This window comes from Schistocerca nitens, chromosome 2 (genome assembly GCF_023898315.1).
Source record: "Schistocerca nitens isolate TAMUIC-IGC-003100 chromosome 2, iqSchNite1.1, whole genome shotgun sequence".
Taxonomy (NCBI): domain Eukaryota; kingdom Metazoa; phylum Arthropoda; class Insecta; order Orthoptera; family Acrididae; genus Schistocerca; species Schistocerca nitens.
In genome coordinates, this window is record NC_064615.1 from 833644437 (window position 1) to 833932794 (window position 288358).

At 41.1% G+C, this 288358-nt stretch overlaps 1 protein-coding gene across 1 annotated transcript; it reads left to right on the top strand.

The window, feature by feature from the left end:
- The first annotated feature begins 15845 nt into the window (after nucleotides 1-15845).
- LOC126235371 (peroxidase-like) lies at nucleotides 15846-200129 on the top strand. Its single transcript, XM_049944093.1, has 16 exons — nucleotides 15846-15862; nucleotides 33462-33551; nucleotides 45265-45417; nucleotides 71725-71951; nucleotides 83801-83974; nucleotides 119192-119356; nucleotides 143022-143246; nucleotides 146644-146771; nucleotides 157190-157303; nucleotides 157414-157546; nucleotides 162706-162833; nucleotides 169467-169669; nucleotides 179332-179501; nucleotides 187698-187806; nucleotides 193742-193832; nucleotides 199986-200129. Exons 1-16 carry the CDS (start codon nucleotides 15846-15848, stop codon nucleotides 200127-200129), a joined length of 2271 nt encoding a protein of 756 aa, XP_049800050.1.
- Nucleotides 200130-288358: the final 88229 nt, after the last annotated feature.

Genomic DNA, 288358 nt, shown 5'->3' on the forward strand with positions numbered 1-288358 from the left:
ACAAGTCAATAACTTTGGAGTCTTTGTCGCCTATAGGAATTCTTAACTAACATCAACTCAGCACGTCATGAACATTACAGCGTGTATATAAAGCAAACCTGATTCGGATCCTAATATGGCCTTACTAGCGCCACTCTTAACCGACTAGCATGAAATCTGAGTAGATGTCATCTTTCAGGTGTAGAAACACGCCTACCAACTGGCGTTTGTGTTGCACAGCTCCTTCTCGGTGTTGCACTTTTTTTCCGCCAGTATGCGTACGTGAAGGACACTACAAGTACCTGAGTTATCAAACTGCTTGGAAAGTTTCGTTGCCTGCATGAAATTCGTACTCGAAGGAGAGGAAGTTTAATGTACCATCTCTGGTAGTGTGATTCGGTGATAGCGACGAACTGCGAGGGACGTGAAATCGGCAGTGATGCAGGTCATGCCGCAGGTGAAATTCGGGCTCGATAACACTCGCTGGTTGTGTGGGTAGGACCACGTGCACAGCAGCTTCCGGTTTCAGTGGCGAGGGTAGCAAAGTACTAGCAGTCACTGGCAGACAGCTTTCGTTGCATCCTTTCCCACCGCAGAAGCTAATCAAATCTTACTACTCGTTGCCAACACACCAGAGGTCGTTCTAGACTTACACATTCTTGGTTGATATTATCGTTAGTAAAACCAGCGTTCAGAAAAAGAACTGTGTTTTCAGATGTTGTCGGAGAATGTAGGGTCAAGTGGAGAAACTGCTTGTGCGGTGTTACATTATAATTACTCGTCCTAGTTATCGAGTTTTCGTTAAATGATCTTGGTAAGTTTTACAAAATTTTATCTTTGGTAGCAACGTATGGCTTGTGCCCTTGTTCGCGGCACTCGTGAGATCTATTTAGACCTCATTTACTGCGTACAAAATCAGGCACTGTTACAGTCCATGGCTCTACACGCAATTAAATGTTTTGAAAACTGTATACTGAGGTTTATGTGTTAAGACACACTACAGCAGTTCGCTCGTGTCATTTTCGTTGCATGGGAACGGGTGGAAGAAAGGAAGAACAGTTTATTAGAAAACAAAACTCAAAATTATTGAAAGCTGTCAAACACACTAACACTACCACTTTATAATAGGCACCTACTACCTACAGTGTACTTGACTGAGAGCGAATAGTTTGTATGTGAACTGCACATTTCATTTTGCTATCAGGTAGATAACAGTGAGATACATGCAAACAGTTTCTGCTGAGTGCCCAAGAATTCCCTAGCCATTTCTAGGAAAGAGCACTTTCATTCAAATGAAATGTTTACTGTACGAAAGAATGTGACTGTAACATGGACCAAGACACCGTACTTCAATGAAATCATTGCCATTCGACGCGACTGCTCTGCATATCCAAGCAGAGTTGCCATCTCTCCTCCGTGCACCTGAACACACGCTGCAACATTGCGGGGAGAACTGTAAGCACGGCTGTCGAAAGGCTTTCACGCAGGTGCTACAAATCCCTAAGCTTCAATTTGACACCTGACTCTTGATGTGACCCCATGCAAAGAAGTCCAAGGATGTTGCAAGATGCCCAGAGCCGTGGAGAGCCTCGTCCAATCCAGCGTCATGGAAACGTCTCGTTGAGGTAATTTACACACAATCTGTGGAAAGTGCGATGGGATGCCATCCTGTTGAAACACCACCGAATCCAGAATGTTGTCGGCAAACAATTGTGGCTGCAGGAATTTCTCAGGCATGTCCAGAGACGATGTTGAGATGATTCTTGCTTCGCAAGAGAAAAATAAATCGTAAATTCTCTGTAGGGCAAAGCCCAGTCACACATTTACTTTTAGAGTGTTACATTAAATTCCATTCTGTTGTGGCGACTGATGACGCCATAGGTATGAAAGATAGCTTCATCATAGAATAGAACTGTACCAACAAATGTTCGTTCTTTACTGTCTCAATCAAGTCGTAGCACTTGGCCATGTGTGACGCGTAGTCCTCAGGTTCAAGATCATGGAGCACCTAGATGTGATAAGCCTTTTCTTCGGTACGATGCGGAAGGTTTTGTTACACATTGGACTTTGGTTGCCGTGTTGCCGGCTGAGACAGCTTGTTGACGTTTGGGACTCTGTTCTATAGCCTGTCGTACGAGCTCCACAATTTCCTCTGACTTTGATGGCCGGCCAAAACTTTTCTCGTCTCAAACACTCCCACTTCACTGGAACTTGACCAGATCTTTAATGGTAGTTCTCATTGGGTCACCTGTGTGGTAACGTCGACGAAAACGTTCTTGAACCTCAGCAAAGCGTAGACCATTCAGTCTCCAACTTACACGAAGTTTATTCGTTGTTCTGTGGTGAACAACTTTCAGATTACTTGCCATAAAGAGACAAAAATCAGCGTTATCTCAGAAAAGGTTAGGGACTTCTCGGGCAACCTGTATATTATATGGCTCAAATGGCTCTGAGCACTATGGGACTCAACATCTGTGGTCATAAGTCCCCTAGAACTTAGAACTACTTAAACCTAACTAACCTAAGGACATCACACACATCCATGCCCGAGGCAGGATTCGAACCTGCGACCGTAGCAGTCGCGCGGTTCCTGACTGAGCGCCTAGAACCGCTAGACCACCGCTGCCGGCTATATTATATTTATAATGCTTTTTACATTTGCTGGTCACAAGTGAAAAAACGTGACGAACTGAAGATACAATGCTACCGGAAGCCTTTACAACCCAGAACCATTTGACGTTTTCTTTCGAAAGGAAAATAGCAGAGAACGGCGAAATAGTTCAGATAATTCACGGCAATTTGCTGCTAGTTAATAGTTAAATGTTCTGGATTTCTTCCAACTGATATTGAGTTAATGCGTTTGTCTGTGTCAACTCCTGTTAACTCAGACACTGCTCTGATTGTTAAACGGCGATCTTGTCGAACAAGTTTACCGATTTTTTCAATGTTTGCATCAGTTTTTGCTGACAATGGTCTGCCAGTGCGAGTGTCATCACTGGTGTCTTCGCGGCCATCTTTAAATCGTTTAAACCACTCAAACACTTGTGTTCGCGATAAACAATCATCGCCGTACACTTGTTGTAACATTACAAACGTTTCACTTGCAGATTTTCCTAGTTTGAAACAAAATTTGATGTTAACACGCTGTTCTTTCTGTACACTCAACATTTTCCGACGCACAGACAAAATGTCAACTACTTAAAACAGACGCCACGGGCAGACTGAGTGCAGGAGGCAGATGAAACTCGAGCAGTAGGCGAGCGAGAGTCACGTGACAGGCCACGCGACTTTCAGCCTTATTGCATTCGTTTTATTGTTTCACCAGTACTAGTACGGTTTTTTTCTAGCCACACCTCGTATATGCTCCAAAACCCTACTGCAAACCGACGTCAATGATATAGGTCTGTAGTTAGATGGATTACTCCTACTACCCTTCTTAAACACTGGTGCGACCTGCGCAATTTTCCAATCTGTAGGTACAGATCTATCGGTGAGCGAGCGGTTGTATATGAGTGCTAAGTAGGGAGCTATTGTATCAGCGTAATCTGAAAGGAACCTAATTGGTATACAATCTGGACCTGAAGACTTGCCTGTATCAAGCGATTTGAGATGCTTCGCAACCCCTAAGGTATCTACTTCTAAGAAACTCATGCTAGCAGCTGTTCGTGTTTCAAATTCTGGAATATTCCATTCATCTTCCCTGGTGAAGGAATTTCGGAAAACTGCGTTCAATAACTCCGCTTTAGCGGCACAGTCGTCGGTAACAGTACCATCGACACTGCGCAGCGAAGGTGTTGACTGCGTCTTGCCGCTTGTGTACTTTACATACGACCAGAATTTCTTCGGATTTTCTACCAAATTTCGAGACAATGTTTCGTTGTGGAACCTATTAGAGGCATCTCGCATTGAAGTCCGTGCCAAATTTCGCGCGTCTGTAAATTTTAGCCAATCTTCGGGATTTCGCGTTCTCCTGAACTTCGCATGCTTTTTCCGTTGCCTCTGCAACAGAGTTCGGACCTGTTTTGTGTACCACGAGGGATCAGTTCCATCTCTTACCTATTTATGAGGTATGAATCTCTCAATTGCTGTTGCTACTATATCTTTGAATTTGAGCCACATCTCGTCTGCATTTGCATAGTCAGTTCGGAAGGAATGGAGATTGTCTCTTAGGAAGGCTTCTAGTGACACTTTATCCGCTTTTTTAAATAAAATTATTTTGCGTTTGTTTCTGGTGGATTTGGAAGAAACTGTATTGAGCCTAGCTACAACTACCTTGTGATCACTAATCCCTGTATCAGTCATGATGCTCTCTACCAGTTCTGGATTGTTTGTGGCTAAGAGGTCAAGTGTGTTTTCGCAACCATTTACAATTCGCGTGGGTTCGTGGACTAACTGCTCGAAATAATTTTCGGAGAAAGCATTTAGGACAATCTCGGAAGATGTTTTCTGCCTACCACCGGTTTTGAACAAGTATTTTTGCCAACATATCGAGGGAAGGTTGAAGTCCCCACCAACTATAACCGTATGAGTGGGGTATTTATTTGTTACGAGACTCAAATTTTCTCTGAACTGTTCCGCAACTATATCATCGGAGTCTGGGGGTCGGTAGAAGGAGCCAATTATCAACTTAGTTCGGCTGTTAAGTATGACCTCCACCCATACCAATTCGCACGGAGTATCTACTTCGACTTCACTACAAGATAAACCACTACTGACAGACACAAACACTCCACCACCAATTCTGCCTAATCTATCTTTCCTGGACACCGTCTGAGACTCCTTAAAAAGTTCTGCAGAACTTATTTCAGGCTTTAGCCAGCTTTCTGTACCTATAACGATTTCACTTGCTACATCGCGAAGTTCATTATTAATGCCTGCAAATGAGTACAGATAAGAAAATGTGAATCTAACAGAGACTGTAAGGCACTGAATAGTAACGATCTTTTCTAGAGGAAAGCTGTCCATTCTCTTCTTTCGAGCCGTATATACGTATCCAAATGTGGTTGGTAAAATAATAAAAATTCTGTTTTTATGTGTATGGAGAATAGATTCGCTATGGAAACAGTATTTAAAGTGTTCCTAATGCAAGCTGGAAAATGTCACAAACTGCACGCGTTATTGTAAGCTTATAAAATGACAGCTACTTCATCTGTCTCTGTGGTACTGATTCTGAAACTGAGTATGAGCGTCAACATTTGATATAAGAACACTAATTATACTTCTTATGTGAGACCTGATAGCGCCACCACACAATCAAAGATGACCTACGTCAGAAGTTATCGATAGAGAAAATTTATAACCAACTGGTGAGATATCACTAACTCTGTCCTTCTGTTTTTTGACAAGGGACAGAGCAGGATTCTATGCTCAAACCTCCAACTCCATTTATAAGGTTACTTGCGACTTAAATTTCAACAGCTTCCTCAGTAATACTATCCCAACAGCTAGAAGTTCATGCCAGAATCTGCGTTTTGTAATAGTCCGCAGGACGACCTGTACCAAGACAATGTCCTGGAGCTTGGCTGTTCTAAGCCTGTGTTACGCTTATTCTCAATATACCGGTCCTGCACAGTCCTGATAGTCTGACCCATGTAAAACATGCCACATCTACAAGGAATACCAATCGACACCCGCCCTACGCAAACCAAGATCATCCTTTACGGAGCCTTGGTTCTGCTATGCAGAACATTGTCTTAGCACAGGCCATCCTATTAGGATAGTGTTATTAAGGAAGTTGGTTCAAATGGCTCTGAGCACTATGGGACTTAACATCTATGGTCATCAGTCCCCTAGAACTTAGAACTACTTAAACCTAACTAACCTAAGGACATCACACAACACCCAGCCATCACGAGGCAGAGAAAATCCCTGACCCCGCCGGTATTAAGGAAGTAGTTGAAATTAAATTAGTAAGCAGTCTTATAAATAGTGATGATGTTTGCTTAAATTCTGCGTAGAATCCTGCTCTCTCCCTCGTCAAAAAACAGAGGGACAGAGTTAATGTTACCTCAGCCTTTGGTTATTAATTTTCTCTATCGATAACTTCTGATGTCGATTATCTTTGATTGTGTGGTGGCGGCACTGTTTACAGTTTTTGTGTGTGTGTGTGTTTCCGGAATTGCTAGCCGGCCGGTGTGGCCGTGCGGTTCTAGGCGCTTCAGTCTGGAACCGTGTGACCGCTACGGTCGCAGGTTCGAATCCTGCCTCGGGCATGGATGTGTGTGATGTCCTTAGGTTAGTTAGGTTTAAGTAGTTCTACGTTCTAGGGGACTTATGACCTCAGAAGTTAAGTCCCATAGTGCTCAGAGCCATTTGAAGCATTTGAACCGGAATTGCTCTGTGAACCGAGTTTTCAAATATCCTTCCACAATGCTTTGTGTATTGTGTATTAAACCAGGGACCTAGAAATGACAGAGAGGCTTCATCCCGCCATAGCCCTCAGTGGTTCACAACCCCAAAGCAGGCCACAGCAGTCCACCCACCCCACCGCCGCCCCACACCGAACCTGGGGTTATTGTGCGGTTCACCCCCCCCCCTCCTTCCCCCGCCCTCCCCGCCCCCTCCGGAACGTCTCATACCAGACGACTGTAACCCCAAATGTTTGCGTGGTAGAGTACATAAGTACGCGTTCGTGGAGACAGTGTTTGCGCAGCAATCGCCGACATTGTGTAACTGGGGCGGAATAAGGGGAATCAGCCCGCATTCCCCGAGGTAGATGGAAAACCGCCTTAAAAACCATCCACAGGCTGGCCGGCACACCGGACCTCGACACTAATCTCCCGGGCGGATTCGTGCTGGGGACCGGCACGCCTTCCCGCTCGGGAAGCAGCGCGTTACACCGCGCGGCTAGCTGGGCGGGCTCCACAACGCTTACTTGCTTCAGTTTTGCTTTTAAAATGACAGGGTGTGCACGTGTCGAAATATTGGTGGTTGACGATGTCACCCGGTTGCATGCCCGTAAGTTATTTGAACATAGTTTTTCACATTTATTATATTTTGGAAGATAATGGTTATACAGGCATGAAAGAGGTATGGCTTAGGTGAAGAGCAAAAGATGTTTTGAGTACGATGAACACAAAAGAAAAGAACTCAGAAATGAAACAAGGCAGCTATTAATGCAAAAGACAGTGCTTCAAGCAAACGATAATAGGAACATGGTACATAATACCGAATTAAACCAAGTGTTCGAAAATATTTTTGAGGTTATGTGAGAAGTTACACTGAATATTTGGTGTGAGAATAAATTGAAACGATAAGACTATGAAGAAGAGAAAACCTAAACTTATATTGGGTAGATGTGACATGTCTGCCGTTAAGTTGACATATAGCACAGCAACAGTAAGAAAAACGTACAAGCATTCATCGTTTTCCTTATGGGTTTGTGTATTTCAAGAGATGAAACAGAAATTTAACAATGACATTCTGGAAGTAATTCCGGAAGACGTATATAAAGCTATTCGTTTGTCAAGAGAGGAAGCATCTCAGAGGATCATAGTAGGTCAACAGAAATGATAAGCTGGAGGAAACTTTTTGTAAATGGACTTTGCAAAATTATAAAAAGACTGTCTTGGAAGTAAGACAATTCCCCAAAACCAAAAAAATGCAGTGAATTTTCCTGTTTCAGAAGAAGGGAGACAGGTAAGTTATAAGAAAACTACGACCAATCAACCTCTGTAAAATACAAGATACTAGTACAACCACCAAGTTCAAAGGATAAAAAAAAATGCATTTTAATCAGAAGACGAAACAAGCTGACGTTAGAACCATTACTTATACAATGGATCGTTCTTATGCTGTGAACTAATTACACATCGTGGAAAATGGTATGAATTACGGCGAAGATCAACATGAATGACAATATCTAAGAATACAAAGTCAAAAAAATGTTCAAATGTGCGTGAAATCTTTTGAGACTTAACTGCTAAAGTCATCAGTCCCTAAGCTTACACACTGCTTAACCTAAATCATCCTAAGGACAAACACACACGCCCATGCCCGAGGGAGGACTCGAACCTCCGCCGGGACCAGCCGCACAGTCCATGACTGCAGCGCCTTGACCGCTCGGCTAATCCCGCGCGGCATGCAAAGTCACTATGACTGTTGGTTGTAAACGCAGTTGTAGGTTATGTTGAGCATACGATCGATGACTGTCTTCTCAAAGGCTACGTTTGCCTAGGAGTGGTAGCTTATTAATCTCCGCCGCGCGGGATTAGCCGTGTGGTCTGAGGCGCTGCAGTCATGCACTATACGGCTGGTCCCGGCGGAAGTTCGAGTTCTCCCTCGGGCATGGGGGTGTGTGTTTGTCCTTATAATAATTTAGGTTAAGTAGTGTGTAAGCTTAGGGACTGATGACCTTAGCAGTTAAGTCTCATAAGATTTCACACGCATTTGAACATGTTAATCTCTTGTTGTTATGGTCTGTAGTCCTGAGACTGGTTTGATGCAGCTCCCCATGCTACTCTATCCTGTGCAAGCTTCTTCATCTCCCAGTCTCTACTGCAACCTAAATCCTTCTGAATCTGCTTGGTGTATTCATTTCTTGGTCTCCCTCTAAGATTTTTACCCTCCGCGCTGCCCTCCAATACTAAATTGATGATCCCTTGATGCCTCAGAACATGTCCTACCAACCGATCCTTCTTCTAGTCAAGGTGTGCCACAAATTTCACTTCTCCCTAATTCTATTCAGTGTGATCTACCCATCTAATCTTCAGCATTCTTCTGTAGCATTTCGAAAGCTTCTATTCTTTTCTCGTCCAAACTATTTATCGTCCATGTTTCACTTCTATACATGGCCACACAAGATACAAATACTTTCAGAAACGACTTCCTGACAAATTCATACGCGATGTTAACAAATTTCTCCTCTTCAGAAACGCTTTCCTTGCCATTGCCAGTCTGTATTTTCTATCCACTCTACTTCGACCACCATCAGTTATTTTGCTCCCCAAATAGCAAAACTCATTTACTACATTAAGCGTCTCATTTTCTAATCTACTACCCTCAGCAACACTGATTTAATTCGACTACATTCCATTATCCTCGTTTTGCTTTTGTTGATGTTCATCTTATATCCTCCTTTCAAGACACTGTCCATTCCGTTCAGCTGCTCTTCCAGGTCCTTTGCTGTCTCTGACAGAATTACAATGTCATCGGCGAACCTCAAAGTTTTTATTTCTTCTCCGCGGATTTTAATTCCTACTCCGAATTTTTCTTTTGTTTCCTTTACTGCTTGCTCAATATATAGATTGAATAACATCGGGGAGAGACTACAACCCTGTCTCACTCCCTTCCCAACCGCTGCTTCCCTTTCATGTCCCTCGACTCTTATAACTGCCATCTGGTTTCTGTACAAATTGTAAATAGCCTTTCGCTCCCTGCCACCTTCAGAATGTGAAAGAGAGTATTCCAGTCAACATTGTCAAAAGCTTTCTCTAAGTCTACAAATGCTAGAAACGTAGGTTTGCCTTTCCTTAATCTATTTTCTAAGGTAAATCGTAGGGTCAGTATTGCCTCACGTGTTCCAACATTTCTACGGAATCCAAACTGATCGTCCCCGAGTTCGGCTTCTACCAGTCTTTCCATTCGTCTGTAAAGAATTCGTTTTGGTATTTTGCAGCCGTGGCTTATTAAACTGATAGTTCGGTAATTTTCACATCTGTCAACACCTGCTTTCTTTGGGATTGGAATTATTATATTCTTCTTGGTGTCTGAGGGTTTTTCGCCTGTCTCATACATCGTGCTCACCAGATGGTAGGGTTTTGTCAGGACTGGCTTTCCCTAGGCTATCAGTAGTTCTAATGACATGTTGTCTACTCCCGGGGCCTCGTTTCGACTATGTCTTTCAGTGCTCTGTCAAACTCTTCACGCAGTACCATATCTCACATTTCATATTCATCTATATCCTTTTCCATTTCCATAACATTGTCCTCAAGTATATCACCCTTGTACAGACGCTCTATATACTCCTTCCACCTTTCTGCTTTCTCTGCTTTGGTTAGAATTGGGTTTCCCTCTGAGTTCTTGATATTCATACAAGTCGTTCTCTTTTCTCCAAAAGTCTCTTTAATTTTACTATAGGCAGTATCTATCTTACCCCTAGTGAGATATGCTTCTACATCCTTACATTTGTCCTGTAGCCATCCCCGCTTCGCCAGTTTGCACTTCCTATCGTATTCATTTATGAGACGTTTGTATTCCTTTTGCCTGCTTCATTTACTGCATTTTTATATTTTCGCCTTTCATCAATTAAATTCAATATATCTTCTGTTACCCAAGGATTTCTACTAGTCCTCGTCTTTTTACCTACTTGATCCTAGGCTGCCTTCACTATTTCATCCCTCAAAGCTACCCAATCTCCTTCTGCTGTATTTCTTTCCCCCATTCCTATCAATCGTCCCCCAATGTTCTCCCTGAAACTCTCTACAACCTCTGGTTCTTTCAGTTTATCCAGAGCCCATCTACATAAATTCCCACATTTTCGCAATTTCTTCAGTTTTAGTATACAGTTGATAACCAATAGATTGTAGTCAGAGTCCACATCTGCCCCTGGAAACGTCTTACAATTTAAAACCTGGTTCCTAAATCTCTGTCTTACCGTTATATAATATATCTGAAACCTTCGAGGCCGGCTGGGGTGGCCGAGCGGTTCTAGGCGCTACAGTCTGGAACCGCGCGACCGCTACGATCGCAGGTTCGAATCGTGCCTCGGGCATGGATGTGTGTGATGTCCTTAGGTTAGTTAGGTTTAAGTAGTTCTAAGTTCTAGGGGACTGATGACCTCAGAAGTTAAGTCCCATAATGCTCAGAGCCATTTGAACCATTTGAAGCCAAACCTTCGAGTATCTCCAAGCCTCTTCCATGTATACAACCTTCTTTTATGATTCTTGAACCTAATGTTAGCTATGATTAAGTTATACTCTGTGCAAAATTGTACCAGGCGGCTTCCTCTTTCATTTCTTACCCCCATTCCGTATTCACCTACTACGTTTCCTTCTCTTCCTTTTCGTATTGTCGAATTCCAGTCACCCGTGACTATTAAATTTTCGTCTCCCTTCACTATCTGAATAATTTCTTTTACCTCATCACACATTTCATCAATGTCTTCGTCATCTGCGGAGCTAGTTGGCATATAAACTTGTACTACTGTGGTAGGCGTGGGCTTCGTGTCTATCTTGGCCACAATAATGCGTTCACTATGCTGTTTGTAGTAGCTTACCCGCACTCCTATTTTTTATTCACTATTAAACCTACTCCTGCATCCCCCGTTTTGATTTTGTATTTATAACCCTGTATTCGCCTGACCAAAAGTCTTGTTCCTCCTGCCACCGAACTTCACTAATTCCCACTATATCTAACTTTAACCTATCCATTTCCCTTTTTAATTTTTCTAACCTACCTGCCCGATTAAGAGCTCTGACATTCCACCCTCCGATCCGCAGACCGCCAGTTTTCTTTCTCCTGATAACGATGTCCTCCTGAGTAGTCCCCGCCCGGAGATCCGAACGGGGGACTGTTTTACCTCCGGAATATTTTACCCAAGAGGACGCCATCATCATTTAACCATACAGTTAAGCTGCATGCCCTCGGGAAAAATTACGACTGTAGTTTCCCCTTGCTTTAAGCCGTTCGCAGTACCAACACAGCAAGGCTGTTTTTACAAGGCCAGATCAGTCAATCATCCGGACTATTGCCCCTGCAACTACTGTAAAGCTGCTGCCCATCTTCAGGAACCACACATTTGTCTGGCCTCTCAGCAGATACCCCTCCGTTGTTGTTGCACCCACGGTACGGCTATCTGTATCGCTGAGGCACGCAAGCCTCCCCACCAACGGCAAGGTCCATGGTTCATGAGGGGGTTAATCTCCATACTGAACAAGAGTTTACAGAAGCATCATCTAGGAACTACATCTGAAGGATATGCCTCTATGGCTCGAGAGACTTGAAACATCCAAAAAAGAAAAGACAATAAGGCGAAATTTTTGAAGTAAGGCGTTGGAGAAAAATATGGACAGATTAGACCTAGAAATAGTATCGGCTCAGAAGAGTTGCAGAATGAAATCCGATACTGGCTGTGATTTGGACTGGATACATTTTGAGAAGAAAATATCTACTGTACGGTGGTACTAAACGGAGATTAAAAGAGATTCATAGCCGTGGAAGAAGTGTTTAGTTACTTGATTGTTACGGACCGAAAAAAGGTTTTGGGGGGTGGGGGGCTCTTATACCTTGCAACACTTTTCAGACTTCTGACTAGCCAGCCATGTAACAGATGTTTAATATATTTTCTGGTTCCATTTTGAAATGATAGCATTCACTTTACGTGCGCTGCAGTCTTTTTATGAAATTACAAAAACTGCTCCAGAAAATTAAGGTTTTCCCATGGTACAACACGTTCATGTACCTAGGAAAGAATATTCTATTCAAATTTAAAAGTGTTGCCACCCAGAAAATCTTGCCGATACTGCATTTAATAGTCTAGTGTTACATTATTTCCCTACTACGCACCAATAATCACCAAGTGAAATAAAATTAAAAAGAAGTATTAACAAAAACCAGTTATAAATTAAAAACATGTTGGAATAGAAGAAATTGGCAAGTAAAAAAATGGCTCTGTGCACTATGGGACTTAACTTCTGAGGTCATCAGTCCCCTAGAACTTAAAACTACTTAAACCTAACTAACCTAAGAACATCACACACATCCATGCCCGAGGTAGGATTCGAACCTGCAACCGTAGCGGTCGCGCGGTTCCAGACTGTAGCGCCTAGAACCGCTCGGCCACCCTGGCCGGCTGGCAAGTAACAATTTTACATTTTCAAGCCAGGGAAAATTTTTAAGACATTAAATAAACTCAATTCATTAGCAAATATTACGTGTTCCACGGTAAAAAGACCTTTCTTTTAAGGTACAACATGGTGCAGAACTGATGAAGCTCTGCTTAACCGCCCACACGTTATGTAATTAGTTTTAAACATATACAGAATTTTACTCACCATAAATCTGTGCAGCTCTAGAATAAGCAATAGCCTACAAATACCTTTAATATATTGTACAGTACTTGAAGGGCAATCCTTCATGTAAGTCTAAAATCGGCCACTAGACGAAATATCTACCAGAAAATGTCATGTGTTCCTAGGTACTCTATCTTCCAGGTACAACACTCTCCCCTGCTATGTAACGAAGAAATGAGAGAGAGAGAGATATGTGAAAAGGAAAATTCACAAATGTGGATAACTATAAGATAATGTTATAAGAAAGAGCAAGGCCCCGACTGTATCTGATTTCTAGGCTAGTCGTAAACATCATGAGCACGTCTCACCGTATAAGTATTTAGGGGTAATAGTAAGAAGCGACATGAAATAGGAGGGTCATGTGAAATCAGTAAGAGGTAAGGAGAATGGAAGCTTTAGATTTGTTGGAAGGGTTCCAGGAAAGTACAGTACATCTGTAAAGGAAAGCGTATACGGGAAGTTAGTGTGACCAACTGTAGAGTGTTGTTCCAGTGACTGGAGTCGTTATCAAATAGCAGTGATTGGAGTCGTTATCAAATAGCCATGAGGCCAGACTTCGAAAGAATTCAGTTAGCACCTAACAGGTCGATATAGCCCATACAGAAGTATAACAAAAATACCCGGGGTAATTAAATTGGCAACCCATTTGGACGAATTTAGAGAATCTGTATTTGAAGAAGACTGTGCGACAATTATGCTGTCACTGACGAACATATGGCATAGCCATCACGTGAAGAAGATAAGCGAAATTACAACACCGACAGAGGTATGGAGACAAGTCATTTTTCTCTCGCTCAGAGCGCGAATGGAGTAGGAAAGAAATTCGATAGTACTAGCACAATGTACCCTTCACCATACACTGCACAGTGGATGGCTGAGTAAATATGTAGGTATACAGGGCGATAAAAAGAATGCGTATTTCGAACGCATGTATTTATTAAAATGTAAGACATAGAACTGTAAAACTTGTGACATAAATTTAAGGATATCTCAAGTTTAGAGATATTCAATATGTCCTTCACCAATGACACGAACAATATCACGTCAATACGCGAATTCCTCTCATATTTGGGTAAGCATACCCATCGCCACTGATGTTGTGGCAATACAGAGCCGGTTCTCTTCTAGGTTCTAGTGCATAAACGTAGTAGTGTTCAGGGGCTGGATGTTTGTAGACCAATCCAGTGGCTCGGTAGAATTTCATTCGATATTGATGCGCTTGGCGACTTCAGTGAGGGAGTGCCCGTCTTGTTCAAAAATGAAGTTGTCCTCGTTCATCCGCAGAAACAGGCAGTTTCATAAAGTAGAAAGATACTGCTGACCGTTAATCGTGTTGCCATCGAAGTAGAATTGGCTATAAACACGTAAGTGGGATACCGCAAAGTGAATCTCGTACGTGGTCAGTATGTGCAAGTGGGTTCTGTAGGCACCAAGTTCAAAAATTCGAACACTGTATTTGTTTACTTCCCCACTCAGACGGAAAGTCGCTTCATCGCTTAGCACGTAGCGTGTGGGAAAGCGTTATCGTTGTCAATAACGTTCTGAAGCTCTTGAGAAAATGCCACACGTTTACGTTTGTCGTTATCACGTAGAGCCTGAACAGCTTTCACTTGTACATCTTCATAACCAACCGACGTCTCAAAACGAGCCAAATTGTTGTAGGCAGCTGTAAATCCCGACTGGCACGATGAGTTTATTTTGTAGGACCACGTTGGAAAGCGGTTTGAGTACGTGCGACGTATTCGTAGGAAACAAGAGAGCGGCCTGGACTCTTCCCTCACATACACATCTTGTGTCTACAGACTGTCCATACCCTCTGCAAATGTTCCATCCATTCAGAGGATCAGTTTGGTACCTCAACCTGAAAAGTCTCTGGACGGTAAAGTCGCTGATCAGGGAAGTTCGCATCCAAACTCGAGAACACAAAATGATTTCTGCTGCCGAGTGGCCGTTTTGCAACGTGTGACGGTAACCAAGCAAACCGACATCTAGCGGCAATGAATATAAACTAGACAACATATTCATTCTTCCAATAACCGAGCCGTGGCGCTGCGATCGATAGTTTTAACAATATAGTACTTTGTGAAACGTATATTCCTTTTGAAACACACTGTATAATTCATGTCCCTGGATCGGCCACTAAATAGAACATTTAATAATAATGTTTCATTGTATGTTCGGCATCCTCTGCGGCCAACAGCGGCGAGTAACTGCGACTCTGCCGTTTAACTGAAACAAACTTACCGTGATTTTACACTTTTATGGTATCAAGTGCAGGAGTTTCCAAACTTTTCTTCTGACGGAAAACTTTGAGAATCCTGGGACTTTGATGGAACACGTTGTTTATTTTGAAGGTTAAGAGGATTTTAAAAAAGGTGGAAAACTTGTTTTATTCAGTGATTACTTCAATTTTATAGCATATCTAGTAACACAGAAACCATGACAAAATTAAAAAAAGTAGTATCGCCAAAGCGTCGAAAAGAATCCGCCATGTTTTTACTGAAATAGTTTTTCGCGAAGCTCTTGTTTACTTCCCGCAGAACACCAGAGCTCTGCGGAACACAGTTTGGTAAACCCTGGTCTAGTGTTTTAGCTCTCTCCTCCAAGAGGCACATTCGGTGTGAATCGCAGAGAGAGTCGGGAAATGTAGGGAAAGGCAGAAGCTCATAGGGAAATGAGTGGCGATATGAAATCAGCAATTCGCAAAGGAAGTACCCCTCTGGTTGACTTTTCATCAGGAAAAAAGTCGGTCGTGAAACCCACATCGCGACGACTACCACCATAATGGTGGGCTAATTAGCTGCTGTCATATATATGTTATCTGTTTCGGTGCCTCGCGTGTAGTCTGGCCACAACATGGAGCACCTCGGAAGGTAACTCGCGCTGCTTGCCTACACAAATGCTGTCATCAAAGCTGTGAGGTTGATTTAAACACCGCGGTGCTTACTAGGGGTGATCCTACCGGAGATGTTATGGCCTTGCCTACCTCAGAGGTATGAAATTCTTACCGCGTCAGTCACAGGGGGGACACACAGTTTGATGTGTACTCCGAACTACGGAGCAAATTGTCACTTTTCGCCATTTCTAGAAGCTAAAGAAACAATATGTATTATAAGAAAAACACGGGACCTCCTCTCCTCTGTTGCTGCGATGCGTAATTAGGTTCTGCAGCTACTAAGTAGAATTTCTGTTCAAACTGAAGTGAAACAGACACCATTCATAACACGCAAGCCATAGTGTTCCCCACCCTACATCGTTTTCGACAATAACAGCGGTTTATGAAAACTAAGCTACTTATTTTATTGGCTGGTAATATTAAACCAGTGGCTTATACAGCCAGTGCACAATCGGTCGCATGTTTCAAGTCCATTGTTACTGTGCCGTCTGGGAGACGGGCCTCCTCTCTTAATAGATGGCACGACATTGGATAGCCGAGAGATCGATATATTTAGTGGTGTATAACACACTCGATTCCTTTTAATGTTTTGCGAATTATAAGCATTCGTTTTCAGATTTTGTTAGATTTTCCTCCCCCCCTCCCCCCATTCTCATCAAGAAAACACCCTCCAGAAATGGTGTAGTGTGTAATGCAAGGAAGAAGAAAAGTGATACACGGTGCGAGTGTGAGAAATATCTAGTGGTGTTGCACATGGCCTGCATTTGTTCGGGTAAATCACACTAACAAAAACTTCTAAGACAGTATTATCTTCACTTCAATAAAAAGTTGGGATAGATTTATAAAAAAATTCGTATCAATAAAATCATATAATTGTGAGAAAAGTGTGTAAGACAAAAATGCTGATTTTCGAAAATTTAAACACTAAATATAGGTTGAATATCGGGAAAAATTATTAGTAAGTCAATGGGTTAACGTGTCTACAAGGTGTTTCTGAGGAATGGTAAATATTTCACGAGGGTTACTACTGACAGTTTCGAGTTAAAAGCCACTTACAACGAGTGACCATTGCTTTTACTGCATATAGAGCTGGATCTGTTTTAGTTAAAAAGAATCAGGAGCGCTAAAGTAATCTACTGAAGCAAGATTAAACGCGAACAACTGAGAACACCTCAAATTAATTCTTCAAAAATCACAAATCCGACTTCCACACTCAAGTGAAACTATTGACTCAAATATCAATTTTTACGTATAGCTCTTCTGAAGTTATATTGCTGAGTTTTTATAGAATTAAAATTAATCATAAATTCGTATGATGGACTAATTGGTCTCTTATTTTTAATATTTGTTTGTAGATTTCGCTTTTCATCCGAACGAGAGGAACTAGGCAGGTACATAGAACCCTGAAATTTGGGAACGGTGTGGAGAGAGGTGGCAGTTTTGGTTGGAAATTAAAAAACAGTCAGTAAACTGAGTTTTTGTCTGTTTAGGTTAAAAGTAGTTTCTCCTCCTGAGCAGTGTATTATAAAAACATTTATCTTGCGACCACGCGAGAAGCAGTAATGTATGACTCAACTTACTAGTCTAGAGGTGTGTATTCTATAGTAAAGAAAGCATAAAAATACCATATGCTTATTAAAAGTGTTATACACTATGTGATCAAAAGCATCCGGACACCTGGGTGAAGATGGCTTACAAGTTCGTGGCGCCCTCCATCGGTAATGCTGGAATTCAAAATGGTGCTGGCCCACCCTTAACCTTAATGACAACTTCCACCCTCACAGGCATACGTTCAATCAGGTGCTGGAAGATTTCTTGGGAAACGGCAGCCTATACTTCACGGAGTGCTGCACTGAGGAGAGGTGTCGTTGTCGGTTGGTGAAGCCTGGCACGAAGCCGGCGTTCCAAATCATCCCAAAGCTGTTCTATAGGATTCAGGTCGGGACTCTGTGCAGGCTAGTCCATTACAGGGCTGTTATTGTAGTGTAACCACTTCGCCATAGGCCTTGCATTATGAACAGGTGCTCGATCGTGTTGAAAGATGCAATCGCCATCTCCGAGTTGCTCTTCAACAGTGTGAAGCAAGAAGGTGCTTAAAACATCAATGCAGGCCTGTGTTGTGATAGTGTCACGCAAAACAACAATGAGTGCAAGCCCCCTCTATGAAAAACACGACCACACCATAACGCCACCGCTTCCTAATTTTACTGTTGACACTTCACGCGCTGGCAGATGTTCACCGGCCATTCGCCATGCTCACGCCCTGCCATCGGATCGCCACATTGTGTGCCGTAATTCGTCACTCCACACAACGTTTTTCCACTGTTCAATGGTCCAATGTTTACGCTCCTTACACCAAGCGAGGTATCGTTTGGCATTTACCGTCGTGATGTGTGGCTTATGAGTAGCCGCTCGACCATGAAATCCAAGTTTTCTCACCTCCCGCCTAAATGTCATTGTACTTGCAGTGGGTCCTGATGCAATTTGGAATTCCTGTGTGATGGTCTGGATAGACGTCTGCCTATTAGCCATTACGACCCTCTTCGACAGTCGGCGGTCTCTGTCAGTCAACAGTCGAGGTCGGCCTGTACTCTTTTTGTGCTGTACGTGTCCCTTCACGTTTCCACTTCATTATCGCATAGGAAACAGTGGACCTAGGAATGTTTAGGAGTGTCGAAATCTCGCGTACAGACGTATGACACAAGTGACATCTAGTCACCCGACCACTTCGAAGTCCATGAGTTCCGCAGAGCGCCCCATTCTGCTCTCTCACGCTGATATGGAGTACACGGCAGTAGGTGGCAGCACAATGCAGCTAATATGAAAAACCTATGTTTTTCGGGGTGTCCGGATGCTTTTGGTCACATAGTGCATATGCATTAGAACTACTCGTTATTGTTTCTCAGATCAAAGTGTTTGTCTTACATTGTAACTATGAATATGTGCGGCTCCTACAATAAGTCACTAGTTCCCGTAAGCCTAATCACTAACTGCACTGTTATTGTCACTATTATTATTAACGTCAATGTCGACGAATGAGTTATTAGTGTCTAGACCAGTCGTACCCACGCTCGCGGGTTCCATCCCATTCGAGCTCAGTGGCCTTTTTCATAGTCAAAAATGTACTGAACGCCTTGTACAAGAACATAGCCTCTATGTGGGAACTTGAGAACCTTTGATGTTTTCCAAATAATATTTAATCCGTAGATATCATGCCCAACTTGCTACTAGTGGTGCTACCTCGAAATTCAAATTGGCGGAAAACAGTCGACTGTACTGTGACACAGTTATAGTGACAGTCAACATTAGTGTTAGTGTTTCTTGACTTGCCATAATTCTGACAATTTGCTACTTGCGGTATTGCTTTGCTGTTCATTTTATAATCCAATCTCGCAGAATGTTGCTAGGTCATTTTGAATTGCATAGTAGTTGTATTACATATCTAAACTACATATCATCAGAAGTTATAGTTTTCTTTTTCAGGGGGTTTGGGGGCGGGGTAAATAAGAATGAGCAGCTGTGGGCAAAGGATTGGGGATGAGGAAGGGAGAGGGGGTTGATCGGAGCCGCTAAGTACATTATTCACCCAGGGCTTCAAAATACACATAGTCGCCACCTGTTACAGGTAAACACAGAATGGAGAAACTTTCAGTGACGTTGATAGACCGCGCACCTGGCTTAATGGCTGATCCAGCAGTCAGTGAATGTTAGACACTGTATGCCCTCCCCCCCCCCTCCCCCCCCCCAAAAAAAAAAAAAAAAGTGAAGCACATAGAAGGGCAGGAGCAAACGAAATGAAGCTTCATAGGTTGAGTGAGTATGTGATGTTATTTCAGCGATTACAATACTGAGTCAAATTCACATAGAACTTGGTAGTACTATGACTTTGCACTTCTTCTTGCCGGAGAGCATACACTGATTCGGTTAGGAAGGGTGTCATAAGGCCTTTGCATCTTCTCCTCTCCCACTTCTGCTGTAACTGGTTCTTGATATCCTGGGTACTGGCATTGGTACACAGTTGATGTCAGACGTGGTCCTACATGCGTTCTTTGGGGACAGATCTGGGTATCTTGCTGGCGAGAGGAACACCTCAACATCGTGCGGACAGCTCTTAGAGCAATGTGCCAAGTGTGGACGAGAATTATCGTGTTAAAAATGGCACAGTGATGCTGTTGCATTAAGGTAATACGTGAGGACACAGGATGTTCTTAACGTACCACTGAATTTTCCCGCAACCATAACCAGCCATAGCCTGAAGTGATGTCCGATGGTTCCCTACCGCAGCTCTGTGTTACGGATGGATTAACTGGCTGCTACTATTAATTCAACCCAAACATCAATGGTAGCACAAAACCGTTTCCCTGCTATAGTTTCTTAATGGTGGCTGACTTTGCACGCATGCAGGTAGACACTTATTTGATAGGGGCGCGAAATAGCGAAGATGTGACGACACATTAAGAAGTAGCTAATAACATTTATTAAAAGTACGTCACAAAATGTTACTTAACTCTGGTACAGTTTCATGCGGGGCACTTGATATTCTAAGCCTACTACAATGATATCTACATAATAATGCTGTTTCTTGGCAGTCCATATACATTCGCTGTAACTGATAGTAACTGAGCAGACGCTCGATGGTCCAATTACTCCGTAAATAGCGACTGCTGGGTTGGAAGACAGTCTTGAGAGTAATGTACTGATACGACTGCAGGCACTGATCTGTAGCGAGAGAGGTGGTGCAGTGGTTACTGGACTCGCATTCAGGAGGACGACGGTTCAAACCAGCGTCCGGCCATTCTGGGTCAGGTTTCCGGTGGTTTCCCTAAATTGCTCCAGGCAAGTGCCGAGATGTTTCCTTTGAAAGGGCACAGCCGACTTCCTTCCCCATCCTTCCCTAATCCGGTGGGACCGATGACATCTCTGTTTAGTTCCCTCCCCTCAAATCAACGAACCAACCAACCACTGAACAGTATGTACAACTGCGGGTTCCAGCTATTTGACTGTTGGGGCAGGTCCGTGTGAGTGGTCGCGGTGCACCGTGTTTCGAGTCTGTTGGGGGAAGGATTCCCAGCCCGCCAGTAAGAGGCTGAAACGAAGTAGTACGCAGTTGAAATTGTTCCCTACTGGCTGTCCAACTACCGGCGGTCCGAGTTTCTGAGCGTCATCTGCTGGCTGCTATAAGGTGCTGAAACATGTCAGGCGAGTAGTTATGACTTCGTTGTGGCGGCCTCTTGCGGTATTTGTTATGTACCTCTTACTTGGTACAGAACACATTGCTTCTCGGAAACACTGGAAGAATGGGATACCTCTCCACGTCGCCACCATACCTTTCGACGATGGTCATCTGGAGTAGGGCAAACCATGACTCATCGCTGAAAAGAGTGCGACGTCTTTCATCAGTTCATATTTCCCAGTCATGGCACACTCCAAACACAGCTGTTTGAGTTGTGCATAGGACAGTAATTCCCTAGTTCAGTCTCTTACCAATGGTGTGGGGTGACACAGAATACCAAAGCGAGTCCATTAATTGTGCTCCGATGGCAGGCAAGATGCGAAGCAGTTACCATGTGCTTTGTGCACAACGCAGCGATCCTTGTGACGTGTCAAGCGTAACCTTGACGACAAGTATGCCAGCCTTTATGTTCCCATGCAGTCCAACATCGGACAACTATCACATCCAAATGCCCCACATCTCTGGATATTGCACGATTCGACCAGCTGGCCAAATAGTGACCCAAAATGAGGCACTTTCAAACTATGTCAGGTTCTGACAAACGTCTCTGAGAATATGCGACAGCTCTGTAAATTCACAGTGATTACTCAACATCTGACGCTGTTGACGTACCCTACTAGACCTGGCAACAACACTAAACACGAACACCGCTAATGCTCCCTGGGGCCTGTTCTGCCTGTCACACAGAATTGCAACTGTCAGTTACATACGCGCCGATAGTGAGTACGTGTACGAAGTTACATTAACATTCGACCATGTCTTTTGGGTGTTTCACTTTTTTTTACAAGTACTGTAGAATGTTCGTTACCTGATGTGTAGAACAAGGAAGGGTTCCCTCATGCTGTAAGAGCTTGTCCAGTCTTGTATCCACAAGAAACGCACCAACATTTTCAAGCTTTTCCCAGCTTGACAGTATGTTTGCAGTTGTATAACCGTGAATAAGATTTAAATTTAGTTCGTGAAAATGACATAAAGCACTGTGCTGGACTCATGAAAACATGCCGTCTTCCATTCCTGTCGATCGCGCAACACCCACAGTCCCAGGCAAGTAATGTTGAAAATGTGTCTCCACAACGGTATGCGCAGTTGCACTACACACGCAGTGTCAGAGTTTGGTCTCGTTCATGCCGACATATGCAATAACAGCTTCAGTATGAGTAGACTCTTTTGCAGTTAGCGGTTATCAATCGACAGTATTATAGTGACTGAGGTTCATCGTTTAGTTGAAGATGGTTCATCAGCCCACGATGAAAGTGTAAAAGTCATGTTAATGTAATATTCGTCATAGTTTTCCACGTGGAACACAGATAAATAAATCTGTGATGTATCTGTCAGAACAGATTTTGTTCCACCGCATATAAAAAAAGAACGTTTCTATTATAGATGATATCACCCTCAATAAGTTATCTGAAATTCGAATAAACTTCATGGAATCTGGTAACCTGTAATTAGGAAATCATCCGCAGCAAAGACGTCACATTGGTACGAGGGTTGGAACCTTGCAACACCGCTGTAGAGGCGCAACGCAACATAATCAGACAATATCGGTTACACTACACGCTAGTTGCGTACACCTACCTTGGCTCAGTGCCAACTGATTCTGCCTTCCAGATCACAGGCATGCAAAATTACCTGAAGAACTGAGCCTCGTGTAGCGGACGGATTCATTAACCCAGTCAGAGACCAAAAAGTCGTGTAGTCGCAAATGCTAGCAGGGGGAGTCATGAACACACTAAAATCCTCACTGGTGTGGAGTGAGTTTACGGGCTGGTGGGAGTGGCGTTTAATGGGCATAATTTGGTTTTCCTCGAATAACTCAAAAATCTTAGCTGTTAACGGAAAGGTTCCGAGCACACAATTAAGCTACATTACATCTCCTACAAAAAAGGTTATGTTCATTTTTTTCTCTAGGACTAATAGTCTCCGAGTGACAGGGGGTGGAAGAATCGCAGATTGTTGAAAATATATTTCTAATGGCTTAAAATTAATGTTTATCTTTAAGTGAAGTGGGTTTAAAACAAATATTACATGTGTGTACACATCTGAGTGCAGTAAAACGGTATTAAGGGATTAAATGTGTTACGGGGTTTTGTCAGGGGAAGGGGGAGATGTGTGGCGTAGAAGCGCGAGGGGACGTAGATCTACGTACATCTCTGAACATGTTCTACACTGCTAGAGGGGATTGATTATTACTCATCCTGTACGGCAGCTGTACTGTTCTTCTGGGAAAGGTGAATTCCTCCACTAAGAGCTGCTCGATTTTCAGTTTACAGACAGAATATACCTTCCCAGCATTTTCTATTCTGGTCTCTTATGTTCGTAGACAAAATACCTTCAACGAGCACAAGTTCATACGAGTATAGTGAAGCTATTTTGAGTTTATTGAATGACTATTTATTTGCGGTTATTAAGTGAGCTCTTATGTAAACCCCAGACCTATGAATGAGGAAAGTGCCTGAACACAATCTGGCGACATATCTTCCCTCGCGCTTCTACCCCGCATATCTTCCTCCACCGCCCTGTTACGCTCGCGTAATACAGTTTATGTCTTAATACGGTTCCGCTCCACTTATATGTGATATACACACTTAATATTTGTTTTTAACCTACTTCATTGAAAGGTAAACCTTACTTTTATACCATTAGAACTATGTTCTTAATAATCTGTGGTTTTTCCATCCCTTGCATCGCGGAAGCCATTAGCACTAGAGAAAAAAGGAATATGGTGTTTTTTATAAGAAATTTAATGTAGTTTAAGTAAGTATTGTGAAGCATTTTCGCTAGGAAAAAAAAAATGGTTCAAATGGCTCTGAGCACTATGGGACTCAACTGCTGTGGTCATCAGTCCCCTAGAACTTAGAACTACTTAAACCTAACTAACCTAAGGACATCACACACATCCATGCCCGAGGCAGGATTCGAACCTGCGAACGTATCAGTCGCTCGGTTCCGGACTGCGCGCCTAGAACCGCGAGACCACCGCGGCCGGCTTTTCGCTAGGAGCTGCGGTTTTTGAGTTATTCGAGAATAACAGGAAAAGGCTCATACTCCACCCGTCAGGATTTTTAGCATGTTATTCATGACACTGCCTCCTAGCACTGTACAAATATTTGCGACTACACAATTTTTTCCACTAATTTTCCTTCGTTGACTCGACTAAATGTAGTGCTATCATGATATTTTCTATACAGGAACAACGGAGTTGGATAAAAATTGGGTCAGAACACAACAGTCTCATCAAAAAGCTAGAGGCGGGTTTGCGTTGTCTTGCAGAACGGTAGCAAGGCGGAAGAAAGCTTTGAACGAGGGACGCCAAAATGTGGCAAACATTCTTCGGCCACATCGTCCCCGTGTCATTAAAGCGCCTACTTGCTCATACTGCACTGCTAGACAGTGATCGACGTTAAACGATTCTTCAGCTGGCCCGGGAGACTGGGTTAACTCATATAGCTCTGCTTCACATTCCGCAGGAACGCCTGGGCGTGAGAATAATTGCTTCACGATGGGAAATGCGGAAATGGCTACAATATGACTCAAAAAAGTGCAAGCAACACAGATCACTGCAAGTGAGAAACAGAAGATAGAAAGCATTCATTGGCAAGTTTTAAGCGAATGTAATGTGTCGTGTATGGTGACAAGAAAACACACTTATTATGAACAAGGTTTTCATGTCAGTTAGTGTGCACTGTGGGCTGTCCTGTTATGTACATACCACGCAACGAAATACGATACAGCAAGTCTGGCAGAGAAGCCTGCTACATAGTAGATCAACATTTTTCGGATGGCCACTATCACTAACCATGAGTAGCCATGTGGCGGAGGGATGAGGGGGAGGATTGTTTCTTTCTTATGGGTTGCCTACTGTATACTTTAGCACTCCCCGATGCCAGGATACGGATACGCCCGAAACTACTGGATGCGATCTATCGCGCTTGGCTACGACGCAATGCTCAGGCAGGTGGTGGCTTTTTCATGTGGAGGACGTATACATGGAATGACGTAGAGATTCTAATATATCTGTAATCGTTTCTCGCCGACGAACGGGAGAGGAACCTATTACCCAGTCACATGTTACCGTCGTTAACCTATGGAAACAAGTACTTTACTACGACAGTTCACCACCCAGTCGCTTCTCAGTTGCCTTACCATATTTTGAGGAATACTTCATGGACATTAGGATGACTTCACAGTGATAAAGGATTTTGTGTGTGTGTTTTAGAGTATTTAGCTTATGGGTTCGAAACACACAGTGCCTTTGTGGAAGTCGACCATCATCGTCATGGAGCTGACGGAACACACACTGACGATAGAAATGTAATCTGGAAACTGCTGAGATATTGCTACCTCGGAAAAATGACACATATGTACGCTACAAGGAGGAGACAGAGCGGACGTTTCCCACCCTCTTCCTTCACCCCCACCTCCCTTGAATTTGGTGTACTGAGTTTTTATTTATTATAGATTTCTCACACAATTCTAGACGTGGTTTTTCATTTTCCCCTGCACCTCTGGTTTAAATTTAGTTCATATGGCATGACGCATCTCGAAACTGACCAACTCTTTCACATGAAAAGTGGTATTTTTACGCTCTTGCACCCACCCCCGTCCCTGGATAAACTTCTGCAGGTTCCCATAATAGTGGTGTATCTGTAGGGTGACTTTGGGCGCTTAAGGGGGGGGGGGGGGGGTAGAATGTCAAACAGGCCAACTTGGAGCAGGAAAGGCACCACAGGACATTTTAATTTCCATTGTTTATACTTTTACAAAAAAATTCATGAATCGCTGTCAGTATGACCAGGGAGGATTCGGGATTCACACTCATAGCAGTGGAAGTTCAAAACCATAACAAAATAAATATTTTGTACATTTGAAATTTCATAATTTTTTCACTTACTATTGGTTGCATTTGTTGCTATAGCTACACTTTTCTTCATAAGTAAGAGAGGTTCTTCCATGAATTTTGTACAGCATACAAACCGTACTTACAGGTGTATGGAACTCTAGAATTTATTTCATTTATGAGAAAATGAATGAGCTGTTACATTTTAAACTTCATGTTTAGAAAAAACTCAAATTTCAGAGTTAATTTTCTCAATTTTTCCCACAGTTTTCAATAAATTTGGAAAATTCTAGAGTTTCATACACCTGTAAGTATGGTTTGTATGCTGTGCAAAATTCATTGAAGAACCGCTTTTACTTATGAAGAAAAGTGTACCTATAGCAACAAATGCAGCCAATAGTAAGTGAAAAAATAATGAAATTTGACATGTAAAAAAATTATTTTGTTTAAGTTTTTGAATTTCCATTGCTATGAGTATGAATTCTGAATCCTTCCTGGTCATGCTGACAAAGTTTTATGAATTTATTTGTAAAAGTAAAAACAGTGGAAAGTAAAATGTCCTGTGGTGCGTCTCCTGCTCTAAGTCTACCGGTCTGACGTCCTACCCCCTTTAAGGCGAGGAAATTACACTGGTGAGCCAAAAACATTATAACTAACTGCTTAACAGCATGTTGGTCCACTTCGGAATCCAATACACCAGCGATCCTGCATAGCATTGATTCGACAAGTCCTTGGTAGGTTTCCAGAGATATGTGGAACCGATATCTTTGCACAAGTCACAAAATTTCCGAAAATTACGGACCTGTTTATGGGCTCAGAATTGGTGCCCAGTGGTGTCCCACATGTGTTCTATCTGGTTGAGATCAGGTGAATTTGATGGTTCGGACATCAACATGTTTTCACTATCAGGCTACTCAAATCATTGCAACACGGTTCTGCTTATGACACAGACAGTTATCATGCTGAAAGATGCATCGCTGTTGCGGAAGACATGAAACACAAAGGGATGCAGATGGTCCGCAGTAATGTTCATATAGTAACCAGCTATCGTGATGCCATCGATTATTGTCAAAGGTCCCATGGAAGACCAGTTGAATATCCGCCGTAGCATAATACTGTCGCCATCGGCCTGCATCCGTGGCGTGGTGCAAGTTTCGAGCAGCTGTTCGCCTAGAGGACGACGTATTTGGACTCGACCATTGTTGGGGAATAAGAGTCTTACGCCATCTATTATTGTCCGACAGAAAACTGCAGGCGGTGTTGCCCTCTGCGGAAAGTTGCTTGTAACAAGCAACATTTGTAAAGCGCATGCTGGATGCTGGAAAAGTCTCGCTGTCAGAGTGTAAATTAATATAGTTTGTGTGGAAGTGTGATATAACAACTGGACATCAAAATGGAGGCAGACAGATGGACACTAACCGAAAATGCCGCCTACACTGTCGCAAGCCAGCACCCAACATTATCCTAGCAATAATGATATAACTTCCTGAAACCATCTAAAAAGGTTCGAAAACCGGTTCATGGAATAAAACATGATCATTCAAAAAAGTGAATGGTTGCAGTTTTGTATACACTCCTGGAAATTGAAATAAGAACACCGTGAATTCATTGTCCCAGGAAGGGGAAACTTTATTGACACATTCCTGCGGTCAGATACATCACATGATCACACTGACAGAACCACAGGCACATAGACACAGGCAACAGAGCATGCACAATGTCGGCACTAGTACAGTGTATATCCACCTTTCGCAGCAATGCAGGCTGCTATTCTCCCATGGAGACGATCGTAGAGATGCTGGATGTAGTCCTGTGGAACGGCTTGCCATGCCATTTCCACCTGGCGCCTCAGTTGGACCAGCGTTCGTGCTGGACGTGCAGACCGCGTGAGACGACGCTTCATCCAGTCCCAAACATGCTCAATGGGGGAAAGATCGGGAGATCTTGCTGGCCAGGGTAGTTGACTTACACCTTCTAGAGCACGTTGGGTGGCACGGGATACATGCGGACGTGCATTGTCCTGTTGGAACAGCAAGTTCCCTTGCCGGTCTAGGAATGGTAGAACGATGGGTTCGATGACGGTTTGGATGTACCGTGCACTATTCAGTGTCCCCTCGACGATCACCAGTGGTGTACGGCCAGTGTAGGAGATCGATCCCCACACCATGATGCCGGGTGTTGGCCCTGTGTGCCTCGGTCGTATGCAGTCCTGATTGTGGCGCTCACCTGCACGGCGCCAAACACGCATACGACCATCATTGGCACCAAGGCAGAAGCGACTCTCATCGCTGAAGACGACACGTCTCCATTCGTCCCTCCATTCACGCCTGTCGCGACACCACTGGAGGCGGGCTGCACGATGTTGGGGCGTGAGCGGAAGACGGCCTAACGGCGTGCGGGACCGTAGCCCAGCTTCATGGAGACGGTTGCGAATGGTCCTCGCCGATACCCCAGGAGCAACAGTGTCCCTAATTTGCTGGGAAGTGGCGGTGCGGTCCCCTACGGCACTGCGTAGGATCCTACGGTCTTGGCGTGCATCCGTGCGTCGCTGCGGTCCGGTCCCAGGTCGACGGGCACGTGCACCTTCCGCCGACCACTGGCGACAACATCGATGTACTGTGGAGACCTCACGCCCCACGTGTTGAGCAATTCGGCGGTACGTCCACCCGGCCTCCCGCATGCCCACTATACGCCCTCGCTCAAAGTCCGTCAACTGCACATACGGTTCACGTCCACGCTGTCGCGGCATGCTACCAGTGTTAAAGACTGCGATGGAGCTCCGTATGCCACGGCAAACTGGCTGACACTGACGGCGGCGGTGCACAAATGCTGCGCAGCTAGCGCCATTCGACGGCCAACACCGCGGTTCCTGGTGTGTCCGCTGTGCCGTGCGTGTGATCATTGCTTGTACAGCCCTCTCGCAGTGTCCGGAGCAAGTATGGTGGGTCTGACACACCGGTGTCAATGTGTTCTTTTTTCCATTTCCAGGAGTGTAGTTTGAAAACAGGCTTCCTTATCTCATAACTTCTAAAGCGGTCTCACTGACCCACTGAAATTCTTCTCCATAGGTCACGGCTTCTGACATTACTGTTTTTAACAGTGCAAATCATTGTACTTTTGGAATTGCTTTTACTGTCACTACAATAATATTCCAGCCTTTACTTTAAGACATTATTTATCCAAGTGAAATAACGAAATTTATGTCTGGCGATGCGACAAAATCAATGCTACATGAAAGCCAGTTGAAATTCTTCAACCAAAGAAATGATCGTGACTTCTAATCATACTATCTCAAGCATTGAAAATCTCAAACACTGCGCCATTGTCTTTTCTTACAAAATTTTTTACATCAAATTAAGGTTGCCCAAAGCAAGTTATCATTTGTATGACTTTCACTTAACCGTAACATGAAAGGTCCATCTGATCACGAACTGCATGTTCACACTACCGTTCACTGAGCTAGAGGGGATGGTAAGTGATCGCATCACAGAGCCTTATTGATGACTAATGCTGACCTTTCCCATCCGCTCGGAGGGATGTATTTACTTAAGGATCATCCATCTCTGCAGATGTTTATTTAATAATTTAAGTCACTTCTTATCCTATCCAAATTAATCTTTAATAAATGAAAATGCAGCTACAAAGAATCAGCATATATAAAGGTTCTAGGGTGGTTAGATTGGTTCTCTACAAAATCATGCATTAAATATTACTACTGAGAGTTAAGCATCTTCCCGCCAATTTTGGTAAGTGCTATTTCCTACAGTCTGCTGTCGCTCAGGGACAAATTCTCCTACTGTCAGAGCTTCCCCACACTCAGGATCCAGATGTCTTAACCATCTGTCATTAGTGGAGTAGTGGAGCGGGCAACCTGTCTCTCTACTAGCACGTACAGCTGTTGTAATGAATGCACTGTTGTACAGACATAAAATTATGACGCACGATGTAGCACAAACGCCACAACCTGCATTGTACTCTGTCGTCAGATAAATTATAAATCGCCTTCTATCCTTTATACAGAGCAGGCAACCCTCCAAATTCTACGTTAAGGTATGGATATCAGCACTTTGTTATGAACTTGTCCTTCAACCCACACTACCCTTCAGCCACTTTCCACAGATGCTCACTACAGTAGCACACAAACAAGCGACCATTTACACTATTTCCTAAATGCCCATTCCCAGGCATTCGGTCATGGCACCGTGCGCTTTGTCTAAGGCGCTAATGTCAGTGGATTTCCCCATTTCCAGCACGATCGTCACTAGAATGATTACCCACTCATCTCCACTTACATGCAGGGGGCGGCAGAAACAACTCTTGAACTTTAAACGTAAATACCACAACAATGCGAAATGAGATTCTCAAATTTAACACTCAGTTTGAAAGAGTTGTGTTTGCTATTTATGTCGCATACATTGTGGCACCACAGCAGCAAGAAGAGAGGCATTGGAGAACACTTGCACTGCCTCGTCAGTAGTCAGTCGTTGGCATGGTGTGGAGTGAACATCGAGGTTTCGTAGCAGAGACTTCTTCAAAAACGCTGATTCTGGTACTGGACCACAGCGTTTATTTCATAGATACTTTAGGCTAGGTCGACACAAGAAAGTTCCTGATAGGTAGATATTCTGTTGTCGGACAGTAATTTAAGAAGAACGGGTTTGAATGTTTAAATGAATCCATCTTTTTGTAGGCCTCATAGTCTCTGACACCGGAGAACATCCATGCGTAGAAGCATGCCCGTGAGTTATCTCCACAACGTTTGGACTGTGCGCAAGCAATTGCTATGATGTTCTCAGATTGCACCCTAAGGAGAATTTTACAGACAGAGATGAAGTGCCATCTGTGCAAATGGGGACTGTGCAGGAACTCAGTGAAAGTGATTGGGCCAGACACAAAGCTTGTTGTGAGCCTATGACGGAAAGTGCTGCAGCCGACACCAGACTCGTAGGTCAATAAACAAATTTTTCGGTACTGGTCTGCAAGCATATCCTTGATAAATCCTTGAGCACCCTCTCCACAGCGAACGTGTTACTGTTTGGTGCGCTGTTGCTGATTTCGGAATTGTAGGCCAATATTTGTTAGAAGAGGACGACGCAGTTGTGACTGTAAAAGAGGCTACGCAGTTTCCTACACCCGATACTCAATGACCTAGGGAAACTTGCTGCGTGTTTCAACAAGATGCTTCCACTGCACACGCATACAGAGTATCGACCGGCATTCTCAGAAAAATGTTTCCAGAGCAGCTGATCTCCTTACGGATTTATGTTCCCTGACCAGCCCATTTCCCCCAGTCTCGCATCTTGTGAATTGCTTGTTTGGGGATACCCTGAAAGCGGGCCTCTTCTATCGTAAGCCACGAACAATACTAGACCTGAAAGCTGCTGTCCATCACAAAATAGAGGCAATATCGAAAGAAATGAATAGGAAGAAACGTTCGTCAATTGGGTGATATCAAATCTAGAGCGTAGTGTATGCGGTAGGACGGTCATTATTTGGATGATATCATTTTAAAAACGTAGTGTGTGTGTGTGTGTGTGTGTGTGTGTGTGTGTGTGATGTAAATGGCAAGCTCTATTCTTTCAAACTGCGAATTCAATTTGTGAATGTCGTTTTGCATTGTTGTGTTATTTCAGTTCAAAATTCTGGAGTTACGAGGGGCATTTGAAAAGTCCGTGCAAAAATAAAAACTACTTAACTGTGTGGGGTAAACCTTTTTTATTTTTCGACATAGTCTCCTTTTAGACTTATACACTTCGTCCAACGCTGTTCTAATTTGTTGATCCCTTCCGAATAATAGGAATTGTCCAAGTCTGCAAAATAGCTATTAGTCGCTGCAATCACCTTCTCGTTTGAATAAAATCTTTGTCCCGCCTGCCATTTCTTCAAATTGAGGAACAAATAGTAGTCTAAGGGAGCCAAGTCTGGAGAATAGGTGGGGATGTGAAACGAGTTGAAATCCTATTTCCATTAATTTTGCGACCACAACTGCTGAGGGTTGTGCTGGTACACTGTCGTGGGGGTAAATGACTTTTTTTCTGTCCAATCGCCGGCGTTTTTCTTGCAGCTCCTTACTCAGACGGTCCAATGACGATGAATAGTACGCACCTGTGATAGTTTTACCCTTTTCCAGATAGTCGCTTAGGATTATCCCTTGCGAATCCCAAAAGACAGTCGCCATAACCTTTCCGGCCGAAGGACTGGTCTTCGCCTTTTTTGGTGCAGATTCCCTCTTGGTAACCCATTGTTTAGATTGTTGTTTGGTCTCAGGAGTATAGTAATGTATCCATGTTTCATCCACAGTGACGAAACAAGGCTTAAAGTCCTGCGGATTCTTCGTGAACAGCTTCAAACCATCCTTGCAAGACTTCACACGATTCCGGTTTTTGTCAAGCATGAGCAATCGCGGAACCCATCTTGCGGATAGCTTTCTCGTGTCCAAATGTTATGCAAAATATTATGTACTCGTTCATTCGAGATGCCCACTACACTACGAATCTCACACACCTTAACGCTTCTGTCATCCGTCACCGTATCATGGATTTTATCAATGATTTCTGGAGTAGTAACCTCCACAGGGCATCCAGAACGATCAGCATCAGTTCTGCCCATATGACCACTGCGAAAATTTTGAAACTACTTATAAACTGTTCTAATCGAACGTGCAGAGTCACCGTAATGTTTATCAATCTTCTCTTTAGTCTCCTGAGGCATTTTGCCTTTCATAAAGTAATGTTTAATCGCCACACGAAACTCTTCTTCGTCCATTTTTTAACAGTCACTCGACTTCCTTGATTCACACGAATGCCAAACACGAAGAAATAGACCAATGTGGCTGAAACTTGGTGTGCGTTCTTTCCAAAGTTGCTACTAACTAAATATGACCTGGATACACGTCGGTGGTGCCATCTCTCGGAGTTTGCACGGACTTTTCAAACGTTCCTTGTATTTCTGGCGCACCATCTACTTTCCTTAATGCATCACGTGCCTACAACTCTAAAAGACAGCATTCAATCTCGCTTGCTGTGGGCGTGATATTTTGACTCATCAGTGTATTTTGGGACTGGTAGTGACATCTTACCGATCTGGTCTGTTACGCCAGTAAATGTTTCCTAGAACATACTCAAGAATGACTGGTTGAAAGGTCGTACAACAGACAACGATACTTGAGAGAGCTGGCGAAAATTTTATGCTGTATTGTAATGCACGATCTGAAAGTTTCATTCAGCACTTTGTACAACTGCTAAGAGTCAAAGTCGCTGCTACAAGGTGTAAGTAGTTTATGCAAATGACAGCCACATATTCATTCTTTAGTTCTCTATTCCAAATTATTTGTTTCACAAATTTTAATCTAAAGACTTGGGTTACCTTGTGTGCTAAGTCACTTAACCAAATAAGATATATGAGTCCGTCGTAACTATGTGAATAGTGTACGTGATACAGCCCTTCGCTCCAGCACTGCATCTGAAAAGGCAACTAAACAGCTGCCATCGTGTTGTGTTGTAGGTCCATAGTGCTGTTGGCTGCATATCTGCTGAACTTGGCTGTCGCTGGACCTGAGTGCCTGCTGTTGCTGCCGCCTGATGCCACTGGACGGTGAGTACCAAAGCTTAGCTTCGTTCACCACTCACTCCCATTGTGGTGTAACACTGTTATTGAGAACGTGTGAAGCACTCTCTAATCAGGCCGTCTGCGTGCTTCCAAGGACGTCACACGTCTAGCATAGCAACAGTTACACGTTGGTCTGTTCTTCTGTTCAAAAATACTCCTCGCACTCTACCGCTTTGCCACCGTTTCCATGGTGTTCATTACCAACGACTGACATTTTGCCATTTGTATTTCATCATGACTTTCTAATGTTCTCTGCTCAGAGTCAGACGAACAATTTTTGTATCCTCAATATCTATTAACAGCTTCTGTTCTGCGTCACGTTTCCTTAATGTGCTCATTCCTGTGTCAGAAGGGTATTGCCATGTTCAGGAAAGTTAATATGCAATATGCACAGATCGTAATCACAAGTAAATATAAAAGAAATATACCTAAATTAATGTTATTGGTGTTAATAACGTTTCTTTAAACTGAAATAAAATCACGAGTGTGACTGGAGGCGGTTGTTGTTTATCTAACGAAAGTATTACAGTCACGGAAGAAACGCTGGCAACTATGGACAAAATTGAATTATTTTAAATGTTTCTGTGATTCAAGAGATGAGTCGGAAATACAATGCCTGATTAGTGTCACATAAGATGTACGAAGGCTTTCAAGGTGCAAAGTAAGGGAAGGCGCCAGCAAATGACGATGATTCAATAAAAATAATAGTAGCGGGCAATGAGTTCGCGTTGACACTTAGACTGGAATTCGTAGATTGCGATAAAGCTTTCGAGTCAGTTTGAACACAATTTTCTAAAATCGCTTGAAAAACAAGATTACAACTGCCACTAGACTTGATCAAGAATGTGAGCAATACAGAATTGAAAGATTCTATATCACCAAAATTGTTCTCACCAGTTCTAGAGGCAGGAAATGCTTCAACTGGGTAAATAAAGGATGAATATGTGTTAATGGATCGTATCTAAACCACTTTCATTTTTCGGATGACACTGTACTGGTTGTCCAGGATACGATCTATTACCACTTATTCCTTCTTTATTTTCCCAACTCAAGAATTTACTTTCTCTAGGAGTGCTGAGAATAATACGGGTAATTTGGAATCTCCTTTAGAGTCCCTCTTTCAGTTCTGTTTCTCACCACTACAGATCACACCTCTATTGCGACTGGCCACTTCCTGGTACATTTAACATGTGCTGGACAGTGTTGTAGTCTGGCTCACATAGTGTCGAGAAAAGACCAAATGAAAGGTATACACACTTCTTGGACACCACTGTGAATCTCTCTTTCACCTTAGGATGCAGCAATGAAACTATGGTTGGGCCTAATATAACAAATGAGTAAGTGTTTCTTCCGACTTTAAAGTTGTGTTAGTTATAATCAAGCTATGGAGTGGTCTTAGATCTCAGAGCATTCTGTGTCTTAGAAAGCTTGGGTAAGAAATATGATGCATATGTTGAAGCCAAGGACCGATGAATGCATATGTTGAAGCCAAGGACCGATGAAGACAATGTGACTTTCTAGGATGGTCGTCACAACTGCAGACGCCTCTCTGTCGACATTTTACTAGATGTAGATGAGTTGTGTAAGGGAAGTGTATTCTTCGAGGTGTTTTGTATCGTCTGAAGGTGATACCAATAATGATATGAAGTTGGGAAATAAATTAATCAGTTGCCAGATCTTGTTGCTAGCAGATGTCTCCCATTAAAAGACATCAATCCAACAGCGATTAATAAGGATATTGCATCACTGCAAGTCATCACAGCACATATGGTATATGTAGCAGCAGTATATTTGATGCTGGAGTCCTTAGTGGATACACTAACGACAACTGCAGGATATTTCCGTTGTGGTGATACAGGTATTAAGGGGAGATAGAGAAAGAAAAATATTTAGATTTTAGATCAGGAATCCTAGTATAGAAACGATTAACTAGAAACTTAAAAAGCCAATGGAGTTATGAGATAATTCAACCGTTACGAATCCTCACGCAAGAGGAGGGTCCATCTCGTGGCCAGTTCTTTCACCTGAACTGTTCTGCATCTATATCTGTATGAGTAATCTGCATGACCCCGGCTTTTGTGATTAGTGAGTTCGATAAATTAACGCCGGATGGGGATCTCTCTCTCTCTCTCTCTCTCTCTCTCTCTCTCTCTCTCTCTCTCTCTCACGCACACACATACACACACACACACACACACACACACACACACACACCATGTGAAGTGTCACTGTGATACCCTGGACTCGCACTGGTGAACAAGGCAATTCAAATACGTGCCACAATGCGACTTAAACCAATGAGCCAAAATATCAGTGATTCTTCAAATGGTTCAAATGGCTCTGAACACTTTGGGACTTAACATCTGAGGTCATCAGTCCCCTAGAACTTAGAACTACTTAAACCTAACTAAACTAAGGACATCACACACATCCATGCCTGAGGCAGGATTCGAAACTGTGACCGTAGCAGTCGCGCGGTTCCCGACTGAAGCGCCTAGAACCGCTCGGGCAGCGCGGCTGGCTCAGTGATTCTGTGTGGCATGGATTCTACAAGTCCTTGAAGATCTCCGGAGGTACGTGGAACCGGATGTCGATGCACACATTACACAGTTCCAGTAAATTTGTGAGCTCAGTGTTGGTGTCCCATAGACTCCAAAGTGTGTTCCACTGAGTTCAGAACAGGTGAATTTGGTGGTCAATACATACCGTTAATTCACTGTCCAGCCGCTCAAACTACTGTTTCTCGATTCTGGCGTTGTGACATAGACAACTTGCGATGCTTTTTCTAGCTTTAGTGACTAATGTGCCTTCTTGTAGTGCGTCTGGTCACTGTCAGTACTTACGACAGTTTCATTTGTTGTTCCTCGTTTTCCGTCACTAAAAAGAAAGCCAGTAAGACGCTACGGTTTCCACGCATTTTAGAGAGCACCACCATCATTATCGCTCTAACAACGATTTCTATCATTCGTCGTCGGTTCTTTCTGTATGTATTGATTACCGGAGTAGCTACTGTCGAGCTACGCTACCAATTATACGCGGAAAATGAGCAACAGTCGTTCATTAAAACCCAAATACTGGCTTCCTCGTCTCACAGTGTGGTGGATTCTTTCTTTCGGATCGGCCGGAGTGGCCGTGCGGTTCTAGGCGCTACAGTCTGGAGCCGAGCGACCGCTACGGTCGCAGGTTCGAATCCTGCCTCGGGCATGGATGTGTGTGATGTCCTTAGGTTAGTTAGGTTTAATTAGTTCTAAGTTCTAGGCGACTGATGACCTCAGAAGTTAAGTCGCATAGTGCTCAGAGCCATTTGAACCTTTCTTTCGGAATAACAAATCGCTCGGCCACTGGGGATCCACTCTCGCTTTTGAGGCCATCTGACCCGCAGCCGCCGAACGACTGCGTAATAAACACGCCTACACCCGTGTTTTCGATTCTCCACACCAAATGCGGCTTGGCTACAATACGTTCTGTTCCTGCCTTTGAAATTTACATAAATCAACCAAAGGCAAACGTATAGATTCCCACACAGTAGCTCTGCCTGCACAATACAGCACCGTTAACAGCGTACTCCTACTTAGAATGGCACCAGTGGCGAAAATTCAACTGACACAGCAGAAACTGTCAGATCAATGCAACACATATACAATACAGTAAATATAATCATAACTAATGTCTCTACTGCAAGTTCCCAGTGTAACAATATTCAAATAATATGGAATTAAAGTTTTTACTGTTCGTTTTAATATTGCAACATGCCCACAGTTACTGTATGAAACCTTAACGAGAAGATAAGTCATCGGCTGAAGGTATGGAAAAGCAAAGTGGACATCATCAACACCTTAATTTGAGGACAGAAGATAGTGACTGAACTTTCACCACACTGGCACTATTTCGAAATTACAAAAGTTTAATACCTGTTTATTCTACACGTGTAGCACCTGTAGGACGTCCTTCAGTGCGCTGCAAATGTATTGTATGGAATTGTGTGAGGTCTAAGAACCTCGACATGGACAGTAATATGGCCGTGCGGTTCTAGGCGCTTCAGTCTGGAACCGCGTGACCGCTATGGTAGCAGGTTCGAATCCTGCCTCGGGCATGGATGTGTGTGATGTCCTTAGGTTAGTTAGGTTTAAGTAATTCTAAGTTCTAGCGGACTGATGACCACAGATGTTAAGTCCCATAGTGCTCAGAGCCGTTTTGTTTTTGACAGTAATATAGAATTCTAACACTTCTCCCAAAATACATTTGGTGGATGATTTTCGAAATAATAGGTAATGGACAGACAGGTCATAGTCTCTGTTTTAATTCCAATCTACTTACTGTGCAAGCTGGAACAATGGCTAAGGCACTGGATTTGCATCTGGAAGGGGTGGCGTCAAATATCCGTCTGGCCATCCAGATTTATATGAATAAGTGGTGTTTGTTCTTTCGGACTTGTCCCTGACATACAGTCGCTATACAGAGCAGGTCAATGAAGCAGGCCGACAACAATTCAACACAACATACCTGTTGGCAGGCCAATGTTGTTTCCACACAAAACACCTGTTGTGCAGGACAGCCTATACGCCAGGGACTAAAAAAAAAAAGTTTTTAAGTTTTTACCAATATCTCTTCTCCTATCGGATCTAGGAGGTTATAAAATCTACACAGCTGCTACTCATGAGGCCTGCTGTTTCTGTGTCAAATTTGGCTGAAATCGATTTAGGGTTTTGGGAGCAAATCCTGGACATTGACATATACAGACACACCCTCTGCTTTATATATACAACAGATGACAAAATAATTGTACGAGGGTAAGCCCAAAAGTAAGGTCTCCTATTTTTTTTATAAGTACATAGACCTGTTTAATTCTACAATGGTTTACATCAGTTTACAGCTTGAACATTTAGCTATTTTTCGACATAATTACCATTTCTGTCGATGTATTTTTGTAGAAGCTGTGGCAGTTTTTGTATGCGAATGTCATACCAGCTCGTCGCCATGTTGTTCAGAAAGTTATGAACCTCTTCTTTCACCTTATCGTCGGAGCTGAATCGCTTTCCGGCCAAATGTTCTTTTAACCTAGGAAACAGGTAATAGTCACTGGGTGCCAAGTCAGGGCTATAGGGTGGGTGGGTGATTATGTTCTACTGAAACTGTTGCAGGAGAGCAACGGTTTGCCGAGTAATGTGTGGGAGAGCGTTGTCATGGAGAATGTGTGCGCCCTTGCTCAACATTCCTCTTCTCCGGTTCTAAATTGCGCGTTTGAGTTTTTTCAGAGTCTCACAGTACCTGTCAGCGTTAATTGTGGTCCCAGCGATTCAGCTCCGATGACGAGGTGAAAGAAGAGGTTCATGACTTTCTGAACAACATGGCGGCGAGCTGGTATGACACGAGCATACAAAAACTGCCACAGCGTCTACAAAAATGCATCGACAGAAATTGTGATTATGTCGAAAATAGCTAAATGTTCAAGCTGTAAACTGATGTAGACCATTGTAGAGATAAACAGGTCTATGTACTTATAAAAAAAATAGGAGATCTTACTTTTGGGATTACCCTCGTACTTGCTTGTACCATTTTTAATTAATGACAAATAAAAGAATAATGTGCTCCAGCTGCAAGAAAGTAAATACAGTACTTTACGTTGTTTTATTTCCATAAATACACTGCCTGGCAAAAATTGTGAAACACCCGCATGGGGTTAAGGAAACGAAATATAACTCCATTGATGTGATGTTATTTCACTGATCACAAAATCAAGTCATATTTACAATAAACTCGGCAGTATGAGCCCACTTACCAGAATCACAATGCACTGGCCTGTATGCGTGCACTGATTGGTTTGGAAGGGTGTTATAAAGCCGTTTTATTCTCTCCTGAAGCTAGCTGGCGCACAGCTGTTGTAACTGGTTCTCGATGTACGGGAAACTGGCAGTGGGGAGAGTTGATATCAGAGCTGGTTCTGTGTGAGTGCTTTCAGGGACAGATCTGTTGATCTGTTGTCCACAAGATAACCTTAATATCATGCAGACAGCTGATAGAGACACATGCCATGTGTGGATAAGCTCTATCCTCTTGAAAAATAGCACAACGATTATGCCGAATGAGAGGTAACACATGAGGACGCAGGAAGTCCGTGATGCACCATTGTGCCTTCAGAGTTTCCTCAACCACTACCAGCCGTGACTGGAAGTCATACCTGGTGGCATCCACACCAAGACGCCAGGAGTAATACCGCTGTGCCTGTTCAAAACACTGTAAGAATTGGACCTCTCTCCTGGTCGCTGCCATACTCGCTGACAATGGTCATCGGGGGTAGTGCACAACCATGATTCATCGCTGAACACAACGCGATGCCATTCATCAGCAGTTCATGCTTCCGAGTCACAGCACTAGTCCAAACAAAGCTGTTTGTGTTGTGGTGTTAATGGTAGCCTACGCAGTGGACAGTAATTGCCTAGCCCAGCTGCTGTTGGTCTCCTCTGACCAATAGAGCGGAATGACGCATACTGCTGCAACGAGCCCATTACTTCTTCTCGGACGCTGGCGCAGATGTGAAGGGTTATCACACGATTCAACCAGCTGGCCAAATGGGGACCCACAATGAGGCCTCATTCAAACTCTGCCAGGTGCCGATAACGCTGTCTCATATGAGTACGCAGTATCTCTATGTCCTTCGCAGTGATCGCTGTTAACGGCCCTTATATACCCTACCAGTTCAGACAACAACACTAATGCACTCTAATAGCCGTTCCACCTGTCACAGAAAATTGCATCTCTAATCTTTTACATTCCTGTCAATGGTGTGTACGTGCACGAAGTTAACACTGACGTCCAACCATTTGGGTGCTTAAATTTTTGTCAGGCAGTGTAGATCTGTACGGATCACAGATAGTTGATTTTAATTACCCTTTAAAAGCACAATAATGAAACAATTAATATCGTTTCATCACACACTACGATCCAAAAGAAACTTCGACATGCGCATTGTATTACTAACTACCTCTGTCTCATTCTCCTAGCTTTTAAGATATTACTTGGAGGCAAAAGGAACATTATGAAGCACACTTTTTATGGGAGTGCTACTGCGCATTTCATTGATTGGGTGATAACAGCAATGATTCCCACTGACTGTCTTCGCTTGTGACAATGAACAAAATCATACACGACTTCTCACCAGATGTTTAGTCGCTAGGAACAAAGTGTCTTACATGACGGCTAACACGTAGTAGCCCATTCTCCCTGCAAAATTCGCTTCGTCCATACTTCTGATTGGCCATTTCGAATTATTTGTCTCGCCAACTGAGTTACTTTGTAACAACTTTTGTTGCTAAAGGGAACACGCATGCACCCTTCGCGAAACAATTAAGTGTGAATTACAGGGTTATCTTGTAAAATCATGTGGAAAATTCTTTCCTAAAAGCATTCCTGGTACCGGTCATCTCCGGTCTTGTTTGCCAGCTCTCTTCACCGGGCTTTTATTTTGGAAATGTTCCAAGCCTGTAGGAAAAAGCAAGCGCTGGCTGCCCATCCGGTCTATCAAGACGCCTTAATGCCACTAGGGGGCCGTCCCGAGGAGATGTTCACGCATATCTGTTTGTGTCTTCAGATCTACGTAAACTGGCAATACTTACCAGACCTTTCACATTACGTCCAGATGACGATGTTGGTGTCCAACAGAGTCTCTAATAATGTCGGACATGCCCATTACCAGCTCCACATAAAGGGTGCTTGCCAAGATGAAGCCATCTCTACCTGGAAGCCTCAGTTGATCATTGGACATACTTAATGCTCCTTTTCAGTCGGTACAAGTCTGAACACTTGAAAGAGATTGCGCTATTTCACTTGTGTGTGATACTATTCGCTGACTTCGAAGGTGTTGATTGTTGTTGAGCATATTTCACACGATACAAAAGCGAGTGAACAAGCTATCACATATCGTAGATTTGCAACAAACCTTGTTTCTAAAACAGCCAATACGAGTACAACATACAAAAGCAGAAGAGCCTACTTGCTAGTATAACACTTGAGGTGCGATGGTAAGGAAGTTGTTACCAGGAAGGGCCATTCGTTCACTCGCTCTTTGTTCGTTTAAAAGTGGCTGAAGGTAGCACGGTGGCGAAGCCTGTTTGATCATAGTGACAGAGTCGTCTGTGTACTTGCCGACTCCACAGCTGACGCAGAAGTTTATTGTTTGAAATGATTAGCATGTGTTTTTGTTTCTTTCTTGATCATTATATTCTCCCCACTTGTAAGGAGTGGTAAAATTTTGGGGCTGTGAAGATCCAGATCACTTTGGCAAAGGAAATATTGGGTCGGGCCAGCCTGTTATAGGGTTGTGGATGGATGTAATCCGCATGTGCGGCCATATTATTGTTCTTCGGCCATATAGTATTAAAATTTAGTTTTTGCGACGGTTAAAGGATTAAAGTAATAGGTTTAAAAACAAAAAAAAATTCCTTTTGACGTTTTGCTGTAAAACACAGATGACGATGGTATGACTGGTGCTGAGACGATGACAATGACCTATATGGCAAGTCAATCGAGGTCAGCTGCCATTAGATGCTGCGTGGGTAGGAAGGAAGACAGGGTGGAACGGTGACGGGATATCGGACAATGCAGATGAAAGGGTCACATTTCTGAGTGAATAGGGATGATGTTGGGCTGGGATCTGAGGTATGTACATAGAGCTCAGAGTGGGAAGGAGCGAGGGTGGTTTAAAAGGTTGGGAGAGGTATTGTGGCCTTGATCAAAGGGGAGGACATAGAAAAGGAGGGCTGTAGTTGGTGGGAATTTAGGGGTCGCAAAGAGGAAATTACCTTCGTGTTGGATGTAAAGGGTTTAAATGCATCTAATTTTTGCCTTGTCCCGTTTCATTGATACATTAACATGACGTTATCCCGTCTCATCGGAAGAGGTATGTACGTAGACACGCTGGTATCGTTGGTGTACTGATTTGTACAACTCTTGTACAACGCTGTCGTTGGTTGCTCTTTCATTTCAGGCTGCTGTAAATCTGTTCGTGAAATCGCTACATGCTATTGGCTTAAGTAACACAATGCAAAAGTAATCGACTGCATTTATATGCGACAAACTTGTTTTTGTGATGTCGCGGATAAGCACAGAAAATTTCTTACTTTTACTTGGCATTCTGATTGAAAACGGAACCTAGTTGCTTCTGGAGGGGTTTCACGCGTCTGCCCACGTGGGCTGGAATATCCGTACATTCTATTACCATCCATGATCACATTACAAACTAAACATTCCGCTCATTTTCATTCTTTAACATCATCATGTTGTAATGTGACCTATTTCTTTTGTAATTATTTTTGAATTTCGATGTTGATTAATGGGTTTAATCTACGTCTCCTTATTCTGTAACAGGAGTGCTTTTCTAATAGAGCAAATTATTAACAAATCTGGTGCCTATTTTTTCGAATATTCCTTTGGTTTTTTTTGCCCCCTCAACCATGTGCGTATGTAAACTCACAGTCTGCAACAGGCCAAACTATGATTCCATACCCTGTTTAATTGCACCGAGACTCACAAATATCTTTAATATTTCTCAACGCCACGATTGTTATTGTATTTTACATGATTTTCAGCATTTTTAGGCAAGCAGTAAATGCACCAACGCAGCCAGCATGCGCTGCAGTTCTGCTCTCCTCAATGGTCAGAGAAAAGCTCGTTTTGCGTGCAGAGTCAGTGCTTTTGTATTTAAGTAAAGTTCAGAGTTGTTTCAGATCATACAAGTTGCATAAACATATACATTGCACGGACAATTCCCTATAAGGCGATATCACTTTCAATAAGAGTTCATAATCTTTGCAGGTTCACTTATGCCTTTCGTAGTACTAATTAATCGTTTCCTTCTGAGACTCATGAGTGTTTTCCGTCACGCTTGCGAAGATTAGCTGTCGTCGCCACATAAATTACAGTCAGATGCCTCTTCACTAGGGCTTTAGGGGGAAAACGGCTGATATGAGTTACAAATAGTTTAAATTTTTTTGAGTGGTTTAATAAATGAACACGACTGTTAGCTTTCAGGATATGGAGGTATTTGGAAAATGGGAGGTATTGGCGTAGGTCTGGGAGCAGCCTTGGACTGCTGAGGATGGGATAGATAATTGGGTTATGATCATCGAATTTACAGGATGTATAGGATTTTTATAGACAGATATAGGAGTTTTATGAGAGGGGAGAATTATATCAGTTGATAGAGGATACCTGTATGAGAGAGAAGGCGGATACAGAAAATGAGGCGTAGTGCATGGTATACTAGAAATTGTAAGGAGAGGTAAAATTTTGAGGGTATGGCTATCGATGCTACACTGAAGAGCTAAAGAAACTGGTATACTTGCCTAACATCGGGTAGGAGCCCTGCGAGCATGCAATAGTGCCGCAACACGACGTGGCATGAACTCGACTAATGTCTGAAGTACTGCTGGAGGGAATTGGCACCATGAATCCTGTAGGGCTGTCTATAAATCAGTAAGAATACGAGGGGGTGGAGATCTCTTCTGAACAGTACGTTGCAAAGCATCCCAGATATGTTCAATAATGTTCATGTCTGGGGAGTTTGGTGGCCAGCGGAAGTGTTTGAAGTCAGAAGAGTCTTCCTTGAGCCACTCTGTAGCAATTCTGGACGTGTGGGGTGTCGCATTGTCCTGCTGGAATTGCCCATGTCCGTCGGAGTGCACAATGGAAACGAATGGATGCAGATGATCAGACAGAATGCTTACGTACATGTCCCCTGTCAGAGACGTATCAGGGATCCCATACCACTCCAACTGCACACGCCCCACACCATAACAGAGCCTCCACCAGCTTGAACAGTCCCCTGCTGACATGCACGGTTCATGGATTCATGAGGTTGACTCCATACCCGTACACGTCCATATGTTCGATACAATTTGAAACGAGACTCGTACGACCAGGCACCATATTTCCAGTCATCAACAGTCCAATGTCAGTGTTGACAGGCCAAGGAAAAGCGTAAAGCTTTGTGTCGTGCGGTCATCAAGAGTACACGAGTGAGCCTTCAGCTCCGAAATCCCATATTGATGATGTTTCGTTGAATGGTTCGCACGCTGACACTTGTTGATGGCCCAGCATTGAAATCTTCAGAAATTTGTGGAAGGGTTGTACTTCCGTCACGTTGAACGATTCTCTTCAGTCGTTGTTGGTCCCGTTCTTAGAGGACCTTTTTCCAGCCGCAGCGATGTCAGAGATTTGATGTTTCGCCGGATTCCTGATATTCACAGTACACTTCTGAAATGCCCGTACGGGAAAATCCCCACTTCATCGCTGCCTCGGAGATGCTGTGTTCCATCGCTCGTGTGCCGACTGTAATACCACGTTCAGACTCACATAAATCTTGATAACCTGCCATTGTAACAGCAGCAACCGATCTAAGAAGTGCCAGAGCCTTGTTGTCTTATATAGATGTTGCTAATTCACATACCTATACCAGTTTCTTTGACGTTTCAGTGTATGTTGGAAAGGGCGAGGATAAGGCTTTTAGGCTAGTTAATTGTGGAAGGATGCGAGTTAACAGTTTTGGCAAAAGACTAAAATCTATTATGAGCTTCTTGTTGGATGGTTGGTAGATCCAGTCGAGGGATAGGGATGTGGTGTACTTGTTGTAGCACTGGTAGTCACGCCAACCTGAAGTCGATTGGACACATTTTCATAGTGCTGTCATCTGTTTGTGCCGCAGGAAGGGCTGTGTAACGGCGGCGGCAGTGGACGAGGCGTTCTCGCAGGCCCGTCGCGCCGTCGGATTGGACCGCCCTCCAAGGGAGCCCACGCCCGTCGCCCTAGACCTGCTTGGGGCTGCCCTCCACGAGACAACGCGGCTGCTCGCCAACAGGTGAGGTTCTAAAACTTGTGCAACAGATCTAACGCAAAACAGAAAATTGATGTTTTAACAGCTACCTTCTTTGTGTTGGTCCAGTAAGGTCTTTAATTCAACGCAGGTTTATCATCATAATATTTGTGTCCGCCTCCGGTAACTGAGTGGTCAGTGCGACAGAATGTCAATCCTAAGGTCCCGGGTTCGATTCCCGGCTGGGTCGGAGATTTTCTCCGCTCAGGGTCTGTCTGTTGTGTTGTCCTACTCATCATCAATCATCACCATCGACACGCAAGTCGCCGAAGTGGCGTCAAATCGAAAGACTTGCACCCGGCGAATGGTCTACCCGACGGGAGGCACTAGTTCAAATGGCTCTGAGCACTATGGGACTTAACTTCTGAGGTCATCAGTTCCCTAGAACTTAGAACTACTTAAACCGAACTAACCTAAGGACATCACACACATCCATACCCGAAGCAGGATTCGAACCTGCGACCGTAGCGGTCGCGCGGTTCCAGACTGTAGCGCCTAGAACCGCTCAGCCACTCCGACCGGCGAGGCACTAGTCACACGACATTTACATTTATCATAATATTTGTAACTGGCGACTTGCTATCTATGAGCTGTGACTAAAGGTTTTATTTTCTTTTTCTAAAGGAATAGGTACCAAAATATCCAGCGATCAACAGTTCAACAATACAACGAGGGACGTTCGATAGCTGATGCAACACATTTTTTTCCTGGAACCAGATTGGTTTTATTCAGGATTCTATTTTACAGTATAATTCCCCACTCTTTTCGCTACAAAACCCCATTATTCAACACATTCTCCGTTCAGTGTGACGGTCTTACACCATCTTACTGGGAGGGCCTGTATGCCGGCGTGGCACCACTAATCATCCAAATACTGCGGAGTGCATCTGTCACTGGGTCTTACGACCGTAGGCGGAAAGACTGATTACCATCAGAATGTCCGCCCCCAGTTAAGCTGGTTGCAGGGGACCATTTGTTCGCGGAAGAGGCACACAGTCTGCGAGGATCTGAAGTTTCAAAGCTACTGAGAGACGCCCCCTCGGCCTCAGTTCGCTGCAGTACTTGGTAATTGTTATAACGTCCTCGAAGCACATCCGTCCATGATTAAGCTGAAAATTCGCGATTTTCACAGAGAAGAATTACCTACATGCTACCTAGTGTTAGAGCTGTAATCTTTGTCGCGCTGACTGAGACGTGGTATATACTGGAATTAAGGAAGACGTGGATGGGAGGACCCACCAATGTAACTTTCTTTTCACACAACCTGTTTACTTAACAATATAGAATCATAAATTTTGTTTTTCTTTACAAAATTAACAAATTTGTGAAATGCAAGAGAAATCGAAACAAGAACAACATGACAATAATTACAAGGCGACCGGACCTGCAGCCCACCTGTTATCGGGTGTTTACTAACGCGCTGGACACAGTATCTCTTATTAAGTGCCCTTCTGCAACACATGAAACTATATAAGCATTACAGATGAAAAGAGTGTTTCAATTACTCAAACAGATGACGTAACTTTTAATATGGGAACTGTATGTCGAAAGGTTCGGGGTCAAGATGCGCACTTGTGCTTAAAGATTAAACAGATTAGGAAACAATTATGACAATAATAACATTTACTTCAAAGCAAGCAACCTCTTATTTTCAGTCGGCAACCAAGGTGCGACAGGATCCCAAATGGTTCAAATGGCTCTGAGCACTATGGGACCTAACATCTGAGGTCATCAGTCCCCTAGAACTTAGAACTACTTAAACCTAACTAACCTAAGGACATCACACACATCCATGCCCGAGGCAGGATTCGAACCTGCGGCCGTAGCGGTCGCGTGGTTCCAGACTGAAGCGCCTAGAACCGCTCAGCCACACCGGCCGGCCGACTGGATCCCAACCCGTCTTTTTTGACTGACCTGGTGACGTTGGCTGTTAATATTTTAAAGGTTAAACTGATTGTCAATTATGAAGGCCGCTCTGAAGGAACGTTTTAAAACATTGCTTATGAACACTTATTACAAGAGAACTCACTCCTCGGAACCACAAGATACAGTTAAAAATATGCCGATAATGACCCGGTCTTTCGAAGACAGCAGCGCACAGCTTAGTACAACATGTTGTTCAGATTATAACTAATGCAATTACAATCAAAGAACTGAACCGGTTAAGATCTAAATCAAACCACAAGACCCCTGTTTGTTTAACGACAACCTGTCCCTAAGTACAATTCTTCCGACTGTATTTATGACCAGGAGCCGATTCATTAGAACATTAATGATCGGGTATAAACCAGAAAGGAGAGGCAATTTAATATCGGAACAAATTTTAAAACGACAACTATTGTCTAGTACAATACTACGGCCTATATTTACGACCAAAGAACCGACCGATTGAACCTCTAAGGGTCGAGTGCAAACCAGAAAATAATTAGGAGGTCAGGTAAACAATGACACAAATCACCACGAGGATTATAGAATGTTACGCGCCTTTACCAGCAAGCAGTTCCATCGACCCACGGTGCGTCGCGGAGTTTACTGACAAGGGAACCTCCCCATCGCACCCCCCTCAGATTTAGTTATAAGTTGGCACAGTGGATAAGCCTTGAAAATCTTAACACAGATAAATCGAGAAAACAGGAAGAAGTTGTGTGGAACCGTGAAAAAAATTAGTAAAATATACAAACTGAGTAGTACATGCGCAAGATAGGCAAAATCAAGAAGAACGTGAGCTCTGAAGCGCCGTGGTCCCGTGGTTAGCGTGAGTAGCTGTGGAATGAGAGAACCTGGGTTCAAGTCTTCCCTCGACTGAAAATTTTACTTTCTTTATTTTCGCAAAGTTATGATGTGTCCGTTCGTTCATTGACGTCTCTGTTCACTGCAATAAGTTTAGTGTTTGTGTTTTGCGACCGCACCGCAAAACCGTGCGATTAGTAGACGAAAGGACGTGCCTCTCCAATGGGAACCGAAAACATTTGATCGCAAGGTCATAGGTCAACCGATTCCTCCACGGGAAAACACGTCTGATATATTCTATACGACACTGGTGACAGCATGTGCGTCACATGACAGGAATATGTTGTCGACACACCTAACTTGTACACTTGGCGAATGGGTAAAAGAATTCTTCTGCCTTGCCCGATTTAGGTTTTCTTGTGGATGTGATAATCACTCCCAAAAAAATGATGAAAACATAAGAGTTTGTCACATAAACTGAAAATAAAAAATTAAACTTTTCACTCGAGGGAAGACTTGAACCTCTCATTCCGTAACTGCTCTCGCTAACCACTTTTTTTTTTTATAAAAACCTTTATTTAAAAAAACAATGTTACACATTCCAAATACATACTAAGTTATACATACATGAAGTTATTTAAACAAAACGGTTTGATCATTTCAATTACGCTGACGTTAAGGAAAGACAACAGAAGATTGCGTTACTGACTAAATTACCAGAAAGAATTAAATTAAACATCAAGAAAAAAAATTTTTAAAGACATTCAAACTTCAACCTGAAGAAGTAAAATCTGCACTTTGAATTATGAGCTGCAATCTTTACAGAAGCATAATTAGTTCTTTATGATGGATATCAGCAAGTTTGTGGGATAATTTTAAATATAAAGCAGTTTAATAATCATATTAGACAATTTCTGAAATACTTGAGAATGGCGGAAAGGAGATATATAATAAAATTGACTAGCCTTCCAACTACACTTTCTGGACATTAATTGAATCTATGTATCTGAAGTGGTCAGATCTATATAATCAGTCTTTCACTGCAAAAATGAACAGGGCAATGTGCCAGCCATTGAATATTACATTTATCAGATAGAATCTTATGATTTTAACAATCGATAAGGACATTTCTATAAACAACTTTCTATTTCCAAATTTCTAGTATAAGCCAATAATGCACCTTTAATGTTTTGTGTTTGGCACTATTAGACACACAATCTCAATGTCACATAAGTTCTGTACATTAGCTTATAAATTTCAAAAAAACTACTCTCTGAAGTAGAAAAAGCACACATCATAAATATACTGTAAAATCTTAAACAGTATCCTTAAGGTAACTACAATACATCACTGTCAACACAGTCTTCTTTTTTATATTAACCAATGCCCATTCTTTCAAATACAATTTTTAACATATTACCGAACTTTTTCTTGTGATTCGAATAGCTTCTAATTTTGTGGAACTCACACAGCATGTGTACCTTGAACTCTTTGATGCTATCGGATTCTAATTTGTTAAGGACGTAGTTTACAAAATTTCCCACCAACCAGTACACAGCGTTATTTTTCGCTTCTGGGAAATAGCGTGCTTCAGTCCTGTGTATCAATGACAGCGATATATATTCAGGGGATGTTCTTGTAATCAGAGCTATTTGCTCCCGGATCCACTTCCAACTATTCATGTGACCACTGCGAGAATATTTATGAATTACTGTGTCAACTAGATGGCATTGTTGACATAAATTTGTTTCAATGACATAAATTTGTTTCACAGAGTCCGATTGCGTGCAGTCTTTCATTGGTGCTTACTATGTTGTTAACTGTCTTGTACCATGACGTTTTTATATTAGACGTGAGCACATTAGAACTAATGCTTTTCCAAATCTCAGTCCACTCAATGTTTGGAAACTGTCGTTCTATTTTGTTTCTTCCTTCGCTTTTCTTTCGTTCCCGCATTATGGATCTCGATGTTAAGTGTCGGGACTGCCTGAGTTCGACACTGACATAACTAAACTCAACATAGAAAATCCTCACGTGCTGTAAGCGACTGTTGATATTCTGCACGTCAATCGGGTGATCTCGAAAAGTTGGCTGGTTATGCTTTCTCGCGAGTCTCTTATTAAATTAACTTGCCTTTTGATAAAAAGAGCAGAGGCTTTATCCGTTATATCAGTTAATCCTAGTCCACCATTTTTAGGATCTAAAGTGGCTACTTTAGCAGGTACTCTGAACACTTCACCTCTCCACAAAAAGTTTGTGATTTTGGACATTATTCTCCTCGCTATCATTCTCGGTATTGGAAACAGCTGGGCAGTATAATAATCCTTAGCAAGGATGCGTGAGTTGATATACTGTGTTCTTTGAACTTGGTTCATATATCGAGTTAAATTCTCTACAATGGCTCCTTGCACTTTATCTGCTGCAACTTTCCAATTTAAAGCCGTCATTTTCATAGGGTATGCTGTCAGGGTTTTATGTTGTCGGACTAATTTTGCCCACTCGACGTTGATATTATCAAAAGCCCTGAGATTTAACACCCTACTTTTTTTCCGTTTGCATTGGCTCCAGATGCTCTACAGTACGAATCAATCACTGTTGCTAGCGTGGTTACCTCGTCATTATCCCTTATAATGACCCCTATATCGTCAGCATATGCTTTTATAACTGTTTTATTTCCTGATAATGTTAAGCCTTTTAATGTAGCATGGACATGTCGGAGGAAAGGTTCCAGCGAAATGGCGAAGAGCGACATGGACAGAGGACTTCCTTGAGTAACACCTCGTTGTATTTGCATCGGCCTGGATTGTTGACAATTCACCGCTATTTTAGCATTTATTCCAGTTGCTATGTTCTTAATCAACTGTATGACCCTATCGTTGAAACCTATTTTCTTCAATGTCTGTAGAAGATATTCATGGTTTACTACATCGAACGCTTTATAAAAATCTAAAAACAATAAAGCACACTTTATGTTTGTTACAGAAGTTATTGCAATGATATCTCTGAATTCCGCTAGATTTTGAAAAATGGTTCTGCCTTGCGCACAGTTCTGATGTTGACTAATAATTTTATCGGTAAGGCATGAAATTCTCTTGTTTATTATTCTAGCTATTAATTTATAATCAGAATTCAGCAGTGAAATTGGACGAAAATTATTTAAATCTTTGTTTCCATTATTTTTTGGCACCAGAACAATTTTACTCTCCTTAAACTCAGCCGGAATCATTTTACCCTGAATAACCTCATTTACAATGTCCGTGATATTCTCACCTAGTATTGGCCAGTAACGGATGTAAAACTCTGCTGGCAGACCATCCGGTCCTGGGGATTTTTTTGGTGGTGAGGCGCACAGAGTCTCATACACGTCTTCTTCACTGACAACCTCGAGAAAATTATCGTTGTCATCTTCTGTCAGCTGTGGGGCTAGGATGTCAAGGAATTCTTCAAGGAAGCATCACTACTTTGATGTACAGAATATAGCTCGCAATAATAGCGATAAATCTCGTCCATGATATCCTGCTGGGTTCTGAGAAACGTACCGTGTTTTGTTCGAATTTCTTGAATAAAAGTCCTTCTCCCGTTTTTCGTATGCTTCACTAAATGATATTGGGAAGTAGTTTCATCTTCTGACACCGAATTTGCCTTCGATTTTATTTTCAACCCTTCCATTTGACTTCTTTTGATATTAAGTAACTTGGCTTTGACTTTCTTGATGTCTGCTATCCGAAGTGAGGAACCTGCTGAGACTTGATCATATAGATTTCGCAAAACGAAATAGTAATACTCTATAGTGCATTTCATTTCCCTTGCGCTCTGGGCACTGTATTGAATAAGAACTTTCCTCAACTTTGGCTTTGCCATTTTAACCCACCAGTCAATAGCAGTGGCATATCTACTACGGGCTCGCAGGCATATTGCCCATTTTTCTTTAATCAGATCTTCTAAATCATGATTTACTAACAAGGAAGTGTTCAAATTCCACTGATTCTTGAATCGGCGAACCGGCTGTCTTGTTAGATTTATGCAAGCTAAGACACTTGAATGGTCTGAAAAGTACGTAGGAATGGTTTCTACTTTTGTCACGGAAGTTACAGGATTTTTAGAAATATATAGTCTATCAATCCTGCTACGTGATGTTGCCGTGACATAAGTGAAATCAACAGTGGAGGGGTATTTGATTTCCCATATATCCTTTAATTCTAAACCAGTAACTAATTGTTTTAGTTCACCTGAGAAATTAAAATTAGGTAACTGATTTTTTCGATTTAAAACACAATTAAAATCACCTCCAAGTAATAACTGTCTTGGCGATTTCCTTAACAAGTATATCAAGTCATCTTTGAAGAAACGTGCCCTGTCAGTTCGATGAGAACTTCCTGGAGGGGCGTACAAGTTGATGATAGTCACATCATAGATTTTCAGTCCTATTCCCCTTCCGGACTCCAGTCGTTCCACCTCGCTTACTGTAATCCCTTCCCTCACCAAAATAGCTGTACCAACACTTGTTTCGGGAGACACATTTATGTAACTGACAAAGCCGGGAATTACCAAATCCGAAATTAGAACTTCTTGTAACAGGGCAATATCAGTCGCGGATTCGTACAAAAATTCCTTAAGGGCCGATAATTTCAAACCGGTCGTGGTTTTATTTATGTTTATAGTGGTGACAGAATAAGATTGCGTCATTGTGCTGTCACTATGTAGTTGTTTTCGTGAACTAATTTAGTTTACTGTGGTTCAGGGTTCAGTTAAGTTGTAACAGTTTTCTCGGAAGGCTGAACGTGGAATAACGCTTCAATCAGTTTATTAGTTAGTGTCCCGTTTTTTTCTACTTCTGATGTTTTCTCTTGTACCGCAAGCAGACTGATTTCCTGGTAAACTTTCTGATTTTTCCTCCAGTGATTCGTGTACGACCGTTTCGGACTGAACATTTTTTGGGCTTGGGTCGCCCCTACCGGATTTTCCCTTCCCTTGGTTACGAGCTACATTCTCATTTGGCTGCGTCGGTATTTTACTTCGCGGTTTATCTGGAGCAGCAGCAGACAATTAGCAATTTCGGTTGCCGGCGCCTGCCCTGAGGTGTTGACCGTGATTTCAGTTTGGCCACCACTTCCCCGTTCTTTATTAATTTCACTCACTTTCTGATCGAGGGAAACAAATGGAGTCTGCAGTTTTGCAACCTCTCCTTGAATTTGTTTATTAACAGATAGATTCTGATCTTTGCAATCAGCTACTGCACCTGTTGTTTCTTGCAAATTAATGCTGCTTACATCCCCTTCATTTTCTGGTACCGTATGTGTATTATCTTTCTGTTCATTAGTTTCCATTCGCATTTTGCCTTCAGGTTCCTCTGCCTTCTCATCGCACTGTTTTTGCTTGCGAAGTGAGGGAGTGGGACAAGGCAGCTCGTCCTCTGAACAACTATCAGATATCTCCAGAGGTGGTTTTTTGGGTTGCGTTTCAGTTTCACGAGCAGTGGCAACAGGGTTTCCTTTTGTTGTTAACGGGGGAAATTGACTGTTATCGTGAAGGGAGACATCAGCTTGGCCCGCTGCGTTAACATCCTCAACCAGTTGTTCCGGGCTATTCTTTGGTAACAGATCATTTAAGGTAAGCTTCTGACGCTGTATCGGTTTACTTTTAAGAACAACAGTTCGCCGCGGACATTCCTGTCTGAAGTGGCCGGTTTCGTTACATATATGACATGTAACTTCCTGACCTGTTGAAACGTCCCCTTTTGAAAACTTATACCTGACTGTGCTTAAACTGACACACAATATTTTTAGCGCAACGCAATCTGACTTTCAAAAATCCCTACAAAAAATGGCCCTGACTAACATTAACCTATACCTTTCACAAATCGCTTACCTCACAAAAATCTTGGTTACTCGAACTACTGCAATACAGCCAGCGCCACTACTGCCAGCTAAATAAAAGATTCAAACTACGGAAGGCACTAACTACTGATAGGCATAGTTAGCAAATGAAAGATTTTGATAGAGAACAAACAATGTATTTACCTTAATAGTCATCAAAAGTCATAATATATGTAAGAGTTCATAACATCCATTCTTACAAATATCAAAACTCCGCCATTTCTCTCCCCACATCCACCACTGCTGGCGGCTCACCCCCAACTGCGCAACGCTACGCGCTGTTCACAGCCAGCTGCCTAACACTACAATGGCGAGTATTACAACAATGCAAAGCAGCTACAGACTGCACACAGCACAGCCAGTGATTTTCATACAGAGGTGGCGTTACCAATAAAAAAACCTAAACAGCCTACTTACATAGCCCCCATGCTCCCCACAAAAAATTTTACAAATTGTTTTGGGCACTGGGCAATACATATTTGTTAAAATTTTTCATAATCGTAATTACAATAACAAAGAAATCAAATGCACACACTTATTGATACAATGTTGGTCAAAAGATAAAATTTTCTCACAGTCCACAAAGATAGTCCTGATCATTCATCATAATAGTAATTACAGTTTTTTTCACAAAGTCTCATTAGTAAAAGAAATTGCACACAGAAGTAGTGGATTTCCATGCAGTCTTGAAGAAGTAGTGTTGTCCTTCCAACGGAAAGACAGTGCTGACTCTTGACATGCTGACAGGTAATGGGCCACAACAGAGCAAACCCACAGCGGAGTCAATCGAAGTTTTGAAGAATATCGTTTGGTAGGTCATCACAGAGCAGACCCACTGTAGTCCTGGTAGAGATTACGGTATTGGTGGGCCACCAGAGGTGCAGACCCACTGCAGTCCTTGTAGAAATAATGGTACTGGTGAGTCAGCAAAGACGCAGACCCACTGTAGTCCTTGTAGAGATTACGGTACTGTTGGGCCACCAGAGGTGCAGACCCACTGCAGTCCTTGTAGAGATGGCCAGCAGCCATCTGTTGTGACTGTGCAGGTGCACAATCACCATTGAAGAGTCTTGCGGATAATATAGCAAGTCCATAACCACCACTTGTGCACTCACAAAGTTTTTGGAATTGTCCTTAGAACCAGCAATGCTGTTATCCAGTCCCTTGCTGAATTATTAACACACGTGCAAACACTAGCAGTCTCTACTTCTCACATATTGTCCATATACTATGACCAACAGAAACGTGTGCAGTGAAATGATACTTAATTACAAAGGTACAAAATACATCATTAAAGAACATAACAATACAGATAACATTTGTAGTACAGGTTTTCCAACAGAATAGAAATAAACATATACATCAATGTTACAGGAATTATGAGATAAGTAGATACATAAAAGATCAGAATAAATTTCGAAACATCAAATTCACACATGTGCATTAAAACAGAACAGAATTAATAATTTTCTAAGCATATTTACAAGGTAAATAACATATTATTAATGCCAATTATATTTGAGGATAACAGTATTCCTCATCATAGTGAATGTAGCTTAGTATCAGAAGAAGAAAAAATTCTATGAAACTACACAAAGACAGGAAGAACATAAATACACAAGGGTACACAAACACATAGTGGGATAACACAAGGAAAGGACAGGGTTTGTTTTACTGAAGTATTTTGCAAACAAAACTTTCTTTACTTCTCGGAGATCTCCCTTCGTTCTTCATTATTTCCAAAAGTCCTATCTATACCTGCTTTCTGTACTTTTCTCATATAGCCTCTCAGTGCATTTCTTCAAATTCATTGCAACTCATTGTCTTATAGGCTACCCCCTCTTAAGCTAACTTAAATCTACTGAGCTCAGATGCTAAACTAAGGGACGAGGCAATGCAGCAGCACAGAACAATTAACACAAACAGCAATGACAAAAAATACAAAAGGCAAAGCAAGCAGCATAAATTACAACTAATATAAGGCAATGAGCAGCAAACAAGAAAAATAAATCACTAGTAAAACTGGCTTAGCAGAGTAACACAAATTAAAATTCAGTAGCACTATGCCTGGCAAACAGCGGCAGAAAATGAAAAACTTTAAACCTAGACATGACAAAGCTCAAGCAGAAAAAAAATATTACACTAAAAATGGCCATGTCTAATACCTATGTCACATCTTAACACTAGAGTGATGCATCACGAGAACTTACACTAGCAGATAAGTTACCAAATCGTAAAGAAATTATTTATGCAATTCCTATGAAGGGAAATGTCGATTTATGTGCCCTCGTTTTCTTGGAAGTAGATCATAAATTTCTTATTGACTGGATCTGTAGGCATAAAATAACTATATTATTACATATATTAAATTTTATTTTAACCAATGCTGCAGTGCAGCTAGAAACTAGATATTAAAGAAAATGAGCAAATATGTACAAAGGACGGCATGAAACATCATTCATTAGCCATATGGCATTTCATAAGGCAGTAAAAATTCTCTCAATTCTCGAGAAAGACGCTTGTCATAATCAGGTGTTCAGATGTAAGTATCTTTCCAAGTAAAGAGCGTGTCGTATTTGCGGTGCTTTCTACAAAGGAATGTCAGAAGCGAGGTTAATGGCCTCTTTGTTTCTCCACCTAATGGCTTTTTCTCCAGGCGGCTGGCCCAGCTGGGTGCCACAACGCATTACATCAAGGTCAATTAGCTTTCTTACCGAAATATTTACGACAGCAGTTTCCGCTACAGTGCCAGTCTCATATAAAAATATTTCACAGGTCAAGAATTTGCGTTACAAATCTGTAGAAACAAAATCCTATTGATATAACAGTGTCCAAAAAATTTTCGTAGGCATTGTGATACATTCACGCATTTACATACATTTCATAACTCTTAAAGTACGATTCTTGGTTTCCAACATCCTTTTTCACAAGTCAGAGTCCGTAACCACTACTCATTATTCCTTACCTTATTCGTCGACACTTCTTCAATATTTCATCATTACAGATATGTAGCATAATCAAATAACTCATATAGCATCAGCTTATTGATCATAAAGAAACCTCAGCAGCATAATACACATTGTCGTCGTAAAAATAACATAACACCTCAGTCAAATCTCAAAAACGTCGTAGCTTTCTGCAATAATTTCAAAACCTAAAAAAAAATTCTCTGCTCATTTAAATAGTGTCATCTACCTCAAACGTACTTTAAAAATCATGATCCCATACCAAATATATCAATCAAAGCTCTCATAGTATCACAAAGCTTCCAAAAAAAAAAAATGAACAGTTCACACAGTACAGACAAAATACACAACTGTGTAATTGCGTAAACATGTGTCACTGATGTAGTAAAAAAAATGATCAGATAGCTGTGTAATTTGTGTGTTAGAGAAATATGGTACCGATGTGTAAAGTTGTATAAGCAAATACCATATTAGCTAGGGCTCCTTGTGCTTGCCAAACACATGGTACACAAAGTAAGCGTGTACCCCCCTGAGGATTAATGCAATTATACCCTCAGGTGTTACAAATTACAGCAATGGAATGAAATGTATCACGGAAAACTTTCTTTGTAATTCAAAAATCTTTAAAAATAAATGTTTTAAGTATAAGATTAATCACTCAAATGCGTGTACTGTAGCGCTAAACTGTGCGTCTTTCGCAACATAATCTCTGTGGAAGTGTCGTAGTTATCGTCCTCCGAAAGCTAAGTTCTGCAGAAGTCAATGTACTTACCTCATGATAAACGAAAGTGAAATGCTTTGCGTATAGATATCGTAGTTATTATGCTTATTGGCGTGATGAAGAAAGTACTGTACAGTAACGTATTGTTGTGCCACGAAAAAGGCTGTCTCATTGTTGCTATACCACAAAAGTTACTACTAAAACATGTTTTTCTTTCCAGAAGAATTGAGAAAACTGTGCAGATATAAAACAGATACACCGCAAAAGCAACATTGTAAATTGTCACTCATTAGTAGCGTCGTGATAAAATCGTGTAGCTGTCACATAAACTAACTTCTGTGTCATCTGGTATCTCTCAGAAAGCACTTTAATTTCAGAATGTATTTTCAAATAAACCAAAATGTTGCATTAAAATCTCATTAGCAGTACCAGTATGTGTCCTAAGTATGTAAGCCTGATAGTCGTTACGTAATCGTGCAACTAACAAGCAAGAATGTACACGCACAATAACACTGTGTGGTCTGTTCACAATAACAATGCATTCGTAATTTCTGTTTAAATAAGTTCTCTTGGTTCTTGATTGGATATTTAACTTCAAACATTGTTGCATGTTAATAGTTTCTTAAGTCTAACAAAGCATACTAGAAATGTGAAGTGAGAAGTTTTATGGCAAAGACAAAGTTAAAAAGCAGATTATCTTTCAATAAACGGTTTTACATGTGAAGTGTGGTGCAATCCTTTACTCTTCATAGTACTCAGAGTTTGAACTTGAATGCAATTATCATGCGGTATACGTCGGATTCTGTAAGGTCCATTGTAAACTAGAAAGAATTTGTGACTCAAGTGTTTCTTCTTATGTGACAATGAATGAGCTTTAATGAGAACTTTCTGACCAATATATAATTTCTTTGCATTTGCTTTACCGTGTAGTTTTCTCCTTTTGTCTGCTGCAGATTTTATATTTTTAATAGCCAAATCAATTATGTCTCTGTGTCGAAGTTTACGTGTATTCGGGAAAGGTACAAGCTCTCTGATTCTGTTCGGTGGTTTTTCATTCTTCAGTACAAGAGTAGGTGGTAAAGCAGTAGAGTCATGAGGCATTTCATTCAGCATGTTTTGAAATAAGTGTAAATATCTGTCCCAATGATGATGCTTTCTGTGACAATAAAGTCTGCAAAGCTTATTGATTTCTTTCATAATCCGTTCGGAGGGGTTACAATGTGGTGAGTACAATGAAATAAAAACAGGTTTGATTTTATGGTTGCGAAGCATGCGTGACCAAACAGCAGGTCTGAATTGCGGTCCGTTATCTGAAATGACTTTAGCAACGTGGCCAACTTCACGTAAGAAATTTTTGACAAAGGCGTTGGATACAGATCGTCCAGTGGCTTTACGTAACGGAGTGAACGAAACAAATTTTGAAGTAAGTTCAACAGCGACTAGAACGTACGAAAATCCATTCGATGTTCTGACAAGGGGTCCCAATAGATCAACTGCAGCAAATTCTTTTAATTTAGAAGGAATGATAGGAAACAACGGAGCACGATGTGAGATAGTAGATGGTTTAGCCTTTTGACAAAGTTTACAAATAGACACGACTCTTCGAATTCTCTTTTCCATATTGTTAAAATAACAAGTCGTTCGAAGAACATGATAACATTTTCGTGGACCAAAATGTGCGTAGCTGAAATGAATGTACCAAATGAGCTTATTAACAAAATCGTCAGGAATGTAAAGTACCCATAGCTTGTCATCAACAGTGCAGCGTTTGAACAGTATGTTGTTTCTAACCAGATAATAATGCCGAATCTGTGTGTGTGTCTTTTCATGCCATTTACTTTTGATGTCTTTCCAAATAGGATCTTTATCTTGTTCATGAGCAATGTCCTTTAAAGATGTGGTGATGAAGTTTTCAAAGGCGACTTTCTGAATGTAAAGAATACTGAAATTTTTCTCGAGGTTGCCTTCTGTGTTACTTTTCTGAAGCCCAGCCGGTGCGCATGACAGTGCGTCCGCAACAATGTTCTCCTTGCCGGGAATGTAGACTATTGTGAAGTGGAATTCTTGCAGAAACAATGCCCAACGTTTTAACCTGTCATGATTTAATTTTGAAGACATAAGAAATTGTAATGCACGATGATCACTGTACACTTTTACGTGCATACCAGAAAGAAAGAAACGGAATTTGTTAAATGCCCAAACGATAGCTAAAGCTTCTAATTCAGTAACGGAATAATTTTTTTCAGATTTTGTTAGCACTCGGCTAGCAAAAGCAATGGTTTTCTGAATGGTAGTGTCATTTTCTGTGGCTTCTTGAAATAAATGGGCACCAAGACCGACTTTAGAAGAATCCGTGCTAAGGCAGAAATCTTGTGACAGATCTGGATGAGCTAGTATTGGCGCGTTAAGTAGCGATTCTTTCAAAGAATTGAATTCCAACTGTGCTTGTTTGTCCCAGTTCCAAATAGTATTTTTTCCAGTGAGAGAACTAAGTTTTGGTGTAACAAGAATTTGCATATTCAGAAAACGACGGTAAAAATTTACGAGACCTAGAAAACTGCGGACTTGTTTTTTTGTGGATGGAACTGGAATGGCTCTGATTGCTTCTAACTTTTCAGGATCCGGCTGAATGCCTTCAGAAGAAATAATATGTCCCAAAAACCTCACCTTTGACCTACCGAATTCAGACTTTTCCAAGTTAACTGTAATTCCAGATTCTGCAAAAATACGTAACAAACTGTTGAGGATGCGATTATGTTGTTCCCATGAAGCTTCTGCTATTAGAATATCGTCCACATATAAGGTGATGTGACGTTTTAAGAACTCAGGTAATATGGAATTTAGCCCACGAATGAATGCTGCTGAAGAAGTGTTCAAACCGAAAGGAAGTTTCCGAAACTGATAACAAACGCCGAAACAAAGGAAAGCTGTGTATTTTCTACATTCTGGATGAAGTTCGATCTGATAAAAGCTGGATCTGAGATCAATGGAAGACAACACTTTTACCCCATTAAAATTTTGAAGAAGTTCTTCCAACGTTTGCAGCCTGTCAGTTTCAGGAATAATGATAGTATTGATTTGTCTCGAATCTAAGACAAGCCTGATCGATCCATTTTTTTTCTCAACAACATGTAATGGATTGTTGTATGAGCTTACTGCAGGCTCAATAATGCCCTCGTCAAGCATAGATTGTATTTCTGTTCTAACACGGTCCCTATAATGTGCTGGAATTACGTATGGTCTAACACAAAATTTAGTATGCTCACGAACACGAAATTGGTATTGAAATCCCTTGATTGTTCCTGTTTTGTGAGTAAAAACTGTGGAATGTGCTTGTAAAATCTCAAAAAGGTCCTGCCTATCAGTGTCATTACAATTCTCAATTGTTTGAATTTTATTCTGAATTAACTCATTAATTTCAAATATGCCGTCGATATCATCCCTGTCAGTACTTGCAGAGTGATTGTTAGTGTCTAGTTCCATAGAAAATTCCGAACTGTTGTCTAACAGAAGGTAAAGCCGATTAATTTCCTCGTCATGGTTTGAGAGCCAATCTTCAAATTTCAAAGCTATTGACTTACCTTCCTTCTCTAAACTTATTTCCGCATTGTGAAAGTTTAAGATTGCTTTGTATTCATTCAAAAAGTCTACTCCCAATATAATTTCCGTCGACAATAATGGAACAATAAGAAAGTTCATAGAGAAGCTGTGGCTTTGGCAAAAGAATTCTAAATTGGTTTGTTGGCGTACATCTACACTTTTTCCAAAGATTGCACCTTGTAATTTAATCTTACGTAACGGAGGTGTGGGGCAATCATTCGATTTGTTGCATTTGCTAAAAGCTGTTTCACTAATTACTGAAATGGGACTGCCAGAGTCAAGTACTGCCGTAAATTTTACGTCATTTACAGTAATGTGAATCACAGGATATGCAATGTTGTTATGTTTTATGTCGTGTTCCTGGAGTAAGATGTCCCTAATGTCTTCCATTTTTACGTAATTACTAGCTACGGCAGCTGCGTCGTTAGTTTCATACGTACGTTTTGTGGCTGCCAGCAGTATGAGTCATTGCCTATTGTCTCTTTGTTGGCGCACGTCATTATTGGGGTTTGGACACCTAACTTCTACAAATTCACTTTGTCGAGAGGGCCCTGCTCTGTTTGAATCCCGCCAGTTCTGATGCAATTCAGGTCTGTCGTTACGATCATATCGTCTGTCGTCATGTCGGTAGTTCCTGTAGTTTCTTTCTTCTCGGTTAAGTGGTGGAGAATTTCTCCCTGAATTATCACTGCACAGTGGACCATTGCGTCTAAAGTTATTCTGTCTCCCGTAATAATAATTGTTTTGGTTCCCATATTGTCTGTTTCTCTGATTGTCTCTGTGATAGTCATTACTGCGGAGAGGTGATCTTTCCCTGTAATTATTACTACTCTGCCAACGGTTGTCATACGGGTGGTGTCTGTTTCAGTCACGATTTGTGTTGTGAGAATAGCCTTGTCGCGTCCAGTTATTATTTCTTTCATCGCGGAATTGCGACGGATGTGATCTGTAATTGTTGTGCTCGTGCGTTCCGCGATTGTCAGTGTCAATTTCCAGTTCTTGTAAGAGTCCTTGAAAAGCTTCAATGTCGTCTTTACAACGTCCTGCCAAAATAATATGTCGTAAATGTTCAGGCAGTTTGATTAAGCAAATGCGGATGAGTTCTGAGGGGCTGTATGGGTTTGAAAGATACTGATTCTTGTGTAACATGTCTTCAAAATATTTCACAAGACTGGAAAATTCAGATTGTTCGAAATGTTTCATCATTATGATGCTATGTTTTACTCGGTCTTGTGTAGCTTGAGACCAATATGCCGAGAGGAAGGCATGATAAAAATCTCCTTCATTGTGACAATCGTGAATGACCGATCGCATTCTTACAGCTGGTTCATTCTCCAAGTAGCCACACATAAATTCTAATCTGTGCTCTAATGACCAGTTGGGGGGAAAACAATGAGAGAATTGATGGAGCCACACTTGTGGATGAATGTCGTTGGCAGAATTCTTAAATGTTTTGAATTTACGTGTAGTAATGAACAGCTTATAGTCAAAATCATCGTGTCGGCGAGTAGCATATCGGTCATTGTTACGTCGTGTCGGCGGTTCCGTCTCAAAATTCGGTGCACATTGCCAATTTCTTTCATAACTTCCGAAATGCCCTGTGTTATTATGTTGCGGCTTTTCCGTATTTCTATGTCCCTCTTCCCGTGTTGGAGTGCGAGTGTCCTCTGAAATTTGTAATTTTTGTATTACTTGTGCCAATTGATCTTGTACTTCCCGGATTTCTCTTTTGTACTGTATATTGATTTGATTTTGATTGAATTTCCTAATTTGTTCACACTCTTCTGTGTCATTAAAGACTACCGGTCTTGCGTCATTCAGATTATCATCTACCTTCGTAGATAAATTATTTAGCTGATCCGAAAGTTCAACTACTTTCTCTGATAGTGTACTTATTTCCTCAGTGTGTTTTTCTGAACCAAGTTTCAGAGTGTCCATTTGTGTGGAAATCGTATCTACTGTGTCCTTTAAGTTTTCTTGAATTTTTGCAAGTTGCGTAACCGAATCGGTAGATGCAACTGAGTCAATTTTAGCTTGCAGGGTGTCGTGATTTTCATGAACAATAATTTGCAGTTCTTTTATGGCTGCTTCGTGATTCTGTAATGCATTTTCAAGACGCGAAAAAATATGTTGGAAATGCTCACAAATTTGTGTTTTTACGTCATTACAGACTTTTTGACATTTCGATTCAATGTTATGTAACTCAGTAGTTAAATCTTCACGTGTTTGTTCAAGCATGGTGTGAAGATTTTGTTCCATTGCGTCTAACTGTTGCTGTGTTTGTCTCTGGTGTGGTTCCATTGTGTCTAACTTTTGAAGATTTTGTTCCATTATGTCTAACTTTTGAAGCTTTTGCTGTGTTTGTCTCTGATTTTGTTCCATTGTGTCTAACTTTTTAAGATTTTGTTCCACTGTGTCTAACTTTTGAAGCTTTTGTCCCATTTCTTGCATTAATTGTAATAACAATGCACTGATGCCTGAAACATGTTCCTCAGTGCTTTTCGGCAGTGAATTTGCACCGGCAACATTCACATTTTGACAAGCAGAAAATGTGTCTTGACTTATTTGAGAAAACGGTGAGGACGCAAAACCTGAGTCTACAATATTTGCAAAATTGTGTCCTGTCATTCTCTATTCCTGAGGCGAGCTGTTGCCGACCGATCGATCGATAATGCTTCCCTCTTCACTAATTGTTTCACTGTCCATGCCATTGTTTGCCACCCGCTCCATTTCCCTATGCACAGTTACCAAATTACTACTTTGAATATTAGTTAATTCATTACACGGTGGTGCTAACACACTGCTTTCGTCTTCGCTGTCATTTCTCAATTTACTTTGGAGCCTAGTGTTACGTTTTTCACACGCCATTATTGTCACAATATTTCACACGACAACACAGAAAAACACAATTTGAAGAGCAAAAATAAGAGAACACATTAACATAACACTGAAAATAATATCTAGTTAATTGCAGCTGCGAAATACTTGGTGCAAATCTACATGCATGCCACAACTGTTTTACTGTACAACAATGAAAAACTACAACTACAATGGAGATTCTCTCTACAATTACACGCTAGCAATAAACAATAGCTACACTAATTACACAAGCTACAAGAAAAAATCAGAAGATTCCAGGTTCGAATCCTGGCAGGGTCGCCATATGAAACGTCCCCTTTTGAAAAATTATACCTGACTGTGCTTAAACTGACACACAATATTTTTAGCGCAACGCAATCTGACTTTCAAAAATCCCTACAAAAAAATGGCCCTGACTAACATTAACCTATACCTTTCACAAATCGCTTACCTCACAAAAATCTTGGTTACTCGAACTACTGCAATACAGCCAGCGCCACTACTGCCAGCTAAATAAAAGATTCAAACTACGGAAGGCACTAACTACTGATAGGCATAGTTAGCAAATGAAAGATTTTGATAGAGAACAAACAATGTATTTACCTTAATAGTCATCAAAAGTCATAATATATGTAAGAGTTCATAACATCCATTCTTACAAATATCAAAACTCCGCCATTTCTCTCCCCACATCCACCACTGCCGGCGGCTCACCTCCAACTGCGCAACGCTACGCGCTGTTCACAGCCAGCTGCCTAACACTATAATGGCGAGTATTACAACAATGCAAAGCAGCTACAGACTGCACACAGCACAGCCAGTGACTTTCATACAGAGGTGGCGTTACCAATAAAAAAACCTAAACAGCCTACTTACACTGTATAAAGAATTTGTGCCTTATACCCACAAACAGTTATGTGAGACGGAATATTCGTCTTAACGTCCATCTCTACACAGCGGACCCCGTTAAAACACTGTAGTTTAAAGCGAGGCGACCATCTTTCATTTGCAATTGATTTAACGTCTCCGTAGTTTGAAAGAGCTTCCTTAATCTTATCATTTTCAATTTCAATGGGAAGATTCAAGACACGAACGGTTTTGTAATGAATGTCCGCTCGATAGATGGAAACTTTACTTTTATAACCATTTCTATGCACAAAATCTATTTCATAGCCCCACTTTCGTAACACTTTATCAACAGTCGAAGCACTGATTAACTTGACAAAAACACAGTATTTTTCCTGATCCAGTTGCCAGGTATGAACGGTTTCAGAATTTAGACCAATTACCTGTGTAATCCAGTCATCTATTTCCAGGGATGTCGGCTGAACAGGACGGGATTCCTTGTCAAAAGCAAATACCAGAGTATTCTTCCTGAGGTTTGTAGCCATGATTAATCCAGCGAAGCAATTTCGGTTAAACAACCGAAATTCCAAGCAACTGCAGCAAGACCAGAAAGAGCGATCAGATCACAAGGAACAGGAACGAACACGGAGATTAACGGACGGACGGCACTCGGCGAAGCACAAGTACAGCGATGTAAACACTGAAGTGCAGCGCAACAGTTAACAGCGGCCACTCGCGATCGCGGCTGAAACGGAACTTCGCCACTGGACCACGGCGCTGCTTGACTCGCAGTGCCTTGATGCATATCTTAGCATGGACTACTCAGTTTTTATATTTTATTAATTTTTTTCATAGTTACACACAACTTCTTCCTGTTTTTTCTATTGATCTGTGTTCAGTTTTTCAAGGCCTGTCCACTGTGCCAACTTATAATTAAACCTGAGGGGGGTGCGATGGGGAGGTTCCCTTGTGAGTGGTGCCGTTGAAAGCCAGGTAGAAGAGGGCAGGCAGGCCACGAGCGGTCGTCCGACAAGAATTCTGCCAACCAACCGACGGGATGTCGGCCTGCTGTTTGTCGTCGGCGCTGACCCTGGTGAAGCACTACAGTATTTTCGCTGTGTGCAGGCCCTCTTTGCGCAGCTCGTGGCTTCGGCCTCTCGGATCTCGTGACCACCTCTTGTCGCGACGCTACCGCCAATCCTCAAACTTCGTGCCTCTTCCTCTCGGGCCAGCGAACCCGTATACAGGGTGAGTTACCTAACGTTACCGCTGGATATATTTCGTAAACCACATCAAATACTGACGAACCGATTCCCCAGACCGAACGTGAGGAGAGGGGCTAGTGTAATTGTTTAATACAAACCATACAAAAATGCACTGAAGTATGTTTTTTAACACAAACCTAAGTTTTTTTAAATGGAACCGCGTTAATTTTGTTAGCACATCTGAACGTATAAACAAATACGTAATCAGTGTCGTTTGTTTCATTGTAAAATGTTAATTACATCCGGAGATATTGTAACCTAAAGTTGACGCTTGAAACCTCCGACGTACAGTTGCGTGTTGTAACAAACACGGGCCACGGTCGGCCAGCAGCATCTGTAGGGACATGTTTACGATGACGACCGTGTTTACGAGTGTGGCTGTAGTGCACTGTTGTGGTTTGGTCTAACTGTCGCAGTGTCCGCATGTAGCGCTTGCTGCTATTGTTATTCTGCATTCGTCTCCGCACGCAGACCAACTGTAGTACACCGTGTTACCAGACGTCTGTGATAGTGTAGTGTTGTAGGAACTGTGACCATGGTGTATTCGAACTCTGAAAAGGCGGAGATGATACTCATCTATGGCGAGTGTCGACGAAATGCAGCTGAAGCCTGCAGGGTGTATGCAGAACGGTACCCGAACAGAGAGCATCCAACGTGCCGCACATTGCAAAACATCTACCGCCAACTGTATGCAACAGGTATGGTCGTAGCACGCAAACGGGTCCGTAACAGGAGAAGCGGGTGCAGTTGGTGTGTTGGCTGCTGTTGCCATGAACCCACACATGAGTACACGGGACATTGCGAGAGCCGGTGGACTGAGTCAAAGTAATGTCATGTGCATACTGCATCGTCACCGCTTTCACCCGTTTCATGTGTCGCTACATCAGCAATTACATGGTGATGACTTTAATCATCGAGTACAATTCTGTCAATGGGCATTAACAGAGAATGCGTTGCTCACCGCTTTCACCCGTTTCATGTGTCGCTACATCAGCAATTACATGGTGATGACTTTAATCATCGAGTACAATTCTGTCAATGGGCATTAACAGAGAATGCGTTGCAGTTCTACCTGTTTACCGATGAAGCGGGTTTCACAAACAACGGAGCAGTGAATCTACGGAACATGCATTACTGGTCCGTGGGCAATCCTCGCTGGCTCAGACAGGTAGAGCGACAGCGACCGTGGACTGTAAATGTATGGTGCGGAATCATTGGCGACCACCTCATTGGTCCTCACTTCATTGCAGGGGCCCAAACAGCTGCAACATACATCGCGTTTCTACAGAATGATCTGCCAACGTTGCTCGAAAATGTCCCACTGGCAACGCGTCGACGTATGTGGTATCAGCATGATGGTGCATCTGCGCATTCCGCAATTAACACTAGGCTGACCCTTGACAGGATGTTCGACGGGCGTTTCATAGGACGTGGAGGACGCATAAATTGGCCAGCCCGTTCTCCTGATCTTACAGCTCTGGACTTCTTTCTGTGGGGTACGTTGAAGGAGAATGTGTACCGTGATGTGCCTACAACCCCAGAGGATATGAAACAATGTATTGTGGCAGCCTGCGGCGACATTACACCAGATGTACTGCGGCGTGTACGACATTCATTACGTCAGAGATTCCAATTGTGTGCAGCAAATAATGGCCACCACATTGAACATCTATTATTGGCCTGACACGTCGGGACACACTCTATTCGGTGGGCAGTGGTTAGCACGCTGGACTCGCATTCGGGAGGACGACGTTTCAATCCCGTCTCCAGCCATCCTGATTTAGGTTTTCCGTGATTTCCCTAACTCGTTTCAGGCGAATGCCAGGATGGTTCCTTTGAAAGGGCACGGCCGATTTCCTTCCCCATCCTTCGCTAACCCGAGCTTGCGCTCCGTCTCTAATGACCTCGTTGCCGACGGGACGTTAAACAACACTAACCTAACCTAACCACACTCTATTCCACTCCGTAATTGAAAACGGAAACCACGTGTGTACGTGTACCTCACCTCTCATGGTAATGTACACGTGCGTCAGTGAAAAAGACCAATAAAAAGGTGTTAGCATGTGGACGTAATGTGCTGTTCCAGTCTCTTCTGTACCTAAGGTCCATCACCGTTCCCTTTGGATCCCTACGTAATTCGGTGCTCTCCGATACACACGATCGAACAGCGGAGGAGTGGTACTCAAGCGTCAACTTTAGGTTACAATATCTCCGGATGTAATTAACATTTTACAATGCAACAAACGGCACTGATTACGTATTTGTTTACATGTTCGGATGTGCTAACAAAACTAACGGGGTTCCATTTTAAAAAAAAGTAGTTTTGTGTTAAAAAACATACTTCCGTGCATTTTTTTATGGTTTGTATTAACCAATTACACTAGCCCCTCTCCTCACGTTCGGTCTGTGGAATCGATTCGTCAGTATTTGATGTGGTTTACGAAATATATCCAGCGGTAATGTTAGGTGACTCACCCAGTATATATCGACAAGCAAAACCTTCGGAGGATACAACTCACAGATACGAACTCTTCCTCATAAATATTGGCTAATTGGCTAGCTGTGCAGCTATCTACTGTGCATACCGGGCACAGAGGCCATAACCGCTTTCGCGTACTATAGCACAGGGGAAAGGGCATGTGATAAATTTGATGGCTCTGAAGTATGCGGGATTGAGTGTAATGACTGCGATAAATATTACATCGGCCAAACCGGTCATTCTCTTAAAATAAAGTTTAAGGAGCATTCAGAGCCGCATAAGAAAACTGCTTTGCGACTGCATTTATCAGAAACTGGTCATTCTATAGGGAACATTGAGAATAATATGTGTATTCCTCACAGGGTGCAAAGAGACCGCATTCTCAACTTATTAGAAGGGCTTGAAATGTATAAAGCGAGAAAACAAAAGTCATCAGAAGTGTTCGATGCGCAGAGCGATTTTGTACCTTGTGCCTGCTTTGCTTCGTTTGACAGTGGTCTACTTTAATCCATTTTCTTTCCTTTATTGAGTTTCGATTCCCCCCGAAGGGGGCGGGCTGGCAGCAGCTTAGTACGCCTCTCTTCAGCCTAAAGAATTTGTTTTAAAAAGATGAAGATAATATATAATAAAAACAGGCGATAAAATTGGTGACTTAAATGGTAAAATGGCGGAAAATCGTGGAACTTAAAACATAAAACAAAGGGTTGATGATGCTAATAAAATACATAAGAAGCATACAGGTAACAGAATAGCCGTGCACTTAAAAAAACACGGCGACAGTCTGGTTTCTGTTCGCAAGAGATATAAAATTTACACCCAGCGACAGCATGGTTTCTGTTCGCAGCACTTTGGAAAGACGAACAACACTGAACATTCACTTGAACACTGCACTAAAAAGTTTTCAGAAGTATGATATACCATAGCCGAGGGCAGATGGGGGGGAACCTGGACAGACGACGGGAAAGGAAAGGGGGGGGGGAAGGAGAGGAAAAAACGAAGTAGGGGGAGGGGGGAAAAGAGCAAATGGAGGACGAGGACCCATAAGTGGGGGGGGGGGCGCTGGGCAGATGTGACAGGGAGTGGGAAAAGGCAGAGGAGGGGAATGCAAAAGAACTTGGGGAGGGGGAAGAAGGGAGGCAGGGAGAGGTTAGGTGGGGAGAAAACAGGATGGAAGCGGGGGGGGGGACGGAAGAGGAAACCCAGGGAAAGGACAGGAAAGGAGGGGGGTGAGGATCAGGGTTGATAGGAGGGATAAATGGAGGGAGAGAGGGCACCATCTGGGAGGGGGAGTTGACGGAAGCCACCTTGGGAGAGGAGATGAAGGGTGTAGAGATGGAAGGTAGGGGGGACACAACAGTGAAGGCGTGGCAGAGTGCGGGGATTGGAGAAGAGAGGAGCAACCAGGGGATGAGGGGGATCAGGCGGCAGGAGGTGTAGAGTATGTGGATATGTTTGAGGAATAGGAGCAGATGGGGGAAAGGAATGAGGTCGTAGCGGATATGAGTGGGGGACGGGAGGCGTATATGGAAAGCGAGGCGGAGAGCATGGTGCTCGAGGATCTGGAGGGACTTATAGAATTTGGGGGGGGGGGGATATCCAGGCGGGACTGGCATAACAGAGGATGGGACAGATTAAGGATTTGTAGGTGTGGGGGACAGTAGAGGGGTGCAACCCCCATGTCCGACCAGAGAGGAGTTTGAGGAGTCGGAGACAGTTGTGGACTTTGGATTGGATGGAGCGGAGATGAGGGATCCAGGTGAGGTGGCGGTCAATGGTGAGGCCAAGGTAGGTGATGATGGGGGAGAAGAGGACAGGACGGGCGCAGATGGTAAGGGAGAAATCCAGGAGCTGGAAGGAGCGAGTGGTACGACCTACGATGATTGCCTGGGTCTTGGAAGGATTGATTTTCAGGTGCCACTGGTTACACCATGCGGCAAAAAGGTCAAGGTGATTCTGGAGAAGGCGTTGTGACTGTTGGAGGGTAGGAGCAAGGGCAAGGAATGCGGTGTCAGTGGCATACTGCAGGGAACTTTAATCCCTGAACGCCTCTCTCTTATATGTAAATTTTTCATGAGTTGTCAAGCCTCATTAGTTAGCGAATCTTCAGCATTCTCATGTAACATCGGAATCTGAATATAAACTTTAAATTGCGGGTGTTTACATTTATGAATGACATTCCACTGACTTTTTAACAATGTTCGGCAGGTTTCTATTCGTAACATCACAAGCCTAATATTTACAAGGTATGGTGTTTTATCATTATTTTCTGGGAACGGCGTGTTACAGTGCACTAGGGTTCCTCCGCTGGTTAAGTTCCTCTGACCGCTTCTCGCCTTAGCGATAATCTGGCGGTCGTGTCGACAGAGGGCGCTGATTACTTAATACAGTCTCTTTTCATTCATTTGGCTTCTTTCCCTATTTATTTCATCATTTTATAATATACTGTGAAATCTGTAAGCTTGTGGTTATGATGTCTTTATATTTTCACCTAAAGTTCACCACAAGAGCGTATCAGAATTGTTGGTACTTAACTCTTTCCTTTTTAACAATCCACAGTCTTTACTGATTGTATTCTTCTTTTTGTTCCATTTCGTACAATTATATGATCGAAGAATATGTGCAGCCTACAGTAGCGACATCTGACGAGCGTACGATATAAACATTTTGTGGCCACTGTACAGCAGTTTGTTATGAACGGTAGCACTGTTAACAATGACTAGTACACTCCATGTTTTATATATGTGCTATGGTACTAAGCTGATTTTGTGTTTATCTTTCTATGATGGCACTGTGGTTGTATTATAATAGGATATCTTTTTAAAACAAGTACGCCTCGTCATACTTAGAGAGCTAATTTTCATATCAGTGCGTTACAGGCAAATAATAAAACATTCTCTGGATCTGAGGGGTTTACAGCAGGGTGCTGTACTAGAGGTGTGGGGTGCTGCAGGTACGGGCTGTCGCGAGGCGACATCGGCGAGCTGTCTCGCGTGGACACGCTGCGCACGTCGGTGCTGGCCTTCTGCCCGCCGCATCTGCAGAAGGCGCGCCTCGCAACCCCCTGCCCTGTGATCCGCTACCGGCGCTACGACGGCGCCTGCAACAACCTGCGCCATCCGCAGTGGGGCGCCACGGGACACCCCTTCAGCAGGCTGCTGCCGCCTGACTACGCCGACGGTGAGCACGTACTTTTCCTCTTCCATCTACGAGGGGTACTCGCAAAATAACTTACGTTACCTTGTAACTAAGTCACTGGATTAGCTGAAGTGAACACATCCGCACCCTGTACATCATTCGCCGACTCAGTCCCCGTCACCCCCTGGTGTCTTCTGTCCTCTCTACCCCCAGTCCGTTGCCGCACCTTCACTGTTGTGTCCCACCCTCTCTCGATCCCCACACCCTCCACCTCCTTTCCCAATGCAACTTCTAGCACCTGCCCCTCCCAGATGATCAGCTTCATCCTGGTCTCTACCCATCCTACCAACTCTAATGCTACCTTCCCCACTTTACTCCTCAGGGCTCCCTCTCCCCTCCTCTTCCCCTCCCCTGAACGGTTTTCCTCTTTCCTACACCCCCTCCCTTTCCTGTGCCACCCTTCTGTGTGTCCCTGCTCCCTCCTGACTTGCCTTTCCTGCAATCCCCCGCCGCGCCCATCTCCTGCTCATTGGTGCCCCACCCGACCACCCTTCACCCTTTTTCTTTTCATCCCACACCCTTCAGGTCCCCCTCCTCCATTGCACCTTCCTCTCCCCTCTTTTTCCCTCCTCTCAGGCCTCCTCTCTCTCGGCAGTTTTTATTCTTTGTGTGTGCTCCATAGCTTGCAGCGGTCTTTTCAGTGTCTCTCATTCTGGAGTGTTTTCATACTATAGCCAACTTTTACCCTGTGCATGACACTCCAGTGTCCAGTGTCCAGCTCCACAAGTCGCCAACTGTGTTCTTTTAACCTTATGTCGACTGGTTTTTTAACTGTCCCCCAGTGAGCATCCCCATGTCAATCTATATTTAAACCCCCATTGTCTCCACTTATTATATTTTTATGTCCCCCTTTTCTTCACCTTTTTTCTATATAGTTTCTTCTCTTTAATTACCTGTAATGTCAATTGGCTGAAGAGCGGCGGAATGTGGCGCTGCCAGCCCTTCCCTGCCCATATTGGGCAGGGGAATGAAATCACAATAAAAAAAATTGAAGCAAATTTATTAGAACAGTACACCCATGGGCATTCCCAGGGAATGGGTGGAGGAAACGAGACACAATTTCTTAAAAAATTAGACTCAAAACTATATAATAACTGTGCTATTCACCACTGAACGTAATCTATCTTCTTTGGACATACCCATGACCACACTGTGAATGAATATACCCAGCACAGTGTGTCAACACGGAATGTCCTAAACGTCTACAAGGGTCTACCACTCCTGTGTATAGGGGATAGATAAAAATATGGAAACACCAAAAACACAACATTTTAGCGAAAGTCTGGGAGAGTTGGATCAGTTCGTTTCTTCACCATACAATTTGTGTTTTTCAACTTTTTTTGACTTCTTCGGCATGTTTGTATAGAGTGTCATATAAACTTAAGTACAATATATCATTGAGGTACTGCCACTTAAATTACAAGAGATGTGATAAAATGAAAATATACATGAATGGTCCATCTCGCCCACAAGTGTATGGGTGAGATGAACCAGCGTACTGGGAGAGATGTATCAAATAAAAATGGCTAAACATAAAGAAATGAGTCAAATGAAATTTCATACCTTTGTTTGGAATATGTTGTAATGAATAGACTTATACTACTACATATTTTATTCCAAAGCAATTTTTTCACTTTTTAAAAATCTTGGTTGAACATTGGCTTTTCTAAAGAGTTGTTGATTTTGTTTAAGAATTAGCCTGAAACTTCCTTGCAGGGTAAAACTTTGTGCCAGACCGAGACTCAAACTCGGGACCTTTGCCTTTTGCAGGCAAGTGCTCCACCAAGTGAGCTATGCACGCCCCCTTCTCACAATTTTACTTCGGCCAGTACCTCATCTCCTACCTTTCAAACTTCACAGAAGTTCCCCTGTGAAGTTTGAAAGGTAGAAGACAAGGTATTGGCGGAAGTAAAACTGTGTGCAGGGGGTCTGAGTCGTGCTTTGATAGTTCAGTTGGTAGAGCACTTGCTCTCGAAAGGCGAAGGTCCCGATTTCGAGTCTCGGTCCGGCACACACTTTTAATCTATCAGGAATTTCATATCAGCGCACACTCCGCTGCAGAGTGAAAATTTCATTCAAGAATTAGACTGTCTTTCTCCCATCACAATAATTACATTTATTACTAAATGTTGACCATTGTGAACAGGCAACACACTGAATCCAATAGTATTTTTTATTAGTTTCGTAGTAGATTTCATCGCAGCCAACAAATTCATGCTCATCTCATTAATCAAAGTTATTTTTGTCATCTTCTACAATATCTGTATCTGATGAACACGGTGAGCTATTTGCGGTATTTTTCTCATTGAGCATCTTCAGTCTGTTTTTCTCTTCACAAGTATTTCCCTTTTCTGATATTTTTTCTTTTTTCTTTTTTTATTATCCCTTTTTTCTTTACAGTTTCAATATTTTCGGCAAAGTTTAGTCCTTTGAATACAGTTGCTGCCTTCCTTTCAAAATTCATGGTTTTATCGCTAGAAGGAACAGGTGATTTTTCTTCCAAAAGTTTCGTCCGTGTTGGCATAGAAATAGTCAATTTTTAGATGGTAATCTTGCAAGTGGAGCCTGAAGCTGTGTCAGTGAAAGAATTTGACTTGTGCAGATACCTCAGTTCTTTTGATGTGCTTGCAATCAGTAGGTCTTTTGATGAGTCTTGAAGTGGTTGGTTGGCCTATGTACAAGATGCTGCTCTTCCATTTGTTGGCACACACATATCCTCCAATGATTTAGTATAATCTGAGAGCGCAACCATCTTCATTGGGCTTATTGCGCATGTCTTGAAGCTATATTTAATTGTGCTCTCTCTCTCACACACTGAAACAAGTGGTCGATCTCTGCATAATAACACTGGTCCAGCCCTCCCGATGGTTTGGGAGAGATGAACCACGCCGAATTCTGTCAGCAGGCAGTGAACTCAGTGGTCATTTTAGATTAGTTTCATGCCTACACATTAGTCAAGCTCGCAGAAAAAATTGTATCAATATTGCACAAACTAAGCCTTAATACTAAAATTATGTAACAACGCATAAAACTTTCAGCTTTCAGAACAGAGAATGTGATTTTTCTCCAGAACTAACACGAAAAGGAGAGCAACACTTCTGCATCACGTTTGTTCACAAAATAACTTCCTTGCAAGTGGCGGGAGCTACTCTCCAGCGACGCATTTGTGAAAGATACTACTAGTCCATCTCACGCAGTGGTCCAACTTCCCAGACCTACCCTACCGTCCCCAGTACGGTGTAGGAGAAACGACAGGATTCAAAACAGCGTCCGGTCGTCTCGGAAATGATAAATACAGGTGCTGTATCGCTTTCAATGGAATCTTACACCATTCTTCCTGCAAAACAGTGCAAGTTTAGGTAACGATGACGGAGGTGGATACCGATCACTCAACCTTTTCTTCAAAGTTGACAACAAAGGCTCAATAATACTACGGTCTGGTGAGTGTGGTCGCCAGGGGAGATGCGAAAATTCATCCTCTGCTAACAAAACCAGCCGTGGACGATACGAGCCAAGTGAACAGGGCCCCTGTCCTCTTGGAACACAGAATCACCATTGGTGGTCAAACGTTGTACCATGGGATGGACCAGTTCAGCCAAAATGGCGACATAATCCTTGGCGGTAGTATGATGGAGCCCTTGGAATATCACGATAAGGCTGGCCAAATCTTCACCGAATTCCCGACGTGTTTCGCTCTTGAGATGTAAACTCGGCCAGAAGTTGGAAACAGTGGGCAACAAGACTCATCCGAGCAAATGACTTTTTTCCATAGCTACATAATCCTGGCTTTATGACCTGGGCACCACGTTTCCCTGATAAGCGCATCTGTATCACATATGTGTGGTTTTGGAATTCCAGCGCGCCCTGCAATAGGGTATTTGATTGTTTTTGTGGAAATCGTCTCAAAAGATTAATTACGTCATTTTATGCTCATGGAGTTCAGTGTTTAAAGAAAACGGAAATGAAATTCAATTAATTGGAAGCCCACTAAAACGCTCGATTTAAGTCGTGTTATGCCTGTGACGTCACTGCCTAGCATGCTGCTCCTAAAGTCATAAAGCTCATTCAGAGTGATATCTTGTTTTGGAATTTACGTTTCGGAAAATGGATTACAAATGGTGCGCAGTACCGCATTGTAAAAATAAGTCTATAAAAAATTCGAAAAATAGTTTTTGAATGTTCCAAGGAATGAGATTAGTTAAATGTAGTTGCGACTCCTTTGTAGAGATCCAAATGAGATACTGGTCACTACATATGATTATTTCTGTGAGAATCATTTTAATGTAAGTAATCACTCGATAAAAAACATATTATTCTATTAGTTTGCTATTAAGTATCATGCTCTGCAACTGCAAAAGTGTAAAGTCTTATTATGTACTATTTAATGTGATTATATATACATTTCCGAAGGAGCACTCCACGATACGACATGTACGTTTTCTAATGTACTTGGTGAAAGTAAAAATTTTATATTGTTTTAGTTCGCTATAAAGTATTAAGTTGTGGTTGCAGTTGTCAGTTTTAACATTTACAACAGTGATACAGTACTTCCCTATAAGATAAATCAACTATTTATGTCTCAAAAAATATCTTTTCGCCGGCCGGTATGGTCGTGCGGTTCTAGGCGCTTCAGTCTGGAACCACGTGACCACTACGGTCTCAGGTTCGACTCCTGCCTCGGGCATGGATGTGTGTGATGTCCTTAGGTTAGTTAGGTTTAAGTAATTCTAAGTTCTAGGCGACTGATGACCTCAGAAATTAAGTCGCATAGTGCTCAGAGTCATTTGAACCAATATCTTTTCGAGAGCATATGAAATTAATAACAAGTATCCAATGAATCAAAATGTCTGATGTACGTAAAAATGAAAGAATTCCCGTAAGTATTTGCTTTAATGGATAATCTGCGGACATTAATTGACAAAGAACAAATGGGGCGAAAATCGAAGAGTCTAATTCCACATCCCTCGACACATATAATAAGTAGAGAAATCAAGAGTGCCACTAACACGATTTAGCCTGACAAGTTTTTTTTGTAACCACTGTTGCATACTAAAAAAATCCAACGAACAGAAGCCAGAATGATTTTTTCTACTTAGTACTCGGAACACAAAGGCGATGCCATAGGAAGGGCGATGGCTTAGGCGTTGACCGACAATGTTACATGTACTCATACGCGGTGTCACCTGATTTCACATGGAAAAGCCGCGAGTCGCGGCAAGGCGTTGGTGGGGATCATACGAGGGTTGGAACTTTAATAGTGGCAAATACTTATTTGCACCTCCCCCCATGAACCATGGACCTTGCCGTTGGTGGGGAGGCTTGCGTGCCTCAGCGATACAGATAGCCGTACCGTAGGTACAACCACAACGGAGGGGTACCTGTTGAGAGGCCAGACAAACGTGTGGTTCCTGAAGAGGGGCAGCAGCCTTTTCAGTAGTTGCAAGGGCAACAGTCTGAATGATTGACTGATCTGGCCTTGTAACAATAACCAAAACGGCCTTGCTGTGCTGGTACTGCGAACGGCTGAAAGCAAGGGGAAACTACGGCCGTAATTTTTCCCGAGGGCATGCAGCCTTACTGTATGATTAAATGATGATGGCGTCCTCTTGGGTAAAATATTCCGGAGGTAAAATAGTCCTCCATTCGGATCTCCGGGCGGGGACTACTCAAGAGGATGTCGTTATCAGGAGAAAGAAAACTGGCGTTCTACGGATCGGAGCGTGGAATGTCAGGTCCCTTATCGGGCAGGTAGGTTAGAAAATTTGAAAAGGGAAATGGATAGGTTAAAGTTAGATATAGTGGGAATTAGTGAAGTTCGCTGGCAGGAGGTTGGTTCAAATGGCTCTGAGCACTATGGGACTCAACTGCTGAGGTCATAAGTCCCCTAGAACTTAGAACTACTTAAACCTAACTAACCTAAGGACATCACACACATCCATGCCCGGGGCAGGATTCGAACCTGCGACCGTAGCGGTCGCGCGGTTCCAGACTGTAGCGCCAGAACCGCTCGGCCACCAGCGGCCGGCCTGGCAGGAGGAACAAGACTTCTGGTAAGGTGACTACAGGGTTATAAACACAAAGTCAAATAGGGGTAATGCAGGAGTAGGTTTAATAATGAATAGGAAAATAGGAATGCGGGTAAGCTACTACAAACAGCTTAGTGAACGCATTATTGTGGCCAAGATAGATACGAAGCCCACACCTACTACAGTAGTACAAGTTTATATGCCAACTAGCTCTGCAGATGACGAAGAAATTGAAGAAATGTATGATGAAATAAAAGAAATTATTCAGATAGTGAAGGGAGACGAAAATTTAATAGTCATGGGTGACTGGAATTCGAGTGTAGGAAAAGGGAGAGAAGGAAACGTAGTAGGTGAATATGGATTGGGGGTAAGAAATGAAAGAGGAAGCCGCCTGGTAGAATTTTGCACAGAGCACAACTTAATCATAGCTAACACTTGGTTTAAGAATCATGATAGAAGGTTGTATACATGGAAGAACCCTGGAGATACTAAAAGGTATCAGATAGATTATATAATGGTAAGACAGAGATTTAGGAACCAGGTTTTAAATTGTAAGACATCTCCAGGGGCAGATGTGGATTCTGACCACAATCTATTGGTTATGACCTGTAGATTAAAACTGAAGAAACTGCAAAAAGATGGGAATTTAAGGAGATGGGACCTGGATAAACTGAAAGAACCAGAGGTTGTAGAGAGTTTCAGGGAGAGCATAAGGGAACAATTGACAGGAATGGGGGAAAGAAATACAGTAGAAGAAGAATGGGTAGCTTTGAGGGATGAAGTAGTGAAGGCAGCAGAGGATGAAGTAGGTAAAAAGACGAGGGCTAGTAGAAATCATTGGGTAACAGAAGAAATATTGAATTTAATTGATGAAAGGAGAAAATATAAAAATGCAGTAAATGAAGCAGGCAAAAAGGAATACAAACGTCTCAAAAATGAGATCGACAGGAAGTGCAAAATGGCTAAGCAGGGATGGCTAGAGGACAAATGTAAGGATGTAGAGGCTTATCTCACTAGGGGTAAGATAGATACTGCCTACAGGAAAATTAAAGAGACCTTTGGAGATAAGAGAACCATTTGTATGAACATCAAGAGCTCAGATGGAAACCCAGTTCTAAGCAAAGAAGGGAAAGCAGAAAGGTGGAAGGAGTATATAGAGGGTCTATACAAGGGCGATGTACTTGAGGACAATATTATGGAAATGGAAGAGGATGTAGATGAAGATGAAATGGGAGGTACGATACTGCGTGAAGAGTTTGACAGAGCACTGAAAGACCTGAGTCGAAACAAGGCCCCCGGAGTAGACAACATTCCATTGGAACTACTGACGGCCTTGGGAGAGCCAGTCCTGACAAAACTCTACCATCTGGTGAGCAAGATGTATGAAACAGGCGAAATACCCTCAGACTTCAAGAAGAATATAATAATTCCAATCCCAAAGAAAGCAGGTGTTGACAGATGTGAGAATTACCGAACAATCAGTTTAATAAGCCACAGCTGCATAATACTAACACGAATTCTTTACAGACGAATGGAAAAACTAGTAGACGCCGACCTCGGGGAAGATCAGTTTGGATTCCGTAGAAATGTTGGAACACGTGAGGCAATACTGACCTTACGACTTATCTTAGAAGAAAGATTAAGGAAAGGCAAACCTACGTTTCTAGCATTTGTAGACTTAGAGAAAGCTTTTGACAATGTTGACTGGAATACTCTCTTTCAAATTCTAAAGATGGCAGGGGTAAAATACAGTGAGCGAAAGGCTATTTACAATTTGTACAGAAACCAGATGGCAGTTATAAGAGTCGAGGGACATGAAAGGGAAGCAGTGGTTGGGAAGGGAGTAAGACAGGGTTGTAGCCTCTCCCCGATGTTATTCAATCTGTATATTGAGCAAGCAGTAAAGGAAACAAAAGAAAAATTCCGAGTAGGTATTAAAATCCATGGAGAAGAAATAAAAACTTTGAGGTTCGCCGATGACATTGTAATTCTGTCAGAGACAGCAAAGGACTTGGAAGAGTAGTTGAACGGAATGGATGGTGTCTTGAAGGGAGGATATAAGATGAACATCAACAAAAGCAAAACGAGGATAATGGAATGTAGTCGAATTAAGTCGGGTGATGTTGAGGGTATTAGATTAGGAAATGAGACACTTAAAGTAGTAAAGGAGTTTTGCTATTTGGGGAGCGAAATAACTGATGATGGTCCAAGTAGAGAGGATATAAAATGTAGACTGGCAATGACAAGGAAAGCGTTTCTGAAGAAGAGAAATTTGTTAACATCGAGTATAGATTTAAGTGTCAGGAAGTCATTTCTGAAAGTATTTGTATGGAGTGTAGCCATGTATGGAAGTGAAACATGGACGGTAAATAGTTTGGACAAGAAGAGAATAGAAGCTTTCGAAATGTGGTGCTACAGAAGAATGCTGAAGATAAGGTGGGTAGATCACGTAACTAATGAGGAGGTATTGAATAGGATTGGGGAGAAGAGAAGTTTGTGGCACAACTTAACTAGAAGAAGGGATCGGTTGGTAGGACATGTTTTGAGGCATCAAGGGATCACAAATTTAGCATTGGAGGGCAGCGTGGAGGGTAAAAATCGTAGAGGGAGACCAAGAGATCAATACACTAAGCAGAGTCAGAAGGATGTAGGTTGCAATAGGTACTGGGAGATGAAGAAGCTTGCACAGGATAGAGTAGCATGGAGAGCTGCATCAAACCAGTCTCAGGACTGAAGACCACAACAACAACAACTTATTTACAGCTCGTACAAAATAGATACGTGTTTCAAAGTTTTACTGACTTTCAAAGTAGTCACCAGCATTGTGTATAACCCGTTGCCAGCGATGTGGAAGTTGTAGAATACTCTAAACAGTGCCAGTTGTGTTGACAGTTCGAGCGGCGCGGTCTATTGCCCGACGAATTTGTAGCAGTTCTGAAGCGAATAACGAGAAGTGTTTCCTCCAGTTTAGAAATCGAGTTGAACTCACGATCGCTTAAGTCAGGGGAGTGCAGTAGGTGGTATAGCACTTAGCAGGCCCATCAATCAAACAAATCAGTAACAGCTTGGGCTGTACATGCTTGAGCATTGTCCTGCAAAATGATGGTCAGGTCCTGCATTAAGTGTCATCACTTCTGTCTCTTAGCTGGTCATAGGTTGTGTTCCAAAAATGAATAGCATTAATAATTAATTAATTAAATAAACTCAGCAGGTACTATTTTTAACGAGTTTAAATGAGGAGTACGATAGCAGAAGTACCTTTAAGAATGCCGTTTATTACCGCAAAACACTTATTGATGTCGATGTTCAGGAACTAAATAAAACACAAGTTGAATAACAGGGAAACGATAGATTCCTACCTCACGTAATTAATTATGAGCAACAACACAGCTCGCAAGATATTCACTTCTAAACGCATACTACATCTTCACTGCAGAAGCCACGGAAAGTGCACAAATCGGCACTACGAAATATTTCTATCTCCCGCGACCACGCGCGAACTGGTTAACACTCTCCAAGTATTTCCTGCGACCGTCCATCGCGCCTTCCCGTCCAGCACTCCCCCGTGTCCTGTGCGACCTGATGCTGGTTCAAATGGCTCTGAGCACTATGGGACTTAACATCTATGGTCATCAGTCCCCTAGAACTTAGAACTACTTAATCCTAACTAACCTAAGGACATCACACAATACCCAGTAATCACGAGGCGGAGAAAATCCCTGACCCCGCCGGTAATCGAACCCGGGAGACCTGAGGCTCCTCCCCCACTTGCATTCAGTCTCTCCATTGACTTCGGTAGTCGCCTACCGTAGTAACGAGCGCTGTGATTGGCTAGAACGCTCCCGCCATGTCTCCAAGCCAACACACACTCACAATCATATTGAAACTGGATTTACATTTAAATAACTTGAAATTAAATAAATATTCCTATGGTTGGACCATAAACTCACTTTAACACACGTTATTAAGTACATAAACAAATCAAATAAACAAATATCAAAGGAATAGGAACAAAAGTAGGCCAGTAGCCTAATGTCTCTGTGCTTTCTAAAAAACAGTAAATATTTCACCATTTTTTTCATGAATAGTATATATCGGATATAAACAAAGACATAGACGAATAAATATATTTATAAGCATACTGCTACCGTTTTTTCGTGTAACTGTGGAGTACTTATGGCCTGACGCGATCAATAGTAATCGGCCACTTTGATCTCCAATAACTCATGTACTATTCAAGTTACATGCCTGTAATTCATACCAATTTCGGTTTACACTAATAGCTTTCTAAAGACATGTCGATCGACGAAATCGGATGAACTGTTTAGATTTTGGAAACTCATAGCTGGGTGTTACTTGTATAATTTACAGCCAGATACTAAACTTTTAAGTAATAAAGATATTGAAAATCTGATTGCACCATCAGAATCGTCATGCAAATAATGGTAAAATTGGAAATTTGTGGTAAGGTCTTATGGGACCAAACTGCTGAGGTCATCGGTCCCTAGACTTACACAGTACTTAACATAACTTAAACTAACTTACGCTAAGGATGAGACACACATCCATGCCCGAGGGAGGACTTGAACGTCCGATGGGGAGAGCCGCGCGGACCGTGTCAAGGCGCCTCAGACTGCACGGCTACCTCACGTGGCCACCAGATAATGGTAATTAACATGTTTCTTTTTAAGGTATCATGATTCCTCTGGCTATTATTAATTTATACATGAACTGTGAAATGTCTGCCATTATGTTTTCAGAAAGTCCGCCATGTTTGGCACTCCCGGCATACAAATCTCCTTCATCAACACAAAGCACAGTCCTCGACACAGCGTCAACATGGAATTCCCAACCACGCGGTCCGCCTGGACCACGCGCTGTGGCTACCCCTCTTGCTCCAGCTAATATTCGGCGCCATGCAGTTGCTGACGAGCCGTGGCTTGCTGAGCGGCCCGTGTGGCCATGACAACTCCGAACGTAGAATATTTTCAGGGCGCCACAACTCACTCCTTACCTCACAAGGTAGTGCAGGCTCTGCAAAGGTGTGGGGCGTGTGCAGTTCAAGCGATATGGGAACCTTGATACGTCTAGATACGACTCTGAGAGGTGACACTTACGTAAGCCTCCTGTCTTTTGATCTGCATCAATTCATGTCCGTTGTGCATTCCGACGGAGCTGGACAATTCTAGCAGAACAATGCGACACCACACACATCCTGAATTACTGCAGGAACACTCTTCTAAGTATAAACATTTCCACTTGCCGCAAGACTCCGCAGACATTAACATTTTTGAGCATATCTGGGATGCCTTGCAATGTGCTGCTCAGAAGAGATCTCCATCCCGTCATACTCCTGCGGATTTATGGACAGCCTTGCAGGATTCATGGTGTCAGTTCGCTCTAGCACATTAGTCATCCCACATCGTGTTGCGGCACTGCTGCGGGCTCGCATAGACCCTACGCAATATTAGGCTGGTGTACCAGTTTCGCCGGCCGAAGTGGCCGAGCGGTTCTAGGCGCTACAGTCTGGAACCGCGTGACCGCTACGGTCGCAGGTTCGAATCCTGCCTCGGGCATGGATGTGTATGATGTCCTTAGGTTAGTTAGGTTTAAGTAGTTCTAAGTTCTAGGGGACTGATGACCTTAGAAGTTAAGTCCCATAGTGCTCAGAGCCATTTGAACCATTTTTGTACCAGTTTCGTTGGCTCTTGAATGTATCTGTGGGACGATGACCACACCTTGCACCTTTAGCTACGCTGCCTGTGAACGTGTTGCTGACTGTGTGGTGTGACCCCGTGTTGACAGGTGTGAGCGCGCCGCGCGCCTCCAGCCGGTCTGGCTTCCCGCTGCCCAACCCCCGTCGCGTGTCCGCCGCCGTGCACTCGCATCGCGACAGCCTGGAGCACGCCGTCACCATGGCGTTCGTCGCCTGGGGGCAGATGCTCGACCACGACCTCACGCAGACCGCCGAGACCAAAGGTAAGCCCACCGCCAGCTGCCGCAGGACGCCCAGCGCGCTTCCAGAGCCCACTGTACACGCGGCCCGTCGTGGTCCAACGATCACATCCCACAGAATGTTGTGCAAAAGATTCATCCCATCTATATTACTAACAGCTCCCAGAGGCGAAAAATCTGATTTTCGATGTTTCTATAAATACTGAACAAGTTTAAAAATTTTCAACGCTCTCGTGATCGACTCAATAAGAGCTATAATTACACTGCTGTCCATTAAAATTGCTACACAACGAAGATGACGTGCTACAGACGCGAAATGTAACCGACGGGAAGAAGATGCTGCGATATGCAAATGATTAGCTTTCCAGAGCATTCACACAAGGCTGGCGCCGGTGGCGACACCTACAGCGTGCTGACACGAGGACAGTTTCCAACCGATTTCTCATACACAAACAGCAGTTGACCGGCGTTGCCTGGTGAAACGTTTTTGTGATGCCTCGTGTAAGGAGGAATAATGCGTACCATCACGTTTCCGACTTTGATAAAGGTCGGATTGCAACCTATCGCGATTGCGGTTTATCGTATCGCGACATTGCTGCTCGTGTTGGTCGAGATCCAACGACTGTTAGCAGAATACGGAATCGGTGGGTTCACGAGGGTAATACGGAACGCCGTGCTGGATCCCAACGGCCTCGTATCACTAGCTGTCGAGATGACAGGCATCTTATCCGCATGGCTGTAACGGATCGTGCAGCCACCTCTCGATCCCTGAGTCAACAGATGGGGACGTTTGCAAGACAACAACCATCTGCACGAACAGTTCGACGACGTTTGCAGCAGCGTGGACTATCAGCTCGGAGACTATGTCTGTGGTTACCCGTGACGCTGCATCACAGATAGGAGCACCTGCGATGGTGTACTCGACGACGAACCTGGGTGCACGAATGGCAAAATGTCATTTTTTTGGATGAACCCAGGTTCTGTTTACAGCAACATGATGGTCGCATCCGTGTTTGGCGACATCGCGGTGAACACACATTGGAAGCGTGTATTCGTCATCGCCATATTGGCGTATCACCCGGCGTGATGTTACAGGGTCCCATTGGTTACACGTCTCGGTCACCTCTTGTTCGCATTGACGGCACTTTGATCAGTGGACGTTACATTACAGATGTGTTGCGACCCGTGGCTCTACCCTTCATTTGACCCCTGCGAAACCGTAAATTTCAACAGGATAATGTACGACCGCATGTTGCAGGTCCTGTACGGGCCTTTCTGGATACAAAAAATGTTCGACTGCTGCCGTGGCCAGCAAATTCTCCAGATCTCTCATCAACTGAAAATCAATTTTGGGCCAAGCAACTGGCTCGTCACAATACGCCACTGAACTGTGGTATCGTGTTGAAGCTGCATGGGCAGCTGTACCTGTACACGCCATCCAAGGTCTGACTCAATGCCCAGGCGTATCAAGGCCGTTATTACGGCCAGAGGTGGTTGTTCTGGGTACTGATTTCTCAGGATCTACGCACCCAAATTGCGTGAAAATGTAATCACATGTCAGTTCTAGTATAATATATTTGTCCAATGAATACCCATTTATCATCTGCATTTCTTCTTGGTGTAGCAATGTTAATGGCCAGTAGTGTATATGTTAAAGGTAACACAAGTATTACAGTTAGAAATTGTGTTTATAACTTCAGCCAGCGCACCTCACTGCTCGCATATACCAATACTATACTGAGATGACAAAGCCATGGGATAGCGACAGCACATATACACACGGTTTTAGTATAGCATATACAAGCTATAAAAGGGCAGTGCACTTTCAGAGCAATCTTTTGTACTCAGGTGATTATGGCTGCACGACGGGAGTTAGCAGATTTTGAACGCGGAGTGGTAGTTGGAGATAGACGCATGGGACATGTGATTTTGAAAATCGTTAGGGAACTCAGTATTCCGAGGTGCACAGTGTCAAGAGCGTGCTGACTATACAAAATTTCAGGCTCTGCCTCTCACCGCGGACAATGGAGTGGACGGCGGCCTTCACGTCAAGACCGACAACAGAGGCGTTTACGTAGAGTTACCAGTGCTAACAGGCAAACAACACTGCTTGAAATAACCCCGCGCCAGTCTTCATGGACGTCGAAGACCCCTAGAGGTCTCTGCACCATCGCGCCGAAAGCTGTCGCGGCGCGCGCCTCCTGGCCCGCTTTTAGTGTGGGGGCGCCACGGAGGAACACGTGGTCCCAGCGGCCAAAAGCGGCGCCCCCGATAGAGTACTTACGCGCCTGCCTCTCGCTCAGCCAGCCAGTCTAATCTGGCATACGTCTGTGGACATATCGCCTCACGCTAGACAGCTTACTTACTTTCTTGTTCTGTGTACGAGTGGACGTGTTTGTTAGGTTTCCTTGTGACTCCGTTGTTCGATCTTGTTGTTCATTCTGTCCTTAGTTGGTCGTGTCCGTCCTCTCCTGTTGTGTTGTTGTTCGCGGGCCTCTCCGCGGGTCCCGTCGCGCTTTCCCTCATTTCAACCCCGCGACCGTCCTGGTCGCAGTTACAACAGTATCCTTTAGACCAATGCGGCAAAATGTGGCGCTAATGGGCTATGGCAGCAGACGACCGCCGCGAGTGCTTGCAGCGCCTCTCCTGGGCTCATGACCATATCGGCCGGACCCTAGGCGACTGGAAGACCGTGCCCTGGTGAGATGAGTCCCGATGTCAGTTGGTAGGAGCTAATTGTAGGGTTCGAGCGTGGCGCAGACCCAACAAAGCCATGGGCCAAAGATGTCAAAAAGGCACCGTGGAAGCTCCATAATGGTGTGCGCTGTGTTTACATGGAACGGACTGGGTCCTCTGGTTCTGCTGAACCAATCATTGACCATATGCAGTCATTCATGGACTTCAGGTTCCTAAACAACGATGGAACTTTTATGGACGACGATGCGTCATGTTACCGAACTATAACTGCTCGTGACTGGTTTGAGGAAAATTTTTAACAACTCGAGAGAATGATTTGGGCACCCACATCGTCCGACATGAATCTCATCGAACATTTACGGGACGTAATCAGGATGTCAGTTCGTCCACAAAATCTTGCGATGACAACACATTCGCAGCTCTGGACGGCTACAGAGGCAGCATTGCTCAGTATTTCTGCAGGGGACTTCCAGATGCATGTTGATTGCATGCCACGTCGAGCTGCTGTACTACGCTGGGTAAAAGGAGGGCCTACGTGATATCAGGAGATATCCCACGGCTTTTGTCACTTCCGTGCACATTCATCCAGCATTTCAGAATGAGAGCACATAGCGACTTTCAGCAAACTTCCCCTTACAAACTTCTATGGCTATAAGAGGGGAGTGAGGACGTAATATTTTGAATGGGAACCCATGTCCAGAAACTCATCCAACGAACTACAGAGCGTCAGAGTGGTAGGCGCCGGCGCCTGTAAATATATGTATGAATACAGGGTGATTCCGTTACTGTTGTTACTAAGATTGTAGGGTAGGAAACTTTCGGAGGTGGTAGTATGGACCAAACAAGAAAAAATGTCTAGTAAACATGGGCTTTAAAGTGCATACCTTAAGAGCTATGACCACTAGTTCAATAGACGAGATGCGTTTCAAACTACCGAGGGCAAAAGGTACTTATGGGGATCCTTATCTGAAACTGATACATTTATCGTTCGTCATCATTTTTGGAAGTTTGTACCATCATCACGGTATCGCCCTGTATATATATACGTTTACAGGCGAAGGCGCCTGTAGCTTTGACGCTCTGTAGCATCGTTGGATGACATTTCCAGAGGTGGGTTCCCATTCAAAATATTATGTACTCACTGCCCTCTACAAGTTCTAGAAGTTTATAACGGGAATTTCCGAACACCCTGTACAGCACTATACGACACATAGTTTAGCAGATATGATGTCACAAACATTCAGATGCGTGAAAAACTAGCTTTTCTTAAAATGGATAACGAATTACCCAAATTATATATGCTTAATGTCCGACGCTTAACACATTGACTCCTTTGTAAAGTAACGAGACACCTGAAGCAGTTTTAATCACGGGAGTTTGATTCTTTAAGGAATCCGGTGTGCAGGTTACTGGTTTCATGAGACTGTATCTTTTGCGTGAATAGGGATTCAAACTTGGGGCGAATTTTATGTTACCCATGGGACTACGGAGCTTTTATTACCTCTTTTCTTTTTTTTAAAAAAAGGAGCCATTCGATTTTACAAAGACAGGAAGCGAAGGAGAGATTTGGAAAGGGGATTAAAGTTGCGAGAGAAGAAATAAACACTTTTAAGATTTGCTGACGAAATTGTAATCCTGTCAGATACGGCAAATGACTTGGAACAGCAGTTAAATGTGATGGATATTATCTTGAAAGGACGCTATAATATGAACATCAGAAAAGAAATACAATGGTAATTGATTTTAATCGAATAAAATCGGATGTTGCACGAGGGAATTATATTAGAAAATGAGACAGTAAAGTGAGTTGATAAGTTTTGCTTTTTGAGCAGCAAAATAACGGACCATGGTTAAAGTATAAGGGATACTGAATGAAAACTGGCAACAGTAAGGAAATCTTTTATGAAAAAGAAAAATTTGTCAACATCGAATAGACGTTTAAGAGATAGGAACTGTTTATTGAAAGTATTTGTGTAGTGTGTATCGTTGTATGGAAGTGAAACTTGGGTGATAAACAGTACAAACAAGAAGAGGATATAAGCGTTTGAAATGTGGTTCTACAGAATAATGGTGAGGGTTAGATGGGTAGATCAAGTAACTAATGATGGGGTATGAAATCGAATTGAGGAGAGAAGAAATTTACCGCAGAACTTGACTAAATGAAGGGATCGTTTAATAGGACACATCGTGAGGTACCTAGAAGTCGTCGAGTTGGAAGGAAGCATGGGTCGAAAGGATTGTAGAGGGAGACCAAGGCATTGGTGATAAACAGTCCAAACAACAAGAGGATATAAGCGTTTGAAAGGTGGTGCTACAGAAGAATGCTGAAGGTTGGATGGGATTTCATTCACGGCATTGGGAGGTGCACTAGGTATCTCGACGAAAATACAGTTGTAACTGGATTTCATCTGTTGAAATGAATTTTGCTATCGTTCCAATGGATGTGAGTTGCAGATGTTATGCAAAGATGAAGAGCTTTGCTAAGCGTGGAGAGCAGCATCAAATAAGTCTTAGAACTGAATACTTTAAGAACAACAACAACAAGAAGAACATATCTTTTACGTCTGTGCACAAACCCTTCCGTTTGTTATCAAATTTTCATTTAGCTTTTACGAATGTTCAGCCTACTCTACACTTAACGCAAGACAAACATCCAGATGATAGTCAAAAAATTGGTTCAAATGGCTCTAAGCACTATAGGACTTAACATCGGAGGTCATCAGTCCCCTAGACTTAAACCTAGCTAACCTAAGGACATCACACACATCCAGGCCCGAGGCAGGATTCGAACCTGCGACCGCAGTAGCCGCGTGGTTTCGAACTGAAGCGCCTAGAACCGCTCGACCACAACTGCCGGGCTGATGATAGTCGTACTCATCTCATTTTTAATGGGATCATGATTGGAGTTTCTGCATTCATTTGTTTTTTGTTTTTTTTTTCTAACATACCTTGAGACCAGGCCCCCTTGGAGCCTAATGGCGCAATGTGAAATCCGTACGCCATTCACGGCATTGGGAGTTGCAGTAGGTTATCCCGACGAAAATACGGTTGTAACTGGATTGCATCTGTTGAAATGAATTTTGCTATCATGTTACCGCCATCTCGAGACGACACACTTTGATTAATGAACGAGATAACTAGCGAGCTAGGTGCAGCACGGAAACCCCCACCGGCAACCACATGAACCGGCATCCTGTAACTGGCTCCTAGATAAACTTTCAGTTTTCGTGCCGAAGTTAAAATACACAACAAGTGGAAGATAAAGTCTTGTGAAACCGGATGAATTTTTTGAAACCACCTGTACTACAGCGCTCCTATTCTGTAACTGCGAACGCATCTAGCTCTGAGTCCAGCTCACAGCCAGCCGTCGTGGCCGAGCGGTTCTAGGCACTTTAGTCCGGAACCGCGCTGCTGCTATGGTCGCAGGTTCGAGTCCTGCCTCGGGCATGGATGTGTGTGAAGTCCTTAGGATAGTTAGGTTTAAGAAGTTCTAAGTGTAGGGGACTGATGACCTCCGATGTTAAGTCCCATAGTGCTTAGAGCAATTTGAACCAGCACACACTATAGAAACTAGGATGGGGCTCGCTGTACTAAGCAATACGATGGTGTAGCGGCGAGGCTCCAAGTGCAACAGGATGAGTGGCTGCCGCCGGCTATCCTATATTGCGGCAACAGAGGCCGCTCGTAGTCCAGAGCCGCCAAATGCGTGGCTCTGCGGTCACGCACCATTGGGTCCGCCAGATCCAGTGCGACCGCCATCGGCGTCAGACGGAAACTTGTAATGCCGTTGCCAACAGCTATTCCCAGCGCTACAAGAGGAAATTTTTAGATCCCTACACTTGTAAAAAAAAGTGTGTTAATAGAACACACCTGGCCCACCTTCTTATCACTGATGGCATTGTGCTGTTTGACTGAAGTGCAAATACACGTCAACAGCTACTACATATATTTGGCCAACATGCTTTGACAACTGTACTTCGACATCCACGTTAGGCAGAAATTGCTACTGTTAAGAGGAGAACATTGTACATGGAAATTTGTCTCACTCATTCAAGAAAAGTATTCTCAGTTTCGATGAAGTCTCGCTTTATATCACACTTAATACATCGTAGTGAGCAATTTTGTTGTTAGTTCATACTGGGCGCCAGTTCATCTAGTGAAATGTTATTGCTAGCCCTCTGATGGGACGGTATCTTCGATTCCCGGCGGGGTCAGGGATTTTCTCTGCCTCGTGATGACTGGGTGTTGTGTGATGTTCTTAGGTTAGTTAGGTTTAAGTAGTTCTAAGTTCTAGGGGACTGATGACCATAGATGTTAAGTCCCATAGTGCTCAGAGCCATTTGAACCATTTGGACGGTATCTTACTGTTGTTGTGGTCTTCAGTCCTGAGACTGGTTTGATGCAGCTTTCCATGCTACCCTATCCTGTGCAAGCTTCTTCATCTCCCAGTACTTACTGCAACCTACGTTCTTCTGAATCTGCTTAGTGTATTCATCTCTTGGTCTCCCTCTACGATTTTTACCCTCCACGCTGCCCTCCAAAGCTAAATTTATGATCCCTTGATGCCTCAGAACATGTCCTACCAACCTGTCCCTTCTTCTTGTCAAGTTGTGCTTCAAACTCCTCTTCTCCCCAATTCTGTTCAATACCTCCTCATTAGTTATGTGATCTACCCATCTAATCTTCAGCATTCTTCTGTAGCACCACATTTCGAAAGCTTCTATTCTCTTCTTGTCCAAACTGTTTATCGTCCATGTTTCACTTCCATACATGGCTACACTCCATACAAATACTTTCAGAAGCGACTTCCTGATGCTTAAATCTATACTCGATGTTAACAAATTTCTCTACTTCAGAAACGATTTCCTTGCCATTGCCAGTCTACATTTCATATCTTCTCTACTTCGACCATCATCAGTTATTTTGCTCCCCAAATAGCAAAACTCCTTTACTACTTTAAGTGTCTCATTTCCTAATCCAATTCCTTCAGCATCAACCGACTTAATCCGACGTCATTCCATTATCCTCGTTTTCCTTTTTTTGATGTTCATCTTATATCCTCCTTTCAAGGCACTTTCCATTCCGTTCAACTACTCTTCAAAGTCCTTTGCTGTCTCTGACAGAATTACAATGTCATCGGCGAACTCAAAGTTTTTATTTCTTCACCATGGATTTTAATACCTACTCCGAATTTTTCTTTTGTTTCCTTTATTGCTTGCTCAATATACAGATTGAATAACATCAGGGAGAGGCTACAACCCTGTCTCACTCCCTTCCCAACCACTGCTTCCCTTGCATGCCTCTCGACTGTTATAACTGCCATCTGGTTTCTGTCCAAATTGTAAATACCCTTTCGCTCCCTGTATTTTACCCCTGCTACCTTTAGAATTTGAAAGAGAGTATTCCAGCCAACATAGTCAAAAGCTTTCTCTATGTCTACAAATGCTAGAAACGTAGGTTTGCCTTTCCTTAATCTTTCTTCTAAGATAAGTCGTAAGGTCAGTATTGCCTCACGTGTTCCAATATTTCTACGGAATCCAAACTGATCTTCCCCGAGGTCGGCTTCTACCAGTTTTTCCATTCGTCTGTAAAGAACTCGTGTTAGTATTTTTCAAGTGTGACTTATTAAACTGATAGTTCGGTAATTTTCACATCTGTCAACACCTGCTTTCTTCGGGATAGCGTGCAATTTATAGGCTACCTCTGGAAGTTACTTAAGGAGGACGAATTTGTTGCATTACAAGGATTCAGCTTGAGAAATTAATTACGTGTACTAACTATGCATTTGGTTGCTGCATTAGCAATTAATAAAAAGGTAACGAATAGGTATACCACCTGAAGGAATGTCATTAAAGTACGTTACCAGTTTGTACAGTTACATAAAATATTCCGTTTTTCACCATTGCTAGAATGACTCCCCTATCACCTATAAAATTTATTCTGAAACTTCTTTTCATTACGCACATTAAGATTAAACAGAAAACAATAATTTGCCCATTGTATTAACAACTATTTTAGGGTCACTTTCCTGGGTATTAGTTATTGCTTTGTTACAAACAGAACACTGGCAGGTCTACTTTTTCTCGAAGGCTTCAGTGCATGTCATTAGCAGGAGAAGATAGCATTGACTTGCACGAAGTCCGTGCTGCACCGAGAAGAAAAAGCATGTTCTGTAAGTGGGGCCAATCAAGTGTTGCAGTAGTTGGGTCCGCCTGGGACAAGCTATGGCTCGGATAGTCATTGCACTCAGAAGGAACGTCTTGGGTTATCTTATGATCAGATCTTGAAGAGCATCGCAGCACGCCTAGCAGGAAAGTCTCTCACACCCTAGGACCACTTCTACCCTGGCGTTCTCATAAATTTGCTCTGGGCAAATCCTTGTGTCTGAGTGGCTAACACCTACTCTTCATCTCGCAACTTTTATTGGTGTTGCAAAATGGCCACCTTTCCAAAACTTTCTAGATAAGTTATGTCTATGAACAATGCTCGTATTAGCCATATATAAAAACTCTGCCTACTGTTTAATCAGCATTTCAACTGTTTCCTCCTCTGTATTATCACGATCTAACTATAGGTAGAGACAGCAACGTGCCCACTACCTGTCTGGGCTCTCTGTCACATATAATGGCTGGGAATGTGTGTACCTGGGACAGTATTTTCTGGTGATTGTATGCACATTGTATGTGCGTCTCCAGCAGATATGGGGTCACATCACACGAGAAGGTTACAAAATCTGTAGCAATAGCACAGTTCATAAACGCTGACACATTGAAAATTAACCAACACTTGACACTGCCACTGACACAATAAGATTTCACTGCCGCTACTTGTGCGGAGTGTCAGACTACAGTTATGTAAAGGCTACAAGGTACCGAAACAAAGATTTATACAATGAGGTGACAAAAGGCATAAGATGCCTCCAACTATCGTGTAAGACCACCTTTTGTCCGTCGTAGCGCAGTGACTCGACGTTACGTGGACTCAACAAGTCGGAAGAAATCCCCTGCAGAAATATTGAGCCATACTGCCTCTACAGCCATCCTTAATTGCGAAAGTGTTGCCGGTACAGGATTTTGTGCAGGAGGCAATCTCTCGATTATTTCCCATAATGGGTGGATAAATCATTCATTCGAATTGTCCAGAATGTTTTTCAAGCTAAATGCGAACAACTGTACCCTGGTGACATAGCGCATTGTTATCAATAAAAATTCCATCGTTGAACCATTTCCAGTCAATGATCGGTTAAGTTGGATCAGAGGACCAAGTCCATTCCATGTAAACACAGCCCATACCGTTATGGAGCCACCACCAGCTTGCACAGTGCCTTGTTGACAACTCGGGTCCATGGTTTAATGGGGCATGCGCCACGCTCGAATCCTACCATTAGCTCTGAAACTGGAACTCATCTGACCAGGTCATGGTTTTCCAGTCGTCTAGGTTCCAACCCAGGTGGTCACGAGCCCAAGGAGAGGCGGTCTAGACGATGTCGCGCTGTGTTAAGCCTAGTTAACACGACGACATTGGGTTGCGCCACTCGTTGCGTGGAATGAGTTGCACGCAAATGTTTCAAATTTGACTGCCGACACGGCGCAACCAGTATACACTTCAGTTTCGTCGTTTTGTGGGTTCCTGAGTCGTGTCTGAAATGAAAGTTTTGGCATCTGCACGTCGCACGAGTTGTGATGGAATTAAGGCTTGTTGCGTGGAATCGCTGCATAAGAAAAAAGTAAGAAACGTGTTTCGATTCGTGACTGGTTGAACAAAAGACGTCTGCTCAGCATTCTTGCTGAAATAATATGTAATGGAAGACCCAAGAAGTTCTTTTAATTATCTTAGAATGTCACCAGAACTGTTCACGTTTCTTCTAAACAGAGTTAACTTTGTGATAAGGAATAAAGATACTGTAATGCATGAAGCACTTTGTCAGAACTGAAATTACCTATCACATTGCGCGCATTACAATCGAGAACACTCGACATGCTATAAGATGCGGATTTAGTTGGTGGTGACACTTTTTCATTAACACCAGTAATTATTAACATTAACTTAAACAATTATTAACATTAACGGTAGTAATTATTCGAACAGGCCGCATTAAGAAGAGAATGGTTTGCAAACTACTCTCTTGAAGATCTGTACAGTGGCAACATTTCAAAATTCAAAGCTGTGTGAATGGGGAGCATTGCTGCGGCATTTTAAATAGATGAATATTGAATAAAGAATGCCGCTTCTTGACTTGTGTAGCCTCCTCCCCCCCCTCCCCCAGTCAACAATATCCCTAAAAAAAAAAAAGAGTCGGCCAACTCGAACAATGGGATTTTAGTCTTGTAGACGAGAGCAATTCCACAGCTAGAATTACATTTGCTTGTATTTTTCTTAATTCAGTTGTATATCTGCTTCTAATTCAATAAATTTTGCCCTGCCACTCAGGTATTGTCTAACTTTTTGTGTTCTGATCGCACGTGAAAGGTCTCAGGAGGCGCAGTATATTGCTTATTTTTGTAATCAGCAGCACTAAAATCCCACAAACACCTATGCAAAGCATAGATATCCAAAAAGCGAACATTATTCTCCGTTCCTCACTGCACACTTCAGTTTGTCTTCACTCTACGAACACACATAACCTCAAAACTCATGCAACTAGTATCGCCAAAGTTGGAACACGCCGAAAGTGTTACGTTTCACCGACGAGTTGCGCAAACGCGCGGCGCGCATGCGCGGTGGCCGGTAGCGCAGTTGCGTGCAACGTAAGTGTCGTGTAAACTACGCTTTCGCAAGGGCCCTTGCGTCGGTCGTTTGCTGCCATAGCTCATTAACGACACATTTCGCCGCACTGTCCTAACGCATACGTTCATCGTTCGTGCCATACTGATTTCTGCTGTTATTTCATGCAGTGTTGTTTGGCTGTAATCAATGATATCTCTACGCAAACGCCACTACTGTCGATCGTTAAGTGAGGAGCGTCGGGCACTGCTTTGTCCGTGGTGATAGGCAATGCCTGAAATTTGGTATTCTCGGCACGCTCTTGACACTGTGGTTCTCGGCGTATTGAACTCCTTAACGATTTCCGAAATGAAATGTCCCATGCATCGAGCTCCAATTACCATTCCGTTTTCAAAGTCTATTTATCCCCGTCGTGCAGCCATAATCACATCGGAAACCATACCGCATGAATTACCTGACTACAAATGACAACTCCACCAACACACCGCCCTTTTACGCGATAGTACCACCATCTGTCTACGAGCATATCGCTATCACTTGACTATTGTCAAATAATGGCTCTGAGCACTATGGGACTTAACTTCTGATGTCATCAGTCCCCTAGAACTTGGAACTACTTAAACCTAACTAACCTAAGGACATCACACACATCCATGCCCGAGGCAGGATTCGAACCTGCGACCGTAGCGGTCGCGCGGTTCCAGACTGTAGCGCCTAGAACCGCTCGGCCACTCTAGCCGGCTGACTTTTGTCACCCTAGTATGTAAGTGAAAGTTCACAAATAAATTTGAGTAATATTTGTAGCTTCTTAGAACTTTGATACTGAAGCGTCAGCGTTTTTTTTAAGAAAATATAGTTGCTAAAATGAAATATTTCGTAAAAAGAGGAATATTCTGACGAATTGTGATACCCCGACTTCAGGTCACTTCAGGTGAGAGCCGGAATGGTTCTTGTCCAACTCCGTTACTGGTTCGTCCCTTATTAAGCCTGATATCCACTACACGAAACATCACGATCTTTGTTTTCACTGACGTAGCACAAATCAATGTTTAAAATATTTCGCAAAACTCATATGCATAGGAGTTATACGTTAGACCAAAAGCTTGCATCACAGTACATCTTCACCTGCAACACCTAGTAATATGTGATAGCAAAGTCGAAAAATTTAGCTGGCAGCCTTCAGTGTTTCGAGACAGCATCACGGCCTCATAAAGAAAAGACCCCGAGCTTAGTTCTCCTATTGGTCACGGATATTGATTTTAAATAAATCTTCACTGTGTGAATGAAATCAAAATTCCAGTAGATACGACGATAGTCTCTTCGACCGTTCCTCGCCTTATCAAAGCACATAACAGTGACATTCTGTTCAAACAATAGTCGTCAATGCGGAATCCAAAATCTCACACACCTGTTTATAAGTACATTTATTTGGGCGTGCCTTTAATGTTACTTAGATAAAACTGCTTTTATTGATTTTCACTACTTTTTGGAAATTCCATGCGCTTAAGTCATAAATGACGAGTGAAAAGTGTGTGCTTCGCAATAAAATGTGAGCTTGGAAAACGGCACCACCATTGAGGAATAAACATTCTAGCATGGGATAGACATGATCAATAAAAATGTCCACGTAATCCTTGGCAAAAATGTGGCATTGCAGATTACCCATGTGGCCCTTGGAAACAATGGTATGGCTTCCCAAAACATCGCAGAACCACTGCCATGTTGCCAAGTTTCACTTTTGGGACGTAACTCGGTCAGAAGTTGGAAACAGGGTGATGCAAGACTCATCCTACCAAATGACTTTCTTCCATTGCTCCATAGTCCAGCATTTATGGCTTCGGCACCACGTTTTCCTATTTTGGCCGTTTGTATCACTGATGACTGATTTTGGAATTTCAGATCGCCCTGTAATTCTCAGCTTATGGAGCTCCCTGGTCCCTGGTGTTGCGTTGGTGCTGACAGGGTTCGCGATAGCGACATCCATTTCACTTTCGCAGTTGTCGTTCTCTTATTTTTCGTCACAATCTTCTACAACAACCGTCTGTCACGATCACTCGACACACAATTTCGTCCGCGTTGAGTCTTACCAGGTGACCTTTTTTCACTTTCCCTGCATGCAGTATGAATCTTCGGTATGGTAGGTTTTGAAAAAGTACCCACCATTCGAGCACTAACAATTCGTCCACGCTAGAATTCACTTAGCTCCAACATAATGTACTCACAACTACACAGAACAGTGCTCTGAGCACGACTGACACTTTGTGGTCGAATACAACCTAGCATCTACACTTAAGTGCAAGTATACATTTGTAGCGATGTTTCCATGTGTTTGTCCAGCGCCTGTAGGTGTAAATGTTGATCTGCCTAGTAACGTGTAGCATATTATGTCGTGCTTATAATTGCGGAGTGAACTACTGGCCATTAAAATTGCTACACCAAGAAGAAATGCAGATGATAAACGGGTATTCATTGGACAAATATATTATACTAGAACTGACATGTGATTACATTTTCGCGCAATTTGGATGCATAGATCTTGAGAACTCAGTACCCAGAACAACCACCTCTGGCCGTAATAACGGCAGTGATACGCTTGGGCATTGAGTGAAACAGAGCTTGGATGGCGTGTACAGGTACAGCTGCCCGTGCATGTTCAACACGATACCACAGTTCATCAAGAGTAGTGACTGGCCTATTGTGACGAGCCAGTTGCTCGGCCACCATTGACCAGAAGTTTTCAGTTGGTGAGAGATCTGGAGAATGTGCTGGCCAGGGCAGCAGTCGAACATTTTCTGTATCCAGAAAGTCCCGTACAGGACCTGCAACATGCGGTCGTGCATTATCCCACGTAAATGTAGGGTTTCGCAGGGATCGAATGAAGGGTAGAGCCACGGGTCGCAACACATCTGAAATGTAACGTCCACTGTTCAAAGTACCGTCAATGCGAACAAGAGGTGACCGAGACGTGTAACCAATGGTACCCCATACCATCACGCTGGGTGATACACCAGTATGGCGATGACGAATACACGCTTCCAATATGCGTTCACCGCGATGTCGCCAAACACCGATACGACCATCATGATGCTGTAAACAGAACCTGGATTCATCCGAAAAATGACGTTTTGCCATTCGTGCACCCAGGTTCGTCGTTGAGTACACTATCGCAGGCGCTCCTGTCTGTGATGCAGCGTCAAGGGTAACCGCAGCCACGGTCTCCGAGCTGATAGTCCATGCTGCTGCAAACGTCGTCGAACTGTTCGTGCAAATGGTTGTTGTCTTGCAAACGTCCCCATCTGTTGACTCAGGGATCGAGACGTGGTTGCACGATCCGTTACAGCCATGCGGATAACATGCCTGTCATCTCGACTGCTAGTGATACGAGGCCGTTGGGATCTAGCACGGCGTTCCGTATTACCCTCCTGAACCCACCGATTCCATATTCTGCTAACAGTCATTGGATCTCGACCGACGCGAGCAGCAACGTCGTGATACGATAAACCGCAAACGCGATAGGCTACAATCCGACCTTTATCAAAGTCGGAAACGTGATGGTATGCATTTCTCCTCCTTACACGAGGCATCACAACAACGTTTCACCAGGCAACGCCGGTCAACTGCTGTTTGTGTGTGAGAAATCGGTTGGAAACTTTCCTCATGTCAGCACGTTGTAGGTGTCGCCACCGGCGCCAACTTTGTGTGAATGCTCTGAAAAGCTAATCGTTTGCATATCACAGGATCTTCTTCCTGTCGGTTAAATTTCGGCTCTGTAGCACGTCATCTTCGTGGTGTAGCAATTTTAATGGCCAGTAGTGTAGCATCGTGACCGAGCGGGATGGTATATGGTAAAACACTGTACTTTTATTCGAGAGGACGCTAGTTCAGATCTGCGTTCAGCCATCTAATTTTGACGTTCCTTGTTTTTCCTAAATCGCTTGAGTGCTGAGAGAGTTCCTTTGAACGAGCTCGGCTGATTTCCTTTACCATGCTTCCCGAATCCGAGCTAGTGCTCTGTCTCTCATTACCTCGTCGTCGCCAGTATAATGTGTTGGGCAGCCATGCTGATCCACGACCGTTTGGCACCCACAATTCGTGGAGCTAAAGCCAAGTCTCGATCCCTGCCAGGGCGCTCGTAACCTCACTACTGAGCACCCAGAAGCCACAATCATCATCAAAGTTAATACATAAATACACTGATAAGCCAAAACGTTATGACCACTGCCCACAGCGACGTCGGATGTCGCATGGTAGCGTTGCGAGCACGTGACGCGGGAGCTGAAGTATGTAAGCGGAGCAGACACGGACGGGGGATCATCCTAGCCAACGTTCGGACTGCAAATGTGGAAATCCACTGAAATAAGCGATTTTAAAAAAGGCCTGATTATCATTACGCAGAGCTTGTGAACGAGAACCTCGGAAGAACGGCGAAGATGGTCGAATGTTCACGTGCTGCTGTCGTGAGCATCTACGGGAAGGGGTTGAAGGACAGTGAAACAAACACTTGGCGCTAAGTGGTTAGACGCCCACGACTGTGCACAGAAAGTAGAGTTCGGAGGCTTGTCTTCTCTGTAAAGTAGGACAGATGGTGATCTGTGGCATCTCTGCCGAAAGAGCTCAATGCTGGTGGACGCCCAAGTGTTTCGGAGCGCGCCGTTCATCGTGCATTGTTGAACATCGAGCTCAGCAGCAGACCATCGCTACGTGTTCAAATGTTGTTCCAACGACATTGTCAGTTACGATTGCAGTGGGCTCGTGATCATCTGGATTCGTCCGTCGATCAATGGAAACGTGTCGGCTCTTCGGGTGAATCACAGTTTTGCTACACTAAGTCGATGGTCGTATCCAAAAAAGCCGTCGTCGAGGTGAATGGTGGCTCGTACGTGCAGCGCTCCACGGACGCTGGCTGGGCGAACATTGTTGTGCTGTGGGAGATATTATCCTGCGCTTGCATGGAACCTGTGGTAGTATTCGAAGACACGCTGACAGCTGCGAAAAACCTGTATCCCTTCATGCTTTAAGTCTTCCCTGAAAGCGATGTCAACTTTCAGCAGCATATTTATCCGTGTCTCGGAGCCAGAACCGTGCTACATTGATTTGAGGAGCCTTATAGTAAACTCATGTCACTATCCCTGCGACCAAATTCGGCTGATATAAATTCTATGGAACCCATCTGGATCGCTATCGGGTCCCATCACCGTGTTCGCAAATCAGCGGCCCGTTACTTACGTGAATTACATGACCTGTGAGTAGACACCTAATGCCACAAACCTCCACAAACCAACCAACAAACTGTCATATCCCTAATACGTAGAATCAGTGACGTATTTCGCTCCAAAGACGGACAAACTAGCTATTAAAGAGGTAATCACAATGTTTTGGCTCATCAGTGTATCATGATGGCGTAAAAAATGTGCTCAACAGAGTGAGGACAGGTAAGTTCAGAGGCTAACCATGCATCTTCGTAACTGTAGAACATTTCTTAAACCATTTTGACACAATTTAGGAGGGATGAGATGGTGCGTTGTTTTGCTGAAAGTACAGGTAGCCTGTGGGGTGCTGTTGGCGAAAAAATGGACGTACATCATCAAACAATCGATTTCTGGGTCGTTCGCCAGTGAAAGCCGACGACAGACGAATCACGGTCTCCATTTCAGACTACATGAACTTCTCCTGGACGAAAATACCTCTGCTGTCTACTTGAATGGTGTCCTTTTGGCAAGAGACAACTCACGTAATTTCCGACGTACTCGTTTCGTCACATCGACTTGTAGCAAGATGTACTGCGACTTATCAGTCCAGGCGACTTTTTTTCGTGCTTGAGTGTCAGAAAGAAGCTGTCCCTGCTATTCTCTGTGCCCCGAGACATGACGTCGGGGAGCTAATTCTATACCAAAGGAGGTGGATCTGTCTCGTGTACTCACCGTTTGTAGTTATCCAGCATTAAATTGCCGAATGATCCTCTGCTGTGCGGCTAGTCTTTCCGCTGTCACAATCCGTGATAGAAAATAGGTCTCCTGCTATTAACACGTTGTTGCCCAGGGGAGCTGAATGTCTATTTTCCCTGAATACAGGTACTCGTGGTATATTTCGACTCGTGAAAAGACCAACGTCTGCGCTCCCTTGGAGATGCAGTGTCCCAAGCGTTGGACACTCCAGAAAAGACTGTGAAAAAATGTATAATTAATTCTTCAAGAGTTAACATTCCAACAAGATTACGTCCATCCCGCTGCTAACCACCTACCTCCGATTATCCGAGCGAGGTGGCGCAGTGGTTTGCAGATTGGACTCTCACTCGGAAGAATAACGGTTCGAATCCTCGTCCGTCTATCGAGACTTAGATTTTCCGTGGTTTCCTAAATCTGAGCAAATGCCAGTATGGCTCAGTCGAAAAGGGCAGAGACGACTTCCTTCGCCATCATTTCCTCGTGTTATGTCTTCAATGTCCTCGCCGTTTACGGGACGTTACAGTCGAACCTTCCTTCCTTCCTTCTTGCTGACTAGGACATTCAATTCTTTTACTACACCAGTGCGTCCATCACCAAGGGCACACAAATGCAACTCAATCCGCTGTATGCCCATAATAACTCCCCTCCTTTCCCCCTACGAACATCCCAAATGGTCAACATGTGGATTTATATAAAACCGTCCGTAATTTACTCGTATTTACACCACTGTACACCGCTTACTATAGTCTTAAACGAATAAACTCCTCGCCCCCGAATCTTTAAAGAATCGAGCTCCCATGTATAAATCAGTTTCAAACGTCATATAACTATACAAATAAGTTCATGTGTTTAATATTTGACTTTTAACATGTAAGCGAGAAAAAGTCTGGAAAAGATTTCAAATTATGTTTAAGGTTTGGTGGAAGTCCCTAATTTCTCTCATTATAAAACACTGAATGAGTATAGTCTGGGTAAGATGCGATTCATTTCAAACAAAATATTTTTTCATGCATCTCAGTGTTAATGTCATATCTTCTCAAATTTGTGTCGTACAATGGTATAACTTTCCAAGTATTGGGTTGTATGAATAAGAAGGAGAACATACTTTACGCCCGAAATTTCGGAGAACATTCTCAGGTCCGCATGAAAAAAGCGTTTCGGGGAACATTCTTCACCCGAGAATGTTCTCAGCCTGACTAAAAGGGTGGAGGAAGTTGTTTAAACAAAGAACATTCTCCGGTTTCGTATGAATAAAACTAGAAGAGTTTCTCATAAGTGGAGAACGTTCTCAATTTTTTGAAGTGAGCTCTGTAGCATACTTCGAGCTGAGTAAGTTCTGTTGAGGTTAAGTTTTATATACACTCCTGGAAATTGAAATAAGAACACCGTGAATTCATTGTCCCAGGAAGGGGAAACTTTATTGACACATTCCTGGGGTCAGATACATCACATGATCACACTGACAGAACCACAGGCACATAGACACAGGCAACAGAGCATGCACAATGTCGGCACTAGTACAGTGTATATCCACCTTCGCAGCAATGCAGGCTGCTATTCTCCCATGGAGACGATCGTAGAGATGCTGGATGTAGTCCTGTGGAACGGCTTGCCATGCCATTTCCACCTGGCGCCTCAGTTGGACCAGCGTTCGTGCTGGACGTGCAGACCGCGTGAGACGACGCTTCATCCAGTCCCAAACATGCTCAATGGGGGACAGATCCGGAGATCTTGCTGGCCAGGGTAGTTGGGTGGCACGGGATACATGCGGACGTGCATTGTCCTGTTGGAACAGCAAGTTCCCTTGCCGGTCTAGGAATGGTAGAACGATGGGTTCGATGACGGTTTGGATGTACCGTGCACTATTCAGTGTCCCCTCGACGATCACCAGTGGTGTACGACCAGTGTAGGAGATCGCTCCCCACACCATGATGCCGGGTGTTGGCCCTGTGTGCCTCGGTCGTATGCAGTCCTGATTGTGGCGCTCACCTGCACGGCGCCAAACACGCATACGACCATCATTGGCACCAAGGCAGAAGCGACTCTCATCGCTGAAGACGACACGTCTCCATTCGTCCCTCCATTCACGCCTGTCGCGACACCACTGGAGGCGGGCTGCACGATGTTGGGGCGTGAGCGGAAGACGGCCTAACGGTGTGCGGGACCGTAGCCCAGCTTCATGGAGACGGTTGCGAATGGTCCTCGCCGATACCCTAGGAGCAACAGTGTCCCTAATTTGCTGGGAAGTGGCGGTGCGGTCCCCAACGGCACTGCGTAGGATCCTACGGTCTTGGCGTGCATCCGTGCGTCGCTGCGGTCCGGTCCCAGGTCGACGGGCACGTGCACCTTCCGCCGACCACTGGCGACAACATCGATGTACTGTGGAGACCTCACGCCCCACGTGTTGAGCAATTCGGCGGTACGTCCACCCGGCCTCCCGCATGCCCACTATACGCCCTCGCTCAAAGTCCGTCAACTGCACATACGGTTCACGTCCACGCTGTCGCGGCATGCTACCAGTGTTAAAGACTGCGATGGAGCTCCGTATGCCACGGCAAACTGGCTGACACTGACGGCGGCGGTGCACAAATGCTGCGCAGCTAGCGCCATTCGACGGCCAACACCGCGGTTCCTGGTGTGTCCGCTGTGCCGTGCGTGTGATCATTGCTTGTACAGCCCTCTCGCAGTGTCCGGAGCAAGTATGGTGGGTCTGACACACCGGTGTCAATGTGTTCTTTTTTCCATTTCCAGGAGTGTACGTTTTGGTAGTAATGACAGAATGTATGTTGCTTAAAAGGCCAAAAAGGTATATTAGCCCTAAGAAATACTGAAGAGAGAAACTGTAGAAGTTTATAAGTGTTTAACAATAAAAAACATTATTTGCCTGGCGAACTTCCTTCCAGAAAATCAGCCGGCCGAAGTGGCCGTGCGGTTAAAGGCGCTGCAGTCTGGAACCGCAAGACCGCTACGGTCGCAGGTTCGAATCCTGCTTCGGGCATGGATGTTTGTGATGTCCTTAGGTTAGTTAGGTTTAACTAGTTCTAAGTTCTAGGGGACTAATGACCTCAGCAGTTGAGTCCCATAGTGCTCAGAGCCATTTGAACCATTTTTGAACCAGAAAATCATGAAAGAAAAAAGGCGACTTTACAAAGTGAAAATTAAGAAAAAGATTTTTGCTATTTAGCAGACCCAAGTTTTCAGACTGATTTATGAGAAGTCTTAGGTACACACCAAACAACTGTGTCACTGACAGTTCCAGATGTTCTTCACCATGTCTTCTCACTACATAAATCTTAAATTTTGTTATGGAAGAAATAAGTAGGCGGATGAGAAAAATTAATAACTGTTTTATTACATCTGTTTCTCGTAGCGAACCATAGGGTCGACCGCTTATGTAAACTGTAGAAGTTTATAAGTGTTTAACAATAAAAAACATTATTTGCCTGGCGAACTTCCTTCCAGAAAATCATGAAAGAAGAAAAGGCGACTTTACGTGAGCAGACCATTATGCGCTGTATTTAATCAAAATTATCTCGCGCTAGAAAATCTAACGAAGTTCCTGTTTGGAGTACAAGAAAATGTCAAGTAATCTTAAGATTTCGTTCAAATAATGTGTTCACCTACCTTCAATGACGAAAACGTTTCCCGCGTGTCGACTATGAGGTAACATAATTTGTTGCCACACATAAAAGTAAAATCGAGACGTAGTGCAACTCTTTCAGAACACACTGATGCCAGTTCCATATTTGTACGCTGAATATTTGCCTGTTAGAGCGACTTGAATGACATGTAACATGAAGGGTGCCGTGCGTGCCGCTGGCGTCACAAATTAAGAAACTGCTCAAGAAGGAGGTGAGGTAGAAAGATATTCCCTCGTCAGAGAACATCCTTCGAACTTTTTACTCTTACGAAATTGAGAACTTTCTCTGAGAATGTTCTTGCGCTCTGAGAATCTCCTCCAGAGAATGTTCTCTTTTTCATTCATACGACCCATTATGTCTACAACATTACTTCCGCCGTTTTGCAACAGGTGGCAGTAGCAGCCAGTGGTGGCGCAGGTGGTAGGTCGAAAGTATCACACAACAAGCTTAGGCATTTGCAAAAACAACGTCATAAAAATACTAGTCGATTTGTGATTACACCAGGAAGTTATTCTCGATTGAATATGTCAACTTACGAGCCCAGTTCTCATGATTTGCGGGAAGTTTTAATTTTCTGCTTTCACATGAAGAAAACCGCGGCTAAGGCTCATAAAGTTCTGGGTAAGACCTCTGCTGAGACACCTATTAGTGATAGAACGTGCAGGGAATGGTTTCACTATTTCATGAAAGGTGGTGGAAGAGGGATGGTTTTCGCAGCTACTGAAACCGACGGAGACAACCACGTCACAAAACGCGTCAAAATATACCTGAAAACGGTGAAATGGGAAGTCCTGCCCCAGATGCCTTATTTCCAGATATTGCTCCCTCTGACTGCCCAGCATCTTCGGTCATACGAACAAGCGCAAAATTTGATAGATTCATCGATCTCCTCAAAAAACGAACAATTCTTCCGATGCAGGATTAGTATGCTGCCGGAAAGACGGGAGGAAGTAGTGGCCAGCGATGGCCAATACTTTGAATCGTAAATTTTTTGAACATTTTCCAGAATAAAGTCTCGAACGTCGACAAAAAGCAGTGGAAGTACACCTAATATATTCAGTGTGGATACTGTCTAAAAATATGTTGCTGTTACAGTTAGTAGCAAAGAAGTATTAAATTAATCTTCATACCTGATGCTGAAGTTTCACTACATGAAAAACAAAAATGTAGTAAGAGATATTTTTTCCTTTCATCATTTTATGGGCAGCAGCAGCGAGAAAATTTTCGTAAAAGTTTGTTGGAAGTTACTAAGTACTCTCATTCTCAAATACTGAATGAATGTGGTCTGGGTAATTCTCGAGCTGTGCGTTACGCTGCCTGAAGCCATATGTTCAGTTTGCTGTTGCTGTTGTGGCCTTCAGTTCAGAGACTGGTTTGATGAAGCTCTCCAAGCTACTCTATCCTGTGCAAGCCTCTTCGTCTCCGAATAACTACTGCAACCTACATCCTTCCGAATCTGCTTAGCGTATTCATCTCTTGGTCTCCCTCTACGATTTTTACCCTCTACGCTGCCCTCCAGTACCAAATTGGTGATCCCTTGATGCCTCAGAACATGTCCTACCAACTGATCCCTTCTTCTAGTCAAGTTGTGCCACGAACTCCTCTTCTTCCCAATTCTGTTCAATACCTCCTACCCATCTAATCTTCAGCATTCTTCTGTAGCACCACATTTCGAAAGCTTCTATTCTCTTCTTGTCTAAACTATTTATCGTCCATGTTTCACTTCCATACATGGCTACACTCCATACAAATATTTTCAGAAACGACTTCCTGGCACTTAAATCAATACTCAATGTTAACAAATTTCTCTTCTTCAGGAACGCTTTCCTTGCCATTGCCAGTCTACATTTTATATCCTCTCTACTTCGACCATCATCAGTTATTTTGCTCCCCAAATAGCAAAACTCCTTTACTACTTTGTCTCATTTCCTAATCTAATTCCCTCAGCATCACCCGATTTAATTCGACTACATTCCATTATCCTCGTTTTGCTTTTGTTGTTGTTCATATCATATCCTCCTTTCAAGACACTGTCCATTCCGTTCAACTGCTCTTCCAGGACCTTTGCTGTCTCTGACAGAATTACAATGTCATCGGCAAACCTCATAGTTTTTATTTCTTCTCCATGGATTTTAATTCCAAATCCAAATTATTCTTTTGTTTACTTTACTACTTGCTCAATATACAGATTGAATAACATCGTGGATAGGCTAGAACCCTGTCTCACTCCCTTCTCAGCCACTGCTTTCCTTTCATGCCTCTCGACTCTTATAACTGCCATCTGGTTTCAGTACAAATTGTACAGTATATAACTGTAATATTTGTCTTACTGTGTTACACCTCCACATAAGATTTTACCTCTTAAATGGTAGATTTTTTAATTAGGTCAGTAATTAAATGAAATATTGAAAATTATTTTTTGGCCCTGGAAGATAGGTAGCTTACAACTAGGGCTGTGCATGGATCGTGAACCAGTTAGTCGTTTCGTACTAGCCATAGAGAGCATAAGTTTGCTCTCCCAGTAATCCTTTATAGAGTGCACATTTCAGTAATGTTCTTTTCCATTTTTTGCGTAGTAAATGCCATCTGTATTTGCTGTATGTGCTGTTACGAACAACTGCTATATACGCATTCCCTTTTATGAAATAAAAACATTTTCAGTTACAGAAAATTCAGTGTTTCCCTCATATTTTTAGTCTCTAGGATCTAGATGTGTATCTGAGTGATAATACACAATCACTTGCATTGTTGAAACTGATTTCGCTTTCTCACTTCTGTGTTGCGACTTTTCATAGCAATGCACTTATTGTATTGAGTTGCTGACATTCATTCTCGTTCGAAGTTAAGGAGCATCATTTTTTTTATACAGAAACTTATTTTTCTAGAAGTCGTTTTTGAAAGGCAAAAGAAAATATACATCAAAATAGATTTATTTATCCTTTGCCATAAGCTCTTGGACATGTGCGGTACAATGGGCATTTAAATTAGGTTAGGTGGGTCTAATGCCCCGTGTGGGATTAAAAACCGCATCCAGTTTTTGAACTGACTGCCATCGATACAGGAATTGATCATCAGGTAGCACATTTATCTTATTGACTGTTGTAACTTGTTCGCCCCGGCAGGTCGCTCCAGAGGAGAGAAAATGAGATACGACTGTATTTTACTTCTTACATCTAACTTTTCTGATGTTTTAGTTGAACATAATATAATTCGGGGTTTGAAAAGGAGATTCAACGAATTACCCGTTGACACTACTGCGTTTGAGCTTCACTTTGGTGTCAAAATAATTGTTCCAGTTCGTCCCCAAAATCAACAACGGCAAATTTGTCAGAAAATGGCCAAATGAGACAAATCCTCATAGGTGTTCTGGGTTAAATCCATGTACCTCCAAGAGTTCTTCAATGATAACCGCCGCAAAAGATGACATTCAGCACATATTTTGTGAGATTATCTCACATGAGGATATAATTCCACTGCCTAAAATAAAGATTTAGGGAAAATATTCCGACAAAGTATTGAAATCTGTGCCAATAAAGAACAAGTGGAAGGAGAATGCATGGGAAAAGAAAAGCTTGCTATTGAGAAGAAGGGACGTGCCAAAGGAAGAAAAGAGCATGCTATAGAAACAAAACAACATAAGAAGGCTTCATAAGTGCCAAAAAGGAAGAAAACAGAACAAATAACCAGCGATTATTCTTTAGAGTCAAATTCAGACTTCTCACATTATGAGAGTAGCTATGATGTATATATAAACTTAGTATTTGGCGAAGAAGTATCCGAAGAAGAAGAAGAAGAAGAAGAAGAAGAAGAGCTGGGACTTCAAGAAGACTCAGAGCGCCTAACAAAGTACAATATTTACTAGGATTTACTTGGCACCTAGATAGCTTAGCCTAAGTAATTGAACTCTTTTAGGTTACCCTACTATTCCTCCTTTCGTGGAAGAGAAAATATTGTTTTTGTACAAGTATTTTAAGCATTCATTACAATCAAATTTACATTTCAATTCAGCATTGTGTTGGGTAACTTGTCCCCCGTTTTTCGGGGTAAAACTCCGCGATCTTTGCTTTAGCTAAATTATAAATCTCTCTACAATTAATTATGAGACAATGCTGGAATTTGGATGGTTTACAGGTAACAACCCGCCCATGACTTCAATTTGAAATTGCGGGGAAAACTACCCCTCATTGACCACAATGATAGAAAAACTGAACATTGCGGGGTATTACCACCACGTACTCTACACCAGCTGAGAAACCAAGTACATCGTTTTAAGTATATTGGCTATAAAGTAAATGTGAAATATGCAGTAAAATGAACAGTACAATAAGCAATGCACTGGACTGTGAAGTGCCAGTGCAAATACTCTGTATGGGCCGGCCGAAGTGGCCGTGCGGTTAAAGGCGCTGCAGTCTGGAACCGCAAGACCGCTACGGTCGCAGGTTCGAATCCTGCCTCGGGCATGGATGTTTGTGATGTCCTTAGGTTAGTTAGGTTTAACTAGTTCTAAGTTCTAGGGGACTAATAACCTCAGCAGTTGAGTCCCATAGTGCTCAGAGCCATTTGAACCATACTCTGTATGGAGAACCAGTAAAAGCAACAATAAAGTAAACAGTAAGGCGAACAGTTAAGTGAACATTAAAATCAGCAATAAAAGAACATCAACATGAACAGTAAACAAGTAATTAAAAGAACAACAAAATGATCAGCAAATTTACAATAAAAAAAGGGGCGACAGTGTTTAAGGAAGATGGACAGCAAACGTAGTAGTTAAACATTATCTAAAGCACCCAACCAGTTCATATAGATTTGTTTTTGGTCCTGTGCACGCTCTACTGTTGCAGAAAATAGGCAATAAATATCGTACGCAATTTGGAGTAGGTTAGAACTGTGTGTGTCTCCAATAGACTCCAATGATATGTTAATGGAGGACAGAAACGTTTTGAACACAGAGAGTGGCGGAAAAGAGCGATTTATGCAATAAATGACATGAAAAATTCAACACAATTCAATATACGATAAAATTCATACGATTGCTTAATTCAGCTAAAAATTACCCCCCCCCCCTCTCCCCACACACACATATATATTACGTTGTACTTATTATCTGTACTATGTTATACAGCGAAGTACTATTCCACTAGATACAGAAGATTGTTTCTATCAAAAAAAAATTTGCAAATCCAGTGATGCGTTGAATTTGTTATATAACATCTTAATTTCGTGAACTCTTGAAGAACAAAACATAGAAATTCAAAATAAAAAAGTTTGAAAAACGCATGAGATACTTAGGCGTTCCGGTTCTAAAAGAAAGGAGTGTAATGTAGAAAAAGAGAGAAGATCGAAAATAGTAGGAAGTCCAAAAAACAACAAATATTCGCTGCACGTTCTCGCCTTAACGAGAGAACAAACTGGCAAGTAGCCCAGCAAGCGCCAAGCGTTGGGGCACGTGCCTCTCTGCCTCTGCAAGGAAAAAAGAAGACGGCGCGGACACAGTCTGGTGAGCACGTGCGCGGGCCACTCCGCTGCACACACGCTTTCACATGTGTGGCGTGTGTGAGCTGTCCCCTCCCCGCGGACGATGCGCGTGTCACACGCGCCACACCACACACGCTCGCCCGACTAGCGCACAGGGCAGCAGCAGCAGCAAGGAGGTGGCATCCGTCTGGCCGGCGCTCTCACATATGCCTCTCCCGCTTCACATATGCCGCGCCCGCCGCCTTCCCCTCATTCCGCTGCCCCACTACTCTCCCGACATCTGGCTCCCTCCTGACGCAAGCGCAGTCCACTTCGCTTACGTGTTGCCTGATACATATCCACATAGCACTTGATATACTTTCCGCTAATTTAAAACCAGTTTCACAAGTGCTTGTATGTGTAACACAAACTCTTTTACGGCACGAACTAGACTAAGAAGGAAGCACATAAGCTGCAACATGCTACAAAATACTTTCAGCACAAGAGCGAGTCATTAAATTTTCAGAGGTAACATATTGTATATGTTAATCAAAACACTACACCTCATTACTGCATTATTGTAACTGAACAGCGCTGAAACATAAACACCAACTTGTTTTGTTGTCCTCAGTCCAAAGACTGGTTTGATGCAGCTCTCCACGCTACCTGTGCATGCATTCTCCCCCCCCCCCCTCCCCCCCCAATTCTTACTTCCAATACTAAATTGGTGATTCCTTGATGTCTCCGAATATGTCCCTCGACTCTTATAACAGCCTTCTGGTTTCTGTAGAAGTTGTAAACATTTCGCTTCCTATATTTTACCCCTACTACTTTCAGAATTTCAAAGAGTATTCCAGTCAACACTGTCAAAAGTTTTCTCTAAGTCTACAAATGCTATAAACGTGGGTTTGTTTTCGCTTAAGCCGGCCGCGGTGGCCGTGCGTTTCTAGGCGCTTCAGTCCGGAACCGCGGGACTGCTACGGTCGCAGGTTCGAATCCTGCCTCGGGCATGGATGTGTGTGATGTCCTTAGGTTAGTTAGGTTTAAGTAGTTCTAAGTTCTAGGGGACTGATGACCACAGATGTTAAGTCCCATAGTGCTCAGAGCCATTTGTGTTCGCTTAACCTATCTTCTAAGATAAGTTGGAGGATCAGTGTTGGCTCACGTTTTCCTACATTTCTCCGGGATCCAAACTGATCTTTCCCAAGGTCGGCTTCCACCAATTTTTCCAATCTTCGGTAAAGAATTCGTGTTAGTATTTTGCAGCCGTGTCTTATTAAGCTGATAGTTCGGTAATTTTCACACCTGTTAGCAGCTGCTTTCTTTGTGGCTGGAAATGTTACATTCTTCTTGAAGTCTATATCTATATCCACATCCACATGGATAATCTACAAATCACACTTCAGTCCCTGGCACAGGGTTCACCGAACAACCTTCACAATAATTCTCTATTATTCCAATCTCGAACAGCACCCGTAAAAAACCAACACCTACATCTTTCCGTGCGAGCTCTGGTTTCCCTTATTCTATTACAATGATCGTTTCTCCCTATGTAGGTGGGCGTCAACAGAATATTTTAGAATTCTAAGGAGAAAATTGGTGACTGAAATTTCGTGAGAAGATTTTGCCGCAATGAAAAACGTCTTTGTTTTAACGATTTCCACTCCAAACCCTGTATTGTGTCAATGACACTCTCTCCCCAATTTCTCGATAGTATAAAACATGCTGATCTTCTTTGAACTTTCTCGATGTACTCTGTTAATGTTATCTGGCAAGGATCCCACACAGCGGAGCAGTACTCCAAAAGAGTGTACGCAGTCTCTTTAGTAGACTGCTGCATCTCCTAAGTGTTCTGCCAATAAATCGCAGTCTTTGGTTCGCCTTCCCCACAACATTCTTTTCGTGTTCTTTCCAATTTAAGTTGTTCGTAATGGTAATTCCTAAGTACTTAGTTGGATTTACGGCCTTTAGATTTGATTGATTTATCATGTAACCGAAGTTTAACGGATTTCTTTCAGCACTCATATGGATGACCTCACGCTTTTCATTATTTAGGGTCCATTGCCAATTTTGTCATCATACAGATATCTTTTTTACGTTTTGCAGTTTGTTTTGACCTTATCATGACTTTATTAGACGATAAACGATAGCATCATCTGAAAACAACCTGAGACAGCTGCTCGGATTGTCTCCTAAAACGTTTATAGATAAGGAACAGCAGAGAGCGTATAACACTACCTTGGGGAAAGCCAGGAATCACTTCTGCTTCACTCGACGACTTTCCGTCAGTTACTTCGAACTTTGACCTCTCTGACTTGAAATGGCGAATCCCGTCACATATCTGAGACTATGTTCCAATAGCACGTAATTTGACGACAAGCCGCTTGTGAGGTATAGTGTCAAAAGCCTTCTGGAAATCTATAAATACGTAATCAATTTGAAATATCTTGTCAACAGCACCCAACACTTCGTGTGAGTTAAGAGCTAGCTAGTTGTGTTTCACAAGAACGATGTTTTCTAAACTGTGTGTGAATAGACCGTTGTTTTCGCCCCGCGGGGTAGCCGCGCGGTCTTAAGGGCGTCTTGTCACGGTCCGCGCGGCTCCTTTCGTCGGAGGTTCGAGTCCTCCCTCGGGCAAGGGCGTGTGTGTCGTCCTTAGCGCAAGTTAGTTTGAGTTAGATTAAATAGTGTGTAAGCTTAGGGACCGATGACCTCAGCAGTTTGGTCCCATAAGACCTTACCACTAATTTCCAATTTTTTTGCCGTTGTTTCGTGGTAATTCATATTATTCGAACACAATGTATGTTCCAAAATCCTGCTGCATATCGACGTTGATGATATGGGCCTGTAATTTAGTGGACTACTCCTAGTGCCCCTTTTGAATACTGATGTGACCTGTGCAACTTTCCAGTCTTTGGGTAAGAACCTTTCATCGAGCGAGGGGTTGTATGTTATCGTTAAGTATGGAGCTATTAAATCAATATAGTCTGAAAGGGAACTAATTGGTATACAGTCTGGACTGGAAGACTTGCTTTTATTAAGTGATTTTAGTTGCCTCACTACTCCGAGGATGTGTATTTCTAAGTTGCTCATGTTGGCAACTACTCTTGATTCGAATTCTGGAATATTTACTTCGTTTTCTTTGGTGAAGATATCTCGCAAGGCTGTGTTTAGTAACTCTGCTTTAGCAGCATTGTCATCGATAGTACTTCCAATGCTATCGCACAGAGAAGGTTCAAATGGTTCAAATGGCTCTGAGCACTATGGGACTTAACTTCTAAGGTCATCAGTCCCCTAGAACTTAGAACTACTTAAACCTAACTACCTAAGGACATCACACACATCCATGGTTCAAATGGTTCAAATGGCTCTGAGCACTATGGGACTCAACTGCTGAGGTCATAAGTCCCCTAGAACTTAGAACTACTTAAACCTAACTAACCTAAGGACAACACACACATCCATGCCCGAGGCAGGATTCGAACCTGCGACCGTAGCGGTCGCACACACATCCATGCCCGAGGCAGAATTCGAACCTGCGACCGTAGCGCTCGCGCGGTTCCAGACTGTAGCGCCTAGAACCGCTCGGCCACCACAGCCAGCGCAGAGAAGGTATTGATTATGTCCTGCTGCTGGCATACTTAACTTACGACCAGAACTTTTTGGATTTTCTGCCAGGTTTCGAGACAAAGTTTTGTTGTGGAAACTATTAAAAACATCTCCGCGCTAAATACGAGCTTCTGTAAAAGATCGCCAAATACTGGAGATTTTGCTTTCGTTTAAATTTGGCTTGCTTTTTTTTGCTGTTTCTGCACAGTTCTGACCGGTTTTGTGCACCAAGGGGGATCTGCTCCGACGTCTGTTTATTTATTTGCTGTCGATACTATTTCTTTGACTTCAAACCACATCTGGTCTACACTTACCGGTACATTGTTTATTTTTAAGGAGTGGAGATTGTCTCTGAGGAAGGCGTAAGTGAATTACTATCTCCTGTTTTGAATGGGTATATTTTTCGTTTATTTTTGGAGGATTTTGGAGTTACAATATTCAGTCTCGCTACGACAACCCTGTGTTCACTAACCCTGTATCCGTTTTGATGCCTGTTATTAGCTCAGAATTTTTTGTTGCTGAGAGATCAAGTAATTTATACCAAATAAATTAGCAAACGACAGAACTGATCCCCCTCGGAACACAAAACGGTCAGAACACTGTTGCAGAAAGAACGAAAGTCTGGGATATTTCGTCTGTCTCATACATCTTGCAAACCAGATGGAAGAGTTTTGTCATGGCTGGCTCTCCCGAGGCTATCAGCCCTTGTTTCACCTTAGATCTTTCAGAGCTCTGTCAGGTTCTTCTAGCACTATCATATCTCCCAGCTCTTCTTCACCTATGCCCACTTCCCTTTCTGTAATATTACCTTCTAGTACAGCTCCGTTGTATAGTCTCTCTATATACTCCTTCCACCTTTCAGCTTTCCCTTGTTCGCTTAGGACTGGTTTTCCATCTGAGCTCTTGATAGTCATACAGCTGCTTCCCTTTTCCCCAAAGGCCTCTTTGAATTTTCCTGTAGGCGGTACCTATCTTTCCCCGAGTGAAATATGCTTCTAAATCCTTACATTTGTCCTTTAGCCCTTCCTGCTTAGCCATTCTACACTTCCTGTGAATTTGATTTTTTAAACGTTTTTATTACCTTTCACCTGCTTCACTTGCCGAATTTTTACATTTTCTTCTTTCATCAGTTAAATTCAATATCTCTTGTGTTATACAAGGATTTCTACTAGGTCTTGTATTTTTACATAATCGATCATCTGCTGCCTTCACTATTTCATCTCTTAAAGCTACCCATTCGTCTTCTAGGGCACGTTAAATACGAACTGAGTTACTTGAAAACATATTGTATGTACTACTCGATTGTGCTACCAGATTCCTAAGCTTAAAAAAATGAAGAATATGATTTTCGTTGAACTGAATCACCACGAAACCGTGCCGTTTCCACCAAATGAGATCTGATTCACTGCTTACTATGTAAATCACAACGATAGTTATGCGCATGTTTTTCGTATTTCACCTTATCATCTCTTGTCAGAAGACTAATCTGTAAACTTATTTTCATATTTACGTGCGTCCGCAGTTCTGCAGTGCTTTAAAAACGACACTTCCCACCTGGTTTTTTTTTATTAAATATTTCACCTCAGCATGTGAAAATATTTCATTGTCGCCAGCCTATGTAGGGAGAAAAGATCATCACAATAAAAGAAGACAAAGCAGAACTCGTACAGAAAGATTTAAGTGTCCATTTTTTTTTACATGCTGCTAGAGAGTGGAACGGTAGATAAATAACATAGGCCAACGATGGAAAAACTTTCTTGCTGAAAATGCCTTATTCTTACGTTTTTTAAGGTGGGAAATCCAAACATTATACTTAAAAAACTGTATCACCCACCATTTCTTCACATTTTACAGTTAAATTTATTAAATTAAGCGGTTTTTAAGGAATTTAACAGCTTTTATATAGTTGAAATAATTTTAAAAGGAGGTGTAATGAATGTAGATTACGTTGGTAGCACTGCTGAAAAACATTTGCTGGCAAAAAAAAAGTCAATCCTATTTTTGTGTTAACAGATGGTGTTTTGTTTACTGTTAACCTAACCTCACTTTCCTGTTTCCTGTACATGTGCTCAGCACAATGTCTAATTGTGGTTGTGAAAACTCTGCTGACAGTTTTTGTTATATTTGTGGTGAATTTGTGATTAAAAAACACCAAAGAAACATTACAGACTTCGTGAAAAAGGTTTAGCTATCATACTTTGGATCTAAACTTGGTGATCAGGATAAATCTTGGGTGCTGCATAAGGTGTGTTATGTGTGTGTTGAAGATCTGAGAAAATGGTCCAAAAAGGGGAAAAAGCCTTTAGATTTGCTGTTCCTATGATATGGAGGGAGCCAAGAAATCATTACGATGATTGCTACTTTTGCACTGTTGATATTACTGGTAATAATTCGAAAAACAAGGTAATAAGCCACTCTAACCTTCCGTTAGCCATCTGACCAGTAGGATGTGGTGTATATTTGCCAGTTCCTGAACCACCAGATGATTTAAATTCTATTCCAACAGAAGTATTTTCTGATGTACAATCTCATTTAGATTAACCAGATGATGATAAATTCCATTGTAATACAGAAATCTAGAGCCCAAATTGTTTACTCAGTCCGAGCTTAACGATTTGGTTAGGGATCTGAGCTCAACGGAATAAAAAGCTGAATTGCTTGGCTGTAGATTAAAAGAAAAGAACTTATTGGCAGTTGGAACCAGCATATATATGTATAGAAAGAGAGAGCAGCAATTTTCCAAGTTTTTCAACAAGAAGGTTATTTAGTGTTCTGCTCAGACATTCCCAGTCTGATGAATGAGTTTGGTATTGAATACAAAAAGGAAGACTGGAGCCTGTTTATTGATTCATCCAAAACTAGTGATGGAGAAACGCTATCAATGCCGCTGGAACACCAACATGATGAGGGACTACTGTTGGTCACTTCACTGAGAAGTTCAGCAAGCGACTCATCGAGGAAAAAGCTACAAAGAAAAAAGAAAATATAAACCAATTCCAGCTGACAAGTGAAATCTCTATTAACACATATCATTGTTTTAAGAAACTACAGGCGTTCAATGCCGAGGTTATCATGCTCTGACAAATAATAAAAGAAACGAATGTGGTAAAAGGGCTATGTTATCAACAGTCAGGAGCTAAGTTACAAAATGACACCCATTCACTCTCGCTTCACTCTCGATCACTCTATGTGACACGCTTTAAGACAACGGAGAAGTGTGAAAGGGGTTCGAAGAAGAGAGCTAGGCAGTTAAGTGTGAACTGTAGAGTGGTCATGTAGATGTAGATATATTAATTTAGAATTGCAGTTTCGACTATTCTACCATTCTCAAGTAACAGATGATTATGAAGTACCTCTATGCAAGCCGGCCGAAGTTGCCGTGCGGTTAAAGGCGCTGCAGTCTGGAACCGCAAGACCGCTACGGTCGCAGGTCCGAATCCTGCATAGGGGCATGGATGGTTGTGATGTCCTTAGGTTAGTTAGGTTTAACTAGTTCTAAGTTCTAGGGGACTAATGACCTCAGCAGTTGAGTCCCATAGTGCTCAGAGCCATTTGAACCATTTTTGAACCTCTATGCATTTTCGTAATATTTGTTCCAGTTACGTACCGTAATATTTACCAAACGAGTATCGGTACTGTAAAATGGGGTTATACCGATTTTTTTTTTAATATCATTAAAACCATGCGGACTAATGAAACAATGGTGGATGCGTTTTACATCTGTGTCAGACACTTGGGGACGGCCTGGCGATTTGCCTTTATGTAGACAACCTGTTTCTCGCAATTGTTCATGCCATCGTCTAATGCTCTGTGCTGTAGAAGGCTCCCCGCCATACCTAGCACGAAAGTTACGTTGACCAGTTACTGACTCGCACTGCGCAAAACGTAGAACACAAAACGCTCTCTGTTGTCCTGACACCATTTTACAGAAGTGGGCGCACATTGCTGCTACCTAGTGGGAACCATGTAAAACTCGAGAGTTTGCTTTTTCAACAGTACATTGTTCACACACATATCTCAAATAACATAATAGTTACGATTTTTTAAAATCTGATGAGTCTTATTGGTACACCCTGTATTGTAATAACAGAAGGCTTTACCGCTTTCGGGTGTAAAATACTTTTAGCGTGATAATATTTGTAATAATAATTTCTATGTAATGCATACCATAAACTATGACTTTCTTTCCAGTAACATTTTGAGCAGTAAACTTGTCATTATAGGATATAAAACAGGACATTTTGTACTTAATTAGGCACGTAACAGAGCATTGGAAAATTAATAATTGCGATTAACTAATGCTTAAGCTATAAATTATGACGAACTTGGAGTAATATTTGGAGCACTAAAATTTATGATAGTTTAGCAGCAATGTAAAATTTCAATTGGGTTAATAGGGAGTGTGATCACCACGGAAGGCAATGCATGCTCTGCAAAGTTTGGTAAGGAATTCTTGTGGTAAGGCGTTCTACTCTCCCATCAGTGCGGCTGACAACTGCTAATCGTCGCAGGTACATGTGGACGGGTTGCACACCGCACCCCACACGCGCTCGGCGGCATTTAAGTCGGGAGAACGAGCACGTCTGTCCAATCCCCGAATATCCTGAAGTTCCAAAGAGCTCCTGCACCTGAGCTGTTAGATGAAATTGCCTATTGTGATCCATAAAAATGCACTCAAACCGGACTGTACCCCTGAGAAAATGGTTCAAATGGCTCTGAGCACTATGGGACTTACCTGCTGAGGTCATCAGTCCCCTAGAACTTAGAACTACTTAAATCTAACTAACCTAAGGACATCACACACATCCATACCCGAGGCAGGATTCTAACCTGCAACCGTAGCGGTCGCGCGGTTCCAGATTGTAGCGCCTAGAACCGCTCGGCCACATTAGCCGGCGTACCCCTGAGAAGAGACATGCTGGGAAGGAGTACAGTGTGACAGGAATTTTGACTGGTGTGTGAACCGCGTTCAAACATTTCGAGGTCAGTACGCCCATGCAACAGTATGCCTCCGTACATCATAATACGTGGATCACCAAAACGACCGTGTTAGACAATGTTCCTGGGTGCACTTGTTGCCACCTTTCACCAAACGAGGGTACCTCCAGAATTGTGCGTAACACGATGTCTTCACGTTTGCGGTGACTCGGCCTTTTGGTGTGTGTTGGCAGCGTCGTTCACGCAGACGGACCCGGACTGCTGCGGCTCGGACCGCGGCCACCGCAACTGCCTGCCGCTGAGCCTGCCCCGCGACGACGCCTTCTACCGCCAGCACGGCCAGACCTGCATGAGCGTGCTGCGCTCCAGCGCCGCCGTCCCACAGGAGTGCCGCCTCGGTACGTAAACAGTCTTCCACCTAACTATGGGAAGCTTACTTACCACCAACTGTACTTCTTTACTGCGTTCTTGGGAATATACGAGGGGCGTTTGAAAAGTCCGTGCAAAAATAAAAACTACTTACGTGCTTGGGGTAAACCTATTTTATTTTTCGACATAGTCTCCTTTTAGATTTATACACTTCTCCAAAGCTGTTCTACACTATTGGCCATTAAAATTGCTACACCAAGAAGAAATGCAGATGCTAAACGGGTATTCATTGGACAAATATATTATACTAGAACTGACATGTGATTACATTTTCACGCAAATTGGGTGCATGGATCCTGAGAAATCAGTACCCAGAACAACCACCTCTGGCCGTAATAACGACCTTGATACGCCTGGGCAATGAGTCAAACAGAGCTTGGATGGAGTGTACAGGTACAGCTGCCTATGCAGCTTCAACACAGTACCACAGTTCATCAAGAGTAGTGACTGGCTTATTGTGACGAGCCAGTTGCTCGGCCACCATTGACCAGACGATTTCAATTGGTGTGAGATTTGGAGAATGTGCTGGCCAGGGCAGCAGTCGAACATTTTCTGTATCCAGAAAGGCTCGTACAGGACTTGCAACATGCGGTCGTGCATTATCCTGCTGAAATGTAGGGTTTTGCAGGGATCGAATGAAGGGTAGAGCCACGGGTCGTAATACATCTGAAATGTAACGTCTACTGTTCAAAGTGCCGTCAGTGTGAACAAGAGGTGACCGAGACGTATAACCAGTGGCACCCCATTCCATCACGCCGGGTATACTCCAGTATAGCGGTGACGAATACACGCTTCCAATGTGCGCTCACCGCGATGTCGCCAAATACGGATGTCACCATCATGATGCTGTAAACAGAACCTGGATTCATCCGAAAAAATGATGTTTTGCCATTAGTGTACCCAGGTTCGTTGTTGAGTACACCATCGCAGGCAATCCTGTCTGTGATGCAGCGTCGAGGGTAACCGCAGCCATGGTTTCCGAGCTGATAGTCCACACTGCTGTAGACGTCGTCGAACTGTTCGTGCAAATGGTTGTTGTCTTGCAGACGTCCCCCTTCTGTTGCCTCAGGGATCGAGACGTGGCTGCACGATCCGTTACAGCCATGCGGATAATATGCCTGTCATCTTGACTGCTAGTGATACGAGGCCATTGGGATCCAGCACGGCGTTCCGTATTACCCTCCTCAAACCACCGATTCCATGTTCTGCTAACAGTCATTGGATCTCGACCAACGCGAGCAGCAAGGTCGCAATACGATAAACCGCAACCACGATAGGCTACAATCTGACCTTTATCAAAGTCGGAAATGTGATGGTACGACTTTCTCCTCCTTACACGAGGCATCACAACAACGTTTCACCAGGCAACGCCGGTCAACTGCTGTTTGTGTATGAGAAATCGGTTGGAAACCTTCCTCATGTCAGCACGTTGTAGGTGTCGCCACCGGCGTCAACCTTGTGTGAATGCTCTGAAAAGCTAATCATTTGCATATCACAGCATAGTATTCCTGTCGGTTAAATTTCGCGTCTGTAGCACGTCATCTTCGTGGTGTAGCAACTTTAATGGCCAGTAGTGTAATTTGTTGATCCCTTCCGAATATTAGGAATTGTCCAAGTCTGCAAAATAGCTATCAGTTGCTGCAATCACCTGCTTCAAATTGTGGATCAAATAGTAGTCCGAGGGAACCAAGTCTGGAGAATAGAGGGGATGTGAAACGAGTTGGAATCCTACTTCCAATAATTTTGCGATCACAACTGCTTAGGTCCATTGTCGTGATGGAAAAGGACTTTTTTGAGGTCCAATCGCCTGTGTTTTTCTTGCAGCTCGATTTTCAAACGGTCCAATAACGATGAATAATATGCACCTGTAATAGTTTTACTATTTCCAGATAGTCAATGAGGATTATCCCTTGCGAATCCCAAACCACAGTCGCCATAACCTTTCCAGCCAAAGGAATGGTCTTCGCTTTTTTTGGTGCAGCATCTCCCTTGGTAACCAATTATTTTGATTGTTATTTGGTCCCAGGAATATAGTAATGTATCCATGTTTCATCCAAGGTGACGAAACGACGCTTAAAGTCCTGCAGATTCTTCCTAAACAGCTGCAAACCATCCTTGCAACACTTCACACGATTCCGTTTTTGGTCAAGCATGAGCAATCGCGGTACCCATCTTGCGGGTAGCTTTCTCATATGCAAATGTTTATACAAAATATTATGTACCCGTTCATTCGAGATTCCCACAGCACTACCAATCTCATGCACCTTAACTCTTCTGTCATCCATCACCATATCATGGATTTTATCAATGATTTCTGGAGTTGTAACCTCCACAGGGCGTCCAGAACGGTCAGCATCACTTGTATCCATATGGCCACTCCGAAAATTTTGAAACCACTTATAAACTGTTCTAATCGAAGGTACAGAGTCACCGTAATGTTTATCAAGCTTCTCTTTAGTCGCCTGAGGCGTTCTGCCTTTTATAAAGTAATGTTGAATCACCACACGAAATTCTTTTTCGTCCACTTTTTGACAATCACTCTACTTTCTTGATTCACACGAATGCCAAACACAAAGAAAAAGACCAAAATGGCTTAAACTTGCTGTGCGTCTTTTCCAAAGATGCTACTAACTAAACATGACCTCGATACGCGCCGGTGGTGCCATCTCTCGGACTTTGCACGGACTTTTCAAACGCCCGTCGTATCGTAACACCTCTGTGCGCTTCTGGCATTTTGTGGTAGTACGCTGCACCAGCTGCAGTTTCTGTTTATTGCGAATTGCAGCTTTTAACTGTCGTGATTTGTCTTTTGTGCCTCTCAGGGGACATGGGAAGTACACTGAAGGGCCAAAGGCATGTGTATTAAAATACAGAGATATTTAAAAGGCAGATACGGCGCTGCGATCGGTAACGCTTATATAAGACAAGTGTCTGGCGCAGTTGTTAGATGGGTTACTGCTGCTACAATGACAGGTTATCAAGATTTAAGTGAGTTTGAACGTGGTGTTCAAAGTGCCGTCAGTGCGAACAAGAGGTGAAATGTGGATTTTCCAGTATGACCACTTCAAGAGTGTATTGTGAATTTCAGGAATCCGGTGAAACATCAAATCTCCAACATTGCTGCCGCCGGAAAAAGATCTTGCAAGAATGGGACGAACAACGACTGAAAAGAATCGGTCAACATGACGGAAGTGCAACCCTTTCGCAGATTGCCGCAAATTTAAATGTGTCAGTGTGTAAACCATTCATTGAAACATCACTGATATGGGCTTTCGGAGCAGAAGGCCCATTCTTATGTACTCTTGATGACTGCACATCTCAAAGCTTTACGCCTCGCCTGGGCCCGTCAACAACGACATCTGACTGTTGATAACTGGAAACATGTTGCGTGGTCGGACGAGTCTCGTTTAAATTGTATCGAGTGGATGCACATGTACGAGTATGGTGACAACCTCATGAATCCATGGACCCTGCGTGTCAGCAGGGAACTGTTCAAGCTGGTGGAGGCTCTGTAATGGTGTAGAGCGTGTGCGGCTGGAGTGATGTGGGACTCCTGATACGTCTAGATAAGACTCTGTCAGGTGACACGTACATAAAAATCCTGTCGGATCACCTGCATCCATTCATGTCGACTGTGCATTTCGACGAACTTGGGCAATTCCAGTAGGACAATGCGACACCCCACACGTCCAGAATTGGTACAGAGTGTCTCCAGGAACACTGTTATGAGCTTGAACCCCCCGCTGGCCATCAAACGCCCCAGACATGAACATTATTGAGCATATCTGGGATGCCTTGCAAGAGATCTCCACCCCCTGCTACTCTTCCGGATTTACGGACAGTCCTGCAGGATTCATGGTTTTAGTTCCCTCCAGCACTACTTCAGACATTAGTCCAATCCATGCCACGTCCTGTTGCGGCATTTGTGCGTGCTCGCGGGGGCCCTGCACTATATTAGGCAGGTATACCAGTTTCTTTGGCTCTTCATTGTATAAAGACCACCAAATAACGTTGTAAAGCTTATTCCATTCCATGAAATGAAATGATTGTACGACATTGATGACCGTGTGTCCCCGCCTGCGGAAGTTCGGCCACCGACTTGCAAGTCTTTCCTGTTGACGCCACATCAGACGATTTGTTTATCGATAATGATGAAATGATGATGCGGACAAACAACATCTAGTCCCAAGCGGAGAAAATATTCGACATGGCCAGAAATAGAACCCGGGCCTGACGCATGGCAGTTACATGCGCTGACCACTCAGCTAAGGGGGTGGACACTCTATTCCATTATAGGCTGATTGGTACAGCAGCCGATTTTCATAATTATATAAAGAGACAGTCTCGGCTGCAAAGTTATTTTTATTATAAATAACGTTTTTCACTTGATCAAGGTTTCCTCATATTTTTGTAAAAGAAAAGGAAAAGCGAAGATGTAATTGTAGTAGATTACAGATTTAAGGGCAAGGTTCTAAGCTGCGCTAATTTAAAATAAATGTTGCTAAAAGAATTTAAAGACAAATTAATCCTCGCAACAGGCTACCAAACGTTGCTTACCATCGGCTAGTAGAGCGGTAAGTAGCAACTATGGTAACAAACCATCTAAAGGAAGAAGCATCGAAGAAGACACAGTGGAACAAGATCGTGTGTACGAACAGAAAAGGATAAAAACTGGGAATATTTTTAAAGGCTTAAAACAGAACGGAGTGCACAGGCAAATAAAGTAACAGAAAATACCTTGAAATAGTCATAGCCGCCAGATGAAGTGCAGCGTAGAGCCACACATACATCGAACGAACCTGGAGAGCAGATGACTAAATGGTCTAATAGACGCCCATATTAAAACTAGAGGGTACAGGAAAACCATGTTTCCCACGCTGATAGGGTGGTACGCCAACAGAAGGCGTTACAGTCGATATAACTTAACTAATCTAGACGTAAGACTGAAAGAAGTACGTACAGGTAATAAATAAAAGTGATAAACACCCTGTTTGCATGGGGCTTCCAAAACCGGATTTCATTAACCGATTTCCAGATACCGCTTCTGGATGGTCATGTAAACACTTCAAAACCAGTTCTGGGAATCCGCTTCTAGTTGCCGGTTTTCCAGCTCCGCAATCGAGTTCCCCCAATCTGCCGCCGTGTCGCCTCTAAATGCTGTTCTACGTGGGTGTTTAGTGTTGTATGTCCCCTGTCAGTGTTGCGAACAGCCACCATACTGTCGCTAGTTGTGTTTTTTATCTCGTGTGAACAGAAACCAGACTGTCGCCGTGTTTTTTAATTGTGCCTGTGTTTTTACTATGCGCTTTACTAGCATCACCGGCCGTTTGTTTTTATATTTTTCTTCGCATTTTTTCGCCTTGTATCAGTTTTTCACAGTCACTGTTTTATCGCCTGCTTTTATTGTTCTGCTATCTCCTAATTCTGTTTTTTAACTTTTCTGTAGGCTCCAGAGCGACGTATTGTGCCGCTGCCAGCCCCATCCAAACCCAATAAAAAAAAGAGTTCCTCTACCATGTAAACGCTGTCGGTTTTGCAACGTATTTGGGCTATCAGTTTTCGTCTTGTTTTTAAAAATTTTTGGCTAATATGGATCGAGTCGCTTTCTATAAAATGAAGGATAAGTAGAAATAGAATAGACTGAAGCTTTCTACACCCCGTCTAATTAACAGAAATAGCGATTGGGCTGACTAAATCAGAAACTGAACAGCTGTTTTGCAGGCGCCATATTTAACTGAGCTAGCAAATCCGCTTCAGATCTTAACATGTAAACACGACAGCGGAAAACGATTTTCTTCTTTCGGAAGATGTTTCGCATGTAAACGTATTGGCAGTGGCATTTTAACCGAAAATTTCCTGCAGACGTCTCATGATGTATTATGAGAATATCTCACCTGTTTTATTGATACCATTATATATGCGGCTTAGTCTAGAATCCACTAGATTTGGACTCATAACGATGGTGCTTTAGGGCAAAAATGAAAAAAATGAACCCTAAAGCCGCATCGTAACGTGCCCAGATTAACATTCATGAAGTGGATTATCGGATACGACCCAGCTCTAATGGTATTCACCTTGGTGAAATAATGTCAAAATACGTCTTGAAACTTTTGCAGGAAAATTTCAGTTAAAGTGACACCTTATAACTTTTACTTATAGCCTGTACCTATTTCTTACATTCTTACGTCTAGATTAGTTACGTTACACCGACAGCAGCGCCTTCTGTTGAAGTACCACCCTACTAGCGCGGGAAACATGGCTTTCCTCTACACTCTAGTTTCAATGTGGCCGTCTATTAAACTATTTACTCAACTGATCTCCAATGTTCAATCGATGAAGGTGTATCTCTATGGTGCACTTCACTTGGCGGCTATGACTATTTCAAGGTATTTACTTTTACTTTATTGCTCAATGAACCCCCGTTCATTTTAAGCCTTTAAAATTTTTTCCCAGAATGCAGCAGAGTTGCACAGTAAACTGTCATTCGAAGCAGAGCGTGCAGCAGGTTTTTCTCGATTCCACAAGGCGAAAGCAATGCGGAAAGATGCAAATATGACTGCATAGAAGTGGAAAGGAAGATAATCGCACATTTCTATACAACTGCTAAACTATGTGTAATAAACAAATATTTCTCCCATTGTGGATCACTTAAATTACTCTTCTATAAATTATTAGTATTTATAAATTATTATTTTGTAATTGTATCACGTGTACTTTAATAGCGCATTTCGTAGAGTGCTTGATTGCAACTGCAAAGTACTCGTGATCGATTCTCTCTGACTCCAGTTTTTTTTTTTTTCCTTCCTGCTCTCTTAACTTCATATAACTGTCTAAACTTACTTTATTCGTAATAGAGTTATGTAAAAGCTTAAAATTTAATATCATGTTACATTTAATATCTATTTTCATTTCTCAGCTTTATTTTTTTAATTCCTGATCAATTTGAGCTTAATTTCAAGGATGGCGTCAAGAAACTATTATCTCATGTATGATGTAGCTCATATTCTGAAACTCTGGAGGACTATTTAACAATTTCCGACCACATTTTTCTTCCCAAACAAGTCCTTGAAGACGATAATTTGCCATTTTCAGTTGGCTCCATTGAACGTGTTGTAACACTGTATGATTTTTGCCAAGCAGCATTGTCTGCAAACTACGTGAAATTCTAAAGAGTTCAGGGCATAACGATAAAATGGAAGTTGGTCCTGCTTAGCACTTTTAAATCACAGTTTTTCAGCAGCAATGAAGCACGCAATAGAACAAAAGATACTTTAAAGTTCTGTTGCGTCAACTGCATATTTTGCAGACATGTTTCCGGGGATTTATATTAATGACATAGAGGAACAGAAAAACTGCAGTGGGTGCAGCTGTTGAAGACAAACACGACGATGCTGTGCATTTCCTCACGAGTGTTATTACACTGTTTGAAAATTGGGGAAAGAGTACCTGCAAAAATGGGCAGTTCTGGTAACAATCAAACCAATTAGCTGTTAGAATTATCTTCTGAATAAAACAGGTCTCCACTGTGTTTTATGTGCAGGCTGGCAAACCTTTTCAGTACGGTCGGAGCAAGTAATTCAGTCCATACTCCCTCAGTTTTAAGACAAATTTGCGGCTTATTGCTGTGTCACAGTATTTTCGTCCCAGTCACCACGGCTGTCATCAGACAGAAAATGCTGAATACCTCATCCAATACTGAGAACACAGGCGTTCTTGTGATAAGCCACAAAGCAACAACGATGCAGATTTGCGTTTAGACATAACGACGCAGATGAGACTCCACGCTAGGAAGAATAGTCTCTGCATTATCTAACTGGGAGTACAGTAAAACAAGTTAAGCAGAAACATATATTATGTGAAATGTGCCGTGAACCACTTTCACAAGTCGATAGTATGAACGAGAAAGAGTTCGCAAATTAACCGAACTCAAAAATTACACGACCAACAACGACTCAAAATATATATTGAAAGCAGCGTTTAACAGAATTCAAATGGCGTAAAAGGTTTTCTGCATCAATGAAAAACAAATTTTGGAATCGATGTTGCCGTTTCAAGTACAGGATGAAAATGGCATGGAAAGCAGTCAAGAAACACCTTCACAGTATTTCGTTCTATAACACTGTCACAGAAAAAAATTGTGAATGTGTTTTTGACAAAAGATTCTATATCTTTTGAGGAAGTATTACCCCCAGGCAGAGACATGTGCCACTGCAAAATGCGTACATAGCATGAGAAATGCAATAAGGTTAGCTTAAAAGGCAGTTAACATGTAGATAATTTACTTCCTATATTTATTATTAAATAAGTCAGATTAGTTGTTATATAAATGTAGACAGAGCTATAACCTGCAAAACAAAACAAACTTAAACATTAATACGTTAACACGTGAACAGAAATATGCACTTGTGTTTAGATAACGTCCACAATTCCCAAATATCTCCCGCAAAAAAAAAAAAAAAAAAAAAAAAAAAAAAAAAAAAAAACAGAATGGGTATCGTATATATACTGATCTTATGTCTAGAGCAACTCGTATATTACGTATCACAGAAGTAGCTGTGAGGAAGTTTTATCCGCATTATGAGTATAATAAAAAGCTATGATTTCAGCGATGGACTTGCGAAAGTCACAATTATACACTGTATATTTCCAGTAGAAATTATTAAAAATTGTAGTTCATTGTTTACTTTGTGCACTGGGATATTACAAGCACATATAGCGCCATTCACTTCACCACAAAAGACGATTTACAGTTCTGTTCATAGCGCTGCTATAGCCGCTTTGGTTCAAAATATCGCCCGTGCTGAGCTGGCGGTGCTTTCTTCATTCAGAAAATGGTTCAAATGGCTCTGATCACTATGGGACTTAATCTGAGATCATAAATCCCCTAGAACTTAGAACTAATTAAACCTAACTAACCTAAGGACATCATACACATCCATGCCCGAGGCAGGATTCGAACCTGCGCCCGTTGCGGTCGCTCGGTTCCAGACTGAAGCGCCTAGAACCGCTCGGCCACACCGGACGGCCTTCATTTAGATCTATAGAGTATAAACCACAGTCTGTTACTCTGTGGTGTAAATATAGATGTATTACAAAATGGTTCAAATGGCTCTGAGCACTATGGGACTTAACATCTATGGTCATCAGTCCCCTAGAACTCAGAACTACTTAAACCTAACAAACCTAAGGACATCACACAACACCCAGTCATCACGAGGCAGAGAAAATCCCTGACCCCGCCGGGAATCGAACCCGGGCGCCGGAAGCGAGAACGCTACCGCACGACCACGAGCTGCAGACAGATGTATTACATACTCTGTGTCTGGGGTTTTAACCAGATCTAGAAAGCCTATATGTACGTAGGCTCTATAAGCCCCTCTGGATGTGTCTGTCATCTTTTGAGAGTACGCTGTACTAGGAACATTTTTATAAAGAAACTGCTACAACAGTCAGTTTCTGCCTGTCGTGAGATCTCTCCTGGTATCAATTATAAAATCGGAACACAATTGCTTTGTTTCTACAGTATATTCTCTTGATACGTGTATCAGCTCATTTCATTTCTGTGTGGTAAACGAAAATCTGAGATTGTCCAACAGTAGTAAATAGTAAAATATAAACACAAAACATCCTTGTTTTGTTTTTCACGTATAAAGACAATCTACAATAGCTGACAAAACGGCAGTGGGAAGTAAACTTACCACCATAGTTTTTGGTACTAAATCACAATCCCATTACGATGACAAAAAAATTAACTTCCCTGAATCGCTAGAAAAAATACGTCTGCTAAAGGGTTTAAAATAACATTTATAATAAGTCTTATCTATCAAGCAAACAATAAACCCCTAATAAATTTCTGATGGGGTAGAATTCACCTTCAACTTCACGACTATTTTATCGACAGAAAAGAGGAAGTAAATGAAGAAGGGATGGAGGATAATGTTCTCGGAGAAGAATTTGACAGAGCACTGAATTTCCCAAGTTGAAACAAGGCTTCCGGACAGGCATTCCCTCGACATAATTGATATCCTAGAGATATCCAGCCATTAACAAACTATTCCACCTGATGTGCATGATATATTAGACAGGCGAAATATTCTAACAGTTCAAGTGGGATGTAATAATTTAAATTCTAAAAAAAGTGTGAATATAATCGCACTAACATTTTAATAACTCATAGTTGAAAAATACTGACAAATTATTTACAGGAGAATGGAAAAAGCGACAGAAGTCGACCTCGCGAAAGTCCAGTTTGGGTTCCGGAGATACGTAGGAACACTCACGGCATTGCTGACCCTAAGACTTAAATAATACATGTTAAAGAAAGGGAGTGAAAGCGGTTATAGCCATTCTCGAATGTTGTTCAATCTGAACACTGTGTAGGCAGTAAATGTAACCAAAGAAAAATTCGAAGGAGGAATTAAAGTTCAGGAAGAAGATATAAAAACTTTAAGGTTTGTTGATGAGACCGTAATTCCGCTAGAGAGGCAAAGGTCCTGGGACATCAAGTGGACGTAATGGATAGTGTCTTGTAAAGAGATAGTCGCGCTACAACACAAGCCATCCACGCACTCCGCTGCTCGACTCGCTGCGGCTCGCACCGTTTACACCGTCGCTCGCTCGCCACTAGCCATCGCCATGTCCGGACGCGGAAAGGGAGGCAAACTTGCTGCTGTGGCAAAGCTTCTGCTCACGCTGGCAGGAGACGGCCGCGGCAGCAACAAGAAGAAGAAGCGCAGCCGACCGCAGCACAAGAGGCAGTGCTACCGCTGCCAGAAGATGGGACACGTCGCCAGGACGTGCAGGGACGTAGTCGCGTGTCTGAAATGTGCAAAGGCACATGATACACGCGACTGCGACAAGCCGCCACACGTCGCGCCATCGTGCGTTAACTGGGGCGGCGCGCACGCTGCAAATGCACGCAGCTGCGCATATCTGAAGCAGCGGACACCAACAACCGCCAAGAAAGCGGTCCATGAAGAAGAGGCAGCCGTCCCGCCACCCCCGTACAAGGGGGAAAACGGGGCGGCCGCAGTCCCGCCCAGCGCCGCCACCGACGACGCCGTGGCCGCCCTCAAAGCCGCGATGGCGGCAGAGAGAGCGGCAATGCAGAAGGAGGTCGTCGGTCTCCATCGGCAGCTGCAAGAGTTGCGGGAAGAAATCCGGCTGATGCAAAAGAAGACACCCGCCCCCGTTGCCACCCCCACGGTGGTACGACAAGTTGGGGTGGACGTGTCCACGCAAACGGATTTGTCCACGCAGACGGATGTGTCCGTGCAAACGGGCGTCACCCCGGAACCTGTAGCAATACAGGAGACCGGGGAGACGCCCATGGACGTGGTACAGTCCGTCTCGCCGCCGCCGCCGGAAGTGGTGAAGCAGCCGCTGCAGGACATACAAGAGGCGGGAGGGATGTACTCCACAACCATCCCCTTCCCGGACGCCACCAACCTCCCAACGGTCATGAAGAAGATCGCGACCATGGTGCGCGATGGGCGGTACGACGTCCGAAGAAAGCCGTACCTTTTCGCGGAAGCGGAAGGGAAACGGGAGCCACCGCTTCCACACCGGCCGATTGAGATACGTGGCGGACATCGGGCAATTCTGCTCGAGTTCGTCACAAAGAAAGATCTCAACACCATCAATGCGAACCCGATCTTCACGCCGAGCGACTGGGGATACATCTTCGACGACGCAGTCGTGCGGCTGAAGAACGAGGTTCGCGACGGCACGAGGAAGCTGTCTGCAGATCTACAGACAGCGCTGCAGAACATCTCTCGCGAGACGAAGAAGACGTAAAACACCGAAGTCCACTAGTATGCCTGCATACTAGTAGCCAGGACAGGATAGACACCGGACAACGAGAGGACACACCACACAGTGAGGCCACATCACCATCGCATCGCCAGGAACAGGAGGAATGACTGTAATAAGTCTAGACTCCTACACCTCGGGCCAAGGAGGTCCGTCTGTAAAGCGTAAGCGTAACACAAGCCATGCTCACCACCTATAGAGACGTGCACATGAGCGTTCGCGTGAGGCCAGTTAACAACGACAGCAAACGCAATTCATTAAAATTACATTCTTTTTCCTGCGGAATGTGTATCTATTCTTTGCAGCTAATTCACTGGTGTACCACAATTTTTATATTAATTTTATTCGATGTTTACGTAGCCCTCTAAGAAAAGAGAAAAGTTGACAATGATAGCCGAATTTCTTACGTAGAGAACACTAACACGGATTCCGATTTCTAATATGTTTATTATGAGAGACAGTACCTTTTTCATCAAAATCACAACAATTTTTAGAGACTATTAAAAATCTGAAAGATTCCTTCTTCTTTAAAGAGGCGCCTTAGTTTAAGAAACATCCGTCCTGACGTCAAGACAGATTGGGAAACCTCTTACGAACGAGGCGTTATTTGCTTTCTGTGTTCCAGCAGATAAAACGTGGCGACTATCATTCTCAGCAGTCGGTAGGAAACTTATTTTTTGTAATCTGAAGCTTAGAGAGGCCCGCTGTCCCCAAAGGCACGAAAATCCAGAGCACGGCCACCAAATCCACGTGCTGCCGCCTTTATGCCACAGCAATACTAATTGATAAAAAAATGCCCCAGCAGGCAGGAATGTGACAACCAAGTTCAAACTTTGCGGTAAGGAAGATAAACAGATAAACCCAGAACGAATTTTTTTTACCCAGCACTCTTCATTCCTAGTAATACCTGATATAATAGGATTTTCATTACCCGTCCATGGAAAAAAGCGGACTCATCATTCAACTGTAAATGAGTTCAAAATTAAAGGAACCAACAGCTTGTCAACTAGTAGCCTTCGAAAGAACTGCTATAAATTTAAGCACGTCTCTGGGCACCGACTTCGCAGGCAGTTTAAAAAAAAAGTATAAATTTAAATACTCCGCAGTTCATTTGTGCAGTAGCAATGAGACGCTAGGCAGAGTATGCTTTGTACCATTAGAATGCGTCGTTCTATGGTATGATGCGAGAGGAAATTATTGCATGGCTCCCAAACGCCCCTTAATATATCATTTGTTATTCATGTGGTCACTATGCGAAATATACGATGAGGTCAGCAGGAGCGCTGTAGCCCACCTCGCATATCATATAAATGGCAACGGTACGAATTACAGGCTATTTCAGACGTCTATCGATCAGAAATAGGATGACGAGCTTTTAAAATATTATGCAGATTGTTTCCTTTTATTGATCATGAATTTATGGATTTTACACTCTGTGACTGCTGACATTGGCCTGAGGCAGTAGGTTTCCTACTACTTCAAGATTCTATTAATACTCGATGGAAGTCTTTTCACTTCATTATTTGCGATTGCTAAGCATAAGGGAAATAATATGCAGAAATAAGACGCACTACTTGCCAACACATAAATCTTCAACAGCATAGCCTGTTACTAGAGGATATTAACTTCATTCATTTATTTCGTTTTCCTGCTAAAACTACTGCTCTTCGTATGGTTGCTCAGAATCACACACAAAACCAATACTTAATATTACGCACAGCCTGATGCTAACATTCAAAACAAAATAACCGCATATCTTTTCACGTTACCCTTCTGTTTCAAGTAACTCCATTTTACAGTACTGGTTTTTACACCGTATTCAAAAGAAGAAGAAAAAACTATCGTACGATTATAAAGTTGGGAATGAACTGCAGAATTACACAGGTAACGTCATTGGCTACGCACGTACACAGATGCACAACAAATACGCGAAGCACAGCCCGTGGTGAGCCAAAGTTCAAACACTTAACAATACGTATAACACACAAAAATGGTTCAAATGGCTCTGAGCACTATGGGACTCAACTGCTGTGGTCATAAGTCCCCTAGAACGTAGAACTACTTAAACCTAACTAACCTAAGGACAGCACACAACACCCAGCCATCACGAGGCAGAGAAAATCCCTGACCCCGCCGGGAATCGAACCCGGGAACCCGGGCGTGGGAAGCGAGAACGCTACCGCACGACCACGAGATGCGGGCTATAACACGCAGAAATGTACTACGTCCAACATAAAATCACCCAGCAGGACATTGAGGCTTTCATTCTCACATCCTTTGATATACGCGTGGAAACTTTCCGGACTCTTGCAGCAAGTCTCTCGCCTTGGGTTAGTGTCACTTGGGTCAGTGACAGCACGCAGCGGGTGTGGAATCCGTTAATTAATTATCAGTATAAGGAAACAACTCGTATAATGTTTTAAATGCTCTGCCATCTTGTTTCTGATAGATGATGGAAAAAGTGTCGTTGCCATTTACAGATTATCTGTTAAAAATGACTGCGAGAAACAAAGCAAAACATCACATTTTCACAATTTTATAACTGCTTATTTTTAAAGGAGCTTTCTTCAGACTCATCATATAGAACCCATGTAATACAGAGTGTTTCTGAATAAAGAAAACGGTTTAGTTTCTCCATGATAATTTCGGAATTGTAAGTATAATGAACCTCCGTGGCCGAGGTCGTGGAAATATCCATGTGACGCTATTGCCACTCGAGTTACGTGTATTGCAACAACAGAAATCTTCCAAACTGGCTAAACGTACGATTCGCGTCGTAGTACGGTACACTGAGCAAAGCGCAATGACGCAACGCCAACTGACAATTCCATGGAGCTCGCGAGTTATCAGCAGAAAGACAGCGTGAGAGGGGGGGGGGGGGGGGGCGAGGCAGAGAGAATTCATTCACCACAGCGAATTCGCGCGTGCGCATAGGAGTACATTGTCGCTTGCCCCCCTGCCCCCGCCCTGGTAAATATCGACGTTGTGTTTTCCCGTATACATCCTCGCCTGTTATGCTATCCGCGCACTGAGTAAACATATCCGCACCGATTTCGGCAAACAAACAAACAATATTACATAATATAATAAATTATTCCGTTATCAACATGGCAACAACAAAGATCTGGAAAGCGTATATGCCAACTCGAGCCATTCGGGATAACTGTCAGCATCTCTCTAACACACGCACAACCTTTCTTCATTCACACGTCCGTGGAAGCTGAAAGCCTTTGTTATTGTTTAATGAGTGAGGTGGCTGTAATCGATCTGCCTACTGAATAGTAGCAGGCAAATGAATGGACGCTGCGTTGAAGTGCAAGTTAAGGGCAACGAACTACTGAGTGAAGCTGCGCGCGCATCTGAGATACACACACACACACACACACACACACACACACTACAGCAGGCCGGCAGACACGTTGCCGGCTTTGCAGCAAAGAATTCTTCTTTCTCAAAGAGAAAAGTGAGTGGTAGGCGCACACGCCGAACGAGTCGCGAGTTCCAGGCTAACAGAGTTACTGTGGAGGTGGACGAGTCAGCGGGACCACCTCCTCGCACATCCTGAAACCCTTGTCGATGACGGAGCGAACGTGTGTGGTGTGGTGCTATGTGCTCCCACGCCGTCCTTGCTTATTTCATCTTCTCTCTGTCTCTCTCTCTCTCTCTCACCCCTCCTTCCCCTCTCACCCTGTCCCCTGGCCACACACAAGAGATTTTATGTTGCATTACCCACAAATTTATTTAAACGCGGGAAAGGCGGGTTCTTTAAATTTTGAATATGTTCTATGTGTATATACTGTGCATCTACATGTAAATGTTATCTATAAACGTACTTAATGAGCTGCGCATTACAATCGAGGATATCTTGAGCGTGCCAGCAGCCTCACTTGTTTCGATAATATCACTCAGTTATCTAAAATTTGATTGGATTTCTTCTCCAACACAGTCCTTTACTAATAACTCAAAAATGAAGGGCTGTCGTATACATGAGTATGTGGATTTCTTTTTTCGTTTTGGTGTGATGAATCTACCTCCCAAATCTGTGAAGCTACTTGTGATACACTATGTAAAATAATTTGGTTACCACGAAGAAGTAATGCTTTTATGGATCCTTTTCAACTTGAAATTGCTTGTTCCTTGAAACTATAATGTTATTTGTTCATAATTCCATTCCAAATGAATGAAGGAAACGATTTCTAAGAGAAACTTATGTTTCTTAATGAAAAATAGGCATTTATTACTCATGATTTGTGAATTTGAAAAATTTAAACAGGAAACATTAGAGTTCATCCACCATTTTGATGCCACTGCCCTATTTTTTCGTATTTATGAGTAATATTTTAGTGGTATTAGCATCACAGATAGAATATAAAGGACGAGGCATTTAAGAACGCCCCACAAAATATATCCATAGCAAGTAAGCGTACCGTGTCGAGATTTTAGCTAAGCTGTGGCGGACAATGCGGTGAATTTTATGACATAACGCGAGTAATTTTTGACGTCTATAGTTGCCGAACCGCGACTTAAACTTCGCATTTTTCTAATGGAGCTATTAAATTTTTTTTCTGTGAAATTGAAAAGAGCCTTCGAAGAGGACTTCAGCATCATATGTGGGAAACCTGATTAAATAGAAACAAAACTGATTCGCAAACCACTGTTCTGACATCACCAGAAGTGGTCCTACAGATGAAAACCTGCCTCAAAGAAAATTTTGTATCACAATTTCACAATTTTTCAGGAAGTAAAAATTAATTGTTGTTTTCTTTTGGTAGTGTTCAAATGGTTCAAATGGCTCTGAGCACTATGGGACTCAACTGCTGAGGTCATTAGTCCCCTAGAACTTAGAACTAGTTAAACCTAACTAACCTAAGGACATCACAAACATCCATGCCCGAGGCAGGATTCTTTTTTTTTTTTTTTTTGTAACCATATATATTTATTTAAATATTTTAACAACGATACATTTAAAAAAAGACATTTTATTCTATTAATCTATTATCCTAGTGATGATTAATATTATTGTCATTTTATATGTTTTCGTTTTTATATTTTCCTTTTTCGTTTTTCTCTTATTGTTTGTTCCTTAAACCCTTTTACATGGCCATTTGTCTTTTTTTTGGAGGGGGGTAGACATTGCAGGACAGGCATAACAGTTTATATTTGGCATCGTTGCATTGATTTGAGTTTATGTTTCTGTATGTGATGCACTTGTGATGACACAGGCACATTGTGTATTCTGGTTTGATCTTTTCCTCTAGTTACACTGTTTAGTGGGACAGTATGAAGGAAACGTCACCATGATAGGTGGAGCAGAAGTGGAAGAAACTTTTTTTTTTTACATATACTACAGAATATACCTAATTGAGGAAGAGAGAAAATTTTGTCATATTACATAAGAGAAGCAGAAGGGATAGTGTGAGTAATCAATAGAATTTTATAGGCACAAAGTAAAGGAAATCAAATATCTAATAATAATGAGTAGTTGGCACTTTCCACTAAGGAGCACTTTGTGTCACTGATTCCACTAGGAAGAAACACTTTATACTACTATACTTCACTATTTGATGCGAGAAGAGAAAGCACTTTATCTTTTTTGTTGCACTTGTTCACTATCACTGCACACGTTATTCTTGTGGTGAGTGTGGTGAGGTGGCTGGTGGCGGTGCTGAGGGTCACAGGCTGGGAAGGACTCTGGCGATTGCTGTCTGCAGTGGAATCTGCAGGAAGTTTTTGAAGTTCTCGTGGTATCGCCTGTGCTGCTGGGCCGTCTTGTTCTCCTCCCAGAGGTCCATCAGGAAGGCCAGCCGGTCAGTCTGCCTCCGCGCTACGATGGCGTGTGCCGTCATGGCGAGGATCCAGAGAGTCTCCAGTCGCTTGGGTCGTGGAAATGGGTTGCAGTCTGGGGCGGTGATTGCTTCCACTGTGATGCTTCCCGGCGCCGTTCTGTTGATGTGGGCCACCATCTGCTGGCACGCTTCCCAGATGTTGATGGCATTCCCGCACGTGAATCGGTGCTCGAGGGTGTCGGTCATGCCACATACGTCACACTTGTCACTTGCGACGAGTTTTATTTCCGCCAGTCTTTGGTTGGTTGGTACCGTTCTGTTAATTATTTTGTACCATGTCTCCTTCGCATGTTTAGGCAACATGTTTTCTGAGACGTTCCCCCATACTTGTTTCCAATTGTATTGCGGGAGTTTTTGTTCAATTTTGTTTTTTGCCGGCTTCCCCCTGAGGGCCCAGTATATTCTCTTGGCTGTTCTGTGGCTGGGGTTCGCCACGGTGTCCAGAACGTAACTTTTGTTGGCGTAGTGCAGCCTGACGTGTCGCATTCTGCAGGGAATGTGTCTCGTGTCGACCGGCGCTTCTTGTGATGCGGGCTTGTATCTTCCAATTATCTCGGCTGTGACGCTGTCAGGGTTTTCGTCCTGGGTGGCGAGCGTTCGTTTCAGTAGAAGGGCTGCACATTTGGTCTTTATATCAACTAGACCTAGTCCCCCTTCTTTTGTTGGCAGCGAGCACGTTGCTTGCGCCACTTTGAATATATTTCGACGCCACAACAGGTAGTACACTGCGCTCGTTAGTGCTCGCGCAATTTCTGTCGGGATGCTTAAGATTTGCGCCAGGTACCAAGCTTTCGACAGGATCGTCGTGTTTATCAGTTCTGTTTTCTGGTGGATTGTTAGCTTCCGGTTCGCGTGCTGTCTGGAGAGACCTCTTATGGTGTGTAGCACGTCCCTCCAGTTGTATGCGGCCATTCTAAGTGGACAAGACTGTACATATATTCCAAGAACTTTATGGCTTTCTGCTATTTTATACCATTGGCTGTCTGGTTTGAGTCGTTGATTCCCTATCGGCAGTAGCACTGTTTTTCTGGGGTTGGTTTGGGCGCCTGACGCTTTTTGAAATGTATTCATGATGGTTTCTACTCTCCCAATATCTTCCTGGTCTTCAATAAAGATGCCTAGGTCGTCAGCGTAGGCTATACATGCTACTGCTTTGCCTCCTACGGAGAAGCCTCTGATGTCGTTTGTGAGTTTCCGCAGCAGCGGGCCCAGTGCTATAGCGAATAGAGCCATTGACAATGGACAGCCTTGCCTCACGGATCTGTCCAGTTTTATCAGTTTTGTTTTCCAACTATTGATTATTACTGTCGATCTCGCAGTACTTAGTATCTTCTGGATGATTGCGATGAATTTTTGCCCAAACCCGAGTCTGTTTAGTGTCTCTACGAGATATTTGTGGTCGATCCTGTCGAAGGCTTTGTTGAAGTCCACCGAAATTATGGCACCTGCGCTTCTGGTGGTGGCTGCCTGTGCTATTATGTCCCTGTAGGTGCATGTGGCGTCAAATATATTTTTCCCTGGTACCGCACATGTTTGCCACGGACTGATGACTTTCCTCATCGCCGATTTCAGGTTGTTTGCGATGCATTTGGCTATTATTTTATAGTCGGCGTTGAGGAGCGTAATCGGACGAAACTCTTCAATGCGGCGGGCGGCTCTCTTCTTAGGGATGAGTGTTATGGTCCCTTCGGTCAGCCCAGGTGGAATTTCCGCCCCATCGAGTATCTCGTTCACCATTTCCGTGAATTGCCCTCCTAGCACGTCCCAATATGCGAGGTAGAACTCGAGCGGGATGCCGTCGGCGCCGGGTGCTCTTCCTCTTGCGCTGGTCCTCATCGTTTCTTTGATGTCATCCACGTCGACATTTTCTGTCAGCAACGCCCTGTCTGCGTCTGTGAGCACACTCCTCGTCTGCTGGAGGATTTCAGCAGTTGCCGCGTCGTCTGTCGCTTCTCGACGGAACATGTCTCGGAAATAGTCCTCGATGTGTTTTGTTAACTCCGTTTTCGTCGTGAGCGTCTTTCCCTGCTTGTCCTGAAGCTCACTTACGCACTTTCCTGCGCCTCTCTCCCTTTCCCTATTTAGGTGGTGCATGGTGAGTGGCTCTTCATCCACCTCGCCATATGTTTTACTTCTGGTGAGGACGCCTCTTATTTGCTGTTTCTTTATTTGAAGGAGTTTTGCCTTGATTCTCCTCACTCGCGGCAGGTATTGCTGGTCGTCTGCTGGTGCGTCGAGTGCGTCTTTCAGGCACTGCTGGTAGAACTCGGCCGTGGTTCGCCTCCAGAATGACTTTTCCGCGCTGTATCTTATCAACAGGCTGCGCATTGTCGGCTTCGCTCGTGCCAGCCACCACTCGGTCGTGCTGCTGTAGCGTGCGCGCTGTGCCAGGCATTCTTGCCACATTTCCACTATTTGCTTGCGCAGTTCCGCGTCCTGCAGGTGTTCCGTATTTAGCTTCCACGTGCTTCTTTTGCTGACGTTCTTTCCTTTTTGGAGATGCAGGCTGCATTCGTAGCTGCAGTGGTCCGAAAAGATGACAGGATAGACTTCGACGTGCGCAACATTTTTAGTTGCTGCTCTGCTGATATATATACGGTCCAGTCTGCTTTTACCATTTTTGTGGTGGTATGTAAATTCAGTGTGTGTTGGATGGAGAAGGCGCCACGAATCTTCTACTTTCAGTCGTCGGATCAGTTCTTACAGTTCTGGGCACATGTTTGCTACAGGTATTTGGTCTTCAGCTGCGGCGACACAATTAAAATCTCCTCCAATGATGATGTTGTTATTGTTCTGCATCAGCAGTTCGGCTACTTCTTCATTATAGAAGGTGCTTCTTGCTCGCTTGTTGTCTGTACCAGAAGGTGCGTATATGTTGATAAAGAGCGTCTTTTCTATGCTTAGCGCTATCCCTCGGCCGCTTGACAACATTTTAGTCCCGCCAAAGTCGATCCCGTTCCGTACCATTATTGCCGTACCGCATTGGGATTCTGGGTCTATATTTGTGATTGCCGCATATCCTGGTATCTGGTTTATTTTAGTCGTAACCACTTCTTGCAATAGTGCAACGTCTGTTCTTCTATGGCGTAGGAAGTCCGCGAGGGCTCGAATTTTTAAAGATGTGCTCATTTTATGTTAACTGTGACAACTTTATAGATTGTATTTGCCTGCCTGCTCATTTAGTTTATTAGTCGGTGCTATAGTCTGTGTCCATGCAGACATCTCTCTGGCTGTTTTCTCTTCGGTCCTGTGACGAGTTGGAGCTGCGTTTTTTCTTGTTTTTCTTTGCGGGTTTGTTTACCGTTTTCGTCGTTTGTGTCTGTTCGTCGTCTGTATTTTGTTGTTTTTTCGGTTTGTCACTGCTTCCCCTGGTGGAGGACTTTGCGGTGACATCGTCGTTTTGGTTGAGCTGCGACCGTAGCGGTCTTGCGGTTCCAGACTGCAGCGCCTTTAACCGCACGGCCACTTCGGCCGGCTTTTGGTAGTGTTACTTGTGCCTTTTATTATGTATGATCAAGTAATAACATTAAGTATTATAGAACAGCAATACGAATGTAGCATATTTTACAATAATTAGACAGTTGTTTTAATTTCCACGAAGTTTTCCATGTAAGAACGTTACAATCGTGTAAAAGTACATTTTAAATAACGTCGTATATAAAAAAATTAAATTTTTGTTACAATGGAAAAAATGATAGAAAGTATTGATAATATACATTGTCTTACATACTGAAATAATACCAACTAAAGAAAGCTAGTTCTATATAGGTCAAGAAACGATAACAAAAAAAACTGAAACAGAGGAAAAGTAAATTGAACTGTCCATTCAGAAGGTAAGTTCACATAAAACTGCCTGTATTGTACAGCAAGGTATTTTACAACTATCCGACAAGTCCTTTTTCTCTGCCTATAGAGGAAGGAGCTCTTTACACAATAAAGGAAAGCTCATAATTGGCACAGGCATGTTAGCTTTTGTTTTCAGTAAGAGGACAACATACCCATGGTTGAATGACGTTAAGACAGTGCCACACATAAACCGTACTTGGATCATCTGGATTGATCTTCCACCAAATAATTTTCAAGCCTGAGTTACACTTCATAATTCTTTCAAGAATATTGACAGCAACAGAGTCGGTCTGGCCTATTTACTTTGTGGTGAAAAGTGTTCAACAAGCTTCCAGCATTACATACTTTCATTCGTAGGTAATCATGACCTCCTGTACTCTTTTTTTAACCTCGACTAATGCAAAAGTACTGTCGCAGGGCAGAAAGTTACGTCCCAAAACCACAAGCTTTTGCTCTACTGTTGTAAAACACCCTGTCGAATCATGCTAGCTGTACAAAAATAACATTGTTCAGTTGTTGTTTTGCCCAACACAATAGTCATTTATTCTAGTGTACAATTTTCAGATTATAATGACATGTAACTTTCTTCTACGTACCACTTCTGATGTTTTTTTTTAGGCCGAAGTGTATGGGCTACTACGGGTTGTTGTTAGCCATGGGTGCCGTGTGATTTTTCACCTGCCTGGGTTACTTCCCTTCAAGTGGACTCTCCCAACATTCCACTGTTTCGTTTATCTCAGTAAAAATGAACATTCAATAAATTAATAACTTATATTTCACTGAGTTTGTGTTTCGGTATATTCACTGCGGCATATGCCACTGCGGAGAGACTTTTTGAACACCCCGTATATGCTTGAATATGTAAATGATTAAAATTTCAGCATAACCACACAATCTACATTCCACACGCAATAAAAGATTTAACTTCAGGTTTCTTTTGGATCATGATCTATCAATAACGTTATTTATCTTTTCGCTTCCTGCTCGCGACGTTCTGGATCCCACAACTGTCAGGCGGATATCGAATCGACGGGTCCAGAAGGGCCACACTCAACGCCATGCAGGATCACAACGCCCCTAGACGTCTAAGGCTCGAAAGGACAGTGTGTTCTTTGCTGAATTGGTTCCTACCATTATCCTACTTGTTACATAAGACAAACTACAGTTGCTGACATACCTCTTTGGGCAGCATCATAAGGTTATAATAATGAGACTTCATACGGAACTGTTTAGGAATTTAATACGTGTAACAGTTGAATGTGCGTTTCTAAAATAAGTGCGAACAGCAGAACTGAACACTAGAATCATTTTCTTGGAACAACAACAAGCAATGAAGCAACTCATCTGAGCTTCTATCGGAAGAAAAGCGACTAAAGCACTTCAGCGCCTTATGTTCACGTAGGCGCTGCAACAAAAATCATACTTTTACTGTATGAAATTTGATACGGACAATGTGAAGAAGATCTTTCTCAGGAAAGTGATCTGTCATTTTCCATCTTTGAGCACTACTGTGTTATCACAGACCAATCATAGATGGAATCACAGTGCAGTTTTTATACCTATCATTTGTGTAATCCGGCGAACTCGGACCTTGGGCTCGAAATCATGGGTACCTTGGTGGCACCGTTTCCATATGGTCAACTGTGGGTACAGGTCGGCGTTTCTGCTGATGGCGAAAGGTGCTCCTCTTCGAAATATGATTTGTTTGGACTGTTTACCTATGCAAAATATGGAGCTGGTGCTGGGCAACACTATATTTTACTACCGACGGGGTGACTGAACACTATTAGAAAACTCCTTTTGTGTTATTTTGGTCCCAGGTAACTCTAAAAACGAAAGAGAAGTGTAATTACGTTTGGCTCTAGGTTCATGCAACTGTCCCTTTAGTCCTTGGAAGAACATCAAACTACATCATGTCCTTTACACTTAACTTTCGAGCTTACCATTTCTCCTGTCCACGTGGCAGAGTGGACATCTGCATGTTTATGTGCGTTTTTTCAGTTTTCGTAATTTTAAGGTGCACAGTTTTCTCGAACTGTTAGGAACTTGTGATTGTATGTATTGAAGCTGTGAGATGAACTAATTGGAAATCTCCATTTATTTTTATTTTATTTTGTTTATTTTTTTGCAGGTCCACGAGCGCAGTTAAATGAAGTGACTTCCTACATAGACGGTGGTTTTGTGTATGGATCCGGAATGCGATTAGCGTACAAACTGAGGACCAGACGTGGTGGCCAAATGAGGACGCTGCGTGCATTCCCGCATCACGGACTCAAAGATTTGTTACCTCTCAAAGTTGATTTCCCTGATGAAGGCTGCATACGTCCTAGGAAAGATATCTTCTGTTTCCTGGCAGGTAATTTTGAAATTGCGTAACGCCAGCTGTGCCGGGTATAGTGGGACAGCAACTTTTTTTTATATTGTGATGCAAAAAGAGACAGCCAGAGTTGCAACTAAAATTGATGTTTATTTAATCGGTGACCGATTTCCGGCTATGCCCATTCTCAAACCAACCACTGTACATTTTTTTTTCTTGTGGTACGTTGAAATGCACCGTCTTACTGTCTATATGGAAGGTAGTATTGTTTTATTCTACAATGATTTCAATCCAAGGACATCACTGGAGTGCATGTTGAAGGTGAGGCTGTGGGACTTGAAGTCCCATACCACCCTCCGACGGTGGAAGTTCAAGGTGCAGGCAAGAGGCTATACAACTACATTAGGTACCAACATTGGTGGCTTATAATGGTCGACACATATCGAGTGGTCATTTCAACACTGACCTTTCATTAGTGGCCGTAACAGGGCTACCGTTAGCCAAGGTCGGAATCTGATTGCTCAAGGTTGGTGAGAGAAACAGGGTGGCAATCCCTATGTACGAACATCAAAATTATAATATATTCAAATAAATGTTTACATTAAATACGAGTGCAAACCATAAATGGATAGCATATTGCAACCACTACACATAAAATAAACTGTAGTTACATAAACAATAGCACCTGTGCAATCAATACAATTACCAGGAAAGGACCAGTGAAAGGGGATTGGGAAAGAGGTAGGGGGGTAATGGAAAGGGAGAAAAGAAAAGCAGTACGGAAAGGATGTGGAGGAGACAGATGGGATGAAAGGATTCGAAAGAGCGGGAAGAATCAGGAGGGTGGGGGAGGAGGGGGCAGGGGATGGCATAGGTGGCAAGGGGGAGTCCAAATTGAGGATTGTAGCAAAGGCAGTTGTAATGCCTATTTACAAATGAGCAAACCAATGACGAGCATGGAATATAAGCTCAACATTTTCCATAATCATAAATAAAATTAATTTTGGAAAAACTGTGTTCGATAAAGTAAAATGACAAAAACATAGTGGCTGGGATTTAACTCTGTCAGGCATAGGCTGTTCTCAAGGCACACAGGACAAACGTTTTAAACTATGTTGTGAATGCCCACAATGTTGTATTAGTAAGCAAACAAATCTTTTAGAAAAGGTATGGTCTTATCAAAAATGGACTTAGCAGGAGGCACCCACAGCTCTGTAATTAGTGATTAAACTAAATAACAAAATTATAAATAAGAAAGACATAAGGAGGGGAGGAAGGAGGATAGAGTGCAAGAGACAGCTAGGATGAAGATCATACCCAATTAGGGTACAATAAATATTTAAAATATATACTGATCATCGACTAAATAAACACCCATTTAGTTGCAGCTCTAGCCGTCTCTTTTTGCATCACAGTTTTGAAACTATCGTGACGTTTATTTTGTATTCACTTCTCAACATGCCAATGGAGCAAATTATTTGGTACAAACTGGCCACTGTTGGAATTGTTATGTTGTCATTGTTGCCAATTTGGCTTTTCCCCAACTAAATCTAACTTTTCTAATGTTCGTGTTAGCGGAAAAAAATAATTTTTACTGCTCGACGAGAATTTTCGCTTTTTTTGCCTTTTATATGCTATTTACACCCTGTAGAAACCAGGAAAACTCTGTTGTTGGCACATCGTTATGCAACTCAGGCACGCCACGATTGTTTTGAGAAGCAATCTCTTGTAAGTTATCACATTTACATGTGATAATGGCTTCATTGATACTGTGCGGGAACTATATCGTGGCAGTTGGCAGCGTGTGTAAACAAATGAAAACTTTTGACTTTGCGAGCAGAGAGGAGCAGCATGGGGAGCAAGACCCGTCTTTCTCCCAAAGGGCTGGCAGCCTGTGCCCGTGCTTTGTGGCAGTAAGGTCTTATGGGACCACACTGCTGAAGTCACCGTCCTCGCATTTTGTGCTCCTGCGAAAGCAGAACTGTCGTAATGGTCATGCAGATCGCCGATCACTTCCAGTACAGAAGGAGTTGCATCCGAACCCGGTGCCGAATCAGGATTAGTCCCTTCACTCATTTCAAAATAAGAAAAGAAAATAACGAATGACTCACAACTTAAAAGAAAACAGAGTACACAAGACATTCGGTAATGGCGGCAGCGCAATTGTTCGCTGGGGTTTGCATTGTCGTAAGCATCATAGCTCAGGCCCGACCTCTACCGTTATCATATGCAATCATTTATCAGTACCCCCCACCACCCACCTAAAACTGACAAGTAAAAGTGTCCGCATATTACTCACCTACGACGCCACGAGGAACCCCACACGGCCGTGTCAATATCGTTTTCATTAAGCAAGCACAGTATACTGCAGTGCATTGCGCCTTACTGTATGCATTGCGATAGTGAAGTAGTGTGGTCACAGTGAATCCCATAGCAGTGTGTTAACAGTTTTTAATACACGGACGACTTAGTATTTGTGTAAAATGCCTCCAAAATACCAACACTATTTTTGGAAGGAGTGCTTGCTGATTATAAAGACTGGCTTTTAGAGTGCCGAGCGATAAAGACAAAGTTAAGTGCAAATTTTGCAAAGCAGTTCATAACGCAACACCCAGTGACTTATTCAGTGTGCTAAAGCTAACAATTTCCAGCATTATCTACTGCATTTAGTACATCAGGACAGTTGGACCAGTATGTTGAGTTAAGCAGGGATTCTGACAAATCGAGAGATGCCGAAGCTTCTCTCAAACTTTTTGCTGCATGTCATTCATCAGTATTACGTATTGGCGATCTGGGTGAACTCTGCAAAGTTCACTGACAGTCCAACTGGAGCGAGTATTCATCTGCACAGAACAAAATGTAGTGCATTAACGGAGTTGGTGTTAGGTCTTCATTTTGAGACATTATTGTTAGAAGACATAGGGAATGGAGGGTACAGCATACTTATTGACAAGTCGAATGGCATCAGTGCTACCAATATTTCGGAAATTGCAGTGGTGTATTTTCCTGGCAAGAAATGGGGCCTATTATTCTCTCATCGCTAATACCACACAACACTCCTATTTTTTTGATCGTGCGGGGGTGTCTTGTGTGTTAGGTTTGGCTTTTCAGAACTCCAATAATTGCTATTTTGTGAATTACCATGTTCACTTAGCTGGAACCATGTTAGAAAATCATTTGCATTATTTTGACTAATAGGTGTGATAATAATGATTCCAGTTGTTGAAAGAATATTTCTGAACTTCCCCAATGGTGATCTATATGCAATAAGTGAATTTTCTAGTTGTAACAACTCACAAGGCGTTGTGTAACATTTAAACATAATTCTAGAGCATCTGTAGAAATTTAATTCCTATTACTGTCCAGTATAAGAGTGCAATAAATGAGAATGTGGGCAACACCAGATAGCTTGAGCATATATGTTTGTGTTTTGCAGGTGACATTCGAGTAAATGAGCAACTAATATTGACAGTTCTTCACACAGCATTAGTTAGAGAGCATAACAGGATTGCAAAAGAACTGTCTTACATAAATCCACACTGGTCTGATGAAAAACTTTACCAGGTAATGAAATAATTCTTGATGAAATCTTAAACTTCTATTATTATCATAATAATGCAAAAAATTGACAGCCATAATTTTAATTTTATATTTCTATCATTGATAGAAACTGGTTATCACTTGTCTGATAAATCTCTACTGGTGAACAAAAGGCCCCTCCCCCATACAGCTTCATGATCAATGTTTTGCACACTTGGAAAGAAAAGTAGTGTCTCTTCCAGTGTGCTGAAGTCTTTGTGAGGCTTTTGCAGACTGAAACTAACTTCCCAGTGGTGTCCAGCAACATATATTATAGCATGCTCTATCTCCACACATTCATAACACACCTCTTACATCTGCTGAATAGCAACAGAAGCATGCCCCTTAATCTTTTAGGACTGAAATATCTAAATCCTATTCTCCTCCAGGCCTTCAGATGCCTTTCTTCATGCCTTGAAATTGGAATACCCTCTCTACAATTCCTTTCATCTCTCCAAAAGTAGTATTCCTCAGACCATCCAACCTACACAACATCCTTGTCTGGTCTCATACCCGTCATGCCCCCCCCCCCCCCCCCCAACTGTGAAAGACCCAGATGCAAGGCTTGTTCTGTCATCCACCAACTGTATCCTATTCCAGCTCTGTGACTGGTATTTCTTACCTATTGAAGGCAAGGCCACCTAAAATCAGTTGTCTCCTATGACAAATTCACTGTGAACACTGGAGGGTTCTCTATATAGCCATGATATTGAACAATCTATCTGATCAGATGAACAATCATTGCTGAATTATGGTCAAAGGTGAATAAGACCAACCAGTTGCAGAAAATGTTGTGCAGTATAGTATTGTTGACTTCACAACTGCTACATAATAACTCCAACTCCATGGTTTCAGCCTCAATTAGTTCATATTCTTCACCTGACTTCCCACTGTATCCTCATGTCTCACCGCATTCCACCACCCTTCCTTGTCAGTTATCCTTTCAGTCCCTCCATTATTTTTCCACTCAGCCCTAGCTCCACCATTGGAATATTTCATTATCTCTTACTCCTTCTCTGGCTCCTCTCCTTCTCCAAATAGTTTCCCCTATTCCTATATCCCTTCTCTTCCCAAACCCCTGCTCCATAAGCTCCTGTGGAAGACCCAGCTGTGAGACCTGGCCTGCTTCCACCAACTATATTGTATTCTTCATCTATAACAGACCTACTTGAGTGTGAAAGGACCGAGGTTTGGTCCCTAGTACCTCCTTGGAGGTCCATTCAGCCTTGTGAGACCATGTTAGAAGCTGCTTGAATAATGAAGCAGTGGCATTATCAGGATTATCTACTGGCAATAATGGCTGGAGTAGTTAGTGGCATGCTGACCATATGTCTTGTGATAATAGATCATTCCTCATAATCTTTGTAGGCAGCAGTTGGCTAGTTGGAATAGGCTTAAGGCCTAATTTACGAGTGGAATTTACCTTTATGTTTACTCTTCCCTTTTCTCTCAGTGTTGTCCCTGTAATCTTCTAACTTGTCCCTTCATGCATTTACTTATTTCACCCTAGCAAGCTCACCTGTTCATCCCTCCTACTTCCCATTCCACACTTTCTCCATTTCACCATTACCCACTTAGCCAAGATTGCTATTCGTTTCAGTTAGACGACAGCATTAGGAGACTGCAGCAGTTATATAAGAATGAGCTGCTTACATGTTTGTTAGCTCTGATGGAGGACTTGGTTTGAGAGCTAAGTGATTTTCTGTCTCTCTACATTCCTCTCTATTCCTTAGCATTTTCTCTGTTTGGTGAGTAATGATCTCTTATTATATACATTTTATGTTTCATCCTCGATTTTCTGTCTATGTTGTATAACAATCAAATAAAGATAGAAAGAACCTCTGATTGAAAGTTATATCTAACAAAAACATGGAAAAGATGCTATGAAAATACTTTCTTTTAGAACCATAATCACACTACTTAATTCCTGAATATTTTGTCACTGCAAACACTCTTCTCCCTTTTGCAGAATGAAGAAATTAGAAATTCCTGAACCTAGCATCTATGACAACATTGATTCATGTATATATTCATTGCTACTGGTTTGGCAGCAGTTTTTCTACCTTTGACTGATTGCAGTTTCATTTTGGAGTGCCTTTTCTTTTATGTGGAAAACCTGTATTATATAATTACAGATTATTGTAATTACAAACAATTACAGTTGCTTACAAATCCTGAAAATAAATGATAAAAGCCTCATGCAATATTAAATTCCATGCATAAAACTTCTTGTTGTCCCGATAGATAAAATGTTGAAACAGACTCACTGATAAAATCTCCTACCTTCCGTAAAAAAGGATATTGCAGAGACATGGCCTAGTCACAGCTTGGGGAATGTTTCCAGAATAAATTTTTCACTCTGCAGCAGACAGGCCCAGTTCTAGAGAGGGGGCAGGAGAGCAAACCGGGGTATCTGCCCCGGGCAGCAATTTCAGGAAGCACCAAATTCTTATTCTTGAAGAAAAAAAAAACTTGTTTCACAAAGCACCTAGCATCCAGCACACATTGATCATCTTATTATTCATATTATTTTCCAACGAATCCCTGTTGGTTATCGAACGTTTCTGAACACATTCTAAGTTGATTTCTGAACAAATTATTAGTTGATTTTTGAATGCCTTCATGGAGTACATGATGTCTCTGCCAGGGGAATCCCCATCGCATCTAGAAGTAAAAAAACTTTCCTGCAGACAAAAGGCTGTACGAGCTAAGCCGAATAAACTCAAACGGTGAATGTCAGTAGCAATTTGTTTATGTGGTTGATTGGGTGTGCGAATGCTGTGTGTTGGTGTAGTTATTAGCAAAATCCATTGCTTCGGACTACCAGAGTGGAAATAAACGACTAACATGAATAACAGATAAGAAAGATTACATATTATCTTCTCGGCGTAGCCAAGAAAAATAATTCTGACAGAAAATTTTTGACAGATTGCTACACTACTAAGGGCCAGTTGTACAGGCCTCGCTTAGCAACTGCTTAAGTTCTATTCTCGGAATAGGATGGAAAATGTGTTGTACAAACACGTAATAACGCCTAACCAGTGAGTAAACGCGGGATAACTAAACCGGTAATTCTGGAGGAGTTAGTGAAGTTAACAGGCAAATAAGTTTTGATTATGGCAGGAATTATTGATGACAAGATTGATTGTAAGAACGAGGAAGGAGAAGAAATGGGGACATCACACTAATTATATGGACGAATATGACAATTCCAAATTTATATAAAAATTTTGTACTACTACTACTTTTGAATCTCATGCTTGAAAAAACTGGAGCATATGAATGCAATGTGAAACTATTTTCTAACATAAAACTTTTTACTTGTAGTACCAAAGGATTGAAGAAATGTGTACTGTCTTGCTTGCTTCTTGTCTTTACTGGTTTTATATTTCCTATACTTTATTTTATGTCACACAAAAGAGGGAGTTATTAAGTAATCGGCAATAAAGATGTAAACTTTCGGAAGAGTTCTTATCCTCCAGTCACAAATAATCCCACCCAGTATTTGTCCAACTCCTCCTGAAAAGTGCTGTTCCGAAATTTCAATACTAGCTCTCTCCGTGATGCATAACGCCTCTCTTAGCATATCCGTAATTCTCTCTCGCCAGCTAAACGATCCCATAATGAAACGCACCACTCTTCGTTGGATCTTCTCTGTCTCCTCTATCAGTCCTACCTGATGGTGATCCCAGGCAGATGAAGAGTAATCAAGAATCTGGTGAGCAAGTGCCTTATAAGCGTGGCTGAGTTATATTTCCTTAAGATTCTTCCGATGAATCTGAGTCTTGTGTCTGCTTTTCCCACTATCTTTTTTTGTATATGGTAATTCCACTTAAGGTCGCTCTGGATAGTTATGCCTAGATATTTTAGGGCAGACACTGTCTCCAGCTGTTTGTCATCAATAGTGTAGCTGTATAGTAGTGGATTTCTTTTCCTATGTCTGCACAGTATGTTATTTATTTACGTTCAGTGTCAACTGCCAGAGCCTGCACCAATCATCAATTCTCTGCAGTTCATTCTGCAAATTCTTCCTGTCTTCTGGCGTTGCTACTTTGGTATAGACAACTGCATCATCTGCGAATAGCCTTAAAGAGCATCTGACGCTTTCTACTAGCTCATATATAGGCCTATTGTAAACAGCAACGGTCCTATCACACTTCCCTGTGGCACTCCGGATATTATCTTTACATTGGTCAATTTTGTTCCGTTAAGAGCGACATGTTGAGTTCTGCCTGCAAGAAAGTCCTGAATCCAATAGCAGGTCTTCTGCGATACTCCGTAAGCTTGTATTTTTTTCATTAAATGGCAAAGCGGGCTGGTGTCAAATGCTGTACTGAAATCAAGGAACGCGGCATTAACCTGAACACCGTTTTCCACCATGCTGTGGATTTAATGGAGGAACATAGTGAGCTGAGTTTCGCAGGATCTCTGTTTCCAGAATCCATGTTGATTTTTATAGAGGCGACTTTCATTTTCCAAAAACGTCATAATTCTTGAGCATAAAACATGTTCCATAATTCTACAACAGATTTATGTCAACGATGTAGGTCTATAATTGTGTGGATCTGTCTTGCGGCCTTCCTTAAAAATGGAAATGACCTGCGCTTTTTTCCAGTCATTAGGTACTTTTCGTTGCTCAAGCAATCTACGATAAATTACTGCTAGAAGGGGAGTAAGTTCTTACGCATAAACTTTATTGAATCTTATGGTATCTCGTCTGGTCCTGACGCCTTTCTGCTACTAAGCCATTGTAGCTGCTTTTCAGTTCTGCGATCTGTTATCCCAGTATTTGCCATTTCAATGTTCGCATGACAAATTGAAAGGAGGGAGAATGTTACGATCTTTCGCGGTGAAACAACTTCCGAAGACCGAATTCAGCCTTCTCTCTATTATCTAATGTTTCAGTGCCAGTGTGATTGCTGAGAGAATGAATAGATGATTTTGACCCACTTACTGATTTACATACGACCAAAATCTCTTAGGAATTTTACTCAGGTCGGTTGACAAAGTCTTATTTTCAAAATTACTGAATGCTTCTCTCATTGCTCTCCTTACGCTCATTTTCGCATCATTCAGCTTTTGTTTGTCAGCTAGGTTTTTACTTCTCTTGAATCTGAGATGAAGTGTTCTTTGTTTACGAAGCGCTTTCTAACATGGCTATTAAACCATGGTGGATCTTTCCCATCCCTTAAAACTCTGAAACTTTGCTCGGAACAAACTTGTCTAGGTCATGTTGAATGAAGCCTTTGAATTTTTTCCACTTGTTCTCCACATCTTCGTCCCCATCACCAGATATTTGATGCTGACTATTGAGGAATTCTGAAATTTGTATCCTGTCATCCTCCTGAGCAAATATACACTCCTGGAAATTGAAATAAGAACACCGTGAATTCATTGTCCCAGGAAGGGGAAACTTTATTGACACATTCCTGGGGTCAGATACATCACATGATCACACTGACAGAACCACAGGCACATAGACACAGGCAACAGAGCATGCACAATGTCTGCACTAGTACAGTGTATATCCACCTTCGCAGCAATGCAGGCTGCTATTCTCCCATGGAGACGATCGTAGAGATGCTGGATGTAGTCCTGTGGAACGGCTTGCCATGCCATTTCAACCTGGCGCCTCAGTTGGACCAGCGTTCGTGCTGGACGTGCAGACCGCGTGAGACGACGCTTCATCCAGTCCCAAACATGCTCAATGGGGGACAGATCCGGAGATCTTGCTGGCCAGGGTAGTTGACTTACACCTTCTAGAGCACGTTGGGTGGCACGGGATACATGCGGACGTGCATTGTCCTGTTGGAACAGCAAGTTCCCTTGCCGGTCTAGGAATGGTAGAACGATGGGTTCAATGACGGTTTGGATGTACCGTGCACTATTCAGTGTCCCCTCGACGATCACCAGTGGTGTACGGCCAGTGTAGGAGATCGCTCCCCACACCATGATGCCGGGTGTTGGCCCTGTGTGCCTCGGTCGTATGCAGTCCTGCTTGTGGCGCTCACCTGCACGGCGCCAAACACGCATACGACCATCATTGGCACCAAGGCAGAAGCGACTCTCATCGCTGAAGACGACACGTCTCCATTCGTCCCTCCATTCACGCCTGTCGCGACACCACTGGAGGCGGGCTGCACGATGTTGGGGCGTGAGCGGAAGACGGCCTAACGGTGTACGGGACCGTAGCCCAGCTTCATGGAGATGGTTGCGAATGGTCCTCGCCGATACCCCAGGAGCAACAGTGTCCCTAATTTGCTGGGAAGTGGCGGTGCGGTCCCCTACGGCACTGCGTAGGATCCTACGGTCTTGGCGTGCATCCGTGCATCGCTGCGGTCCGGTCCCAGGTCAATGGGCACATGCACCTTCCGCCGACCACTGGAGACAACATCGATGTACTGTGGAGACCTCACGCCCCACGTGTTGAGCAATTCGGCGGTACGTCCACCCGGCCTCCCGCATGCCCACTATACGCCCTCGCTCAAAGTCCGTCAACTGCACATACGGTTCACGTCCACGCTGTCGCGGCATGCTACCAGTGTTAAAGACTGCGATGGAGCTCCATATGCCACGGCAAACTGGCTGACACTGACGGCGGCGGTGCACAAATGCTGCGCAGCTAGCGCCATTCGACGGCCAACACCGCAGTTCCTGGTGTGTCCGCTGTGCCGTGCATGTGATCATTGCTTGTACAGCCCTCTCGCAGTGTCCGGAGCAAGTATGGTGGGTCTGACACACCAGTGTCAATGTGTTCTTTTTTCCATTTCCAGGAGTGTATCTTCCTACCTCTCTTAACATTCCTTGTAGGAATTGTCATCATAGATGCTGTCACAGCCTTATGATCACTGATACCACAGTCTAACTGACACCTTCTTCTATGTTAACCGATTTGATAAGTCTGTTTGTAGGTAGGAGATCTAAGACGTTACCCTCTCGAGTTTGTTCTATAACGATCTGCTCAAGGTAGTTTTCGTACAAGACATCTAGAACAATGCCATACGAATCACTGTCTCTGGCACCAGTTTTGATGGTATAACACTCCCACTCTATATGTGGTAAGTTTAAGTCATGGCATGATCAGGAAAATTAGTAATGATATTCTGTAAGTTCTGTCTGAAGCGCTCTACAACTACAGATCCTGACCCAGATGGTTTATAGAAGCACCCGATCACCATTTTTAACTGTTCTTTGATAGTCAATTTCACCGAGATTAATTCACATTCAGAATCCGTGATAACCTCGCTAGATTTTATCAAATTTTTTATTGCAATAAACATGCCGCCACCATTAGCGACTAACCTATCCTTACAATAAACATTCCAATCTGACGTCTGGGTGGAACCCGCTTTCTGTTCCCAATACTATCTGTGCATTATAACCTTCAGTAAGTGATACTAATTCTGGAACATTTCCTTGGATGCTCCTGAAGTTTACTAAAATCATATCAATCTTTTCTATCTCTGATATACAAGGACCAAGATTCTCTGAGTTCAGTGTGGCTGATTTAACAAGCAAATCGTCTTTGATCCCAAGCGAGAAGTTCTCTCACCTAAAAAATCCCCATGTGTACGCCACACGTACTCTGGTACCCTAGTAGCCTCCTCCTGCGTGTCATGCATGCCTGACCCATTAAGGGAAACCCTACAATTCTGCAACCAATAGTGGAGGTCGAGAAATTTGCATCCGACACCGTCGCAGAGTCATATGAGCCTCTGGTTTAGACCTTCCACTCTGCTCCAAACCACAGGACTGTGATTAACCCTGGATACGATGCTACAAATAGACAGCTTAGCATGCACCCTGCGTGCGTTGCTAGTCGCCTTCACCAAATCAGCCAGCCACCGAAAGGAGCTGAGGATGGTCTCAGAACCCAAGCAACAGGTGTCATTTGTGCTGACATGTATCGCTACATGCAGCCGGTTGCACCCAGTGTGCTCAATAGCTGCTGGCAGGGCCTCCTCCACATTACAGATGACACCTTTCAGCAAACATACTGAAAGCCCACTGGAATTCTTTCCCACCTTGCCTGCTATCTGCATGAGGGGCTCCATCACTTGCCTAACATTGAAGCTCCCAATGACAAGCATACCCACCTTCTGTACTTGTCCGGACTGGGCAGGAAAAACTACCGCTGGCCCAACAGGAGAGGCATCCTGTGCTGGCTCAGAGTTATCATCAACACTAGGTAGCACATTGCACCTGCTGCTAAGACATAGGGAGCCAGCTGCATGGCCTGCTCTCTATTTTGCCTTCCACCCAGTGACATGCGAACCCACCACTGTCTGCCACCCATTCTGGAGTGAGGACGGACTGGATAGATGTTGCGTATCAGAAGCCGCAGTGATGTCCAGATTACCAGGGGATTCCAGTGGCGCCAAGGGCATTGTAGGTCTCGTCACTGGTGCCCCGACATCACTGCAACTTTGAGCATTAGCTAGTAGCTTGTCGACGGTAGCCAATGCAGCTACATGTTTGAATCCCACAGAGTGAAAAATGATGTGTGATAGAAGAATGCTGTGTGAAGAAGCGTGGCACTGCCCTTTGGCACACTTAAGACAAATGAGATGTCCTACATTTCCACAAACATATGTGTTTTATATATCAAACTGTTCAGAAACATGTGTGCTATGAAATGAACATATTTTAGAAAAACAGATTTAAAAAAAAATTTTTTGATGTCCTATCTGAAACGCTCAAGGGGGAGAGGGTGGGGGGAGCGCCAGTAACAAGCTTTTGCCCCAGTTCAGAACTATCGTATATCTAGGGCTGGCAGCAGATTGTGTGCTGGTATGAAACTTCCTGGCATATTAAAACTTGAGTGTCATACCTCATTTCTTACCTTCCAGACCACACAGTTCTTGAGCAAAACTTGAGGGACTAGCAATCCTGGAAGATATGATATTGCAGAGATATAGCTTGATCACAGTCTGGGGATTTAAATGGCAGGGAATGGAAGATGCTTTTGGTTATACGGGACAAATTTCAATTCATCATTTATTAATAGAAAACTAATCCGAACTTTACACATCGTTGTAAGAGTGATTTCACCCTGGCTAATCACAACAGTTTGATCTTGAAACATATTTGATCACATTTAGCTGTAATACAACAAATCTTTGATCTTTCTGCTGGTAGCAATTTGTATGGCTGCAAGCTCTTGTGAATGTAAAAAACAATAACTCAGGCATACATACACTATGAAGGCATAATGATTCACCAAACTTGATAACAAACTGAGTGCTAATGACAAATACTAAAACAAAAAATATTATAGTGAATATTTAAACTTACAATAGCAGCAACTTCCCAGCCAGTTGTACCTTTTACTTGTGAATCATGAAAGATATTTACAAGCTATCAGCAAATTCTTCAAAGTTAATGTGAAAGCAAAAGCTCTACATAAAGAAGATATGTGACATGTACACCAATTAGCTTGACACTCATTGAGTTGTTTGCATAATGTTGGATAACGATAGAAAATGAAGCAATGGATTATAATTTGTGCCATGGCCGGGACTCGAACCCATGTCTCCTGTTTACAAGGCAGACATACTGACCACTACATTCATATGTCTCCAGGGAAAATTTAATTCCATCAGATGTTTACATAATGTTGGTGCAACTAGCTACACTTTACAGAGTTGAATGGTGGCACACTGAGGTCAATAACATATACTAAATCAACTGATACCTACCTCATTGCTACAAGGGTAATAAATATTGAAAGGTATTGGAATGTTGGAAAGCTTCACAATTTAACATCTCAATAAAACATGATATTCCTCTGCACCACTTAAAACACATGTTTACAGACATAGATAAAGAAACAACAAGCCAAACTGAACACTAACTTCTAAAAATAGTGGTGAATGAGACTGAAGCTTAACACCACAAAACAGGCCTCTCACTTTTACCAGAGATGAAAGCACTCACATACATAGTTTAATAAAAACACTAGCTCATGCTTGGAGGGAACACTAACACAACTCAAGGAATGACAAAAACACGATGCCGTTAATAACAATAACTGACAAAATGATGCCACTCACACACGTGATTGGCTTCTTGCAGCCTCACCTGATAAACATGCTAATGTAATCCTGTCACTTTCACATCCATACCAACTGGGATATGGCAGGTGCCTTACTCCAATTTGTTACAAATGGAACTATGTCTCCTGAAATATAAGTAGAACTACTTTGCAGCAAATCTTTCTTCACATAAATTTATTATTAATATTTCATGCTTTAATGATATAGGATAAATTAGTTGAATTTCTATTCTGTTTTAGTTGAGCAGTTATAATTGTGCTTGTGAGTACAGTCCATGGCACTTTTATCACAGTGAATTGTATTTAAATGTTATCATTCAATCATGTAACTTTGAAACTTTTGTTCTAGGAGACAAGACACATTATTGCAGCACTTGTCCAACACATTACATATCATGAGTTTTTACCCATGCTCCTGGGGCGTAATTCAATGGAAAAACATGAGCTTTCATTGTTGGATGAAGTAAGAGTCTTATTATCTTCAGAATGACATGACACATCTAGTAAAATGAATATAAAATTAAAAGGCAGAATATAACTTTTGTAAAATACCATATATTTTTCTGTTTTCAGGGTTATTTGAATAAGTATGATCCAACAGTAGATGCTACAATGACATCATCATTTGTTACAGCAGCCTTTCGATTTGGCCATTCTCTGTTACCAAATGTTGTTCAGCTCTGGAGTGTGAGTCATAGGTTCATTGGTAAATATCTTTAGAATAATCTTCTGTAATGTTCCTAGTAAAAATAAACATTGTACTGCTGTGGATAAATACTAAGTGACCCAAAAGTCCATTAATATTTGAAAATGCATGAATTCATAGAATAAAGTAGGTAGAGAGGTGAAATGTGACACACATGCCTGAAATGACATAGAGTGTTACTGAAAACAAAAACTTGTACTAAAACTGGCCAACAGATGGCACTGGGCTGATGAGGCCCATTTCACACTCTGGGGGTGTGTCACTACCCACAACTGCAGAATTTTGGCTACCAAAGTTCGTAGAACTGTCATGGAACCCCCCCTTGCACGACGAGAAAGTCACTGTGTGGTGTGGATGTACCACATCAGTCATGATTAGACCCTTTTTCTTTGAGGAAATGTGGGGCACTGCTTTTCAAATTGTCAGCATGGTGGGTGCGAGGTATGCTGATAAGTTAAAGAATCACATCATCCATAGCTTGTCTGTTAAACACCTCCTGGAAGGTATGAGTTTTATGCACGATGGCATTCCATCCCATATTACTATACATGTGAAAGATCTCTTGCATACATTGCTTGGTGATGATCAAGTGCTGAGCTGCCATTTGCATCGTGCTTGACCTCCCAGGTCCCTGGACCTCAATCTGTGTGATTATTGGTTATGGGTTTAGCTGAAGTCGCAAGGCTAACACAATCGTCCAATCTCATGTTAACAGACAACATCCAGTGGTAATATCTCACTGGACCTACTGATGTGCTGTACAATGCTGTTCACAACATTGTCCCTTGACTTGAGTCTTGTTGATGAACGATGGCCAACATGTTAAGCATTTGTTATGGAGAACACCATCTTTAGTAAAAATCAATTGCTGTGCTAAACATTATATTTGGATCATATGACACACCAGCTGTTCATCATTTTGTGCACTGTTTTTGTTTCAATAAAACATCATGTCATTTCAAGCATGTATGTCAATTCTTCGCTCTCTACCTACATTATTCCTTGAGGTACTGAACTTTCAGATGTTAAGAGACTTTTGTGTCACCCTGTATATTCCTTTCACAAACAACCATATCCAAATTCTTGGCAGTTGCATGTGTTTCTGACTGACAGAAAAACTGCAGATGAACAGTACCATTGGAAATGCAGCAGTGCACACAGAAACAGTTTGACAAGCACTTCACTCTTCCAATATATCTTTTCATTCCACATTTAGTGCTCTTCTTCTGTATTCTGGAATTGATAGACAATTTTGAATATGTAGCTCCTGAGGGGTTAGAGGAATAAGTGCTGCATTAACTTCTAGTAACTCTTATGTCTTATTTTGATATATAAGCTCATTGTACAGAATACTAGTTACATCCTGAAAGAACACACTGGTCAGTTTGAAGCACTGTAGATCACATGGAACTTGTAGCATGTGGTCATGTGACCCTCCAGCACTCATGTAAGTCATGGCAGTGAAGGTGTGTGTGTGTGTGTGTGTGTGTGTGTGTGTGTGTTTGTGTGTGTGTGTGTGTGTGTGTGTGTGTGTGTGTGCGCCAGTAAATTGTATGGAATCAGCACAGTTAGATGTGTCAATGTGACAGAATACAGAAAGGAGCTAATGTGTTTAATGGGTGTGCACATAATCAAACCATGAATGAAGTTGCCTGGTTTTTGGTGTATCAATGCGAACTGCCCGATGTGTCTACAGTGAATTATATGCCACTCACAGCTATTTAACCTGGAGTAGGAACAAGGACTATAGAAAAGTGCCTCACTTCATCAGTGACAGGAATTGCTGTGAATGCAAGTCCAACTCATCCTATTTCTGAGGATAAGGAACTGCTGGTAATGGAGATTTGAAGTTGAATACCGTGCAGAATGTCGTTGCTCACAGAGAAACATTAAGTTGCACATCTTCAGTGAACCAAACAACACAAACTGGGCAGTAGGTGAATGGAGGCATGCATTGTTGTCTGATAAGCTGCAATTTTACCTCTTTTCAGATGAAACAAGGCATCATGAGTGCACAAAAAATACAAAATTCCTTGTAGAAGATGTCATTTTGAAGCATGGAGCACCCCATGTGATGTTATCTGATTGTAGATCAGATTTTCAGTGGAGACTAGTAGCAAAGATTATTTCACGATACATCACCCACAGGATGACTACTGCCTTTCACCCACAGATAAATGGCCACACAGAATGCTTTAATAAGACATTGGTGGATATGCACTCAGTGTTGATGCTGAACAGAGAGGTGTGCTGAAATTTACATATAACACAGCAAAGCAATACACTACAGGCTTCACACTGTTCTTTCTGCTCTGTGGTCATGAGGCCAAAATGACACTGGGTATACGGTTCCCATTTCAGTTGGATAGTACTTAAGATAAGTATGTGAAACATCTTATCACCAGGACCCAAGAAGCAAGTGAGCTAGAACACACATGGTCCCTGGACACCCAGGAGAAGGAATGAGAGCACTGTTGTGCCAAACACCAGCCAGTGAGATACAGCTTGGCAGACTTTGTATGGAATTCTATTCCTTTGTGGGAAGTGAGACTATCAGAAAAGTCACTAAAATGCTACTTTGGGCTGTCTTGTATTCTTTGTCACTTGTTGAATTATGATCCTCCATCAAGAAGACAAAGGTGCAGAATGTTATCCAAGTCACCTTAAGAACACTACTACAGTGCTCAGGCTAGTTGGAGCTTCCCTTTCAAGGAAACTAATGGCTCACTTGATGCTAACAAACCTTCACCAGGCAGGGCTACCTTCAATACTCATCATATTGAAGAGGATGTGACAGTTTGACCCATCTCAGATGCTGCAGTTGGCTCCAATGACAACTTTAGACACAGCCGGAAAGGCAACAAAGCCATGAAATGTGCTGCATATAGATACAATGACAGAACTCTCTATTCAGGAAGAAGTTCTGTTCCATCTGTACAGTACATTGGTGTCTGTAAAAAACATACTTTCAGTGCTAAGTGTTGTTCTCCATTGACAATCCTGCTTTTGGGTTTACTCTTGATTGCATTTAGGATGTAACAGTATCTTAACACTTGAAAATCAATATGATTTTTTTACAACAATAAAATAATTTATACTTATGCTTGTACTAATGGGACATCCCTGTTATACAATATAACCACACACATGCAGACTCATTTATGCTAAAAAATTCACTTATAGTGTAGAATGAATTTTGCTCTTGAATTTTAGTGCACTGTTCAGCAGTCCTGTCTCATAATTTATTAGTGTTCTCAACTGAATTTTCCTGTGATATCCAAAGTTATTCATGTCTTTGGGAATTAACACCTATTTGGAATACAACTCATTGTATTCACTCATAGTTCCTTGCAGGTTGGAAAATCAGCATGCACTTGCACTTTTAATGCACTTTTAATGGATCTGTCAGGCACCATACCAGAATATCTTTCCATGTGTGGTATGTCATTGGCTTGGAGAATTATTGAAAGACAGAAATAATTCCTTGTCATATACAGTCACTATGAAAAACAATTATCTTTATCTTCTTCTTTCTTTTACTGTTTTCCTGCCTCAGGGAAGTATAATAGCATCACTTTAGTTTTTGAGGCATATGAAAGAAACCATACAGACGGTGAATTTGGATTGTTCACTGCTGATGCATTTGTCTGCAGAAAAATATTAATACACTTTAACAGAAAACAAATAATGAAATTCCGACTTTAGTTATAGCAAGTGAACACACAAAATCCAGAAGGAAAATTATTAATAATTAAGCTATAACTCATTTTGGTTTGGTTTAGGTTTCATCAAACTAATTCCATAGCCATAAAAACACTGAAAGCAAAATTGTTACTTTAGAAAATCCCCAGCCTTGGTCTTATGGTAATAAAATAGAAATATCTGTTTTGTGAAATGCTTACTAAACTAAGTGCTATTTGGTTATTTCTCCAATGTTTGACCTTCACTTGTAAAGCCAGTGAAGAGAAAAAGACCAGAAGTGTTCAACTATAGCATTAGCAATAAATCACTGAAACCATTATCATTAGTTAAATATCTAAAGCTAGCAATATGACTTGACTAAACACTGGTGCAGTGTACAGATGACTTTGGTCTGCTGGAAGAATTCTGGAAAGTGTAACACATCTAAAGAAGACCCTAAACAATATTCTCATGCAATTTATTCTTGTACTGAAGTGTTTTCTATCCTGATATTGCTCTTAAGGAAGGCGATGGAAGAGAACCAGTGGCATCCAGAATGAATCATTTATTCTGCAGTGGAGTGTGTTTTGTTTTGAACCTTCCTGACAGATTAAAATTGTTTGCTGCACTAGAACTCAGTTATGAAACATTGCCTTTCATGGGCAATTATATTAAATCAGGATAATTCATTTGCTATTACATCAACAACAAATTTTTTCTGTAAACATTTGTGTTGGAATGGTTATTACATATAGTGCAGTGATGTATCATAATTTATATGCAGCTATTCTTATACATTCTCAGGACCTTATGGATGTCTAATGTGTATAGCTTAGCAATGATGGGCAGAAAATAATCCATTTACAATGGATAATGGCCCTCAGTTTATGACATAGCTGTTATCAATGTTTGTTGGTGAAGTTTTAAATACAGTGTATTAACTTGACATGTGTTCAATGCAAGATTGAAAGTGTCAACTGACACTGTGAATAAACTTACAAATCATCTCTCTTGTCTGTTCATGATGGTTATTTGAAATTGACTGAGGAAATTTTGAATCTAAAAATAATCTCATTAAATTACTGTATGAACTGAACTGTGATACGTTGGGCTGTAAAAATGAGTATCAGGTGAGAAGCTTGTTAATTTCCAACTTTGTTCACTCCAGTTTTCTGAAGCTGGATTCAGTACTGACAATTTAAATACCTTAGAACTGTTATCCCAGCACTCTTTGAACACCATTACCTGAAATAAAACTGGGAAATTTAGTTGTTATTAGTAACTGAATATTCTTCTAGTGTATTTTGTGAAGTCACATAATTTTCTTTTATCAGAGATTTGGGTGAACAAAAGCCTTTAATTTAAAAAAATCTTCTGACTTCAAGAAAGATAATATAAGAATTTGTGAATGGCATATTGTATTGAATACATGTTGAAACGTTTAGTACCTGCTTGCCATTTCTCTCTTAACATTTTAGGTGCTCAGCGTCTGAGTGGAATGTTAAAACAGCCATTTGATCTTTACAAGCCTGGAAGATATGACCAGTATGTAATGGGAATGATTAATCAAGTGCCACAAGCAATGGATGATGGCATTACTCAAGAGGTAAGAAAAATATGGTTACTTGATACATAAGAACCTCTCCTTGAACAAAATATCTTAATCACTGAAAACAAACCTCACCTTAATCTTAACAGGAAATTGCTGCTGTATTTGTTATGAATTCCTTCTTTTCTATAATACTTTAAGAGAGACATATATTTCTTTCGGCTGCCTTTCCAGATTTTTATTACTTTCTTGGTTTTTGTTTTCCACTTAGCTACAATAACAATGTTTCCATTAGCCAACTCTGGGATTTTTCATTTTTTATCATGTAGACCTGTTTCAGGTCACTGTAAGTCATCAACATTTTTCCAGAGAATAAATTGAGTTTTCAAGTACATTTCTGGAAGCTCCATTTCTTCAGTTCTCCAAATATCAAAGCATCTTTGTGGGGAGGTGCTTTGTCCTGTTGAAAGAATTTTCTGTTGTAGTTCAAGCTTCTTGTCACACATTATTTTCATCCAATTGGTTCATATTCTCACTTTGACAAACTTTGTTCCAGTTTGGTGATTTAGTTCCTTTATTATCCTGATGAGTATCTTATTCTGTCCTAATTATACACAACATTAAAAATATGCACAAGTTTACAAAATGGAAAGGCAATGTAGTGTAGGCTACAATGGGGATTTGTTTACTAAAATATCCCCTTTGTGACACTTCCTCTTGCTGCACTAAATGTTTTGCTTCTGTACCTGAATAATTTTGATGTTATCCAAATGTTTGACCCCAAAATTTATAGTTGTGTCTTTATGATTTAGTTATTTTATTTTTTCTGACCAGATATTTTTCAAAGAATTTGTGATAGCAGGTAGGTCTGGAGATCCAAATCTGTTTATTTAATTTTTATATATTTTGTTTCAGTTATACTTAGAAACACTGGAACTTACATTTTTCATACTCTGTGACAACAGATCACATGTTCATTTTGTTATGCTTGTATGAAAAAAATTGGAAAGTTATGTGTCTTTTGCTGTTCCCATGATTTGAGGGAATGAATAGACCATTATTGTGTGTGACAAAGATAGCAAGAAAAATATTAAATGAAATGTGTTTAGCTGTCAGAAGGCCATGCATGAAGACCTCAAAGATTACAATAGCAGAGTCTTATCAAAAGATTTCCCACAAAACCCAAAGAAATTCTGGTAATATGTAAAGGCTGTCAATGGCACCAAAGTTGTTCCAGAGATTCATGGATGCACAGCTGCCAAAACGAGAGTAGCAAACTAAAAGAATAAATGCTGAGCTCAATTTTAAAATGTTCCTTTACAACAGGAGATACAGGAGTGTTATTTTTCTTATTTATATTCTAAGAAGCAATGCCTAATTGATGCAACCACTCTCTTCTATCATTGGTTGTTTGTTTCAGTTCCATGTAAATGTTACTTCCTATCTTCTTCTCCATGTCTTCTAAACACTTCATCCTAGGCTGTCCTCTTCCTTAATTTCTCAGCGCTTTCCCTTAAAGAGTACTAATGATGAAGGTGTTGTGTTTGATGACTTGAACAATAAATTTTATTTTTCTCTTTTCCATTCCTTTAAGAATCTTCTCTCTTTGTTTATTTCCCTTAAGACCTCCAGGTTGAATTTTCTTTCCATCCAGCTTGTTTTTGTCATTTTCTGCCATATCCATATTTCAGCAGCTTGAAGTTGATTCCATTCCAATTCATCCATAGTCGAACTTTGACTTCCATAGAGCAGTAAACTGCATACAAATGATTTTGCGAAAGATTTTTTGATGTAGCTGTATTCATATGTGTGCTGCTTAAAATGTTTCTCTCAGTCGTAGATGCAGTTTTGTGATTTCAATCCTTCTCTCCACAACCATTAAGCATCTATTGTCCTCTGTGATTATACTACCAAGACAACAAAATTGTTTTACCTGATAAATTTTGATGTGATCAGTTTTTATATTGGTTTTGATTTCCCTCATATTGTCTTTCATGATCAGTTTTAATGTTATCAGTTTTTGTATTGGTTTTAATTTCTCTCATATTTTCCATACTACCATTAGTTTTGTTTCCTGTTCATTCACTTTTAATTTCCATAGTTGAAGAGTGTCTCATAGGACTTGTACCTTTCTATTTATTTCTTTTTTTAGAGTCTGCAACTTTTATGATGTCATCAGCAAATCTGATGCAATGCGTCCTTTCGCAGTTGGCTTTTATTCCCTTTGTCTTCTCTAATCATTCTTCTGTCCTTCCAGTCAATTCCTATTTTTTGTAGTTCTAAAGAGTAGCTCACTGTTCACATTTTCAAAGACTTTTTCTGGGTCAGAGAAGGTAAGATAAGTTCTGGCATGTAATAACATTGATATTATTCTATAATTGGTGCATTCAACTGTCTTTCCTCTTTAAGGCATGGTAATTGTCCTGCATTGTATGAAGTCTTCTGATATGATTCCTCTTTCATAGCAGTCACTTCCCACCCATGAACCACAGACCTTTCCTTTGGTGGGGAGGCTTGCATGCCTCAGCGATACAGATAGTCGTACCGTAGGTGCAACCACAATGGAGGGTTGTCTGTCTGGATGATTGACTGATCTGGCATTGTAACACTAACCAAAACGGCCTTGCTGTGCTGGTACTGCAAATGGCCGAAAGCAAGGAGAAACTACAGCCGTTATTTTTGCTGAGGGCATGCAACTTTACTGTATGGTTAAATGATGATGGCATCCTCTTGGGTAAAATATTCCAGAGGTAAAATAGTTCCCATTCGGATCTCCGGGCAGGGACTACTCATGAGGACGTCGTTATCGGGATAAAGAAAACTGGCGTTCTACGGATCGGAGGGCGGAATGTCAGATTCCTTAATCGGGCAGGTAGGTTAGAAAATTTAAAAAGGGAAATGGATAGGTTAAAGTTAGATATAGTGGGAATTAGTGAAGTTCGGTGGCAGGAGGAACAAGACTTCTGGACAGGTGACTACAGGGTTATCAACACAAAGTCAAATAGGGGTAATGCAGGAGTAGGTTTAATAATGAATAGGAAAATAGGAATGCGGGTAAGCTACTACAAACAGCATAGTGAACGCATTATTGTGGCCAAGATAGATACGAAACCCACACCTACTACAGTAGTACAAGTTTATATGCCAACTAGCTCTGCAGATGACGAAGAAATTGAAGAAACGTATGATGAAATAAAAGAAATTATTCAGATAGTGAAGGGAGATGAAAATTTAATAGTCATGGGTGACTGGAATTCGAGTGTAGGAAAAGGGAGAGAAGGAAACGTAGTAGGTAAATATGGATTGGGGCTAAGAAATGAAAGAGGAAGCCGCCTGGTAGAATTTTGCACAGAGCACAACATAATCATAGCTAACACTTGGTTTAAGAATCATGATAGAAGGTTGTATACATGGAAGAACCCTGGAGATACTAAAAGGTATCAGATAGATTATATAATGGTAAGACAGAGATTTAGGAACCAGGTTTTAAATTGTAAGACATTGCCAGGGGCAGATGTGAACTCTGACCACAATCTATTGGTTATGACCTGTAGATTAAAACTGAAGAAACTGCAAAAAGGTGGGAATTTAAGGAGATGGGACCTGGATAAACTGAAAGAACCAGATGTTGTACAGAGTTTCAGGGAGAACATAAGGGAACAATTGACAGGAATGGGGGAAAGAAATACAGTAGAAGAGGAATGGGTAGCTTTGAGGGATGAAGTAGTGAAGGCAGCAGAGGCTCAAATAGGTAAAAAGACGAGGGCTAGTAGAAATCCTTGGGTAACAGAAGAAATATTGAATTTAATTGATGAAAGGAGAAAATATAAAAATGCAGTAAATGAAGCAGGCAAAAAGGAATACAAACGTCTCAAAAATGAGATCGACAGGAAGTGCAAAATGGCTAAGCAGGGATGGCTAGAGGACAAATGTAAGGATGTAGAGGCTTTTCTCACTAGGGGTAAGATAGATACTGCCTACAGGAAAATTAAAGAGACCTTTGGAGATAAGAGAACCACTTGTATGAACATCAAGAGCTCAGATGGAAACCCAGTTCTAAGCAAAGAAGGGAAAGCAGAAAGGTGGAAGGAGTATATAGAGGGTCTATACAAGGGCGATGTACTTGAGGGCAATATTATGGAAATGGAAGAGGATGTAGATGAAGATGAAATGGGAGATAAGATACTGCGTGAAGAGTTTGACAGAGCACTGAAAGACCTGAGTCGAAACAAGGCCCCCGGAGTAGACAACATTCCATTGGAACTACTGACGGCCTTGGGAGAGCCAGTCCTGACAAAACTCTACTATCTGGTGAGCAAGATGTATGAAACAGGTGAAATACCCTCAGACTTCAAGAAGAATATAATAATTCCAATCCCAAAGAAAGCAGGTGTTGACAGATTTGAAAATTACCGGACAATCAGTTTAATAAGCCACAGCTGCAAAATACTAACACGAATTCTTTACAGGCAAATGGAAAAACTAGTAGAAGCCGGCCTCGGGGAAGATCAGTTTGGATTCCGTAGAAATACTGGAACACGTGAGGCAATACTGACCTTACGACTTGTCTTAGAAGAAAGATTAAGGAAAGGCAAACCTACGTTTCTAGCATTTGTAGACTTAGAGAAAGCTTTTGACAATGTTAACTGGAATACTCTCTTTCAAATTCTAAACGTGGCAGGGGTAAAATACAGGGAGCGAAAGGCTATTTACAATTTGTACAGAAACCAGATGGCAGTTATAAGAGTCGAGGGACATGAAAGGGAAGCAGCGGTTGGGAAGGGAGTAAGACAGGGTTGTAGCCTCTCCCCAATGTTATTCAATCTGTATATTGAGCAAGCAGTAAAGGAAACAAAAGAAAAATTCGGAGTAGGTATTAAAATCCATGGAGAAGAAATAAAAACTTTGAGGTTCGCCGATGACATTGTAATTCTGTCGGAGACAGCAAAGGACTTGGAAGAGCAGTTGAACGGAATGGATGGTGTCTTGAAGGGAGGATATAAGATGAACATCAACAAAAGCAAAACGAGGATAATGGAATGTAGTCGAATTAAGTCGGGTGATGTTGAGGGTATTAGATTAGGAAATGAGACACTTAAAGTAGTAAAGGAGTTTTGCTATTTAGGGAGTAAAATAACTGATGATGGTCGAAGTAGAGAGGATATAAAATGTAGACTGGCAATGGCAAGGAAATCGTTTCTGAAGAAGAGAAATTTGTTAACATCGAGTATAGATTTAAATGTCAGGAAGTCATTTCTGAAAGTATTTGTATGGAGTGTAGCCATGTATGGAAGTGAAACATGGACGGTAAATAGTTTGGACAAGAAGAGAATAGAAGCTTTCAAAATGTGGTGCTACAGAAGAATGCTGAAGATTAGATGGGTAGATCACATAACTAATGAGGACGTATTGAATAGGATTGGGGAGAAGAGGAGTTTGTGGCACAACTTGACCAGAAGAAGGGATCGGTTGGTAGGACATGTTCTGAGGCATCAAGGGATCACCAATTTAGTATTGGAGGGCATCGTGGAGGGTAAAAATCGTAGGGGGGGACCAAGAGATGAATACACTAAGCAGATTCAGAAGGATGTAGGTTGCAGTAGGTACTGGGAGATGAAGAAGCTTGCACAGGATAGAGTAGCATGGAGAGCTGCATCAAACCAGTCTGAGGACTGAAGACAACAACAACAACAATGACTGCAATATCTGTGAGTCACTATTTGTCATTAACCTCATACAGTTACCTGGCTGTAAGAGTTTGTGGGGATATGTAATGATATGATCACTTAGCATAAGGTCTACATAAAATGTGTGGTAGGCTTTGTTTGATTGGTAGAACAATGAAAAATTGAGTCATTCTACAAAGGAGATTACTTACAAATCACTCATGCATTCCATCTTAGAATTTTGCTCAAGCATGTGGGACCCAAACAGTACTAATAGATACTGAATATTTACAAAGAAAGGCAGCACAAACATTTGAGAGATTTCTTAGACTGTTGAGAGAGCATCATGAAACTCCCGAAAAACCTAAATTTGCTGAGGCATGCAAATAGACCCCAATAATTCTTGAGAAAGCCAACTTACAAGGTTTCAAGAGCCAGTGTTAAGTGAACAACCTGGGGTTATTCTACAGTCTCTTACTTATACTAACATAGAGACCATGAAAACAAGATTAAAATAATTGCAACATGCACACACATACATTAAACAGTTATTCTTCTTGTATCCCATATATCTAGGGAATGTTGAGAAGCCTGAATACTTGATACAATGGGAGATACCGCGTATTGTGACTTTATCATGGTTTACAAAGCATATGTGTAGATTTCTTCTTCATTATTTTTTGATGAGTTACTGAAATTTACAGCTCTCTTTGTGATGATTTAGAATCTCATAATTTTACACTTTTGCCTTTTTGTCTGCTGTCCTCTGGGCTTAGATTCTTCGCCATGCACTCAGGAAAATGTATTGTCTTTCTAATCCATTTGATGTATAGATTTTCTCAATTTTAGTCAAAGTAGGATTCGCTGCTATTTAATGACTAATATATGGCTACTGTCAAACAGATCACATGTATCTCTATATTTGTGGAGTATGACATTTCTGATTTCTGTTGCAGCCAGTGGAGAAACTGAATGAGATTAATCAACAGTTTTATTTATCAGCAAAAATCATTGTTCTTTTCAGGTGACAAATCACCTCTTTCAGAAACCAACTCATCATTATGGAATGGACCTTGCTTCACTAAATATTCTCCGAGCAAGAGAACATGGCATTCCTAGTTACAACGAATTTCGTGAGTTCTGTGGACTCCAACGAATGGATCGTTTCTCAAGCATGCTTCACATAATGGATAATACTACTGTTGGCCATTACCACAAGGTTTATGAGTAGGTACTGAACTTTCATATACCCATTTGTATAACCATGTATTCAGTTTTAAAAGATTGTGACAGACAAGAAGTAATGGTATGGACCGTCTGATTCAAAATTCAGTGTATAATTCTATTTACAGTAAATGTTGTGCTTGTGTGAAGGAATCACTGGATACATTAAAATACTGTAGCAATATTATATAATCAATTTCCACAATTTTTGACAGTAATGAAGGCAAACATACAGATTTGAGCCAGTAATTAAATGCAATATGTACACTGTTTTAAGAATACATTGAAATTCACAAATGTTAAAAACATGAAGCAAAAAATTAGAGTAAACAATGTGAATTTGTAGAATGTGGTAAAAACACTGTTACTGCTCAGTTTAGAGAGGATGAGATATCAAATTGGCATGGCTTGTGCTACATGCTTGGATATGCAAGTGATTAACATTTCAGTGCATCCACTCAAAGCAGACAGGAATAATACCTTTCACATTCTTTGTATCAGAACAGGTTACAAAATGTGTTTCTTATTCAGAAATTGCACTTGAAAATATGTTGTCTGTGAGAAGATCATGTTATGCCTCACGTACGAAGGAGAAAAACTGATCAGCTCATGCTGAATCTGATGGCAGCAGGGTAATAGCCTATGAAACTGTGATTAGTCATTCCACAATATTGTAGCTTGTGTCAATTGGGATCCCATGACTGTCATGTGAATACAAAAATCGATGGATTCAGGAGAACCATGCCAAATGCTGTGGAAATCTCTGTATCCTGCCTGAGTAACACCCAAATGAAAAATATTTAGTTTGCTTAGCCATGCAGGATCATACAGCCACATCATGTACCTTCTGTCAGGATATGGCTTGTTTGAGCTAGACAAGTATCTACACTGATAGTGTGACTACGTCTGCAGCATCATGTATTGTCAGCACAGAGACCATTGCTGCTGCTTTCTTTGGCATGAGAGGAGAGAGGTGAGCTAACAGTGGTGCACCCAATGACAACACTGGACCCTAGAGTGGCACAACTTGGTCTTTCCAGATTAGTTCTGTATCTGCATCTGCATTTAGCATCCTGATATCAATATTTGGAGTTTCCAATAAGAACAAATTTTTTCAGTTTGCAGTCACAATTATCATATGGGCTAAGTTTCTAGTGTGACAGAATGTCATGCCACTAATTACACAACACAATCACCCTGGTTCACACAAGTGGTAATTTGGACAGCAGCCATTAAATGTCTGACATGTTAGGTCTAGTGGCTGTGCCATACCTTAAGTTTTCTGTGCCATTATCAGGGTATATATGCCCTGGGACGACTGGGAAAAATCCCTGAATTTTTCCGTCTGGGAGAAATACGAGAAAACATTTAAATTTCTAGAATTCTGGGAATTTTACACTGTTTGAGTTTTCAGTTAAATTTTTGTAATTTTAACTGGTAGAAACTGATACTCTAACAAAGATTTTTATTTTAGTCTACTACTCCAGAATAATACTGTGGCCATAAAACACAAATGAAAGAATAACACCAAAATAAAACTTCGGTTGCAAAGAAAATGCGCCATTTATAACAACAAAACACAGTGCACACACAAGCATCTCTGACTGCAAAATGAGTCAAAGGCTATGCAGTACTTTGTAATAATAGGGCCTCACACATTCAATAATGTTGTCAGACCATTAATATATTGACCATTTAAGGGTTTGTATTGACGTACTGTCAATACAAAAAATATTGAAGAGCAGTAGGCCTATGGATGGCCCTTAAAATATTCACAATAGTATCAATTCATATTGAATATGTGAGAGGTCAAGTATTAATAGTCGAACGATATCCACCATTCATATGTTGACAGGCTTCATGAACCAGCCACACAGCATTAGTGTGCACTGTTTATGTTTTCAATTCACCTTCGGGCAAATTATACCTCAGATTCAATTTTTCAAAATAGTCTTTTAACACAAAACATTATTGATAGGTTAAGGCAATGGTAAACATTATATATATCACTTTAGGAAGTCAATGGAGGATTCTCAAAAACACTGCTTACTTTATTAATTAAAAAAAAAAAAAGTATAGGTTCGTGAATTACACAGCAGTTTGGAAAAACCCTTCCACTTCAAAAAATGTATGTCATGTATCTGTAGTGACTAGTAAGAGGTCTGTGAAATGCATGTCAATTTAACCAAATTATCACAAGTTGTAAGAGATGTTTTACATTAATTATCTGAACATATTCTTGACAGAGAGTTGCAATTGCTTCACAGGTTTCAGGAGTTTGCTGATATTACAGAACTAAACTTAGATTTGGATGACCTGCCTGTTGCCAGAAATCTCAAAGTTATGGTATTCTTAATCACTTGTCAACTGTAGTTACCTCTCTCATAAACATATTTTACTTCTTTGTTTTGACTCGTATCATCATTAATAACTCATCGTATGGTGTAGGACATATAGGAAAATAATTTATGAAAAATGTTGGGTCTGTGGTTCTGATTTCAGTAAGGAAATTAACATGTGCCCAGCTGCTCCATTTTTAACCACTCTCAGAATCACTTCCTCTTTTTCATTATTTTCTTTTGCTTGCAAGCTATAGCTAATATAATCGCAGCACACACTTTCTTTTGGGTATTCAATATGTTAACTTTGTAAAACCACCTCGTCAACTGACAATTTTTGTCAATATTATTGATGGTGTGAGGTCGCTTCAGTATATTGAAGGTTTGACAAATTGAAGTTGTCAATAAATATTGAATGTGTGCAGACCCCTACTTTCAATGTGTCTTTCTCGTGGACATTGTATCAATGAGCGTGATATCACAACTGTTTAGATATCTAACAGGTTGCAGGAAAATATTGTGAATGATGGTTTGAGAAGCATTACTTTCAAAGTAAATTTCCTTGTACGCAAGATAGTTATGTTACATGTGAGACTGTGTGGTGAATTTCTTAAATTATGGAGCATTAGACTCTCATTCAAAAGTTAACACTGTGGAGCAGCCCATGCAAAGAGTCCGAGCATGAGCCCAGAAGGTCAGACATTTATGCCATAATTTAAAATTTTACTGGCATATTTGGGTTTGATATATCTTAAGCGATAACACATGCTGAAAAAGACCAAGTTTCAATGTTAGTTTTTCGTATTATTTTAGTTCTTTCATAGATTACAAATTATGCAATAACAATGGCAAAAAGTTTTCCTATCCATTAAAAAAGTGTGGAGTGAGTTCTTGAGCAATTTCACCCATAATTTGTTTTTCTGTAGAAAAACTGACATTCTCAATGGGGCGTGTAACCCAAGAAATGTTTGATGCACAGCAGTGAAACTTATAATCGTGCTAGACAGAAATATTCAGCTGCCGTAATTGAAGCCGTGCTCTTAGGATCCTGCCTAAACACACCCTCAGAAAAAAGCAGCAAAAATTTTTTGAAGACCAATATTATATGTGAAAGCTTAGCTTTTCTTGTAGCTATACTGTATATATATTAATTTAAACCATTAATTTTTCCTGTTTGTGTCTTCTCACTACTTAACAATGGTGTTTTTATTGGCTGACTACATAATGTATCATATGCTCTGAGTACATGTTATCATTGTCTGGCAAGATCACGTGACATGAGCTATGAATGGCTGACAAAAGCAGATCACACAATGCAATCTCAACTTTAGTGCTTCAGAAGCTGCCATGCTGTATTTGGTGGAATTCGTCTTCATACTTTCATAATAGAAAAATATGCAGAGTAAGAGTTGCTGTGCATCTAAGAGCTTTCCACAACACATCGTTTTTTGATAGGTTTCATTTCCTTAAATGCCAGGAAGTTCCATACCGATTTATAAAAGCGACACCGTTCAAAGGATGATACATTTTACAGGTCAAGGGAAAGTATATTGTCACTTAATTCACAAAAAAGTACTTTCAGCAGGGGTATAGTGTATTTTTATCCAGGAAAAAGTGTATTTTCACCCAAGAGAAAGTTATTTTTAACTGGTAAATCTGGGGAAAATCTGGAATTTTTTTTCCTGTCTGCATGTGCACCCTGATTAACTTTCAGTAGGATGGCCCAAGAGTGTATATTGTCCATGCTTTTCTGACCATCCTTGATAAAGAGGAAGTTCAGCTGTTATCATGGCTAGCATGTAGGGGAAGAGTGGGAACTGTGAGATGCAAAAGTTGAAATCCAAAGTACACTTTAAAAATATCTTTATTGGTTTAATATCTTGTGGTAACCATGTATACTGTGCTTAAGTATGTTCAAAGTGGTACAATAATATTTTAATGTATTGTCTTTCATTTTAAAAAAAATTAGTCATGGAAGTGTCTCACTGTACCCATGAATTTGTAATGGTGGGTACAGTGAGACAGTGCCTCAAATTCTAACGAGCATCATAAGAAGCAAAGTTGATCTTAAATGAAACAGTAGATTGTTGTCTTGTTGTCTTGCTGTGTGTTTTAGTAGGGTTGGTAATAACATTTTTATGCATTTTGTGTCAATGAATGAAATATCTGGAACTACAGGCATCACAAATTTGTTCTCTAGTTTCAAACTTTTCTTAAGAAATGTAACTTTGCTTTTGAATGACCCTCATACAGTTGAAAGAATTTTTCCTACATAATATATTTTCTTTTTTGCCTCAAACTCTATTAAAACAAAGTCACCCACTTTGGGTGAGCACTTTTAAGTTTTCAAAGTTAAACATTTCTGGTTCTGAAATCACTTGTGTCTGATAAAAGGTCTCATCATATGAAGAATGTTGCAAAATTAATTCAGTTCTGTCAGCATTAGTTTCATCAACTAGGAATAAAGCTCGCTTTGCTTTAGGTCCCTTAATGTCTTTTCATTTCCTTTTCATTTGTAGTTCATTCCTTTCTGGTGTGTTGGTTGCAATCATTGTTCTTCCTTGAGGCTGTCGGTGTCTGCAACTTTTTCTTGGTTCTGCATTTGGAAAACCTCATATGTGTTCTGGAGAGAGATAAGACATTGATGCAGATTTTCTATGTGATTGTGAAGAACTGGATGCTATAGACTGTGCTTCACTTTCATCATGTGATGGGTGTCCCACATCAGCTTCAGGTTTAAGGTCTTTTTCGGGTGATGTGTGTGTTTCCAGGCTTTCATTTAGAGGTCTGTCAGTAACAGAGGATGGAAGAAATCATCCTCATTGAACACATGGCGATCTAAAAGAAATATTCCTGTATTATTAAATCTGGCAATGATATTGACAGGAGTCATTCCTCAGGGATATTCTATCCCCACACACTGAGCAACATTGTAAATTGAAAACGTTTCACCTGGATGAGACATCATCCATGTATCTATAGCAGCATCATAAAATGTATGGAAAAGTTTCATGACACTGACATCAAGAGCCTGCAGTTTATTGGTGCAATGAGGTGGAATTGTCAGAATCATTGTCCCATTCTCTTTACACAGATCTATTGCCTCTATTGAGAGGTGGCCTCTCACGATTATCCACCAGTAACAAAGATGGATTTGCTTTTGAGCTGGCAGCAAACTTGATGAAGTGATGAATGACCTTCACAAAACATTTTGAGTTCATCCAGCCTCCTTTAATGGTAAGACCTTATGTTCCAGTAGGTGCTTCTAATATCATATGATCTTTAAAATTCACATGTGAAAATATCATAATGGGGGATAGGCTGTTACTGAGAGCATTGATAATAAAACATGACATAACCAGTGTTCCACATTCTGCACTGGTTGCCTTATTAACTTGTTTCATACCCTTTAAGGCCAAAATCATCTGTGACTTCTGCACTGCTGTTGCTCCAGTTTCATCAAGATTGAAAATATGTGATCCATCAGCCAAATTTGGATGACATTTGATTACTTCTTCCAGTTTATCAAAGAAATTTGACACATTAAATTTATTAAAGCCTGTAGCTCTAGATAAGCTGCATCCTTCCGGGGTTCGAGGTGAGTGTTGAGGGAATCTCTGTCGAAAACGTTTTCATCCAGTCGATAGATGCTTTCTCACTTTCATTCCAGGTTTTGGGTAAAACAATGTTATTTTTAATACCTAATTCATAAGCTAAGGTATGTCAGTCGTTCATAGTAAGTCCTTAAAACATTTTAGAACACACAACTAGACATTCACACAAACTAAGCTCCAATTCTGGTGGAAAAATGTGGTTCACTGAAAAGTTAGGACACATGTTTGAAGAGTTATCCTTATGATATTTCTTAACGTATCAGCTAACTGTTTGAAAGGATAAGCCTTTCAGCTTAGATGCACTCCTGATGCTCATTTTATTTTCGATCACCAGCATGACAGCTTCCATCATTGAAAATTCTGAAAACCTTTCTATTTCCTTATCAGTCTTGTTTCTCCTGGGCATTTTATAACCTAAAAGAAAAGTTTGCATACTAAAATCTACAAAAATCACTATTTTATACAGCAAGCATGCATTGTCAGACACTATGAAGAAGCACTGGGAACAGTGAGACATGTCTCACTGTACCCTCATTATTCATGTCTCACTGTTCCCAGTTGCAAACTTTTTTCAAAATGGCCCCAAACACATTCAGCTTAAAGCAACATTTCAATGAAGGGGATTTATATGCCTTGGAAAACCCATAGTTTTGAGTGACTAATGAAATGATTTGAAAATACCAATGGTCTATTTAGAAACCAGCTACGTAAATTTAGTAAAAAGATACTTTTCTTACCTCTAAGCACAAATATACCAACAACAAAAGCACAACAAGAATGTCAAGTATGAAATGTGGAAATCACTAGACTAAATAATAATGGTTACCACGTTCACAGTAGGTACCAACAACTGAAACCAAAATTCCAGAGATAAAACTAATGTCTCACTGTTCACACTGTATCACTGTTCCCACTCTTCCCCTACTCCAGATCTCCCACCTACTGAAAAATCTGCTCATGTACTGCCAAGAGACTGGAACATTGCTATTCACCAGCTATCATGTTTGGTGGACTCTGGCACAGAGATGTAGGATCATGGAATGACATACCCAGATATGACATCCAAGCTCAGCTCACTGCCCAGCCATGCTAGGGTCATTGTTGCTGCCCAATGTGGCAGCTCTGTGCACTATATTTTGAACCTGGAAATTTAGTCATGTATGCTTGTTATCTAATGAAGCTATATGGTTCCACAGACTATTTATTTAAAGGTTCAAACATCACTGGTGTATATATGCAGTCTGAAATGACAAACGAAAACTTGTAACTAGACTGGGATTCGAAACTGGGTCTCCTGCTCACTAGGAAGGTATGCTAACCACTATGCCACCCTGGCATGGTGGCTGTGCACAACTGTCCTCCCTGAAACCCAGCCATAGGTGCTTTTAATCAAATGAAACTATGTGGTTCCAGAGACCATTTCAAGTCTCAAATATCACTGGCATATATAGGCAGACTGAAGTGATGAATCAATATTTCTATACTTGACATGTGATCTGCACACCTGTAATACTGTAGTGCTGCAATTCGAAGTCATGGCTTGTGATTATTTGTGTTCTCAACATGGATGTCGAATATGACAAGAGCTGTTTGACTTTATTCAGTGTACTTACTCAGCATCTGATGTAACAAGCTTCATTATACCTTCTGAAAAAGACAATTTTAAAATTGTCGAAACCTAGATCAAGTGTTCCAATAAACCTTTATTTGCAATTGGTTGGCTGATTTTCTTCTAGTTCTCTAAGTTTATATCAGTTTTAAGGACCAGCAGTTTATGTATCTCAGTCTCAGCTGCAGATTAGAATTAATTCCTTTCCCCAGTAATTTCAATCAGAATTCATATTTCAAGCAGGTGTTCACAAACAATATGAGGCTACACTTTGTAAAATAGCAGTCAGGTGTAAGGCAGGTGGCAACATCAAAAACTTATCAGGAGTCTCATTTTTTGGGGTAAAACCTGAGGACAAATAAATTTGGAAAGATGCAAAATCAGAATCTGTGTAATGGGAAGTCAAAAATTTATTAGAATTGAGTGTCATGATGATTAAGGAAGGTATATAGCACAACATAGCCCTTCATGTCTTTTATTGTCTCAGGTCTTATTATTATAGAAGTAATCCCTGTGATCTATAAGATACGACATAAAGTTGATGGAATAAGTATGTTTTGGCCATCATAGTAAAGTGGGAAGATTGGCAGTTCTTACACTGTTCTTGTTCTCTCCCTCATTGTTACAAGTTTTCAAGTCAAGAATGTTGACTGTAGTTTTGTTTCTGTACAACTGTATTTTCTCATTGTGACAGTGGAAAGTAATCATGATTCTTCAGCAGTAACTTTTGAAGATGTTTCTTGTGAGAACAGGATGAGGGGGATTCAGTGATCCTTTAAATAATGATGCATCGTTATAGAGAGTGTCTTGTAAAGAGAATTTGATTTTTCAAGTGGGTGTGGAAGTTCAAAGCAGCAAGCTTAAAAGGAGGATGATAAGCTCATCATTCACGTTTTCTCTGTGCAGAAGGGTGAACAAGTCACATAACTGTGCAATGGTCATAGTGAGTTCCACTAACAGGAGTTTATGAAATGGCTACATGTTTTTTGCAAAAAAGAACCCAATTTGCAGCAAAACAAATGGTGGATGCTTCAGCATACCAATGCAGACACTTACATAGCTCTGTCATGCAATTTTCTATTTTTGTAGTCAGCACAGTCTTTAAGCATCTGTTGTACTTTCTGGTGTTGGCTCCTTGTAATTTTGTTTATTTTCCAAAATTAAACCAAATTTGAAAGAGTTTCCAAGCTATCAAAAAGCCATTATCAGAGGCACTTCAATAATATTAAAATACCATAACAATTTAATGGGTGCTTTGAAGGCTGGTAAAAAGAAATGATGGAGTGAATTGCAGTGTAGCTAGATTAAAAAATGGTATGTGTAAATATGCTACTTTTCCAATAAATGATACCTTATTTGTACCAAGAAATATTATTTTGTCATTTCTTCATTGGAGAATGTTCCTGCTGCGCTGTTCATCTCAGTTCAGGTTTATTTAGATTTACAAGGAAGCCCAAAACCATTAAATTGAAACAGGTGATCATGACTCTCTTTTACAGATTTCATAGTTCTCTGATTTTAAATACCATGTTCACAAACAAAATTCCCTATATAGGTCATATCTTTGTCAATGAAAGGGAGAATTAAGGTTCTTTTCTTTGGTTGTTTTCTACTAGCAGCCTTTTCCTTTATTCTGTTTAACTGTATTTCTTTGAAAACTCACTACCTTTGATTATATTCGTACATGTGTCAGTAATTTCTGCAGATGTTATGGTGAACTAATTACTCATTGTAAGCCTTGAAAGATTTCATGGTAATTGTCTTATGTGCAGATGTTTACTTTAACCTTTGCAGATATCCATTTGTAACCTTTTAATATTCAAACAAACAGATGGAAAACAGTATCTCATTAGTTGCAGAAAACCATGTTGCAACTCTGTGCTATGTATGATAAAGTAAATTTTATAAGCTGCCTAGTTGTAAAAGTTTGTGCGTTTCCCACAGATGCTTTCTTCTTTTGTATACAAAGGCATGCTGCCATAATTTTTTCCCATAAACTGAGCATCAAAACTACTTACACAGTGGTTTGTTTAATATCGTATTTATAACAAATTGCACATGACATTTGATACTAACCATTGTACATGTTTTTTTTTTGTGTAGCCATCCAGATGATGTGGACCTCTGGTCAGCAGGAATAGCAGAAAGGCCTCTGCCAGGAAGCATGGTTGGGCCTACATTCAATTGTATTATTAGTAAAATGTTTCACAAGTTGAAATTTGGAGACAGATTTTGGTATGAAAACGATGGATGGCCCAGCATGTTTAGCCTAGGTAAGTGTACAATGCAACCTGAAAGCACTAAATAATTGTTTTAAGTATAAAGAAACACTATAGTAGTATTCAGATAAACAGACTGCAAGCACCCCGAGAGGGGGGGGGGGGGGGGGGAAGGTTACACTTAGGAGACACTGTATAATAGCATTTTTTTTAGCCTTGATAATGGCCTCTGTTTGGGAAGGAAGTGAGTCCATAAGTTTCTTAAAGTCTGTTATATGTAGATGGAGTTAGCTGAGATAGCCCATCTTCTAACTATAAACTATCATAGATCTATCAAACAAAAAACTATGCCCAGTTCTTGGAAAAAAGCACAGGCCACACCCATCTACAAGAAGGGTAGTAGAAGTGATCTGCAAAACTACCGTCCTATATCCGTGACACTGATTTGTTGTGGAATCTTAGAACATATTCTGATCAGGTTATCTTCCATTCAGAAGGCTGTTGCACTCAGTAACTGTTATATTGACTTGTAAATTATAGATTGGAGCGATCACTTGTCCTTTTTAAATTTTATTGTGCAGATCTAGATTTTGGCTAGAAGCTAGCCATTCTCAATGCACTTTTATTTTTGCTCTATGCATGTAATGCCTGTTGGTCGGGCATCATCCACAGTTCATTGAATACTACTAAATGAACTGTGGATGAAGCCCGACCAACAGGCAATACATGCATTGAGCGAAAATAAGAGTGCATTGAGAATGGCTAGCTTCTAGCCAAAATCTAGATTTGCACAATAAAATTTAAAAAGGACGATTGATCGCTGCAACCTATAATTTACAGCATATTCTGAGCTCAAGCATGACCAGGTGAAACCCAACTCGCGTCTTCTCACATGACATACTGAAAGCTTTGGATCAAGGCAGTCAGGCAGATGCAGTATTTCTTGGTTCCTGAAAAGCATTTGAAACGTATGCTTATTGTCAAAAGCATGATCATATGGGGTATCAAGTGAAATTTGTGACTGGATTGAGGACTTTTTGATAGGGAGGGCACAACATGTTATCTTGGATGGAGAGTCATTGTCAGATGTAGAAGTAACTTCAGATGTGCCCCAGGAAAGTGTGTTTGGCACTCTTGCTGTTCATGACCTTGCAGACAATATTAATAGTAAAATCAGACTTTTTGCAGATGATGCAGTTCTCTGTAATGAAGTACTATCTGAAAGAAGTTCCATGGATATTCAGTCAGATATTGACAAAATTTCAAAGTGATGCAAAGATTGGTAACTTGATTTAAATGTTCAGAAATGTAAAAAGCACACTTCACAAAATGAAAAAACATAGTGTTCTATGACAGTAATATCTACATCTACATTTATACTCCGCAAGCCACCCAACGGTGTGTGGCGGAGGGCACTTTACGTGCCACTGTCATTACCTCCCTTTTCTGCTCCAGTCGCGTATGGTTCGCGGGAATAACGACTGTCTGAAAGCCTCCGTGCGCGCTCGAATCTCTCTAATTTTACATTCGTGATCTCCTCGGGAGGTATAAGTAGGGGGAAGCAATATATTCGATACCTCATCCAGAAACGCACCCTCTCGAAACCCGGCGAGCAAGCTACAGCGCGATGCAGAGCGCCTCTCTTGCAGAGTCTGCCACTTGAGTTTGCTAAACATCTCTGTAATGCTATCACGCTTACCAAATAACCCTGTGACGGAACGCGCCACTCTTCTTTGGATCCTCTCTATCTCTTCCGTCAACCCGATCTGGCACGGATCCCACACTGATGAGCAATACTCAAGTATAGGTCGAACGAGTGTTTTGTAAGCCACCTCCTTTATCGATGGACTACATTTTCTAAGGACTCTACCAATGAATCTCAACCTGGCACCCGCCTTACCAACAATTAATTTTATATGATCATTCCACTTCAAATCGTTCCGCACGCAAACACCCAGATATTTTACAGAAGTAACTGCTACCAGTGTTTGTTCCGAAATCATGTAATCATACAATAAAGGATCCTTCTTTCTATGTATTTGCAATACATTACATTTGTCTATGTTAAGGGTCAGTTGCCACTCACTGCACCAAGTGCCTATCCGCTGCAGATCTTCCTGCATTTCGCTACAATTTTCTAATGCTGCAACTTCTCTGTAAGCATGACAGGAGTCAACCCTTCTCTCAATAAGTCAATGCTGGAATTGGCCAACTCATACAAAAGCAAGGGTGTAACATTTTGTAGGGACATGAAATGGAATGATCACATAGGCTCGGTTGTGGGTAAAGCAGGTGGTAGACTTCAGTTTATCGGTAAAATATTAGGGAAGTGCAGTCAGTCTACAAAGGAGATTGCTTACAGATCACTTGTATGACTGGTTCTAGAATATTTCTCAAATATGTGGGACCAACCTGCACCAAATAATACTAACATGGGATACTGAACATATACAGAGAAGGGCAGCACAAATGGTTGCAGATTTGTTTGATCTGTGTGAGAGTGTCACAGGGGTACTGAAGGAACTGGACTGGAAGACTTGTGAAGATAGACATACTCTATCCTGAGAAAGTCCATTAACAATATTTTGAGAACCGGCTGTAGATGATGAGTCTAGGAATATACTGCAACCCTCAGTGTATCACTGACATAGGGATCATGAGGATAGGATTAGAATAATTACTGCATGTACAGAGGCATTCAAACACTCCATATATGAATGGAACAGGAGGAAACCTTAACAACTGGTACAATGGGACATACCCTCTGCCATGCACTTCACCGTGGTTTGCAAAGTATAGATGTAGATGTAGATAGCACAGTTCCAAATAGTCCTAGACATTTGCTATGGATTTGACACCAGAATGGTGGAAGGGATCAAACTGACTCCTGTCATGCTTTTCCCCACAATTTCATATATATATTTTTTTAATCATGAAATCATATGAATTTTCCTAATTTTTTTCTTCTCATTGTGATTCTGTACTAAGATTTGCGAAATATTTATATTTTCTAGGACATTTCATTTGATATACCTGGAATGGCAGAAGGGATTGATTTGACACCACTCCAATTTCTCTTTTTGAAGATATGCAGATAATCCAGTAATGAAGCAACAACAATCAGCAATCATGCAGAGTTGTTGCTGCTATTTGTTGCATCTTTGCATGCGTGCTTTCCAATCTGTCACAGTTTATATCATTTCATTCTGGTAATATTTATTGTTCACGACAGATGTTTTTGAACATATCTTGTCAGAGTGGACTTTCTGATGAATGATATGTATCTTAGAGAATTCCAACTTTTAATCAGAAACTGACAAGGATTTCTTACCAGAGACAAGTGAAGATGAAGACATTGTGAACAAGGAGGAATTAGTGAAAGAGGATTCAGATGCTGATCTATGTCAATCTTCACCTCATACATTGGAGCAGGTCAATTGAATGCCTCTACAAAGATGGCTGTGAGGGATGGGACCAAGTGGTTGATTGCCAGTTTTTCATCTTCTGGAAGAAGGTTGCCTGTAAAAATTCTACAGGAGAGAGACAGTCCCACTGCTTATACTTACCAGTGAGTAGATGACTCTGTCATAATTCCTTTGCATCTTATTTTTGATAAAGCAGCACATCATCTCAGGGAAATGTAAGCACAGCTAAATGCTAAAAAAGTACTAAAAAGCAATGACTGGACCATATCACTTGAGAAGCTAGAAAAATTGATAGCCTTCATACTAGCTTGGGGTTTCATTTGTGCAAAAGGAATGTCAGGAGATGATTTTGTTCATACTCTTGGGGGCCTATTTTCACCAAGGATATTATGCCAAGCAACAGATTTCAGGAGCTTCTCAGATTTCTCTGTTCAATCAAAGATCAACATATGCTGAAAGCCTGCCAGCTAACAAATTCACTCTTGTACGCGAGGAGAAAGTTCATAGAAAAGAGTATTTTTACTTATTGCATTCAAGAAAATATAACCATACATGAGCAACTATTATTGAGCAAAACATATGGCCAACAAACCTGGCAAACATGGTCTCAGATTCTGCATTGCTGCCAGTGTTGTGACAAAGTGTATGTGTAATACTTTTCCATACCTTGGAAAAGAGTACACACAGAGAGAAAAGCAACCACACAGAGAGTATGTTGTTCTGGATCTAATGTAGCCACACTTAACTCAAGGAAGAAAGGTGATGACAGATAAGTTTTTCATGTCTTTTCAAATTGCTAAGAAGTTCAAAGAAAACAAACTTCCTTACTTGGTACAATCAACAAGATCTGTTGTGAGAACCCTGTTGAAGTAAAGAAGCCAAATGCTGAAATACAATCCACCACCATCCTGCACCACATTGACAACACACACCACATGATAACTGTATACCAAGGAAAGAAGAATAAAAATGGCTTTCTTGTGAGTACACTGCATACTGAAGGAACAATAATCAAAGAAGGAAAGAAGAGACATAATACCACAACATTTCACAATGCAATAAAATATGGGGTGTATGTTGTTGATCAAATGGCACACAAATATACAACAGTGGTTGCATGTAGGAGATGGCTGATGCATACTACTACATTGTCTAGGACATGGTGGCAGTAAATGCAAGAGGCATCTACAAAATGATAATGAACAAGAATATAGAAAACGTTCATACTCGATCTGAGGTATGAACTCAAGTGAATGAAATTTCCGAAGAACAGACCAAAGAGGATGATATGGGAGAAAAATCACCTAGAAGGTGGAAGAAGTGTCAAATCAGCCTCAGCAAAGGCAACAAGACTAGCAACAACTGTGCAGATGCCACTAATCTGTATGTAGGAAATATGCATGTAAAACATAAATCACCTGTGCTAAGTGTATCTAACAGGTTCCAATGACTTGAGTAAAGGGCACAGAGGTAGGCTGCGCAAAATTTTACCACCACTCTACAATGTGGTGGAATATAGCTTTTTCACTTACATGGGTAGTTATCGTAACTAATAGTTACATTAATTTTTAGTGTTTGTGTGTGTGTGCGTGTGTGTGTGCGTGTGTATGTGTGCGTGTGTGTGTGTGTGTGGGGGTGGGGGGGGTGGGGGGGGGGAGGCAATGGAAGTAGTGTGAATCGAAGCTCAGCTGCCAGTCTATCACTCGCGAAGATCTGTCACTTGAAGTTTCCTCATACTCTACACATAAATCTTTAGAGAGCATTTTACCTTTTCCCATGGACCACTCCAGTGAAATATTCCATGAACTTGAAAGGGGCATCAACCTGCTTTTATTAACAAAATTTGAGCCACATAGGTGAGCCTCCTCCCACTCCCTTTTGTTGTTGATTTACATTAGGAGAAGACCTACCTACCACTTTTAAATTTCTCTTCCTCCTCCTAATATCTACTGGAAAAGGGACTACTTATCAGGTCATCTACAGAAAACACTTTCTTACTAAAAGGAGATGGCATTTTCCACTTTTGCTGAATTACTTGTATTTTGCCATGGCTAGTTTCAGCCTTCTAGATCATATTAAAGAGATTTTGTGGTTCTGCAATAGAAAAGTATATCCTACATACTGAAATTTCAGTGTCTGTATATTTGTGTTCTCATCGTTTCAGTTCACAAATGCTGTTTTGTTTTGACAGCTTGTCATTTATGCTGGCATTATACATTTATTACTTACTTCAATATATTTAAATTTTGTAATTAATAAAGCTGTCAAACCAACAAGTGAGCATTTGTGCACCAGAATGAATAGAAAACACAAATTTAAAGATGCTGACATTTCAATACATAAGGCATAGATTTCTATTGCAGAATCACAAACTCACTTGAGAATGGCCAATAAGCCAGAACTAGTTGTCAACAAATGAAATTAATACAGCAAAAGTGGAAAATGCGGGCTTCCTTTAATAATTTCATTGCTGTGGTACCTGCTATGGAAAAAAAACCTTCCATACTAAATTTACACATATGCTCGCTTTTTGTAGGATCATCTATAGACTTTTGACTTACAAGAGTAGTTATCATAACTAAATTGAATACATTAATTTTATGTATATAAGCTGAACTGCTCAAATGTATTTAAATTTTATAGTTAATTGTTTAACATTACAAGTAACAAAATAAAATTAAAAAAATTGTAGCAGTGGGAATCAAAACGGACCAGTGAATTACTAGTCACTGCATTTAATTACTCACCCACAGAGCCTTTACTGCAACTGCTCTTCAAAAACCCCTCATATTGTATACTTATACAATACATTACACACAATTCCCAAGAAAAATATTGGCCTGGTGCTGTGAGAAACATAGCACTAGTACTGGGTGAATGGATGATGTCACATCAGAGCATTCACAGTCAAAAACAGGCAGCTGTGTGCCTTCTCTGAGTTGACTGTAGCACAGCTGACCACCAATTCAGCACTCAACACTGGTTACTAGTTATCACAGAGAGAGCACTGCAAAACATGTTTTCATCTGTTTTATTTGTGTATGAGTACTCGTTCAATGAGAAATGGTGTATTGTAATTTTAGTTTGATTTTGGCTCACATTCTTAAGAAATGGTATAATTTTAGTGCGATTTCTGGCTTGCATTTGAAGAGAAATGGCATAACTTATTTACAATGTGTTGTAGCACATTAGCTCATGATAACCAGCCACCACTGAAAAGGTACAACAAACCAGTGTGTAGAAAAGTTGTGAATATGTTATGGACCATTTATATTGCAAGTATCTATAAGGTTCTACAACTAGTTAATGTATGAAAGTCTACAGTTTAAGAAACTTGTTTATTGAAGTGAGTAAGTAATTTATTAATTGTCAAGTTAAATAATTAATGTTACAACTCACAAAAAGGTAGGGATCAACATACACTAAAATAAAGTACTCGTTGAAGTCAAATATTAAAATATTTTATACAGGGTCAAAATGTCTTTTTTCCTGCCATTTTAGGAAAATCAGAAACTCCTCTGTCCTAGTGTTAAGATCATGTGATTTAGTTAGCTAGCCAAGGTGTAATGGGATGCATGAGTGATGATCAAATGAGGAATGTGTGCATTCAGCCTTATGAAATTGACTGTTATCATTATGGCAGATAAGAGCAGCAAAATTTGGAAATGTGTGGTAAGGTCTTATGGGACCAAACTGCTAAGGTCATCAGTCCCTAGTCTTACTCACTACTTAGTCTAATGTAAACTAACTTATGCTGAGAACAACACACACACACACACACACACACACACACACACACACACATACACACCCATGCCCGAGGGAGGACTCGAACCCCCGATGTGGGAAGTCGCACGAACCATGACAAGACACCTCAGACTGCATGGCTGCCCCATGCAGCTGCAAGAGTGGCCACAGCATACTGATCATGGAGATGTAGAAGAAAGGGCAAACACTTGATCACCAAGAATTTTGAAACAGATGTCTCACTTCATATTTGGGGTAACATGAATGAGTGGGCCCAAGTTATGGTATGAAAAAATCTCCAAAACATCACAGGACCACCTTCAGCCTGAAATTTGTCCTCCACACACTGTGAGTTAAAAGCTTCATTGAGCTATCAGTACATTCGATGCTGTGCAGGCAAAATTGTGACTTGTCAGACCACACTAGGTGCCCTGTCAACTACTGTACAATTTCTGTGAAGTTCATCCCATGGAAGATGTCTACCATTATCAGCAATGATTTTTTGTGAGGTATATGACTCCAAATGTCCATTGCACACAGTTCCATCTGTGCTGATTGAGATGGACCTCCATTCACTGAAAGCAGCAATTTACATCGGGTTTTAAACCCTTTATCATTGTCAAAGCATGAATCTCGTCTTTTGTCCCGGTTGGTTACGATCCTTTTGTCACCATTACTCATAAGCCATGTTACATGGGTGCAAGTTGTATGCCATTCATTTTATACACACTTGACAGTTCATGATGATACACCAACAAATTGTGCAGCTTCATTCATTGTGTGACCATGTGTGAGTCTGGATATATAATTCCTTTCTGCCAAAGTGTCATGTCTCTACATGAACCCACCTTACTGCACTGGTTCTCTACAACAGATTGGTATATTTGCATCACATCATTACCATGACATCTGTCAGCAATGGAGAGCAACATGACTACTTGGTACCAATTCTACATTGTCTACAGCACTTCAAAGTGATCAGTCTGCTCTTTTATGGGGTGACTAATATTTGGTCTGGTGAGCCAAGTTACTCATTGCCTAAAATATGTTTTTATTTTGATTATGTTATCTATTTCAGATCAGCTTAAAGAAATAAGGAAAGTACGTTTGTCTCGACTGTTGTGTGATTCTGGTGATGAAATACAAGCAGTTCAGTTATATGCTATGGTGTTACCAGATTCAAATAAGTAAGTAATGTTTGATGTATCTATTTTGTTCATAAACACTTTTGCACTGATATTCCACTTAACTCAATTTGGAAAGAGAAATATTCAATTCCACAGCTAGCCATTCAGATTTAGTTTCACCATAGTTTTTGCAGCTAGCATGATGTGGATGGTGCAGTTAAAAAAATATACCGTCAGTTTCCTTTCCCATCTTTGTCCACTGAACTTTGTGTTCAATCTGTAGCGACCTTGTCTTCATTAGGACTTTAAACCCTGATTTTGTTGCTTTTGTGCTAATATTTACTGCTTCACTCCTTTTATGGCCCTTCTGTATAATTCAAATTAATATAGAACAATTGACCAGATGCATTTAACTTCATTTGTAAAGTACTTTCAATAAAAGGCAGATATTAGGAGAAAAACAGAGGCAAATACACCGAAGAGCAACAGAAACTGGTACATCTGCCTAATACCATATAGGACACCCACGAGCATGCAGAAGTGGTGCAATATGATGTAGTATGGATTGGACTAATGTCTGAAGTAGTGCTGGAGGGAATTGACACCATGAATCCTGCAGGGCTGTCCATAAATCCGTAAGAGTACGAGGGAGTTGAGATCTCTTCTGAACAGCATGTTGCAACGCATCTCAGATATGCTCAATAATGTTCATATCTGGGGTCTGGTGGCCAGCAGAAGTGTTTAAGCTCAGAAGAGTGTTCATGGAACCACTCTATAGCAATTCTGGATGTGTGGAGTGCCACATTGTCCTACTGGAATTGCCCAAGTCCATTGGAATGCACAATGGACAGGAATGGATGCTGGTGATCAGGCAGAACACTTACATATGTGTTACATGTCAGAGTCGTATCTAGATGTAATAGGGGTCCCATATTACTCCAACTGCAAACACCCCACACCATTACAGAGCATCCACTACCAGCTTGAACAGTCCCCTGTTGACATGCAGGGTCCACGGATTCAAGAAGGGTCCATGGATTCAAGAGGTTGTCTCCATACCAGTGCACATCCATTCACTTGATGCAATTTTAAACGAGACTCGTCTGACCAGTCATCAACAGTCCAATGTAGGTGTTGATGGGCCCAGGCGAGGCGTAAAGCTTGTGTCTTGTAGTCATCAAGGGTACACGAGTGGGCTTTCTGCTCCAAAAGCCCATATCAATGAAGTTTTGTTGAATGGTTCACCTGGTGACACTTGCTGATGGCCCAGCACTGAAATTTGCAGCAATTTGTGGAAGGGTTGCACTTCCGTCATGTTGAATGAATCTCTTCAGTCATTGTTGGTCCCATTCTTGCAGGATCTTCTTCCTCCTGCAGTGATGTTGGAGATTTGATGTTTTACTGGATTCCTGATATTCGTGGTACACTCGTGAAATGGTTGTACGGGAAAACCCAATTTCATTGCTACCTCAGAGATGCAGTGTCCCATCGCTTGTGCGCCGACTTTAACACAACATTCAAAGTCACTTAAATCTTGATAACCTAACACTGTAGCAGCAGTAACGGATCTAATGACTGTGCCAACCTCTTGATGTCTTATATAGGCATTGCCGACTGCAGTGCCGTCTTCTGCATGTTTACATATCTCTGTATTTGGATAGGCATGACTATACCAGTTTCTTTGGTGCTTCAGTGTATGAAGTGATTATAGGGATAGAAGGCATGTGTTGTACAAGGTAAAATGTGGATAGAGAAGTTTGTAATGGGATGCCTTGTTGTGGTCCACAACTTTTTCTTTCCCTCCTTTACTGTAATGTCTTCCTTTCAATCTGCCACATCATCATTATATCTCAATATCTTTTCGAGTATTAAATTTTTACCACAGTGTCATGTTTTTTATATAGATTTATGTAGATTAGATCTGCAGAGATAAAGCTTCTGTTCTTACTGTTTAAAATATCTCAAACATAATGAGACAGTTAAACTGTTTTCCAATTTAATTTTAAGAACTGTTTTGGAGGTTCATGGTTTAGCACTGGGGAAGAGGTTAGACAAAGATAACTTAGTTTTTATACATTTGTTAATTGAAATCTTCAAACATCAGTTTTATTTCTTTTCTCAAAATATTAAACTTTGATTTGTTAATCTTTCAGAAATTATATCATTGGCATCACATTCGTTAAAATAACCACATCAACAGTTCAATGTCAATTGCAATCTACCAGCTGTTAGAAGACCAAAATGGTTCCCATTCTAACAAAAACAATATAATGAAGAATTTGATACCAAACAAAAATTTATTCTACCACATGATGGCTGTAGACTGCAAACCTTTAGTGTTAACATGTTATTGTATGCAGCAGCATTTGTAAAAGTTTTAGGGTATGTGTTTAATTTTATTGGACTGCCTGACACACAGATTCATAGTGATTTAATTACCTTGCATTGCTTTGTCATTGTGTATCATTTCTTTGCAGCATAAATCTTGTTAACTTGAGCTATACTTGACCTCTGAATTGTCATAGGAATTTTCTACCCTTTTGCAAGGTATAAATTGTATTTATCACATGTGACAAGTAAAATGTGTATGTTGAACAGGGACATAAACCCAGATACCTCACGCGTGTGTAATGTTTTATCAATTGCACTAATAGATCATATCTCGTAGACTATCTCAACCCTTCTATTTGGTCAGAGGAGCTAAAACTGAGGAAGAGGGAGGGAGATTTGAGGTTACTGTTGGTCACAGTTCAAGAGGTGGCCAGTCGTATGGGTAGATAGTTTGTCCATTGTGATACCTACATAGAGCCCGCACAACTTCAAGATGATGTGGCTGATTTCATATGTGATCCTACCTCTGGTTGGATACAAAATGTGTGTTAGTGGACTGTGATATGAACTGTAGGATGAGTATATGGGATACTCTTGCATCTGGCTTTACCATAGAAGAATAACACTGAGGATGCAGGACTGTGAGCAAGTATTAAATAGCGACGGAATAAAATATTAGGTAGATTATATGGCTGTTTGGTGGTCAAAACCTTAGAAAAAGGTCACAGCTAAGATTTTCAAAGTTGGACAGTAGGGAAAGTATTGGTTGGGAACAAATAGCAACAGATCTGTTTGAGATATGGAAGTAGTTGATGAAAGAGAGCTGTTTATGGAGTAACTTGACAAGATATTGTATTTTAGTGTGAGCTCTTACGAGCTTACCAACATGCTTTTCTAATTATCACTCTGAATTGCAGATGCATTGTACATGTGTAGCCAGGCTGTAGAAGAGGGGCTGATAGAATCATAATGATATGAAAGCTTGACTTACAGCAAAGGATGAAACTGGTGATCACTGTAAAATTGGATGTGACATAGACTGCATTAACAGATATTAATGTAGTGATATGTGATAAGCAGATGTAAGACTGAAACAATAACAGTGGGAAAGTAATATAATTTTACTGTATAAAAATTACTAAAATTAGGTTGATGCCTTTAAAGGAATTGGATTGCAATCTTCAGCAACCACAGTTAGGTTCAGTCCATTCTACTGTCAGTCATGTCTTAATAATTACAAGAACAAGTCGCTCTTTTTGGAGAAACTGACTGAACTGAAGACTACACAGCTCCCAAAATTGTGGCAGATCTCTGCTGATCATGTTAAATAATTGAGTTTGTGACCTACTTCAGTGGCTGTGATCCTCAATTCCACAAATGCCTTTTCAAACTTTCCACAGTACTAGGCATCAGTTCTCTGGCACTTCTGGTCTCATATCTTCTGATCCACAATGCAACATGAGGCATAGGAATAATGTGTGTACTAAAATATATCCTGGTAACATTCCGACCTGTGACCCAGTGATGTGTATACAAAGTATGCAGGAAACTAGCCATGGGCCATCGATGGGTCTTATTTTCATTGGAATTCCTCATTCAGTAGCATACAGAATATTGCTACAAGATGTGATGCCCTTACCTTGCAAGACAGGATTCACATTTCCTCACATCGTGGATTAAGCCATCCAGTATATCTTGCTGTAACACTTTCCATTGCTGAACAACTTTTTGTGGAAGAGTTAGTCTGTGGCAGCAGTATCTGGGATGTAATTCTTTGACTTAGAGTGTTCTGTGACCGTTCAATCAAGTTTAAGTCTGGAGAGTGGGAGGGAGGGGGGAGGGGGGTGGTGAGCTGGCTGCTCTATACTCATGTTATCATCATTTTGCATGTGCTAATCTACCAGGACAGCCCTATGTGGTTGGGTATTATCATCCATATGGCAGAACAAAGGTCCATAAGTATCAGAGAAAAGGAACGAACATTGTGCAAGATGTCAACACTACAGAATTAAGCTGTTATAGTACCTCTAGGAAACATGCGCTGTGGCTTATGGGCTTCCATCATATGACCAAGACTTTTTGTTGTATCAGTCCCTCTTGACTATATAGGCAGGGTTGTGACATGTTCTTAGGTTGTTCAGATGAACATATCACAACAATCAACTGCCAAGTTATACAGAAATTCATCCATGAACACGATGCGACCCCTCTCTACCAGGAACCTCTCAAAGGAGGGCAAGACATCACATTTACCAAGCCAAGTAAGGTAAGTACTTTGCTGATTGAACATCATTGAACACTTAATGCTTGACATCAATTCTGATGTTCTATAGTATTACATAATTGACCTTACTGCAATTGAAATATTTCCTCCTTCCTGGAATCTCCTCCATAACCATGAAAATGATAGTGTGAGTGACATTCAATTCTCAGCCCATGTCTTCTGGTTGGTCACTAATCTTCCAGTGATTGGGACACATGTAATGTTATCCATACTATATACCTTAAGCACACAAGACACAACATAACACAGTTGGAACTATTATAGCCTAGAACTCTTCCCACAATGGATTGTTTCATCCACACAAAGTAGTCATGTACTAGCCTGCCATAAATGCCAAATTTTTCAAGTTACTCCACCACAGTTAAAACCCACAGAGCACTCCTGTAACCTTTTTATGTCTCAAAGATCCTTTAGTTTATGAATGGGAGTGTGCGTTGCTGGTACTTGAAGACAAATCTTTCCACGAATCTATAGCAAGTTCAAGGCCTGCAATTGTCTCTAAATCCATCCTCAGTTTCGTTAAAGCTATTCCATTTATCTTACTTTATATATATATATATATATATATATATATATATATATATATATGATGTGACTTACCAAATGAAAGTGCTGGCAGGTCGACAGACACACAAACAAACACAAACATACACACAAAATTCAAGCTTTCGCAACAAACTGTTGCCTCATCAGGAAAGAGGGAAGGAGAGGGAAAGACGAAAGGATGTGGGTTTTAAGGGAGAGGGTAAGGAGTCATTCCAATCCCGGGAGCGGAAAGACTTACCTTGGGGGAAAAAAGGACGGGTATACACTAGCACACACACACATATCCATCCACACATATACAGACACAAGCAGACATATTTAAAGACCAAATATGTCTGCTTGTGTCTGTATATGTGTGGATGGATATGTGTGTGTGTGCGCAAGTGTATACCCGTCCTTTTTTCCCCCAAGGTAAGTCTTTCCGCTCCCGGGATTGGAATGACTCCTTACCTTCTCCCTTAAAACCCACATCCTTTCGTCTTTCCCTCTCCTTCCCTCTTTCCTGATGAGGCAACAGTTTGTTGCGAAAGCTTGAATTTTGTGTGTATGTTTGTGTTTGTTTGTGTGTCTATCGACCTGCCAGGGCTTTCGTTTGGTAAGTCACATCATCTTTGTTTTTATATATATAATGGATGGAATGTTTCTCTCTCTCTCTCTCTCTCTCTCTCTCTATATATATATATATATATATATATATATATATATATATAGGGAAACATTCCACGTGGGAATATATATATATATATATATATATATATATATATATATATATATATATATATATATATATATAAACAATCAGTGTGTTTCATTAAATTATGATGAATCTTTCAGAAATCCTCGAGTCACATGCAATAGCAAGCTTCTACCTAGATTGGATTTAACAAAATGGAAGGATCAGAGCTTACAGGATAACCTATCAGAAGTAAGTCTTGTTTGAGATTAGGTTATTTGTTTTGTAATTAAATTCTTCATTCTTGAAACATAGATTATGGTGGTTCTAAGAAAAAGAAGGCACATTAAAATTGAAAAGTTAGCTTGTTTAGGGACTGAGGAGAAAAATGTATACAATGATGCAAATGATGGTGAAGAAAAGGACCAATAGTTCAAAACAACAATATGAAGAGAGACATAAGAGAATGAAAAACAGAGATTGCAGATTTCAGCGTTACGAATTTTTCTTTTACAAGCATTCTTGTATCTATTTCATCTATATCTTCAATGCCAGTTTTTCAGCTACATCATTATTTTAAGTATATTTTCATTGTATTTCCAATTTGGGCATTTATTCTGCCATCTCTTAGACTACATGTTCACATTTGATGTCTTGTCTAATGATTGTAATCTCTTTACATGAATGTCCTGAGTGATTCATAGACTCATCATCACCCAGTCAAAACTGTTAAGGATAGAAACTTGACATGTGGAGAGGGCATTGATCTTATGTTGAAGACATTGTTTAATAAGTGATTTTTTGAAATTCAACCTTTAAGGGAGTGAAATAGGACATGGAAGGTTTTTCGAAATGTGTTATCAAAGAACTGCTAATGCATTTTTAAGGCTACTTCTATAAAACTAGTGCTTCACTTCTCTGTTAGAAGTAAAAAAGTAAAAGTTTTAGTGTTTTTTGAAAATTCAACCCCCAAGGGGGTGAAAAGGGGATGAAAGTTTTTATGGAAATATTTCATTATGAAAGCAACATCCTTATCATTGAAAGAAGGTGCAAAAAAATAAAAAGAAGAAGAACTTAATACATTTTTACTCCTGTCTTTTTTCATTTTTTAAATATTTTATTGTTATGCAAATGAAAACTTATTGTTGTAGTGTAACAAATGATTGCAGTAATGGACAGTCCTTCACCTTTAAGGAAAAGTGCAGTGGCATATGGATGCATAGAAAGTAGAGGTGTTGAACTATTGTCTTCTGTTCTTACTGAGACTCAAAATTTAAAGATGCTGTTAAAAACAGTTAGACAACACTGTATCACAACCAGTATTCTCTACTTTTTATGTGTCTAAACACCATTTTGCACTTTATACTAAAGATTGTAATATTTCTTTCCATTAATCAACCCAGTTGTAATATTTCATCCCAGATGAGCAACATAATTGTAACATTGCTTCCCATACCAATAAGCCACAAAGTTGAACCCTAAAGACAGTAAGTGCATTTTAGGTTTGGTTTTTACCATTCTTGCACTACAAAAATTGAAGTGACAAAAGTCATGGGATACCTCCTGATACCATGTCAGACCTCATTTTGCCCTGCATAGTGCAGCAACTCAATGCGGCAACAAGTCATTTGATGTCCCCTGCAGAGATCTTGAGCCATGCTGCCTCTATAGCCATTCATAATTGCAAAAGTGTTGCTGGTGCAGGATTTTGTGCACAAACTGACCTTTTGACTCTGTCCCATAAATGTTTGATAGATTTCTTGTCAGTTGGTCTGGTGGCCAAATCATTTGCTCGAATTGTCCAGATTGCTCTTCAGGCCAGTTGTGAACAGTTGTGGCCCAATTACATGAAGTCCATGTGAATGGTCCCTAAATAGCAAACATAACCATTTCCAGTGAATGATTGATTCGCTTCGACAGAGGGCCTAGTCCATTCCACGTAAACATAGCTCACACCATTATGGAGCCACCACCTGCTTGCACAATGCCTTGTTGACAACTTGTGCCCTGCCTTCAGGAGTATGTGCCACACTGAATGCTACCATCAGCTTGTAGCCACTGAAATCAGTACTCATCTGGCCAGGCCATGCCCAGGAGAGGCGCTGCAGGCAATTTCATGCTGTTAACAAAGGCACTAGTGTTGGTCATCTGCTGTCATAGCCCATTAATGCCAAATTTCACCATGCTGTCATAATGATACATTTGTTGTATGCCTTACATTGGTTTCTGTGATTATTTCATGCAGTGTTGCTTGTCCATTAGCATTGACAACTCCATGCAAATGGTGCTGTTCTCATTCATTAAGTGAAGGCTGTTGGAATCTGCATTGTCTGTGGTGAGAGGTAATGCCTGAAATTTGGATTCTTTGGCACACTATTGACTCCATTGACCTCAGAATATTGAATTTCTTAATGACTTCTGAAGTGTAATATCTCATGCATCTAGCTTCTACTACCATTTGGCATATAAAATCTGTTAATTCCCATCAAGCAGCCATAATCATGTCAGAAACCTTTTCACATGAATCACCTGAGTACAAATGACAGCTCCATCAAGGCAGTGCCATTTTATACCTTATGTATGTGATATCACGGCAATCTGTATGTGTGTATATTGCTTTATTGTGACTTCTGTGATCTCAGTGTGATTGACAATATTAAGGACCAGGTACAAAGAAACTATGATTTTACTTACTTTTCTCTCTTGCTTTCAGCTTGTTTCCCAATGTCAAGTTTGTTGTGTAGTCATTAAAAAACTTGTGTTCATACTTATTATTTTTTTATGTACATGAGAACAATTTTTTATAAAAATTATCACATCATGTTTTCAGAATAGAATCTGAGATAAGATATAACATTTTAAAAAATCAAAATCACATACTGTTCATGGTTACATTTTGAAGACACGAGAATGACTTGTAGCGTAGACAGACCAAGAATGCATTTGGCACTCTTTGCTCATATTTATAATCACACTTTTCACATGCAAAAATACTTTGAACATACACTTTCAATTAGAACAATGTAGGGAAAAATACGAGGGTGGTTTGAAAAATCCCAGAATCACCATGAGAAGTCAGTGCTGACACGAGTTGTTCACATGATATTCATTGGATTGATTCCTGTAAACGCATGCCATGTCAGTGCTCTTGGAAGAGAGCAGTGGTGGTCATATGACTCTGTTGTTGTTCCTGCATAGTGATTTGCGGAGATGGAAAAAATCGAGATTCGAGCACTTCATAAAGAAAGGTATGAAAGCATAGGACATTCATGCTGATTTCCAGAATACACTGGGGGACTCTACTTCTTCATATTCAACTGTTGCCAAGTGGACAAATGAATTTAAATTTGGTCGGGAGAGCTTAGATGATGGTCCGCACAGTGGTTGGCTAAGATGTGTCACTACTCCAGAAATCATTGCAAAAGTGCACAAAATATTCATGGAAGATCGCTGATTGAAAGTGCGAGGAATTGCTCACACTTGCCAGATGTCATCTGAAAGGCTGTATCACATTTTAATTGAAGAATTAGAAATGAAAAAATTATCTGCAAGGTGAGTGCCACGACTCTTTGATGCTGGATCAAAAATGTGTGAGAGTGGACATATCGGAACAATGTTTGGCTCATTTTAGGAGAAACAAACAAGATTTTTTGTGCCGGTTTGTGACCACAGATGACACTTCGGTGCACTACTATACCTAGAGACAAAATAACAGTCAAAGCAGTGGAAACAGGCTAATTCTCCACTACCAAAGAAAGCAAAGACAATTCCTTCAGCAGGAAAGATCATAGCATTTGTATTCTGGGATGAGAAGGGGATTACGTTTGTAGGTTATCTCCCCATTGGGCAAACAATTACTGGAGAATACTATGCTAACCTCCTGGACAAATTGCAACAAAAGATATGTGAAAAAAGGCCAGGTTTGGCAAGGAAGGAAGTTATCTTCCAGAAAGACATCTGCCCCTAAGAAAAGAAGTCTTCACAGTTGAGTGAATTCATGAGTATTTAAATATGTGCACATCTTTTGACTGAGTTGACTTACAAGCTTAAATCTTTTACACTGCAAAGAGACCAAAGATTAGTATCTGACATAAATTTCAACTTGATACCTATAATATTCCTTAGCTGGATGGATGGATGGGTGATTTGTGGGAGGGGACCAAACAGTCATCAGTCCCACCAAATTAGGGAAACATTGGGAAGGAAGTCAGTTATGACCTTTCAAAGGAACCATTCCGGTATTTGCCTGAAGTGATTTAGGGAAATCACAGAAAACCTAAATCAGAACGTCCGGACATGGGTTTGAACCGTCATCCTCCCGAATGCAAGTCCAGTGTGCCAACCACTGTGCTACCTCTCTCGGTAATGTTCCTTAGAATAAGGGGTCTTAACAGATGGACAACAAATGGCAAAAAAATTTGTATAATACAATCACAAATTAACTATTTTTACATTTTTCCTTTACCAGTACTGTGATTCTAGGTCAACAGGAAGTACCCCATAGTATTTGTTGAGTAAATTTACGAGCATTGAAATACATGACATGAGTACACTGGTTAGAAGTGTAAATTTTTCACACCACCAAGGGTTTATAGACCTTAATATGTGACAAAAACTTAAACTTGATACCTCTACCCATTCCTGAGAAAAATGGGTCATAACAATTGTTCAGACTGATGGATTTTAAAGTGATCCTATAAGGTTTCCATTTTTAGTGGTTGAGATATGGAACCTTAAAAACAAGATGTTAACTGAATAATTAGCTCTTTCTTTTTGTTTCTATTAACTCCTCTATTCCAAAGAACATGATGAGATTGTTGTATGTTTGATATATGTATTGTGCCCATCTGTAATGCAAAATAAATGCTTCTATTAGTTGTAAAACAACCTGAATGAAATAATTAATTCTGTGTGATCATGTGTGTTGCATAATGAAGGTATAAGTTTGTATTGGTTGCTATACTAATCATTTGTGTTGAATACTACAGCAAAAGGAATATGTCTACCCCCCATCCCCCCTTACCAATGTCATAGACATTTCATGGTAAGAAAACTTTTTATACATTGTTCAAAGAACAAATTAAGTTTCCAGAATGTCTGAGAATGTATGCCATTGGATGGGGTGCTTTCAGATGGAATGCTATATGCCATTATAAATTATTGGATGTAATTGGAAATTATTGTAACATAAGGTATGTTGCAGGGTGTGTGACAACACTATTGCTGTACACAATGTGCTTATTTATTTTGCGTCATCCAAAGGACTAAATTATTGATAAAGGATTTGTCTAGTTTCCTAGATACAAATTAAGCAATGTCAATTTAATTCCACACTGAACAGTGTAAGAAGCTGCTGCAAAATTGTGAAAAGTACCTCACTGCAGGATTTCAAATCAGAAAATGGGGAAAAATTTAATACCATTGAAAAGAGGTCAAAAAACTGAAATCTTTTGCCTAAAATGTCATTGTATTTTGTGGCATAGCAGTGCAGTTTTTCACATAATCACACCATACCCTATTTAATAACCCACTATTCAAATTTAAGTACCAAATCAATTCAGATTACAAGTAACACATAAAAGTATGCATATAACTGAAACAAACACCGATGATCATGAATTTAATTTCATTCTATAAGGTGGTGAAAGCTGTGTGTAATTTTTCTGTGAACTGAATTTGCTGACTGACAGTAAAAATGCAAGAGCCACAAGAGTAGATTAGCAAGTGGGTTGTAATTTAAAAAATTAAAAAAAAAAAATAGGGCAGAGTTCCTGTTTCTTACTTTCCGAAGTCGGCATGCCTGTTGTTTTGATTGTGCTGTAGAGATTTTGCTGGAAAGGTCTTACACATCCTCCATACAGCTTCTCTCTCTCCCCATGCGGTTTCCATATTTCTGGAGCCATGAAGAAAGATATTCATGCTGTTGATTTGCTTTGAATGAAGAGGTGCATGCATAGCTACAGTCCTGATTCTGTAGCCAACTACAAACATTTTTCCATGAAAGTATTGATCTATGGAACACATGACTAATTAACAACTCTGTTCTTTCTTGCTTCTTATTTTTTTTCCATTAGGTAAGTTTGTGTCATATATTCTTGATGTAGGGGCCTAAATCATAAACAACAAAACCATGATGAAATTAGAGTAATTATTTTTCCTCAGTTCGAACTTGTGCATACTATTTTTAAATTTTGTAGCTTATTGTTTTTGGACACCTAAGACATTAGGAGAAAAAAATGTTGCTATAGCATGATTAATGCATATTTAATGCTGTATAACGTTTACTATTATTACAATAACTACTACTATTACATTAAACTCTGCAGACTGTAAACATAAAGTTATTTCAGTAATAGTAATTAGATGTTACTTTTCTAATATTTTCTAATTACTTGAATTTTTCAGGTTAGATTATCTGAGGAAATTTTACCTGACAATGAAACTGAAGTGATGGATCCAAACATAGACTTGGTTTTCCAGATTCCTGATGAAACAGAAGAGGTTAATGTGACTGACAATTTTGTATCACTCTTGAATGGAATGGACTGAAGTATTAGAATGACACTTATACACAATTTTCACAAATTAACTTGACTGATTAGAATTACATTTTCCTGGTTTTAATTTTGGATTTTGTGTCCTTTTACATTCATAGGAAATGATGGTTTTATTAAAACTAAAAATAGCAGCATGTCATTTAGCGAACAAATATGGGACATTTCAGCAATGTTTCTATAAATGGATGAACATGAGAAAAATTTTATCTTTCATGTCATTGAAAGTAGTGTACAAGCTGTTATGGCAGTTTTTCATCTGATGGCAGTATGAGTAAAGCTTAGATATAAAAAATGTTAACCCATTAATATATGAGTTGTTGAAAGATACTCCATTTTAAAATGTCACGCATAAGATGTTGTACCCATTTGCATATGAAATAAATGAAATTAAAATCAGAGTAATTCTATTGAACTGAAGTTATTTGTTACAGCATAATCATACTGACGAGAGATTTTGTATTAAGTTTGCACAAACCGCAAGCTCAGTAAATTGGTAAATGAATAAACAGTGGCACTTATTACATTAATGGAGCCCTGTAACAAGATGAACATAACAACAAACAGTTGTCTACTGCAATGCAACTCTACATCCATATTATATAATTTGGGTATAGTCTATAATACAGCATTATTAGGTTGCCTAAAGGTTTATTGACCTCACAATAGGTTGATGTGAAGAAACAGGGAATAACTTCCATGGTACTGGAGGGAGCTGTAGAAGGTAGAAACTGTAGTGGAAGACAGAGATCAGAATACATCCAGCTAATAATTCAGAACATAGGCTACAAGTGCTACTTTGACATTAGAAGGTTTACACAGAGAGGAATTCATGATGGGCCACATCAAACCAGTCAGAAGACTGAAAACTTAAAAAAAAAGTAGAATTGCTTCAAGCCTGGGTGAGCAGCAGGCTCGCCATTGCGGAAAAAATCTGTGTAAGCCAGTCACACCATTTGGCACAGATGTGTAAACAGCTACAGTCTGTGATGTGCCTAATGCAGAAGGCATTTGAGCATGCCGGTAAACCAAGGACCCTCAGCATAGGATGCAGCATAGTGCAGATTGTATATACACAGGTAGGTGATGGCTCAGGGTAAGTCAGGTGAAGGTAGTGCCAGAGCACAACTGTGAATTGTAGACCCTGGGTAAGTGCCCTGAAGTTGGTTGAAATTAGCAAGTAGATGGGACTGCAACTGTCTGGTGCTCATACTATGTTGCATTGACAATGTTCCGTCTTCAGTGGCAGGCAGTGTGACAAGTTGTGTGGCAGCCAGATTCATCTTAGTGGCAGGGTGGGAACTTCTGTCATGTCAGCTTGGTCTCTTTCAACTTCTAGTTGAGAAATGCAATGACAGCTTTCTGCTGTCTTGGCTGCAGATTATGGACACCAATTTGAAAGGCAGTGGAGCAATGTGCCTCCCCTCTTTGAAAGATCCTGTCCATCATATCACAGACTGGTATTATTATCTAAAATTTTGTACAATAAATCTTACGTTTTTACATTTATGTACATTCTTGATTCAGGTTTCTCTTTCTCTATGTCAGACTGAGTTACAGTATGCAGTGGCTAGTATATTTAATATCTGATTATTGCTAATTCTGATCTACTCAGCTAGTACATCATGTGCAGGGAGTCAGGTGGGTGGGAGTTTTCTGCTGTGAGTAGATATAGGCTGCACAGATGAGAGTTAAAATCAAGATGGTGCCTGAGGTTGAAGTGCTGATTGCCACAACTTTGTAGTGATAATTTCTGCAGTATTGTCACATGTTCTGATTCATTTGCTCCATGCTAATAAACCGTTTCTGTGGTACTATCAATTCATCCAGAGAATAAGGAGATTGGGTTCTAAGGTACAGCTTAGAAAAATCAAGTTTTGGGCACATAATATATGTAAAATTTTGTTAGTCCAGTATATAGCGGATATGTTATGTTTCAAATCACAGCCCTCTTTATGGTTGCTGGGAGATGGAAAGTTGGCTCTGCTATTTCACTAATCATAGGCCTACCATTTAACAATATGCTGCTACATTTCAGGTCCAATGATTGCATACCTTAGGTCACTCTTGCTGGTGATGTTACCTGGAGAAAGGAAGCTGTAAATATTCTCCCTTCCACAGTCCACATTCATAATCTGCAAATAACACCTGTACCTATATTCCTCCACAAAATAAAAATCCTATTCCCATCATCTGACATTCCTTTGTGATGTAATGACTCTCCAATTAGTGCATCAACATGGAAAATTAATCTACTTGAATTACATACTCGACATCCAAAACAAATAACTATTATCCTACCACACAATGAGAATCAACCATTAATTTATCATTGGTTATTTCCCCACACTTTATAGTCGTATTCATGTCTGCAGTTTGCACAGTTGTGTATGGTTTCTCCTTTTTCTTTTTAGCTCTTCACTCCCCCCCCCCTCCCCTCCCCCCCCCCCTTATTTGGGAGCACTACAATTATTGGTTGACATGAATCTGGGCACCCCTGAAAGGATGAATAAGTCCAAGAAGCACAACAGTTGTACGTGTTGGCTACTGTCGTTTGACATTTACCGGTGACGCCATCTGAGTAACTGGATAAGGACCTCGGTATTGGGTGCCAAATTGTTTTGCTTTTACCTTTTGGAGAATTTGGGCTTGTCAGCTTCACCCACTGACCCACATGATATTCTGGTAGTTTTGAATTGCACTTTCCCACTTATTCTTAATGCTCAAGGATCTCAGTATCAGCTTTTCCTACCCGTTTCCACACTTCTCTCAATGTTCTCACAAAGGTTTTTTTTCCTATCTTTGTCTTAATAACTTCAATTGGCGATGGCCTGTACTTTTATGGATTTAGAATTATACACTGCTACCATGTACAGAAGCAAAGTAGCCCAATCATTGTGATGGCTGTTCACATAGTGGCTTAGCATTTTTCCCTATTATTTGAAGTGCCACTTCATAAGGGGATAGGCTTGTGCTTTCATGGGTTTAGAATTATACATTGCTACCATGTACAGCAGCAAAGTATCCCAATCATTATGATATATATTCACATAGTGGCTTAGCATTTTTCCCCTATCATTCGAGGTACATGTTCAGTTCTCGTGTCAGCCTGTGGATGTAATGGACTCAGTTTTGAATACGCAACAGATGGCACAACTGCTTCATTAATTTTGGCATAAAGTTGGTGTCCTGATCTGTGATTATTGTTTCCAGTATACTGAACTTCAGTAACCGATTATTCATCATTTCATGTGCTACTATGTTGGCTTGCTCATTCAGGATAGTGATAAGTTCCACGTATCATGAGAAATGACCTATAATGGTCAGAAAATAGTGGTTTCCTGCTAGTGTCTTGCTAATTGATTCTAAAATGTCTTTACTGGGCATTATGAAAAGTTTACTGGCTTTCAGCAACCTCTGTAGTGGCACACATTGAGATAAAATGTTATCATGTGCTTGTTTCAATGCTTCTTCTCGCAGTGCGACAGGAACCACTACACAAGGCACAAGCCTTGTTATCTTGCACAATACATTGGTGTGAATAGTGAACTGTGTTTGCATTTCAAATAATTTGCATCAACAGTTAACTAGACAGATCCTGCAATCCCAATAGCCACTTCAGTGCTGCGTACTCTATTAACACCTTAAATTTTTTCTCATAACAGTGGAAGCATGTCATACCATATAACAAGCTTAATATCTCCTTTTTCATTGTAGAATAGTTCCTCTACAATTTGTTAAGTTGTTTTGTTATGTAAGCAAATGAATAGTCCTTGCTGTGTACCTCTTGATGTAAATCACAACCTGTGCATGATTGCTATAGTCATATGTTGAAATGAACTCTTTCTTGTAATCCAGAAAGACACCTACTGGATGACTGGTTGTTAGTAATGCCTTTAGTTTTTCAAATATGCTTTTGCACTCCTAAGTCTATTGGAAATTGTAATGCCCCCCCCCCCCCACCCCCCCCCTCTCTCTCTCTCTCTTTCTCTCTCCCTCTCTCTCTCTCTCTCTCTCATCATAGAATATGATACTTTAAATTTATGACTTGATGAATGGAAATTATTTTTTTTTATCTAAAATCTCAAATTCTCATAATGTTTTCCTAAACAGAATTGCTACATAAAAATAACACAAGATGTATTACCATATTAATTTAAAATTGCAATTATAATTTGAAACTTATTTCATTATTCGTATTTATGTGATTTATTCTGAAAACATTTAACAAGAATCACTAAATTTTATTATGTTCTTTGGATGTAAAGATTGATGTATTCAAATGCCTCTGAGTTGTGAGCTATGTTATCATTGTTGAGTTTTGTATATCAGCACTAGACAGTTAGTAATGGAGTATCAGGAACAGTAGTGTTTTAGTGAGTTATGGAGGAATATTATGAAGTATCTGTCATAAAACTGAGATGCTAAGGGGTGCATACTGGATTTGTTACATTTTACTGAAATATAACATAGAAAATAAAAAGGATGGATGAAAATTCTTTATGCAGGAGAGTCCTTATTTGTCATTTACTGACCTGATCAAAATCACCAGTTGAAAATGAGAAGTACATTGAGCCATAATATCAATGAAGATTTATGAGAATGAGATGACACACTTTTTTAGTCTTTTCAGTGTTACCTTGACCTTCCTTCTCACTTAAAATTAATGCACACACTTAGTGTTGCTATACCTAAAAATGTAGTTGAGAACAGTTATTGATTTTTACTAGTAATAGAGGAGGATTTTGTGATAAATTTCATGCTCTTTAACAGGTACATGATAGGTCATGCTATTTCTACCAACTTCATTAAAAATTACCTATAGTAATTTCTTAACTCCAAAAACAATGGTAATTGCTTTGATATCTGAGGTGTTGCAAAACTCTCTACAGTGTTCACTAATCTTGGATGTGTCTTTACTGCATCTTGCCTAAATACATGTCCCATGTAATTCACTTCTTGTAATATGAAATGACACTTCTCAATGCTAAGAGTTAGCTGCCCTGAGTCCAATCTCTTAAAACTTCCCTCAGTCATTGTACATGCTCTTTCATATCCCTTGCAAACACAACAATTTTGTCCAGGTATACTACTCACTGTTTCAGCTTTAATCCCATTAAAACTCTGTCCAATAATCATTGGAATGTGACTGGTGCATTTTTCAAACCAAATGGCATTTGGTGATATTGGTAATTACCCCAAGGTAACATAAATTAAGTTTTTGGTTGGTCTTGTGGTACTACTTCTAATTGATGATAGCCTCTGTTTTCTTATAAAATGGAAATGCCGTGTAGCTAGGGCCTCCCGTCGGGTAGGCCGTTTGCCTGGTGCAAGTCTTTCGAGTTGATGCCACTGGTGCGACTTGTGTCTCAATGGAGATGAAATGATGATGATAAGGACAACCAACACCCAGTCCCTGAGCGGAGAAAATCTCCGACCCAGCCAGGAATCGAACCCGGGCCGTTAGGTATGACATTCTGTCGCACTGACCACTCAGCTACCAGGGGAGGACACTGTCTTCTTATAATGTAATTGGTTGGATAAAAAATCTGCTCACTTAGCAGCAGCAGGAAAACACACATATAGAAGGTATTACATATGCAAGTTTACAGAGCCAGCAGCTCCTTTTTGTGACAGAAGGGTTGAAGGGAAAGCAAGAGGAGTGAAGAAAAAGGACTGGTGAGTTTTAGGAAAAAGGGTAGAGTTCAAAAAAGTCACCCAGAACAGTGGGTCAGGGGAGACTTGTCTGATGGGATGAGAAGGAAAGACTGATTATTGAGCACTGCACCAGATGAGATTTGAAAACCTGAGATTTAAAAGGTGGAAGATAGGGTAATATGCAAGACAGAGATTACTGCTAAAACATCATGCACAAGTTAATAAGAATGAAAAGCTAAGTGCATTGTATGTGATAGAGATGGGAGAGGGTTAATGAAAAATAGATAGGTCAGAAAATGAAAGGTTTAGAAAACTAAAACAGAGTGAAGAAAGGAATAGTTATTGTGAAGAAATGCCGAGACCAATGAAATTAATGTAAATTAAGACCAGGTGGATGGTGAGAACTAAGGACATGTTGTAGTGCTGGTTCCCACCTGCAGAGTTCTGAGGAACTGGTGTCTGGGGGAAGAATCCAGATGGCACATATGGTGATACAGGCATCATGGTCACAACTGTCATGTAGTAGTGCATGCTCTGCAACAGGATATTGTGTGTTTCCAGTATACACTCTCTGCATGTGTGAATTCCACCTAACTGATAACTTGGTGGTAGTCATGCTGATGTTATAGGCTCAACATGTTTACATGACAGCTGGTATATGATGTGTCATTATGCAGGTGGCTGTCCCTTTGATACAGGGCTGGCATGTGGTGATAGGAGGTTGCATAAGGTAAGTCTTGCATTGGGGATGGTCACAGAGGCTGGAGCCATTGGGTAGAGAGAAGGGTGCAGAAAAACCATAGGGTCTGATAAGGGTATTGCTGTGATTGGGTGGGCAACAAAAAGCTGCTCTAGGTATAGTGGGCAAAATCTCAGAAACAATGGACCTCAATTCAGGGCATGATTTTAGGAAGTCATGGCCTTGTTGAAGCAGCTCATTAATACATTCAGGACCAGGATAATACTGAGCGACAAGTGGTGTACTCCTAAGTTGGTTTTTGGAGGGTTCAGCAGTACCAGGGTTGGATGTGATGGTCCAAGAAATCTGCTTTTGAACGATGTTGATGGGATAATTATGTCCAGTGAAGGCTGAGCTGAGAATGGTGGTGTATTGCATCTAAACAGATACGTTTGCATCAAGTGCCAAGGATGTAGAGAGGGAATATTTTACATGAAAAGGATAGAAACTGTCAAAATGTAAGTACTGTTGTTTGTTAGTAGATTTAATGTGAACAGAAGTGTGTAGCTGGCCTTCACTGAAGGTGAGATCAACATCAACACGAGTGGCATGAGATTCAGAATAGGGCCATGTGAAATTTAACTGGGAGAATTCCAGGAATTTTGACAGGTCAGCCTCTGCATGAGTCCATATTGCAAATATGTCATCAATGTATCTAAACCAAACCAGGAAAGCCCCCTCCAAGTGAACCATGAAAAGGCTGGCATAGATAGGAACCATTCTGGTTCCCAAGGCCATACTCCTGATCTGTTTGTATGTCTGTCCCTCAATGGTGAAGTAGTTGTTGGTAGGTATAAATTGGCAAGTATAAAGTTGATTAAGATGAGCTGGAAGTATGTCATAGGTTTGGAATCAGGTGAGTGGTGACTGAGGAACTGTTCAGTAGCATACAGACCATGGATGTGAGGGATATTGATGTAGAGGGAGGTGGCATCAATGGTGACAAGCAAAGTATGTGGTGGGAGTGGGATGGGCATGGATTTCAGATGATCTAGGAAACTACTGGTGTCTTGTACTATGGGTTGCGGGTGTTGATCAACTAAGGCAGATATAACTTTTGTGGGTCCTTTGAAGCCAGCAAGTATGGGATGGCCAAGACGATTGTGCATCTTAAGAAGAAGGTAAAAGGTGGGGATGCATGGTTTGGGTGGGGTAAGAAATTCTATGGTTTGAGGTGCTAGCACTTTTGAGGGGCCTAAGGTTTCAAGGAGCGACTGCAAGTCAATTTGAATCACAGGGATGGCATCTTGGTTGCAGATGCTGACTGTAGAGGTGTCAGACAGCTGGCATAGACCTTCACTTACATACTCCCGATGTTCAACTATCGCAGTGGTAAATCCCTTGTCTGCTGCTAGGATAATGATGGAGTCATCATCTTTAGGATATGAAGAGCCTGAAGTTCTGCAGAGGACAGGTTAGTTTCATGTTGTAGTGACCTGAGGAAGGTTGTGAAACAATGCTGGATGTGAGGAATTCTTGGAAGGCTTGTAAGGGATGATGTTGAGGTAGTGATGGCCCATCAAGTTGGGATCATGGTTATAACTGTTCAAGGTAGAGTTCAATGTCAAGTCTGCAGTTGGAAAGGTTTTAGGATTGGGTTGCAAAGTGATATTTCTAGTTGACATTATGTGTGAAGGAAAGAAGCACCATTAAATGGAGGTTTAGGTCTGAAAGTGAGATCCTTGGATGATGCACATAATTCAAGAGGGGAGATTGCTTTAGATAAGGGATTGAGAACACTGTAGTGTTGTGACTGGTTCTTGTGATGATGAGTTATTAGTGGCCTGGGAGGCAGTGGTGAAGGTTGGGGGATGATAAGGAGGTTGTCCAAGCTAAGTTTCTAGGAGACAAGTGGCTGTTGTTGTTGTTGTGGCTATTGGGGAGCTGCAGAGGGACAGGAAGGGAAACACCACTGCTGAGGCAGTTTGGAAGAAGATGGGATAGCTTTTTGTGGTGAAGTCTGGCGTGTTGTTGCAATTTGAAGTTGGCTTGGCAGATGAACTTATCAAAGGAAACATGAGGGACAGATAACTGCAGGATTTTGTAGAAGGAGAGAAGTCTGTTGGAGTGGAAATTGACAGATGAGACATGTGGATCACAGACTAACTTGGTAAGTGCAAGTGATTGCTGTATTTGAAATTGTTAAGGAGGCTGTTGTAGAGTAAAATTAAATCCAGTTTGAGACCTTTACGAGAACACACATGGGTTAACAAGAGGTATTGAGTGGGTGAGAATGTCTTGCTGGAAAAGTCGTCTACATGATACAAAAAAAGATTGGTAAAGAAAAAAAATCTATAGGGAAAGTTGTGAAATGAGACAAAATTTTAAAAACTGGACAAATAGAAAGAGGAAGTCGGGGAGAAAATGTAAACAACTGTGTTTGGCAAATAAAGTAATGTTGGAGATGACAGTAATAATCATTTTGGCGAAAAAGAAACTCACAAAAATATGGAAGAATTACGTATAAACAAGGTAAGTGGAGAGTGAGAAAGAAAATAGCTGCCAACTTTGCAAATACATTGGTGAAAGATGATAGGCAGAAGACCCTGCAGTGTACTGAAGTGCAAACAAACTGTTAAATGCAATGATGTTAGGAAGAACTCTGTTTGTAGCTGATAAAACTTTTTTGTTAAAACATGACCGGTTTCTACATCTACATATGTACTCTGTTAGCCATCAAGCGGTTTGTGGCGGAGGGCACAATTCATGCCAAAGTCATATTTCTCCTCCTCTGTTCCACTCGTGGATTGTGCGAGGGAAAAACGACTGTATGAATGCCACAGTACGAGCTCTAATTTCCCTTATTTGAATGGTGATCACTGCGCGATTTGAAAGTTGGTGGTAATAATATATGCTCTACATCCTCGGCAAAGATTGGATTTTGGAATTTAGTGAGCAGCCCCTTCCATTTAGCACATCATCTATCTGCAAGTGTGTCCTACTTCAAACTTTCTATGAGATTTGTAATGCTCTCATGATGGCTAAATGTACCAGTCATGAATGTTGCCACTCTTCTTTTGACCTTCTCAATCTCTTGAATCAGACCCAACTGGCAAGGGTCCCATACAGACGAACAATACTCTAAGACTGGATGAACTAATGTATTGTAAGCAATTTCCTTTGTTGAAGGACAGCATTGCTTCAGGATTCTACCAATAGACTGCAATCTAGAGCTCATCTTGCCCGTTACTTGTGTTGCGTGTGTAATCTGATCATTCCGTTTGAGATCATTTCGAATAGTCACACCCAGGTACTTGACTGATGTTACCACGTCCAAAGACTAGGCATTTATTTTGCACTCGTACATTAATGGGGATTTATGCCTTGTCATATGCAGTAGGCTACACTTACTAATATTGAGAGGTAACTGCCAGTCATTACACCGTGCATTTATTTTCTGCAAATTCTCATTGATTTGTTCACAACTTCCGTGTGACACTACTTTCCTGTAGACTACAGCATCATCGGCAAACAGTCTAATGCCACTGTCAGTACCATCAACCAGATCGTTTATGTAAATTGTAAAAAGCAGCAGACCTATTACGCTGGCCTGGGGCACAACTTAAGTTACACTTGTTACTGTTGAGTCACCCCATTCAGGATGACACACTGCTCTCTGTCTCTTAGATAACTTTCTATCCAACCACATATGTCATCAGATAGACCATAAGCGTTCACTTTTTGGAGCAAGTTACAGTGCGGAACTATGTCGAATGCCTTTCGAAAGTTGAGAAATATGGCATCAACCTGGGAGCTAGTATAGAGCCTGTTGTGTATCATGCACAGAGAGGGCCAGCTGAGTCTCACATGACCACTGTTTCCTAAAACTGTGCTGGTTTCTGCAGATGAGCTTCTCAGAGTCTAGAAAGGTCATTATGTATGAACACAAAATATGTTCCATGATTCTACAACAAATCGATGTCAGTGAAATTGGCCGGTAATTATGTGCATCCGATTTTCTACCCTTTTTATAGTTTGTTATGACCTGGGCCTTTTTGCAGTCCAGTGGAACTTTCCACTGTTCCAATGAACTCTGATAGGTGATGGATAAGAATGGTGCTATATTTGTAGCATAGTCAACACATAATCTTACAGGGATACCGTCTGGGCCAAATGCCTTCCTGATGTCTTAAGGATCTTTACTGTTTTACAATCCCGCATACACTAAACAGGATGTCAGCCATCCTTGTGTTTGTGACTTTAAGCCACATCATCAGGTGAACCTACATGGTAAAAAGTAAAGTACAGCATCAACACATTTTGTGGATCTTAAAATTAGTAAAGGATTATCTAAAATATACTCACAATGTTAAAAGAACATAGGCATTGCCATCGCTCCTAGTCAAAATTTACTACTCAGAGAATATCGTCAATAGTATGGTGGCAAAAGGTAAAGAAGACATGCCCCAATCTTTAAAATTTACCTGCATCTAAAAAGAATATATTAAAGGAAATGGAAATTTTTAGACATAGAGAAGAAAATGCACATTTCACGTTTAATAACTGGTTGGAATTAAAGTACCATAGCATTCTGGCTAATTTTGATTGTTTGTATGATTAGGGGCTAATATGAAGGTAGCAACCCAGTGCTTCTAGTCATAAGTATATGACGTCAAACTGTCCACATGGATAGCTTCCATTCTGCCAGCCAGCTAGTCCCTCTTTGTCATTCATGTGGGCCACTTTTGCCTTGCACTGCAGTGATCTGCCCTGCTGTGATACTGGTTAGACAGTGTCACCTGATTCTTCCCACATTGTAATTTGCATGTGCCATGACTAATCATGATAGCAGTGATAATGCTTTATCACCAACCTGGTCCGTTTTTTTAAAAAAATTTAGCATCTGCTCACAATAAAATATTTTCTTTTTAGATGCAGGCAAATTTTAAAGAATAGGGAACATGTTTTTACCTTTCGCTTGCTGCAGAATTGACAATATTCTCTGAATAGTAAATTTTGACTTGGAGCAATGGCTATGCCTATGATCTTTTAATGTTGGGAGTATATTTTAGACATTCCTTTACTAATTTTGAGATCCACAAAAAGTGGTGACACTGTACTTTGCTTTTTATAATGTAGGTTCACCTGATGATGTGGCTTAAACACAACAATTTTACCAGCCTTAAGCGGAGTTCTAACTAACATCTTGCCTTTCAACAGTAGTGGCTGCCCTGAATATAAAACAGTTTGTTATATGCAAATTTGTAAATAACAATGTACCCATCTATGTGCATGGAAATCAGTACTATAAAGGGTGTAGGGGCAAAATGTTGGTTAATCTATCTGATACAGATAAAAGAATGAGTGGGCTAGCAAATAAGGTAGTAAAAGAAGGCATTCTGAACAAGTTAGATGACTACAAAGACTGTCAGAGTGTTACATAAGGAGAAATGATGGCCACACAGGCTATTATATCAATGAAAGTAATCAATTTTTGAAAACATAATGTAATTGGATAGATAAAAAATCTACTCCCCAAGTGGTGGCAGGAGAACATACATATAAGAGGTATTACGTATGCAAACTGTATTACATATGCACTGTCTTCTTAGATCTGCAGTTGAAAGATACCTTCACTGTCTCAGGTTATCAAGGGGCTTCATTATATTCTGTATTGGATATGCATCTGTATGGGTATTGAGGTATTTATAGTCACAGCAGAACTGATTCTTTCTTGTTCCATCTGAACTTTTCTTCAGTACTATCTCAACAGATGCACTCTCTGGACTGGTACTTCCCTCACTGATACATTGTGTAATTGTTCATTAATGATTTTCTCCAATACCAACTGTAGCTGATGGGGCACCATGTGAGGATTCAGTACTTACGTTAGATTCCCAGTAGGGGTCCTGTGTTGCATCACCCGAGTTGCTGGCAATGGCCCATGAGGATTGAATGCTTCCTTGAATTTTAACAGTGATTTTTCCACTGCTACTCTTTTTGTTCCTCCAAAATGCTCTACATTTGCACGTAATGCTGTTATTGTGGACCTTTGCTCATGTTTAGGGTCAGAACTCGTCTTGCCGGGATCATCTTTATTTAGAACACCTAACTTGCAATCAAACTTAAATTTTCACTCCCGAAATTATCAACACTGACTAGCACTACTCACTCACCATCTATTTCCCACACACATGCATACTCTGTGTTCAAAATGCCATGTTTTATCTAGCTCATGATTTCTCCCACATAATAAGTTTATAGGTAGTTTCATTCCCTCATTAATCCACAGTAATTTCCCTATATGTTGCAGTGCACACAGTTTAATCAATTTACATCACACATACCTTCTGGTAGTATGTTACTAGCAACTGTTTTCCCCAGATGAACAATGCTCACCTGAGCTTACACATGAGTTCTACTTTTTATCCTCATCCAATTTTAGCATGATGCGTATACAGGAAATCTAGCCCCAGAATTGTGCAGTACCATTCACCTATGTGGGGCAAAATTTGCATATTTTCCAGAAATTGCTTTGTTCCTATCAGAAAACTTAACATTGCTGAACTTAATGATGGCATTTCATTACCTCCAGCTCCACATAACTTATACCGTGGAGCATTTAACTGCATCTTTCCCATGAGGACCAGACTTGCCACAGACACGTGAGCACCTGTGCCTAAAAAAAAAAAATCCATTTTCCGTACAGATTACCACACCGGTCAAACAACATTCCCCATCTGCATATACACTCCTGGAAATGGAAAAAAGAACACATTGACACCGGTGTGTCAGACCCACCATACTTGCTCCGGACACTGCGAGAGGGCTGTACAAGCAATGATCACACGCACGGCACAGCGGACACACCAGGAACCGCGGTGTTGGCCGTCGAATGGCGCTAGCTGCGCAGCGTTTGTGCACCGCCGCCGTCAGTGTCAGCCAGTTTGCCGTGGCATACGGAGCTCCATCGCAGTCTTTAACACTGGTAGCATGCCGCGACAGCGTGGACGTGAACCGTATGTGCAGTTGACGGACTTTGAGCGAGGGCGTATAGTGGGCATGCGGAAGGCCGGGTGGACGTACCGCCGAATTGCTCAACACGAGGGCGTGAGGTCTCCACAGTACATCGATGTTGTCGCCAGTGGTCGGCGGAAGGTGCACGTGCCCATCGACCTGGGACCGGACCGCAGCGACGCACGGATGCACGCCAAGACCGTAGGATCCTACACAGTGCCGTAGGGGACCGCACCGCCACTTCCCAGAAAATTAGGGACACTGTTGCTCCTGGGGTATCGGCGAGGACCATTCGCAACCGTCTCCATGAAGCTGGGCTACGGTCCCGCACACCGTTAGGCCGTCTTCCGCTCACGCCCCCACATCGTGCAGCCCGCCTCCAGTGGTGTCGCGACAGGCGTGAATGGAGGGACGAATGAAGACGTGTCGTCTTCAGCGATGAGAGTCGCTTCTGCCTTGGTGCCAATGATGGTCGTATGCGTGTTTGGCGCCGTGCAGGTGAGCGCCACAATCAGGACTGCATACGACCGAGGCACACAGGGCCAACACCCGGCATCATGGTGTGGGGAGCGATCTCCTACACTGGCCGTACACCACTGGTGATCGTCGAGGGGACACTGAATAGTGCACGGTACATTCAAACCGTCATCAAACCCATCGTTCTACCATTCCTAGACTGGCAAGGGAACTTGCTGTTCCAACAGGACAATGCACGTCCGCATGTATCCCGTGCCACCCAACGTGCTCTAGAAGGTGTAAGTCAACTACCCTGGCCAGCAAGATCTCCGGATCTGTCCCCCATTGAGCATGTTTGGGACTGGATGAAGCGTCGTCTCACGCGGTCTGCACGTCCAGCACGAACGCTGGTCCAACTGAGGCGCCAGGTGGAAATGGCATGGCAAGCCGTTCCACAGGACTACATCCAGCATCTCTACGATCGTCTCCATGGGAGAATAGCAGCCTGCATTGCTGCGAAAGGTGGATATACACTGTACTAGTGCCGACATTGTGCATGCTCTGTTGCCTGTGTCTATGTGCCTGTGGTTCTGTCAGTGTGATCATGTGATGTATCTGACCCCAGGAATGTGTCAATAAATTTTCCCCTTCCTGGGACAATGAATTCATGGTGTTCTTATTTCAATTTCCAGGAGTGTATTTTCACAGCATTAAATTTTACTGGGAGTGTCTATTTGGAACCCATTCTGCCTGTAATCAGGCATTGTTATCTGACTGATGAAATAAAGTTCAGATACAATTCTTGACAATATAATGTAATTGGATAGATAAAGAAACCTACTCACCAAGCGGCAGCAGGTGAACACACCCACCCGCCCACCCACCCACCCACCCACCCACACACACACACATACACACACACACACACACACACACACACACACACACACACACACACAAGAAGGTTTCACTTATGCAAGCTTCCAGAGCCAGAGTGACTCTTTCTTCCAGCAGAAGAGTTGAAGGGGAAGGAAGAGGGGTGAAGGAAAAGGACTGGAGAGGTTTATGAAAAGGGGTACAGTTCGGAAAGTCACCTAGAACCCCATGTCAGGGGAGACTTACTGGACAGGATGAAATGTGAAATGCTTGTACATTAAAAACTGGTGTGACCACCGGAATGTTGAATGCAATCATGCATACATGCATGCATTGTGTTATATAGATGCTGGATGTCAGTTGCACTTGGTCGGTCAATACAGGGATGGTTAAAGCTATTTATGGATGATACCAGAGTTGTCATCCGATGATGTGCCATAGGTGCTCTATTGGAGGCAGATCTGCTGATTGAGCATTCCTAAGCAACATGTTAACACTTTGAAGAGCATGTTGGGTTGCAACTGCAGTATGTACATGAGCATTATTCTGTTGGAAAAGACCCCCTGGGATGCTGTTCATGAATGGCACCACAACAGGTTGAATCACCAGACTGTTGTACAAATTTGCAGCCAGAATGCATGAGACAACCACAAGAGTGCTCCTGCTATCATATGATATTGCATCTCAGACCATAACACCAGGTGTAGGTTCAGTGTGTCTAACATACAGACAGGCTGGTCACAGCCCTTCAACTGCCCTCCTCCTAACCAATACATGGACATCACTGGCAACAAGGCAGAACCAGCTTTCATCAGCAAACACAACAGATCTCCACTCTGCTCTCCAGTGAGCTCTCGCTTGACACCACTGAAGTAAAAAATGGTGGTAGTGGTGGAGGCAGTGGAATGTATGCTACAAGGTGTTTGGCTTGTAGCTATCCTTGAAGTAACCAATTTGTAACAGTTGTTTGTGTCACTGTGGTGCCAACTGCTGCTAAAACTGCTTCTGCAGATGCAGTCCAATGTGTCAGAGCTACTAGCACCACTGCTATGCAACTGATGCCAAATCTGAATCGACATTATCCTTCATATGTAGAAACGTGCCTACCAACTTTTGTTTATGTCACAGAACTCCTTCTTTGCGTTGCAACTTGTTTTTGTCAGTGTATGTATGATATGCAATGTAGGTTTTATAAGTGCATTTTTTATTACCATGAACATGGTCCTGGATTGAAACTGATAAATTGCATGAAAGTCAGCAATTTTGTTATGCATTTCCTGCAGTATATGTATGCGGATACCTGCCTAGACAAGATGTTTAATTCTAAATAACAGGCACATGGTATGGCAATATATAGTGGTTCAGCCACACAGAGACTTAATCTTCAATATCAAGAACATGTATCATTAAATTAAAAGAGTGCATATGAAAAATTTAAAAAAGATTAGTATTAAATGTTCACAAATAATCTACCGTGTCTCCTACCAGTGTGGTATTTCATTACTTTCTCCAGCCCTTACCAACCTATCAACAATTACATCAGGAGGTCCTATGAAAAAACAGCAAAGAAAAATCTGCAGCATTAATATAGCTTTCATTCTCTCACCCATCCTACAACATAACCAACCCGTACCGGGCGAGGTGGCGCAGTGGTTAGCACACTGGACTCGCATTCGGGAGGACGACGGTTCAATCCTGCATCCGGCCATCCTGATTTAGGTTTTCCGTAATTTCCCTAAATCCCTCAAGGTAAATGCTGGGATGGTTCCTTTGAAAGGGCACATCCAACTTCCTTCCCCGTCCTTCCCTAATCGATTGAGACAAATGACCTCACTGTCTGGTCTCCTCCCCCAAAACAACCCCAACCCCCATAACCAACCTAACTACTGACAACTGAGTCAGGTGGTCTTTTGAAAAAACAGTAATGAAAGTGGATTGGTTCAAATCTTCCTCTCTAGCTTCTGTCAATATACACTTGTTTAATTGACCCATGTAGATATCCAAGTATTCTGACAAATGGTACATGGAGCTTTACTCAGACAGTAAGAAAAAATCATGTTTATATTTCTCAAGAATAGTGACGATTCTCATTAAGATAGTTATCCAAAATTTTAAGTAGACAGTTGCAGTGTCTAACCTATGTTAAATGAATGCATGGTACAGAATTACAAGGAATTTTATTCTAAACTAAGGATTTTTTGAAGCTGATCTCACAGGCAGAAACAGTTCCTTATTCTTTCTTAATCTCAGTGGTGTAGGTATCAAGTCAGACAGTTCACCAGATTTATATTTTGTTGTCAACTGTGTTTAGTCAGCTATATCACTCTGATCATCACTTCATTTTGTCTTTTTAGTTGTTTTGTTTTAACCATTTCTATGTCAGGTCTGCACTGATACAAATCTAGATGTATATACTACAGATAGGTTGGACCAACAACCATAACTTCAGAAACTTATGAACGTAAACATAAATCAAAGTTTTACTGCAATAAACAGCATTAATTTCACCATGTCATTTCTCATAATTGTACTCAGCATACTATCATGAACAAGAATAATATAAATTACACAATAGAGCATCAATGTGTCCCTAACATATTCTCAGCCTAATGTCCTCAGTAACCCTTACATCATTGCAGTACACATCAGATACATCTTCTCTATATTCTCTGTATACATCATCATCATAGTATCACATAACCTTCTACTTATATCATCACAACATAAAATATCTCCATATTGCCCTAATTGTCATCCTTATAATATCCTAATTGAATATTGCTCTACATTTAATTTACTAACTTTCCTCATGACATCACCATATACTTTTACTCTAAATTTACATTACTGTGCAGTTCTCAAACATCACATATGGTAACATTCCCTTGGATATGCCGATACTTCTGATAAGCATTTTCTTCCAAAAGCAACTAGATAATTGACATAGATTGCAAAAGTTAATCTTATATTTTTATTGTGTGTTAGTATTATTCTTTCATAGATGAGTCACAGAAAAAACCACGCAGTATAGAAACCAAAACCACTGAAGAAATACTGCAAGACTATAGAGGCCCTAGGTTAGCCAATCCCATGTCACACAAAGTTTATGTGACCCCTGAGGGTACTACTGTTACAATGTTTCTATTTCACATTCCTGGTTTTCATTTGCTCAGATTGTGTAACTGATTCATTAGTTAACGCTAGTTGTATCACATTAATTTTCAATACTTTTTTCATATATTGCCCACAACATCTAAACTTTCTTTTCTTCAACAATACGAGAGAAGGAAAGTTGCTACTCACCATATAGCGGAGATGCAGAGCCGCGGTGGCACAATAAATGATTCACACAATCATAGCTTTCGGGCATTAAGGCCTTTGTCAGCAGTGGACACACATACACACGCGCACACACACACAACCACACACACTCACGCAAGCGCAACTTGCACACACATCTGCAGTCTCAGAGAGCTGAAACTACACTGCGAGCAGCAGCACTAGTGCATGATGGGAGTGGCGACTGGGTGGGGATAAGGAGGAGGCTGGGGTGGGGATGGGGAGGGATAGTATGGTGGGAGTGGCAGACAGTGAAGTGTTGCAGTTTAGACGGAGGGTAGGAGAGAAGGTGCAGTGGGGGAAGGGGGTAAATAGCAGAAAGGAGACAAATAAAAATAAAAATAAAAGAAATTAAAAGTCCCTTCCGTACAGCCTAGCCACCCCTGGTTCTTGCATCTCAGTGATGAGCAGTCCCTCTCTAAATATACCGAGGGTCTCACTGAAGCCTTCACTGACCGTAACTATCCTCCCATCCTTGTACAAAAAAATCTCCCATGCCTTATCTTTCCAGTCTCCCACCACCTCCAAAAGTCCCACAGTCTGGCCACGGAGGAGCATTCCCCTCATAACTCAGTACCATCCGGGACTGGAGCAACTGAATTACATTCTCCGCCAGGGTTTCGATTACCTCTCGTTGTGCCCTGAAATGAGAAATGTCCTATCCACTATCCTTGCCACCCCTCCTACCATGATATTCCGAATCTACACAATATACTCGTCCATCCTTACACAACCCCTGCTGCCATTCCCTTACCTCATGGCTCATACCCCTGTAATAGACCTAGATGCAAGACCTGTCCCATACATCCTCCTACACCAGCTACTCCAGTCCGGTCACTAACATTACCTATCACATGAAAGGCAGGGCTACCTGTGAAACCAGTCATGTGATCTACAAGCTAAGCTACAATCACTGTGCTGCATTCTATGTAGGCATGACAACCAACAGCTGTCTGTCCGCATGAACGGCCACCGACAAACTGTGGCCAAAAAACAAGTGGACCACCCTGTAGCTGAACACGCTGCCAAACATGATACCCCTCATCTCAATGACTGCTTCACAACCTGTACCATATGGATCCTTCCCACCAACACCAGCTTTTCTGAACTGCGCAGGTGGGAACTTTCCCTGCAATAAATCCTACGTTCCCATAACCCTCCTGGCCTCAACCTTCATTAGTCACTGTCCTCACCCATCCAGCCCCCTCCCTGTTCTCATTCCAGCACTACACAGCTGTCATTTCACCACCACAGCTAGTCTTTTAATTTCTTTTTATTTCTCTCCTTCCCGCTACTTACCCCCTCCCCCCTCCGCACCTTCTCTCCTGCCCTCCGTCTAAACTGCAACACTTCACTGTCCGCCACTCCCACCATACTATCCCTTCCCCCCTGCCCCAGCCTCCTCCTTACCCCCACCCAGTCGCCACTCCCATCGTGCACTAGTGCTGCTGCTTGCAGTGTAGTTTCAGCTCTCTGAGACTGCAGATGTGTGTGCAAGTTGCGGTTGTGTGTGTGTGTGTGTGTGTGTGTGTGTGTGTGTGGGTGCACGCGTGTGCGTGTGTATGTGTGTGTCTACTGCTCACAAAGGCCTTAATGGCCGAAATCTATGATTGTGTGAATCTTTTTATTGTACCTATCGCAGCTCTGCATCTCCATTATATTGTGATTAGCAACTTTCCTTCTCTCGTATTGTTACATTTCATCCTGGATTTTCCATTGTTTGACTTTCTTTTCTTCACATTTCTTACCATTTTCTATCATAACATATTATTAGCCGTACTGACAACAAATGCACTACCCTACAATCCAGCTTCTAAGTTTGTCAGAGTATTTTTAGAACCAAAATTTTCACAATTATCTGGTGTAGAAATAGTTGTAGTACCTTAGTACCTTGTCATCATGAAAACATGCTTGTTAACTTCCCTAAAAAAATTTCTATATCTAGTTCTACTTTTAATTCAGCTCTGCTTTTGATGATTCTCTTTACTAAATTTGTAAAGATACTTCAAGGAATTTCTAGTGTTTACTATACAAAATTTCACATATGATAAAGTGTTCACACTGGTTTTCTGTAAAACAAGATTGCTGCTGACTGAAACATTTGTACTGTCTAAAATTTCACTACGTTCTGTCCCAGGTGAGTTCATGGATGATAAAACTGCTTCTAGACAAGCTTCATGTACAACAGGTGTGCTAAGGTCTGTTTCAATTGCTTGTTATTCTCTGACAAAAAGTTTAATTTGAGCAACATTTTTTTACAATATTACCAAATGCAGTTTTTGTTTCTTTTATTTCATTTCTAATTGTTTCACTCATATTTGTAACTGGAAGTTATAGTATTTTCATGAGTAGAAATTAACCTGTTTGCTGTCAGTTTTCATGAAGGATTTCAGCTCTCTGATTCTTGAGTACATATTTTGAGTACATATTTGCTAATTTGGAACTGACCTGATCACTGGGGATTTTCATTTCACTTAATGATGGTGGTGGTGGTGGTTAGTGTTTAACGTCCCGTCGACAACGAGGTCATTAGAGACGGAGCGCAAGCTCAGGTTAGGGAAGGATTGGGAAGGAAATTGGCCATGCCCTTTCAAAGGAACCATCCCGGCATTTGCCTGAAACGATTTAGGGGAATCACGGAAAACCTAAATCAGGATGGCTGGAGACGGGATTGAACCGTCGTCCTCCCGAATGCGAGTCTAGTGTGCTAACCATTGCGCCACCTCGCTCGGTTTCACTTAATGATTCACTGCTGGGTTTCATTAATGTTTAGATCTCTTCCGTTATGACTAATGTTTCATTCATCAAATCTAAAGCTTTTCTTCTTCACATTGAGATATTTTGATTATGTGAAATTATATTTTGAAGCAGAAAAATGTAAATTTGATTGTTGGATGTTGTATGTAATGTGAATTTGTCATCGCAAAGGCAGTGCTGTTCTAAAAAGTCCTCTGTCATTTTAATTGTCCTTTGTTGATGTATTACTTCTTGAAGATATTATAAATACATTTCACATCCAGATCCAATAATTCCACTGCCTTCTTCTGCAGAATTTAATATGCACATACCATGTTTTCTCCCTGAAAATTAAAGACCAGATTAACATAATGTCTACAGCAAAATATCCCAGACCAAGCCCACAGGTCTAATCCTGCCTATAATCCATGTATTGTTACACAATACGACTGATGGAATAAAGTACCGATACAATTCTTTCAGATAAAATTTGCCTGACATAGAATCGTTAAAGTTAGTTGCAGGATAAGGAACCTAGATCAATTTTTCTTAACACCGTCCATTACAGAATGTTCATAATTAGAACAATACTCATATTTTTGTTTGACACTGCACTTACTGTTGCTGTTGTTGTTGTAGCTCATTAGTGTGTTACGTTATTGGGCTATGATCTTGGTAAGTGGTTACGTTGGTCTTGTAAATGTTTAATGATAACATGTTAATCTTCTTCCTTAAACAAAGTCATCAACATTACCAAATAGCTGTGCTCTCAAAATAACATCCTCAAAATGAAACACCAGATTAAGATAATTTTGATGTGTATTCTTCACTTTTAAGTAATTGCAAAATAACTTTTCCACATTTCTTAATACATTAACAATACATACCACTTGGCTACAATGGAGACAGGTTATGTTTTGACTACTCGCTTCCACAACATAAAGCAAAGATATATTTATATTGACAGTGGACAGAATATGACTAACATCAGACTGTAATTACATTCTCTTAAGTTAGAATAATCAGATAATTTTTGAAAGATTTTTAAAGTAAAAGATAGTAAACAACAGGACATAAAAACTATAGGTTCCCAGTCATAGATTTTAGTCAATAATTTCACTCTGAGAAAATATGCATTGCCAAAGCTATGAAATATAACAGGGATAGATGATGAATCGTAACATACAATTGATTTGTGGCTGTATGACCAACTATAATACTCCATGATTGTCTGAGTAAAGTCCCATTATAAGTGCTGCTTGGGCAAGTTCCTGTGGCAATTTAATGGCTGATTATTCATATTCCATCCTTCCCCATTACGCCATTTACTTCTGAAATCCCACCCTTAGTGTCCCACTCCACCCACAACTCTTACATTGTGGTTGACAATAATTTTTTTTTGTATTTGCCCAAACATCCTCAATGGTAGCATATCAAGTCAGTAGAAAAGACATTTTTTTTATCACAGTCTATAGCTGCCACATCTGTTTCATCCACTGCCATAACTATGCCTGTGGTATCAGCCATGTCTTTTGGAAAATCTGCACATACCATTATCGACACATCCAATGGCAGTCCCTGTAGAAATGTATCTAATGTCCTTTGTTCCACTTTTTGATGAATGACCTTATTTGTATCATAATTTTCTGTCAACTAACAGGTGTTAAGATTAATTATTATGTCCTATCTATGTAACTGCCATTTTGCTTCTGTGAACCCCCCCCCCCCATTTACCTGACCGTGACAGTATCTATACCGCTGCACCAGACCTCTTTAGTTCGCCAAATGATTGAGCATTTCTTACACCCACATGGTACATAAGCGTCAAAAAGGATGAACTAAGCTAACCATAGTTGAATCTGGGGTGGGAAAAGTTCTGAATGAGGCTCTATCGTCTCTCACATCTTGTCACTGCCTATGTAGGTCTGCATTATCCTCTCTCTGTTGAGCTACCTGATTTACTGAAGATTGCACCACTTTCTGTGTGTTAACCAACTGTGCTTTTGACTTGGACATCATTAAACCTTCATCTAATAATAATAATATTGAAAAATATTGAAAACAAAAACAAGAGAAACAAAATGGGTTTATGAGAAGGACATGTAAATGAAACATTACCATAGTACAAGGTGTGTTCTTTAAGTAAGTACCATTTTGAAGTAAAAAGAAACCAGATAAACTTTTTTAGCCATATTATTTCTACACAAAAGTCTGTACTTTAATCGACTTTTATACAGAATTCCGACCAATACTAAGTCACTTATTGTGTTGTACAATCAATTTTGAATACCAACCCTTACAGAAATCTGCTGCCTCTCCATAACGTTCAATAATTTAAATGTTATGTAACAACTTCAAAAGCACACATATTGACACTCAAGGAAACTCATCACATAATGGTGAAATCATAAAGTACGAGGGCTATCCACAAAGTACATTACATTTTCGTTTGTGTCCGTTAGGGGCGGGGCTAGCGCGGCCATCTTGGTGTCATGGCATTCCGCCGCTCAGTCGGCATCCTGCTGTGCTAGTGAGAGGTTCGTGCTGTACTCTGTTGAGTTACTGTGACTGTTTGAAATGTCAGTGTTAATTGAAAATGCCGTGAAGTGTGAAGTGCATGCTGCAATAAGGTTTCTGACTGCAAAAAACTGTACACCGATAGAAATCTATCGGCAGCTTTGTGAAGTGTATGGGGACAACATAATCACTGAAGGTGGAGTGCGTCAATGGGTCATAAAATTTAAAAATGGCCGAACTAACGTTCACGATGAAGAGCGAAGTGGAAGACCCAGCATAGTGACTGCCGAACTTGTCAAAAAAGTCGATGCCGTGGTCCGTGAAAACCGTAATTTCACAATAACGGAACTCTCTATGAGTTTTCCACAAATTTCACGAAGTTTGTTGCGCGAAATCATTACCAAAAAGCTTGGTTACCACAAGTTTTGTGCAAGATGGATACTAAAAATCTTGACAGAGATTCACAAAAATCAGCTAATTGCTGCAGCGTTAACGTTTTTGGATGCTTACGAGAAAGATGGCGACTCATTACTTGATCGCATCGTTACTGGTGACAAAACATGGGTTAAGCATGTGAACTGCGAGACAAAATTGCAGTCAATGCAGTGGGGGCACACAAATTCTCTCCAAAAACCCAAGAAATGCATGCAGACAATGTCGGCAAGGAAGGTGATGGCGACTGTCTTTTGGGACAGAAAAGGTGTGATTTTTGTGGATTTCCTGGAAAGAGGCACTACAATAAACTCTCCAAGGTGTTGCCAAACTCTGCACAACCTCAGAAGAGCAATACAAAACAAGTGCAGGGGAAAGTTGGGTTCAAAGAACTTGCAGATTCATGACAACGCCCGGGCCCACACGGCAAATGCCACTCGTGAAGTTCTCGAATCTTTTAAGTGGAGTTGTTTCCTCATCCGCTGTACAGTCCCGACCTGGCACCGAGCGACTTCCACTTATTCCCAGCAATGAAGAAGTGGTTGGCTATGCAGCATTTTGATGACAATGCACAGCTTCAAGAAGAGGTAACCACATGGTTGAAGGCGCAGGCGGCCGAATTTTACGCCGAAGGAATTTCCAAGCTTGTCCATCGCTATGATAAGTGCCTTAATTTAAATGGCAACTATGTAGAAAAGTAGTATTTAAGTGTGGCTTTCATCTGTATATAATAAAAAAAATTTCCAATACTTTATTTATTTTTAATTCCAAAACGTAATGTACTTTGTGGATAGCCCTCGTATCTGTTCTCTCTTGCTTTTTCATCCCCTTTCTGCACCACATCATCAGTAATGACTGAAGGTCATCCACTTCATTCTGCATCTTGCATATTCATACAACCATCTTTAAAAGTACTCACCCATTTCTGTACCAGCCCATCGCTCATAAATGTCAATAAGTGTGCTTTATGCAGTTGTTACAGATGTTTAAATTGTCAAAAGCTACAGTCAGATGATAGATTTCTATGAGGCTGGTTTTCAAAGCTGATTGTATGGTGTGATATGTGCCTTAACATTGTTGAGAATTATGTAAAAATGTACATTAAAGTACAGTTTTCTTGTAAAAATTAAATTGTTATAAAACTCTGCTTCTTTATTTCAAGATGGCACTTACTTAAAAAACATGCCTCGTATAATTCAGTCTTTCTGCCTATTCATTAGCCAGGTAGATTTGTCACAGTGTCTGTCATATCTACGATATGTGAAGCACGTTACTGGGGCTGATTCCATACAGAGAGCTCTATGACCTCATAAATTACTTTGTATGCACCCAACCATACACATACTGGCAGAGTCTTCCTTTGCCTTTAAAATGATTCACACCTACACCTTCATTGGTTCTAATAAACTTCACTTTTAAATGAACTGACCAGTCCAATCAGCTTGCCATTGCACTTGAAGGAAATCACAAGCAGGAAAAATTGTTTCTTCACTCACCCTACTGTGCTGATAATTTTGTATGTTGTTCTACAACATTGCTCAAAGCGACTGCTCACTTCTGTTTCCATTTATAGTGGGGTTGGGCTTGCTCAAGTGTTTATTGACCTCGCAGCAGGTTGCATTGACATTGCAGGATGGTTGATAGAGCAGCAGGTATGTAGAACCAGGTGGTCAACTGTCACAAAGTAATAGAAGAATAATAACAAGTTTATTTATTGTAATTAATACAGCAGTAAAATGTTTTGTACTGGCAGCACAGACTCACCAAGCTGGACTGGCATGCTGCAGTGAGGAAGTGATACCAACACCCTCGCAAGAGTAGAGCTGCATCAAGCCTAGGCAGGTGGTAGGCTAGCCATGGCAGCAAACTCCAATGTAAGCTGGTCTTACCATTTGACACAGATGCATGACCAGCTAGCCTGTGGTAGGCCTGGCGCAGAAGGCATCCAAGCATGACAGTGAATCCTCATTGCAGGGTGCATCATTAGTAGCGCCAGAGTCAAACCTGCAGTAGGAGGGTATGCACATGCCTGGCAGTCAGCAGCTTGGCAGTAAGTCAGGTGTGGGAGGTGCCTGAGCAATTCTGTGAACTACGGAACCCAACGAAGGCATCCTGAAGTCAGTTGAAGTCAGCCAGGAGATGGACCCCAGCAACTCCCGGCAGCATCAAGATTAGGCACAGCCCATAGGCCCGCAGCAGGTGGAGGCACCAGCTAATATTAGTTAGGCAGGTTGAACAGGTCAACAACTGGCATGGAGTACTTCTCTATGTTGGCTGCAGTTGATGAGAGATACTGCATAGTTGTGGTGGGTTGTATTTATGGTTTCTTTACCTACACTGTTATGGCATGACATCATTTTCGATTGCCAGACTACAGAACTGGCACAGCACCAGGTTCGAACATGGTGTAATCTGTTTCACCACTGTGACAGTCTGGCCCTCATACTGTGATGCATCGACAATATTCCATCCTTGGAAGCAGGTAGTAGGGAGAGTCATAAGGCAGCCAAACTTGCTTTAATGCCAGACCCTTTTCAGCATCTTGTGGCAAAATGTGATGGCAGCTTTCTACTCACTTGGCCACAGGTTACAGACCTCAATTTGAAAGCCAGTGACACAACAATAATAATGATAATTAGAGCTTGATTTCTGCAACCTGAAATGCCTTGAAGGGTTGCCTTAGGTGATGAAGAAATGTGTTCCAATCCTGTTATGGACCCTCGCGAGGGGGGAACAATTACCGGTAATATGGTTGCAGCTGGACAGGACACAATTGGTGTAGCCATCCTACTTGACATGGCAGTCTGAGTTACTGACATAGTAACACCATCTGTTCCTTGTAACCTCCCCCTCCCAAAATTTGTTGTTGTTGTCACTACTATTTTTGATGCTAAAGTCACCTTTTTTAAAAAAATACAAGAGGGATAAGATTTGCAATAAACTTTTTACTTATCTTCTTTTCTCATAGTTGGTTCCAGTTCTTCATGTCTAAGGGCTGATTCTTGAAGTTGAAATTTTCATATTTTAGGATCTCATGGTACCAATTGTCATAATTAACTTAGAAGTAAGCCTGTGCAAATTGTTTTGTTTTCACTATATTTTATTCTCTCAAATTTTCTGTATCACAGTGTCTTTTGAATTTTCACATTAACAAAGCTGAAATTACATTGTTCTTCCAAAATACAAAAACACATCCAGTCACATCAGAGGAATGCCCACCACTACTTCCTCACTCTGCGGTAATAACACTTCCAAAGAATTTACAAATTTTCTTGGCAAATGAATTTTTATTAATTTATATTATTGTATTATACATGAATTGCATAATCAATAATAGAAATTTTAAGTGTGCAAAATATTTCGTAATTTCAAATGTTTCTTAAAAAAAATAAAAAATAAAATAAAAATCCATGTGCAAAATCTAATGAAATTTTTTAGAAAAACTGCTGAGATAATATTAACCTGTTCAAATTTCGAAAATATTTCTGGTATCAACTACTTCTGTCAAGCAAAAGTAATGCTAGAGGATGGTGTCCCTTTACGTCCTTATGTTGCATCTTGCTTATGATGTTGTTCTAGCTGCTTCTGCTGTTGTTCCAGTACCTTATTGTGCTGTTATTTCTTTTGGAAAAAATGACATTGCAGTCAAAACCAGTAATTTTGAACTACAATTGTTGTGATTGTCTGGACACTAAATAATTTTTAAAGCTCTTATTTCTGCTGTACAAACTTAAGAAGTCTTTTATTCATACTTGACGTCAGTTGAATTCATTGTCAATTTTCTAGTTATGGCTACTGTCTCTCTTTCATGTGTGCATTAATGATCTTTCATAAGTAACATTACTAAATGCCAAGTTTATATTGTTTGCAGATTATACAAACATTGTAATAAATAGTAAATCAAGTATAGTTTTAGAAGTCTTGGTAATGAGATTTTCATGAACATTAATACTGTAAATGGCTTCCAGCTAATTATTTGCCACTAAACTTTGAAAAGACTCAATACAAGCATTTCATAACTTGCAAGACACTTCTCTGCAGGATGTGCCTAAAATATGATGGCAGGCAGATAGAAGAGCTTGGTAGTGTTAAATTCTTGTTGTTACAACATGACAACAGATTAAATTGGGATGAAAATACCACAGAACTGCTGTGGTGCTAAACAAATCTTTACTTGCAATGTGGATGTTGTCAGGTACAGGGGATTTAAGAAGAAAAATGTAGCACAATTTGCTTCATTCCATGTCATGTGGGATCATATTTTTAGAATAAATCATCAAGCCAAGTTAAAAGTTTTCTCACCTAAAAAGAGTATAATATGAATCATTTGTGATGTGGACTCAAGAATGCCCTGCAAAGGCCTGTTCAAGGACCTGGGGATGCTAACTACTGCTTCCCAATACATTTATTCCTTAGTCAGATCTGTCATAAATAATTATTTCTCTTTCCAAAACAACAGCTCTTCTAAAGTTACCAATACCAGAAATAATAATAATAATCTGCACAAAGATTTCATATCAGTTACTTTGGTTCAGAAAGAGCTCATTATTCAGGAACATACATTTTCAATAACCTCATTAGTAGCTATAAAAAGTTTAACTACAAATAAAATTCAGTTTCAGAAGAGCCTAAATAAATAAAAATAAAAGGATTTGTTGGTGGCCTATTCCTGCTGCTCCACAGATCACTTCCTTAATAGAACTGACTGGTTTGTGTTGTTGTTGTTGTTGTTGTGGTCTTCATTCCAGAGACTGGTTTGATGCAGCTCTCCATTCTACTCTATCCTGTGCAAGCCTCTTCATCTCCGAATAATTACTGCAACCTACATCCTTCTGAATCTGCTTACTGTATTCATCTCTTGGCCCACCTCTATGATTTATACCCTCCATGCTTTCCTCCAATACTAAATTGGTAATCCCTTGATGCCTCAGAATGTGTCCTACCAACTGATCCCCCCTCTTAGTGAAGTTGCGCCACAAATTCCTCTTCTCTCCAATTCTATTCAGTACCTACTCATTAGTTATGTGATCTACCCATTTAATTTTGAGCATTCTTCTGTAGTAACACATGCCAAAAGCTTCTATTCTCTTCTTGTCTACACTGTTTATCTTCCATGTTTCACTTCCATACATAGCTACACTCCATTCAAACACTTTCATAAAAGTCCTCCAGACACTTAAATCTATACTCGATGTTAACAAATTTCTCTTCTTCAGAAAAACTTTCCTTGCCATAGCCAGTTTTCTCCATGGATTTTAATTCCTACTGCAAATTTTTCTTTTGTTTCCTTTACTGCTTGTTCAATATACAGATTGAATAACATTGAGGATAGTCTACAACCCTGTCTCACTCCCTTCTCAACCACTGCTTCCCTTTCATGCCTCTCGACTCTTATAACTGTCATCTGGGTTCTGTGCAAATTGTAAATAGCCACTCCCTGCGTTTTACCCCTGCCACCTTCAGAATTTGAAAGGGAGTATTTGTAGTATTGATACTATGTATTGAGCTATTGGTTGGAAATAGAGATATATTACTTGCAACAAATTTCATTAAGGAATAAATACACTAGAAGCAGTGGTTAGAATACAAAGTTTCTTGAACAGGTTTCTACATTATGTTCTACATGACGTTCAGTCATGATATTCAGTCAACATCTTGAAGCAGTGCTACACTTTATTCCATTTTTCAAGCAAAATTTAATGCAGATTCTGTGATCCACCTTTTTCAAAAGTAAAAAATCCCTGAGTGCTCAAAAGCACATACAACCTTTTTAACTGTCAACAATAAACTAAATACTCAAAACAGCTGAAAATGCAAACATATATCAGTAACATGTGCACCATCAAGATAAAAAGAAATTTGAAAATCAGATGTATAAAGCCTACAGATTTAAAAAACTCCCATTACTTTTTGATCACAATTGTGTAGATTGTGCACGTCATAAAACAGGGAACATAATACACATTTACAAAAAAAAAAAAAAAGAGATATGCTTATGTCCTTTTGCCAGCTCCTGCATTACCATTATCTGATACTGTATTTATCACCCTGTGTTCACCTGACCAGAAGTCCTGTTCCTTCTGCCACCAAACTTCACTAATTCCCACTATATCTAACTTTAGCCTATCCATTTCCCTTTTTGTGTGTATACCATTAACAATATCAAATAACATGAGTATTATGTAAAACTGACACCTGCAAATTTTCAGTTTAGTGATGTTTTAAAATTATTGTAAATAACTGTTGTAAATTGGTTTCGTCTTTTTGGACCAAGGTAAGTGATTTTAGGTTTTGTGTAGATTGATCACATCAAATTCATATGTTAGGTGGATATCACTCCTCCATGGCAACAAATAAGCACATAAAACAAATACAATAAGCACAGCCATAAGCAGCTGCTGTGATGGAATGTTCTGTGTTGCTGGTTTTCAAGCTATATTATCAAGTAGCATGATTGTGCTTGTATTTGAACCTGGACTCAAATAACACCAGATGTCTTTTTTTTCCCGTAAGTTCATAGTGACGAGATCCTCAAGGAAGCTGTGCACATTTGCCATGTATACTCTAATATTGTGTTTGAGGGTTTTGCACCTTGGAATTAATGTGAAATATACTACATGTCATTACCTGCTACACGGATCAGCACCAAAATTCACATGTTATGTCTTTAAATATATACAGGGTGTTAAAAAGAAGTATTTCATACTTTGAGAGATGGTAGTATAGGAAAAATCAAGAACAAAACATCCAGTAAGCATGGACTCTAAAATGCATACATTAAGAGCTATGAGCACTTGTTCATCTTCGCTACTGTGAGAAACATCTCTTATATTGCAGTCTCTTTGCTATGGCAAATGACCCACAGAATGCAGTAACTAAATGAGGGCACATTCCTCTGTTATTGTCCATGGATACAGCATGCAGTAAACACCTGTTATCAGTGGTTGTTACTGTAAACTATATTCACAATTCTGGGTTAAATGTAGCACATGTATTATCTGTAATGCAACTAGTAGATGTTTAGATAAGTTTGTGAAATGTTTTTACAGTGAAACTTTTTATTTTACATGGCAAATGGCTGACATGATCTTTTGTTATTGTCTGGCAGATGGAAGCAACTGTTGAACTTGTGTGCTGTATACTGATAAGCTCTGTTGGTTCACTGTTACAGAGTAATGTGTTCACATTTGTTTACTTGTTTTTACTGCATTCTATAGAACATTCATAGTAGCAAAGAGCTAGCTGCAGAAGAGATGTGTTTCACAGTAGCAAAGATGAACAAGCCCTCAGAACTCTTAATGTATGCATTGTACAACCCATGTTTACTGGACTTTTTTGCTTGTTTTTGTCCATACTTCCACCTCACAAAATATGGAATACACTTTAAATGAAAAATATTGATCACCCTCTCAAAAGAGCACACTGGTCAATTTGAAGCACTTAAATGACATCACTGACGTAAGTCATGGCAGTGAAGTGTAGTGTATGTGCCAGTTAGTTGTATGGAATCAGTGCAGTAAAATGGGTCAACTTAGGGATGTGACAGAATGACAGAAATGAGTTATTGTGTTAGTTGTACCCATGACCCCTTTGTGAATGAAGTTGCCTGGTTTGTTAGTGTTTCTTAGTGGTTTGTCCAATGTGTACCACTCATAGCCTTGTAATGTGGTGTAAGAACAGTGGCCATAAAAAAGATCCTAACTGACCGGGCCAAGAGGCAAGTGCGATGCCTTGTCAATGACAGTTGGTTTCAAACCTGACAGGAGTTGCTGCTGTCAGTGAGTTCAGGTTCAGCTCAACAGTTTCTGAACAAATATTTGAAGGGAACTGTATCCAGTAGACATCTGAAATCAGGTATCCTGCAAAAGGATATCATTCACAGCAGCACAGAAAGCTGCTCGTCTTCATTGGGTTAAACAATACAGATACTGGATGGAGGTATGTAGTGTGCCTAACAATTCAAGATTTTGTCTCATTTCAAATAACACCAAGTACTGAGAACTGCGACAGCCCATGAGATATTTAATCCACAGTGTGTGGATGGTATTGTTCAGGCTGGAGGTAGTTCTTTGATGTTTTGGGAGTGTTTTACATACTATGACTTGGGGCCATTCATTTACCATGAATATGAACCAAGATGTTTATTTCAACATTCCCAGTGTTCAAATATTGCCCTTGCTATGGATACTCTCATCTTCCAAATTGGCAAAAGCCATCTTCACAGGGCTGCACATTTCTTGTTTCACGAATAGTGGGTCATCCTGTCACATGCCACCTGGCTAACTAATTCACTCAATCTTAATCCTAACGAAAATGTCTGGGGCTATTTGGAACTGCTAGTGGAAGCATAGCAGTCTAGCAGTCATCATGCCTGTGATCTGGTAGTTTTATAGGAACTAATTATCAATGAGTCGCATCTCTGCTGGCAAAATGTAATACGTTTTTGCACCACACTATAAAATTCCTCTTTGAACCATCAACAGGACTGTACATGTAAATTATTTTTGCTTCTAATTAACCCTCTCCAACCTGTAACTACGGGCTCTCATTTCATCCCTTAATTGAGTCATCTTTTGCAAACACACTGATATAGGTGCACACATTCACAGTTGTTAGAATTCTGAGCCCCATAAAGAGAATATGATAGTGATCCATTATGCATATAATTAATTTTTGTGTGTCAAAAAATGTAACTAAAATCGAGAGGACATCTTCATATAAGCAAACCATATGATACACCACATGAATGTGTGATTAATATCTCTCAGTATCCCCATGAGTTAGGAGGCCTGTGATATTTTTTGCAGCCATGGCAGATAAATTGGTGCCAATTAAATTCAGATTTGACAGAAAACTGAAAATTCTAATGTAAGGAGGAAGGAATTTTTTTTATTAAATCTCAGCATTAGTATTCCAATGAAAACATTTCCTTTTGGTGGTTGGACAGCAAGTACATCTATTGTAGATATACCTGTAGCTTTAATTTTGTTCCGAAGTGCTGTCACTATAGTCAGTACTAGTCATTAAATTCCCCTGAATCTTGATGTTCTGTAGAAATGTCCTTTTGAGTTACTATGTCCTTTATTGCTTTAGGCATATTGGTAGCTCTTTCTTTGTACTATTGATTTATTCCATGGGTCTTTCTACATCCCCATCTAACTACCTATTCTAGAAATAATATTAAAATAGTTGAAATTTATATCAAATTTTGAATAGGTGAAATGAAAATGGAAAGAGTACCACACAGATCTATGCCCCTCATTGCTGAAAAAATTACATAAGTCTCATTTCTGAAATATATTTTGTGTGCATTCTCAAGATTTTAGTGATTATTTTTTAAATCACACTGCTTGATAATACAGCAAAACAGTACATTTTTAGTCTGTTGTGTAAGATGGGAAAATAAGCAAAAACTTGATAATCCAGTTTATGAAGCAAAATCAGTTTTGCAGGTTTCCATGATCCAACTGAACACTGGCAACATTAATTTTACATATAAGGCATCACATAATTTAAAGTATAATTTTTCAGAACAATTTATTTTAACAAAATAATGAGTGAGTTTGGTGACATGTGAGACCAATGTACAAAGTCTTTTGCTAAGACTATGTATAAATTTGAATGTGCTGTTGAAATTACTCTCATAGTTGTAAGCAAAAATCTAGATTTGCTTGTTCTTTTTTGAAGTCTCCTGTGCTTTCAGCATTTGAATTTCATAACCTGAAACCAATAAGGTGGTTATTGTTTACACAAAGAAATATAATGAGCCAATGTTAAAAGATGATGTCAACATAAATGGTATGCAGAAAAAAATATGGATATTTACCCCAAATTCTTGTACTCAAATATTCACCACATGCATAAGTCACCAGTGTCCATACATATATTAGAAGTACTAAGGAAATACGTAGTGGCCAGGTAGATGTTATAAATATTGGGTAGAGCCATACTCCGTCAAAGTAGTATGTTGAAAAGAAGCTGAAATTATGAAAGATAATAGTTTATTTTTCTCTGTGAATAATGATTTATGCAGTGATCATGTGTTTCATGCTGGATTATGTCTCACATTTTTAAAAGTATAGTTTTAAGATCCACATCCTGCAGAGGAATATTCAGAATTAAGAAAATAGTAAAAATTGTGTGTTAATTAATTTATTATTATATCCAGATCCACATCATATTGGCTATTGACAAACATTAATTCACATTTAATTGTAATCAGGAGTTTAACTTTGTTGGTAAATTGCAGAGAACCATGGACAATAATTGGTTGTGCAAGGGGCAGTGACTTTCTCAAGGGAAACTTAACACAACTGATAACATTGCACATGACAGCAAATAGCCTTGGTAGTTAGATCAGCAACTGCTTTCACAAAGAGTTCATAAAATTTGTTTGTAGCTTTTGCTAATATTCCACAGTTTTTGTTGTTATTCAGACATCATAATAAGGCCACTCGAAGTGCGGTGGCGTAGTGATTTTATCCAGTATAAGGAATAATGATTATGAAAAAATTAATTTTTTCTTGCTGTCAGTGAGCTTAAAAAATTATCAAAGGGTGAAAGAAGCTGCAATTTGCCATTGAACTAACTGTACTAATTGATATGACCTCTTTTTAAACTGAAGATAAAGTGAATGAATACTGTAGAAGGACCAGCCACTATGGTCATTAAAACTCAGTTACCAGAAAGATATTTATATGTTTAAATTTCTGAATAATTTTAGAAATTAATGTACATTATTATAATATTAGCAGAAATGAAATGCAGTAAAGTTGTATAACCAAGAACCTCAACAATATTTTGTTGTGGAATAATAGACATCATGGTGTCGCTTGTACTGTAATAATATTGAAAACAGAGATTTATATAAGATGCAGCAGCTTAAAAATAAGTTGTCAGGATTTAATAGAAATTAATGGAGAGGCTTTGGACATGAGTACATTAAAACTGATGTTTTGCAGATAATGGAGATTGAGAAATGCATACATGGGGACAGGTCCTATCGCCCTATTGGAAGTGTACCCATCCATTTCCTTAAATTAGAGCTCTAGAATTTGTTTACTGATAGGATGTTAAAAATAGCAATACATGTGATATAATCCATGCCCTACTAGTGTCAGGTTGACAAATCTGTGTGGCATAGGATCATGAAAATATTATACAGACATTCCTGCATTACCGTTAGTGTGTGGTCATGCATTGTATGCTGGAAAATATTTCTGAATTCTCTGCTATGCAACAGTCATCAAAAAGGCTTCTGACATCCAGGTGGCCATCATCAGTGACCAGTGGTCCCATTATCTTCAAGGAACTGTGCCTATCATTAATATCAATCTGGTTTCATTCAAATGCTTTCCAGCATGCTCTTTCTTGATACTATTAAACACAGAAGTGGCAAAGGATAGAAGTCTTGTATCAGGAAATAAGACACCACTTGTCATTATGCTGTTCACTTAAAAATGCTTTTTGTGTACATGATGAATATAATCGTATTACTACCTCTGCATGGAAGGTGTATATTGGGGCATTTGTATCAGTTTGAGCTTGTTGGTGTATCAAATGGTCTCTTTCAGCCACCTGCTAAAAATATCCAGAACATTCTCATTATGTACACCTGCCCTCATATAACCAACCACAGTTCTGAATTTATCAGAGGAACTGGAAAAAATAGTCTTAAGTGGTAAGACATACAGAAATATGATAAGCCATATCACATAGCCTAAATGATGTATTTGCCACCCTTTAAACACTGTTAAGCAGTTGAAAACTTGTTACCATCAATGTATACTCAGATTACTTGGTAATACTCTTCACAAACTGAAGCAGAGCCTCAAATTGCCAATGTTGCACTTGTTCTTATCAACCTTGGGTGTCAGCACATTCAGTGTGCAACTCTTGAACATTCCAAGAAATCTAATGGAAAAAAGGAACACTAGGGTTTAGAAATCTAATGGAGTATGAAATTCAAGGGCAGGTAATGACTGAATTTAAAAACAACTATAAAATAGGGACACAATGATCTTTTATGCACAATGCAGTGCTTTAGTGTTAGTATAAGTTCATAAATTTAGTGTTTAAAGTGTGAAATTCTTTCCACAGGAATAATTAGTGGCTCATAAACCAATTCTGGGAGGCTACCATTAAGGAGTTGGTGGAAATTTGACTGTCAGAACATCGTAGCATCACAATGGCGGTTTCATGGTGGATACTACATGAAATGTTGCCAGTAGACAACTCCATTTTCTGTATAATTTGAATTTATTTATTAGTTCAGTGAATAAGAATTATCAGTCTGATACTGAAACTGTGAGCTTTTACCAAGGGTTATGACTGAATCAACCTCCTCACCCCAATAGAAGGGCATGTCCTCAAGTAACCCATGAGAACACCATGCATATGCTGGTTGGAGCTTAAATAGAGAGGCTCAGTGTATTTTCACGAGTTTACAACTAAAGATGACCTGAAGACTGGACCAAAATACCAGATGGTATTCTTTGGATTCTGGCAGTTTTCCCATATTTTGCGGAGCAATTACTATGCTGGGAAAGATTTAAATGTCTCGTATGTCCTGATCACTGTAAAGTACGTTTTAGCATGTTCACTAATCTGGTGCCATTCAGCCTGTTTCTCTGAGACTTAAAGATAAAGCCTGTGTGCCAGTTATGACAATTCTAGATGATTTAAACCATCACATTGTCACAAGATGTGAAACAATGTCAATGGAAACTCTCCAGTCTACCCAGTTGTACCCACATGAGTGACTCCAAATACATATTGTGGATGACAGCTGGAATATTAAGCACCTGCTGAATTTATTTTAGGAAAGTGTTCACCACCACTTTCTATTATCAACTGAAGACATAAAATCTTTATACAAGTCCCTGACTGTATTTGGCACTTTGTTTGTAATTGTCCATTTTGATCGCACATTATTATTGTGTAATATTATATTATATATTGTTTTATGTAACTTATGCTACATATTAATATGTAATAATGTGTGATTAAGATTGATAATTGTGAATAAACTTTGTACTATGTTTTCCTGTTTACAAATTAAATGTGTGTCTCTCAATTATAAACTTGTTAAATTATAATGAAAAGGAAAGTTGCTATTCAACATATAGCAGACATGCTGAGTCACAGATGGTCAGAACAAAAAGACTGCCACAAAATAAGCTTTTGGCCAACAAAGGCCTTTGTCAAAAATAAATGACATACATACACACACACACACACACACACACACACACACACACACACACACACACACACACACACACAAATGCAAAGTTGCATTTGCTTGTGTGTGTGTCTGTTGCTTATTTTTGACAAAGGTCAACAAGTTTATTTTGTGATAGTCTTTTTGTTGTACCTATCTGTGTCTCAGCATCTTCGCTATGTGGTGAGTAGCAACTATCCTTTACATCATATTGTTACATTCCATCCTGGATTTTCCATTGTTTGATTTTAAGCTTGTTAAATTTTTAGTCCATTGGAAGTTATTACTTAGGAAACTTTATAACTATAGTTCTTGTTGTAAATGTGCATTTAGTTTGAGATTCTCTGTTTCATAGCCCAGACTGCAAGAAAAGAAAATAGTCACCACATATAAAACAGTGCTGGTGAGTTGTTGTTAGAAACCTTATTCTTGTTTTCCAGTTGTGATGTCATATAATGTAATGTAATCACTGTGTTTATTAGTTTTAAATCAGTAGACTGCCCCTTGGTTCTTTAAGGACTTGAACTCTCACTTATAAAACATCTTGAATCCTCTGACTACTTTGCAAATGAGGTAATGTGTTAAATATTTGACATTTAGTATGTAAGTGAGTAAAAGCTTAGAACAAGTTTGAAATTATGTTTAAACTTTGTTGTAAGTTTTAAACCAGTTGACTGCCCCCCCCCCCCCTCTCATTTTCAATACACTGGATGGCTATAGTCTGGTTAATTTGCACTCCAGTTTAAGCTAAAGCTAGTTTTTCACAACATCTCAATGTTGTCATATCTCCTGAACTCTGTGTCGTATAATGATATAATTTTGTAGATACGTTCAGTGGTATATAAGGTTATTGTTAGCAAAATGTGTTGCAAATAGAGTTGATAAAAGAAGGTATGCATTAAAATGTCATGCATGATGCTGAAATTGTACTGCAAAAATGGCAGAAATATTGTAAAATCAAACAATGGAAAATCCAGGATGGAATGTAACAATATAATGAAAAGTATAGTTGGTACTCACCATTAGTAAAGATACTGAAGGCACAACAAAAAGGGATTCAGCATCTCCACTACATGGTGAGTAGAAATATTCTAAGTGATAAGCTGTCTTCCTTTTATTAGTTTGTGGGAATGCCAGCGAGGAAAAGTTTTGTAAAGGTATGAAATTATTTGTTCATTGGAAGTCACTAAATGCTCTGTCACAAATATTGGATTAATATATTGTGGCTAATTTGCATGTCATGAGTTCCACTACATTAAGGCCTGTACACAGTTTCTATCTGTGATATTTGTCTTATTGTGTTAAACCATTAACATCAGCTTATTGCTCTTAATAAATAGGTCATGATAACATTAAAACAAACAAATAAACACCATCCAAAAATGCCTTGAAGGCCCAATAGTACTGCCGTGTCATCCTCAGCCCTTAGGTGTCATTGGATGCGTATACAGAGGAGCTTGTGGTCAGCACACCACTTTCCCAACCTTCGTCAGTTTTCGTGACCAGCATCACTACTTCTCAATCAAGTAGCTCCTCAATTGGTGTGACAAGGGCTGAGAGCACCCAGCTTGCCAACAGCCCTCGGTAGACTCAGACGGTGACCCATCCAAGTGCAAGCCGAGCTCATCAGTGCTTAACTTCAGTGATCTGACGGGCACCGGTGTTACCATTGTTGCAAGGCCACTGGTAAATTCATTCAGTAGTTATATGAAACACGGAAAATCAAATTTTTGTTGCCAATTACATAGGCAACCTGCAACTGGGACCATGCACCATGAGCCAGGGTAGCAACTTAGTATCACAGATTACCCTTTCTGCCAGCATGTCTAACTTTTAATTAGGATTGAAGGTGAAGCTGTGTGGGGGAAAACATCAGCAAAGTGTGACCTATTGCATAATATGAACTTCCACTTGAGACAGCAATTCATTTGATGTCCAAAAAAAGAGAAATCCTATTATCTAAATAATGTAATTACACTGATTAGACATGTAAGATTTTGGAGAGTGATACGCAAATGAGTTCTTCTCTATCATATGAGTAGAAATAGGAAAAAAATTACTGCATTTATATGTAAAAAAATTGAATTGAAAAATATGCTTCTTAATATTTCTAAACCAAGAAATTAAATGTTTTTCAGGAGGACTTTTGTTATGATTCATCTGGATAATAACTGAATAATAGTATCTTCAACAGTTATATTTTCGGTTAATAATTTAGGTGGCTTATCTTGTATAGTGCACTTGTATACATATGAGGGAGACAACCAAGGAATGCAGAGGAATGGAGGGGATGTGTGGTAGTGACTAAAAACAAAAGGGACATTTATTAGATATCATAACTCGATTCATCTACATCTACATAAATAGTCTCCAAACAACTATGAAGTGCATCATAGAGGGTATTTCCTATTACGACACTTTTTAGAGCTTCATACCATTCATTTTGCATATGAAATGCAGGAAAAATGATTGTTTAGATATGTCTCTGTCTGGTGTAATTAGTCCATCCTTGTCCGTACAGTGAGATGCATTGGTGTGCTTTTGTCTGTGTGTGTGTGTGTGTGTGTGTGTGTGAGAGAGAGAGAGAGAGAGAGAGAGGGTTGTAATAAATTTCTATATTCCTCAATTAATGTTGTTTTTCATATTTTGTAAGTACACTCCTGGAAATGGAAAAAAGAACACATTGACACCGGTGTGTCAGACCCACCATACTTGCTCCGGACACTGCGAGAGGGCTGTACAAGCAATGATCACACGCACGGCACAGCGGACACACCAGGAACCACGGTGTTGGCCGTCGAATGGCGCTAGCTGCGCAGCATTTGTGCACCGCCGCCGTCAGTGTCAGCCAGTTTGCCGTGGCATACGGCGCTCCATCGCAGTCTTTAACACTGGTAGCATGCCGCGACAGCGTGGACGTGAACCGTATGTGCAGTTGACGGACTTTGAGCGAGGGCGTATAGTGGGCATGCGGGAGGCCGGGTGGACGTACCGCCGAATTGCTCAACACGTGGGGCGTGAGGTCTCCACAGTACATCGATGTTGTCGCCAGTGGTCGGCGGAAGGTGCATGTGCCCGTCGACCAGGGACCGGACCGCAGCGACGCACGGATGCACGCCAAGACCGTAGGATCCTACGCAGTGCCGTAGGGGACCGCACCGCCACTTCCCAGCAAATTAGGGACACTGTTGCTCCTGGGGTATCGGCGAGGACCATTCGCAACCGTCTCCATGAAGCTGGGCTACGGTCCCGCACACCGTTAGGCCGTCTTCCGCTCACGCCCCAACATCGTGCAGCCCGCCTCCAGTGGTATTGCGACAGGCGTGAATGGAGGGACGAATGGAGACGTGTCGTCTTCAGCGATGAGAGTCGCTTCTGCCTTGGTGCCAATGATGGTCGTATGCGTGGTTGGCGCCGTGCAGGTGAGCGCCACAATCAGGACTGCATACGACCGAGGCACACAGGGCCAACACCCGGCATCATGGTGTGGGGAGCGATCTCCTACACTGGCCGTACACCACTGGTGATCGTCGAGGGGACACTGAATAGTGCACGGTACATCCAAACCGTCATCGAACCCATCGTTCTACCATTCCTAGACCGGCAAGGGAACGTGCTGTTCCAACAGGACAATGCACGTCCGCATGTATCCCATGCCACCCAACGTGCTCTAGAAGGTGTAAGTCAACTACCCTGGCCAGCAAGATCTCCGGATCTGTCCCCCATTGAGCATGTTGGGGACTGGATGAAGCGTCGTCTCACGCGGTCTGCACGTCCAGCACGAACGCTGGTCCAACTGAGGCGCCAGGTGGAAATGGCATGGCAAGCCGTTCCACAGGACTACATCCAGCATCTCTACGATCGTCTCCATGGGAGAATAGCAGCCTGCATTGCTGCGAAAGGTGGATATACACTGTACTAGTGCCGACATTGTGCATGCTCTGTTGCCTGTGTCTATGTGCCTGTGGTTCTGTCAGTGTGATCATGTGATGTATCTGACCCCAGGAATGTGTCAATAAAGTTTCCCCTTCCTGGGACAATGAATTCACGGTGTTCTTATTTCAATTTCCAGGAGTGTATGTTACCACGGGGTGGATGGCATCAGTCTTCAAATAGCTGCCAGTATCTCTGTGACGCTGTACCATGGGTCAAACAAACCTGTTGCCACTTCTGCTGTCCTGTGTACATGTTCAATGTCCACTGCTTGGGCTATCTGGTATGGGTCCCACATGCTTGAGTAATATAGAAGGATGGGTCAGAGTGAGTGTTTTGTGAGCAGTCTTGTTTGTACTCTGATTGCATTTTCCCAGTAGACTACCAATGAACCAAAGCTTGGTATTATTATGAATTAACTGATTCAGTTGTGACTTACTGCTATTGTAGTAAAGAAATTTCATGTGACAAAAGCCACATGAAAAGGAACTTCAATGAAAAAAACCTAACTATATTTAGCAATAAGTTAAGAGAGGTTGAATGGCCTTATGACAGCTGTATCTCACGTAGTACTAACTTTAACAAATTTCTTGAAATATTTAATGAAACTTTTCCACTTAAAGCCAAATGTAACAAAATGACTAGGAAGATTAAATGGATAACTCAGGGTATAAAAAGTTCTAGTGCCAGAAAGAGGCAACTACATAATGAACTTAAATATAATAAAAACAGACATTTTGCTGTGTATGTGAAACATTATAAGGCCATATTCAAAAAAGTTGTAAAGGCAGCAAAACAAATGGCAAACAGTAAGTTTATTTTACAACATAATAGTAAGACAAAGGCAGTGTGGTCTGTTGTCAAATCAGAGTTAGGTGTTAAAGTCAGTAGTAATGAAATAACTAGGATTAAAGTAGATGATAATGTTGTTGTAAACTCAGCTCAAATATCAGAGTGTTTAAATGAATTCTTCATAAATGTAGCAAAGTCAGAAGTGGATGTAGCAGAATATCAGAGTAAAGTAAATCCCTTTGGGCTCAAGCAAGAAGCTGAGTATCTCACAGATTTTAAAAAAGTCACAATAAAGGATGTGAAAAATGTTATATTGTCATTAAAAAATAAAAATTCTGCTGGGTGGGATGGGACATCAAGTAAAGTGATTAAAGCAGTATATGACATAATAGCACCCCCGCTAGCTAAAATAATCAACCAATCTTTTGAACAGGGGTGCTCTCCTGATGTGTTAAAATATGCTGAAGTGAGACCTCTATTCAAGAAAGGGTCGAGGGAAGATATGGGAAACTATCGCCCTATTTCTATTCTCCTAATCCTGTCAAAAGTGTTAGAGAAAGTAGCTGCAAATCAGATCAAAAATTTTATCGTGAAAAATAATATTATTGTAAGTAACCAATTTGGATCCCAACAAGGGAGAAACACACTGGATGCAGTGAATAACTTTATTGAGAAGATATGCAAATCATTGGATCAGAGGAGTAAAGTCGCAGGTCTTTCAAAAGCATTTGACTCGGTGAACCATGACTTGCTTATCTACAAATTAAACAAATATGGGATTAAGGACAAAGCTCTGAAATGGCTCACATCATACTTGCACAACAGAAAGCAAAGGGTAAGTGTCAAATCAAATGCAGTGAATTATTATTCTAAATGGAGTACAGTATCACAAGGTGTGCCTCAAGACTCCATTTTGGGGCCAATCCTGTTCCTATTCTATGTAAATGACTTGCCCATAAATATAAATTTCCTGTCAGTTGAGTTTGCGGATGATACTTCTGTTTTAATTGAAGATGATGCAGATAAAATTCAGAGCTCCATTGTGAGCACAATTGGTACTCTAGAAAACTGGTTCCAGTTAAATGGCTTGAAACTGAACATTGCAAAAACCAATACGGTACATTTCAAAACCAAACATTTGAAATGTGTGGATCTTAAAATACATCATCACAGTCATCCTATGGAAGAAGTTAACACAGTCAAATTCCTAGGACTACATGTGGACAACAACTTAAACTGGAGTACACATTTTGAGTTCCTATCAAATAAACTAAGCAGCTTTGCATTTGCAATGCAAATACTAGCAAACTCTACTGACATGAGTACACAAAAAATAGCATATCATAGTTATTTTGAATCTGTCATTAGGTATGGTATCATTTTCTTGGGAAATTCAAGTAGTGTATCTCGATTGCTGAAAGTGCAAAAGAAAATTATAAGATACATGTGTAGTGCACAACAAACAGAATCTTGTCGCACATTATTTCGATACCTGCAAATCCTAACAGTTCCCTCCATATACATTTATGAAATTATAATCTTTGTACACAGCAGACAAAAATTATTTGAGGAAAATCATTTTAACCACACATGCAACACAAGAAATAAAAATAATTTTATGTTACCCACACACCATTTGAAATTATATGCATTAACTCTACAGCATATGGGGATGACAATATATAACAAGCTAATGGGCAAAAATATATTTAATATGAAGCCAGAGAGTCTAAAAATAAGGCTACAGCAGATTCTGTGGGATAAATGCTACTATTCAGTAGAAGAATTCATAGAGGATGACATGATAATTTGAGCAAGGGGTAATTAATTGTTAGTCTTTTATTGTATGTGTAACAAAATTGTATTGTTATTATGATACCATTTGTTAAAATCAGTTGTTGTAGTTAATTGTTAGTTTTTTATTGTATGTGTATTTTTATATTGTATTATTATTGTCGTACCATTTGTTGATTAGATTAGATTAGATTAATACAAGTTCCATGGATCATGAATACGATATTTCTTAATGATGTGGAACGAGTCGAATTTTCCAATACATGAAATAGTTAGGTTAATTTAACAACATACTTAAGTTAATATAACAACTTTATTTTTTTGTGTTTTTTTGTTTTTCTTTATTTTTTTATTTTTTTAATATTTTGTTTTCTTAATTTATATCTAAAAATTCCTCTATGGAGTAGAAGGAGTTGTCATTCAGAAATTCTTTTAATTTCTTCTTAAATACTTGTTGGTTATCTGTCAGACTTTTGATACTATTTGGTAAGTGACCAAAGACTTTAGTGACAGTATAATTCACCCCTTTCTGTGCCAAAGTTAGATTTAATCTTGAATAGTGAAGATCATCCTTTCTCCTAGTATTGTAGTTATGCACACTGCTATTACTTTTGAATTGGGTTTGGTTGTTAATAACAAATTTCATAAGAGAGTATATATACTGAGAAGCTACTGTGAATATCCCTAGATCCTTAAATAAATGTCTGCAGGATGATCTTGGGTGGACTCCAGCTATTTTATTCTGATTACACGCTTTTGTGCAATAAATACTTTATTCCTCAGTGATGAATTACCCCAAAATATGATGCCATATGAAAGCAATGAGTGAAAATAGGCGTAGTAAGCTAATTTACTAAGATGTTTATCACCAAAATTTGCAATGACCCTTATTGCATAAGTAGCTGAACTCAAACGTTTCAGCAGATCATCAATGTGTTTCTTCCAATTTAATCTCTCATCAATGGACACACCTAAAAATTTGCAATATTCTACCTTAGCTATATGCTTCTGATTAAGGTCTATATTTATTAATGGCGTCATACCATTCACTGTACGGAACTGTATGTACTGTGTCTTATCAAAATTCAGTGAGAGTCCGTTTACAAGGAACCACTTAGTAATTTTCTGAAAGACAGTATTGACAATTTCATCAGTTAATTCTTGTTTGTCAGGTTGATTACTATACTTGTATCATCAGCAAAGAGAACTAACTTTGCCTCTTCAGGTGTTGTATGTATATGGTAAAACTTTACCAAAATTTTGATGTGTCTCCTGTACCTGAATCAAATGATTTAGATTATGTACGTTATGAGACTAATAAACCACAATTCACAAATTCACAATAGTCACAAGTGGTCGCACAGATGCCTTTATAGACACAAGACAACAAACATGGAAGTGACAAAAGGAACTGTCTAGCAGCTGCAGAAGGAGCCTGTTGAACATGCAGTAAGTTCCATTGCAGAACACTGAAGGCTCACTGGTCACACTGGTAATTGCTGTGGAATGCCATTCTGTGAGGCAGGCCATGAGTGTACTCTAGTATAGTGTTCTGAACAGCTCACTGTCCTGGTTTCACCCACTCGCTCGATATTAATGGCAGTGGGGCATTAAGCTGCAATAAAATACAGCTGATCACAGGAACTTCCCTGTTTCTTGATGGGCATGTGTCGCACTGGGATGAAGTTCAGTCAGAGACTGCATCACAGCAGTTATTGGCTTGTACAACTTGTATTGTATGTGAGGCATCCCTAGAAAGGAAAGATATAATTACAATGTGTTTGGAAGAATCATCTATTTATCACATTTGGCCCCACTGCTGTTTCCTCTGTTAACTGCATGACAAGCCACAATTCACTAAATGCCAGCAATAGAGCTGCTGTTGGGTGTGAGTACAAAATGCTGCCAGGTGAAAAGTTGGTACTGTGATTCATCATCCATGCTCCAAAGGGAAAAATTATTCTCCATATCAATTCTGTTTACACTGGGAATGTTGTGACTTTGTAATAGCAAAACGGCATCATGACTAAGAGGGGCTAACCTATGACAGTAAGGTGAAAAGTTCCCGAACTACCAGAAAGATGGCTTTAAAATCAAAGAAATATTTTTGTGATGAAGTTGCACTATAATGTAAATTTAATCTTACTATAGTCCAATCAAAGCACTCTACTTCATGCCCAAACTGTTTGTCATCACCAAACTTCCACAATAATTTGTCAGTTCACTTCCTTGTCCATCTCTCTTCTTGGTGTGCTCACATCTTGAATCCTGGGTCTGACCGTTTTATTTCATATTTCATCGCATGTGATAACCACACCAAAAACTACATGCACACACATAGGTGCTAACAAAATACAATCGTTTCATACACTATCCAAACATTAATAGATCCTTCCACACAAGATACAATTCAGCATAACACATACAGTTATTATAATCACAGAGATCAGCTACATCAGATAAGCTTTGTACGACATTGTGTGAAGCTGAATTTTTTAAGGTCACAATTATTGTTGCAACTGGGTCACCATAGTCGTAAGTATAACAACTTAACATGGTGTACTGGTGTCACAATAAACCTGCAGTGTAGAAGGTTGTAGGTTGCAGTTCTTTTTATTTCTATTTATAATCTGAAACTCTGATTATTATTTTTATTCAGTTAACTGTTCAAATGTATTTTTTTTATTTCTAGTGCTTTGCCATGCTCCTTTTATCATTGTATTGACTTTTTTATTTGCTCTTATTTTTCTTCCAACTATTGTGTTTTCATTTGGAATCTGCTAGTGTCATCTATAATATGCAACCTATTGCCAAGCAGAACTGCTCATCAGTTGGTAACATGGCAACTCATATAGCCAGTATGAGGAAGGTTTCAGGTAACCAGTGATAGAGAGATATTCCAGTTTGCTTCTAGAGTTAGTACTGAAGTTTTCTGTCTTGAGTTTGCTCGTAGTGGAAATTGCTGTGTACAATACAATTGTGATTTTAGTTCTGCTGCATATTGTTGACTGCTGTTTTCTCAGAGGCATTGCACATTACAAGGTCATGCTTAAGTTAGAACATGAGTTTAAATTGAGGGCTACAAAACTCATCATTTGCTATGGTTCAGTCATTGGTCACTTAAAATCAGCTGTTGAGAGAGCATATCACATTTCTGTCATATCTTGTGAGAGCTGCCTCCAAATAAATAGAAAAGCTAGAGAACTTAAAAACAGAAATGGACAGGTTGAAGTTACTGTAGATGTGGTGGAAATTAGTGAAGTGCAGTGGCAGGAAGTACAGGACTTCTGGTTGGGTGAGTAGAGAATTATAAATACAAAATCAAGTAGGGATAATTCAGGAGTAAGTCTAATAGTGAATAGGAAAATAGGAATGTGTGTAAGCTTGCAAGTATTAAAAAAATAGCTGAAATTGCCAAATTCATAGTGCATCAGGTGGCAGTAGAAATGTACACCCCTACTGGTGCTGTAGCAACTGTGCATGCACAACTAGGCACACGCACAGCCGAGGTTGGCGGTGCATTTGTAAACAGGAGAAATGACAAAACCTGACTGTAATTTGTAAAGGACATTTCAGGTTACTGTTTGTTGATAGTTTCTCTGACACTACAGTACACAGTTGCTATTCTCAGAAATTAGCCACTCAAGTAACATCTACTACGAATTATCACTTGCTTTTTGCAGTACTGGTAACTACTGACAATACAGATAAAGCTGAATTAATATTTATTGTGCTTTCATCAGGCAAGCCTGCTAATGGTACCTTAATTTTTCTTCCAGTTTCACAGTATTGTGGGGTCCAATTAACGTTCTCAATGTAGCAATGATGAAATATGAAGAACATGGTTTCCAGCCAAATTCATCTCTTCTCCTGATAATGTACATATGTGTCATTTCTTTGTTGATTTCCTTGACATTATATCGACATTTCATTTGAAATTGTAGATATGTTAGAAGAAACAGGAAATAACTGTGATGATTCCATGAATTGTGGTTTGGACAATGTCAGTTGTGCCATTAACAGTTCTGAAAAAGAATACCTAGCCTAAAAAACATGTACTGCAGCAGCTTTCAGCAACAAAGAAAAGGCAGTGAATAGCAAAGTTTCACATTGTGGCTCTAACAAGATAGAGTTTGTTAAATGGAGGAGGGAAAAAACGCTTGAAATTGTACAATGTGCAAAGGCGTTTTCATTTCTTAAAATCAGAGCGTGAATTGTACAAATGGAAGAATGAATTACATGAAGTAAAAAATATAAGCAAAATGGAAATCTGAAACTGTTTGAATGAAAAACTGTTTGAAAGAGGCTGTGCACCATTACCGATGGAGATCTATGAGACTGGGCCTCCAAATTGCATCTGATACAGACATTGCTAATTTCCAGGCTTCATCAACCTGGCTACACAGATTCAAGAAATTATGCAGAATACGAAGTCACAAAATTAGCAAATTTATGTCATTTAAACATGTACAGCAGCTGCCAGTGACAGACAATGCTATAGAGAAATTCATAGCTAACATGAAGACCAAACTTGCTGTTATTCCCACAACTGCTGTTTATAATGCTGATCAGTCACGTTTCATGAAAGAACTGCATGCACTGTGCACTTTATTATTTTAGGGTGAAGAAAAGACAGAGATGGTTGCCCAAAAAGTGAATATGAAACATTCTTATATGATAATGACAGTGATAAGTATGAGTGGTTTCCGCAGCTGCATATCTGTCTTCAAGAACCACAAGGCAAATTAGGTCCAAAAATAAAAAAAATGACTGTTTAGTTGCAAAATTCTCATAATCCATGTATCAAAATCTGGAATAATGGGAAAGAATAATTTGCAACATTTTGTTCAAAATGTATTCCTACCAGCTGCAGAAACTAATTCATTGCTTTTGTTGGATTCATGGTCTGGACATAACGACACCTATGTTTTTGTGGTGGATGATGAAAAATCTGTAGATGTAATGTGGATTTTGCCTGGAACTACTAGTGCAATTCAACCTCTCAATAACAAATTTTTTCAACACTGGAAAGCATTTTTCAGGAAATTATCAGATACGATAATTTCCGATACCTCTCTTCATTTCAGGTTTATCAGCGAGACCGTATTCTTAAGCCCCAGTCATTTGTGCATTACCAGTTTTCTTTGCCATGTTTACAAATTTTATTAAGTACGCCTGATATGCAGCGCAATATGCAGAACACTGGCCAGGACCATTTCTGACTCCATTCCAATTCTGTATAAGTAAAACTAGTGGTTACCATGAAGTGCCTGAATGCATCAATTTTGCCGTTGTCCAATGTGCCTGTTGCAAGAAAAATGTTGCCATTCAATAGACACCACATTTTTGTGCCCACTACAGGGAATAAACAAACAACTGTTTGACTGATAGTCTATTGTACAACATTCAAACATTATTATAAGGAATGGCCTACCAAGTTACAAGTCCTCATTGATGGAAGTCATCTGTGACATCAAACACTGCCATGATTTTGTTTCCTTTGCTAGCCCCTTATACCAGAATGTGAAAGAATTGAACTGTCAATATCAAGTTACTCAAAAAATTGTTTGTATAGTTTAAGCCAGGTTTTCACCAGAGAAAACAAACTAACAAGCACAAGCAAAAGAGAATTGTGTCAGGTGTACCCAGTAGGCCTCTTGCAGGTCTTTCAACTGGATACCACTGCAGCTACTTACACATCTGTAACCTTCCCCAGTTACCTAACTGGAAAATGAAGACCTGCAGTTTAATGCGGAATCCAAATCTCATGACTTTCATGGCCACTCCAACATCTGTGAGAATGAATGCTTGGTTAAAAATCATAGATCTTACATGCATAATGAAAATGTTATCTGTGTTACCTCTTGAGATGATACTCTATGTGGGTAATTAATCTTCTGTTTATAAATTTCCCCTCAACAGTAATGAGTAGCCACGGAAAAATGGCAGCCGACATATAAGGAAAATTTTGGACCAGTCCTAAGGAGAGATGGGGATGCAATTCTGTGTAAAGTGCATGATCTCCACACGTCATGTTTCCATACAAATTGAGACACTTAAATTCTTCCTCCCCTGTGCCATTTTGCATACTCCATCAAGAACAGTGCACTTGCCATGCAAAAAAATCCTCATTGAATAGCAAAGTTACAAATTGTGGCTCTAACAAGATAGAGTTGTATCCTGTATGCCGAATATTAGCTCCAAAAACTAATAACACAGCTTTCATAGGCAACGTTTGCTACCTCATGTTCTCTCCCCTTTCCTCTAGTATAAATGATTCTACTCATATACAAGTGAATGGTAGTGAATTTTCTGCAAATGTTCATTTGCATGTGTTCACTTCCATTCACTCCATTATAAAGAAGGCTTTAGGTGCTTAAAATTGGTGTCTGTGAACTTTGGATAATTCTGCTCTGCAGCACTGTGTGAGTGATTTGCTGAGTTGCATGCTAGGTGAGCAGAGCTGTACAAATGCTGTTATAAGCTGTTTTTCGAGCAGAAAAAATGTGTAACTTCAAATTTTTTTACAAAATACTTGCAGTGCATCTTAGCAGCTAATATTTTGGCAGTGCATTTCTTTCGTTGTCTTCTTCCTGTGTATAAAATTTCAGGGTGGTTTTCCACATTTCTTATTCGACCATTCCCTAATCAGTGCATCATTAACTCCAGACGAATTCATTGTGTGGAGTACAGTAGAAGACATGCAACCTCCTCAGATCCAGACAGCTTCCTGAGCACCTGAAAATATATCAGCTGGTAACATCAACTACGCTTCTCCACTGTGTGTCTTGCGATTCTCTCTGGAGCAAGTGTTGCGTCTTCATCTGATATTGTTTTGTCAACAGAAAAACGAAGTGAATGCACAATTCTTCTAGTTATTCAGTGAATGTGTTTCATATTTTGTTTAATAAAGATTATTTCCTTGAAATTTGGATTACAGCATTTGTTGTCTGTTTCACAGCTTGAAGTTCCTTACTGCAGGTTGGGAATATTCTCATCAATGTGTATCGTGATATTCTGCTGTGTTTAAAAGGTTTCATTCATTAACTGTCAATTGCTCGTTTATTGTTATAAAAGCATGCTACAGATTTGCTTAAGGGTTTTTCCCTTATTGTGCAGATTTGCATCTTCATCATAAATACTGTGAGTATTGTTCACCTGTGCTTGTTTTGGTGCTTTTCTTTTTCTTTCTGTCGTATACTTTGTCATCCAGTATTGAAGTTTGTTCCGTCCCATAACTGTCCTCAGTTTATATTAGACAATAGTCCTTCCATCTTCCTACCATTGTACCATCATGAGATTTGTATTCATTTTCCTTACCATAATGGTTATCGGTTCATCGTGAAATTCAAATAATTATTTTGGTATGTTTTGTATCATACCTTCATTGTCTTCAATACATGATTTTCTTCTTCTTATGTTTTCCAGATTATAATGTCAGTTAGACAGTTACATCAGCTTTCTTTTCATTCCTTTCTTATGTATCCTTTAGCTTTGATCATGCCCATTACACACACATGAAATATACTTTCTACCATTAATACATATAAAATTCCATCAATAATTCATAAACATAAAATACTTCTGCCTCTAGGGTAGCATTCTTTTAAACTTAACTAACCACCTTGAAGTCAGTTAATCTTGCTTTCTCTGGTTCTTCAATCTATTAACTGCATCTTTTTCTTTTCAGATATTATCTTTTCTGTGAACTTTTTCATTTTAATCTTCTTAAATTATATTATTGTGGTGTGTTTGCCATAATGCATACATTATATTTAATAATAATTGAATAAAATAATCCTCATGTTGTTGTTGTGGTCTTCAGTCCTGAGACTGGTTTGATGCAGCTCTCCATGCTACTCTATCCTGTGCAAGCTTCTTCATCTCCCAGTACCTACTGCATCCTACATCCTTCTGAATCTGCTTAGTGTATTCATCTCTTGGTCTTCCTCTACAATTTTTACCCTCCACACTGCCCTCCAATACTAAACTGAAGATCCCTTGATGCCTCAGAACATGTCCTACCAACTGATCCTTTCTTCTAGTCAACTTGTGCCACAAACTCCTCTTTTCTCAATCCTATTCAATACCTCCTCATTAGTTATGTGATCTACCCATCCAATCTTGAGCATTCTTCTGTAGCACCACATTTCAAAAGCTTCTATTCTCTTCTTGTCCAAACTATTTATCGTCCATGTTTCACTTCCATACACGGCTACACTCCATACAAATACTTTCAGAAACGACTTCCTGACACTTAAATCTATACTTGATGTTAACAAATTTCTCCTCTTCAGAAACGCTTTCCTTGCCATTGCCAGTCTACATTTTATATCCTCTCTGCTTCAACCATCATCAGTTATTTTGCTCCCCAAATAGCAAAACTCCTTTACTACTTTAAGTGTCTCATTTCCTAATCTAATTCCCTCAGCATCAACCGACTTAATTCGACTACATTCCATTACCCTTGTTTTGCTTTTGTTAATGTTCATCTTATATCCTCCTTTAAAGACACTGTCCATACCGTTCAACTGTTCTTCCAAGTCCTTTGCTGTCTCTGACAGAATTACAAAGTCATCGGCTAACCTCAAAGTTTTTATTTCTTCTCCATAGATTTTAATACCTACTCTGAATTTTTCTTTTGTTTCCTTCACCACTTGCTCAATATACACATTAAATAACATCGGGGAGAGGCTACAACCCTGTCTCACTCCCTTCCCAACCACTGCCTCCCTTTCAGGTCCCTCGACTCTTATAGCAGCCATCTGGTTTCTGTACAAATTGTGAACAGCCTATTGCTCGCTGTATTTTACCCCTGCCACCTTTGAAATTTGAATGAGAGTATTCTAGTCAATATTGTCAAAAGCTTTCTCTAAGTCTACAAATGCTAGAAACGTAGGTTTGCCTTTCTTTAATCTATCTTCTAAGATAAGTCGTAGGGTCAGTATTGCCTCACGTGTTCCAATATTTCTACGGAATCCAAACTGATCTCCCCCGAGATCGGCTTCTACTAGTTTTTCCATTCGTCTGTAAAGAATTCGCATTAGTATTTTGCAGCCGTGACTTATTAAACTGACAGTTCGGTAATTTTCACATTTGTCAACACGTGCTTTCTTTGGGATTGGAATTATTATATTCTTCTTGAAGTCTGAGGGTATTTCGCCTGTCTTATACATCTTGCTCACCAGATGGTAGAGTTTTGTCAGGACTGGCTCTCCCAAGGCTGTCAGTAGTTCTAATGGAATGTTGTCTACTCCCGGGGCCTTGTTTTGACTCTGGTCATTCAGTGCTCTGTCAAACTCTTCACGCAGAATCATATTTCCATTTCATCTTCATCTACATCCTCTTCCATTTCCATAATATTGTACTCAAGTACATCACCCTTGTATAGACTCTCTATATACTCCTTCCACCATTCTGCTTTTCCTCATTTGCTTAGAACTGGGTTTCCATCTGAGCTCTTGATATTCATACAAGTGGTTCTCTTCTCTCCAAAGGTCTCTCTAATTTTCCTGTAGGCAGTATCTATCTTACCCCTAGTGAGATAAGCCTCTACATCCTTGCATTTGTCGTCTAGCCATCCTTGCTTACCCATTTTACACTTCCTGTTTATCTCATTTTTGAGATGTTTGTATTCCTTTTTGCCTGCTTCATTTACTGCATTTTTATACACTCCTGGAAATGGAAAAAAGAACACATTGACACCGGTGTGTCAGACCCACCATACTTGCTCCGGACACTGCGAGAGGGCTGTACAAGCAATGATCACACGCACGGCACAGCGGACACACCAGGAACCGCGGTGTTGGCCGTCGAATGGCGCTAGCAGCGCAGCATTTGTGCACCGCCGCCGTCAGTGTCAGCCAGTTTGCCGTGGCATACGGAGCTCCATCACAGTCTTTAACACTGGTAGCATGCCGCGACAGCGTGGACGTGAACCGTATGTGCAGTTGACGGACTTTGAGCGAGGGCGTATAGTGGGCATGCGGGAGGCTGGGTGGACGTACCGCCGAATTGCTCAACACGTGGGGCGTGAGGTCTCCACAGTACATCGATGTTGTCGCCAGTGGTCGGCGGAAGGTGCACGTGCCCGTCGACCTGGGACCGGACCGCAGCAATGCACGGATGCACGCCAAGACCGTAGGATCCTACGCAGTGCCGTAGGGGACCGCACCGCCACTTCCCAGCAAATTAGGGACACTGTTGCTCCTGGGGTATCGGCGAGGACCATTCGCAACCATCTCCATGAAGCTGGGCTACGGTCCCGCACACCGTTAGGCCGTCTTCCGCTCACGCCCCAACATTGTGCAGCCCGCCTCCAGTGGTGTCGCGACAGGCGTGAATGGAGGGATGAATGGAGACGTGTCATCTTCAGCGATGAGAGTCGCTTCTGCCTTGGTGCCAATGATGGTCGTATGCGTGTTTGGCGCCGTGCAGGTGAGCGCCACAATCAGGACTGCATACGACCGAGGCACACAGGGCCAACACCCGGCATCATGGTGTGGGGAGCGATCTCCTACACTGGCCGTACACCACTGGTGATCGTCGAGGGGACACTGAATAGTGCACGGTACATCCAAACCGTCATCGAACCTATCGTTCTACCATTCCTAGACCGGCAAGGGAACTTGCTGTTCCAACAGGACAATGCACGTCCGCATGTATCCCGTGCCACCCAACGTGCTCTAGAAGGTGTAAGTCAACTACCCTGGCCAGCAAGATCTCCGGATCTGTCCCCCATTGAGCATGTTTGGGACTGGATGAAGCGTCGTCTCACGCGGTCTGCACGTCCAGCACGAACGCTGGTCCAACTGAGGCGCCAGGTGGAAATGGCATGGCAAGCCGTTCCACAGGACTACATCCAGCATCTCTACGATCGTCTCCATGGGAGAATAGCAGCCTGCATTGCTGCGAAAGGTGGATATACACTGTACTAGTGCCGACATTGTGCATGCTCTGTTGCCTGTGTCTATGTGCCTGTGGTTCTGTCAGTGTGATCATGTGATGTATCTGACCCCAGGAATGTGTCAATAAAGTTTCCCCTTCCTGGGACAATGAATTCACGGTGTTCTTATTTCAATTTCCAGGAGCGTATTTTCTCCTTTCATCAATTAAATTCAATATTTCTTCTATTACCCAAGGATTTCTACTAGTCCTCATCTTTTTATTTACTTGATTGTCTGCTGCCTTCACTACTTCATCCCTCAAAGCTACCCATTCTTCTACTGTATTTCGTTCCCCCATTCCTGTCAATTGTTCCCTTATGCTCTTCCTGAAACTCTGTACAACCTCTGGTTCTTTCAGTTAATCCAGGTCCCATTTCCTTAAATTTCCACCGTTTTGCAGTTTCTCCAGGTTTAATCTATAGTTCATAATCAATATATTGTGGTCAGAGTCCACATCTGCCCCTGGAAATGTCTTACAATTTAAAACCTGGTTCCTAAATCTCTGTCTTGCCATTATATAACCTATCTGATACCTCCTAGTATCTCCAGGCTTCTTCCATGTTTACAACCTTCTTCCATGATTCTTGAACCAAGTATTATCTGTGATAAAGTTGTGCTTTGTGCAAAATTCTACCTGGTGGCTTCCTTACTATGTTTCCTTCTCTCCTTTTTCCTACTACTGAATTCCATTTATCCATGACTATTAAATTTTCGTCTTCCTTCATTGTCTGAATAATTTCTTTTATCTCGTCATACATTTAATCAATTTCTTCATCATCTGAAGAGCTAGTTGGCATATAAACTCATACTACTGTAGTAGGTGTGGGCTTCATGTTTATCTTGACCACAATAATGTATTCACGATGCTGTTTGTACCCGCACTCCTATTTTTTTTTTTCATTGTTAAACCTACTCCTCCATTACCATTATTGAATTTTGCATTTATAACCTTGTATTCACCTGACCAAAAGTCTTGTTCCTCCTGCCACCAAACTTCACTAATTCCCACTATATCTAACTTTAACCTATCCATTTCCCTTTTTAAATATTCTAACCTACCTGCCTGATTAAGGGATCTGACATTCCACGCTCCGATCCGTAGAACGCCAATTTTCTATCTCCTGATAATGATATCCTCTTGAGCAGTTCCTACCAGGAGATCCGAGTGGAGGACTATTTTACCTCCAGAATATTTTACCCAAGAGGACGCCATCATCATTTAACCGCACAGCACAGCTGCTTGCCCTCGGGAAAAATTACGGCTGTAGTTTCCCCTTGCCTTCAGCCGTTCACAGTACCAGCACAGCAAGGCTGTTTTGGTTAGTGTTACAAGGCCTGATCAGTCAATCATTCAGACTGTTGCCCCTGCAACTACTGAATAGGCTGCTGCCCCTCTTCAGGAACACACATTTGTCAGGCCTCTCAACAGATACCCCTCCGCTGTGGTTGCACCTACAGTACAGCTATCTGTATCGCTGAGGCACGCAAGCCTCCCCACCAACGGCAAGGTCCATGGTTCATGGGGGGGGGGGGGGGGGGGGGGCAATCCTCATAACTATATACAAAATAATGAACAAAATAATACACCTTGCAGCTCATCCTGTGGCTCAAGTCTAATATCGGTGTCCTGTTAGTAAATACTCTTCTCATTCTCTTTTCCTGCATTTTCTCTTCATAAATGGTACATATCTTCTCGTTGATAATATTTCTTTATCTCTGTGTGGTGGAATAAACCTTTTATCACATCAGAATTACAGTCAGCAAGTATATAAGTTCCTTCATGGGGAATTTGTATAATTCTGTATGGTCCAGTATGTAAATACTGCCATTTCTTATTTAACTTTCTCTTTATCAAGGCTTTTGGATGGTTTCTCACCAATATTTCTTCTCCAACAGCGTAGGTTATTACCTTCTTCACATTTTTATCGAATTTTACCTTTTGTAACTGAGTTTGATGTTGTAGATTTAAGTCAACTTTCTTCGAGATGCCCTCCTCAGTGAGATTTTCTCCTTCAATTTGTGGCCATCCCTTTAGCCAGTCTTGAGAATTGTCCTTGTCATACATCACTTGGTTGGGCGAATATACTGTAGAAATATGAGGCAAGTCATTATAAATCCTTTCAAATTCTGATAACCATTCGATCTATTTGTAATGTTGGTGTGTGGTATAGGTATGTAGAAACTGGAATTCATGGAACAGTCTTTTGATTGGATTCCACAGGGATAAAAACATGATATATATTTAATATTGTATTGTGCAGGGAGGAGACCCCCCCAAGAGGGAACATTGCCGACAAAATTTTACTAAATAGAATTTTCCATACATAATGTTCGGCCGTAGCCGGCTTGGGCATACTGTGGCGGAAGGTGCTGGCCGGAAGACCATGGTCGGCACATTCCTGCCACGTGCTCCTCGGTCAGACTCAAGTCCCACGGGTTGGTTGCGCTGACGGGGGTACGCTACTAGCAAGGCGCGTTGGCGGAATCAATCCTCCAATCAGAGACTAATTGTGTGATCACGTGGGGACGCAGCCGGGAGTGGCGAGGGCGGCTTGGAAACAGCTCCGCGCTCTCTTAGCTTCTGACCTCGGCCCCGAGTAGTCGCTCCTCTAGCCTCTGCCTCTCTGATGAGCAGACAGCAACCCCTCTTGGGGCTGCTTGGCCCTACGTAGGCACCACTGTACCATCATTACAAGAATAAACTGGGTCCATTCCACTTCAATTAATTTTCATTTTACAACGCCCTCTGCTCCTGACTTCTATCCTGACGAACAAGTGGTGTCAGAAGTGGGATGCGACCCACCTTACGGTTGTAAAATCAACTCATCAGTTGAGTATGAGTACTACAAAGGGGCCAAGGCTGAGCAAGTAAAGGAAACTAGACCGAACGTGGTGAGGCTGCAGTGCGCCATGCGCGTGCCAACCGGTTGCCTGCGTTGCAGAATGTGCGTGGCCGCGCACTAGCGCGCCACAAGCGTGACGCAGTTCACCGCTGGATGTGAGCCGAAGAGGGTCCACGATGCAGTCATGCTCGCCGATGCCGACGCCGCCTCCGCTGTCCGTAGCTGCCACGGGCCTGCGCCGGGGTCCGGGGTGCGGCCCTCGCGCCGCCCCGCCGACGCAGCTGTCCACGCTGTTGCCTGCCGCCTGCTGTGCCTTGACCCCCCCCCCCGCACCTTACATGAAGCCATGCGATTAGCACTCTTCAGAGAGGAGGCGAGCCGATTTGTGGCCGTCTCCGCGCGGCATAGCGAGCCCCGACGTGTCTTTTCAAACGATACTAAGTGTGGGCGCTGTAATAGACAAGGACATGTGGGAGAGCAATGTCACGTGCCATATTGTCATCAGTGCAGGAACATGGGTCACCAAAGTGTGCATTGTCCAAATAGTAGGCCACAACCGCCTGCAAATTCCAGGCGAAATGCAAACCAACCACAGAATTCGGGAAACGGCCACGGGGCAGGAAGTGCCACTCCTCCCGGCCCCCGTTAAAAATAGTGACCCCCTAGCTTATAAGGGAATCACGCACGTGGCAAGCATGGTTGTCGATGGTGTTAGAGGCCGCAAACCAAAACGCGTGCTAATTGACATAGGCAAACAGATCAGCTAGCCATTTTTATCGAAGAGAGATAAAAGAACATTGCAACCGCCGCAGTACCATATAAGTGGTATTGGTCCCGGCATAGTGAAACCGGATGGCAGCTGTTGCATTGAGTTCATATTGGACTCCACAGAATATGCTTTTACGATGGAAGTTGTACGGAACAGGCACACGGATTACGACATCATCCTGGGAAGTGACTTTCTGCGTCATTTCCAGGGGTTTATTGACTATAGGTTAAATATCGTCCAATTCGGCGACAACGTGCACCGTTTTGGACGTGACTGCACGTTGTGGGTGAGCGGAGCTGGGAAAAAAGGATCTGTTTCCCAAGTTTCAGAGTCTCCCGTAACGATGCTAAAAGCCGATAATCCCGTGGAGATACCAGAAGGCACAGGAAAGATCCTTTGGGTGCCTGTCGGGATACGTGAATCCGAAGAGGTTCATTTCTTGGTAGATCCACTCTGCCAGAATGAAACTCTTGACCAGATGCAGGTCCACGTAAAACGTAGCCTGTGCAAAGCACAGCAAGTTCAGAAAGAAAATTGCGTACCCATGTGTTTGGACAATTTTAGTCACAGGCAAGCTTTAATACTGCGTGGTACAGTATTAGCCAGCTTACAGGTTATCACAGAAGATGAGTTGCCAATGAGAACCCCTTCTCTGAAAAAGAAAAAGACTGCTGCCGCCTCTGAACACCTTTTGACAATCACGTCACATCTGACAGATAAGTTTAAAGCTAAGCTTAGTCACCTCCCATTGCATGAACAAAAGCTAATAAATGAAGTATTGAATGAGTATTCATGGTTGTTTGAAGACAGGAAATATTTACCAGCAACAGATCTAATCCAACATGAGATTCCAACCAGAAATGCTAGGCCAATAGCTCAAAAAGGGTACCGAATTCCGCACCATCTTCAGTCAGTGGTAGAGGAAACTATACAACAGCAACTAGAAGCAGGAATAATACAACCCTCTTCTAGTGTGTGGTCTAGCCCAATTGTAGTCGTTCCAAAGAAATCTATAGACAGAGAAAAATCCTATCGCCTCTGTGTAGACATGCGAGCAGTAAACAAAGTTACTACTCCAGATCATTATCCATTACTCCGGATCGATGAAACACTTGATCTTCTGGGCAATTGCCGGTACTTCACAACATTAGACATGCGCAGTGGGTATCATCAAATTCCAATTGCTCCTCAAGATCGAGCTAAGACAGCTTTTGTAGTTCCTGGTGGCTTATATGAATTCTTAAGGATGCCTTTCGGGCTTCGCAATGCGCCAGCAACCTTTCAGCGATTTGCGGATCTGCTATTACGTGGGTTGAAACCTACTATGTGCCTTGTGTATCTTGATGATATAATTATATTTTCAAAATCCATTGCTGAACATGCTGAACATCTACGCAGTGTACTGTTGCGCTTGCAAAATGCTAATTTAAGCTTAAAATTAGAAAAATGTTCTTTTGCTCAATCACAAGTGCAGTATTTAGGTCATGTCATCAGTTCCAGTGGAGTCAAGCCAGATCCACGATTAACTGAAGCGGTAGACACTTTTCCTATTCCAACAAATTTAAAGGAATTACAATCCTTCCTTGGCCTTGCAAATTATTACCGCTGTTTTGTTAAAGATTATGCTACTATTACCAAACCACTTACTAAATTGTTGAAAAAGGATACTCCTTTTGTTTGGACGGATGAATCTTCGACCGCCTTTCAAACAGTGAAAACTATTTTAACTACTTCACCTCTACTTGTTTACCCAGACTTCACTGAACCTTTTATTTTATCTTGTGACGCATCTGATTTTGCTGTAGGATGTGTCCTAAGCCAAGTGCAAGATGGTGAGGAAAAACCTGTTGGGTATGCCTCTCGTCAACTGAATAAAGCAGAAACTAATTACAGTACTACAGAAAAGGAATTGCTTGCCCTTCTTTTTGGAATTAATTATTTTAGATGTTACCTTTATGGTCACAAGTTTACAATTCTTACCGATCACTCTGTTCTGCAGTGGTTATTGAATCTTAAAGACCCTAGCAGCAAACTTATGCACTGGGTCATGAGACTGTCAGAATATGATTTTGAAGTTCGGCACAAGCCTGGTCGGCTGCATCAAAATTCTGATGCGTTAAGTAGAAAAGTGCATGTCATTCAATCAGATGAGGTATCAATTGAAGAGTTAAAAGAAGCACATCTGGTGGACGTTCAATGTTAAAGATACGCCACCTTGCCAGAAATTGAAGTAATAGACGACCTTTTGTATCGAAGAACTCCCCATGGAAATCGTTTGGTAATACCGAAATGCTTGCAGCAACGTATAATACGGCAATGCCGTGATACAATCCAAGCATGTCACAGCAGAAAACGCGCTACAAACGCTCGAATTGCGACACGTTATTGGTGGCAATACCGATAACGTGACGTGGACAGGTATGTAAGATCTTGCCTGCCGTGTGCACAACGAGCACAAAATAGGCATCCGCGAGTGTCGCTGCGAACACTTCCTCAGGCATTTTCACCCTTCGAAATTCTTGCTTTAGATTTCCAAGGTCCTTTTCCACAGTCACAACAAGGTAACAAATACATTTTGTCTATTATTGATCACTTTTCACGTTATATAATTTTGGTTCCCCTCCCCGACATGACAGGTGAAACTGTGGCGAGAGAGTTTGTAAATCGTGTGATACTATCTTTTGGAAGTCCTGATGCCATTTTAATGGATCAAGGAACCAATTTCATGTCTTCTTTATTTGTACAAGTTTGTAAATTGCTAAGAATCAAAAAATGGCGTACAACTCCCTTCCATCCTAAACCCAACAGTCGCGTTGAACGTGTACACCGTACAATTTGTAAAATGTTATCCTATTATGTCGCAAAAACGCACGCTGATTGGGACAGATATGTACCGTATATTTCTTCTGCATACAACACCCGAATACATGAATCCATGGGGTATACCCCTTACGAAGCTGTGTTTGGACGGCCGATGAATTCGCCGTTCGAAATAGACAAACCACCTCAAGGTGTAGAAATAAAGGAAGTAAAAGATTTAGCCTGCCGGCTAAAAGCGATCTGGTATAAGGTAAAAAGGAATAATATCAAAGCTACTAATAAACAGTTGCACAGGCAGAACAAAAATGCTGTTTTACCAACTTATCAAACAGGTGACTTAGTGTTACTATGAAACCCGGCAATCAAAAAGGGACGAACTAAAAAGTTCTCTCCCTGCTTTGAAGGCCCGTATCGGATTGTACGGTTGACCTCACCAGTCAATGCAGAACTGCAATTAACCGATCGTATGGTGATAGTGCACTTTGACCGCCTGCAACCTTACCACGGTAGGGCTGTGTCACCACAACAGGTCGCAGCCCCCGATCCGCCTGTGTCACCTCCACCTCAAGTGGAACAAAGATGAAAGAAAAAACGGAGGAGGTTACCTCCACAGGATTGTAGATACCCTTTGCGGAATCGACACCCTTATGGGTTGAGGTCGCGTGATTAATCACGCCTAATTAGAGTTTTATGTTATGTTTTATTGCAGATTAGTTTAAGTCATTTTCTCCAGGGACTTGGAAGCAAGACGTGCCTGGCCACCATGGAGTTCCCAGCCATTCTCAATTGTCAATTTCCAGTCCTGTCTTGTATTTTTGCTCATTTATATATGCATGATTATGTTTTATGTTTTGCAAGCAACGCCACGCATTAGACGTCACGCAACTGACTTGCTTCAAATGCAACCATTACACTTGGTGTTGGCAGTACCGCGGCTGCTAACTCCGAATAATATTCTTCAATGTCCTCTATTGCCATCTATTTGGCAAACTAGTACATGTGGAGTATTTTACTCCGAGCTTTTCTTAATACTTGTTACGTTGACGTCTAGTGTATTGTACTATATGTTGTAGTTCTGTATTTGATGCAGCTAATCGTAAGTAAGTGGAACAGATAAAGCCAGGACTTGAAATGCATATGCCTCGTACGCTTTGTTTACGGGACCAGCTGTTGGCGGGGCAACACATCAGCTGTCGCCTCCCCTCCTCTCTCCAGCGCTGTCCCATCTCCTCGCCTAGAACTGGCCAGCGGCCATCATTTTTTCTCAGCCAGTAACAGTGCTCCGCGCGATGACGTATCTTATCACCACGTGCGCTGCCGCCTCCAGCGTCTCAACACGCGGCGCGTCCGAGTAGTTACAAAAACAAACCGCAAATTACTGCCCTATCCTCTGTGTATGACAGACTACAATGCATTTACCATCATTTTATATAACTAACAGCCTTTTTAAAAAAAACTCTTATTCTAGATAATTAGCAATTTCTAATTCATAGTTATTTCTGGTACACGCTAAGCGCGTGATATTTGTCGCTGCAGTAGCGGCAGGTCTCTCGCGGCTACACTCCGTCTCACATAACCGCTGACGTGCCGGTGCCTACTCCACACCTACGCGTGCGCTTCGCGCTCGCTAACAGCTCCAAGCTGGTTTCTTTCATGCAGCCGGAAGACACGACAAACAAAATTCATTCAAACATCCCAATAAATCTTAACATAAATATTAAGTAAATGTGATTCATTGTTTAAATTCTTTTCCTTGTTTTGTTTCACATTAGCTGGATAAATCACACAAAGTTCTTAACGATTTACATCATTCTGCATACCTTAGCCTGCCAATCCTATAAGTGAAGTTTCACTACTGCTTTGATTCATTGTATAAGCTACAAACTACAGCCCTAACCCTCTTACACATCGAACTATGAGGACATTTAACGTTATCGTCCTTGGACAAGGCCAGATATGGGCAAACCAATGCAATGCCACGGGCTTTTCAAGCTACTGACGAGGCACAAATGACCAATCGTCCGGGCTGCCGTATATCGGTGGGCGATTGTTCCTTGGTTGCTACGCAGTTATTTTTGCCCTCCCCATTTATTTTACTCTACCGCCGTGGTCATTGTTCTATCCTGTTTTCCTTCTTCTGTCGATGAGGAGGCCCCTACAACATGTTAGGTACCCTCTTCCGACAGTACCAGTCTTTTAATCTTATCACCCTTTACACCGAGATATTGCTCTCCCTTGTTGCAGTCTTGCCCCAAAATATCGGCCGATGATCCATTGTGAGATACGTACGTTGCGTCTCATTAGCCGGTGATGTAAGCGCTACGGGAACTGTGCCTAGTTGTCCTTTCAGTTCAACTTGTTATCATCAGTTTTAAAACTAACACACACGCAGCCTAGCAGCCAGCCCCAGATGGTCAGTGTTACATGTTAACGTTGAACGTTCCGACTACTTACAGCGTTATTATTATACATCATTGTGTTTTTATTTTCCTGTCAATATATGTCATTGTGTTTAATTATGTCATTATGCTAGTGTTAGTGATTTATAGTTCATGATTTTCATTTTATGTAGTGTTATGTACTGCGCGCACAAAAAGTGATGCTATTTATGCATGTATGCTATTCTAGCTTCAGAGCTATTTTTATTGTTTGAACAGTCGACATTTTCCTAGTACAGCAGGTCGCTAATAACGCCGCTGATACTTCTATTCCATGTATCGCAGGAAACCCATGTGCCTACACTAATTCTTATTAAGTCAGACGGACGCCCTTAGGCCCGCTGAACCATGGTATCGCAGATAGCTCCAATGCTCAATTATTAGACAGGTTGCCTTAGCACTGTCCGCAGGTTGCTCCATTGCCCTGCAAATTATATAATCATCAATCCAAGTCTGCAGATTGCACTAATGCACTGCTGAACTTATTAGTCGAGTCACTTGCAGGTAGCTCATTCGCACCGCGAACTTGTACTTACACGTCTCCGAATCCTAGGCTCCTCGGTTGACCACAAAACAATTCACACATTAATTACCGTGAGATAATTTGCGCTCACACTACGCCTTTGGCACTCAACCACAAATGAACTGAGCCCCAGACGCTCTTTTAGTACATTTTATACATCGCCATTTTCTTCTACATGGCAATTTCATTGCAAAATCATCGGATTCTGCCAACGATTCAGATACCGTTCCCCAAATGGCAGCCTTTTCCGTTGCTGAACAGATTCGTTGCTTTTCACCATCTGACAGTGCAAACTGCACTTTTAAGAACAATGTTGTTATATACACACACTGTCGGATTCTACTGACGTAGTCCCTTATGCACTTCGTCAACCGACTAAAAAACAACGTCCCCTGACGGATTTTGTATCCGATTCGGAAGTTTATGTTCGGGAAATATTTCTTTTCTTTTATTTCTTGTCAATTATTATTACTTCAATTTCATGTTTTATTGTTATCAATTTATAGTTATGATTAATGTTAGTACACTTTATGGTTATACGTTATTTTTGTGTCATATTCGGTATTCCCTTTTAATTTTCATTGTTTCTCGACTGGAAGTATCTCTGATAGCACTTATTGGCCTTCAATTCGTATCCGCCATCAGCTAACATTGGTCACACATTTACACAACACTTCATACGCCCAATAACAACTTACAACACACTCACACTGTTCATATCCACACTACCTTGGTGTAACTTGTTGATGTTACCAGACCTCTATTGTCATATACTAAGTACATGAACAAGGCTTTTATCATTTATGCCCTCTGCTCTTCGGAAGGGGAAAGGGAAGTACGTACGTATGTACGTTATGTTCAGTAGCAGTTTCTTTTAATCAACAACGTAGTCAATTTACCTGTTGAACACTTAAGTTGTTAAAATGGAATCAAACGTCTGTGTGACATCAGCTATTCTTTTACTATTGCTTTGCAATAAACTGTTACTTTTAAGTTGCACTTACAATGTCTTAGCCTTGGACGCAGAGCCACTAGCACTCTCCGACACTGTTATCTGAGATCAGCACTCTGCCGGCTCAGCGCTGATAAAGCTGCGCTGTGCCGCCTCCACTGCTTCACGCCCAGCCTCTGTATTCACGAGCAACAGACTCGCTCTCGCTAACAGTCATTTCCGACTTCAGTACAGTTAATCTCTCTATTGACCACTTCTGTAAGTAAAGATCCTATGATTATTGAGTTAACTTGAGTTGTCCCACCCTCATTCGTGGTTTCTACAGCTGAAAAACCACTCAATATTATTTCTGAAATTTATGAAGTACTTCACCTGTCATGCCGTGTCGAGCCTTAGCGGGGTGGGTGCCCCGGCGTAGTGGCCAATGCATGGGAGGTGCCTAGGCTGTGCGGGTTTACACCGCGATCACAGGTTTCCTTCTCATTTTATTCATTAAAAAAAAAAAAAAAAAGAAAACTTCCTTCGTACAAAATCTCAAATTAATTAACGACACTTGGCCTTCATCCCATAGCAGAGTGGACTCATCTTTGCTTGGGATTACGTAATCTGACTATCACATTGGACATTGTGAAGACCACGCAGATTCTTTTATTTAATATACACACAGCACAGTTACACGTGCACATGTTACACTCGGCCATTGAACTTGGACTGCAAGGAAAGCTCAGTCCACATCTGTTACCCTCAGACCCCTTCTTGCACATCCTACACAATGTGTCGTCACAAATTTTGGCCCCTAAACAAATGCTTTATGCCGTGCGGGAAAGCAACCTCCCCTTTTACTACACTGCGTTGGAGGTCTGACTTCCCCGTAATTCTGATGGTATTCGGATGTGAATGAGGTTACCAATCATGTGCGCAAATTGCGAATACGAGTGCTATCAAATATACACTTTTCCTGTCTCTTGGGCTACCCTTCACCACCATGTTGATTGGCAGACTCAAGAATTTTTAATAGTTAGTCGGGATCGACAAACTCACACCAATCTCTCTCGCGCTGAACTATCCAGTTGCTTCCATACAACACATTACTTATGCTCCACGCTAATTTTACACACTAACACTACTGAGTGCGAGATGTCACTGTTTTTAGCTGAAACTACTACACCTCCATGTCCTCGTGTTCTAATCTCACTTCGTCAACCAGTAATTCAGCCTGTTGGCAACAGTTTTCTGTTCGCTGTTCCACAGACTGTCACCGCCACCCTGGTGTGCCACCGTTCAATGTCAGAGACTGAATCGTACCGGGTAACACTGAATAATAGTGGCCTAGTGTATAATAGTTCAAGATGTGACGTATACGCTGCTTCTATGAGGATATCATGGGTGACTGGAATTCGAGTGTAGGAGAAGGGAGAGAAGGAAACGTAGTAGGTGAATATGGATTGGGGCTAAGAAATGAAAGAGGAAGCCGCCTGGTAGAATTTTGCACAGAGCACAACTTAATCATAGCTAACACTTGGTTCAAGAATCATGAGAGAAGGTTGTATACATGGAAGAAGCCTGGAGATACTAGAAGGTATTGGATAGATTATATAAAGGTAAGACAGAGATTTAGGAACCAGGTTTTAAATTGTAAGACATTTCCAGGGGCAGATGTAGACTCTGACCACAATCTATTGGTTATGACCTGTAGATTAAAACTGAAGAAACTGCAAAAAGGTGGGAATTTAAGGAGATGGGACCTGGATAAACTGAAAGAACCAGAGGTTGTACAGAGTTTCAGGGAGAGCATAAGGGAACAATTGACAGGAATGGGGGAAAGAAATACTGTAGAAGAAGAATTGGTGGCTTTGACAGATGAAATAGTGAAGGCAGCAGAGGATCATGTACGTAAAAAGACGAGGGCTAGTAGAAACCCTTGGGTAACAGAAGAAATATTGAATTTAATTGATGAAAGGAGAAAATATAAAAATGCAGTAAATGAAGCAGCCAAAAAGGAATACAAACGTCTCAAAAATGAGATTGACAGGAAGTGCAAAATGGCTAAGCAGGGATGGCCAGAGGACAAATATGAGGATGTAGAGGCTTATCTCACTAGGGGTAAGATAGATACTGCCTACAGGAAAATTAAAGAGACCTTTCGGGAAAAGAGAACCACTTGTATGAATATCAAGAGCTCAGATGGAAACCCAGTTCTAAGCAAGGAATGGAAAGCAGAAAGGTAGAAGGAGTATATAGAGGGTCTATAATAGGGAGATGTACTTGAGGAGAATATGATGGAAATGGAAGAGGATGTAGATGAAGATGAAATGGGAGATATGATACAGCGTGAAGAGTTTGACAGAGCACTGAAAGACCTGAGTCGAAACAAGGCCCCGGGAGTAGACAACATTCCTTTAGAACTACTGACGGCCTTGGGAAAGCCAGTCCTGACAAAACTCTACCATCTGGTGAGCAAGATGTATGAAACAGGCGAAATACCCTCAGACTTCAAGAAGAATATAATAATTCCAATCTCAAAGAAAGCAGGTGTTGACAGATGTGAGAATTACCGAACAATCAGTTTCATAAGCCACAGCTGCAAAATACTAATGCGAATTCTTTACAGACGAATGGAAAAACTAGTAGAAGCCGATCTCGGGGGAGATCAGTTTGGATTCCGTAGAAATACTGGAACACTTGAGGCAATACTGACCTTACGACTTATCTTAGAAGAAAGATTAAGGAAAGGCAAACCTACGTTTCTAGCATTTGTAGACTTAGAGAAAGCTTTTGACAATGTTTACTGGAATACTCTCTTTCAAATTCTGAAGGTGGCAGGGGTAAAATACAGGGAGCGAAAGGCTATTTACAATTTGTACAGAAACCAGATGGCAGTTATAAGAGTCGAGGGACATGAAAGGGAAGCAGTGGTTGGGAAGGGAGCAAGACAGGGTTGTAGCCTCTCCCCGATGTTATTCAATCTGTATATTGAGCAAGCAGTAAAGGAAACAAAAGAAAAATTCGGAGTAGGTATTAAAATCCATGGAGAAGAAATAAAAACTTTGAGGTTCGCCGATGACATTGTAATTCTGTCAGAGACAGCAAAGGACTTGGAAGAGCAGTTGAACGGAATGGATGGTGTCTTGAAGGGAGGATATAAGATGAACATCAACAAAAGCAAAACGAGGATAATGGAATGTAGTCGAATTAAGTCGGGTGATGCTGAGGGAGTTAGATTAGGAAATGAGACACTTAAAGTAGTAAAGGAGTTTTGCTATTTGGGGAGCAAAATAACTGATGATGGTCGAAGTAGAGAGGATATAAAATGTAGACTGGCAATGGCAAGGAAAGCGTTTCTGAAGAAGAGAAATTTGTTAACATCGAGTATAGATTTAAGTGTCAGGAAGTCATTTCTGAAAGTATTTGTATGGAGTGTAGCCATGTATGGAAGTGAAACATGGACGGTAAATAGTTTGGACAAGAAGAGAATAGAAGCTTTCGAAATGTGGTGCTACAGAAGAATGCTGAAGATTAGATGGGTAGATCACATTACTAATGAGGAGGTACTGAATAGGATTGGGGAGAAGAGGAGTTTGTGGCACAACTTGACCAGAAGAAAGGATCGGTGGGTAGGACATGTTCTGAGGCATCAAGGGATCACCAATTTAGTACTGGAGGGCAGCGTGGAGGGTAAAAATCGTAGGGGGAGATCAAGAGATGAATACACTAAGCAGATTCAGAAGGATGGAGGTTGCAGTAGGTACTGGGAGATGAAGAAGCTTGCACAGGATAGAGTAGCATGGAGAGCTGCATCAAACCAGTCTCAGGACTGAAGACCACAACAACAACAACATGAGGATATCAGCTCAATTGCACTCCACCTTTCATGTCACCATTCCCACATTTACCTTATACCTTCCTGAACTCTCTTTTAAACTCCATCACCATGAGAAGCTAAAGAATTTACCAAATACCAATGATTCAGATCTACTCCAATCGATCAATCATCTCCTTACCCAGGAACACAACCAAGTTACTCTTGACCGAGTGGCCTCACATATTGCTGATTGGCACCAAACCGGGCGTATAACCACTGTTGTATTACCCAGCGCTGGTTCGGTAATCATCATTGTAATGATTCTGATTATAGTATCCTGGATACTCTGTAAAAGAGGGTTTTGCAAATGTTTCACTTCCTTCCGAGTAGTAGTACCACCCCCACAATCTCAAGGTGAATATCACACCTGAAACTACCTGCCAACCTTGGTGCATGCGATCAGGCATAACCCCCCCCCCCCCCCCCCCCCCCCCTTAGAATTAAGTTGTAGTCTAGGTTTCAGGTCAATGAACTAATTTTGTAATGGATTTGTATTTCTATGTAAAGTCTATGGAATCACAATTTAACTGTCGAGTCTTAACCCTCATGTAAGTTATTTTGTTTTTTCTTTAAATATTTGTCATTTTGTAATGTTATCATTCACCCACTTGGGCAATTACCTTTGTAATCCTAGATTTAAGAACTCTGGGTAATATTACGGGGAAAAACCCCCTTGTGACTGTTAGGCCTGGGAGCATTCCTCATCATCACTTGGGTACCCACCACCACTGATACCGCCGACACACACTCACAGCATGGCGACGCCCCACTGCCGTTGCACCAACTTCACAAGTTTGTTATTCAAGAGCCTTCCTTCAGGCCCTTCAGGCCACTTTGTAACTTTTGCACATATTTGCATATATTTTTTGAATGGAATAATCAATTAGAATAAGCTCATTCATTTTCATCCAGAGAGCCTTCTTCGGAAGGGGAAAGGATATGCAGGGAGGAGACCCCCCCAAGAGGGATCATTGCCGACAAAATTTTACTAAATAGAATTTTCCATGCATAATGTTCGGCCGTAGCCGGCTTGGGCATACTGTGGTGGAAGGTGCTGGCCGGAAGACCATGGTCGGCACATTCCTGCCACGTGCTCCTCAGTCAGACTCAAGTCCCACGGGTTGGTTGCACTGACGGGGGTACGCTACTAGCAAGGCGCGTTGGCGGAATCAATCCTCCAATCAGAGACTAATTGTGTGATCACGTGGGGACGCGGCCGGGAGCGGCGAGGGCGGCTTGGAAACAGCTCCGCGCTCTCTTAGCTTCTGACCTCGGCCACGAGTAGTCGCTCCTCTAGCCTCTGCCTCTCTGATGAGCAGACGGCAACCCCTCTTGGGGCTGCTCGGCCCTACATAGGCACCACTGTACCATCATTACAAGAATAAACTGGGTCCATTCCACTTCAATTAATTTTCATTTTACAACGCCCTCCGCTCCTGACTTCTATCCTGACGAACAGTATTCCCTCATAATCTCTCTCGAGATTCTGCTGGTGTAATAGGCAGCATTGTCTGTCAATATCATTTGTGGTTTTCCAATCTCTGTTTTGAAATCATTGACAAATTTCTTTAACATAGGACGCACATGTAGATTCCTCAAAGGATACAATTTCACATACTTCGAAAAAATATCATAGAATGCCAGAATATACTTAAATCTTCCATGAGTAGTAAGACATGGTCCACACACATCACAAGATATCAATGTCAAAGGTTGGTGTGGTATGACTGAATGTAATTCAATTTTTCAGCAATAGTTGATGGGTTTAGTTTTCTGGCAAATCTTACATTTCTTTAGAATGTAACTAGCCAAGCGTTCTAAGTTTGGATGGTAGTAATATTGGGCCAACTCGGATTTGCATTTTAAAGATCTACAAATTGTCCCCACTTCAGATGTGTACACCACAGTAAAGAGTCCAGATGTTCCTTTGGAATGCGTACTTTCCACGGTTCATCATGAGGTTTTCTTTGAAATAATATATTAGATTGTACAGGATATAGGCTACCAGAATAATTTGTAGCTCCTTGGCTGATTACATCCCATTCTAATTCCGATCCTATAATCTTAATGGTATTCATATCTTGTGGATCATCCATTTGTAAAAGCGTAGCACCTAGGCCTGTTTCAGAAGCATCAATGGCAATGCAAAAATCCTGTTCAAGTTTCGGATGATGTTACAACGGGGTGTTAACTAAAGCATTTTGGACTTTGTCAAATGCTTGACTACACTTCAAGGTCCATTTCCACATGATGTTCTTTCGGAATAACTGTAATAAACATTCTTAGCTGATTAATTGATTAGGTAAAAATCAATGGAACAATGAGGCTAATCCCATGAAAGATTTTAATTCCTTTTTATTTTTATGGTAGGGACACTCTTTGATACCACTCATTTTCTTAGGATTCGGCATAATACCATCCAGCGTAGTTATATGTCCCAGAAACTTCAGTTGACTTCTGGCGAATCTAGATTTCATTAAATTTACTGTTACTCCATACTCTAAGAATTTCGCAAATACTTTTTCAAGCAGATTGAGATGCTCCTCCCATGTTTTGGTAGTGATCAATAAGTCATCCACATACAAGGTAACTCTATCAAGCGAATCTTGTCCAAGTACAGTGTCTAGCACCAATATAAATACACCTCCACTAATATTTAGTCCAAATGGCATAACAGAGAAATGCTAACTACTGCCCATAAAAATAAAAGCAGTATATATTCGAGATTCAATAGAGATTGTCATTTGCCAGTATGAACTTCTCATATCAAGGGATGTCAGGAAGCAGGCACCACAGAATTTCTGAATTAATTCATCCCAATTCTTAGGTCTTGGCTGTACCGGTATGATTACCTTTTTTATCTCTCTGGCATCTAGAACTAATCTGACATCACCATTTGCTTTGAGGACTGCCAAAAGAGGGCTACAATATTCAGAATGAGAGGGCTCTATAAGTCCCCACTCTAACATTTTGTTAATTTCTTTCTTGACTACATGTCTCTTTGACCAAGGAACAGAAGAGGAAGGATACGTCTTAATGTTGTATTCAAAATCTTTGATTATTCTGGGACATCTGTTAAATTGTTGTTGTTGTTGTGGTCCTCAGTCCTGAGACTGGTTTGATGCAGGTCTCCATGCTACTCTATCCTGTGCAAGCTTCTTCATCTCCCAGTACCTACTGCAACCTACATCCTTCTGAATCTGCTTAGTGTATTCATCTCTTGGTCTCCCTCTACGATTTTTACCCTCCACGCTGCCCTCCAATGCTAAATTTGTGATCCCTTGATGCCTCAAAACATGTCCTACCAACCGATCCCTCCTTCTAGTCAAGTTGTGCCTCAAACTTCTCTTCTCCCCAATCCTATTCAATACCTCCTCATTAGTTACGTGATCTACCCACCTTATCTTCAGCATTCTTCTGTAGCACCACATTTCGAAAGCTTCTGTTCTCTTCTTGTCCAAACTAGTTATCGTCCATGTTACACTTCCATACATGGCTACACTCCATACAAATACTTTCAGAAACGACTTCCTGACACTTAAATCTATACTCAATGATAACAAATTTCTCTTCTTCAGAAGCGGTTTCCTTGGCATTGCCAGTCTACATTTTATATCCTCTCTACTTCGACCATCATCAGTTATTTTACTCCCTAAATAGCAAAACTCCTTTACTACTTTAAGTGTCTCATTTCCTAACCTAATTCCCTCAGCATCACCCGATTTATTTTGACTACATTCCATTATCCTTATTTTGCTTTTGTTGATGTTCATCTTATATACTCCTTTCAAGACACTGTCCATTCCGTTCAACTGCTCTTCCAAGTCCTTTGCTGTCTCTGACAGAATTACAATGTCATCGGTGAACCTCAAGATTTTTACTTCTTCTCCATTAATTTTAATACCTACTCCGAATTTTTCTTTTGTTTCCTTTACTGCTTGCTCAATATACAGATTGAATAACATCGGGGAGAGGCTACAACCCTGTCTCACTCCTTTCCCAACCACTGCCTCCCTTTCTTGCCCCTCGACTCTTATAACTGCCATCTGCTTTCTGTACAAATTGTAAATAGCCTTTCGCTCCCTGTATTTTACCCCTGCCACCTTCAGAATTTGAAAGAGAGTATTCCAGTTAACATTATCAAAAGCTTTCTCTAAGTCTACAAATGCTAGAAACATAGGTTTGCCTTTTCTTAATCTTTCTTCTAAGATAAGTCGTAAGGTAAGTATTGCCTCACGTGTTCCAACATTTCTACGGAATCCAAACTGATCTTCCCCGAGGTCCGCTTCTACCAGTTTTTCCATTCGTCTGTAAAGAATTTGCGTTAGTATATTGCAGCCGTGAGTTATTAAACTGATAGTTCGGTAATTTTCACATCTGTCAACACCTGCTTTCTTTGGAATTGGAATTATTATATTCTTCTTGAAGTCTGAGGGTATTTCGCCTGTCTCATACATCTTGATAACCAGATGGTAGAGTTTTGTCATGACTGGCTCTCCCAAGGCCATCAGTAGTTCTAATGGAATGTTTGTCTACTCCCGGGGCCTTGTTTTGACTCAGGTCTTTCAGTGCTCTGTCAATCTCTTCACACAGTATCTTATCTCCCATTTCATCTTCATCTACATCCTCTTCCATTTCCATCATATTCTCCTCAAGTACATCGCCCTTGTATAAACCCTCTATATACTCCTTCCACCTTTCTGCCTTCCCTTCTTTGCTTAGAACTGGGTTTCCATCTGAGCTCTTGATATTCATACAAGTGGTTCTCTTTTCCCGAAAGGTCTCTTTAATTTTCCTGTAGGCAGTATCTATCTTACGCCTAGTGAGACAAGCCTCTACATCCTTACATTTGTCCTCTAGCCATCCCTGCTTAGCCATTTTGCACTTCCTGTCAATCTCATTTTTGAGACGTTTGTATTCCTTTTTGCCTGCTTCATTTACTGCATTTTTATATTTTCTCCTTTCATCAATTAAATTCAATATTTCTTCTGTTACTTAAGGATTTCTATTAGCCCTCGCCTTTTATCTACTTGATTGTCTGCTGCCTTCACTACTTCATCCCTCAGAGCTACCCATTCTTCTTCTACTGTATTTCTTTCCCCCATTCCTGTCATTGTTCCCTTATGCTCTCCCTGAAACTCTCTTCAACCTCTGGTTCTTTCAGTTTATCCAGGTCCCATCTCCTTAAATTCCCACCTTTTTGCAGTTTCTTCAGTTTCAATCTGCAGTTCATAACCAATAGATTGTGGTCAGAGTCCACATCTGCCCCTGGAAATGTCTTACAATTTAAAACCTGGTCCTAAATCTCTGTCTTACCTTTATATAATCTATCTGATACCTTTTAGTATCTCCACGATTCTTCCAGGTATACAACCTTCTTTTATGATTCTTGAACCAAGTGTTAGCTATGTTTAAGTTATGCTCTGTGCAAAATTCTACCAGGCGGCTTCCTCTTTCATTTCTTCCCCCCAATCCATATTCACCTACTACGTTTCTTCTCTCCCTTTTCCTACTGACGAATTCCAATCACCCATGACTATTAAATTTTCATCTCCCTTCACTACCTGAATAATTTCTTTTATCTCGTCATACATTTCATCAATTTCTTCATCATCTGCAGAGCTAGTTTGCATATAAACTTGTACTACTGTAGTAGGCATGGGCTTCGTGTCTGTTTTGGCCACAATAATGCGTTCACTATGCTGTTTGTAGTAGCTAATCCGCACTCCTATTTTTTTATTCATTATTAAACCTACTCCTGCATTACCCCTATTTGATTTTGTATTTATAACCCTGTAATCACCTGACCAAAAGTCTTGTTCCTCCGGCCACCAAACTTCACTAATTCCCACTATATCTAACTTTAACCTATCCATTTCCCTTTTTAAATTTTCTAACCTACCTGCCCGATTAAGGGATCTGACATTCCACACTCCGATCCATAGAACGCCAGTTTTCTTTCTCCTGATAACGACGTCCTCTTGAGTAGTCCCCGCCCGGAGATCCAAATGGGAGACTATTTTACCTCCGGAATATTTTACCCAAGAGGACGCCATCATCATTTAATCATACAGTAAAGCTGCATGTCCTCGGGAAAAATTACGGCTGTAGTTTCCCCTTGCTTTCAGCCGTTCGCAGTACCAGCACAGCAAGGCCGTTTTGGTTAATGTTACAAGGCCAGTTCAGTCAATCATCCAGACTGTTGCCCCTGCAACTACTGAATAGGCTGCTGCCCCTCTTCAGGAACCACATGTTTGTCTGGCGTCTCAACAGATAGCCCTCCGTTGTGGTTGCACCTACGTTACAGCCATCTGTATCGCTGAGGCACGCAAGCCTCCCCACCAACGGCAAGGTCCATGGTTCATGTGGGAGATCTGTGAAATACGGGCAGATAATTACTTAACAAGCAACACAAATCTTCTTGTTGACTTGCAGATAGGTATTCAGATTCAGAGATTTTCTCCTGAAGTGTAACTTGACTTATTTCTGCTCCAGTATATTCAATATAGAAAATATCACCAACTAAATTACAGTCAATACCAATATAGCTAACCATTAACTTCATGCAATACTGATCCGGGACTGTTTTGCCCTCTAGACTGTCAAAACATCACCTTCTGAGTCCAAGGTACATGTTCCTTCTTTTAAATTGATGACTGCTCCAACATTACACAAAAAAATCTAGATTCCAAACACATGGTATGGTCATTCTTGGAACAATCAAGGAGGTACTTTCTATTGAAGCCCCCTGCATTATAATGTTGACTTGTGCCAGCTTTGAGACCTTTTGCACTTTCACACTAAATGCTCCAGATACAGTACATCCAGTAACAGGAAATGTAAGCACTGATGCTCCTCAACTAATTTGTTTAATACAATATTGCATCATTATGCTAATAGTTGCTCCAGTATCAATAAAATTTTCAACATCAATACCATTTATTACTGCTTGAACTACTGCCTGCAAAATTTGTCCACACTTATTCAAAATGTAAGGTGTTCCTTCAATCATTTCCTCCTTTAGATCCAAATCATCATTATACCTCAGTACATTCACTTTAAAATGATGCCTGCCCTCCTCATCCTCTCCAGTCATCCTAGGAAGGCTTTTGGTGACCAGTTCTTGTTTAATCTTTCGGTAGATGTCATAATTGGTGGTTCATGTACTTCAACAATACGTACAGCATGGTCGGAACTTGGTAGTTGTTCCCTTCATGACTTTATTGCTCCTTTACCAAGTGGTATTGGTCCTTGTGGTTGTTGTACTTGTTAAGTTACATTTGCACCTACCCATCAAACTTCAGGTGTCAAAGGGTCTTTCCAAGGTTGTATACTATCAGGATTGTCTTCTGGGTATATATCATGTCTGCATGAATTACCATACTGATTATTTGCGTCATTCTGTCTGCATTTTCAATTTGGTTTTCATGTACTAATCTGATTCACCTGATTATTATTATTTCCATAGGTTTCTTCAGTATAATAGTTGCTACATTTATACTGATTATTATTATTGGCTTTATTATAGCTATAAGATATCGCTTGTCCTCCTTCGTGTAGTATAGGTTTGTTGTTATTGTTAGTACTATTATTTTTATTACATTGTGAGGTAGACATCTGATTATTATTCCATACTCAGGCATCTTCTAGTATCATATTGACTGAAATGACTACAGACAGGAACTGTTCCACATCATAGTCAGGGATATTTATAAGTTTCTTGTGTATATGAATAGGTAATCTTCCTTTCAAAATATGTATCACTTCTCTATGGGAAATAGGATCACTCCAGTACCACACTTTATTAATGTATTTCTCAAAATACTGTCTTAATGAACCTTGTTTACTATTATAAAATTCTGGTTGATACATCTCCTTTCATAGCCCCTCTTGTTCGCTCCTCGACCAGTATTTCGCCAATAAAACTTGTTCAAACTCTGCGCATGTATTAAGATTCTCACTTGCTTCTGCAGCCCACAGTGCTGCTTCACCTATCATCTTGGATACAATAAATTGAGGTCTATCATGTTCAGACCAACTGTGAGGAAAAATATGCTTAAAATTGTTGATGAAAATTTTTGGATGGATGTCATCTTTTTCAGTTGAAAAGGTAGCAAACTGCCTGCTTTTGAATATGGAAATGAAAACAACACTTTTATTTAAATGGGGTACTTGTTGTCTTTAAAGTCAACAAGTACCTCCTTTGGATAAAAGTGTGATTTTCATTTCTATAACAACCATAAAATTTATCGGGTGTATTCCCACAACAGTTACATTTTACTTCACTACAGGTTTTATTATTCCTAAGCCTGTCTTCAGAATAGTTGTCTTTAGTCAATACATTTTGTGCAGATTTTTGTTCTAATTCTGACAATTTACAGTTTGTTTCACTTTGTCACTTAGGTTACTTTATCTTTAATAGCCTGAAACTCACTAGTAAATACACTCCTGGAAATGGAAAAAAGAACACATTGACACCGGTGTGTCAGACCCACCATACTTGCTCCGGATACTGCGACAGGGCTGTACAAGCAATGATCACACGCACGGCACAGCGGACACACCAGGAACCGCGGTGTTGGCCGTCGAATGGCGCTAGCTGCGCAGCATTTGTGCACCGCCGCCGTCAGTATCAGCCAGTTTGCCATGGCATAAGGAGCTCCATCGCAGTCTTTAACACTGGTAGCATGCCGCGACAGCGTGGACGTGAACCGTATGTGCAGTTGACGGACTTTGAGCGAGGGCGTATAGTGGGCATGCGGGAGGCCGGGTGGACGTACCACCGAATTGCTCAACACGTGGGGCGTGAGGTCTCCACAGTACATCCATGTTGTCGCCAGTGGTCGGCGGAAGGTGCACGTGCCCGTCGACCTGGGACCGGACCACAGCGACGCACGGATGCACGCCAAGACCGTAGGATCCTACGCAGTGCCGTAGGGGACCGCACCGCCACTTCCCAGCAAATTAGGGACACTGTTGCTCCTGGGGTATCGGCGAGGACCATTCGCAACCGTCTCCATGAAGCTGGGCTACGGTCCCGCACACCGTTAGGCCGTCTTCCGCTCACGCCCCAACATCGTGCAGCCCGCCTCCAGTGGTGTCGCGACAGGCGTGAATGGAGGGACGAATGGAGACGTGTCGTCTTCAGCGATGAGAGTCGCTTCTGCCTTGGTGCCAATGATGGTCGTATGCGTGTTTGGCGCCGTGCAGGTGAGCGCCACAATCAGGACTGCATACGACCGAGGCACACAGGGCCAACACCCGGCATCATGGTGTGGGGAGTGATCTCCTACACTGGCCGTACACCACTGGTGATCGTCGAGGGGACACTGAATAGTGCACGGTACATCCAAACCGTCATCGAACCCATCGTTCTACCATTCCTAGACCGGCAAGGGAACTTGCTGTTCCAACAGGACAATGCACGCCTGCATGTATCCCGTGCCACCCAACGTGCTCTAGAAGGTGTAAGTCAACTACCCTGGCCAGCAAGATCTCCGGATCTGTCCCCCATTGAGCATGTTTGGGACTGGATGAAGCGTCGTCTCACGCGGTCTGCACGTCCAGCACGAACGCTGGTCCAACTGAGGTGCCAGGTGGAAATGGCATAGCAAGCCGTTCCACAGGACTACATCCAGCATCTCTACGATCGTCTCCATGGGAGAATAGCAGCCTGCATTGCTGCAAAAGGTGGATATACACTGTACTAGTGCCGACATTGTGCATGCTCTGTTGCCTGTGTCTATGTGCCTGTGGTTCTGTCAGTGTGATCATGTGATGTATCTGACCCCAGGAATGTGTCAATAAAGTTTCCCCTTCCTGGGACAATGAATTCACGGTGTTCTTATTTCAATTTCCAGGAGTGTAACTTGATAAGTTCATCATTTGCCATCTGTTTTTCCTTAACTACCTCAGCTTGTTTCAACTTGAGAGTGGTATTTCCTTTCTCTTTGATTTCTTTATTTTGAACTTCTATCCTCTCAGAAAGACCATCATCTAATTTTTTAGTTTGGTCCTTTAAATATTTATCTATGACCATGCAAGTGTTTATTTCGAATTCTGACATCTTTTTAGACAGATCCTCAATATGCCCATTAGCCTTCAAGTAACTACTTTCACAGTTACAGATTTTATCTGAGAAATCACTATGCCTCTTTGAAATAGTTTCACATTTATTGTTCATCTCATTAATTTTCCCCATAAATTCAGTGTGTAGGTTTGTCATATCCTTGGAAACTTTTATTTCTAATTCACTAAAGTTAGTATTTAATTGTTCTTCCAACTCTACTTTTAAGTTATCAAATTTCTCTTTTAATTGTTTATTATCATGTTTAAGTTACTCAAACTTGCTGTCAAATTTTTCATTGAGTAAACCCATTTGGGTGTTGAATTTTTCAGTTTGGGAATCAAATTTGGTATCAAACTTATCATTTAAATGATTCACAGTTAACTGACACATACTCACCAGGAATTTAATAGTAACATCATCTTTAAGCTCTGTAACATTTGATGTAAGATTCACACTTTCTTGGTGTATCTTTGGTATTTATAGACTAATGTATATTACTATTTCTACTTGTACTCGGGTCTGCTTCTACTGTCACCTCCACTTCAATGGTATTACTATCACTTAAATTATGTGATTGCTGTCCTACATTTATAACGTTTGGGACTCTTTCACCAAGATTTTCCTCACTCAATTTATGCAATTGCTGGTCCATAATTGGTTCCCTAGTTACCTCCTCATGTGGATTATATTCACTTTCACTCCCCTCACCTGTCTCTTCTAAACTCTGTGTTGCATTATCTCGTGCTCTCCTTGTTCGGGTATAAATTTTTCCTAATATCTTTATATACAGTTAAAATATCAATATCAACTCAAAATATACTTTCACCAACTGTAGAACTGTTCTTTTATACCATGTCCATCCTACTCATACCTGCGAGTACCTCAAGTTAGCTGTGAGTACATATCCTTTCCAATGGTTTGAAGTTCGTGTATTGGGCCTGAAGTTGTTACTATATCCTTATCAAGCCCCATGTTGCAGCACCAAATATACCAATGCCTGTTCTTTAGACTTTTTCTTCTTTTTGTTTGTCCTGGCTTCTTGAGATCTCTTGTGAAGAGACACGATACAACGAGTTCTGTAGTGGTGTAGGACGATCAATGAAGTTACATACAGTTAATAATTTAACTTTTGAAACTGCCAGTTTATTGGCATTTATGAAAAGAAAAACACTCTCATGCGGTCAGCAAACTTCATGTAACATTTTGTGTGTGTAATGGGCCTTACTACATCGCAAATTATTCTAATGAATTAATTTAGCTGCTTTACAGTATTGCTTGGCAACATAATTAACAAGGTGATACGTGTCTCAATTAAAAATGGACCTTGATATTTTGAATAAACTTTCGGTTCATTTTTGTCAAAATCAGCACTTCTTTTAAAATTAATTTCCAACTTCATGCATTAAGTCCTAACACATTTGCAACTATTGTACATGATTTACTGGACAGCTCGATCATGCACTAGCATGTAACGTATTTCAAATTAAGCGTGCAGGTTTCAGTTTTCCCTAATGGCCTAAACGACTCTTTTGCAATAACATGAGGTGTCTGTCTCATGTAAGTTTAAATGAAACTCGATTTACTCTCCATTCAGGTCAAGATCACAAAATAAAATTCACCACAGAGGTCAGCAAACTGAACACATGCACTTTTAGCACTCTAAGTGATAACTTGTCTCAGAGTAAAAGCCACACATAAGTTCTCACTTTTTTATGCATACAAAATTCAAAACACCTTTATATTAAACAAATAAATTATGGCAAGTACTTACTAATTAAAACATTTCCCATTCTGAATAACCTTCAAGAACTTGTATTTCATAATCAATAAAATTTTATTGCCTGAGAGAAATTATTAGTTTGCTAAAATGGATTCAGATTACAGTCAACTCATGTCTGGACGATGATGTCATGATCAACACTTGCTTGGAATGAACGAAATACCTGTACTGAAAAATACTGTCCGTTGAGTAATTTACTGACTTTTATAACAAACTTGGTACTGCTTGCATCGCTACACCGGTATCTAGAGCCTGTTGCATATAATGCACAAAGAGGGCCAGCTGTGTCTCGCATGACTGCTGTTTCCTAAAACCATGCTGGTTTCTGCAGATGAGCTTCTCAGAGTCTAGAAAGGTCATTATGTCTGAACACAAAATATGTTCCATGATTGTACAACAAATCAATGTCAGTGAAATTGGCCAGTAATTATGTGCATCCAATTTTCTACCTTTTTTATAGATTACTATGACCTGGGCCTTCTTCCAGTCCCAAGGACTGGGCCATATATATATATATATATATATATATATATATATATATATATATATATATATATATATATATATATATATATATATATATAGTCTTTTTTTCTTGTTCCCATGATGTCATTGGGAATGTCATGGCCATTCATCTTAAAGGGTTTGCATCATATCTCCACAGCAGAACCCGATGAAACAGAATAAACTGCTTAACTACCAGCTACTCCAAACACAGTAAGATTTCTACTGCCATCCCAACTTGCAGATACAATGTGTCCACTCTTACCAGAACACATGCACACAAAAATAACTTTTACATGATCACAGTTGTATTTGCATTTCCTTTGTAATAAATATACTTGTTCATGTTTATTACATATGGAATGGCCCACAATGACTTATAAATCATTAATCATATGCATGTTTTCCCCTTACACCTCTGCCAGCCAGCCATTCTCTTACTATGGATATGAATCCTTGGGTAACAAATATTTGTTATCAATATTGATCACTGAACAGTTTTACAATATCTCTTTATTTTATACACTTTTTAGTCTTATGAGCAATTTTTCATTTAACCAGTCATATTCTTGCAGAACTCACGCTTTACTAGCCATATTCATTTCACTTTTGAAAATCGCTGAATGTGTGCTGCATCTCTGGCAAACCTGTGAATACAGGTTTTCATAAATGATCTCAGAAGGATTCTGCAGTGGAGGCTACTGAATATGGAAAAGAGGGAGGACAGCCAGTGTACACCAGGTGATGTAGAAACAAAAGAAAAGAAATACTAAGGATGTCAGAACCTAAAAAAGAAAGAAAATAGACCCAAAATGAAGATATTTGCCAATTCTACAAAATAAGTCTCATCAGCTTCTTCTCACCGGACCCCAGGCAATTGTATTAGGACCTTATTGCTGACACCTAGTCAAGAGGTTAACAACATGATGTAATAATCCCCTTCTCTGCCATAAACCAAACATTCAGGTTAAACCAATTCATTGGACTAAATTACCCAAACCTTCCATAAAAAATCCTATAAACCCAACCATGTCACTTATCATCTTCAATAAAAAAAATCTGGAAATTCCTCTGACACAAACTTTTATCAGACTAAATTCATGCATCCACTAGGAAGAGTATATGAAAATTTACTAAATTTACAAAACTGGGATATCGATTTGTATCACTTGTTATAGGGAAAACAACATTCATTGTTATGAGGCCAGTTTCCCCATCAGACACTTTCAGCATTTATGTGACAGACATCAAACCAGAGGAGTCACATATTTTGAGCAATTTTAAAATACAAATGTAACCCTATGTCATTAGTTACATATAATTATTTCATTGTGTATGCATTAGTTATTCTATCATGTTGCTCTAGTATAGACAGTTACAAGTAACTACAGTTTTAAACAAGTTAGGGAAAAGGGTAAGAGACTGTTATATGAAAATCTAAAGCTGAAGGAATATAACAGACAACTAGGTACATAGCAGGTGCCAGTCCACTAAATTCACACACAAAGCGAATTTGTCTGTTCCTTAGGACACTTATATTTTGATCATTTCTATGTTATTAAGACCTTTTTCTTTATCACTAGAAGGTCTATTAAAAAACAGCCTTCAGATGTGGAGTCCCTATAATTCTGATGGACTTCCATAATGAAGGAAAAATTTGCTTGTTTCTTTGTTTAGTTGTGAGCTAGGATGAAAAACTTAAACACCAGATTAGGTCAGCCAGAAAAATCTGCCATTGCTGAACCCTGCCTTGACATGGGACACAGCATGAACTATGGAGAGACAAGTATCCTCTTGCCCACTTCTGTGTGCTGGGACTTGACCATTAAAGAATTGGTCAAGTTTAGTATAACTAATGACTTAATTAAATATAATACAAGGAAACATACCACGTGGGAAAAAATATATCTAAAAACAAAGATGATGTGACTTACCAAACGAAAACACTGGCACGTCGATAGACACACAAACAAACACAAACATACACACAAAATTCAAGCTTTCACAACAAACTGTTGCCTCATCAGGAAAGAGGGAAGGAGAGGGAAAGACGAAAGGATGTGGGTTTTACGGGAGAGGGTAAGGAGTCATTCCAATTCCGGGAGTGGAAAGACTTACCTTAGGGGGAAAAAAGGACGGGTATACACTCGCACACACACACATATCCATCCACACATATACAGAAACAAGCAGATGTGTGGATGGATATGTGTGTGTGTGCGAGTGTATACCCGTTGTATACCCGTCCTTTTTTTCCCCCTAAGGTAAGTCTTTCCGCTCCCGGGATTGGAATGACTCCTTACCTTCTCCCTTAAAACCCACATCCTTTCGTCTTTCCCTCTCCTTCCCTCTTTCCTGATGAGGTAACAGTTTGTTGCAAAAGCTTGAATTTTGTGTGTATGTTTGTGTTTGTTTGTGTGTCTATCGACGTGCCAGCGTTTTCGTTTGGTAAGTCACATCATCTTTGTTTTTAGATATAATGACTTAATTAACATAGACATGGGATTTCAACTCAGAAAAGCACGGGAACCAGCACTAAAGTATCATTGGCCATGAACAATGAATATAATGAGTTAACACATATGGGGAATTAAAGCAAGGACCATAAGCCAGGCACCAATACCTGGCCCATGTGTGTACAACATGACCATGGCTCACAGCCACCTTTTTTCCATTCCATGCATGTAAAGACCGTGGCCCACTTCTTCAGCAGTAAACTCTGGATATTGAGGCCATCTACAACTCAACTATGATGACACTATAGCTGTGCCCCCTGCCGCCTGTACTTTTCTAGTAGGTCAGCACAGATTAGATTAGATTAATACTAGTTCCATGGGTCATGAATATGATATTTCGTAATGATATGGAATGAGTCAAATTTTCCAATACATGACATAATTAAGTTAATTTAACAACATAATTAAGTTAATATAACAACTTTTTTATTTTTTTGTTTTTTTTGTTAAAATTTTTTTGTTTGTTTTTTCTTTTCTTTTTTTTTCTTAATTTATATCTAAAAATTCCTCTATGGAGTAGAAGGAGTTGTCATTCAGAAATTCTTTTAATTTCTTCTTAAATACTTGTTGGTTATCCGTCAGACTTTTGATACTATTTGGTAAGTGACCAAAGACTTTAGTGGCAGTATAATTCACCCCTTTCTGTGAATTATACTGCCACTAAAGTCTTTGGTCACATTAATTGCCAAGCCCCAATAGCAGTGCACCAGTAGCTCCTGAAGATGGTGAGCAGCTTTTTCATGGAAATACTGTACAGATCATACAACACTGTCCAATGCTGATTCAAGCAATGACAGCATAATTTGAGAACATTTGTGCTAGTGAACTGACATTCTCTCTTAAACTTTCTGGTTACGTTTGGGGGTTCATCTGATGACTGATAGAAAGATCCAAAAATAAGTTTTATGCTTACTCTTTATGCTGACTCTTCCCCATACAATCTCCCATGCAGCTTTAATTTCTATCTCATTGGTTTTGAGTCTTTTGTCTACTGTGACACACCACCTCCATTTCTGCTACCCTGTCATTTTTGACAAACTTAGATTCATCCCGCACTCTCACTGCTACCAGTTTTGGGTTTTAACTATATTTCTGTACCTAGTATCACATGGAACCAATGGCCTTGCTGCTGTGGTTACTCCAGTTCCCATCAGATCACTGAAATTAAGCACTGTCAGGTTGGGCTAGCACTTGAATGAATAACCATCGGGTATACTGAGCGCTGTTGCCAAGCAGGATACACTCAGCCCTTGTGAGGCAAATTGAGGAGCTAATTGATTGAGAAGTAGCGGCTCCAGTCTCATAAACCAACAAACAGCTGGGAGAGCAGTGTGCTGACCACATGCCCCTCCATATCTGCATCCAGTGATGCCTGTGGGCTGAGGATGACATGGCAGCCGGTCTGTAACTTTGGGCCTTCATGGCCTGTTCGGATGGAGTTTAGTTTAGTTTAGTAGCACATGAGCTCCACTAAAGGGGTGCTTCAAATAGTAGCACTTTGTTGCAAATGCTTCAACAGTTGATTGCTACAATTTTAACTGTCTCTTCCACATGAGTGGTGGTGGTGGTGGTGGTGGGGGGTGGGGGTTGGGGGGGTGGGGTGGGGGGTGGGGGGAGAGGATGACATGTTTCTCTTGACCTTACATCTATTTCTTCCCTGATTAGATGACTGGATGGAGACTCACTTAATCTAAAATCCCTATGTGTGCTCCACCACAAACAGTCAGCTACTTGTTCAGCAGTTTAAAAGGACCCTACAGGTCTCAATCGTACAGGAAGTCCCAGCCTACTTTTTCATATAACCTCTGAAGTCTCTGTTTCATGCCTTCCATTTGACTCTGAAGACAATGCTGCAGATTTTGAACTATGTTGAAATTTGTGAGCAAGGTTGGTCTTCTCTGACCGTCACTAGAATGATGCAAGTGTGACCCCAGAGCCCATATTACAGGCAACATTCATTCCATCATGTGATTCACAGTAAAATAATTGTGTTTGTCAATCAAACAAAGTTATTGTTAATCAATAAGCAATATTCTGAGCAAATAGTAGAATATACCAGTAGATGTTAAGTGTTTTATAAAATATATTACTGTTCTATAGTGAATCTTCACTGTGCGTCAGAGTCTGCACTGATTTGTAGCAGGCATACTTCTGTTAAAACATTTATTGTACCAAATAAGTATATTGTAAATACCTAACTTTCCATGTATTACACCATAATGAGCAAACAATGGAAAATCCGGGATAGAATGTACCAATATTATGAAAAGGAAAGTTGCTACTCACCATATAGTGGAAATGCTGAGTCACAGATAGGCACAACAAAATGACTGTCACAAATAAAGCTTTCAGCTAGTAAGCCTTCATCAACAATAGATGACAGGCACACACACACACACACACACACACACACACACACACACACACAACTGCAGTTGTTGTTTATGCCTATCTGTGACTCAGCATCTCTGCTATATGGTGAATAACAACTTTCCTTTTGATAATATTGTTACACCATAATAAGCCATAGACTTAAGAGAAATTGTGCTGCTGTGCCTGTCTGGTATGCTTACTCCACAATTTAGGTTTATTCTAATGGTATTATTATGTAGCAGTCATGAAATATGGAAATTATTACCCAAAAAAGAACTGTTTATAATTTCAGTTTGTAATTCCACTATGTTGCTTAAAATGTCTTTTAATGACTCATTACGAATATCAGTCACATGTATGTTAATGGATGTAAAAGTGGCGGTTATTTGCTATCCTTCAACAGTACTTTTTTTTGTAGTTGATTTAGGCTTAATGAGATAATTTTCGAACAAGTTGTGTATTAATATGTATCTGGACCACCCAACAAGAAATGAAGTGTCTCACTCATGTGTCTTTGAATGCAGTAACGGTTGTTGTATAAGAGCACTTGAAGCATGTGACCATCCTAACTTTTGACACCTTGTGGATTTGAATGCTGTTAAATGTAATGTAGATTCAGTAATCTGAAATGCATAGCACTAAATGTACTGCACTATGCTACACTGCTACTCTGCTAGACTCCATGAAACTTGGCACCAGGGTCATGAGCACACCTTTGGTTGTGCATATTTTAAGGAACTTTCGAAGATGTACAAGTGGTTTGATGTAATTGCCTTACCAATCAAATACATATGGATTTAATAAAAAATGTGCACAGTTTACAGCATGCACAGCTAGCCCTTACCACTCAACTACAAGTTAACGTTAATGCCACCAGATGTCAGCACACTGCAGCAGTAAAGTATAGTGTGCCCCAAGGGTCAGTTTTGGGTCCTTTATTGTTCATGCTATATGTTAATGAACTACTCACAGAACACAACAGCAAGATACTTAACTATGCAGATGACACAACCGTTGTTAACTGGGGAACCAACAAGAATGATTTGGCCCAAAATTGTTCTGATGTCTCATTTGGATTAAAGAATTACTTCCAAAACAATCACGTAACTTTAAACATCAATAAAACAAATCTAATGGAATTTCAAATACACCACAAACAAGATGAAATGCAATGGAGTGTTGTGTCTGATGATGGTTCAGAAATAAAATTGAAAGATAAAACTTCCTTCCTTGGCATAATGTTAGATCAGCATCTCTCTTGGGAGCATCATATCAATTTCTTATGCCAAAAACTTAGCAAATCAGTTTATGCAATGTGGACAATGTCACAATTTATTAAATATGAGCAAATGAATATAATCTACTATGCTTTAGTGTTTCCATACCTCACATATGGAACTGAAGTATGGGGATGTGCTGCTGCCAAGTATGTAAATAGGGAATTCATCCTTGAAAAAAAGGCAGTTAGGATCATGTGTAAGCTTAGATATAATGAGTCTTGCAAAGCAATTTTTAAAATTAAGAAACTACTAACACTCCCGTCACTATATATTTTTAAAATTGTTCAGGTGATGCTAAAATACAAGCAGTACAATCATCTAAATAGAGAAGTGCACATGTACAATACTAGGAGGGACGGTGATTATCACCTGGAAAGAAAAAAAGTGCACACAAGAGCCCCTATTACATGGGGATCAAATTTTATAACAAATTTCCAAAAAAATTAAAAAGCTTAAGTGGAAGCTGCCTTGAAATTGCATTGAAGGAGTTCCTCAGCAATAAGTGTTTTTATAGTAATAAGGAATTCATCTCAGAGGAGTAGAATACTTTCATTTGTATAAATAGTATTTACACGTACAAAAAAAAGTAGCAACATAATTTTTTATCTGTTAGACCTATTTTGTATAATTGTTTCCCACAATGTTATAAGGGGAAATGATCAATATGTAAACTATCCAAAACAAATCCTTGTATTTGTCCATGGAGAATAAATAAATAAATAAAATTTTATACCCATTACCTTGGCATAAATCCCTCTAGCAGCATCACACTCCTCAGCTATGCCAATTCACTCATTGAGTAGTAAAATTAGATTAGACATCAGTATGTGTTATAGTTATATTTACAGAAAACCTCATTTTGTGGGATTCTGAATGAGATGTAGTTCATTAAGTTTTGGATTTCATCATACAGTTATCCATTTGAGGCACTGAGAACCATAAAGAACATATTCATCAATTGTGAGACTGTAGCATTTATTCATGCTTCTGATATCTGACTGTAGCATTTATTCATTCTTCTGATATCTGTTGATCTTATGGTGGATGAGGTTTATATATGCAGCAGGCCCACATTGTATTTGTCAATATTCACAAAAA

Coding starts and splice junctions, on each gene's coding strand:
- LOC126235371 (XM_049944093.1), top strand. Junction 83,975..119,191: donor GCAGACCGCCGAGACCAAAG/GTAAGCCCACCG, acceptor GTGTGTTGGCAG/CGTCGTTCACGCAGACGGAC. Junction 187,807..193,741: donor GTGTTACCAGATTCAAATAA/GTAAGTAATGTT, acceptor TGAATCTTTCAG/AAATCCTCGAGTCACATGCA.